This window comes from Lissotriton vulgaris, unplaced genomic scaffold, assembly GCF_964263255.1.
Source record: "Lissotriton vulgaris unplaced genomic scaffold, aLisVul1.2 SCAFFOLD_3038, whole genome shotgun sequence".
NCBI classification, from domain to species: domain Eukaryota; kingdom Metazoa; phylum Chordata; class Amphibia; order Caudata; family Salamandridae; genus Lissotriton; species Lissotriton vulgaris.
This window is the reverse complement of record NW_028245042.1, coordinates 1-281,259: the sequence shown is the minus strand read 5'-3', so window position 1 is coordinate 281,259 and position 281,259 is coordinate 1. Positions and strand designations below refer to the sequence as shown.

Genomic DNA, 281,259 nt, shown 5'->3' with positions numbered 1-281,259 from the left:
TTTTCACGTAGTGCTGTAAAGTGCAGCACACATGCAAAGTCGGGAAAGGATAGCAAAATGAATGCATTACTGCTACCTTGCGCCTAAATGAAAAGCGCGCATTTTTATCACGCTAAACAAATCTATTTTATTTAGTAAATTGGGTGTAACGTGAGAAACCTTGGGTGGTTGCCTGGGAACAACCATGCACCACCCTTGGTATGCCTCCATGGGGCAAAGTAATGCAAAGCAGCGCTATGCAGTGCTTTGCACACTTTTCCGTTATTTCTAGCATTAAATAAGTTTAATGCTGGAAATGGGGAAAAACATATTTTGCGCTGATTTGTGTCACCTTAGTGACGCCAACACGGCACAAAATATTAGTAAATCTCCTACTTAGTTGTCTTAAAATGGAAATGAGTTACCGTTAATAACGAAAATGAGGTTTTCTTTTTCCTCTGCACGAATGGGCACTGTTCCTTGTTCATAAAGGTAACAAGAAAAGGAATATGATTCAACTAGGTTAAAGGCCATATTTGTAATGTGTTGTTGCAATTTTTGAAACTGTTAATCAATAAGCATTTCTTGTCGAATACTGAGTTCATTGTAGTGAAAGTTGATGTCGTTATGCATCTCTTCAAGTGAAAACTGACTATGTCTAAGATACTGTTAATAGGATAGGCATTACAAACCAAACAAATGCACGTAAACAAATAAACTTGACAAATCCAGTAGGCTTACTTTTTTTTGTATAGTTTATGCATACAGGTGCCCGAGCTAATTTTATTTGCATACACAAATGTTTTATTAGTAATGTGCATAGCCTATGTTTAAATAGTACATATACTCAACAAGAACAAAACTTTTAGTAGTAGGCAATCATACTTAATCACAACTGCAAGTGAAGTAAAGAAGTGCTAGCTTAAGTTAGCCTAACTGTCGATGCCATTTTAACTTAAAATAATGCATAAACATTCAAAGGTCTGTTTCCATGCTGAACTGGTGTTTGAAAAGGTGTTTTTCTCTCTTTTCCATGAATGTTCCACCTTTCCAGAAGCCATCTATTAGCTAGTGAATAGTCACTTGTTTTGTGTTAGATAAATGATAAAGCAAACACAAGGAGATGATTGACGAAGCGCTGAAACTATTCAGGCACTCACCCCAGTCACAGATCTGGGTTAAATCTATCATCATTCTTTAGCTCAGTTCACCACCTCAGTTCAGACCCAGCTGTATGCAAATCAGTCTTGACCCTGTGCCTCATGGGAACAGCCCAGCCCAAACTGCCAATCCAAGTCTTCACTGAACCGGAAACAAGCATACTGGGACCGGTTTCTGGGTAACGCCCTTTATCAGCCAGGCTAACTTGAATCCAGTGTCAAAGTGAGCAAGGGACCCACGTCTGGGCATACCCTGCCAACTTAGGGCGAACAAAGCAAACACAAGGAGATGAATGACGGAGCTCTGAAACTTTGGCTTGAAGACCTGGACTGTTCCCATGAGGCACAGGTTCAAGACCGATTTGCATATAGCTGGGTCTGAACTGAGGTGGCGAAGTGAGCTAAAGAATGATGATGGATTCAACCCAGATCTCTGACTGGGGGTGAGTGTCAGATTCTCATCAGAAGGAGAGGTGGTTGGAGGCAAGATGGCATCTGTGAGCACGGACGTGTAAACTGACCGCTCACCATCTATGCTGGATTCCGCAAAGTCGGCTGAGTGGGGAAAGCAGTTTTTGAAGATAGCAATCAGCTCCCGACTGAGACCGTATGGAGGGGGAAAATACAGAGTTGGGATTAACCTGTGAGGAACGCTGCAGGATGCTGATCGGCTTACTGGCGGGCACGACGAGGTTCGGAAGGCTGCAGTGGAGCTGCTGGGTGGTCCCGCCTTATTGGTGGTTGAATGGCTGTGTCTTTCGGAGGAGGTACTCCCCTTCCCATCCATGGATTTTCACCAAACCACTTGCAAGCAAAATTAGGCATGCCCAGCAAAAACACGAACTCATGGGAACTAGGCCTACATTTTTTGTCTGGGGGCATAGCTGGGAAGGTCTAATATTGGGCGCAAGCGGTTTGGACAAAATCCATGCTGAAAAAGTTTTTCTATTTTCAGACTTTTCGCTCACTTTCGTGTTTTCGGGGGGCTGTTTGGGGGGTTCCTGGTGTTTGGGGGGGTTTGGGGGGTCTTAAAGCAATGCTGGGCATGCCTAATTTTGCTTGCAAGTGGTTTGGTGAAAATCCATGGATGGAAAGGGGAGTTAGGGCCTAGCTGCAGAGCGCGCATAGAGTGATCTGGGAACTAGGCCTACATTTTTCTAAGTGTCAGTTTTTGCATTTTTGCTTTTTGCCTGATTGGGGGTGTTCTGATTTTTTGCGGGTGGCTGCAGGGGTCTGAGGGCATAGCTGGGAAGGTCTAATATCGGAATCAAGTGGTTTGGACAAAATCCATGGTGAATTTTTTTGTTTCTCTTTTCAGACTTTACGCTCACTTTCGTGTTTTTGGGGTCTGTTTGGGGGGGTTTCTGGTGTTTGGGGAGGGGCTGGGGGGTCTTGGAGCAATGCTGGGCGTGCCTAATTTTGGTTGCAAGTGGTTTGGAGAAAATCCATGGTTGGAAAGGGGAGTTAGGGCCTAGCTGCAGAGCGCGCATGGAGTGATCTGGGAACTAGGCCTACATTTTTCTAGGTATCAGTTTTTTCATTTTTGCTTTTTGCCTGTTTGGGGGTGGTCTGCTTTTTTGCGGGTGGGTTCAGCGGTCTGGGGTCATAGCTGGGAAAGTCTAATATTGGGCGCAAGTGGTTTGGACAAAATCCATGCTGAAGAAGTTTTTCACTTTTCAGACTTTTCACTCACTTTCGTGTTTTCGGGGGGCTGTTTGGGGGGGGTTCCTGGTGTTTGGAGGGGGGTCTTGGAGGAATGCTGGGCATGCCTAATTTTGGTTGCAAGTGGTTTGAAGAAAATCCATGGTTGGAAAGGGGAGTTAGGGCCTAGCTGCAAAGCGTGCATGGAGTGATCTGGGAACTAGGCCTACATTTTTCTAAGTGTCAGTTTTTGCATTTTTGCTTTTTGCCTGTTTGGGTGTTTTCTGCTTTTTTGTGGGTGGCTGCAGGGGTCTCGGGCATAGCTGGGAAGGTCTAATATCGGCCGCAAGCGGTTTGGACAAAATCCATGCTGACAAAGTTTTTCACTTTTCAGACTTTTAGCTCACTTTCGTGTTTTCGGGGGGCTGTTTGGGGGGTTCCTGGTGTTTGGGGGGGGTTGGAGGGTCTTGGAGCAATGCTGGGCATGCCTAATTTTGGTTGCAAGTGGTTTGGAGAAAATCCATGGTTGGAAAGGGGAGTTAGGGCCTAGCTGCAGAGCGCGCATGGAGTGATCTGGGAACTAGGCCTACATTTTTCTGTGTGTCAGTTTTTGCATTTTTGCTTTTTGCCTGTTTGGGGGTGTTCTGCTTTTTTGCGGGTGGCTGCAGGGGTCTGGGGCATAGCTGGGAAGGTCTAATATTGGGCGCAAGCGGTTTGGACAAAATCCATGCTGACAAAGTTTTTCACTTTTTAGACTTTTCGCTCACTTTTGAGTTTTCGAGGGGCTGTTTGGGGGGGTTCCTGGTGTTTGGGGGGGGGGGTTGGAGGGTCTTCGAGCAATGCTGGGCATGCTTAATTTTGGTTGCACGTTGCACGAGGTTTGGAGAAAATCCATGGTTGGAAAGGGGAGTTAGGGCCTAGCTGCAGAGCGCGCATGGAGTGATCTGGGAACTAGGCCTACTTTTTTCTGTGTGTCAGTTTTTGCATTTTTCCTTTTTGCCTGTTTGGGGGTTGTTCTGCTTTTTTGCAGGTGGCTGCAGGGGTCTGGGGGCATAGCTGGGAAGGTCTAATATTGGGCGCAAGCGGTTTGGTCAAAATCCATGCTGAAAAAGTTTTTCTATTTTCAGACGTTTCGCTCACTTTCGTGTTTTCGGGGGGCTATTTGGGGGGTTCCTGGTGTTTGGGGGGGTTGGGGGGTCTTAAAGCAATGCTGGGCATGCCTAATTTTGCTTGCAAGTGGTTTTGTGAAAATCCATGGATGGAAAGGGCAGTTAGGGCCTAGCTGCAGAGCGCGCATAGAGTGATCTGGGAACTAGGCCTACATTTTTCGAAGTGTCAGTTTTTGCATTTTTGCTTTTTGCCTGATTGGGGGTGTTCTGATTTTGTGCAGGTGGCTGCAGGGGCATAGCTGGGAAGGTCTAATATCGGAATCAAGTGGTTTGGACAAAATCCATGGTGAAATGTTTTTTTCTCTTTTCAGACTTTACGCTCACTTTCGTGTTTTCGGGGGCTGTTTGGGGGGGTTCCTGGTGTTTGGGGGGGGGTTTGGGGGGTCTTGGAGCAATGCTGGGCATGCCTAATTTTGGTTGCAAGTGGTTTGGAGAAAATCCATGGTTGGAAAGGGGAGTTAGGGCCTAGCTGCAGAGCGCGCATGGAGTGATCTGGGAACTAGGTCTACATTTTTCTAAGTGTCAGTTTTTTTATTTTTGCTTTTTGCCTGTTTGGGGGTGTTCTGCTTTTTTGCGGGTGGCTGCAGGGGTCTGGGGGCATAGCTGGGAAGGTCTAATATCGGGCGCAAGCGGTTTGGACAAAATCCATGCTGAAAAAGTTTTTCACTTTTCGCCCACTTTCGTGTTTTCGGGGGGCTGTTTGGGGGGCTCCTGGTGTTTGGGGGGGTTGGAGGGTCTTGGAGCAATGCTGGGCATGCCTAATTTTGGTTGCAAGTGGTTTGGAGAAAATCCATGGTTGGTAAGGGGAGTTAGGGCCCAGCTGCAGAGCGCGCATGGAGTGATCTGGGTACTAGGCCTACATTTTTCTGTGTGTCAGTTTTTGCATTTTTGCTTTTTGCCTGTTTGGGGTTGTTGTGCTCTTTTGCAGGTGGCTGCAGGGGTCTGGGGGCACAGCTGGGAAGGTCTAATATGAAGAATCAAGTGGTTTGGACATAACCCATGGTGAATTCTTTTTTCTCTTTTCAGACTTTACGCTCACTTTCGTGTTTTCGGGGGCTGTTTGGGGGGGTTCCTGGTGTTTGGGGGGGGGGGGTTTGGGGGGTCTTGGAGCAATGCTGGGCATGCCTAATTTTGGTTGCAAGTGGTTTGGAGAAAATCCATGGTTGGAAAGGGGAGTTAGGGCCTAGCTGCAGAGCGCACATGGAGTGATCTGGGAACTAGGTCTACATTTTTCTAAGTGTCAGTTTTTTTATTTTTGCTTTTTGCCTGTTTGGGGGTGTTCTGCTTTTTTGCAGGTGGCTGCAGGGGTCTGGGGGCATAGCTGGGAAGGTCTAATATCGGGCGCAAGTGGTTTGGACAAAATCCATGTTGACAAAGTTTTTCACTTTTCAGACTTTTCGCTCACTTTCATGTTTTTGGAGGGCTGTTTGGAGGGGTTCCTGGTGTTTGGGGGGGGGGGGGTTGGGGGGTCTTGAGGCATTGCTGGGCATGCCTAATTTTGGTTGCAAGTGGTTTGAAGAAAATCCATGGTTGGAAAGGGGAGTTAGGGCCTAGCTGCAGAGCGCGCATGGAGTGATCTGGGAACTAGGCCTACATTTTTCTAAGTGTCAGTTTTTGCATTTTTTGCCTGTTTGGGGGTGTTCTGCTTTTTTGCCGGTGGCTGCAGGGGTCTGGGGGTATAGCTGGGAAGGTCTAATATCGGAATCAAGTGGTTTGGACAAAATCCATGGTGAAAAAGTTTTTCAGTTTTTGCTCACTTGCCTGTTTTTGGGGGGTTGTTTGGGGGGCTTCTAGGTTATTGGGGGTGGGTTTTGGGGTCTGTGAGCACTGCTGGCACAGTCTAATTTTGATTGCATTTGTTTTTCAGAAAATCCATGGTGGGAAAGGGGAGTTAGGGCCTAGCAGCAGAGCGCATTTGGACTGAATTGAAGGTAGGCCCATTTTTGCTTTTTGCCTGTTTGGGGGTGTTCTGCTTTTTTCGGGTGGGTTCAGGGGTCTGGGGGCAATGCGGGGAAGGTCTAATATTGTAATCAAGCAGTTTGGTGACTCTGTGCATTTGTTTGTTCTCTGCTTCAATTCATCCCTCCAGCCATTGTATACTTTTTTCTTTGCTATTTTTTAAACTAATTTAATGTACTAAGTGGTTCTTCTCTCTGAGGGCAGATAGGCAAGTGAAATTGCATAATTACTGCAGCCCTGTACTGTCTGTCACATTGTTTCTTCATAGTTAGTACATTGTAGAAAGTACTACTTACTTTACAGTAACCTATCCATTTAGCAAACCACTTCATGCATGCAGTAGTGCATGCACTTCCTTTATGTCCCTTAAAAGATTTATGTTTATCTTCATTTGTTGTTTGTCCATGCTGTGTTTTTTTCCCCTCTCTCCACAAAACTTTCCCCACAAACCCCATTCCCATCCAAGTTTCAAACCCTAACCCTCTTCCCCCGGGCTGTGTGGTATTCATTGAGGTGTGAGTAAATCACAACAATAATTCCACACACTTGCTGGGGAGGATAAGGTCAAAGCAACAGAAAACATCCTCCTCCTACACGTGGCAAATGATTACGCTGCTGTACCCTTCACCTTCAGTACTATTTCTTGTAGTAGCCAAAGCCAAACTCCACGCAACTAGTATACTTTGGAAACTTTCGCATTTGTTAGGCTAAATTATGGCACTGTTCTTGTGTACTATGCTATCTATAGTACTGTTGTAATGATCCGCTCAGGCCACTCAAGGTTTCATTTTCTTTTTTTTCATATGCTGCTACTGCCACTGCGTACCACCACTACCACCACAACGATACCATTTCATCTGCCAAGGATTGCCAACCTTCATCGCCAGTTGCCATGCAGCCAGCCCTGTGCCTAGCCCTAAGCCTATTCTCAAACACGAATCACAGGTAAGATAAGCGTTTGGGGGGGAGGAAGAATAATGGAGTAGGAGGAGAGAGGAGAGACTGACGGTAGTACTACTAAAGTGGTAGGACAATTGAATTCACTAACTGTGAGTGGCACTTACTTTTGTAAACATTTGGGCGATTACTTAGACAATTTGAATCAAGCAGCCAGTTAAGTTTCAAGAAAACAAACGAACAGTTAACGCCCCCCGCAAAACAGTAAAAACGCGTATGCAATGTTTAAGTTGAAAGTAAATAATTATTTAAATCCATAACAAAAATAAACTATCCCGCAAGACTCGACCCACCCCGCTCCCTAACCCCAAAGAATGTCCGTGAAAAAGTCCCCAAAGTCCAAGAAAAAACCAAACTCCCAATTCCCACCCCCCCAAAAGTCTTTAAAAAGGGGCAAGGGACAGTCTCTCCTCCTCTACTGGCGCCGGCGGTGTCCTCTGGCCAGGTGGGCCCGTTGCTCCCCGCGGAGGTTCTTCTTGAGCAGGCTCTTCATTCTCTTCATCTCCTGCTCAAGGTTGGACACCCTGAGGGTTAGGTGGTGGATGCGGGCCTTGCACCAGCTGTGGGGGGCAGTTGATTTTTTGGCTGCTTGGCAGTGGCGGGTGGCTGCGGTACCACGGCTCCTACCGCTGAAGGCTTGCGCTGACTGGCTGACCCAGGGAGCGCGGAGGAGGATGCAACTGTCGCGGTGGATGTTGTGGTGGACTGCGTGTTGTCCTCCCCTTGGGCCACCAGCCACCGATATTCTGCGACAATCGCCTCCAGCTTCCTTTGCCATGCCCGTCTAGCCAGCTCCTTCTGTGTCAGTTTGGAAGGAGCATCTATATGAAGAAAGAAAGACATACTGTACCCAATGCTCTTTAAGATTAACACAAAATAATTCAGCAGAAAGTTGTGTCACAGTAGAACTAACAACTTGCAAGCACAGTACATAACATTTGTGGCCTGTATCTATCTAACCTCCCACTTCGTCAGCCTCTGCTCTAACATTTAGTGGGAGTTTCAGGAATCAATTCTAAGAGCACTATACAGACTCACTACATTAGAGTCGACTATGACAGTACACCAGTCTTATTCTTCTTCTTCTCTCTTGTTTAGCGAAATTTGTACGTAAACTTCTGGAAGCCGGCATAATGTCAGTGCAGTCAACTTGCACCCGAGAAAAACAGACGCAAGCCATGATGACACAGACTTGTGTTACTGTACCAGTCCAGTACATGCAGGTGGTGAAGCTCTTACTTTTCTATTACGGGTGGCACTGAGAATACTCTGTTACAAGAGCTACTGCTTAATTAATTTAACTTTCACCCTACAGTGCCAATGACTACTAGAAAAGGAAAATGAAGAAGATAAATAAAATGATTATCTATCTCTTCACAGGATATTTGCTTACATATGGGATGACTTTGGGTGCTTTGTTTTTAATTGAGTGAACACTGACAGGCCACACATGAATGACAGAGTTGTACTAAAATTATTAACAGAGGTATTGAGTAGCCCCCGTAAACGCCGGATATATGCTGTGCTTGCAATACAAACTACTGCTACTATTCATGGTAGTATTCTGAAAAATTACAACTTCTTTTCCTTGCCTTTGCTACACTGGAACGGACGTGTGGGTGCAGTGTTACATGCTCTTCAAAGTAACACTTACTTCATCCAGTGACCGTCTACTCGGTCTACATACACATATGCTATCTATGAGTCAGATAGTACCATGATCCTGGCATCCATCCATTCAAAGTAAATGTCAATCCTTCTTCTTAATGTCTCAACTGGACAGACCTTAGTTTTTCTCACGGAAAAACAACATTTTCATTTTATTTTGGAAACCGCAAGCCAGGCATCCGTGCTTTACTTGCATTTAAATTTGAACCAAAGGATTTATTGCGCACACATACAGTTTCTGTTTCACCCACCCAGGCAGTCCTCTTCCCTTTCTCCTTCCACCCATCCTAGCTTCATCCTTCAACCGGCCATGCATCATATTCCCAGTCACCTCAGGCAGCATTCAAAAACACGTATCATTATTTGCAAGTCATCATTACTTTTTAACTCGCTCGTCATTCCACACTTACTTACACCCTTCTTTCCCTTTTCGTTCATCCCATCCATCAAGTTCATCTCTGATCTGACTTGGCTTCTTGATAAAACTTTCACAGCTGAGTTGAAGTCAATTTAGAGGAGGCTACTACCTTGTTGATAAAAACTTAGTTCTAAATGTGTAAGTCTCCTTAACAGTAAAGTATACTTGTACTGTACAACATATACACCCGTGCAGAGAGCCCACTTTGGAGTCTCCAATCTCAATAAGTAAGGAATATAATAGCTTACCGCTGCCCGCCACTCCCGTGGCATCCCCCACAGCAGTTCCTGCTTGCTGTTGCACCGCCTCCGCCCCAGGAGTGCCCACCTCCGTGCTGGCCCCGGCACCTGTGGATGGCTGTGCCGATGTTCCCCCGAGAAAATACATTTCAAATTCTTAGATGCCATATACACCACTCCCTAGTATTTTGTCTAGGAATGAAAAAATGTTACTACGACTACACAAACAACTTTAATAATTTGTGACTCTCTAGTCTAAACTACTAATTGCCCTTTTTTCAGGGAAGGGCGTTTTTTAGTTATGCTTAGCCGTAACATGTCTTGCTACACTTTTTGGCACAACTGATGAATGCTTGCTTTTTAACACGCACCATTTTTCTCATAACAGACAGAAGCTTCCCTGCTAAGAACAAGAGCAAGATCAGATCATCATCACTTGGACTGAGTCAGCAACGATTCAGCATCACAAGGAAGACTTGAAGTTCCAACCTGGTGAGGGCTCGCCCACAATTAATGTGTGAAATCACTAAGCACTTTTCAATTTTCAATCCACCGTTTATGTTGTATTCTGAACTTGATTTTAATACATGTTTTTACTTTTAATAAAGCTTTAAAACTTACATAGACTCTGTGGTTTTTGGTCATGAGTGAGTGAGCGAAAGGGTTTGCAATTTGCAAGCATGAGTCCGTGGCACTGAGAGGTCGGGACTCTGACTCCGTAGTCTTATGTCCTGGGTTGTATAATCATTGGGGATCAATCATCGATGAATTCAGGAGCTAAATGACTCTGACACACTATCTAGTCAGTAAGGAGATTGGGGGTTTAAATTCTGTTATGACGGAGGTATGTGGAAAGTCTAACTGCGCCTATTATAATTGATAAACAATGCACTATTTTGTGTCCATAGTTCTGTTTGTGCAGAATAGTCCCTGCAACAGTAGTAGTATGGATTTTCCTCCTATCCAACCAAAAAGTAAACTAGTATCTTATTCTTTCTTGGTGGCCATTGATATTTTATTGTTGGGAATTGTCAAAGGATAAACATTTAGAAGACTTCCAAAGACATTATGGACAACCCAGAGGACTGCACTCAGTGCATAGAGCTATTGCTGAATAGAATGGGAGTTTTGTTTAACACCTTTTGCCAATGGATGTATGTCGTTACAACGCATACTTTTACAACGCATACCTTTACAACGCATTTTTTACACCGCAACATCCATTACAACGCATTCCATTACAATGCATGCCATTACAACGAATTCTTTTAAACTACCTTTACAACGCATTCCACTACAACGCATACTACATTTACAACGCATACCATTACAACGCATACCATTACATTGCATGTATGGTAAGTGTTGGATAGTGTAGGGGTAAAAACTTACTATTCTAACTCCAGGGGGTGCAACAGTAGGGTAAGTATTGGATAGTGTAGGGGTAAAAATTAATATTCTAACTCCAGGGGGTGCAACAGTAGGGTAAGTGTTGGGTAGTGGAGGTATGCGTTGTAATGGTATGCGTTGTAATGACTGCGTTGTAATGACATGCGTTGTAGTGGTATGCGTTGTAGTGACATGCGTTGTAATGGTTGCGTTGTAATGGTATGCGTTGTAATGGATGTTGCATTGTAAAAGTTTCGTTGTAAAGGTAGTGCGTTGTAAAAGTTGCGTTGTAAGTGTTGTTTCCCTTTGCCAACTGTGCAAGCTTAGTTAGCTACACAGACAGACTAATAATAATCTAGTAGTACCACAGGGAGTCATAGTAGAGGCAGGATAAGAATTTAAAAACAGTCTACAAGAAGATTCAAGACGATTTAGAAAAAATCGAATGAGGAACGTTAGGAAAAAATAGGTGCTGTAAAAGATAGGGAAGTATAATTATTAATATTAACAGGAAAACTTAATGGGGCCAGCAGAGGAGCCCTCGCCGAACCGATCCTGGCCTTCCTGATCTTGTCCCTGCTCCGCCGGCGCCGCTACCTCCTCCTGTGTCCCCTTGCCCCTGGGGGGTGCTGATGTACAACATGAAAGAAAGACACAAACATGGATGATTGTTGTCAACCAAATCAAACATTTCAAAAAAACAATAACAAATTATTTCGGGGAAGTAGACAACAATTGCACTAATTTCATTGACCTATCTGATGTGGTCCACTAGGATATTAGTATTGCTGATTCGCGGACCGTCTACTTGGAAAGTTATGTAACTCACTAAACAAACTACAAAAAGGTTCGACTAGGACTGGCAGGCAGCACTCCGCAGCACGCGAAGTGACAGACATAGTCCATCGTGATTGCAAACCAGTGAGAAGTTGAACACTAAAAAGTTTCCTACTAAATAACCAGTCGTAATACACTCAAACTATCAATCCACCACCACTATCTCTTCTTAGTGGCAGGAGTGCAAAGGAAGGACTGGACTTGAGTCTTTAGAGCAGATTTACAAGCCCCTTGCAGCTCTTTTGCTCCGTCGTTGCGTGACTTTTGTGACGCAGAGGCAGCGCAAAAGAGGCGCCATTGTGCAGGGTATATTAACAACGTGACGCATCTGGGAGATGCATCACGTTGTAAAGCCCTGCGCCATCAGAGGGCGTTCTGGCGCAAAGGAGGGCGTTCCTGTGCAGGAACGCCTCCTAAATGTGGCTGAGTGAAATCTACAAGATTTCACTCAGTCACTTTTAGGCCAATGCTGCGTCAAAACCCTGAGCCTGCTTGAAGCAGACGTACGGCTTGACGCAGCATTGGGGAGATAGGGCACCCCAGAGCATTGCTGGAGCTGCGTCGTGCTTGCGACGCAACTCCAGCAAGGCGCCACCTTTACAGCACAGATGCGTGACGCATCTGTGTCGTTTTTGCCCCATGGTGCGCTGCATTGTAAATGCAAAAAACACAGTTGATGGACAGAATGTAGAACAATGTCATACATTCACACCAGTACAAGGATCTGGGCCTAAATCCATCGTTTTTTTGCACTCCACACCACCCTGGGTTAGACACTGGCTATATGCAAATCCGCTCTGACCCTGCGCCTCATTGGAACAGTCCAGTCCGGACTACAAAGCCATGTCTTTCCCAGACCGGAATCAAGTATCCAAGGACCGGTTTCTGGCTATCAGCCTTCATCAGCCTGGATAGCTTGACTCCAGTGGTGTGGAGAGCCTGGGACTCACGTCTGAGTATACCCAGCACACTCGGGGTGACGAAATGCAAAACAACAGTTGATGGACAGAATGCTGAACAATGTCATACATTCACCCCAGAGATCTGGACCTAAATCCATCGTTTTTTTGCACTCCACACCACCCCAATTCAGACATGGCCATATGCAAATCAGCCTTGACCCTGTGCCTCATGGGAACAGTCCAGCCCGAACTGCCAAGCCATGTCTTTCCTGGACCGGAATCAAGCATCCTAGGACCGGTTTCTGGCTATCAGCCGTCTTCAGCCAGGATAGCTTGACTCCAGTGGTGTGGAGAGCATGGGACTCACCTCTGAGCATACCCATCCCACTTGGGGTGAGTCCCATGCACTCCACACCACTGGATTCAAGCAAGTCGGGCTGAAGACGGCTGGAATGCCACAAACCGGTCCTCGGAAGCTTGTTTCCGGTCCAGGGAAGACATGGCTTGGCAGTTCGGGCTGGTCTGTTCCCATGAGGCACAGGGACAGACTGATTTGCATATAGCCATGTCTGAACTGGGGTGGCAGAGTGGGCTAAAGAACGGTGATGGATTAAACCCAGATCTTTTGACTGGGTGTGAGTGTTTGATTGATTCAGATGCTCCGTCCATCACCACCCCCTTTTGTACCGCTTTTGGCCGCCATAAGTGTGGCAGGGTATGCTCAGACATGAGTCCCTTGCTCACTTTGCCACTGGATTCAAGCAAGCCGGGATGAAGACGGCTGGAATGCCAGAAACCGGTCCTCGGAAGCTTGTTTCCGGTCCAGGGAAGCATGGCTTGGAAGTTCGGGCTGGACTGTTCCCATGAGGCACAGGGACAGACTGATTTGCATATAGCCATGTCTGAACTGGGGTGGCAGAGTGGGCTAAAGAACGGTGATGGATTAAACCCAGTTCTTTTGACTGGGTGTGAGTGTTTGATTGATTCAGATGCTCCATCCATCACCACCCCCTTTTGTACTGCCTTGATAGTAAGGCTTGCACTCTGCATAGCATCAGGGACCTTACCAAGATGGATCAGGTGATCCTGCTAAGTAGAACTAAAGACAGCAATATCATCAAGATATGCTGCACTAAATAATTCTGACCTAGCAAATACTTTTCTCACCAACCTTTGGAAGGTGGCAGGGGCATTCTTTAGTCTAAAGGGCATACAAGTGTGGCAGGGTATGCTCAGACGTGAGTCCCTTGCTCACTTTGCCACTGGATTCAAGCAGGCTGGGCTGAGGACGGCTGGAGTGCCAGAGGCCGGTCCTCGGAAGCTTGTTTCAGGTCCAGGGAAGACATGGCTTGGCAGTTCGGGCTGGACTGTTCCCATGAGGCACAGGGTCAGACTGATTTGCATATGGCCATGTCTGAGCTGGGGTGGCAGAGTGGGCTAAAGAACGGTGATGGATTAAACCCAGATCTTTTGACTGGGTGTGAGTGTTTGATTGATTCAGATGCTCCGTCCATCACCACCCCCTTTTGTACCGCTTTTGGCCACCACAAGTGTGGCAGGGTATGCTCAGACGTGAGTCCCTTGCTCACTTTGCCACTGGATTCAAGCAGGCCGGGCTGAGGACGGCTGGAGTGCCAGAGGCCGATCCTCGGAAGCTTGTTTCCGGTCCAGGGAAGACATGGCTTGGCAGTTCGGGCTGGACTGTTCCCATGAGGCACAGGGTCAGACTGATTTGCATATGGCCATGTCTGAGCTGGGGTGGCAGAGTGGGCTAAAGAACGGTGATGGATTAAACCCAGATCTTTTGACTGGGTGTGAGTGTTTGATTGATTCAGATGCTCCGTCCATCACCACCCCCTACTGTACCGCATTGTAAATGCGGCGCACCATGGGTGGTGGAGGCGTGGCACACAATTACTGGCGCATCCCTGCTACTTTGCAGGGATGCGCCAGTAATTTTAAATCTGCCCCTTAGTGTCTAGCATTACGCAGTTCTGTAAAGTACACTCATATATATTCACTCAGGCCAATGAAATGAGCACAAAGTCGAAAACAAGTAAGCATAGTAGCACTGCCACTGAGCAGGCGAGCAGGGCACCTGCAATGCAATCACAGAAGATATTGAAACATAATTTACCTACAATGTAATCGGCAGCATTATTGCTCTTCAGAAAAAACAAACATTTGCTATATGATAACATAGAGCAGGAGAAAACAGAGTAGTGATTAAATAGCTACTACTACTCACCAACCCCAGGGATCTCGGCGCCTAGCAGGTCGAGCAGGTCATGTTCACAGTCCAGGATATTGGACCACCGGTGCGTTGCCTGGCTGTAGGTGCGCCGGACCCGAGACTGCTGATACATGGCCCGGCACACCTTCCCCCACAGCTGCCGACGCTCCCGGAGCCCATACCCGCCAGCGATCCTGCCGCCTGCTGCGATGGTCTTGGGGAGGCGGCGCTGGACATAAAAAAATCAATGCAGCCACCTCTTCCGAGCTAAAGATCTCCCGGGCTATGACTTTTCCCCCCCTCAATCGCCCGCATGGGAGCCGGGTACGGGGTGCAGGACCCTTCCCCTTCTCCTTCCCGGCTCCCTTTTCCATGGTCCTGGACAGGAATGGAATAATAAATAGGAAAAAGAATTGATCGAAATAAAGAGGGAAAAAGTAAATAAAAGAAGAGGTAAAAAAAAAAGTAGTTTTAAAGTAACCAAAAGTAGAAGAAAACACAAAATATAGATCTAGAAATATAGAGGGATAGATAATAAGTAAAAAAGATCAGAAACAACTTCAAACAAACAAAGGATGGCAAAGATTGAAGCTGGATAGAAAAAGCATGCTCAGAACCATAGCAATGAATGAAAAACAAGATGGCCGTGCCCATTGAGGACCGCGTGGGTAAGTTTGCGCGATATTTCCCCCGCGAGTACGCAAAAACACACGCGAACTCGTAATAGCACACAGCACACAAGGCGAGATTGCCAATAGCGCCCGGAAACGGAAATAAGCAACGCGCACAAGATGGCCGCGCCCATGTACGACCGCATGGGTAACTTCGCCGTCGGTGTGCTTAAAGCGGCCCGCGAATACGCCAAAAAACCAGCGAACACGCAAAAAGAAAATCCGTGAATTTGCGATCGAAATTTCGCCCATACTTACTTTTATTGTGTCACTTTTTTTTATGTAATGTTGGCGAAAGTAATGTAAATTGCATATGTATTTGCAAAATGAGTCAGGGTTGTTTACTGAAGTGTAGTAATTCTATACATGGAATGTGTATAGTAAGTTAAACGTTTTTCAGTAGTAAATAGTAAAAAGCATGGTCTGATATTTTTTTGTCTAGTTTCACACTGTGCATCTGTATACATTACGGAATTATATTCGCCTCTTTTTATAAGTTTTACAGTAGTAAATGTGTTGTGGTATAATGCATGGTGTTATTTTTTTTGTTTAATATCACACTGTGCGTCTGTGTACATTAAGGAATTATATTTGACCCTTTTTACATATTTTCTACCCTCTCTCCTCTTAGTTCTTCCTCTCCTGTAGTACCCTCTTTTTCTTATATTCTCCCCTGTCCTCATATTGCCCTTGTTTGTGTTTATATTTCCCTGTCTCTGCTCATATTCCTTCTGTCTCCTCAATTTCTTCCCTCTCTCTTCATTTTTCATTTTTCTGTTGATACTCCCTGTTCTGTCCTTGTTTTCCTTTCTCTCCCTCTGTATACACTCTGGGTAGATTTACAAGCCCCTTGTGCATCTTTGTTGTTTTATTGTGTCAGTTTTTTTGATGAAATGTTGGTAGAAATAATGTAGTAAATTGCATATGTATTTGCAAAATGAGTCAGGGTTGTTCACTGAAATGTAGTAATTATATATTAAATGTGTATAGTCACTTAAACATTTTTCAGTAGTAAATAGTAATATGCATGGGCTCATTTTTTTGTCTAATATCACACTGTGCATCTGTCTACATTAAGGAATTATATTCGCCCATTTTTCCATATTTTCTACCCTCTCTTGTCATACTCCCTCCTCTCTCCTCTTACTGCTTCCTCTCTCATACTACTTCCTTTTTCTTATATTATCCTCTCTTCTTATACTTTTCTCTTCATACGTGCTCCTCTTTTTGCATACTTCCTCTACTCTTTATATTCTTTCTTGTCTTTTATTCACCCTGTTAGAACCGGCTGTCTCTAGTTGGCAGAGGTATACACTTCTGACAAATAGGGACACACCTTTTCTAGTCAGGGCAAGGGGATCACACCCTTCGATAACCCCTGCTCACCTCCTTGGTAGCTTGGCAGAGCAGACAGGCTTATCTCAGAGGCTGTGTGTTAAGCAATTATGACCACATACAGTAGTAAAGTGAATACACTACAAATGGACACGACACAGTAGTATTATAAAAATAAGTATTTTTATATAAGGCTTAGCACAAGACCAAATAACGACAAAAATGTACACAATCGTAATAAATACTCGGGGAAGGGAAAAAGGATAATTCAAAGGTAGGTTCTTCTTTAGCACCAAAAGTCTTTAGTATCAAAGCAAATCTTCTTCTTGGCAATACAGTTCTTAGCAACAGGGTAACCCACACGGGGGCTACACGACGTCGAGGCAAAGTTAATCCAAAGGTTCGGCGTCGACCGCAAGGAGCGCTACGTCGAGCCCGGAGTCACACGGACCCCCAACAACACAGTACCTTTAGGAAAATGAAGCACACGATTATCAGCGGCGTCGAGCAATCCGGCGTCGCGTCTTCGGTGTCGATCAGGCCTCAGCAGGCGTCGTCGTCGATGATGCGGTTGCACAGAGTGAGCAGCGCTCACGGCGTCGAAAGGGCACACAGTTGATGCGATCAGCAGCGGTGCAGACACGAGGTCCTCTGGAGCTAGAGCCGTACTCCCACTCACTGGCGTTGCTGCTGGCGTCGGTCGGGCCCGGCGGCCGGTCGTCGAGGAAGCGGGACACTGGGGCCGTTACCCACTGCGTCGAGCTGGATTCGGCGACGTCCGTCGGCGTCGAGATTGCTGGTTCTTTCAGAGGTGCTGGACTCACGGTTCCAGCTAATAGCACTTTAGCAGATGAAGTCCTTTAGCCCTGTGACTTCAGCAGGAGACTGGCACTCTTCCAGTCCTTGGAGATTTTCTTAGCAAGCGTGAGAGTACACACACAGTTCCTCTCTCCTGGTTCCTTGGCAAAAATAAAGAAGCACTGCAGGATTCCCCCCAGCAAACAGCACACTGGCAGAAGGGGTAGGCAAGTCCTCAGATCAGCAGGCCTCTTGTCCTTGGTTACAGGGTTCCTTGTCAGAAGTGATCTGATTTCTTGGTTCAGGGGTCCTTCTCTTATACCCCTTTTCGGCTTTGATCCCTTTGTCCATGCCGGGGGATTTCCCAACATCCTGGGTCTGTTGTGGGTGGAGCCAGGCAGAAGCACCTGGCCTATTCACTGAGCAGGGCTGGGTCCTCAGACGCCCAGCAGGAGGTGGAGCCAGCATTGACACTGGCAGGAGCAGAGCTATCGGCCTCCTGGCAGGAGGTGGGGCTAGGATCGTCCCTGGCAGGCACAGAGCCATCAGCCGCTTGGCAGGAGGTGGAGCCAGCATTGTATCAGGCAGGGCAGGCTATCAACAACTACTCTCCCCCTACTCTCAACGCAAATGTCCCACTCATCCCACACTGACTCATCCAGACCTGTGGAGCCACCCAGCTCCTGTCACACACACGCAAGACCAGCAGAAACCAAAAAATGGTTAGACAAGAAAATAGACACTTTCTAAAAGTGCTATTTTCGAACCCAGAGTCCAAAAACCATCCACACCAACGGATGCGTAATTAAACCCCGAGCTCAGGGATACCAAACTCGACATTGCACCATGCTCCCCGAGCCATCTAGGATCATAGCATTAATAATCCCGGCGGCCCATTCTAACTAATGGAGAGCAGGCTACCTCGCAATAGTGAAGAACGGAGATGGCGGTAATTCACTATAAGACATGCCAACTTGGTCAGGCGTGTCCTACCTTATACTTACAATGCACCCTGCCCGTGGGCCTACCATAGGGGTGACTAACATGAAGTCAAGGGAAGGTTTGAGGGGCTGGCAAGTAGGTATACTTGCGCAGCCTGCGTGAAGGCTTGCGCTGACTGGCTGACCCAGGGAGCGCGGAGGAGGATGCAACTGTCGCGGTGGATGTTGTGGTGGACTGCGTGTTGTCCTCCTCCTGGGCCACCAGCCACCGATATTCTGCGACAATCGCCTCCAGCTTCCTTTGCCATGCCCGTCTAGCCAGCTCCTTCTGTGTCAGTTTGGAAGGAGCATCTATATGAAGAAAGACATACTGTACCCAATGCTCTTTAAGATTAACACAAAATAATTCAGCAGAAAGTTGTGTCACAGTAGAACTAACAACTTGCAAGCACAGTACATAACATTTGTGGCCTGTATCTATCTAACCTCCCACTTCGTCAGCCTCTGCTCTAACATTTAGTGGGAGTTTCAGGAATCAATTCTAAGAGCACTATACAGACTCACTACATTAGAGTCGACTATGACAGTACACCAGTCTTATTCTTCTTCTTCTCTCTTGTTTAGCGAAATTTGTACGTAAACTTCTGGAAGCCGGCATAATGTCAGTGCAGTCAACTTGCACCCGAGAAAAACAGACGCAAGCCATGATGACACAGACTTGTGTTACTGTACCAGTCCAGTACATGCAGGTGGTGAAGCTCTTACTTTTCTATTACGGGTGGCACTGAGAATACTCTGTTACAAGAGCTACTGCTTAATTAATTTAACTTTCACCCTACAGTGCCAATGACTACTAGAAAAGGAAAATGAAGAAGATAAATAAAATGATTATCTATCTCTTCACAGGATATTTGCTTACATATGGGATGACTTTGGGTGCTTTGTTTTTAATTGAGTGAACACTGACAGGCCACACATGAATGACAGAGTTGTACTAAAATTATTAACAGAGGTATTGAGTAGCCCCCGTAAACGCCGGATATATGCTGTGCTTGCAATACAAACTACTGCTACTATTCATGGTAGTATTCTGAAAAATTACAACTTCTTTTCCTTGCCTTTGCTACACTGGAACGGACGTGTGGGTGCAGTGTTACATGCTGTTCAAAGTAACACTTACTTCATCCAGTGACCGTCTACTCGGTCTACATACACATATGCTATCTATGAGTCAGATAGTACCATGATCCTGGCATCCATCCATTCAAAGTAAATGTCAATCCTTCTTCTTAATGTCTCAACTGGACAAACCTTAGTTTTTCTCACGGAAAAACAACATTTTCATTTTATTTTGGAAACCGCAAGCCAGGCATCCGTGCTTTACTTGCATTTAAATTTGAACCAAAGGATTTATTGCGCACACATACAGTTTCTGTTTCACCCACCCAGGCAGTCCTCTTCCTTTTCTCCTTTCACCCATCCTAGCTTCATCCTTCAACCGGCCATGCATCATATTCCCAGTCACCTCAGGCAGCATTCAAAAACACGTATCATTATTTGCAAGTCATCATTACTTTTTAACTCGCTCGTCATTCCACACTTACTTACACCCTTCTTTCCCTTTTCGTTCATCCCATCCATCAAGTTCATCTCTGATCTGACTTGGCTTCTTGATAAAACTTTCACAGCTGAGTTGAAGTCAATTTAGAGGAGGCTACTACCTTGTTGATAAAAACTTAGTTCTAAATGTGTAAGTCTCCTTAACAGTAAAGTATACTTGTACTGTACAACATATACACCCGTGCAGAGAGCCCACTTTGGAGTCTCCAATCTCAATAAGTAAGGAATATAATAGCTTACCGCTGCCCGCCACTCCCGTGGCATCCCCCACAGCAGTTCCTGCTGGCTGTTGCACCGCCTCCGCCCCAGGAGTGCCCACCTCCGTGCTGGCCCCGGCACCTGTGGATGGCTGTGCCGATGTTCCCCCGAGAAAATACATTTCAAATTCTTAGATGCCATATACACCACTCCCTAGTATTTTGTCTAGGAATGAAAAAATTTTACTACGACTACACAAACAACTTTAATAATTTGTGACTCTCTAGTCTAAACTACTAATTGCCCTTTTTTCAGGGAAGGGCGTTTTTTAGTTATGCTTAGCCGTAACATGTCTTGCTACACTTTTTGGCACAACTGATGAATGCTTGCTTTTTAACACGCACCATTTTTCTCATAACAGACAGAAGCTTCCCTTCTAAGAACAAGAGCAAGATCAGATCATCATCACTTGGACGGAGTCAGCAACGATTCAGCATCACAAGGAAGACTTCAAGTTCCAACCTGGTGAGGGCTCGCCCACAATTAATGTGTGAAATCACTAAGCACTTTTCAATTTTCAATCCACCGTTTATGTTGTATTCTGAACTTGATTTTAATACATGTATTTACTTTTAATAAAGCTTTAAAACTTACATAGACTCTGTGGTTTTTGGTCATGAGTGAGTGAGCGAAAGGGTTTGCAATTTGCAAGCATGAGTCCGTGGCATTGAGAGGTCGGGACTCTGACTCCGTAGTCTTATGTCCTGGGTTGTATAATCATTGGGGATCAATCATCGATGAATTCAGGAGCTAAATGACTCAGACACACTATCTAGTCAGTAAGGAGATTGGGGGTTTAAATTCTGTTATGACGGAGGTATGTGGAAAGTCTAACTGCGCCTATTATAATTGATAAACAATGCACTATTTTGTGTCCATAGTTCTGTTTGTGCAGAATAGTCCCTGCAACAGTAGTAGTATGGATTGTCCTCCTATCCAACCAAAAAGTAAACTAGTATCTTATTCTTTCTTGGTGGCCATTGATATTTTATTTTTGGGAATTGTCAAAGGATAAACATTTAGAAGACTCCCAAAGACGTTATGGACCATCCAGAGGACTGCACTCAGTGCATAGAGCTATTGCTGAATAGAATGGGAGTTTTGTTTAACACCTTTTGCCAATGGATGTATGTCGTTACAACGCATACTTTTACAACGCATTTTTTACACCGCAACATCCATTACAACGCATTCCATTACAATGCATGCCATTACAACAAATTCTTTTAAACTACCTTTACAACGCATTCCACTACAACGCATACTACATTTACAACGCATACCATTACAACGCATACCATTACATTGCATGGATAGTGTAGGGGTAAAAATTACTATTCTAACTCCAGGGGGTGCAACAGTAGGGTAAGTATTGGATAGTGTAGGGGTAAAAACTTAATATTCTAACTCCAGGGGGTGCAACAGTAGGGTAAGTGTTGGGTAGTGGAGGTATGCGTTGTATGGGTATGCGTTGTAATGACATGCGTTGTAGTGGTATGCGTTGTAGTGACATGCGTTGTAATGGTTGCGTTGTAATGGTATGCGTTGTAATGGATGTTGCATTGTAAAAGTTTCGTTGTAAAGGTAGTGCGTTGTAAAAGTTGCGTTGTAAGTGTTGTTTCCCTTTGCCAACTGTGCAAGCTTAGTTAGCTACACAGACAGACTAATAATAATCTAGTAGTACCACCGGGAGTCATAGTAGAGGCAGGATAAGAATTTAAAAACAGTCTACAAGAAGATTCAAGACGATTTAGAAAAAATCGAATGAGGAACGTTAGGAAAAAATAGGTGCTGTAAAAGATAGGGAAGTATAATTATTAATATTAACAGGAAAACTTAATGGGGCCAGCAGAGGAGCCCTCGCCGAACCGATCCTGGCCTTCCTGATCTTGTCCCTTCTCCGCCGGCGCCGCTACCTCCTCCTGTGTCCCCTTGCCCCTGGGGGGTGCTGATGTACAACATGAAAGAAAGACACAAACATGGATGATTGATGTCAACCAAATCAAACATTTCAAAAAAACAATAACAAATTATTTTGGGGAAGTAGACAACAATTGCACTAATTTCATTGACCTATCTGATGTGGTGCACTAGGATATTAGTATTGCTGATTCGCGGACCGTCTACTTGGAAAGTTATGTAACTCACTAAACAAACTACAAAAAGGTTCGACTAGGACTGGCAGGCAGCACTCCGCAGCACGCGAAGTGACAGACACAGTCCATCGTGATTGCAAACCAGTGAGAAGTTGAACACTAAAAAGTTTCCTACTAAATAACCAGTCGTAATACACTCAAACTATCAATCCACCACCACTATCTCTTCTTAGTGGCAGGAGTACAAAGGAAGGACTGGACTTGAGTCTTTAGAGCAGATTTACAAGCCCCTTGCAGCTCTTTTGCTCCGTCGTTGCGTGACTTTTGTGACGCAGAGGCAGCGCAAAAGAGGCGCCATTGTGCAGGGTATATTAACAACGTGACGCATCTGGGAGATGCATCACGTTGTAAAGCCCTGCGCCATCAGAGGGCGTTCTGGCGCAAAGGAGGGCGTTCCTGTGCAGGAACGCCTCCTAAATGTGGCTGAGTGAAATCTACAAGATTTCACTCAGTCACTTTTAGGCCAATGCTGCGTCAAAACCCTGAGCCTGCTTGAAGCAGACGTACGGCTTGACGCAGCATTGGGGAGATAGGGCACCCCAGAGCATTGCTGGAGCTGCGTCGTGCTTGCGAGGCAACTCCAGCAAGGCGCCACCTTTACAGCACAGATGCGTGACGCATCTGTGTCGTTTTTGCCCCATGGTGCGCTGCATTGTAAATGCAAAAAACACAGTTGATGGACAGAATGTAGAACAATGTCATACATTCACACCAGTACAAGGATCTGGGCCTAAATCCATCGTTTTTTTGCACTCCACACCACCCTGGGTTAGACACTGGCTATATGCAAATCCGCTCTGACCCTGCGCCTCATTGGAACAGTCCAGTCCGGACTACAAAGCCATGTCTTTCCCAGACCGGAATCAAGCATCCAAGGACCGGTTTCTGGCTATCAGCCTTCATCAGCCTGGATAGCTTGACTCCAGTGGTGTGGAGAGCCTGGGACTCACGTCTGAGAATACCCAGCACACTCGGGGTGACGAAATGCAAAACAACAGTTGATGGACAGAATGCTGAACAATGTCATACATTCACCCCAGAGATCTGGACCTAAATCCATCGTTTTTTTGCACTCCACACCACCCCAATTCAGACATGGCCATATGCAAATCAGCCTTGACCCTGTGCCTCATGGGAACAGTCCAGCCCGAACTGCCAAGCCATGTCTTTCCTGGACCGGAATCAAGCATCCTAGGACCGGTTTCTGGCTATCAGCCGTCTTCAGCCAGGATAGCTTGACTCCAGTGGTGTGGAGAGCATGGGACTCACGTCTGAGCATACCCATCCCACTTGGGGTGAGTCCCATGCACTCCACACCACTGGATTCAAGCAAGCCGGGCTGAAGACGGCTGGAATGCCAGAAACCGGTCCTCGGAAGCTTGTTTCCGGTCCAGGGAAGACATGGCTTGGCAGTTCGGGCTGGTCTGTTCCCATGAGGCACAGGGACAGACTGATTTGCATATAGCCATGTCTGAACTGGGGTGGCAGAGTGGGCTAAAGAACGGTGATGGATTAAACCCAGATCTTTTGACTGGGTGTGAGTGTTTGATTGATTCAGATGCTCCGTCCATCACCACCCCCTTTTGTACCGCTTTTGGCCGCCATAAGTGTGGCAGGGTATGCTCAGACATGAGTCCCTTGCTCACTTTGCCACTGGATTCAAGCAAGCCGGGATGAAGACGGCTGGAATGCCAGAAACCGGTCCTCGGAAGCTTGTTTCCGGTCCAGGGAAGACATGGCTTGGCAGTTCGGGCTGGACTGTTCCCATGAGGCACAGGGACAGACTGATTTGCATATAGCCATGTCTGAACTGGGGTGGCAGAGTGGGCTAAAGAACGGTGATGGATTAAACCCAGTTCTTTTGACTGGGTGTGAGTGTTTGATTGATTCAGATGCTCCATCCATCACCACCCCCTTTTGTACCGCTTTTGGCCACCACAAGTGTGGCAGGGTATGCTCAGACGTAATGTAAATGCGGCGCACCATCGGTGGTGGAGGCGTGGCACACAATTACTGGCGCATCCCTGCTACTTTGCAGGGATGCGCCAGTAATTTTAAATCTGCCCCTTAGTGTCTAGCATTACGCAGTTCTGTAAAGTACACTCATATATATTCACTCAGGCCAATGAAATGAGCACAAAGTCGAAAACAAGTAAGCATAGTAGCACTGCCACTGAGCAGGCGAGCAGGGCACCTGCAATGCAATCACAGAAGATATTAAAACATAATTTACCTACAATGTAATCGGCAGCATTATTGCTCTTCAGAAAAAACAAACATTTGCTATATGATAACATAGAGCAGGAGAAAACAGAGTAGTGATTAAATAGCTACTACTACTCACCAACCCAAGGGATCTCGGCGCCTAGCAGGTCGAGCAGGTCATGTTCACAGTCCAGGATATTGGACCACCGGTGCGTTGCCTGGCTGTAGGTGCGCCGGACCCGAGACTGCTGATACATGGCCCGGCACACCTTCCCCCACAGCTGCCGACGCTCCCGGAGCCCATACCCGCCAGCGATCCTGCCGCCTGCTGCGATGGTCTTGGGGAGGCGGCGCTGGACATAAAAAAATCAATGCAGCCACCTCTTCTGAGCTAAAGATCTCCCGGGCTATGACTTTTTCCCCCCTCAATCGCCCGCATGGGAGCCGGGTACGGGGTGCAGGACCCTTCCCCTTCTCCTTCCCGGCTCCCTTTGCCATGGTCCTGGACAGGAATGGAATAATAAATAGGAAAAAGAATTGATCGAAATAAAGAGGGAAAAAGTAAATAAAAGAAGAGGTAAAAAAAAAGTAGTTTTAAAGTAACCAAAAGTAGAAGAAAACACAAAATATAGATCTAGAAATATAGAGGGATAGATAATAAGTAAAAAAGATCAAAAACAACTTCAAACAAACAAAGGATGGCAAAGATTGAAGCTGGATAGAAAAAGCATGCTCAGAACCATAGCAATGAATGAAAAACAAGATGGCCGCGCCCATTGAGGACCGCGTCGGTAAGTTTGCGCGATATTTCCCCCGCGAGTACGCAAAAACACACGCGAACTCGTAATAGCACACAGCACACAAGGCGAGATTGCCAATAGCGCCCGGAAACGGAAATAAGCAACGCGCACAAGATGGCCGCGCCCATGTACGACCGCATGGGTAACTTCGCCGTCGGTGTGCTTAAAGCGGCCCGCGAATACGCCAAAAAACCAGCGAACACGCAAAAAGAAAATCCGTGAATTTGCGATCGAAATTTCGCCCATACTTACTTTTATTGTGTCACTTTTTTTTATGTAATGTTGGCGAAAGTAATGTAAATTGCATATGTATTTGCAAAATGAGTCAGGGTTGTTTACTGAAGTGTAGTAATTCTATACATGGAATGTGTATAGTAAGTTAAACGTTTTTCAGTAGTAAATAGTAAAAAGCATGGTCTGATATTTTTTTGTCTAGTTTCACACTGTGCATCTGTATACATTACGGAATTATATTCGCCTCTTTTTATAAGTTTTACAGTAGTAAATGTGTTGTGGTATAATGCATGGTGTTATTTTTTTTGTTTAATATCACACTGTGCGTCTGTGTACATTAAGGAATTATATTTGACCCTTTTTACATATTTTCTACCCTCTCTCCTGTAGTACCCTCTTTTTCTTATATTCTCCCCTGTCCTCATATTGCCCTTGTTTGTGTTTATATTTCCCTGTCTCTGCTCATATTCCTTCTGTCTCCTCAATTTCTTCCCTCTCTCTTCATTTTTCATTTTTCTGTTGATACTCCCTGTTCTGTCCTTGTTTTCCTTTCTCTCCCTCTGTATACACTCTGGGTAGATTTACAAGCCCCTTGTGCATCTTTGTTGTTTTATTGTGTCAGTTTTTTTGATGAAATGTTGGTAGAAATAATGTAGTAAATTGCATATGTATTTGCAAAATGAGTCAGGGTTGTTCACTGAAATGTAGTAATTATATATTAAATGTGTATAGTCACTTAAACATTTTTCAGTAGTAAATAGTAATATGCATAGTCTCATTTTTTTTGTCTAATATCACACTGTGCATCTGTCTACATTAAGGAATTATATTCGCCCATTTTTCCATATTTTCTACCCTCTCTTGTCATACTCCCTCCTCTCTCCTCTTACTGCTTCCTCTCTCATACTACTTCCTTTTTCTTATATTATCCTCTCTTCTTATACTTTTCTCTTCATACGTGCTCCTCTTTTTGCATACTTCCTCTACTCTTTATATTCTTTCTTGTCTTTTATTCACCCTGTTAGAACCGGCTGTCTCTAGTTGGCAGAGGTATACACTTCTGACAAATAGGGACACACCTTTTCTAGTCAGGGCAAGGGGATCACACCCTTCGATAACCCCTGATCACCCCCTTGGTAGCTTGGCAGAGCAGACAGGCTTATCTCAGAGGCTGTGTGTTAAGCAATTATGACCACATACAGTAGTAAAGTGAATATACTACAAATGGACACGACACAGTAGTATTATAAAAATAAGTATTTTTATATAAGGCTTAGCACAAGACCAAATAACGACAAAAATGTACACAATCGTAATAAATACTCGGGGAAAGGAAAAAGGATAATTCAAAGGTAGGTTCTTCTTTAGCACCAAAAGTCTTTAGTATCAAAGCAAATCTTTTTCTTGGCAATACAGTTCTTAGCAACAGGGTAACCCACACGGGGGCTACACGACGTCGAGGCAAAGTTAATCCAAAGGTTCGGCGTCGACCGCAAGGAGCGCTACGTCGAGCCCGGAGTCACACGGACCCCCAACAACACAGTACCTTTAGGAAAATGAAGCACACGATTATCAGCGGCGTCAAGCAATCCGGCGTCGCGTCTTCGGTGTCGATCAGGCCTCAGCAGGCGTCGTCGTCGATGATGCGGTTGCACAGAGTGAGCAGCGCTCACGGCGTCGAAAGGGCACACAGTTGATGCGATCAGCAGCGGTGCAGACATGAGGTCATCTGGAGCTAGAGCCGTACTCCCACTCACTGGCGTTGCTGCTGGCGTCGGTCGGGCCCGGCGGCCGGTCGTCGAGGAAGCGGGACACTGGGGCCGTTATCCACTGCGTCGAGCTGGATTCGGCGACGTCCGTCGGCGTCGAGATTGCTGGTTCTTTCAGAGGTGCTGGACTCACGGTTCCAGCTAATAGCACTTTAGCAGATGAAGTCCTTTAGCCCTGTGACTTCAGCAGGAGACTGGCACTCTTCCAGTCCTTGGAGATTTTCTTAGCAAGCGTGAGAGTACACACACAGTTCCTCTCTCCTGGTTCCTTGGCAAAAATAAAGAAGCACTGCAGGATTCTCCCCAGCAAACAGCACACTGGCAGAAGGGGTAGGCAAGTCCTCAGATCAGCAGGCCTCTTGTCCTTGGTTACAGGGTTCCTTGTCAGAAGTGATCTGATTTCTTGGTTCAGAGGTCCTTCTCTTATACCCCTTTTCGGCTTTGATCCCTTTGTCCATGCCGGGGGATTTCCCAACATCCTGGGTCTGTTGTGGGTGGAGCCAGGCAGAAGCACCTGGCCTATTCACTGAGCAGGGCTGGGTCCTCAGACGCCCAGCAGGAGGTGGAGCCAGCATTGACACTGGCAGGAGCAGAGCTATCGGCCTCCTGGCAGGAGGTGGGGCTAGGATCGTCCCTGGCAGGCACAGAGCCATCAGCCGCTTGGCAGGAGGTGGAGCCAGCATTGTATCAGGCAGGGCAGGCTATCAACAACTACTCTCCCCCTACTCTCAACGCAAATGTCCCACTCATCCCACACTGACTTATCCAGACCTGTGGAGCCACCCAGCTCCTGTCACACACACGCAAGACCAGCAGAAACCAGAAATGGTTAGACAAGAAAATAGACACTTTCTAAAAGTGCTATTTTCGAACCCAGAGTCCAAAAACCATCCACACCAACGGATGCGTAATTAAACCCCGAGCTCAGGGATACCAAACTCGACATTGCACCATGCTCCCCGAGCCATCGAGGATCATACCATTAATAATCCCGGCGGCCCATTCTAACTAATGGAGAGCAGGCTACCTCGCAATAGTGAAGAACGGAGATGGCGGTAATTCACTATTAGGACATGCCAACTTGGTCAGGCGTGTCCTACCTTATACTTACAATGCACCCTGCCCGTGGGCCTACCATAGGGGTGACTAACATGAAGTCAAGGGAAGGTTTGAGGGGCTGGCAAGTAGGTATACTTGCGCAGCCTGAGTGACAGCACTAGGCTGCACGTGGATCTCGCAATGACCGACCCGTAGACATTCTTTTACGAGGCCGCTCCTGTGGGTGGCACAACACGTGCTGCAAGCCCACGAGCGGCATTTGTATTTACAAGCCCCGGCACTCCTGGTGCACTAGACTAGAGACTGACAGTAAACCAAATAGGCCAAACATGGATACAATAGATACATCAATTTAACATAGGGAGCACTTGCGCTGTGGCACTGATCAGCAGTGGCACGGCGCCCAAAGCATATACCAGCAAAACATCGTAAAACAGTGGAGGCAAAACAGAAAAAATGGAGGAGAGACTCAAGCCAATGATGTCAGGTCTAACACGTGTCCCATCCAGCTGAAATGTGGGGAGAACTACCCTTGACCTAGGGAGTCCTCATCACTAAGGCGGAAAAATCTGGACAGACCATCAGCATTGGCGTGATCTGTACCAGGGCGATGTTCCACCGTAAAGTCCATCCCCTGTAGGGAAATGGACCACCTCAACAGTTTCGGATTCTCACCCCTCATCTGCATCAACCATCTGAGGGGCCTGTGGTCTGTCTGAACCCGGAAGTGAGTCCCAAACAGGTAGGGTCTTAGCTTCTTCAGCGCCCAGACCACAGCAAATGCTTCTCTCTCTATCGCACTCCACCTCGTTTCCCTGGGAAGTAACCTCCGACTGATGAAGGCTACAGGCAAGTCTCGGCCCTCTTCATTTACCTGAGCTAGAACAGCCCCCACGCCATGCTCTGAAGCGTCCGTCTGGACAATAAATTCTTTTGAAAAGTCGGGTGCCTGGAGTATAGGTGCTGTGCACATTGCAGTTTTCAGGGTGTCGAAGGCCGTTTGACAGGCATCAGTCCAGATCACGTTTCGTGGCTGCTTCCTGGAAGTCAGCGAAGTCAAGGGGTGCACAATGTTACCGTAATCCTTGACAAACCTCCTGTAATAACCCGTGAGTCCTAAGAAGGCTCTCACCAGAGTTTGGGTTTTGGGCGGCGCCCAAGCCAGGATGGTATCAATCTTGGGTTGCAGGGGGGCAACCTTGCCGCTCCCTACTTGGTGCCCCAAGTACACCACAGAACCCTGCCCAATCTGGCACTTACTGGCTTTGATTGTGAGGCCTGCTCCGCGCAGGGCCAACAACACTTCCTGGAGGTGGTGCAAGTGTTCCTCCCAGCTGGCGCTGAACACTGCGATGTCGTCCAGGTAGGCGGCACTGAAATCCTCCAGTCCAGCCAAGACCTGGTTGACCAACCTCTGGAAGGTGGCAGGGGCATTCTTCATCCCAAAGGGCATCACCCGGAACTGGTATAGCCCATCTGGTGTGGAGAATGCGGACCTCTCCTTTGCCCCATCAGTCAAGGCGATCTGCCAGTACCCAGACGTTAGATCAAACGTACTCAGGTACCGGGCAGCCCCCAACCGATCGATGAGCTCATCAGCTCTGGGGATGGGGTGCGCGTCAGTCTTCGTGACCGAATTGAGTCCTCGGTAATCCACGCAGAACCGGAGTTCTGGTGAAGCACCAGGCGCTGCAGCCTTCGGGACCAAGACCACTGGGCTGGCCCAAGGACTGCTAGAGGACTCAATCACCCCGAACGCAAACATTTTGGAGACCTCCTCCTTAATGTATGCTCTGACCTTGTCAGTCACCCTGTAAGCCTTGTGCTTCACAGGAGGGCTGTCTCCGGTGTCAACGTCATGGACACACCAATGAGTGACACCCGGAGCCAAGGAAAACAGATCCGGGAATTGTCCCAACAGGTGGCGACAATCCTGTTTCTGCTCAAGGGTCAGTGTGTCAGAGAGGACCACACCATCCACTGACCCGTCTTGCTCTTTAGCACACAGGAGGTCAGGAAGAGGCTCACTCTCCTCCTCCATTCCAGCATCTGTAGCTAGGAGCATGCCCACTTCGGACCTTTCTAAGTGGGGCTTCAAACGGTTGACATGCAGGACCCGCAAGGCGTTCCCGGTAGATTTGAAGTCCACCAAGTAGGTGACATCGCTCTTCTTCTCCACAACCTTAAACGGTCCAGTCCACCTGTCCTTGAGCGCACAAGGTTCCACAGGGGACATGACCCACACTTCCTGACCAGGCTGAAGCTCTACCAGAGTGGCATTCCGGTCGTACCAACGCTTCATCTCCTCCTGGCTGGCCTCCAGATTTGCCTGAGCAAGTTCTCTGAAGCGTCGAGTCTGGTTCCGAAAGGCCAGCATGTAACTGTATACATCCTGGGGAGGTTTCCTGGGAGATTGCTCCCAGCCTTCCTTGACCAGGCTCAAAGGCCCTCTTACCGGGTGACCGTATAAGAGCTCAAAGGGGCTGAACCCTAGAGACTTCTGCGGCACCTCTCGGTAAGCAAACAACAGGCATGGCAAGAGGACGCCCCATTTCCGCCTCATTGGTTCTTCGAGACCCATGATCATGCCTTTCAGGGTCCGGTTGAATCTCTCAACCAGCCCATTTCCTTGAGGGTGGTAAGGAGTGGTGAACTTGTAGGTTACCCCACACTCCTTCCACAGAGACTTCGTATAGTTCGAAATGAAGTTGGTGCCTCGGTCTGACACCACCTCTCTGGGGAACCCCATCCGGGAGAAAACACCCATCAGTGCCCGTCCCACCACGGGGGCCGTCACTGTTCGGAGAGGGATGGCTTCCGGGTACCGTGTGGCATGGTCCACCTAGACCAGGATGAACCTGTTGCCCAGGGCTGTCTTGGGGTCCAGGGGCCCAACAATGTCAATACCCACCCGGTCAAAGGGGGTACTGACCACTGGAAAAGGTTGGAGGGGAGCCTTCTGCTTCCTTCCGCTTTTCCCACTTGCCTGGCAAGTGTGACAAGTCTTGCAATGGATGTCTACATCCCTTCGCATCTGAGGCCAATAAAAATGGGTGACAAGCCTGTCATAGGTCTTGTCTTGCCCCAGATGTCCAGCTAAAGGAACGTCATGAGCCAAACCCAGTAGGAAGGCTCTGAAGCACTGGGGTACCACCAGCACACGGGCTGACCCTGGCTCAGCAGCCTTAGGCTCGCTATACAGTACACAAAATGTGACCCTGACTGATCACCTGAGGATTGGGCTGAGGCCTGCTGCCTCATGCCCACAAGAGAAGGGCACACTTCCTGTTCCGCACAGAATTCCTCCCTGGAGGGACCACCATCCTGCTGCCAATGGGTCAGCTCGGGCAGGTCTCCCAGTTCGGCAATTTGTTCCCCTGTGGGCTCCAGGGCATCCCCCTCAGGGTCTACCTCCTCCTGGACCACAGGAACTACGGGGGCCGGTTTCCCGCGCCTCCTGCCTCTTCTCTTCACAGCTGGGTCCTGGGCCGTACTTTCAGGCTCCGGGACCCCATCAACACCCTTACTCGCTGTCATCGATCGAGTGGTTGCACACACCCACTCTGGCACGCCCAACATTTTCAAGTGCGCCTCTCTCTCCACCTTAGCCCAAGGGGAGTCTTCTAAATCATTGCCCAGGAGACAATCGACAGGCATGGCGGGCCTCACAGCAACCTGAAGAGTACCTGAAACTCCCCCCCCATTCAAAGGAAACCTGAGCTACTTCACACTCTTTCTGGGAGTTGTCAGCAGCTATCACAGGGTAGAATGCGTGGGGAACCACCTGCTCTCTGGACACCAAGTGACACTTGACAGCTGTCACACTCGCTCTGGTGTCTCTGAGAGCTTCCACTCTATGGCCATTAATGGTCGCCCACTGCCTATATTTACTAGTGTTACTAGGCAGAGGGGGGGAGGGACCATTTGCATGTCTCCTAGCGAGACCAGGGACATTTCTGCGGGACCCCTCCCACCAGGGACAACCATCTCCTCCCCTCCCAAGGCTACACTCGCCAACTGACGGGGGGGGTGCACGCGGCGGTGCATTCGAATCTTTTTTGGGACACTGGGGGTCATAAAACCGGTGTCCCACCTGCCCACAACCGTAGCAGGTTAGGGGGCCCCTATGAACAGGTTTACCCGTCGGGGCCCCTGGCTTCTTCTCAGGGGGAGGCTGGGAACCTTTCCCTTGGTTCCCTTGGGGATTACTTTGGGGCCCTTTCTGAGACTCCTTCTGTTTACCCTTGTCCCCCCCACTCTTCTGCTGGGGACCCTGCCCACCTTTGGCTGAGTCTCCCACTGGACCCTTGTGGACCCTGGTACTGACCCAGCGGTCCGCCTCCTCAGCAAGTTTTCTAGGGTTAGATATCTTGCTATCAATCAGGTGCTGGCGCAGCTCTGGAAAACAGTTATTAGACAAATGCTCCCAAGCAAACAAATCATAAAGAGCTTCATAACTTTCCACTTTGCTGCCCTTTACCCAACCATCCATGGCTCTGCAAAAATAAGACACATATTCAACCCACGTCGTACCAGGCAACTTCTTACATTCTCTAAAAGCTTGTCTGTACTTCTCGGGGGTTAGGCCATACCGCAACATTAAAGCATCCTTCATATGAGCATACGACATCCTATCCGCAACAGGCAGGTCTAACAGGGTATCTCTCCCCTCATTCACAAAGCGACCCCACAACCCCGCTCCCCAATTCTTCTCAGGGACCTGATGGGCCAACAATGCTAACTCATACGCTTTAAACCACTGACCAATATCTTCGTTTCTATGATAATCCTTTATCACATCTTTGGGAAAGTAAAACTTACTTCCTGCAGGCTCGGATGGGTTGCTGCCACCAGAGGGATTCAATTCTAACTTCTTAGCTTGGATGTCCAACTCCCTCAACTTGGTTTCACGCTCCAAAGCTAACTTCTCTCTTTCAAACTCTAACTTTTTGATCTCTAAATCAGCTTCTCTTCTACCTCTTGCATTTTCTAACTCCAACTGCCCATTTATCTTTAGCCTTGCCATTTCCATGTTGTAAGCTCGCTCTTTCGCCCTTTCTTCTCTTTCTTCAGGGGAAAGACCTTTGGAGGAAACACTGCTTCCGGGAGAGGACTCAGGCCCATTCGCTGGTGCCTCCTCATCCCCTTCCACTGGCGGTACCACCACCGGATCAGTGGGATCTCTGGCTTCCAACCAGGCCTGCAATGCTTTGAGATAGGTTTCCTTAGCCTTGAGACCTTTGGTAGGAACTTTAAACTTCTTGCAAAAGGATTTCAACTCCTCCAATCTGTAGTCGTTTAACTTCGCTCTGTCGAATTCCTCCTCAACAACAACAACAGGGGTAGTGACTCCGGTGTCACTCATGGTCAAAACTGGCAGTGTTCAAAAAATCAAGTTTCAGAAAAGCGGAGAACCAAAAATAGGATCCTTCCCAATTAGATTGTGACTGCGTTATGGTCTGCTTTCACTATGTAGCGTACACTAATCACTGTACATGGGTCATAAATGCAAGGTCCAAATCCTCACCGCTGCATCCAATGTTAGAACCGGCTGTCTCTAGTTTGCAGAGGTATACACTTCTGACAAATAGGGACACACCTTTTCTAGTCAGGGCAAGGGGATCACACCCTTCGATAACCCCTGCTCACCCCCTTGGTAGCTTGGCAGAGCAGACAGGCTTATCTCAGAGGCTGTGTGTTAAGCAATTATGACCACATACAGTAGTAAAGTGAATACACTACAAATGGACACGACACAGTAGTATTATAAAAATAAGTATTTTTATATAAGGCTTAGCACAAGACCAAATAACGACAAAAATGTACACAATCGTAATAAATACTCGGGGAAGGGAAAAAGGATAATTCAAAGGTAGGTTCTTCTTTAGCACCAAAAGTCTTTAGTATCAAAGCAAATCTTCTTCTTGGCAATACAGTTCTTAGCAACAGGGTAACCCACACGGGGGCTACACGACGTCGAGACAAAGTTAATCCAAAGGTTCGGCGTCGACCACAAGGAGCGCTACGTCGAGCCCGGAGTCACACGGACCCCCAACAACACAGTACCTTTAGGAAAATGAAGCACACGATGATCAGAGGCGTCGAGCAATCCGGCGTCGCGTCTTCGGTGTCGATCAGGCCTCAGCAGGCGTTGTCGACGATGATGCGGTTGCACAGAGTGAGCAGCGCTCACGGCGTCGAAAGGGCACACAGTTGATGCGATCAGCAGCGGTGCAGACACGAGGTCCTCTGGAGCTAGAGCCGTACTCCCACTCACTGGCGTTGCTGCTGGCGTCGGTCGGGCCCGGCGGCCGGTCGTCGAGGAAGTGGGACACTGGGGCCGTTACCCACTGCGTCGAGCTGGATTCGGCGACGTCCGTCGGCGTCGAGATTGCTGGTTCTTTCAGAGGTGCTGGACTCATGGTTCCAGCTAATAGCACTTTAGCAGATGAAGTCCTTTAGCCCTGTGACTTCAGCAGGAGACTGGCACTCTTCCAGTCCTTGGAGATTTTCTTAGCAAGCGTGAGAGTACACACACAGTTCCTCTCTCCTGGTTCCTTGGCAAAAATAAAGAAGCACTGCAGGATTCCCCCCAGCAAACAGCACACTGGCAGAAGGGGTAGGCAAGTCCTCAGATCAGCAGGCCTCTTGTCCTTGGTTACAGGGTTCCTTGTCAGAAGTGATCTGATTTCTTGGTTCAGGGGTCCTTCTCTTATACCCCTTTTCGGCTTTGATCCCTTTGTCCATGCCGGGGGATTTCCCAACATCCTGGGTCTGTTGTGGGTGGAGCCAGGCAGAAGCACCTGGCCTATTCACTGAGCAGGGCTGGGTCCTCAGACGCCCAGCAGGAGGTGGAGCCAGCATTGACACTGGCAGGAGCAGAGCTATCGGCCTCCTGGCAGGAGGTGGGGCTAGGATCGTCCCTGGCAGGCACAGAGCCATCAGCCGCTTGGCAGGAGGTGGAGCCAGCATTGTATCAGGCAGGGCAGGCTATCAACAACTACTCTCCCCCTACTCTCAACGCAAATGTCCCACTCATCCCACACTGACTTATCCAGACCTGTGGAGCCACCCAGCTCCTGTCACACACACGCAAGACCAGCAGAAACCAGAAATGGTTAGACAAGAAAATAGACACTTTCTAAAAGTGCTATTTTCGAACCCAGAGTCCAAAAACCATCCACACCAACGGATGCGTAATTAAACCCCGAGCTCAGGGATACCAAACTCGACATTGCACCATGCTCCCCGAGACATCTAGGATCATAGCATTAATAATCCCGGCGGCCCATTCTAACTAATGGAGAGCAGGCTACCTCGCAATAGTGAAGAACGGAGATGGCGGTAATTCACTATTAGGACATGCCAACTTGGTCAGGCGTGTCCTACCTTATACTTACAATGCACCCTGCCCGTGGGCCTACCATAGGGGTGACTAACATGAAGTCAAGGGAAGGTTTGAGGGGCTGGCAAGTAGGTATACTTGCGCAGCCTGCGTGACAGCACTAGGCTGCACGTGGGTCTCGCAATGACCGACCCGTAGACATTCTTTTACGAGGCCGCTCCTGTGGGTGGCACAACACGTGCTGCAAGCCCACGAGCGGCATTTGTATTTACAAGCCCCGGCACTCCTGGTGCACTAGACTAGGGACTGACAGTAAACCAAATAGGCCAAACATGGATACAATAGATACATCAATTTAACATAGGGAGCACTTGCGCTGTGGCACTGATCAGCAGTGGCACGGCGCCCAAAGCATATACCAGCAAAACATCGTAAAACAGTGGAGGCAAAACAGAAAAAATGGAGGAGAGACTCAAGCCAATGATGTCAGGTCTAACACACCCCTTTTCTCATAGTTCTTACTATCTCCTCATAGTACTCCCTCTCCTTATACACTAAGTCTTCTCTTATATTTGTCTTTTCTCCACATTTTTGTGTCTCTCTCTTTATATTCTTTCCTCTTTCTTCATATATACACTTCTCTTCTTATATTCTTTTCCCTTTTATTCTCGCTCTTCTTTGCACATACTCCCTATTTTTTTGTCATACTTTTCTTTTTCTTCTCATACTCCCCTCTCTCTGCTCACACTTTTTCTCTCTTTTCTTATACTTCCCACTCTCTACTGATATTGCCCTCTTTTCTTATTGTTACATTCCTCTCTTCATTGTCCCCTCTGTCCTTATACTCCATCCTGTTTTCATATTCTCTTCTCTCTTCTCTTACTTCTCCATGTCTCCTCATACTACTGCCTTTTTGTTTCATTCCCTTTTGTCCTATACTTCTTCTCTCTGTGTTCATATTTAAATATAAATGGTTCCTGAATGGACAGGGCCTGTAGCTCGCTAACTCTCCTGGCAGATGTTAAAGCGAGTAAGAGCGCCGTTTTCCATGAGATGTACTTGATGGATGCTCGATGAATGGGCTCAAAAGGATGCCTCATGAGTTGGTTGAGGACTAGATTGAGCTGCCATGTAGGAGGGACCTTCCGAGGCCTTGGGAAGGATCTATAAAGTCCCTTTAGGAACTGTTTTACCAGTCTACTGGACCACAGAGAAGGCCCTGTGAAAGTTCTGGTGAACCGTGAGATAGCCGCCAGGTGAACTTTTATGGATGCATGCGCCAGACCTGACTGTGCCAGATGTAGGAGATATGGCAGTACCTGCTCCGGTGTGACGTGCAGCGGTCGCAGGCCTTGCTCTGAACACCAAATGCAGAATCTTTTCCATTTGAGAGAGTAGGTTTTGTTGGTACTGTCTGCTCTCGCTTTTGCCAACACCTCTCTGCATTCCTGCGGAATATTCAGGCTACAGAACTCTCTGTGCTCAGGAGCCAGGCCGATAACTTGAGCGATTGCAGGTTCGGGTGTTGTACCTGCCCGTTGGACATCGTTAGGAGGTTTGGGTGCTGCCGCAGACAAATCGGTGTCCTGATGGAGAGTCGAAGCAGATCCGAGAACCAGTGTTGTCTCGGCCAGAACGGGGCAATCAGGATCAGGGTACAGGGCTCCGCCTTCATCTTCCTGAGGAGTCTTGGGATCATCAGAAACGGAGGAAAAGCGTACGCAAACACGCTGAACCAACCGATGGAAAAAGCATTTCCCAGTGACCCTCGTTGGGGATGCCAGCTTGCGTAGTTTGGGCATTTGGCGTTCCCCTTGGTGGCAAACAGGTCGATTCTTGGGACTCCCCATTGAGAGAATATGTAAGTCAGTGCGCTGTCGCTTAGTTCCCACTCGTGGGAGAGGGATCTTTGCCTGCTCAGGGCGTCCGCGATGGTATTGTCCTTGCCTGGTACATAGTCCGCTCTGAGCGTGATTCCATGTAGTACCAGCCAGTTCCAGATCTTCTGCGATTCGCGTGATAGAGTGAGCGAACGCGTTCCTCCCTGTTTGTTGAGATAGTGCATCGTCGTGGTGTTGTCCGTTTTGACGAGCACCTGGGAGTTCTGGACGCGTGGTAGAAAGGCCTGCAGTGCCAGATACACAGCTCTCAGCTCCAAAAGGTTTATATGGAGCTGTTTTTCCTAAGTGTCCCACTTGCCGCTGATCTGAAGGTCCTGGAGGACAGCGCCCCATCCTTCCAGGGAGGCGTCCGTGGTGATCTCCAGAGGTGTCGCCGGAAGGAGAAATGGCAGCCCTACGGTCAGATTTTTGCGGCGCCTCCACCAGTCCAGACTCTTGGATATTTTCGGCGTTATCCGTACAATGTCCTCGAAAGAACCAGTACTCTGAGTCCATTGGCTCATGAGAGCCTCCTGCAATGGGCGCATCCTGAGTCTGCAGTGAGGGATGAGGAGTATACAGGAAGACATCATGCCCAGGAGAGACTTGTAGGTCCGGACTTTTAGGTTCGCCTTTGACGCCACAGCTGTGGCCAGAGATAATAGTTTGTCTGTCCTTTCCTTCGAGGGGAAGGCTTTCGCGCACTCCGTGTCCAAGGTCGCCCCGAGGAAGGTAATTTTTGTCGTAGGGATAATGCAGGATTTCTTGAGATTGAGAGTTAATCCTAGCCTCTGAAACAGATTGGTGCAGGCGTTGGAGGATTCGGTTGAGTCTATTGCTGAGGGTGCCTTCACCAGCCAGTCGTCTAGGTAGGGGAAGACCTGGTGGCCCATTTGACGCAGGAAAGCTGCCACCAGTGCAAGGCACTTTGTGAAAATCCGCGGCGCGGACTTGAGGCCGAACGGCAGGACTTTGAATTGATAATGTTGTCCTGCAACTTCGAACCTCAGGAATTTGCTGTCACACTTGAGTATGGGGATGTGGTAGTAGGCATCTTGGAGATCCAAAGATGTCATGAAGTCTCCTTTTTCCAGAATGCCTAGTATTTCTTGAATCGTCACCATCCTGAACGATTGGCTACGTAGGAAAGCGTTGAGCGTTCGGAGGTCCAGAATGGGCCTCCATTTTTTCTCTTTTTGGCGTACAAGAAAGAAGTGAGAATAGAAGCCTTTTCCTTTCTGAGGTGTTGGAACTCGCTCGATTGCTCCCTTCTTCAGCATCACAGAAATTTCTTGGAGAAGCAGGCGTAGGTGTTTGTGTGTCCGTCTGCGGGGAGGTGTGGTAGGAGGGATGGAGGTGAATTCCAGGGAATGGCCAAATCTTATAATTTGGAGAACCCACCGGTCCGTGGTGATGCGTTGCCAATTGGTGAGAAAATGGGTCAACTTTCCTCCAATTTGTAATGAGGGATAGGGTGGCTGGACTGGCTGGAGTAATAGGTCACTGGCGGCCGCCAGTGCCCCTCTTCTGATTTTTGCTCCTGTAGTTTGATCTTCCGTAAGAAGACTGACGATTTTGTTGTTGTTTGTGTTGGTATTGATTTTTGGTATTGTAGGAATACGAGGACCTATTCTGATAGGAACCTCGATAAGAGGATTGACCTCTGGATCTGTTGCCTCGAAAGGACTGGTTCCGCGTCTGCAAGGTACCCAGTGCTCTGGCAGTATCGGTGTCCTTCTTTATGGTTTGTAGTGCCTCATCGATCTTGTCCCCAAAAAGGTGCTGGCCGTCAAAGGGCATGTCTAGCACTTTTGATTGTACTTCCTGTCGGAACGAAGTCGCTTTAAGCAAGTTGCCGAAAGCCGGTCATGGCTGCATCAATAGCACAGTCAATTATTTCCGCTGCTGAGGTTTGACCCTCCGTAAGCAGTGCCTTGACTTCACCTTGGACTGTGTCAGGCAGTTCCGCCAAATAGGGGGCTATGTCCTCCCAGAGTTGGCGATTGTAACGCCCCAACAGAGCTATGGAGTTGGCCACCTTGATGGTCATGGTCGAAGTTATTGTGAATCGTTTTCCGATCGTGTCCAACTTCCTGCCTTCTTTGTCCGGAGGAGCTGATAGAGGGGAGGAAGGGTTGCGGGAGTTCTTCTGGGCCGCCTGTGTAACCACCGAATCTGGTTTCGGGTGTCCATTGAGGCAAGCTGCCGCTGTAAGTGGGGCCTTATATTTTTTGTCCAGGCGTGGAACAACCGCAGGTACAAAAGCGGGTGTCAGCATTAGTTTCTTGCCTTGCTCCCACAGGAATTCTATTATCGGAATAGATTTCGTTGACTTCTGCGTCTGCTCCTTAAAATCGTGCAAGAAGCATTCAGTTTCCGTAGATTCCATAACCATATGGAAGCGTTTTGCTGCCCTTTCCACAATTTTATGAAAGCCGCCAATGTCCACAGGTGGCGAATCTGCTTGGCGTGGTTGGGGTGAAGCTGGGGAAGATGCCACATACTCATCCTCCCCATCATGGGCAGAGTGTATTTCCTGTACCTCTCCTTCTTCCAATTCATCATCGTCATCATCTTCGTCTGATGATACTACCACCTGAGGTTGGATTCTCTCACGGTGGGTTTGAGGGAGAGGTTGAGACTGTTTTGGGAGTGACGCTGACGCCGGGTTATTTACTGCAGGCGTCTGATTCCCACTTTCCGTTGATGGCGTTTCCGGGAAGCGTTGCTTGTAATCTTGTATAAGGTATCTCAGGTCATTGACAATAGAGACCGGCAGGCATACCATTGGGGTGACGTCTGTGCGAACACTAGTGTGGACGGAGTGTTCTTGGTAAGTGAACTCTTCCTGTTCCTCGTCCGTGCTCTGGCATTTGAGATGAAGGTCCGAAATGGAAGTAGCAGGTTCCAGGGGGTCCTCCTCCTCAGATTCTTCACTATGGAAGATTTCTGAAGGTAGCTGTGTTTGCACTTTGCTCGGAGACGTGGTTTCCGGCGTAATATGCTGTTTGTTAATCTTGCCAGACGCAGAACTTGATGTGGAAGTTGCTGTCGTTGTTGCTGGTGTCGTCGACGGCGGCAGCGTGAGAGACAACACTTCTACGACCTTGGATTTCTTCCATGGCTCAGAAAGGGCCATTGTCGACGACGAGTCATCCGTCGACGGTGTCTTCGTCGACGGTAAGGTCTTCGTCGACGGTATCTCCGTAGACGGCATTTTGGTCGTCGACGATGATTTCGACGTCGATGTTGTCGTCGTCGGTGCACTCGTCGACGGCGAGCCCGTCATCGACGTCTTCGTCGTCGACGTCTTCGTAGTCGACGTCTTTGCCGTCGTTGCCTTCGTCGTCGGGATCGTCGACGGTGGGCTCATCCTCGACGTCGTCGTCGATAGTGGGCTTTTCAACGACGTCGTCGTCGTCGTCGACGGTGTAATCTTCGTCGTCGACAAGGTTTTCAACGTCTACGACGATTTCAGCAGTATGTCACTGAGGTAGTCCTCTGGGTATGTCTGCTAGATGATTGAGCAGGCTTCTTAAAGGTCTGGGAATCTTTGGCAGACACTGAAGATGTCGTAGATCTTGCCTCTGAAGACTTCTTATGTGCCTTCCAAGGAGGAGTGTCTGAGGGGCCAGGGGAAGCTACCCTTGGCCGCTTCTGAGAGACTTCTGAGGTCTTAGAAACACTACCCTCCGAAGATTCCAGGTTGTCTCTGTCTTTAAGTCTGTCAAGCCAGATGAGAAGGCGACCTTCCCTGTCCCTTACGGTCTTTTTAGGGAAAGACCTACATATTCTGCAGTCTGCAGGGACGTGGTCTGGATAAAGGCAATATAAGCACAAGGCATGCTTATCTTCCACATGGAGCCTTTTCTTCCCACATGAAGAGCAGGCCCTGAAAATGGCTTTCTTCTGTGATTCAGACATTGTAGAAAGCAGTGGAAAGAAAACACTTACTGCAGGAAAAAGTGGACAGAAGTAATCCCTGACGAGAAGTAGAGTGAAGAAGTCACTTCCAAAAGTTAAGTAGATGGTTTTGAAGGAATCCTGAGGAGAGCTCAGGCTGGAGACTCCCTAGCACAACGTGCGGTAGAAAATCTGAGGGACTGAGGCTCCTCCCAGGAAGGTTCTAGAGGGAGGTCATAGCTGATTGGCTGACTCTAAGAGTTTGGTCCTTTTTACATAAGGACAAGGAAAGGCTACTAAGGTGAGGCCCTTAGGCATATTTTCTCTATGTATGTCTATAGGACATTACTTTTTTATGTACCGGAGGCTCCCGTCTCGACGACGGGGAATGATTCGGGCATGTGAATCTATGAAAGACACCCCTAATACTGGATAATGGGAAGGGTCTTTCAAAAGTTGAAATAGGAAGTATTAAGAACCAATCAAAACTTTCCTTTTATGGTCACATGGCTTTGCGTACGCTTACGGTGCATTTACGGTGCGTTTTTGGTGAGAGTACGTATGACGTACCATTGCGATTTTCGTAATTGCTTTCAAAAGTAAAATACGCTTATTTAAAGTAAAAAAAAGTATTTTCATGATTATCCCAGATAATGTCTTCACTTAGTATGTACATTAAATACATAAAAATATGTTTTTAACAATTAGAAACTTTCACAGCATAGGCGCAAGGGGCGCCGTACATGACATCACACGGAAGCGTAGATGCGACGCGCAACATCAAAGCGTATTCGTAACGTATGCACGGGGACGCGCAGAGTACAATTTGCTGTACAAAGTAAGGTGTGATCACAGTACGCGTACCGTACGATTACAAAAAAAACAATAAAAAAGGAATTATATAGAATTTTAAACTACTATTTAAAAATGGAATCAATAAAAAAAATGTATTTCGTTTTGCCATTATTTTACATTAAGAATGTGAAATATAATTATAAAAATAAAATAAATATAAATATTTATAATAAAAATTTAAGAAATTAGTATAAAAAGAAAGACATATAATAATTAATACATTTAATAATTATCATTTACAAAACCTTTGAAATTCACAAAAAAACCATAGGTTTCTTACATGTTATAGTTAGGAATTAGCATTTAAAAAACCTTGCAAATTCACTGAAAAAACCATAGGTTTCACACACGTTATAGTTAGGAATTAGCATTTAAAAAACCTTGCAAATTCACTGAAAAAAACCATAGGTTTCACACATGTTATAGTTCGCTGGACATTTTACTCATACAAAACCTTTGAAATTCCCCCGTTATAGTTAGTTCAGCTAACTATAACTCGTGCGCCCACAATGCACTGCTGATGACGTCATATATTACATCACTCATGACATGGTCAGTGACATCACTCATAACATCTCAAATGACATCACTCATGACATCATCCTTGTGAAAGAGTGGCAGACCTCCTCTCACCCTAATATAACCTTTGATACACACATTCAAAAATAGAAACTAAAATGTTCAAAAAAATGGAGATACCAATACCAGTTACAACAACGTATTCAGTAATTCCAACACCTACATACACATACACTCATTCACCAACAGTTCCCTCATCATATGTACTCATACACCTATACATCCTGTTACACACCAATACTCATCCATAGAGTTACTCACACACATACTCACACATGCAAATCAAACATCCATTTACTCTCATATACAGCTATACACACACACCACTACACTTACTTCTGCAGAAACATACACATACTTACTCTCTTAAGGAATCACTTCTAGAAACTCATACTTATTTATACAGGAACTCTTCCAATCTCTCACTCTCACATATACTCACTTATATACATCAATACTCACATATACTAGTTTAAAAACATATGTACTTACTCATAAAGACACTATTGAGACAGTCATTCACTCACTAACACACCCATACACACACTCTTCCACCCATACAGTCCTGCACACATGCTGTCTTCAAAAAACATACAGTGAGTCACTCATTCATGCATCTATACGCTAAGTAATATCCCCCACCGGACCATACAGACACTCATACTGATACTCAAAAAACAAACTAATAACCATATACACACTCATGTAGCTACCCACCAACCCATGCAGCCACTTATACACAAAGTGAGACACTGATACACAGATTTAAATATTTAAACATTACTCGCTAATACATGTATTCACTAAGATACAATTAATAAGTCAGTTATGCAATCATTTTTACAAAAAAAACATTGATTTAGACACTTATTTTCCCATTTATTCTTCCATCGATCTTTAGATATATATACATACATATATATACATATATATATATATATATATATATATATATATATATATATCTATATATATATATATATATATATATATATATATCCAAGCTACGAACATCCAAGGATCCTTAATCCATAAAGAAAGTAGCACACACAGGGGGTAGTTCCGCAGAAGATTTATTACGGGAACTAACAGCAACGACGCGTTTCGCCTAAGGGCTTTGTCAAATTGTGCAGAGAGCCGAGGCGCCCGTCTGCTTTAAAAGACGTCATTCAGTGTCATCAAGTGCAAGGAAGGACTATAGTCCATGTATCGCAAATGGCCGCCATCTTTCACCTTTGGGAATGTCTTTGAATTCTTATTTAAGAGACACAAAGCATTTTTTGAACTGCATTGATGAAGTCATCTGGAAAAATACATACTGTATGATGGTGCTTGACATCACCAGTCTGTACACGTGTATAGCACATGGTGATGGTTTGAAAGCCATGGCCAGTTTTTTGGAAAAACGTCCAGTACGATTCTATGAACACAACAAAATGTTACTAGAATTTATGATGTTTACCCTGAACAATAACATATTTCTATTCGGCAAACAGCTGTATAAGCAGATGTCCGGAGTTGCGATGGAAGCCTGCTCCGCCCCCAGCTTAGCGAACCTTTTCGTAGGTTGGTGGGAGGAGCAGGTGGCCTGGAGGAGTACTAATCAGCAGTGGGACAACCGGATCATAGGGTGGCATCGTTACATTGACGATCTTTTCATTATTCTAGAAAGCCCTACGGTACATTGATGATGTTTTTTTGTTATGGGAAGGTTCAACTGATACTCTTACCAACTTTTTGGAATCATGGAACAGAGTCAATGAACGTATCCAATTCACTTGGGAATACAGTGATAACTGCATCCATTATTTGGATGTTGAAATACACAGACAACCCAATGAGTGGTTCACTACTATCTACCGGAAACCCACTGATAGGAATTCTACGCTACACTACAAGAGTTTTCACCGACCCAACCTGAAGAACAATTTACCTTATGCCCAGTTACTAAGAGTGAAGCGAATCGTATCCAGTGAATCAGAATGCAAGAAAGAACTCAGAATCACTTTGGAAAGACTCCGAGCACGTGGGTATCCCACACCCGTTCTGGATCTAGCTATGGAGAGGACAAATAAATATGTGAGGTCTGAACTACTCAAACCCAAACTCAAAGAACCTTCAGACCGCATGGTTGTGGTTTCCAAATTCTCCAAGATGTCCAAACAGTTCCAATACATCATCCGAAAACATTGGCCCATATTAACTACGGAACCTGACTTTCACAGTCTATTCAGCCAACCCCCTATGTTTGCTTTCACCAGAGGTCGCAATGTGAAAGAAATTCTGACTCAAACCTCTTCTACCGCCATTCCTATTGTTTACACGGGCCTGAAACCTTGTTACAACTGCAGCAATTGCAGTAACTGTATCCCTGGGAACAAAACCACCCACCCCATGAAAGGACATGTCATAAAACTCAGAGTGAATGCTACATGTAACAGTAGTAACGTCATCTACATGTTGAAATGCCCTTGTGGCAAATACTACATTGGACACACCGAGAGAAAAATCCGTGTGCGTATCCTTGAGCACAAAAGTAACATTCGCACACAAAACTTGAAATCCAGTGTGGCCGCTCATTTTCTAGAAAACAGACACAGTGTGGCTCAATTGAAATTTCAAATACTTGAACAAGTCAAAGTCCCTGGGAACAATAAGAATACCCTTCTCAAAAGAGAGAACTTTTGGATCCGCCTTATGTCCACCATGGTACCCCATTGACTTAACGATTGCATGGAATTTCTATGCTACCTGTAATGTATTGTCATGCTTTATTGATTTTGTTCTGACTCATTTTTTTGCATCACTTTCTTCAGCTATGTTTTCCATAACGATGTGTCTTTCTTTGAATGATTCCCTCCTTTCCAATGTGGCCACTACCTTTCACCTTCTTTGTAAACGGTTTCTTTGCTTTCTATGTTCGACTCTCAGTCCTCTTTTCATGTCTTTGCTCCCACACGCTTTACTTCAGTCCGGCCCTTCGGCTCCGCTGACTGATCACTAACTCCGCGAAGTTTTTCCAACTTCGTCCTGATGTAAGTACCCAACTTGGGACTACTCCTGATCCCGTTTATATTTCTCCACGTGGGTTCCGTTGGTTTTGCCCTTATCAGTTATACTACTAGCTATTATTAACTCTTTTCTACTACTTTTACCTTGCTCTCTTATACGAGTGCTCACACATGTTAGATTTTTCCCTACACGGTGTGAAATCTTTCCAGCCTCTTTCTACGTTTAACACCTATCGTTTTTCTAAATTTCTGTATACACCCTTGGACAGGCGTCTATCTTTCTCCTGCACTCTTCTTTTCAATCACACTGTTTATTTGAATGCACTTTGCTTTTTATTGACACACTGATACATTACTGAATTGTGCTTTTTGGATTGTTTTTGTAGAGTAATCTCCTGAAAAAGGGCGTGGCCCGAAATGCATCGGGATTTGTGATAATCTGCTTTGAAAAAACTGATCTTATGATGGAAATTTACTTTTGGATATCTTACGTTGATTGAATCATGAAACAGTAATTTCAACAACTGTTGAATAAACAGTGAATACCGAATGAACAATTTGTCATTTAATCATCATTACCCTCTTATGTTTTGAATGAACTAGACCCACGGGTCCTTCTTGTTGTGCACAGAGGTGCTCTCTCTCAACAGAGTGAGCTTTGTATGAGTTCCTTGGATTTCACACTGCTTGGCCAGACAGTGTTTCCTCTTGTAGCACACTACACATGTGCAAAACGCATCACCTTGAAAAACCTAAGCTGTGCGAGCTCCTCCTTCTCTTGAGTTCTCTTGTCTTGATTGCCAGTCCTAGCTAGATCTAATCTGGAGACATTAAGGACCGAGGAGTACCAGTCATTCCGAGAAGGTGATATAGAGTTTTTCCATTTTTTACAGATCTCCCTTCTCACCAACAAGATGGAGTAAAACAGCAAACTTCTTGCTGGGCTCTGTACCCAGTCTAATATACCGAAGATCACAAGAGGGAGATCTAGCACTAATTGAAAGCCCAGAGATGCAGAGAGTGTACTACCTATAGCATCCCAGAATGGAGCCAAGCAGGGGCATTCAAAGAACATATGAGCGTCTGAGGCAGCAACCAGACCACATTTGGCACAAGCAACTGAATTCCCCTGAGAGAATTTTGAGAGTCTAAGAGAGGAATAGTATGCTCTGTGGATTGTAAAGAGATGGTTCCTACGTAACCATGCAGGCTTAACGATGTCCCATAAAACCTTACACGATGTAATCCACATATACACATTGGGGCCGGGAAAGAGGGAGCCCCACAGCAAGTCCGGTAGCCGAAAATCACCGTCCACTTCTTCCAGGATCAAATTGTACCATAGGGAGATCTCCTTCTTAATGTAAATGTAAATGTATTTATATAGCGCAAATCACCGACCCGGTATCTAAGCCCTTGCTTAGGGAAGCCGTCCTGGTATTCCCCTGTGAGATAGCCCCAGCAGGGTATCCACAAGGTGAAAGCCAGGCATCCCACCGCGAGGGGCCGTTGTGGAGATTAAGCAAGCTATTGCCCAGAGTCGCAGAGTGTGAACCCGTGAATCGAGTAGGCACCGGAGCGAGAATTGTCGAGTCCGTGGACATTTTTTAGGACTCAAGACCCGCCGAGCCGGGAATTGAACCCTGGTCCCGGGCTGACCTCTGCTTCCAGGTCTGCCTCCTCTAACCAGTGAGCCACACAGTTAGCAGGGGTCTTGTCTACTAGTAGGGATACCAACTGGCTATAACCGCCAAGAGGGAACCTATTCCCACGGGGAGGCAAGGAAACATAAGAGTGGGTCCAGCTGGCAATTTGCATATATTTAAACCTTGCAAAGTTTGGGCCGATCTTATTCCTTAAACTCTCCCAAGGGAGCAAACCCCCTTCCACAAAAAGATCTCCCCAAACCTCCAGCCCTGCTTCTCTTAATGGAACAGCTAAACTGTCTCCCAACCACCCCGGGCTCTCAGGAAGACCCCATAGAGGTGTCCTACTGCAGAAGTACCCCAACTTTATAGACATCGTTAGTTTAGCCCAAGTTTCTGCCAACCCCTGCAGGACCTTCAAATTGATCTTCTTAAAGTACTTGGGGTCACCAAATGTAAACAGAAAACCTGATTGACTAACTCCTTCCCCTTTAAGCAAAGCTGAGAACAAGGTCCCAAGGCCTAGATCTGTAGGCATCTTTAAGAGCATTCGGGCATGAGGAAGCTGGAATGCCCATGCGTATATCTGCAGATCCGGAGCTGCCAACCCGCCCTTCTCCCTGCGCCTCCTAAGTTTCTTCCAAGCAATCCTTGGAAGGTGCTTATCCCAGATAAAGGAAGTAATTTCCGCCTGTAATTTTACTAGTAATGATGAATCAAAGAAGAGCGGGATAGTATTAAATAAAAAGGAAACTTTAGGTAAAATAGACCTTTTAATCAAATTAACTCTCCCTAATAAAGAAAGAGGAAGTTGTGCCCATGATCGCATGAGTTACGACACGCTTTTGCGACAGCTGTAAAATTGATTAGAGCAATTTGATTGATGTCTTTCACTATATTGAGACAGAGGTAATGCATATTAGACCCAGGCTGTATGCTAGTATCAACCTCCTCGTCATTCCAGACAAGCATCCCAGTTTTTGAGGCATTGACCTCATACCCAGAGACTTCCCCGAATTCTAATGCGGCCTTAAGTACTGCAGGAAGAGCAGTATGTGCTTCGGATGAAAAAATGAGGACATCGTCCGCGTACAGGGCCACCTTCCTCTACCATCCCCTATACATAAACGGTTTAATGTTAACATCCTCCCTCAAATATTGAGCGAAGGGTTTAATGTATAAATAGAACAGGAGAGGGGAGAGCGGGCAGCCCTGCTACGTCCCCCTTGTGATATTGAAGGGGTCCGATAGATCTCCATTAACCAGCACACGAGCCGAAGGGCTCTGATAAAGAAGATGGACAGCACGACAAAAGCCTCCCCCCACGCCGAACTTGGCCAAGGCCCTCGACAGGTACAACCAGTTTACCCTGTCGAAGGCCTTGGTTGCATCCGTGAGGGTGGCCAAAGGGAGGGCGTCGGCCAATGCCATATCGATAGCCCCCACCAGGTCATATGTCAGCTCGTATAACTGCCGCCCCTTAACGAACCCCTTCTGGTCGTGATGTAGAATCTCGGGGGCCACCAAAGCCAGCCTCTTAGCAAGAACTGTAGCAAAGATTTTATAATCTACATTGAGAATTTAAATTGGTCTATAAAACCCACAGCAAGAGGCTGGCTTCCCAGGTTTCAAGATCAGGGTAATTGATGCACTGTCCCAGGATACAGGTGAGGAAACAGAAATTTTTAGGTAGTTAGTGTGTCCCCCCCTCGCACCCTATCCATGTACCTATGCCCCATGTATGTCCCTGTTATCATGTAATTCCCTTCCCGTTGTGTCATAGTAATGCCCCTATATTTCCGTCCAATGTTAGCATGTCAGCTATTAGGCCTTCCATGTATGTAATGTTAATTCCGCACTCAGGCCTACGTTTCCAATGCACCTACATGGTGCACTTTTAAATATCGCGAAGCACACGTTTTTGTGGCTCAGCCGAGCCAGGCCCTGAATTCAGGCTCCGAGCCTTTTCTGTCTCTGAAAGCTGCAGTTTAGGTATGCATCCCTGACCTCTACCTTACTTCCTGCCCAGCCGAGCGGTGCCCGGCCTGGCCTGGCTTGCCTGCCAAGACGGTATTTTGCCTACAGTTATCTGCTCAGCCTCCGCAAAAACACATTCCAGTCTAGTGAAATAGGTAAACATATTTCCGCCTGCAGAGCATAGGGCCCAGCCTTCCTGTCTCCTTGCAAGTAATTTACTGGACCCGTTGCCATAGTGGGCTTATGGCCCCGCGCCTTTCACGAAGAAACATATGCACCCACTAGCATTCAGTGATGAACGGCCCCTGCCCGAGAGACCTTTTACTTCAGACAACACATCCTCCAAACACAAGATATCAGATATGCCAAAGGTGCAGGTCGTTCTGACATCCCAGATTCCAGGCTCCTCTACTAGTGCTAAAGTCAAGTCCCCCAGCTCTCCCCAGCTACACGTCAATCTCACGTCATGTTCAGTTGCGCGCACATGTAGGGTGAAGGTTTCTGCTGACCCTGCAGACTTTCTCTATGCATCCACCCACCTATGACACCTCTGTGACTCATTTGGTACACACCTCCGTGTACGCCTCCTTACACACCTTCTTTTACGCCCATGTGTTCTTATCTCTCTGTGCACTTGTTACGCCTACTGTATTCATTGCAATTGCACGATTTTACTATATATAATGTGTGATGTTAATAAAACGTTAGATATCCCTTCCTGAACCTTAGGGGTGATGGAACCCGATTCTCGTTGACTCGAGTCATCTTAATTAAAGCCCGTATGACTCAGATACCACGGACTCTGCCTCTTATTTCTATGAGCTATTCTTGTTGTTATTAATGTATAGAAAAATAGTCCCGGTAAGACATCATCAAAGAAGATGAGGAACAACCTACAACCTGTGTCACCACTTACAACACTGCCTCCAATGAGGTGGCGAAGATTATCAAGAAGCACTGGAAAATCATTAACTCTGGACAGAGAAACTGGGAGTTACCAAGGTTCGCCTACAAGAGGTGCCATAACCTGCGAGACCAACTAGTCAACACCCGCCCAAAACCACCCCCAAAACCGGCGGAGAACACCATACTCAATGCCTGGGGTATGCCCAGAGTCACAGAACATTACCCCTGCAATGACTGCAGTGTATGCCATCTCACATCCCACACTAAAACTTTAGACCTGGAACCTAACAAAATCTGGACCCAAAGGAGCCACACTAACTGTAATTCCCGTAATGTGATTTACTTAATCACATGTACTTGTGGCCTCAGATATGTGGGCATGACCACACGTAAAGTTAGAACCAGGATCACCGAGCATCGCAGTACGATGCGATGTAAAAAGAATATCAGTAAACTGACAAACCATTTCATCACCCAATGCCAAACACCCAATGACTTCTCCTGGACAGTCATTGAGCAAATCCCCGAAAGCCCCACCGATAATGACAAAAAACTGCTCAATAAAGAACAAAGATGGATATACCGCCTTTCTACATCCACTAATGGCCTGAACGATGCCATTCCCTGGAACTCTCTGTCTACCACGTAATACCCACCCACTTAGCTACCCCCAGAACCCCTCAGCACCTCTGGGTAGCATTTTCCCCTGAATAATGGGTCTTGTTTGCTTGTCACCACTTTGACCACCAGCTTCCGTGACTAGCAATTCATTTATTGTGTGCTTAACTTGCACATTTCTGTAACTCTCTGTAAATCCTTAATTATTGGCACCCCTTATATTTCACAATGAATAACCACCCATTGCGATAATCTCCCATAGCACCGGCAACACTCGGGCGCCCAGAACAGCACAGACGCATGCGCGGCAACACTGCTCCACCGCGCATGCGCCCTCTCTGATTCCCGTTTCGTGCATGCGCGAAGACAAGCCACTGACTCGCGCGCATGCGCAAACGAGCCACAACGACGCGCTACAGCGCTAAGCAACCGGCACACCTGCAGCGCGTTTATGACTCGATACCCGAGTCTTTCCCCCTCCAGGTGGCCTCATTCAGCCTATCAGCGCCCAGGCAACGCGACCATGACTCGAAAACTCGAGTCTTTCTACCATTACCTCCACCTCCAGGTGCCCTCACTTAACCTACCAGCACCAGTATATAAACCAGCAGATCAAGCCATCATTTACCGGTTCTGCGAAGGAGGCACAACAGGTCCCACGCCGGCTCTGACCAGAAATCCTGTGAGTATGCTGATCTACCACCTCTACACTGGGTAAGCGCTATCTTTCTCCCTACAGGTTTCCTAACCCCAGTGGTCCCAACTTTGTCTCCTATATAGGGTCAACCCCATGCCACTTCAATAACCTTGAAGTCAGACCTACCTAAAACTAGCGTAAGCCATAGCCCTTACGCCTAATTTTTTCACTGTTTTCACCAATGTTTTACATTTCCGTTGTTTTAATCACTTCACCACCGAAGTTCTAGTGCGATCTATCACCATAATGGCACCACCAGTACCATTACACTTGAGCCGTGAATAGCCTGCACCCCATCGCTATTTAGCCGGCTGTCAGCACCTATGACAAATTTCTCCTAGTGACTCTTTTTCTCCCATGTATGTTTTGTCTATGTCCCTTTATGTTATTTGTACAGGTGATCTTGAGAAGGGAATCCCCCCTCTCACAGTTCGATACACTTTAGGGCGTGTAGACACATAGCCTTCACTACACAATCCCTATTTTAACCACACACATTTTTATCAGTCCTGAAGAAAGCCAGATTACAGATAAGGCACTGGCTGAAACATGTTGACACATTAAAGGACGTAGGAGGTCGTAACCCGCCTCCAACGTCCCGCTGCCTTATTTTTTACCGCTGGCGGAGGCCCATTTAATAAAGTATTCTTACCCTTTGGGTATTGGGACCCCCGCCAAGCCGTTTTAAACTCACTTACTTAACACCCTTCACCGCACACACAGTGACATACCTGCTCCGCTGTAGTCAGGCGTCGTAGCACACCCGGGACACGCTAGGTGTCACTGGGTGGGCCCGATGATGAAGCATGCCACCAACTAGGTTGGTGGGTGAGGGCTTTCTAAAGACACCCAACAGGTGCCATCTCCCCCTGACAAAACAATACTGAGTCACCAGTATGATTACAATATAATATCATACCAACCCCATCCCAGTTAGTCCTTTTTTGATTAACTATACATATAAACCGGGGATCTGGACTAGCTATCTGGTCCTCTCTCTCCCTCTTGATACACGCAATTTTATTTACCACACAGGGAGACACACGCCATCCTGTAGGATTTGATTAAATAAAATGGTAAGAGGAGTTACTATCTCTTGTTCCAAGGCTCTATAAGTTTCCACAGGTAGCCCATCGGGTCCTGACGCCTTTCCTTTCTTACTACTCTGGATGGCAATCCTGACCTCTTCCTCCGAGATACTACTATCAAGGAAGGTTTGCTGCTCTACAGAGAGCGACGGTAGAGAAATTCCACTTAACCAAGCCTCGATAGCCTCTGGATCGATCTTGTTATACTCATGATAGATTGATTGAAAGAACTTTCTGAAGGCTCATCTAATATCTTCATCTGAGGTAAATATAGTATTACTCACAGTGATAGACTGAACATTATTGCGGACCTGATCTGTTTTGGCCTTCCAGGCCAATAGCTTCCCTGCACCCTCACCATACTGGAAATGAGCCAACTTGCTGGCCTCCCATTTTTGCTGAATTCTATGGTTTAAGACCGAGCCCAGTTGACCCTTTAGAGACAGAAGTATATTATGCAGCAGCTTTAAAATGAAGTCAGGGGAAACAGCATTAACATCTATGTCAAGTTGTGTTTTAACTATATCTGCTTCAATGGAAAGAACTTCCTCCTTATACTGTTTTCTACGATAAGTCACCTTAGAGGTGATGAGGCCCCTCAAAAAAGACTTGAAGGAGTCCCAAACGACTCCAAGTGTCGCTGATCCGATATTAATGCTCATAAAGTTTTGGGCTTCGGTCTTAAGAAACACAGTATCATCTGGATGTGAAAGTAACGAGCGGTCAAATGACCATCTATTAAGAGAAGGCTTAGGGAACCCCACAAGATCCATAGATACTGCTGAATGATCAGATAGGTGTATAGTAAGGTAGCTGATACTCTTAACGGAATCCACCATTCTCTGGCTGATTAATACGAAGTCTTTTCTAGACTGCTGATGATATTTATAATTCCAGAAAGAGATGCCCTGTTGCTGTCCTGACCTAAGTCTCCAAATATCTACATAACCGTATTGTTTAATGGAATTCAGCAAAAAGGTCCTAGTTTTGGAATGGACTAAGGGCCGACTATTAGGAGTTTTTATCTAAGACCGCATCCAATACTACATTAAAGTCCCCTGCCAGGATAATTGGTTCAGGGAAGGACAGTAGATGAGAAAAGATAGCTTCTAAGGTTGAGGGGTCATCTTGGTTAGGCCCGTAATAACCCAAAATTCTATATTGAACCCCAGCAATGATAACCGTGGTAATGACCCACCTGCCACCTGGGTCAACCAACTGGGATATTAGCCTTGTCTTTAGTTGTTTCTTAAAGATAGACACCCGTATGTTATTCATAGTTTGAGATGACAATACCGCAAAGTCAATCCACCTATTTTTCTTGACTAGCGCAAGCATTTCGGTCTGGATCAAATGGGTCTCCTGGAGTATAATGACCTGCGCATCCGAGTTACGCAAGTACTGCATTATTTTGCCTGCTTTTGGTTTGGTGCGGAGGCCATTAACATTCCAGGAGATACATTTTAAGCTACCCATAAGAGTTACCCCAGAATACTCCTAACCACCCATGTAACAGATAACTACCAATATCCTGCCCTAACTGAAGAGAGACTTCATTAAACGTTACCTGCTTAATACCATACCCATCAAAACTCAATTTGGAAATGAGGACATTTTTAGATTTTTCCCTCAACCCATGGCCCCCCGCCACCCCACCCACCCCTTGGAAAACCCTTACTCTATCTAACCGGCACAGGTCCAGTAGATAGCACCCCAGACCAAGCTCCCGTTAGGCCACCCAGGCACAAACTCAAGTTCCTACAGAGTATAAGATATACACTAAGGCGAGGCCGGGATCCCCCCTCATCAATTGGAAAAAAAAAAATTATCTTTTTTTTCTTCTCTTTCCTTCCACTTTCTTTTCCTTTCTCCTCTTTTTTTTCTCATTTTTTCCCTTTTCCTTTTTCCCTCTTGTTTCTTTTTTTTTCTTTCCCTGCTCTTAACTTATATATTTCATTAGTGAAAAAAGAATTCTCTTTAACAAAACCCACCTGAGAGAAAGAAAAAAAAAATGTTTCCCCAGGGAAATGATAGTCTTGGAAGGCCTATTCAGAAGAGCCCTTATTACCCTTATTACCTAGATCCAGCAATAACTCATCTGCTGCTTGCACTGCTCTGATGTTAAACATCTTGTTATTGTGCATTACTTTTAAAGTGGCTGGAAAGGCGAGTTGTGCGCTCACGCCTAACTTCCTAAATGCGTCTAACCGCCTGCCAAGCTCCCACTGTTTCTCTAACGTGACCCTGGAGAGGTCAGACCGTATTTGAAAGGTAAATCCTTTCCCAGCCAAGGACTTCTGTTTTAGGGCCAGATTAAGGATTTGTTCCTTGATTGAATAATTGTGGAAATTTACAAGGATCTTGCGAGGTTTGGACCTTTGAGGGTTCTGTCTGAAAGGGTCCCTATCAACCCGCTGTATGTCAGTGGCCAGATCTTCGGGCAATAGGTCTAAGCACAGTGATTCCTCAAGAGGAGGACAGTGAACTGTTTGATATCCGACCCCTCAGACCCTTCAGGAACATTAAGGATATGGATGTTACTCAGTCTGGCGTTATTTTCCAAAGTTTCCATCCTATCAGACAAAGCCAGGTCCTCCCTTCTAAGCTTGACAATATCTTCTTTAGCCTGATCCAGGTGAATTGACAATACAGCTACAGTCTCTTCCAGTTTCCCTGTTCTTGAAGAAAGACCGTCGATCTTATTGTCCAAGGAATCACACAGGTTCCTAATCTCAATATGGTTTGCCGAAGACTCATCCAAACCCTTCTTTATGTCAAAAGACAAAGAGGAGAACATAGCTTGTAGGGAGGCGGTAGTAGTGCCTAAATCAGGAGCCCCTGAATCGGAGCTGTGAAGAATAATAGGACCGCCTTGGTGATGCCCCTCCTGATCGTTCCGTTCCTCTTCACCTGCGACTGCATGTACACCTAAGCCATCTATTGGCCCCTCATTAGAGATAAGAGATCCCACAACTGCCCTACTTTGGGCGTCGCAATCCCCCGAAAGATGCCCCAAGGGTGGCAACCTGTCAAACAATGACTGAGCCAGCTCCAAGGTCGGCCCCGCAGATACTTCAGATACTGCAGCCAAATCAGGGGAGACCTTTCCATCAAGACCGGGCAATTCTAACACATTGCACCGCGCTGGGCTAGATGGTAACAACCATGACGATACAGGATCAACGTCTGTAGAAGGACAGTTTGGCTTAGGAGGAGGGGGAACAGGAGCGACAATGGTAGTGGTAGTGGTAGTAATCAATGGACCAGACATATCCCGATCCTCAGTGAGATCTAAAACCTGCGGGACTGCTTTAAAATAGGAGCGAGTAATTTTAGTTCCCAAACTAAGCATTGCCTTAATGTTTTTTGTGGCTTTAGAAGTCCTGGTCTGTTTTGTCTTTACCTCAGTGCATAGATACGAAGAAAGCTTCTTCTTTACTGGGGACTCCACAGGGCTAGTAGCGGACCCCAGACCCGAGGGATCAGGCTTTCCAAATGTCTCTTTCTTTTTCCGCCCACGCTTACTTCTATTTTTTTGATTAGATAAGGGAGGCGACACAAGTAGTGCAGAGGGATGAACAGAGGTACCAGTACCAGTCTTACCGCTTTCTCCTATATACACTGCCTCTGATCCCTCCATCGCCACGGCGGGGACCAGCAGAGCCTCTTCCAACACCGCCTTGCACCGCTGAGACACAAAGGAGCTGCTGCAGGTAGCACGCACGAGACTTCGTGCCTTCCTACCCCTTCTGAGCTCCAGCGCGGCTGAAGACCAAAGCCGCAAGCCCAGCAGGGTTGTTTCTAGCGCAGAAAACGCCAAAACTGCAACCGGAGGACAAAGCAGTGCGGGAGCCCCGACGTGTGTAAAACAATGAACACACGGCATGAAGAAGGAAGACAGACTCCTATCAGGACGAAGGTGACAGCGCGATGCCGAATTCCCCCACAAACCAGCTTCAAAACAGAGTATGCCTACCGGGGGATCGGCTCGCTCATCCTCGGAAGATCAAAAACTCACACCTCATTAAGAAATCTTGTCAGGGTGGCTTCTGGTCGGAATTTTGGTTCTTGAAGTCCACTCTTTAAATAAAACCATGAATGGGCGCCGTCATTCCCCAAAATGTTAATCTTACCCAAGTGGGTATGTGCACTGAGCCCGGCTTGCACACAATGTCACCCTCCTTGAAATGGAGACGCTGTCCCTCACATGCTACTTGGTATCCTGCACGGAGGTCCTGCATGTTTGCGCAGTGGGGCTTCATCACAGCTGGGTTAACAGCTATACATCAAACCAACAAGTTGCCTCCAAAGATAAAGCCACTCCCAGCAGTAAAGTTTGTTTTATTTCAAGGATTGCACAAGCCAGGCAAATTAACACAAATGTCAGCTAAATGTGTTTCACTGGCCAGGAAACAACAGCAGAGCAGTCCTGTAGGCACAATTTAATATCCTGCCCGTGTGGGCGTGTGCCCAAGGGAAATGTTGTTCTTGAAGTCCGCTCTTTAAATAAAACCATGAATGGGCGCCGTCATTCCCCAAAATGTTAATCTTACCCAAGTGGGTATGTGCACTGCAGCCCGGCTTGCACACATTGTCACCCTCCTTGAAATGGACACGCTGTCCCTCACGTGCTTCTTGGTATCCTGCACGAAGGTCCTGCATGTTTGCGCAGTGGAGCTTCATCGCGGCTGGGCTAGCCGCTATACACCAAACCAACGAGTTGCCTCCAAAGATAAAGCAACTCCCAGCGTGTAAATTCCGCTTTATTTCAAGGATTGCACAAGCCAGGCAAATGCACACAAATGTCAGCCAAACTAACCTGGCTTGTGCAATCCTTGAAATAAAATGGACTTTACATGCTGGGAGTGGCTGCATCTTTGGAGGCAACTCGTTGGTTTGATATATACATGAACAAGATCTCAGTGGGAGATCGAAACGCGTTGGTGTTTGTAGCGTTTGGGAGCTTAATCTGGAATAAACGTTAATATTGCAACACAAGAAGGTTTTGTTGTGCGATCCAATTCCTTTCCAAGTGAGAAGAGTTTGACATATATATATATATATATACACACACATACGTGCATATTTATAAATGTATATGCATATATATAGATACATGTATAAATATATATATATGTATGTATATATTACCTATTGGCTGTTGCCAGTAGGTAGTTTTAGTTTGGACCAAGTTGCAATAAGAAAAGCGTTTTTTGACTTGCCTATAACCTTGACCCTAATTGACGAATCTTCATGCAATTTCCCCCCAAAAAGTACGCCAGCGATTCTTGTTGTACCTAGAAAGTTTTGGGGCTATCCATCAAGCAAGGGCTGAGAAAAATAGTGGGGGTGGATTAAAAAAAGTGTTTTGCCCATGTTAATTTTCACAGCGATTTTAGACATGACTACAGCTGAAGCTCTGGATGGAATTACACCAAAATTGGCTGAACGGTTGGTCTTGGTCGAGAAATAAGCCTTTTTGTAATTGGGTATATATCCATTCTGTAGTTGTTAAGAAGTTAAAGGAAATCGAATTTGTATGTTTAGGAACGCAGTTGCCTTGCTGAAATTTGATTGTCTGTCAACACTTCAACCAGGTAGTGTTGGTAGCCATTATGAGACTCATCTTCAGCCGGGTCCCACAAAATTGACCTAAATTGGGAGCATAACCTCTTCTTAACCTATTATACTCTTTTACACAGCTTGCATCTGCAGTAATCTTTGTCTCATCAAAATCAATCAAAAACAAACCAGATAAAGTTCTGACTCAGGACAAAGCAACATATGCCATACCCTCTTTATACACGGTACTTCCAATGTTCACCAAAGCACTGTCTACACTTAAACCTTGAGATTTATGAATAGTCACTGCATATGCCAGAAAAAGTGGAAACTGTTTTCTACGGACATATTCATCTTTAACAAGCAAAAAACGAACTGAACAACAATCAATTTCTTTCACTTCGTCAATCGGGTCATATTTAATTTTCAAAAATGTCATTCCATCTCTATTTTGATAATTAACAAAATCCACAACTTTACCCATTGCTCCATTAACTAAACCTTTTTCTACATCCAAATTATGCCTTAAAATTACCCGACAGTTTATACATGCATATAGATTCTTTTCTAAACCAGCAGTTTTAGATATCGATTTTTCTAAAGAATCCAATTTTGTTTTCAATTGTCAAAATAATAGTGATTCCTTCAAGCTCTATTTTATCAATGGCTTCCATTTTTATTTCCTAATTTTCTAGCTTCAAAAGTTGTTTATTGAATATAGAACTCTCGCGCAGTGTTGGCATTAAGCAGATTATAGATTTATTTTCTGCAATTTTCATATATATTTTCTCAGGAACTATATTTTTGTTTGGAAACAAATTGGAAAGTAATCGACTTTGCAAAGCTCGTATGCCATGTTCTGTCAGTACTCCAATTCTTATATCTTGAAGAATAGTTCCATAATCAACATCATTTGCCTGTCGCATATTTGTAATGAGTTCTTTGTATTCAAAATATGACCAAATATTAACGTTTCCAACACTACCCAAAGACTTTCTGGTGTCTTCATGCACAAGTGTTTTAAATACTGGTTATCCTTTTACGGGAGTAAGTTGCAGTAGATCTCCCAAAACTATGACATGTTTTCCTCCAAACAATAAATCATACTCTGATTTAAGAATTTGCTGCATTCTTAAATGCACAAAAGCAAGCATTAAGTTTGAGACCATGCTTACCTCATAAATAATCAGAAGTTTCATTTTCTTTAGCACTCTTGAAACTTCATAACAAGCTTCTCCAGATAGCTTGTGATATTCTAATTTGTTTTCATGCTCCATAGGTAGCATAAGTAAACAATGCAATGTAGTTCCTTTAATGTTGTGTGCTGCCAACCCAGTTGGAGCAGTTACAACACAAGACAAATGTGAGTCAGTTGTTTTCTGTAGATAACTGGTCATTACTTTAATTAAGAAACTTTTTCCTGTTCCAGCTTGACCACTAACATACATTCGGATAGGTTGAAATGATGTGCATGTGCATTCTTTCTTTTCATGAAGAATTCCATGGTCTATCTGTTGTCTCACTTGCTGATATATTTCTTTCTGTTCAACATTTAGTTGTTCTTCCAAATTTCCTAAGTCCATAATATCTTCTTGAGCTTGATGCATTGCTGTTTCCACTTCATGCATGGCGATTGCCACTTCATTTTCAAGAATTGGTTCTCCTAGTGGATCTTGACTCAGTGGAGCAGAACTTTGACTGTCTTGAGAACTGTCTCTAGAAATCTCAGCTGCAATAGTAGCTTCTTGATCAACTTCATATTTCAAAATTTTCACATAATTTGCAAAAACAGTGCATCTCTCTTGTAACTCTACAAGCATTGAAGGAATCTTCATAGCTCTGAAAATCTCCAAGTAATTCCAATTCTGAACGGTGCGGTTTGAACAGTTGCAAAAGTGCTAAATAGTAAAATTCCCTTTTATCAGGAGTGTCACAACTCAGTTTTCTGTGATTATTCAAATGTCCTTTCTTTTGTTTCACCAAACTTCCTTCGGAACAAATCACTGCATATTTTCCATCATTGATGTTTTCTGTAGTATTCCGTTTAAAAAAGTGTAGTTTTGCAGCACTTCATAGAGACATATGTTCTCAAGATGATGACTTCTATTTGGATAATATGTGTCCAACATGTTTGTTTTCACAATATCTGAACTTTCCGTTGATGTTTTCTGTAGTATTCAGTTTACAAAAGTGTAGTTTTGCAGCACTTCATAGAGACATATGTTCTCAAGATGATGACTTCTATATGGATAATATGTGTCCAACATGTTCGTTTTCACAATATCTGTACTTTCCGGATTTTTTTCTGCTAAATATTCGATTTCTTGAACAGATTTAAGTACTCGATTTCGCGTTGCATCAAGTCCTAGACTCACCCAAATAATTCTTCTAGATTTTGATTATAAACTTACAGATGATAACCAATCTGAGCATTCATATGCTATAATTTCTCGATGGGATAACATCTTCAAACTGAAACTGTATAATTTCTTACTAAGACTCTTCTCGTGAGAAATGTCTTCCCACATTTCTTTCAATTCCGTCTTTTCTGATTTTGTATTGTAGGATGTTACATACCGAGCGACAGCAATGGAATTATCAGCTACGTACTGAATATCCATGTTAGCATTCTACATTGAGAGAATAACCGGATTATAATCATTTACGTATTTTGATTCTTCACTTCTTCTCAAATTGTACGTATTTTTTGGAGACTTTCTAGTGATGGTATGTCTCATAGCTGACATAAAACTGTTAACTCTTCCTTTGGATATTACAGGATGTGGAAATCCAAAACGACATTTGGTATAAAACTTTTCCTTAGACTTGTACTTTTGTCAACAGTATTTTCCACATCGATGACTTTGGAATCGTATGACTTGTTGTCTTAAGTTGTTTTCTTCTGTTCTTTTTGGTATAGCACATGTGGCATATTCTTCAATAAGAGACAAAACAGTATAATCAGAATCAGTTCTGAATTTGAGGGCATCCTTGGTCCATATCAGCAAATGTATATGAGGAGCACCTTGTGCTCGATACTCCTTTCTCCAAAAGAAATCCACAACTTCTCCAAGAGGAGGATTCTTTTTATTGCAGATAAAAGACATCATAGCTTCAAATCTATGATTGAAATATCTGTATACATTAACAGGATCCAAAGAGCACAATACTCCAGGTGTCTTGATTTCAACATTTTTTGTATTCAAATTTGCCTCTCGAAGAAATTCAAGTAAATCATCCCAAGCGTATTTAGCACAGCTTTGGGTAAGGTACCAGGTAGGAGCTCCTAAGTTCCTTAGCATACATTTAAGTTCTCCATGACGACGGTACCAATACTCATTATTACCACGCTGGCATGCCATCAAATTAATCAGCTGAGATTCTAAATGATCATCTCTCTGATGTACTTTATCCTTAAAATCCTTTGCTGAAGCATTTTGAAGATCTACTCCTGTTTTCAATATGTGGTTGACTGCATGTGAAAATCCAGACACGTCACTCTCAAACAAAAGATGAAATACATATGGGATACATTGTCGAAATCTTGGATCTTCTGGATACAATCTTGTTGTCCGATATTCTGATGGAGGAATCTGCATTGATCATCCACCTTTTCCTGTTGAGAACAACTGCGGAAAACAACGAGCTTCCAAACTTTTTTCCCATATACTCATGGGACTTACCTTCGCTTTTTTCATTTGAAATAATTCAATAGTATTCCCCATCACTTCTTTCGAATGAAGTGGATGTACACTGTAATGTTCATACATTTCTTCACTTCTGGACATGTCCACTTTTTCAATTTGACCAGTTGATGTTTCAGTATCATCTCCTAAAAGTATTTCTTCTTTTCCCACATACACATTTTTATAATACTCATTGTTCCTTATCAGATACAATGTTGCCTTTTGCACTTTCCTAACATCCACTAATTCTTGCCAGAATTTCTTACTCTTAGTAGGAACATCATTAACTAGAATAACTAATGGTTCACTTTCTACATTCTCTACACCAATAGTTTCAATATTTTTCTTTAAATCTAGAGGTAAATATATAACTCTTCCTTTTAATCCCCTCTTTAAATCTGTAGGAGGCAATTTACTTGTTTTAGGCTCCATACAAACAATAGCCTGAAATGGGTGCACACATTGAATCAGAATAGACTCATACAAATTTAAATCTATCAGTTCTGGAAGAATAGTTACCAACTCTAGATTATTATGGACAGCTCTAGCGGGCATTTTATTTTAGTCTAATTTGTTATAACAATATTTACGAACACAATGATCAGAACCCAAATCAAAACATTTCTCTACCAACAAATACGTTGCAAATTCCTTCCACTTCCATTATTTTCTCTTTTACTTTTTAAATATAGATCAACATTCCTAGTCTGATTTTTATAGTAAGTTCGCCGACAATACAAGAATAATTTGGCCTTTCACCTGAAATAAATGTAAATGTGGGTGTACTTGTAAAGCGCACTGCGACTCCATGGAGTATCCTGGCGCTGAAGACCACTGGGGAACCCGTCCTGGTTTTCCCTGTGAGATGGTCCCTTTCTGGGTATCTCCAAGGTGAAACCAGGCATCCCCAGCGTCTGTGGGGGGCCGTTGTAGAGATGAGGCAAGCTTAATGCCCAGAGTTGCCGAGTGTGTTCCCTGGTTAGAGTAGGCACCAAGGCGAGAATTATCGAGTCCGTTTTGACCCTGGTCCACGACCCTGCCGCGTCGGGAATTGAACCCTGGTCCTGGGCCATTCTCTGCTTACGGGTATGCCGCCTCTAACCAGTGAGCCACACCACTCCACTAAATCACCTGAAATCACCTTAAACTTTGCCATTTGTTTTTTAAAGATCCTTGTAGTAGTATGTTGCACATTCTCTTCAACGTTTTCTTCTATTAATGTGTCAATTTCTGCACTCTCTTGTTCGGGACAAAAGTAACAAAACTCAATTTCATCACAAACCTTCTTCACATCTGATACTGACCCATTTGAGAATGATGTATTGCTAACATCCTGAAATTATGAAAAACACTTTGACTTACTTTTCTACAAAGACAAGCCAGAGAATGACCTTGCAAACCAGTATTTGTCTCACTTCTCAAGGGTCTAGTGCTTGCAACATTTATAAGTGGTTGAGTGTTGGCACATTGAATGGATTAGTACATGGCGCTGAATGGGTCACTAGAGGAATGCAAAGGGAGTAGCAGGGTGTTTGCAGGAGTGTATGGATACTGACTGGGTAATTGAAGGTGTGAAAGACAAGTGTGTAGGTGTTTAGAGGACTGCATGCATAATGGATAGGCGTTAGAAGCAGTCCATGTTGTAAGGCATGAGTCTCTCACAATGGTTGCCTCAATGCAGATAGACTCACAGTGTGATTCTAGACAACCAACACTATTGCTTGGACTTTACCAAAACACATTCACTAGTCTGGAAAGGGTGAGGTGACTGCACACATTCTACATATTTCAGAACTACACTCTAGTGTGAAAGCCTGACTCATTCTGCGAATGCATATGCAATGCATGGCTTCTAATACTACTAAAACCTGACAACATGACAGGTTTTAAAGCAGTTATCTGTCTGCAAAGACATGAAGTACCCAAATGCTTCTCTCACAATGGTTGCCCAAATACACACAGACTCGCAGTGTGATTCTAGACAAGCAACGCTGTTCCTTAGACTTTACCAAAACACATTCACTAGTCTGGAAGGGGGAAGGTGACAGCACACATTCTACATATTTCAGTATTGCACTCTAGTGTGAATGCCTGACTCATTATGCAAATTTATAAGCAATGACTGGCTTCTAATACTACTAAAACTTGACAACATGACAGGTTTTAAAGCAGTTATCTGTCTGCAAAGACATGAAGTACCCACATTCTTCTCTCACAATGGTTGCCCAAATACCCACAGTGTGATTCTAGACAAGCAACACTGTTCCCTGGACTTTTCCAAAACATATTCACTAGTCTAGAAGGAGTAAGGTGACTGCGCACATTTTACATAATTCACTACTGCAGTCTAGTGTGAATGCCCGTCTCATTCTGCGAATGCATAAGCAATGACTGCCTACTAATACTACTAAAACTTGACAACATGACAGGTTTTAAAGCAGTTATCTGTCTGCAAAGACATGAATAAACCAAATGCTTCTCTCACAATGGTTGCCCGGATACACAGACTCACAGTGTGATTGTAGACAAGCAACACTATTCATTGGACTTTACCAAAACACATTCACTAGTCTGGAAGGGGTAAGGTGACTGAACACATTTTACATAATTCACTACTGCAGTTTAGTGCAAATTCCTGTATCATTCTGCGAATGCATAAGCAATAACTGGCTTCTAATACTACTAAAACTTGACAACATGACATGTTTTAAAGCAGGTATCTGTCTGCAAAGACATGAAGAAACCAAATGCTTCTCTCACAATTGTTGCCCAAATGCACACAGACTCACAGTGTGATTCTAGACAAGCAACACTATTCCTTGGTCTTTACCAAAACACATTCATCGGTCTGGAAGGGGTAAGGTGACTGCACACATTCTACACATTTCAGTACTGCACTCTAGTGTGAATGCCTGACTCATTTTGCGAATGCATAAGCAATGACTGGCTTCTAATACTACTAAAACTTGACAACATGACAGGTTTTAAAGCAGTTATCTGTCTGCAAAGACATGAAGTACCCACATTCTTCTCTCACAATGGTTGCCCAAATACCCACAGTGTGATTCTAGACAAGCAGCACTGTTCCCTGGACTTTTCCAAAACATATTCACTAGTCTAGAAGGAGTAAGGTGACTGCTCACATTTTACATAATTCACTACTGCAGTCTAGTGTGAATGCCTGTCTCATTCTGCGAATGCATAAGCAATGACTGCCTACTGATACTACTAAAACTTGGCAACAAGACAGGTTTTAAAGCAGTTATCTATCTGCAAAGACATGAGGTAACCAAATGCTTCTCTCACAATGGTTGCCCAAATGCACACAGACTCACAGTGTGTTTCTAGACAAGCAACACTGTTCCTTGGACTTTACCAATACACATTCACTAGTCTGGTAGGGGTAAGGTGACTGCACACATTTTACATAATTCACTACTGCAGTCTAGTGTGAATGCCTGTCTCATTCTGCGAATGCATAAGCAATGCCTGGCTTCTCATACTACTAAAACTTGACAATATGACAGGATTTAAAGCAGTTATCTGTCTGCAAAGACATGAAGTAACCAAATGCTTCTCTCACAATGGGTGCCCAAATACACAGACTCACAGTGTGGATCTAGACAAGCAACACTATTTCTTGGACTTTGCCAAAACACATTCACTAGTCTGGAAGGGGTAAGGTGACTGCACAGATTTTATATAATTCACTACTGCAGTCTAGTGTGAATGCCAGTCTCATTCTGCGAATGCCCAAATGCAGACAGACTCAAAATGTAATTCTGGACAAGCAAGACTACTCCCTGGACTTTAGCAGGAGAAACACATTAGTCTTATTAAAAACAAAGGCACCACATACAACCCCTCACAAATTAATAACTCACCTTTCAAATTGATTTGTAGATTAAGAAGAAAACAAGTTACTTACCTGTAACTTTGGTTCCCAAGTATTGGTAACTTTCATAGATTCCCATGCTTTTGTATCATTCCCCGTCGTCGGAATGGGAGTCTCGGTAATAAAAAATACCATAGTAGTAGGTACAAAAGAGAAAGGAAAGGCCTAGGCCTCATTCCCTTTTTTAGCATATCAGCCTCTTTTTGTAAAAGAGACCAAATTTTAGGCATCAGCCAATCAGAAGAGCCTCACCCCTGGAACCTTCCTGAAGGAACCTCAGAGCCTCAGATTTTCGTAGCCGTTGTGTGCTAGACACCATACTTGCTGAAGGCTGAGCTTTCCCCGGGGAGGTGGGTGGGCGCATGGGAATCTATGAAAGTTACCAATACTGGGGAACCAAAGTTACAGGTAAGTAACTTGTTTTCTTGCCCCTGTAGTGGAACTTTCATAGATTCCCATGCTTTTGTATCAGAATAGCAAGCAGTAAACCATCATAAACACATTTTGTAAATAAGTACCTTATAACATGAAAAATGAAATCACAAAATGTGTTACCAATGGAAGGTGGGATAGAAAGGAAAGCTCACCAATCACTTGAAGAGGTTCCTCAAGACAGCCTGGCCCACCGCCGCCTCATCCTGCTGCAATGACTCTAAGCAGTAATGCTTAGTGAAAGTGTGCACGCTGCTCCAGGTAGCAGCCCTGCAAATGTCCTTTATATGTACCCCCGCAAAGAGGGCTGTTGAGGATGCCACTGATCTCGTTGAGTGAGCACGGATCCTGCCCACCAGAGGTTTTCCTGCTAAGTTGTGGCAATGCAGAAAAGCACTCGAAATCCATCTTGAGATCCCCTGTTTGGACAGATGGAGACCTTTGCTTGGACCACCAAAGGCAATGAACAATTGCGAAGTCTTTCTAAATTCCTTGGTACGGTCTAAGTAGAATTTTAGACATTGTTGTAAATCCAGAGTGTGCAATGTCTTCTCCGCTGGAGTGACTGGGTTTGGAGAAAAAGGCTTTAGAATTACTGGTTCATTTAAGTGAAAATCTGTAGGAACTTTAGGAATGAATCTTGGGTTCGTCCGCAAGATGACCGTGTTCCTTTTGAACTGTAAAAACGGCTCTTGGATAGTAAGGGCCTGCAACTCCCCCATTCGCCTAGCCGAGGTCAGGGCTAAGAGTAGAGCCAATTTCCATGACCAGTATTTCAAGTCTGAGCGGTGAATCGGCTCAAATGGTTCCTTCATCAGTTGAGCCAGGACCAAGTTTAAATGCCAAGTTGGAGGAGGAGGTCTCACTGGTGGATAGACCCTGAACAAGCCTTTGAGGAATTGCTTGACAATTCTTGAAGACCATAATGAAGGACCAGAGTCAGATCTCCTGAATCTTGAAATTGCCGCCAAATGGACCTTGATCGTAGAATGGGTCAGATTAGACTTTGCTAGCGAGAGTAGATAAGGCAGGAGTTGATGAGGTTTCGAAGTAAAAGGATCAACCTTTTCCTTTTTACACCAAATACAAAACCTTTTCCATTTTAATCTGTATGTCTTGTTTGTTGAAGGTGCTCTTGCCTGGGAAAGGATGTCCTTGATCTCCTTGGAAAGAGGGACATTCATGAATTCTCGCTGGTCAGGAGCCATGCAGCCAGGTGTAATGATTTTGGGTCTGGATGCCAAACCTGTCCTCCGGACATTGTCAGAAGATCCGGAACCTCCTCCAGCAGCAATGGAGGAACTAGCGACAGCAGATGTAGTTCTGTGTACCAAAATTGTCTCGGCCATGCTGGGGCTATTAGGATTATTTTGCATAGTTCCGTCTTCATCTTCCTGATGAGGTGTGGAATCAGGGGAATTGGTGGAAACGCATAAAGAAATCTCCCCGTCCAGGCTATCGACAGGGCATTGCCCAATGAGCCTTGATGGTGGAACCTGCTGGCGTATGACCGGCATTTCTTGTTGTTTGGCGTTGCAAATAGGTCCACCTCCGGTGTGCCCCATGTCTGAAATAGTAGATCCAGAACCTGCTGTTTTAGTTCCCACTCGTGACTGACTGAGGATAACCTGCTCAGTCTGTCGGCGCCTTCGTTCAGCACTCCTGGTAAGTGCTCCGCCTTTAGGGAAATTCTCTGAAGAATTGACCATTCCCATATCTGTTGAGCTTCTCGCGACAAGAGGAGTGATCTCGTTCCTCCTTCTTTGTTCACATAATGCATAGCTGTGGTGTTGTCCGTCCTGATGAGCACTTGTGAACCCTGGAGTCGCGGAAGAAAGGCTTGAAGAGCTAGCCTGATCGCTCTCAGCTCCAACAGATTGATATGCAGTTTTTTTCTCGCGAGGAGACCAATGACCGCTGACCTGCAGATCCTGCATCACTGCTCCCCATAACTCCAATGACGCATCCGTCGTTAGTATTTGAGGCGATGATACGCTTGCGACGGATAGACCTTGGCACAAATTGTCTTGATGTGACCACCAAATCACTGCCTCTTTCATCTCCAGAGTGACAACCACCTTGTCCTCGAACGATCCGTGCACTTATTTCCATTGGAGGTCCAGTTGTTCCTGAAGGGGACGCATCCGCAGTCTGCAGTGTGGAATTAAGGGAATACATGATGACATCACCCCTAGCAGCGACTTGTAGCTGCGTACAGAAAGACACCTTTTCCCCCGAAGGTTTAGTGCCAACCGTTGTAGTTTCTCTATCCTCTCTTGAGTAGGAAATGCCCTCAAGAGCCTTGAATCTAACACTGCTCCTAGGAACCGTGCTCTTCTTGAGGGCATCAGCGTGGATTTTTCTCTGTTCAAAGTGAGCCCCAGATTCTGGAACAGATTGGTGCAAGCCTGCACAGCGTCCTGCGCTAACCTTCTGGACGGGGCCTTCAGTAACCAATCGTCCAGATAAGGGAAGACCTGGAAGTGGTTCTTTTGCAGAAATGCTGCCACCGGTGCCAGCACCTTCGTGAAAATCCTTGGGGCAGAGCGAAGACCGAACGGCAGAACTCTGAACTGAAAATGGCTCTTACCTACTGTGAAGTGTAGGAACCTGCTGTGTGCTAGATGAATCGGGACATGGAAGTACGCGTCCTCCAGATCGAGCGTGGCCATGAAATCCCCCGGGCTGATCATCTTCAATATGTCCTGTAGGCATACCATCCGGAAGGATAGGGAGACGAGATAGGTATTTAGCTACCTGAGGTCCAAGATGGGGCGCCATTTTTCCAGCGTCTTTCTCACCAGGAAGAACCTGGAATAGAAACCTTGGCCCTGTTGTTTGGAGGGGACCGGCTCTATCGCCCCTTTGCGGAGCATTTGTTGTACCTCGAGCCTTAGGAGACGCAGATGTTTCGATGGAATGGCTGCCGGGGGCCTGGGTGGAGGGACTTTCATAAATTCCAAAGTATGTCCTCGCTTTATGATGTTGATCACCCAACGGTCCGATGTTATTTTGGACCAATTTTGAAGGAATTTTGACACCCTGCCTCCAACTGATGATTTCTTGGAGGAGGGAACAGTAGGCAGAGCCAGGAGGCCGCTATTGGCGCTTGGACGTGTCCCGTCCACGGGCAGCCTGCTTGCCCTTGTTGTAAGGCCTCGAGTAACCCGAAGATTGGCCCTGTCTTTGCTGGTATGACTGGCGGTTTTGCTGGTATCCTGAGCCGTTTGAAGAATAGCGTTGCTGCTGTTGTTGGTACAAACCTCTATAACCACCTCCTCTGCCTCTCGAACCTCTGAAGGGAGATTTGCGATACTGGAGGGTACCTAGCGACCTGGCTGTTTCTGTGTCCTTTTTGATCTCTTGAAGAGTATCATCTATTAATTTCCCGAATAGGGCCTCGCCATCGAAGGGCAGATCAAGGACCTTGTTCTGAATTTCCGGTCTAAACCAAGTCGCCTTCAGCCACCCTTGGCGTCTTAACACTGCCGCTCCTGCCAACGCCCGAAAGGACGTCATGGCAATGTCCATGGCACAGTCTATAATTTCCATAGAGACCGCCTCACCCTCTTGTAAAGTCTTCTTTGCTTCCGCCACTGACTCCGGTGGAAGCTGTTCCAGATATGGAGCTATATCACACCATAATTGGCGATCATATCGTCCTAATATCGCCAAAGCATTGGCGGCACGTATTAGCAGGCTAGCCATCGATGAAAACCGCTTGCCCGTGTTATCAAGTCGTCGTCCATCCTTGTCAGGAGGGTCCGTTAAGGGAGCAGAGGGGTTCCGCGACTTCCTCTGTGCTGCCTGTGAGATGACAGAGTCAGGTTTTGGATGGCCCGTTAGCGCTGCAGGTCCATCATCTGGTGCTTTATACTTTTTATCCAGACGCGGTAGCACAGGGGCCACCGTCGCTGGGTTTTTCATAGCTTTCAAACCTTCCTCCCACAAATGATCCACAATTGGAATCAACCTTGTTGTCTTGCGGTGTGTTTCTTTGAAATCATATAAGAAACAGTCCGTGGTTTGAGCGGGCATTACCAGTTTAAATCTCCCAGCTGCACGTTCCATCAGCTGGTGAAAACTGCCGATGTTAGCAGGAGGTGAACCTACCAAGTCTTGATGAGGCGAAGCTTGGTCTGGGATGATGTAGTCATCATATTCATCCCCATCATGATCCGACTCTTGGTTACCATTGGGTGATTCATCATCATCATCCCCATCCGGGTCATCGGCTGGCTCTGACGGAGCCTGAGGTACCGGCCGCTGAGGTTGAGGTGGCGTCTGTATCGGAAGTACCGGAGGGACTACAGATGAGGGGTTCCTCATTGGTGTCGAAGGAGCAGACCTACGTGGTGTTGGTCTTTCTGCTTTTGACTTATAGTCCTGCAGCATCTTGTGGAGGTCATGCAGGAATGTTGTAGGAACCAAAATCATGTCTTGTGGTTCATAGCCCTTGGAGTGGGCCATTTGATGATATTCTCCTTCCCCTTGGTCATATGCCCCTTCTGAATCTGTCTCCTGACTCTTGATTAGTAGCTGAGACGGGCTATTGGCATAGTCATAAGCATCCTGTCCGTCTTCCTCAGATTCTCCCTGGTCCAACAACAAAGTTGGCGGTAAAGGGGTCACCCTTCTCGGGGATGACATCTCAGGAGTGATTCTCGTTAAAGAAACCGTCACTCGTCTCTCCGTAGCCACTATCGTCGATGGTTCCGTCGACGCCGGAGATATCCTCGTCCACGATATTGGAATTACAGATGTCGTCGTTGACACCACCGTCGACGAGCCCGCCGACGTTGTAGATATTGTCGTCGTCGATGCACTCGTCGCCAACACCACCGTCGTCGATACCGTCGTCGACACTGCCGCCGACGATGATGGTTTCCTCGTCGACGATGTTATTGAAGCCGTCTACGACGTCTTCGTCGACGATGTCGTCGGCACACCCCCCGTCGACACTGCCGTCGACGATACCTTCTTCGACGACGACGACGAAGCTTTCGTCGACGATTCTCCCGCCGACGAGCCCGTTGACGGGACCAATTGGATTTTGGGCTTCATTTTCTTCGTCGACGGACCCACCGTCGACGATGTCTTCGTCGTAGAGGACTTAGAACTCATCTCTGAAGAATGTGAGTAGGGTTTTTTGAAGGCTGGGTCTGTCTTCTCACCCTTAGGAAGCGAAACCTGTTCTGCCTTATCCTTCCCACTGCGGTGGGGGGGACTTCCTGAACCCCGGCTAGCAGACTCTCTGGGGGTCTTTTTAGAAGCCTTTGAAGGGAGCCCAACAGAGGAAGATGGGGAACCTCTACCCCTTTTCACTGACATTTTTGAGGAAGCAAATGAAGACGATTCCTCCTCATCACTGGAAACTCCATGTTTCCTCTCCTTCTGCCTCTGTAGCCATGTAAGCAGTCTTCCAGCGCGATCTCTCAAAGTCTTGGTGGAGAGAGTGCGGCAAATTTTACAGTCCTCTGCCTTGTGATCCGGATAAAGGCAGTAAATGCAATCTTTGTGTTTGTCCTCCACAAACAGCCTTTTCTTTCCACAGGTGGAACAGGGCTTGAAAAGGGCTTTCTTTTTCTCAACTTCAGACATCCTGATGAAAAGGAGAGATTTCTGAAGTAAACTGAAGAAATCCTGAAGAAAAAACTGTAGAAATCTACTTGAAAGAGTTGAAAATAGAGCAGAGCTCAATGGAGACTCCCTAGCACAACGTACGGTAGAAAATCTGAGGCTCTGAGGTTCCTTCAGGAAGGTTCCAGGGGTGAGGCTCTTCTGATTGGCTGATGCCTAAAATGTGGTCTCTTTTACAAAAAGAGGCTGATATGCTACAAAAGGGAATGAGGCCTAGGCCTTTCCTTTCTCTTTTGTACCTACTACTATGGTATTTTGTATTACCGAGACTCCATTCCGACGACGGGGAATGATACAAAAGCATGGGAATCTATGAAAGTTCCAATACTGGGGCAAGTATGTCAGTCACACACCAGATTTTCTTATACAGAATGTCTGTAATGCACTCCTCTTAGCAAAACCAAAAAATTGCAAATTTTCCCTCTCAATCGGCACACATATACATGTAAAAATCAAATCACATTGCTTCCCACATTAATTCAAAAGCTAACACACATTTCTATTGGTTACACATTTCAACCCTTTGCAATTGACATAACTTTGAACCCTACCCCCAATCTGCTTACTGCCTATTACGATAGTAACAGTTCATGGAACACTCAACTGAACACACAGGTCACAAGTTCAGCACACAATGTTGCTAATCCAAACAGCAAGTGTGCTTGACTTTTCAAAATATCAGCTTAACCTATGTAACGTTCCTTTCAAACAGTCTTTGTTAACCAATAAGAAACATGCACCTTACTTTTCAATGTTCTCAAACAGCCAATCATTTCCTTTCTTTTTTTCAAAACTGCATATTATCCACCATTTTAGAAAAATCTTAGTTGTCAAACTGCCATTTCACATACATACACCTTCTGAGTGCATCCAGACCTCCCTTCAAGATTCTTAGAGTGTGGATTGTGGGACACATCTATATTTTCTGGAGCCAAAGGTATGCAGAAAACATACATAGGTATTGACAAAGACCTAGCTTTTCCAAATACAGACATTAAATGGATTGGACAGAGAGGATTAAAGTGGCACCAATTGATGCCATTGGTTAAATCCTTTTTGCATCTCCAACACCCTGACTTCATAATTGTGCATTGTGGTGGCAATGACCTAGGCCCTTTGACTGCCGTAGGTCTGGAAATGCTTATGAAGGACACCTTTGGAGATGTGATGTCACTTTTCTCCCATACTGCCTTTGTCTATTCTAACATATGCCAAAGACAGAAATGGAACTGGTCCAATCAATTTTGTCCACAGATTGAGAACGCTAGGAAACATGTCAATAGAGCTGTTTCTGCTTAACTCAAAGATTATAGAATGGGGTCCATTTACAACAACAATCTGCATTTTTTTTAATATGAACGGCATCTATAGGAGAAATGGTGTACATTTTACAGATGAGGGTAACAGAGTCTTCCTCAACAACTTTAGACTCTGCATCAGTACTTACTTGTAGGTACCAAAATCTCACAATAAACACAACGGCTCTTTTTAGAGCCACCCAATATCTAAACACATAAGCTTGATATATATCTGAAAAATATTACTTTTTTTTTGCTTGGAGTCGTGCACCCAACGCGTTAGGAGATGTGCACCCAACGCGTTAGGAATCGTGCACCCAACGCGTTAGGAGTCGCGCACCCAGCACGTACAGACCAGGGGGCTACACTGAGCACCGTGCTGGGTGCGTGACTCCTAATTTTACTGTAAAAAAAATTGCAGCTATCACTAATTTCTATTCTCCCCGGGGACCCTATCCCCCAGGGCCAATATACAACGTTGTTGACCGTGGGGGAAGCCCCAATGCCCCCACAGACCCAGCCGGCTCCCCATGTCCTTCGGGAGCCGGCATTGCTTTTCCACATGGGGAGCTGCTAACATGCAACTCCCTGTGTGGAACAGCAATCTGGTTTGCATTTTGGAAGAGAGAGCAGGTTTCCCTGCTCTCTCTTTCAAAATCCAAACCAAGTTTGCTATGGCAGGGCGGGAGCACCCTGCAACTATTAATGCCTTGTCCCGGGGGTGGCGGTCCCCGGGGCAGTGTGGGGGCCTGTGAACAAGAGCATTGTAGTGCTCGAAACGCGTTTGGCTTGAAATTGATGCAAAGGAGCAGATGGTCTGATTCTCCTGTATTCCACAAATAAAGGACCTTACTTACCGTAGTGTGGCTGCATCTTGGAGGCAACTTTCTTTTCTTCGTGTTATGCGGCGTGCCCCGCCGCGATGTAGCCCCACTGCTAATTAGGCGGGCCTGCAGCAACAATGATCAAAGACGCTGTGGGGACGGCGAGTCAGTTTTGTGGATGTGGTATGGACAGCGGGACAGCCCGGAGAGCTTCAGCGCAGCCCACTTGGGTAATTACTTTGAACATTTCAGGGCGAGGCACGTAACCCACTGGGGGTAACATTCTTCATGCACCACAACTACCAGCATTCCTTGTGCAGACGATTGCAGAGGCGGGACATTTAAATTTGCGCAGGTGGTGCGTGTTATGCCTTTCCCTTGAGCCAGTGAACAAGAGCGTTGTATCGCTCGAAACGCGTTTGGCTTGAAATTGATGCAAAGGAGCAGATGGTCTGATTCTCCTGTTTTCCACAAATAAAGGACCTTACTCACCGTAGTGTGGCTGCATCTTGGAGGCAACTTCCTTTTCTTTGTGTTATGCAGCGTGCCCCGCCCCTATGTAGCCCCACTGCTAACTAGGTGGGTCTGCAGCGACAATGATCAAAGACGCTGTGGGGACGGCGAGTCCGCTTTGTGGATGTGGTATGGACACTTTCTCTCTCTCTCTCTCTCTCTTCAGGCAATCTCCTGTGTTCTACTCCAAACCCCTTGCCCATGTCTCCCCCATCTTAAAAAATAAAAACAGCTGCTGCAGCCATTTTCTCTAGCTATCGCCCGATCTCGCTGTTTCCGTTCCCCATTAAAATGGTCAGTAAGCAGTTTTACCAGCAACTAGAGTCCAATCACATATAGGATCCATCTCAGTCTGGGTTCAGGGCAGTCTACAGCACTGCAACTACTCTTTTGGCAGTCACTGATACTATCAGGTTTATCCTGTACGAAGAAAACTCTGCCGCACTTATATTGCTTGACCTTTCTGCAGTTTTCAATACAGTTTCCCATGTTGTGCTGAACAACAGTCTGTATGGCATGTGGGGGCAGGTACAGGCTCTGGCCTATCGGAGGGAATTTTTAGAAGGCAGATCCCAAGTAATTTCTATTCCCTCGTTTAAAAACAGGGTTGTTATTTTCACCTATGAGGTATCTCAGGGATCTTCTTTGAGTCACACACTCTTCAATATCTATGTGGTCCCTTTGGCAAAGGTTGTCAGGTCCTTTGGTCTAGAGATTTTGTCATGTCATATGGCAGTGACACCCAATTGGTGATATTGAGGGGACAAAACCTGGATACAACAAAAGTCAGGTTCGGTGACTGCATATGTGCTGTGCATCTTGGATGGAGCAGAATTGTCTTGACCTGGGGGGATGGGGCACGGAGATCCTATTATTTGGAAAAGGCAATCTGACTTGGTCTGATGCCCCCTGAAATTGACCGATTCCCTTTGCCCAAAAAAAAGGGGTAAAGAATATTGCCATTTTAGTGGACGACTAGCTTACTAGTCAAGTCACTGCAATTTATGGCACCTGTTTTGGTACATTTTGCCTGCTCAGAAAGTTTCTTCTGGCTTCATCTGAACTGCAGAATGTCCATTACAAAGGCTCATACAACTAGTTGCTTTGACAATGTAAATGCTCTCTGGGTTGCTGCAAATGAGTCTCTTATTGCAGCACCAAAACCAGGTGGTTCAGAACATGGCTGCCTGATTAATTTGTCTTCTCCCATCTGGCTCCCTGTCAGGTCCAGTTTTTGAATTTTTACACTGGGTGCCACTCAGGCAATGCTGCATTTTCAAACAACTTTGCCGTGCCATAGATGCCTGTAGAGGGAAGGTCAGCCTACCTCCATGCCAGAATTAGGCTGTGCTACCCTGCTAGGAGTCTTAGATCCTCTCCCACTGCACTTGCTACTCCACCTCATATAAGGACAATGCAAATTGAAGGTTGCTCCTTTTCTTACCTCTCACTCCAACATTGGAATAAGCTGCCTTATCAAATTTGCTCTTCATATAGTTTCACTATTTTCATAACGTTTTTAAACCTTTGTTATTTAAGGTATTACCTCTTGTAGGTATGCTTGCTATACATTTTCTGGGCAATAGGCTCTAGCGCTGGGATGCTCCTGTTGGAGCGATCTGTTCATGTTTTATCAAATGCCAATAACATTGGTGGGAGAGAATTTTAATGCTGTCATGAATATGGCTCTCGATATAGACACCACAGTCCCACACTCAGAGTGCCAGCCCCTCTTTATATCTTAAGTCTTGGAGTTAGGTGTTGCATTTAAGTTGCACCATGGGGAGAAACAATACACACACTGCTCAGCCCCCATTAATGGTTCTCCCAACTGGATTACATATTTGCACTGACTTCTAACCTTAGTGCCACTGTGGGCACCCACATATTGCCTAGAGAGATGTCTGATCATGACTTAGTGGAGGTACTGTCCTCTGCCTGCAGCTTGGCCCCAGGGGCACTTGGCATCTTAATGCATAGTGGCTAAAGGGTGAGGTATTTACCAACTTTCTGTGCAACATCACTGCTGACTATTTTCAGCTAAATGCATACTCAGTGTCATCCTTTTACCATGTGGGAGGCATATACAGTAATGATTAGGGGAAGGGCATTCTCATACATATTGGAAAAAGAGACAGGGGGATATTGCAGAACTCCAAGAATAAATCTTGACGATCAAACAACATAGATCAAGGAAACCCACGGGTAGCTTGAGCAGATCCACCTGGTGCTAAAGCACAAACTAAAGAACAAAGACAGGATGGCAATGACAATGTCCCAGTACTAATTTTATGAGCTAGACATTAAAATTTGTAAAATGATCACGCTTCCATTTCCTGAATGTGTTACATCTTATTCTCACTTGCAAAAAAACAGAAATGATGAACAGAATGCTGAACAATGTCAAACATTCTCCCCAGTACAGAGATCTAGGCCTAAATCCATCATTTTGTTTGCTCCCCATGTCATTCCATTTTAAACCTAGCCATATGCAATTCAGTCTTGACCCTGCTCCCCATGGAAACTGCCCAGCACTAAGTTCCAGACCAGATCCTTCCTGAACTGGAAACCAGCATTCTGGGACAGGTTTTGGGGTATCACTCTTCATCAGCCAGACTAGCTTGACTGCAGTGGCATGGAGAGCACGGGATCCACGCCTGCCTTAAGAGTTCTACAAAGTTCCCAACCGTTTCTACAGTACCGCCTTTAAAATAAAATAATAAAGCCTCTAATATTGATCTCATCTCCTCTGTTTTAAACATTGGCTTTATGTATTTTTTCTACATGTCTCGTAGGGCTGAACATAGGCACATTATGTGTTCAACAGACTCTACGGCTGACTTACACATCCTACGTGACTTGTCAATAAAGCCCCTTAGTTTCCATGCGCCTTAAAAATCTTAAAAAGAGGGGGGGGGAACCTGAATGGCATAGACACGATCTTCTTTTGAGTCCGCAGATCAAAATAAGGTTGCCTTAAGCTAAATAAGGTTTCTATTGTGAACCTATTTTGCTTCTAACTGGAGGCTGAATCAATGTCCCTACTCATGGTGAAGGCTTTCACTCTCTTTTTAGTTCTCGGCTAGCGTAGGCTGCGCACATGCGCAAGTCTCGCTGGCGAGATTTAATGTCTGTTAGTATCGAGGTTAACCCCGCCCCTCTTCTCCATTAGCTGGCCTCCTAAACGCTGGCCAGCCATTGGAGAAGAGGTCCCAGTGACGATCTAAGCCCCGTCTTTTTCGGATTGGGGGGTGGTTTTTCTTCGTTTCTTTCTCTCAGTAACGTCCTCAGTGAAAAACATGCCCCCCAGTCTGAAAAGGACGGGGCTTACAGAGTCTACTGCCACCGCATCGCACCACGCGTATATCCGCAGCTGCTGCCACCATTTTCCATGTTCTAATAAGACCTCAAGATCGCTGTCCAGCTCCGGCACAAAATCCTCCCGGGGCCTTCTCAGCTCCTTTTTCGCGTGACCCAGTGACCTCATTATTCCCAGGTGTCTCCTTAAAGCGCGCCGGCAATCTTCTTTTCCTATGTCTCCCTGCAATAGCTCGGATGCCTGTTTTGCCTTTCCTCTAGTGGGTGGGGCCTCTGCTCGGCGTTGTGCTCTGGCTCCGCTTCATGGCTTCCTCTCGCTGTGCTGTGTGACTTGCTCTGCTAGACAAAAAAATCTCCTGAAGCTCCTCTGCCACATGGTACAGCTGCTTAGATGGACTCTCTTGTATCTTCCAGCCTGAATCCTGTTCAGTAGTCGGGGATCACAACTCCCCACTTTAGCTGGATCCTGCCGGTAACGCCCTGTTGCTCGCCTTTGTCGAGCGGCCGAGCCGGATCACATCCTTTAGAAGTAACCGATGCGGTAAGCCTGGCCACGCTTGTCCTGGGTTCGTGCAAGCCACAACGGGGTCTGGTGCACACTGTCCCCAATCACAGTTTACCGACGACGATACATGAACCTGCGCCCCCAGTTCAAAGGCGGAAGATCTTGCAGGATCTCCACGTCCTCAAGCAGGCTACTCCGCACTGGTTGCCTGGTTGCCACAGGAAAACTAGTCACAGCATTGCAGGTGAACAACCTTTACAACGAAACTTTTACAACGCACTACCATTACAACGCGACCATTACAACGCAAACCATTACAACGCATTGCGCTGGGGGGCGCTCTAGGATAGGGAATAAGTTTAATTTACTATCCAACACCTTCCCTAGTGTCCACGGGGACTGGAGTTGGAATAGTAAATTAAACTTTTCACTATCCAGCGCCCCAAAGCGATATGCGTTGTAAAGGTTTGCGATGTAAAAACCGCGTTGTAAAGGCATGCGTGGTAAAAGTATGCATTGTAACGTCATACATCCAGCGTTGCACGATGTCCAGTCTGTCGGTGACCGCCACTGGCTTCCTCAAGGTCGAGGACAGGTTCCTGCGAGTTCAGAGCTATTTCCTTCACCGTCCACCACTGTGCTGCCTGGGCTGGTTCGCATCCTCACCGCCCAGGAGTCCTGCTGTTCGCTTGGCGCCGTACTTTCTCCTTCTCGATGCTCCTTCTGGGTTCTCTACGAGCAGGGTGCAGCGACTCCAATGCGATTCTGGCAGCAACGAGGTGATTCCAATAAGATGGAGGTTTCTATGTCCTAACAGAAACCTAACGTTCCTTTTTTGAACCCCCTGCCACTTGCCTCTCTGCTCCGATTGGGCGGCTAGCTGCTTGTTTGGGGCACCCAATCCGGAGCACCCCCATCCACTTTTTGCGGGCTTGTGGGGTTCCCCCCGCTTGGGAGGCGTTTGACACAGGACCCTATTGGGTCCGGCTTCACCTCCCTGGCCAGTGTTTCCATGATGCACTTCCAATATGGTGTCCAAAATTAACATGTAAAAAGTATGAACGAGTCAGCAGACACTGCTGATTTCTATTTAACCCCTCGCACGCTGGTGACGGAACCGCTCCGTCACGCCCCACGGGTGGGCTGTGCTGGTGACGGAACGGTTCTGTCACGGCCCGCTCGCCGCGCCTGCGTGGCGCTGATTTCGCGCCTGCGCGGCTCGTTCTATTGAGCGGGCAGGGCCATGACGGAACCATTCCGTCACAAGCACAGCTCACCAAGGGGCGTGACGGAGCGGTTCCATCACCAGCGTCGGAGCGCCGCACGCCCCCCCCCCCGCCCCCCGCCCCTTAGCACTGCGGCGGAATAGCCACCGCAGCAAAAGGGTTAAAGCAGTGCCGGACTACAAAAGACGTTTTCTAGGGGTTCTGAGGCAGTCATCGGTTACCTTGAGTGCAGTAACTTCTGTCCGTGGTACGGTCTCTCAATGGAGTCCCACAGTACTGGCGCTATCAGGTGCGGAGCTGAGTGACTCACCTTTAGCATTTCATTTACTCATGCGTTCAGAGCAGTAGTAAGAGTGTCATTTATTATTACCATTAGGCTGGCTCTGTGTGTCTGTGTGTCTGTGTGTGGCTCTGTGTGTGTGGCTCTGTGTGTGTGTGTGGCTCTGTGTGTGGGGGGCTCTCTGTGTGTGGGTGGCTGTGTGTGTGTGTCTCTGTGTGTGCGTGTGGGGGGGTCTGTGTGTGTGTGTGTGGGGATCTATGTGTGTGGGGGGCTCTGGGTGTGTGTGGGGGGCTCTGTGTGTGGGGGGCTCTGTGTGTGTGGGGTTTGGGCTCTGTGTGTGTGGAGGGCTCTGTGTGTGTGTTTGGGGGGGCTCTGTGTGTGGGGGGGCTGTGTGTGTGTGGTAGGGGCTTGGTGTGTGTGGGGGGGCTCTGTGTGTGTGTGTGTGTGTGTGTGTGTGTGGCTCTGTGTGTGTGTGTGGCTCTGTGTGTATGGCTCTGTGTGCGTGGCTGTGTGTGTGTGTGTGTGTGTGTGTGTGTGTGTGTGGCTCTGTGTGTGTGTGTGGGTGCAAATGCAATAGGTTTCGCATTTGCGAGAGATTAAGCTATTGGCATTGTAGATGACAATGCCATTTATTTTTTTCTATTCTGTTTTCTCCCTTGCCACTCTTCCTTGGCCCTCTCTTTTATTTTCGTCTCCACATTACTTCACTCTCTTTCTTTCTCTGGCGCACACACTGTTTTTATCTTCCCTTCTACCTGAAGCAAAGACAAAACAATTGCTCAGTTTCACAACCATTTGCAATGAGATAGGTCTTGCATTTAGGCATGTTTAGGCTATTGATTGGCATTTTAAATGACAATGCCTTTTATTTATCTGTTTTCAAAAACAACATATAAATAAAAATGTTGTCATTTACAATGCCAATAACTCTAACTTTTGCAAAGGCGAGACCGTTGCATTGTACTCTACTACTCAGTTTATAATACCCTACTCACACTATACTAATAACTATATCTACAATATACTACTCACTCGCCACACCTCAAATACTCTATACTACTCACTCATATACTCTATAATACCCTAATCCTAATACTCTCTACTACTCTACTCACTAATAATAATTCTCTACTACACACTCTCTACTACTCAAAATAATTATACTACTAACTTTCTACATTAATACCTATTACTCTATAGTACTCACTACTACTCTACTACACACTATATAAAACTATCTACTACTCACTACTACTCACTCTACAACTCGCTCTCTACTACTAACTCTGTAATACTCAGTTTATAATACACTACTCAAACTATTCTAAAAACTATATCTACAAAATACTACTCACTCATTACTACTCACTATAATACTCTGTACTATAACTATCTAATACTCTACTACACTTTACTAACTACTCACTCTACTACTACTGTAAGCTACTCACACTTTACTTAATCTCTACTACTCTCTAATACTCTCAATTCACACTCTACTACTGACAACTAATCACACTCTAATACACCCTCTAACTACTCTCTACTACATACAAGTCACACTCCTCACAACTCACTAAATTACACTATCCACAATTTTATACTCACTCTCTACTACACTCTAATACTAAAAAGTACTAACTACTACTCTCTAATATATACTCTATTTTAAAATTCATTTGCTACTCACTCTACTAAATAGATATACTACTCCATATACTATCTATAACTCACTACACTACATCTATTTCTATCCAGTACTTTTCATTACTCACTACTACTCTGTCTCTACTACTTGCTAACTCCTACACGCTCTCTACACACTATCTACTACTCACTCTATACTACTCCACTAATCTACACTACTCATTAACTACTATTGCCTACAACTCACTCCTACTCTACTCTATACAAGTATACTCTCTATTAATCAACTAGTCACTCTCTACTAACTATTAATCACTGCTAATACTCTCTACTACTCTCTAATGCTTACCTATTGCCATTGTAAATGACAATACCATATATTTATCGTTTTAAAAAAAAACAATAAATGAAACAAATGACATTTGCAATGCCAATAGCTCTAACTTTAACAAAGACGAGACCATTGCATTGTAAATGCTTGTTTAACACTAGTTTGCACGCTGCTCTACAAACAGATGCCAGTGTCGCCATAGAGGGGACTTGTTTGCAGAACCTGTATATACCACATTACCTTTGCATTATCTTTCATGTGTAGACTTGAGCAGTGCACAGACAAAAATAGCCCACCGTAACTTTCTCCAACACTCCCAAACTTCTACTGCAGCACCTCAGCTGTGATCCCCCTTAGGGGTGGATACACCCGCTCATGATTCACTATCCCCCCAAATACTGTAAATAGGTAAAACCATAGTAAGATGTTTTCCTGCCCCACCACCCAACTCCCTTTAGCACAAAAGCACACAGACATTAAGCTTGTTCCTTTAATGCTCAACACCATTCCCTATGACTTAACAGATTAGCAACCAACACCTCCAAATCAAACAAATAATATTAATATCCCATAAGGAACACATGCACTCCATCTGAGCAATATAACATCTTCTGCTTTCATATTCCCATGTGAGAAAACTTGTATCCCCATGTTTGCACAAAAAAAGCTTTCATTGCTCTGCTCACTTAGCATCTTGCTTTGTCCATGGCGCTGTGTGTGCAGCCCCAAAGCTCTTCAGCCTAACCAAGTCCTCTTTTATGTTCTTCAGCAAAGAGAGGCTCAATAGCTGCACAGATCGTTTTCTCCCAGATTTATTATTAGTACATCAGGATATTGTCTGCCCATAAATAGTTCAGCCAATAACAGCAACAGGTGCCCCAAGCTCATCCCACTCTTATGCCACAAATATAACCCATGTCTAATTCTTGCGTGCTAAATGAGCGGCCATATGGATGGAAATCAGTGAACTTTGCAACCCACTGCACCAAGGAATGCCCTACGTTACGATTCATGCCCATGTGTCTTCTATACAACCTAGACAAACCAAAAATAACAAAAACCCACCATGCCTTAAAAATCAGATCGCCCTCCTTCCTCGTACGTATCGCTCACACCTCATCTTTGAATCAACTTTATCTCCTCAGTCTGTAGTCCTAACGGTGCTGCCACAGTTGCAGCATCAGACTGAAAACAACACATGTGAAAGCCCTTCGCATTCAATCCCAAGTAAAACAATGTTTTTCTCAATATTCCAAAAAGAGTGGCCACAGTCAACCTCAGTAGGGTAAACAACCTCATTTTCCAAACACATCTGGAAATTGTGCAAATTGTCAAAAGTCGACCTGCCTCTGTCACAATTCCAGTCTGCAACACACACCATCTCCTTAGCCCGCTCTGATCTGTTTTGAAACACATAAGCTGTTCCTTGAGCCCAACAATTAAGACACCATAAAACGATCCATAACAGGTAAAGACTAAAAGATTTCAACTTCAAAACCGTCATAACAGTAAAACTCCAACACCCAGAGTAGCCTAGTCAACAAGTGAAATTAAATTAGTTCCAATAGCTTAGATTAACTTCCACTCACTTCGGAGCAACCTGCTAGTACTCATCTCACCAGTTCCCCAGTAGATGGGTCATATTCCTACAATGGACCTTCGACTTATTGAACTGGAATCCCTTTTTAGATCCAAATTGAAAACATACCTGTTCTCCTGCTACTAGTCGCCTTGATCACTACAGCTGCTGTCCACAGCGCCGGGACACCCCCGGCGGGGGTAGCCGTGCGCTTAATCAAGTTCCAAAAATAAAATAAATAAATAATAATAACTTTGCATAGAATGATAAACCTCCCTGGTTCCCAGCTGATAAGTCACTGTCATTCAAAAAATAACGAAAATGCATAAATTCCTCATTACTCAGTTCCAAACCATCTTTTTCATCCCCTTTCTTCCTACCCTGCCCATTGTTAAACTCCCACCAATTTCGTCAGTAGGATCATCTAAGAAGTTACTGATACAGGTTGTTAAACAAGTTCCAGCATCCTCATTGCCCCAGTGAGCAAATGTCATGTGGCAACTTGGTCTTCATGTCTTCCATTTCTAGGGCCAAACTTCGAAACCTTTTTTCAGACAGAAACTGAATGGAGCCTGTTCCATTAGTAGGGAATTCTCCAAAGAACGTTAGAAGTGGAGAAATATAGGCCATGCCGGGAGCGGCCCGTGGGCCGAGGAAGCGAGGCAAAGACCCGCTACGCAGAGGGTTATCGCTCAAATGCAATGAAAATACGCGATTGAGACAATAACATTGAGTGGATTTACTAGAGAACCAAAGGGAGCCCGAAAGAGCCTCGAAGCGTAGCACTGGAGATTAAATCCGCACCTGCCGGTGGAAAAAAATGATCAGAAGATGGCATTAATGATCATGCGCAATATTACTAAGAGGAGGAGTCACACAGCCTCATGCCACATAGAAAACGTCTTGGAACAAAAACAACTAGTAATCATCCAACACTAGATGACGGACTTATGTAAAGCATGTGTATCTACAGCACCCATGCTTGAACTCACATTTTTTTTTTATTCTGCAGAGACTTTACCATACCTTACATGATGTTTGGTGTACGATTCGGATGACAAATAATTTCTGGGCTGGTTTAACAATTGTAAAGGGAAAGAGATATGTAGTTGTCAGTTTCACGTGAGACTTCTGCTTGTTATGGTGACACGTTGGAGGGTCACTGTGAAAAAGATTCTTTGGGATGTTGGTGTTGACTCTTGGGATTGACAGGTGAGGGGTGGGCTCAGCATATCGGGGCTGGCTGACATCTATACCTTAATAAATCTACACAAAGGAAATCTTTTCCAGTCACTGGAATTGTTTCAACATCCCAAGAGTCTTCTCTTCAAAGGGAGAGTTTTATTATTTAAAACAGTCTCTGCTTGTGCTCTTTGCCACATTGTTACCACTGGAGAGGTGGGTGGAGGGAGGGGCTGAAGCTCTGCAGCTCTCACACCAGCCTCAGCACGGCTCCTTTATAAAGAGAGAAGTACGGGAAGAGCCTCTCTGTAAAGCGGGCCTGCGGGTAAGTGTAGAGATGCTCAATGGAGTCAACACTGTACAGGGACAGTCGCCCCCCCTCATAGTCTAGATACACCCCCAGCTTCAGGGGCTTCTCAAGAGGGGACAGTGGAGTCTGAGGGGAGGTGAGAGCCATGTACTGACCATTCCTCCCCTCCACAGCCCAGACTTTCTGCTCATGGTAATATGTGTAATATCTGTAGACTGGCTTCCTGTTCACAGACTCTGCTGCCACCCCCACAGCCCACTGCTCCCCCTCCTGCAACAGCTGCACCTCCCAGTAATGTCTGCCAGAGGTGAACCCCTCGCTCCCCAGCACACAGTAGTTGTAGTTAGTGAATCTCTTGGGGGTGTCCTGCAGGTGCTGTGCTGAATCCATCCGTGTCACACATCTTAGCCCCTCAGACAGCCGGAGCTGCGGATTAGCTGTGTCAGGATCCAGAGTCACCAGAACTGCAGAGTAGAAATTAATAATTAGAGATTTAATGACACAAATAAAGACTGTAATGCCTGCTTTCTGTTTACATATGATTCATTTAAACTACACCTGAAAGCTCACTACACTAAAGCGTGCATTCATCTAGAGCAACTACTACCCCAAACAGCACACTGCACTACACAGGCACTACACTGCATCATACAGAAAACTACGCACACACACTGTGCACACTGCACAACACCGCACACTGCCGAAGATACGAACGACACTGTGCTACATAGACAGCACATTCTACTACACACTGCAGCATATTACACTACACCACACTACCACACATTAAGCATACTACAATACACCCCACTCTCACACATGAAGCATGCTACACAACACTAACAAACAAGGCATACTACACAACACCACACAGTGCTAGACCGCGCACTGTACTACACCGAACACTGCAGCAGATAGGGCACTGTACTACATTCTACTACACACTACACTGCACCACACAGAATACTACACTGCATAGGATGGTACAGAGTAAGATTGTTACTAGAAGGTATACTGTACTACTCAACACACTGCATTAGATAGTACACAGTGACAGGGGTACTAGATGAAATATTGTACTAGTCAGTATGCTGTATTAGATGGTACAGAGTAACAGAGCTACTCCAAGGTATATTGTACTAGTCATTACACTGTATTAGATGATACAGTGTAACAGAGCTACTAGAAGGTATACTGTACTAGTCAGTACACTGTATTAGATGGTACAGAGTAACAACGCTACTAGAAGGTATACATCAGAAGTCAGGACAATGCATTAGATGGTACAGAACGACAGGGCTACTAGAAGGTATACAGTTCTAGTCAGTAAACTGCATTAGATGTCAAAGAGGGGCAGAGGTACTAGAAGTGAACTGTAATAGTCAGTACACTCCATGAGATGGTACGCAGTTACATAGCTACTCCAAGGTATACTGTACACTGCTTTGGATGATACCGGGTAACAAAGCTATTTCAAGGTATTCTGTACTAGTCAGCACACTGTATTAGATAGTAAAGAGGTGCAGGGCTGCTCTCCTCATCTTTCTGGCGTTTTGCCGTGGTTGGCATTGCTCCCTCCAGCTGGGGTGGGACTTGGTTCCCCAGCATCCTACTGGGTTGTAGGTGTAGCCAGGAGCTGTTTTGCTGTGTGAGGGTGTTTTGTCCCATTCTACCAAGCGGAAAGAAAGGCAGGAGAACCCTATTTAACCAGAGACAAATGCCAAGAAACCCCGAAGCCAGCAAAGAAAAACTCTGAGGTTCCCTCTAGCTCTAACACTAAAAAGGCTGGCAGACATTAACTCATTAATTGAAGAGGTGGAGTCCCTCGTTAACCCTAGTTCCATAAAAGGGAAGGGTAATTCATCCAGGGTTACGGATATGTTTAAAAAAAAAACAATCACCTGCCTCGGTCACGGATGTGGGCGTCAATACCCCCGCCACATATCTTTCTGCATCAGATTGTTATCATCATGAGATCATAGAGTCCATAGAGCATGCTTTATCTAAATCGATGAGAGCAGTATCCAATGAGCCACTTACTCAAGTTACATGTCCGCTATTTCCTGAAATCAACATTGTTCCTAATGTTCCCAGCCATAACCGATTTGCTCCTTTACCAACCATCGACGATATAAGCGGTAACAAAATAGACTAAACACTGGTTTCTGCTACAAACTTATGTCCTGTTCGATCGGCTAAACTAGAGGTGGCAAGCGGACTATCCAAAGGGTCTCTTGTCTAATTTCCCCTACAAGACCCGCTAGGCCCCTTACACAACATACATTCAACAGCAACACCACTATATGCTGAGCACAATACAGGCTTAAGGGACCATGTCAATAGAAGAACTCACTTCACACCAGCTACCCCTATTGAACTTATTCCCCATTCTTCCCCGTTATATCTCTCGGAAGATCCACCCCCTCATGCACAAGGGAGACTACAACGTAACTCTGGCAACAAGATCTATATGACATTGGTGCCCAAACTAAAGCCTGGAGTTTTTGAGGAGACTGACGGTTTAATCAATAAAGTAATTTACTGGCTTAGGGTTAAGCAGAATTGTCCATCTGTGATCAGATCTGACATTTTGTATGCTAGACTATGTTCACTTGATATATCACCCTATGATTACATTCAGGTCACATTGTGTGCTAATCAGTTGGTTAAGAATCTTATACATTTTGAACTTTATACCTGCCATCTTTTGGGGGGTAAATCACAGGGAATTAGATATAAAGCATGTCCCCCTCTGTTGGAATTCTCGAAGGCTTTATTGCGCATCCTCCTATTTTAACTTAGCAGGGTAATGCCACGTCACTGCTTACCGATGTGTCAAATCTGAATGCAAATGATTGACTGAGTACTCAGGCCACACTGCTTCCTTGCTTACACCCAAGAATGTAGTACTCAAGAGTGTATTACTTGATCAAACTGGTGCTACTGCCAACTCTCTCAGTAATGGCAATAGAATACCTATATTGTTTTGTGAATTATAGAAAAAGGAGCACCTGATAAGTCAACTAGTATCAAAGCACGAAAATATAACTAACATTAAATAACCAGAGCTTCAAACAATTAGCAATAGAGAAACATCCCAGAAATGTGCATCCAATTATAAAATAAAGTTCTTTGTATTCTTTCTTTTATTGCTTCTTCTAATCTTTTCAAAACATCAAGACACAGCCTGCGCGTTTCATCCCAATCACAGGGACTTCTTCAGGGCTAGTAAAAGATATATAAAACACAAACTTACAAGACAAATAAATAGTATAAATATGTCTATATTCATGTGTGACTTTAAGATGACAGAACATTATATATGTATACTGTTTGTCTTGTAGATATATGTATACTGTTTATTTGTCCTGTAAGTAATAAATGTATACTGTTTATTTGTCTTGCAAGTTATATATGTATACTGTTATTTGTCTTGTAAGTTATGTATGTATACTGTTGATTTGTTGTAATTTATATATGTATACTGTTTATTTGTCTTGCAAGTTGGTGTTTTATATGTCTTTTACCGGCCCTAAAGAAGTCCCTATGATTGAGATGAAACGCGTTGGCTGTGTCTTGATGTTTTTAAAAGATAAAAAGAAGCAAAAAAAGAGAATACAAAGAAATGTATATGATCATTGGATGCTCATTTCTGGGATGTTTCTCTATTGCTAAAATATTTGAAGCTCTGGTTATTTAATGTTAGTTATATTTTCGTGATTAGATACTAGTTGACTTATCTGGTGCTCCTTCTCCTATAATTCACAAATCAGATGCTTGTGGGGTATTTTAAATGGTTAACCATTGAGGTGAGCACAGTACAACAGGAAGTACACAGAGTGCGGCGATAGGTTACCATAACCGTTTTTTGTCCTAATTAGAAGTCCTATATTGGATGCCCCTGATTGCATTGAGATCTTGGAGGGAAGTGAGGCTAAGAGCTGGGTTAAAGGAATTATAGCCACCCGGCGATGTATGAGTAGGCTTGATAAAACCTCTGCTAGAGCCTGACATAAATTTCAAGGGGTGGATGGCATATCTACCATGCACCCAGAGGAAACCTTATGTCGACTTAGCAATGCAGACTCTGAGGTAGCTGGGGTCAACCACTCACAATCGCGCATTAGCCTACTATCTTGGAATTTGGCTGGAATCTCATCAAAATTGATTGAGCCTGACTGGTTGTTGTATATTGGAGAACATGATGTCTGCATGTTCCAAGAGATATGGGCTATTGAAAATCTGTATGTAGATGGGTTTATCACGTTTAGTGTGGGAGCAATACCCCACGAGCACTAAGGGAGGGCAACTGGGGGGTCTTTTGATTTTAATCAAAATAATCTATTTAGTTCAGGCACCTTATTGCAGCCAAAATGTCCAGACTTGGTGGAGATTAGTGTTACTCTCCCCACAGGGCTAGGCCTGGTATTCATAAACATTTATGTAAGAACGCCTTCGGCTAGTAATGAATCAACCACCTTATTCTTTTTGGAAGAATTTTTAGATTCTTTACATACAAACACGAAAATAATACTGACTGGTGATTTTATTACATCTTATGAACCTTCCACAAATATTAATGAGATCATAGAAGAGAAAGATTAAATGTAGGGCATTCCGCCACTAACAGGGGCACCCGGGGCTACCTTTAAGGCCACTGAACTCAAACTAGCCTCTTTAACGGTTGGCAGAGGGCTGTGTGTATGCAAAGGACACACTATTTCTAATCCAGGGTGAGACCCTACTTTCAGGAGAGGTTCCCATAAAAGTGATATTGATTTTGCTGCCTAAAATGTGAGATTGTGCCACTTGTGGTCAATATGAAAGTGGATCAGCGATCAAATAGTGACCATGTCTCGCTGATTCCAACACTAACTGGGGCATCTCTGGAAATGAAATCAAATATATGTTATACAACAGTATCGGAACCCATATTAGCTAGTAGTCGGTGCTAAGTTTCATGGCCTAGTGGTATGTCTAATCAAAAACTGTTGACCCAGATATACGGGTCGTTTGTTACGTTCTTGCCAAACTATGTAGGCATTAACTGAAGGAGAAATTCCTATTATTAACATACATAGCTTATTATTTAAAAAGCTACAAAAAATATTCTATAAAGATGTGGTTCTCAAGAAACCAGCCTTGGGCAAAGAAGTAAAATGGTATGATCCCACCTTTAGACAGGCTAAGTGCTTCTTGAGATCAGCTGTTTTAGGTGGTGACAGGTCTGTAATAGCTGAAGCTTGATGTACCTATAAAGCTTATTTAAGCTCTGCAAAAAAGAATTGGGATGATAATATCTGGAACGATATGTTGTCTGCTGTCAAAACAAATGACAATCACTCCTTTTGGCGCACAGTGGCCCAATCTAGAACAGAAAAGGTGAAAAGCTACCATTATCATATTTCAATTCTCTGATATTTATGAGGTAAAAGTTTGCAACAACACATGGCCGTGTAGCAATCAGGCAACTATCCTAGACACATTTTTTGCTGAAGCCACAGAAGCAGCTGATCCAGTTGTTGTTTTTAGCTTAGATGACACAGTTGGAGCCATTGCATCGCTAAAATCTGCCAAGGCGCCCAGCCCGGATAAAATCCCTGGTGATTTATATAAATCAGAGCCCTAGATCTGGGCAGTCTATCTAAACTCTCAAATGCCGTAGAAAAAGGGGGCGACATACCAGACTCTTGGAGAGGAGCTGGGATTATCACAATATACAAAAAATTTGATGCATGTGCCCCCTCACATTATAGACCAATTAGTCTAAATAATAATGCACAAATGATCTCTGCTAAACAAGTTCTAGAGAGACTGTTAAACTTGGTGGATTCCAATAATATCTTGTCCGCCCTTCAAGCTGGGTTTCGATCAAAGACTAGCACCCCTGATCATATTTTTAGATTCGCCACATTATATTAGAAATAAGTTTTACTATGTCATCATAAGCTTTACATGATGTTCATAGTTCTGAGAGCTGTTTTTGATCATATTCCATGTGCCAATCTGTGGCATGTTTTATCAACCATGGGGGTCCATGGGAATCGGATTCATCTCTTGTCTCAACTCCACAATAACAACTTTACCCAGGTTCGCTACGAGCATTTCAGAGAATTAACGAAACTCATTCCTATCCAGCGTGGTGGGCGCCACCCACGCTTTTTACCCATTATATGAATGACGTAGTAGACACCTTGATGAACTGCAGAAATTATTCTCCTGCCCAGAACAACTAAAGGGTACCTATTCTTTTCTTCGCAGATGACTCCCTCCTTATTTCTAAGACACCCATGGTCACTTCAGGTCCTGGTTGATACATTTCCAGCCTTTTGTATGTCCAGGCGTCTGGAGCTCAATGTTAAGACCAAATATATGGTGCTTGGGAAGGGAGTGGCCAAAAAGTTGAATATTCGAGTAGGTGACGAAGCCTTAGAGAGAGTGCAGAGCTACGATTACCGGGGGGTAAAAGTAATGTAGAATTTCAAGTGGATGGGACAACTTAGTAAAAGCTCACTATTAATCGAGCACAGATCAAATGCCATTATCATATTGCATAGGCAAACCAGCTCGGTCTCACTGGCCCTTGAAGTATATCGTGCTAAGGCCCAGGGAACTGCTCTTTAAGGGGCTGAGACCTGGGTTTGCACTGATGTTTCTTTACTATCTATTTGCGGAAAACACATTTGTGAGACAGTTGGTCGCTGTCCCAACCAGTTAATCATTAACTCCCTTATATGTTGACCTAGGACTAAAACGAATTGCACATCTGGCTACACTCAGACCCCTTGTTTATTGGGTATGTTTATTGGCTACACCTGATTTAAGTGAGTTTAGAGACTCTCTTGTAGATCTATTCAATGTAGAAGGCGCCAAGTCAGTACCTTGGGTCAAATTTGTTTCCGACTGGTTGAGTAGGTTGGGATTAAGGGCTAATCCTATAAATATTCGCAAAGTTGATCTTAATGTCTTGAAATCTTGCTATTGGTCACACATTCAGGAGGGTTTTGTTAACAAGTCAAATGGCTCACTGACAAATACATTTTTAGATATTAAGGGCCAGAAGTAGGAACCCTAATTCCGGTCGGTAACGGCCGAAATTACCGAATTTCGGCCGTTACCGACCGGAAAAAATTTAATTGGTAATCCATTTTAATTAATTTATTAATTGATAATTAAGTTAATTATATTAATTTATTTTCTGTAGCGGGTTGTGGGTTTATAGGGGAATAAGGTGGGAAGTAATTTAATTATAATTAATTAAATATGTTATTTTATTGTCGGTGACCAAATTGTAGGATTCAGTAATTTACCGAATCGGTAACTTAAGGAATCAGTAAATTACCGAATTCTTAACATACCGATTCGGTAAATTACTGAATCCTTAATGTAGAGAGCACTCAAGCTCACCTCTTGTTTGCCTCTTGTCAAGGTCGGAGACTGCGAGCACCTTCATTGCTCTTCTCTTTGCTTCTACTCCTCGCGGAACCCGATACGCGGGTCCCGCTTCGTCAGCAGAATTTCTGGACTGTGCTGCTTGTTCATTTTGGGACACTGAGACTCTGTGAGGCATACTACTGTACAGGCAGAATTTCACTTTTGGGGCGGTGGTAGCTGCAGGGCTGCGAGCGAGGGCAGGCGCAGGACTCCAAGTCCCAGGAGCGCCTGACTCTCTGCATTTCCATCAGCTGCGACGCTCTCCCAGCTGGCTCCTCCCCCGCCTCAGCGCTGCTAAAACCTTCTGCGCCTGTGAACCTGGTCGGATTGCTCACCTCTTGTTTGCCTCTTGTCAAGGTCGGAGACTGCGAGCACCTTCATTGCTCTTCTCTTTGCTTCTACTCCTCGCGGAACCCGCTACGCGGGTCCCGCTTCGTCAGCAGAATTTCTGGACTGTGCTGCTTGTTCATTTTGGGACACTGAGACTCTGTGGGGCATACTATTGTACAGGCAGAATTTCACTTTTGGGGCGGTGGTAGCTGCAGGGCTGCGAGCGAGGGCAGGCGCAGGACTCCAAGTCCCAGGAGCGCCTGACCCTCTGCATTTCCATCAGCTGCGATGCTCTCCCTGCTGGCTCCTCCCCTTTTTCTCCTACTATAAACCATCACCAAGGTCCCGCAGCGCGGGAGCGCGCGGGAGTGCGCCGGGAGAAGCCCGGGACAAGGGCGGGACCGTCTGAGGCCGTCAGAGGCCGAAGTAGGCTACGCTGGGCCCCGTCCCTTTAGTTTTCCCTGTAATTAATAGTGTTGATTCTGTCAATCTTCCTTTATACAGTGTTTTATTTCTGTTTGGGTTGTACTGTGTCTTTTTGCTTTATAAATCCTATAGTATAGTATCTTCCCTACTCTACACATGACGGCAAAAAAACTTCGTTCTGGTCGCGTCTTAGTGGGGAGATCTGGTTCCAAAACGAAATCGAACCCTTTACGTAATAAAATTACGTCTGCAATGCAACTGAAAGGCCAATGTCAGCTTTTTAATCTATGGGATAAAGGGAAGGACAAGTCTGTTGAGATCCACCTTCCCAGTGAAGCTTTAGAGAATAATATTCCTGAACCAGCTAACATTGTTAATAAGGATATCTCTAGTTTGGCCTTGGTTCCTGTCCAGTCTCAGTTTGCACCTTTGAGTCCTGATACAGTGCGGGATTTAGCTTTGGTATTCACTGATTCTCAACGGAAATTGAAGCCTCCTCACAAGTCCTCGGGATGTAATGTTCAGAAATCTGACATTACTATCCCTCCTCAAGCTTCTCTTATGGTAGCTTCTAAATCCATAGAGAATATTAGTATTTCTTCAGTTTTGCCAACTATTTCTGTCATTCCAGAGGGAGGGTGATTTTACACTACCAGATATTGATTTAATGGCTCATAAAGATTTGTTGAGACCTTCTCAGGACAATCCCAAGGCTAATCCCAACACTAATGAAGTTATAACAATTTCGAGTTCTTGTCCTCTTAATAGTACCCCCTCAAACAAATTAGATTTTTCCCTAGCTCAATTAAATTTTACTTCTTGTTCTGGCCCCAATTTGAACATTTTACCTGAGAGTCCTTTAAGTAGTAACGGGAAGCTAATCTCCAACTCATTATCTTCGTTAGAATCTCTAATATCTTCTATATTAAGTTTACTTGAAAAATTTGTTGGAGGTTCGGAGTGTATCTTTGATACTGTAACTCAAATCCTAAGAGTACTTTTGCAGAATAAGAGCGGATCAGCTTTTGAATGTTCTTCAATGCCCGCTACTCCCTTGGAGATCCCTAATAAGAGATCCCCGAGTGGACAAGTTATATTAGACCCAGTTGAAACGCTACCTAAGCCTGAAGGTCAGAAAATTAATAATCCAGTAGCTATATCTGCTGACCCTAAGGTTTTCAAGGCGGCTTCGGCCGGAGCTAATTGCATAGTTACTCTCAATGACGAGATAGACGTGGTATCCACCTCCCCTGTCATTCAAAATTTGGAAACTCCCTCTCTTTTTCCTATATTCTCATTACCGACAAAAAAAGAGGATGAGGCCATTACAGCTTCTCCAGGAAATGTTGAAAAATGGTTCCCCCAAAACAAAAAAAGAATAGAATAAAAAAGAGAAAAACCATTCGAAGATTTTCTAAAAAAAGACAGAGGAAAGTCCTATTTGAAAAAAGTCTGGAACCAATACTAGAAAATTCCTCCCAGACTGAGCAGTCCTTTGCTACTCAGGAAGATATGATTGTTTCTCCTAAGGTAGTTTCAACATCTATAGGGTCGGGTCCTATAAGCTCTACTAACCCTTTTGTTCCTAATGTTTTATTACCCTCTGTTAACCCTCTCCCTTCCTCTCTTAATCCTTCAGCTAGACCTTTTCAAGATTCGTCCATAAGTGCAGTTATTCCCCTGGTGCCGTCTAGGGAAAAAATAAATGTAGATACTTTTTTTCTTGATTTTTCGCCTCTATTTGATTTTGATTTAATTTTAAACAGATCTGCCTTACTTATTTGTTTTCAAGAGATTGAAGGCTTAAAATTATTTCAAACATCTGACCTGGATGTGGTCTTTCTTCTTAACACTTCAGTAGGGAGAACAACAAGGGTGAAATTTCAATCTAAAGTGGTGCTAAATCATATTTTACAGTGGGCTGAGGATCTTCAAATCAGAGGGATAGATGTTACTCCATACTTTGGGGAAAAACGAAGTCAAAGTGCTCTCTCCAATTTGTCATCTGCCTCTAATATTAATTTGATGCCTGCAGATTGGTCCTCTGTTAGATCTGAGGACTTAAAAATATGTGTGTCTAGAAATGAAAGGCAAGTCCTGTATAAAACCCCCCCTCCTCTTAAACAAACTTTGAAGGACGATCATTCTAAATGGAGTTGGTTACCAGGAGTTCTGTCCAGTAAGTCTTCTTCCTGTCCTAAACCGCCCTCAAATTTTTAACAGAGACTTGAAGTTCATTTCTTGGAATACTGCTGGTTTTAAAGATCATAAGGAAAAATTATGTCTCTTACGTTCCCTGGAGGCAGATATAATTTGTCTACAGGAAACGTGGGTGGAAGGTAGATTAATACTAGAAAAAGAGTATTTTGTCCTAGAAGATAGTGCAATCCCTTCTAGGAGAGGTCATGCGAAGGGTGGAATAGCATGCCTGTTATCAAATAGAATTAATTGGGACTATTCTCACTATCTTGATCCGGGGAAATTGTTCCAGGCAATAACTTTTAAAAATGTATTCATGGATTGTCCCAATAGGTCACTAGTATTGATAAATTCTTATATTCCCCCAAACTGCTGCTTCAATGATGGTTTAAAAACACTTTTCTCTTTTTTAACTAAAATTATGGACACTACCCCCTCCCCTTATATATTAGTAGTCGGGGACCTAAATTGTAACATATCTAATTGTGGGCTTGACTTGTTTAGAAACAAACTTCGGGAAGAGTCTCTGAGTATACCTCAGGCCCAGTTCCCGCCTAAAGTCAAATCTAATAAAAGAGGTAAACTAGTTCTGGAAGGTCTATATAATGTGGATTGTATAATAGTAAATGGGAGACTTCCCTCTGATGCTCCGGCAGCTTTTACGCATAATTCAAATAAGGGAAATTCTATTATTGATTATGTGATTGCAGATTGTGCTTTCTTTCCCTTGTTAAAAGACCTTTTGGTTATTGATACTAAGCTCAGTGACCATAATGTGTTGATGCTCACAGCTTCCCTTAGTCCACCAATGGCAGATTCTTGGAGCATCGATACGGATATGGTGAATTTTGACTCCAACTCGGGGAAATGTTTTTGGAACTTCCGTTCTTTTGAGAGCTTGTTGACACTCTTGATTTCTACTGTGGAGAATTTATCCCTTTGGGAGGGGAGAGAACTGATAGGATTTGCTGATTTTTTAGAATTAGTTACTTCAATAGCAAAAAAGAACTCCATCGTCAAAAAACCTTCAGCAGCCCCGCCATCACTTCGGGCATTAAACATAGAAATAAATAAAGTAATACGGGGGCAATATTTATTATTTAGTGAGGAAGCAAACCAGAAGTTAGCACTTTTAAAAAGAAGGAGATCCAGGCTTAAGGCTAGTTTAAAACGAGATAAGGAGGATTCAGTATGGATTCAACTTAGGGAAGCTTCATATAACGGCCAAGCCAAGACATTCTGGTCAGTAATTGGCAAAGGCTGTGGTACTAGAGTCAATCCTACGCCTATTACCATTGATGAACAGATCTGGGTTCAATATATTGAGAATTTGTACAGCAATAATAATTTACAATTAAACAATGTTGAAACTTACGCTGACTCACGTGTATACGATTCCCCATCTGAAAAGGAAATTGAATTTGCTATTAAGAACATGCGCTCCTCTGGTGCGATGGGACCAGATGAAGTCCCCATCTCTGTATTAAAACAACAGAGTGCGCTTTGGAGCAAAATTCTTTTTCCTCTGTTTAAATCTTGTTTTTCAAGCGGAATAGTCCCTCCTTCCTGGAAAGGGAGTATCCTTGTTCCTTTATATAAAAAAGGGGCAAGAGACCTTCCTCAAAATTATCGCCAAATTGCTTTACTTGATGCCATCGGTAAGGTTTTCGCAAAATGTATTCTCACTTTAATTAATGAATGGGTAACTGAGTTCAAAATTCTGCCTTTGGAACAAACTGGCTTCAGGCAAAACCACGGAACGTTAGACAATTTGACTGCACTTCAGGTTATTTCCGAAAAATATGTGAAAGTACGTGGTGGGCATGTATATGGTGCATTTATTGACTTCTCCACGGCATTTGATAAAGTGGACAGAACATTGCTGTGGAGAAAGCTATTTGATCTAGGGATGCCACCTTTTCTTATTAAATTAATCCGTGCCCTTTATTCAGACACCTGGTGCAGGGTGCTGCTGGGTGGTGAAAGAGGCTTATCTAAAATAATACCCACATCCAACGGGTTAAAGCAGGGTTGCCTTTTGGCTCCCCTGCTTTTTTCACTTTACACAGTGGATTTACCTCTAGCGCTCTCTGCATGCTCTGGTATTGCCCCGACGTTGGGGGGCGTTCCGATTGTATGCCTCATGTATGCAGATGATATTTTGATCCTCGATCTTACTCCAAAGGGCCTAAATAATCGCTTGCAAGCTCTTCATGAATACGCTGGAAAACATTATCTGTTGATAAACATTGCAAAAAGTAAAGTGATGTGCATGGCGGGAAGGAAGAAACCTAAATTTCCTAACTTTCCATGGGTAGTAGGGGGTCAAAAATTGGAAACCGTGAGTTCTTATACCTTCCTGGGTAAAATTATCATGAGTAATTTAAGCGAGAAAGCTCATATGGCCAATAACTCCCGGAAGGCTATCTCGCAGGGAAAGAGTTTGGTATCCTTGTATAAAGCCACAGGTAGAAGGCATTTTTCTATTTTACTGGATGTATTCAGAGCAAAAGTACCTGTCTCCCTTTTATACGGAATAGAGTTAATTGACCAAAAAAATTGGAGCTTCTTAAATTCCTCGGAAGGAAAGATTTTACGTAGTTTATTAACCGTTAGTACAGCAAATTCTACTGCTACTCTAAGACAGGAACTCGGCTTACGCAGTAGCTGGGTCCAAGGTTTGGCTGGTATCATACGCTGGGTTGTAAGCCTTGCAAAGAGTGAGCCTAACACCTTACGACATCTCATAAAAAATTAATTGCTGGGAAACTTTAATAACTACTCTTCGATTGTAAAAAACTTCAGATATGCTGTGGATCAATTGCAATTAGATAAAGATGCTTTATTTTCTTTATCCTCTTATCAGTTAAAAACCCTTTTGAAGTCCTCCACGTGGGAACTTGGGTTTAGACTGGATAGAGATTTCCGGTTGTTGAAAAAAGGTTGTACCCCTGCTATTGAGTCCTGTCTATTGAGGAAAGCTCAACCGTACACTCAATGGAACATTCCTCACGGCGTTAGACGCCTAGTGTTTTTAGTAAGACAGGATCTGCTTCCGTTGAAATCTCTTTATTCCAGATGGTATGGCCACTCAGCGGTCAGTGATTTTTGTCAGTTGTATGACCAAGATTTGGTTCATGTTATTTTCGTTTGTCCAGCCCTGATGTCCTTTAGGCGAAGATGGTTAAGACCAATTTGCCTACAACTCAACATTCTGTCAGCCTCTGCTTTTCGGGCAGCCATGATTAACCCGCCAAATGAAATGTTCTGTTTTAAACTGTACAAATTCTTCAAATGTTTTTTGGACCTATATTAAGATGGTAATTTTTAAAACTGTTGCGTATTTGATACTATTGCAAGTTCGACATTTTATGTTTAATGCTTTTTTTGGTATGCATATTTTATGTCTTTTATGTGGACCTCGTAAAGAGTTCCGTTATCATAATAAACTTGAACTTGAACTTGAACATTGAAGGATTCGTTATTTACCACCAACTATTAGTTGGTGGTAAATTCCGAATACCTTTCAAAAAGCAATTTTTAGCTTTTTATTCAGTGCCATGTGGCTGACATACATACCCTTAGGGCATGTATGTCTGCCACATGTGCACCCATGCACTATACAGGGGTGCAACAGGGTGTCAATATGACACCCTGCCACCCTTGTAGATCTACCCCCTATTACTGATTCGGTATTTACCGAATCAGTAATTCTCATTCATTCCTATAGGCCTCCATAGGAATGAATATAGGGGAATAAGGTGGGAAGTAATTTAATTATAATTAATTAAATATGTTATTTTATTGTCGGTGACCAAATTGTAGGATTCAGTAATTTACCGAATCGGTAACTTAAGGAATCGGTAAATTACCGAATTCTTAACATGCCGATTCGGTAAATTACTGAATCCTTAATGTAGAGAGCACTCAAGTGAGTGCTTTTTACATTGAAGGATTCGTTATTTACCACCAACTATTAGTTGGTGGTAAATTCCGAACACCTTTCAAAAAGCAATTTTGAGCTTTTTATTTGTGGAGAAGAGTGGCTCACTGGTTAGAGCAGGCAGACCCTGAAGCAGAGGTCAGACCCGGGACCAGGGTTCAATTCCCGACGCGGCAGGGTCTTGAGCTCAAATGTCCACGGACTCGATAATTCTCGCTCCGGTGCCTGACCTAATCATGGGTTCACACTCTGCAACTCTGGGCATTAAGCTTGCTTAATCTCCACAACGGCCCCCCGCGGCGGGATGCCTGGCTTTCACCTTGAGGATGCCCGTTAGGGGCTATCGCACAGGGAAAAGCCAGGACGGGTTCCCAAGGCAAGCGCCGAGATGCCTCCGGGTAGTCGAGCGCTATATAAGAACATACAAAAAAAAAAAAAAAAATTTCAGTGCCATGTGGCTGACATACATACCCTTAGGGCATGTATGTCTGCCACATGTGCACCCATGCACTATACAGGGGTGCAACAGGGTGTCAATGTGACACCCTGCCACCCTTGTAGATCTACCCCCTATTACTGATTCAGTATTTACCGAATCAGTAATTCTCATTCATTTCTATGGCCTCCAGGCCCATAGGAATGAATGGGTAAATACCGAATCGGTATTTACCGAATTTTACAGATTCGGTAAAATTTACTTGAATCATTATCTATATGTCATTTACCGATTCTAAAATACCAAATCAGTACAATTCAGTATTTTAGAATCGGTAAATGATATTTTCCTACATCTGGCCCCTAAGCCTCTCCTTGTTTTGAGGAATTTTTAGATTCTGTTTGTTCACCCTTAGTGAAACGTTTGTATATCCGTTTTCGTTTTGGTATTCTGCCCCCAAGATCCCTTACTACTAAATGGAACAGGGACTTACTCTCCAACATGTGCCCAGCTTGTGGCATGGAAAGCGAAGAAAAGATACATATATTGCTTTGCTGCCCTGGGTATTCCAGGCCAGCCGGAAATGGATCGGCCCAATATGTTGTGACTTGGGTGCGGCTAGATGTGTGGCCTACAGAATTTTAAAGAGTGATACCACCCCTGTCATTGTTTTTGCCATCAGTAAACTCATAAAAGCGGTTTGGTTCAAGCGTGACAAATTGCAGTCAGGGAAATCTAGTGAATAAGAGGTACTTATACTTTCGACTTTTGAATCTTTATGTACAAACATTTGGGGTCTTCTGATTACCTGTTTGCTTTGCATTATTTACACTTAGAAATGAATTTCGAAGTAGAGCTGATTTTATTGTATGATTGAGTCATTAGTAGTTTTAAACTGCATTTTTAATGTTGTATATTGTTATTACGTTGTGTATGTATACTTTGATGGTGCATGGTTACCGAATACATTTACTACTACTACTACGACTACAGAGTAACAGAGTTACTCCAAGGCACCCTGTACTGGTCAGTACTATGTATAAGATGGTACAGAGCAAGAGAGCTACTAGAAGGTAAACTGTATTAGTCAGCACACAGTGTATTAGATGGCACAGACTAACAGAATCACTCCAAGGCATACTGTACAGGTCAGTACTATATATAAGATGGTACAAAACAAGTGAGCTACTAGAAGGTATACAGTATGGTTGTATGATTTAACAACTACCTCTGGAATCACGAGTGCCTAAACCACGAAGGCTAAACCACGACCAAATCCCACCCACTATATTTTGAACCACGACTCACTGAACAACGAAATAAATTCTATTTACATATAAAACTGAATCTACTACTATGTCTCTCCAGTTCGCTCGGTGCTTTGGGTCTGAGTAGGGCTACATAAACACTCTAAAAACAATTTAAGGAGTAACACTATTGAAAGGTGCTGGTTCAGCTGCGAGAGTGTTTTTTTGTGCCACACTCAACATTAGCTGTTAGTGGTACTATAAAAAAAGAAACCGCAATAAATAAGCGCAGTTTGAGGCAAAACTATACATGGTCTAATAAATAAATCACATTTCCATATCTCTTATATTACACTTGCAACCTAACTAGAATTTTCAAGAGCAGCATAAGTTGATGGGCGGATGGCACCATGGTCCCAACGGTTGACTTCACGCCACAATCTCTGTACAGCAGGGGGTGCACCAGGACCTCCCTCTGGGCCCCCACTACATCCAGCAGGGTTGGCTGCACCACACTGCCCCTCTGCAGTCCTTGTCTTTTCAACAGGGTGTACTCCGTCACACCCTCTCAAGGGGTGCCGTTCCACGCTGCGCCACAGCCTCCATGCCCGCAACCTAAGTGCACAAGTCAAAGTGTCCCAGTGTGGAGTGGGCACCGAGAAACAGATGAGCCTTCACCCTCCCCTCTCCATCTTCCTCCCTCCTAAATTAGCCTAAGCGGGAGGGGCTGTCAGGGTTGCGCAGTCTGCACTTCAATGGAACGGGCTGAGCATTAAATGTGCCAGCTCTTGTGTACATTGCACCAATCATTTCGTTCCTGAAATAGACAGTAAAATCCCTGTGTCCATTGTCCGTGCCCAGGGTCCACCCGTCTGAAAACAATCCTACAGTGCCATCTACTGGCAAATTAAAAGCAGGTAAAAAATTAAAACCAGGTAAATTAAAACTATCATTAGATGTTTATTAAAAATAGTATACATTTGAAGTGTACTTTAAATACATTTTTTTTTTAATTGTGTTTAAAGGTTGGAGTTGTTGTTAAGGCCACTCGTTCTTTAATGAAGTAGTTGTTAAGGAGGTCGTGGTTCAGTGCAAGGTCGTTGTATATGAGTCGTTGTTAAGGTTACTCGTTGTTTAGAAATCGTTGTTCAGGCCGTTTCCCATACAGTACTAGACATGATACTGCATTAGATGGCACAGAGTGACAGAGCTACTCAAAAGTATACTGTTCTAGTCAGTACACTGCATTATATGGTACAGAGTAAGAGAGCTACTAGAAGGTATACAGTACTAGTCAGTACACTGCATTAGATGGTAAAAACTAATAGAGCTAATCCAATGTAAACTGTAGTAGTCAGTACTCTATATTACAGAGTTAGAGCTGCTAGAAGGTATAAAGCACTAGTCTGTACGGTGTACAGTCAAAATATCGAGTTTTTTATATCAAATTACAGTAATATTGATTCAAAAATATAGAATGGACACAATATCGAATTGACAGAATATAGACTACAAAAATATCGACTAGAACAGCATTAATATCGATTCCATGTGCGTGGACCCCGGCAATCAAAAATAATCTCTTAAGTTGTCAAAATAATGCAGAAACTGCAAAGACACTTAAGAGAGAATTTAAAGACAAATAATGCAGCCTATATCCACAGGCTACACTGTCCAGTACTTCAACTAGAAATTCCACCAAAAAACACTACACATAATACAGCCTGCCAGGTTCTACCATAGAGAAACTTGCCTCCCCCAGTCAAAGACTCTGGAATGATAGGGGACCCTCTTGGAAGTGCGTGGAACTAACCTCTGCCCTATAGAGGACTGTGGATTGCTGTGTCCTGCTCGTCGTCAAGTAGCCGCCTAGCGCCTCGCCGGACCCGCTTCGCGGGTCCCGCAGCGCTTGAAGAAACTCTCCTGGTCTGCTGCCGAGTGGTTGGAACTTTGTTGGAACTTTGCTGAGGGAAGTGCGGGGCAGGCAAGTGTGTCGGCGGGGCAGCGAGCTTGCTGGCAGGGACTCCAGTGTCCAGGAGTCCCTGCGCGCCCAACTCGTAACACCTGGGCTGCTCTCCCCGCTGGCCACGCCCCCCGCCAACGGAGTAAAAGCGGACTCGTCCTGCTGCTTACTGGGACCCTCTTGGAAGTGCGTGGAACTAACCTCTGCCCTATAGAGGACTGTGGATTGCTGTGTCCTTCTCGTCGTCAAGGAGCCGCCTAGCGCCTCGCCGGACCCGCTTCGCGGGTCCCGCAGCGCTTGAAGAAACTCTCCTGGTCTGCTGCCGAGTGGTTGGAACTTTGTTGGAACTTTGCTGAGGGAAGTGCGGGGCAGGCAAGTGTGTCGGCGGGGCTGCGAGCTTGCTGGCAGGGACTCCAGTGTCCAGGAGTCCCTGCGCGCCCAACTCGTAACACCTGGGCTGCTCTCCCCGCTGGCCACGCCCCCCGCCAACGGAGTAAAAGCGGACTCGTCCTGCTGCTTACTGGGACCCTCTTGGAAGTGCGTGGAACTAACCTCTGCCCTATAGAGGACAGTGGATTGCTGTGTCCTGCTCGTCGTCAAGGAGCCGCCTAGCCGGACCCGCTTCGCGGGTCCCGCAGCGCTTGAAGAAACTCTCCTGGTCTGCTGCCGAGTGGTTGGAACATTGTTGGAACTTTGCTGAGGGAAGTGCGGGGCAGGCAAGTGTGTCGGCAGGGCTGCGAGCTTGCTGGCAGGGACTCCAGTGTCCAGGAGTCCCTGCGCGCCCAACTCGTAACACCTGGGCTGCTCTCCCCGCTGGCCATGCCCCCCGCCAACGGAGTAAAAGCGGACTCGTCCTGCTGCTTACTGGGACCCTCTTGGAAGTGCGTGGAACTAACCTCTGCCCTATAGAGGACTGTGGATTGCTGTGTCCTGCTCGTCGTCAAGGAGCCGCCTAGCGCCTCGCGGACCCGCTCCGTGGGTCCCGCAGCGCTTGAAGAAACTCTCCTGGTCTGCTGCCGAGTGGTTGGAACTTTGTTGGAACTTTGCTGAGGGAAGTGCGGGGCAGGCAAGTGTGTCGGCGGGGCTGCGAGCTTGCTGGCAGGGACTCCAGTGTCCAGGAGTCCCTGCGCGCCCAACTCGTAACACCTGGGCTGCTCTCCCCGCTGGCCACGCCCCCGCCTATCAGCCTATCACAGAGTTGCATAGCGCATAACAGGCCTTAGGGTTACCGCTTCGCGGGAGCGTGCCGGGACAAGCCCGGGACAAGGGCGGGACCGTCTAAGGCCGTCATAGGCCGGAGTAGGCTGGGCTGGGCCTACTCTCTTGCGTTGGTTATTTGAACCCTGGCCCTATCAACCGCTATAGCCCCCGCCGTATACATCCCACCATTAATTGTTATGCCGTCCCCGGCAAGGGAGAGCACCCCATTGAGGCAGGGAGGCGTTAAAAACAGGACCTTAGAGAACTATTTCTCCCGGGCGGTGGGGGAGGGGGACAAGGAGAACAACTTATCCCGGCTAAGGGCAGAACGGAGACGCTCAATAGATAACCTGAAAAATACTCCCCTTGGAGATTACTCCACCATGCCCAGGGAGGAGTTGACCCCAATAGATGATGTCCCACTCCTGCTGAGGGAGTGTACGAACGCCTCACCAGTTGTAGCCATGAGTATAGCCCCAGCTATCAGCCCAAGTCCTACTAGGGTGACCATTGATCTAGTCTCCCAACCCCATCCAGCCCCCAAGGCCAGGAAAGCCAAACCTAAGCCAGCCACTATGCAAGGCGTACTTGGGCCCCCTCCTAATAAACGTAGGAGGAAATCGAAGGGAGCCCAGGGGAAGAGCAAACCCAAAATCTCTCACTCAGATTTTGGGAAGCCTTCAAAAATCCCCCGATTAGCAGCGAAATTAACGGCTGAATCACATCCCAAACCTACAGCCCAGGAGGCCCTAGCTCCCGCCCCGACAAAAGATACAGGAATTAACATTGCTAATGTTCCCCTCTCTGTTGTCCCACTGGGAAACCTGGAATTCCTGCTAAGGTCACTGTTACTACCGATTAGCGAGAGCATAAAAAAGATTGAGATCAGACTAACCATTCTGGAGGCCACACTAAGTAGTTTGAAAATTCCGGCTGGTCACCAGGGAAGGCATCTAGATCCCACTCCCGTTACATTAGCCCCCATCAGCCTGTAAACAGTGTAGCAAATCCAGCCCCTCCACAAGCCGCGAACGCGGCGGTCTCGCAACAACCCTTGAGGACCAAGCCCGCACCAACCAAATCCCTTAACTCTAACATGCCCATTCCTCCTCCTGCAGGCCCTGTTCTTCCGGCACAGCCGGTAGATAGTACCACATTAACTCCTCTAATGAAGCTTCCCCCGAGACCACGTAGGCCTAACCTACCCCCAGAGACTAATGATTTCACTGTAGTCATGGCGGGTGTTCCCCCACTCGAAGTAGGTGAAACTGAGGACTTTTGTTCTCTGAAAAGTAGGGTAATTAAGTGGTTAAACATAAATAGACCCCTCCCGATACACCTAAACAATGAAATCATAATGGTAAGAAGGGTGCCATGGGTGGGGAGAACACATAAATCCATAATAGGGGACTGCATATTAGTGAGCTTTAGGGACACAGGAACGGTGTCCTATATATGCAAAGGGAAGAATAGATCTAGGGAATCCACTATCCAAACCCTTCGTGTGTCTTTCTTTTTTCCCATCATTCCAGTCCCATTGCAGCTGCCCCAAATTCATGATAACTGGGAGAGGCAACTAGGAGGGGGAGACACCGGGACTTTAACCCTAGGCCATTATTTGGCCGACCAGAACCACCCTTCCACACCTACAACCGGTTTAACTGTCTGAATGGCCTAGAGGGGGTAGATTGACAAACGGATAATGCCCCCCAGGGTTACATGGAAAAGGGCGCTTTGGCAAAGGTGTTGGAGGACCAAAGGTCTCAGGCTCAGCAAACTCTACCGAGTGGTGTTGGGAAATCCGTGTATGCTGAACCGAAGGCCACAGACATAGAATGTATAGGAGGGGGACATGAGCTGGACACGCAAGGATCAATGCAGGAGATACCAGTAAGGACCCAGGGGGGTTCAGAACGGAGGGGGGAGGGAGTGAGATTGATCTCCTGGAATGTAGCAGGCCTGGCAGGCAAATTTAATAAGGAATGGGTTGACTTTATTAGAAAATTTCATGTTATATGTCTGCAGGAGACATGGGCCCCGGTGAATAATTATCACTTACAGGGGTACAAGTGCTTTTTTGTTCCCGCTCGAAAAACCAGATCAGGGAGAGCAATGGGCGCTTTGTCCATTTACGTAGGTTTAGACCTCCCAGGCACCTGGTCTGCCCCAGACTGATACTCACATGGGATTCAGGCAGTTCGGTTCCTCGGGAAGGGGTTAAGATTTTCTGTTTTTAACATTTATAACACCGAGATAGCGGACAATCATATTCCGCTACTAGCTGAACTGGACCATAGATTGGGACAAGAAACTACATTCCAAAATAAAGGGCAGTCTCATGGGCTGCTTTTAATGGGAGACTTTAACTGCCATCTCTGTCCGGCACTGGTCAAGGTAAATACAGACTGGTCACAATGCCCTATGGAGAAGGGGCCGCATTTTTCTCATATGCCTACTGGGTCTGCTCTCAGTTTGCTTCGGCTTAAGTACGACCTAGAGCAAACTATTAATATGATAGACCCACAGACGGATGGCACACTTCCACCAAACTTCAAGGGCAGGGGTTGCTCATCTATTATAGATTTTATTTTGGCTTCAAGATCCCTGATAAATAAAATAATCAGTGCAGGGATAGAATGGAGCTGTTTCAGCGACCACAACCCTCTTGTTTTGGAGCTCACGTATAGGGTGGGCGCTGGAACCAGAGTCCATCGCACAGTCGAGGAGAGGGTCACAGACCAAGGCAGGAGACTAAAATGGTCCAAAATAGATGGGGTAAAGTTTTATAAAACCTTGGGTGACAAGGGTAAATCGGCCATTAACGACTGTCTAGACCTAGAAGTCCAGGGTTCAAGGTTATTGGAAGCATTTGACCAGATTGCTAACCTGATCGACGGCCTTCTTAAGACCAGTGCGCCCACACGTAACCAGGCTAATCCCCGGTGGTTTGATAAAGATTGTTCCAAAGCACTGAGGGAGTTGAAATGCTGCCTTAAACTAAGACCAAGGGACCCTCAAAAAATTAAGGTGTGCAGAGGAAAATATAAAAAAGAGACCAAAAGGAGGAAACTTGCCCTGCAGGCAGAAGCGTGGGCAGATTTAAGAGAGGCTGGGGAAAGAAAGGATTTAGTGGGCTTTTGGAGAATCATTAATAAACCAACCTTTCAAGAAAATGATTCCCCGGAGATAGGGGCTAACATCCTCCCGGAGCAGTGGGTCACCCACTTTAGGGGTCTATATAACCATGAGCCCGGTACCCCCGTAGAGTCACTGGTTACCCCAAGTCAGGTTCCCCCGGTAGTATTTACCCTCAAGGAGATTACTGCAGGGATGGAGGGTCTGACTAAAAACAAAGCCCCGGGCCCGGATGGAATTCCCCCTGACCTGTTTCTAAGCAACATAGAACTATGGGCCCCTCTGATGACCAGGTTCATAAATACTGCTATCACATGTGGCCTGCCACCATCCTGGTCTAAAGCAATTATTGTGCCAATTTTCAAAAAGGGCAATAGGGACGACCCCAAGTGCTATCAGCCTATTTCCGTGATTGACGTATCGGCCAAACTTTTGGGTAGGGCAATCCTTAACAGACTGTCCGAGTGGACCGAAGAGAACAACACCTTCTCGGTCACTCAATACGGGTTTAGGACAGGGAGGTCCACTAGTGACCAATGCCTGAACCTTTATATGCTGACTGCCAAATATACTTTGGCAAGTGACAAACCAATTTACATGGGGTTCATGGATTTGGCAGCAGCATTTGACCACGTCAATAGAGGAAAACTGTGGGACATGATGTCAAGTATGGGGATTGAGAGTGGTCTAATTACCATATTAATGGAATTGCACAACGATTCCACGGCCAAGGTTCGATTTAATAGGGAGGGAGGATTGTCTGACTCTTTTCCCTGTAAGAGCGGAGTCAGACAAGGTTGCATTCTTGCCCCTTTTTTGTTTTCCCTTTATATTAACAACTTGGAGCAGTTTCTGTTGGGTTTAAAGGCAGACTCCCCAAGGGTCGGGCCGCGTCATATCCCCGTTCTGCTTTATGCAGATGACGCGGTCTTGCTTGCACGTACACCCCGAAGCTTACAAATACTGATAGACGGGTTTGTTAAGTTCATGGGTACCCTGGATCTTTCTGTCAACCTGGGGAAATCGTACGTGCTCCTGGCTGGCAAAAAACCTTCCTCTAAATTTACTTATACAATAGGCACCCATATTTTAGAGGAGGTTAAAACGTTCTCTTATCTTGGAGTAACCTTCGACGGCGCTCTGCTGTTTAACTCCCTGGTGGCGGAACGTTGTAGCAAAATGATTGCCTCCAATGGGGCAATAGCTGGATATGGCAGGAGGCTAGGTAGATGGAGCCCGGAACAGGTGATGAACTTGTACAGCTCCGTCTCATGCTCCAAAGTAATCTATGGGGCAGAAGTATGGGGCTTTGTGAACACCACTAGAATCCAGCAGGAAGAAAACAAATATCTGAAATCTATCCTGAGGGCACCACCCAGTACAGCTGGATTTATAGCTCATAGGGAGCTAGGGAGGCCATACTTGGATGACCTGATAAAACTTAGGCCAATTGTGGCCTGGTTAAAAATATGGGCTAATCCAGATGCGCATCTCAGCAGAGAAATCTTACTGGACTGCTTGAATAGGGCCAATTGTATGCGCATCCCCTGGCTTAAATACGTAAAAAACACCCTTGAAGAATTAGGTTCTGGAAACCTCTTCACGAACCCTACAACAATTTCAGCCCAGCACAAGAAACAAGTAGGGGAAATTTTCCTAGAGCGGAAAACCCAATGCAGAGCTGAGGCTGAAGGAACTAAAAAGACTGTGAAGGCTTATAATCTGGTGAAGAGTGTGGAGGGTATGGAGCCTTATCTGTACCTTGTGCATAATGCACAGGACAGATTTCTAATGTGTCGTTTCAGATTGAATTTACTTCCTTTTATGTTGGCTTCACCAGCAGGTTTCACCACATCAATTGAGCAGAAGGGACCCTGCGGCTGCGACAACAGGTCTCCGCAGGATTCCCTTCACTTTGTTTTGCTTTGTCCCTATTTTTCTATGCCCAGGCGCAGATTTCTTGTAAATATTTTTAAAAAATCCCAACAGGAACATGCCAGGGATGCATTAGTCTTTTTGCAAAAAGCCTCTGACCCCCTAACCTTGTGTTGTATTATGAATTTTATTAAGGTTGCGGTCCGACTGAGGCTGACTAGGGGAGAGGAATGAAATGTCTTGGATTTTCTATTTTTAAATTGTGGACCTGTATGTCGGTATTTCTATTTGTATTAACTTTGTGTATAAGGATCTTGATTAATGTTTAATGACTTTTTATCTATGTATATATATGTGTGCTTTTATGGTGTTTTTTAATCACCTAATAAAGATTCTTGAATTGAAAAATTGAATTGATAGAGAGGAAGGTAGGGACAGACAAGCCCCATAGGCTGCCATTATGTGCTTAAATAGGATACTGTGCCTTTAGGAGAACTTTCCAGAACTTCTCCCAGTATCCCAGAATGCATAGCCGGTCCCTCTACTTTCAGTTCTTTTTGAAGGCGAACCACGCCAGACCTGTCGCATTCCATACATGATCAAATATCTCCACCGGGGAGGAGGGCGGGCGCTTATGACTATAACAGAGATACCCCTACTACAGAACTGGAGTTACAGGACAGAAACTACTCCTTCTGTAGTAGGGGATCTCTGTGTATAGTCATAATCTAGTGAATAGAATGGCAAGCCCATCCCCACACCAAAGCGGCAGTGGAGAATAGATACATAACGCCACTACTGTGCGAACAAATTCCGCAGTGAAGCCTGCCCAACCTGAGCGTCTGCCCTGGCGTCAGTGTCCAGGCAGTAATGCTTAGCAAAGGTATGAACCGACTTCCAAGTGGCTGCCTTGCAGATTTCAGCAATCGGCACGTTACGGAGCAGAGCCGTCGTGGCAGCTTTGCCCCTGGTGGAATGAGCCTTAGGCTTACCTCCTAAGGTCTTATTAGCCTTTTGGTAACATAATTGTATGCAGGACACAATCCACCTAGAGATGGACTGCTTAGAGGTCGCAAGACCCGTCCTGACCGATCCATAATTGATGAACAACTGGTCAGACCTACGAATATCTTTGGTTTTATCCAGATAAAATTTCAATACCCTCCTAACATCCAGGGAATGGAGAGACCTCTCCGCTGGGGATGAAGGGTTCTGAAAAAACGTAGGCAAAGTTATGGTCTGGTTGACATGAAAATCAGAAATAACCTTGGGAAGAAATTTAGGGTGAGTACGCATAACAACCGTAGCAGCATGAAACACAGTATAAGGTTCAGTACAACACAACGCCTGAATTTCACTCACCCTGCGGGCCGATGTAATGGCCACGAGGAACGCCGCCTTCCAGGACAGGTGCTGCAACGAAGCCTTATGAATAGGTTCAAAAGGCTCCTTCATCAATCTGGACAGCACCACATTCAATTCCCATGAAGGCGAAGGAAGCCTGACAGGAGGGAATACTTTCTTCAATCCTTCCAGAAAATCTTTGATCACAGGGATCTGGAAAAAGGAAGTCTGTGAAGGGCATTTCCTGTAGGCAGTCAATGCAGCAAGATGAACCTTAATGGAATGAACATTAAGGCCAGACTGCGCCAAATGTAAAAGGTAAGGAAGGATGACATCTTCCTTACAGGTCGTAGGGTCATGGTTCTGAGACTGGCACCAGATACAAAACCTCTTCCACTTGTAAGCATATGAAGTCCGAGTGGAAGGTCTCTTAGACTCCTTCAGTATGTCCATGCAATCATCGGGCAGATTCAGATGGCCATATTGCACTATCTCAGGAGCCATGCCGCCAAACTCAAAGACGAGAGGTTGGGGTGTAACATCCGTCCCCCGAACTTCGTGAGAAGGTCCGGCCTGCACGGCAACCGAATGTGAGGAAGGAGAGACCGATGAAGTAGGTCCGTGAACCACCACTGCCTGAGCCACTCTGGGGCAATGAGTATCATCCGAGCCCTGGACCGGGCCAGCTTGATGAGCACTGCCGGAATCAGGGGAATGGGAGGAAAGGCGTACAGAAAGCCGTTCGTCCAGTTGATCCATAACGCATTCCCCAGCGTCCCTTGCTGGAAGTACCTGGAGGCGAAGTTTCTGCACTTGCTGTTTTCGGCGGTGGCGAACAAATCTATGTCTGGAGTTCCCCACCTTGCGAAGACTTCTCCTAGTACTTTGTCGTTTATGACCCATTCGTGGTTTTCCTGAACCAGTCTGCTCAGCGCGTCTGCCTGAACATTCTGCACACCTGGTAGATGGGTGGCCGTTATCGTCAGTCCTCTGGCTAGGAGCCAGTGCCAGATCGCCTGCGCCTCCTGTGACAGAGTGCGTGATCTTGAGCCCCCCTGCTTGTTGAGGTAATACATCGTGGTGGTATTGTCCGTCTGTACAAGCAGAGAGTTGGTCTGGAAGGACGGAAGAAAGGCCTTCAGTGCCAAGTGAACAGCCCTGAGTTCCAGGAAATTGATGTGATACGAGGCCTCCATCGGCGACCACGTTCCTTGAATTTGTAGAGTCCCGGAATGCGCTCCCCATCCCAGGAGAGAAGCATCCGTCACGACAGTCTGCGTGGGAATGTCCTTGTGAAAGGGAACCCCTCTGAGGAGATTCTCCGCCGAATACCACCACTTCAGAGACTGAAGAGCATGCAGCGACAGTCGAATCTTGTCGTCCCAAGATCCTTTCCTCTGATCCCACTGGTCCTCCAAGCACTCCTGCAGCAGTCTCATGTGCAGCCGTGCATGTGGTGTCAGGAAGATACAAGAGGCCATCGATCCCAGTAGAGAAGACACCGTCCTCACTGTTGTAGATGGAGTTGTCATAAGAGCCTGAGCCTTCCGAAGGAGTGATAATCGTTGCTCTTCCGAAGGAGACACGCTTGCTGACAGCGTATTGATGGAGGCTCCCAAGTACTGTATGCATTGGACCGGAGTCGGGACAGACTTGGCCATGTTGATGTGCAGCCCCAGCTTGTTCAAGAGAACGCACGTCTTCTGGAAGTGTGCTCGCGCTTCCGAGAAGGAGGATGCCTTGATCAACCAATCGTCCAGGTACGGGTAGACGAACACCTTGTTCTTCCTCAGGTGTGCTGCTACCACCGCCATGCACTTTGAGAATGTTCTCGGCGCAGACTTCAGTCCGAATGGGAGTACTGTGTATTGATAGTGATTGGTGCCGACTTTGAACCGCAGGAACTTCCTGTGTTTGTGTGCAATGGGCACATGGAAGTAAGCATCCTGCAGGTCTATAGCGCATAGCCAGTCTCCCTGTTGCAACTGAGGGTAAATCTGATGCAACGACAGCATGCGAAACTTTTCCCTGCGAATCCATTTGTTTGCCTGCCGCAAGTCCAGAATGGGCCTGAACTCGTTCTTGTCCTTCTTGCGAACCAGAAATAACCTGGAGTACAGACCTCTTCCTCTCTGAGACAGAGGTACGTCTTCTATCGCCCTTTTCCTCAACAGGATATCCGCTTCCGCCTGAAGCTTGCGCAGCTGAAACTGCGAGCTGACCGGGGGAATTGCTGGAGGAGGGCTGGTGAACCGAAGAATGTATCCATTGCAAACAATATTCAGCACCCACTTGTCCTGAGTAATTTTTCTCCACTCTGCCAGAAAAAATTGAATGCTTCCCCCTACCGGAGTGGGTAACAGATCTGGGGGAAGTAGGTTCCTAGGGCCTAGACCCAGCCTGGCCCTTGGGCGCCGGGCCGACTGCTGGCCTCCTCTGCCCTTCTGGCGCTTCTGGAACGGCTTACGGAACTGGTGTTGCTGTTGCGATTGTCCCGAAGCCTGGCCTCGTCCTCGGCCTTGCCCGCCGAACCGCCGTTGGAAAGGGCGGTACGTCTTCTTGGTCTCTTTAGGCTTCTCCAGGCCCACAGCCGTCAGCGTCTCGGCCTCCGCCTTCATGCGGGCCATCTCATCGTCCGCATGCTTCCCGAAGAGGGTCTCACCGGAGAATGGTAGGTTGGCCACCCTCTGCTGTGCGTCCGGTTTCAGGGACGTAAGCCAGAGCCATGCGTGGCGTCGTTGGTTGACTCCGTGGCAAAATCCGTGAGCAGCCAACAGGGAAGAGTCCGCCGCTGCGCTGATAATCTGGTTCGCCACCAGCATCCCCTCATTCAGAACTTCCATGAAGTCCTCACGCTTCTCCCGAGGTAAATGCTCAGCAAACCGCTCGAGGGAGTCCCAGAGGGCGCGGTCGTATCGGCCCAACAGCGCCGTGGCACTCGCAGCTTTCATGGAGGTAGCGGAAGTTCCACAGACTTTCCTCCCTGCCGAATCCATCCACCTGGACTCCTTATCCGGGGGAACCGTGGAGGACGGAGTGGTGGCATGTTGCTTGCGGGCCGCCGTCACAATGACAGAGTCAGGAGGGGGTTCCGTTCTCAGAAAGGCCGGGTCCGAATCGGAAGCCCGGTACTTCTTCAGCAACCTCGATGGAGCCGCCCTCGTCACCGCAGGGGTGAGAAACAGGGCCATAGCCGGTTCCTCCAGGCCCGGCACCAGAGGTAGGAGAGGACGAGACAGGTGTTTTTGATGCAATGTCTCAAAAATGACCGAAGTCTTCGGAGTAGGCACCGTCAGGGATATGCCCAACTTCGCTGCGCCCCTTAAAAGGACGTCGTGGAACGCCACCAGGTCATCAATCGGGGACACCCTCGTGTCCGGTGACTCCGACAGGGTAGGAGAATAGTCCCGGGTCCCAGAGGACCTCGTGTGTGAGCGAGATTCGCGCCCCCTATGGCGGCGTCTCGACCTCGTGGATGATCTGCGTTGCGATCTCTCCCTTCTCCCAGAGCGAGAGCGAGACCTGCTAGCCCGTGGCCGCCCCGTCGGGTCTTTCTTGGCTCCTCACGGGGTTTCGGTTTTGGAGTCCCCTTAGGAGGAACAGGCAACGACGGCAGGGAAGTGGACCTCAGAGGAGAAACCTTCTGCTGCGGGGTGGGCCCATGCGGAGGGACAGGAGGTGGTGGTGGGTCGCCTGAAGGAAGCGGAGGTTTGGGTGGAGGATCCTCCTTAGGAACAGGAGGAGGAGTCGGAGTCCGAGGCCGAGATGGCGTGTACACCTCTGAGTACACCGAGCCCGGTGACCCCTTAGGCGAAGGGGGCGGAGAGCCAGCCCCATCAGCAGGTGATCGCTTCCTCTTGCGTCCTCCACTAGAAGCAGCGTGACTTCTGGGACTAGAATCCCTCTTGCGCCGTTTTGGAGAGGCTGAACGACTCCTAGACGCCGACCGCTTTCTGCTGGACGCAGAGCGTCGCTTTTCTGGCGTTGAACGACGCTTCCGTGACTCCGGCGTCGATCGCCGCCTCCGCGACGTTGACCCTCTTTTCCTCGACGTCGAACGCCGATCCCTCGACGTCGACCTCTTCCTCCGTGACGTCGTATGCCGCCTCCGCGACATCGAGCGTTCCGTCTTAGACGACGAGCGTCGCCGTCTTCTTGATGCTCTCGACGTCGAGGAGCCCCTCGACGTCGACCGGTGCTTCGACGGCGATCGACGGTGTCGCCTCGACGGCGATCGACGGTGTCGCCTCGACGGCGAGCGTCGATGCTTGTCACTTCGCCTTCGGCGTCGATAGGAAGACCTTGACGCCGACAAAGACGATGACGTCGACGGTGGCTTCGACGGCGACTTCTCCATGATCTTCGACGTCGAGCCGTCACGCCGTCTCGACCCGGAGCCCCGGGAAGAAGGGGAGCACACCGCCGTCATCCCTCTCGACGTCGTCGTCGATGCAATCGACGTCGACGGAGACCGGGACCGCCTGCTGGACTTCCTGCCCCTGGGGAGCCCCCCAGAGGCCTCAGCAGAGGGAACCTTTCCAGCCTGCCCAGACCCACCTGCAGCCTGCAGACGCCTCTCCTCAAGGCCAGAAAGCCTGATCTTCAGTCTGTCCCTCAGAGTCCGAGCAGTAAACTGCTGGCAGATGACACAATCCTCAGGGACATGATCTTCAGGGAGGCAGACGATGCAGACATCATGGGGATCGCTCTTGGCCTTCTTCCTCCCACATGCTGGGCACTTATCAAAAAGGCCAGGCATTTTAGAGCCCTAAAACGCCTGAAACAGCACAAAAAAGAGAAAGAGAACACCAAGAAAGCAAACTGAAACACTTTTAGAACACAAAAGTGCCAAAATATCCAATAAACCCTTGGAACAAGGGAGAGCTCAATGCCAGGGTCCTGTAAGCAGGAGCCGGAAAAAAGAACTGAAACTAGAGGGACCTGCTATGCATTCTGGGATACTGGGAGAGGTTCTGGAAAGTTCTCTTAAAGGCACAGTATCCTATTTAAGCCACATAATGGCAGCCTATGGGGCTTGTCTGTCCCTACCTTCCTCTCTATCATTCCAGAGTCTTTGACTGGGGGAGGCAAGTTTCTCTATGGTAGAAACTGGCAGGCTGTATTTTGTGTAGTGTTTTTTGGTGGAATTTCTAGTTGAAGTACTGGACAGTGTAGCCTGTGGATATAGGCTGCATTATTTGTCTTTAAATTCTCTCTTAAGTGTCTTTGCAGTTTCTGCATTATTTTGACAACATAAGAGATTATTTTTGATTGCCGGGGTCCACGCACATGGGCGGGACTATTCACTAGATTATGACTATACACAGAGATCCCCTACTACAGAAACACAGTATTCCGACAGACGCGTGAGATGTTTTTCAATGTTTTTCTCTTTGTCTTCTACCGGATAGTATACTTTTTTAACATTTGTGCTATACTTGCAGGCTTTGCACTTCATACTAGTATAAAAGCCCTGAATTTTGTAGGAGGTAGATTTGGTCATGCTCACCTCATTTTGGCTTACCTTGCTTCTGAGTGTATCAGCTCTGCGATAGGTGGCACACGGCCTCTCCTTAAGGATGTCATTAAGAGTTGGTTCTGTCCTAAGGACTTTCCAATGTTTGTACAGGCTTTTTTGGACTTTCCATGATTTGGAGTGAAACGTGGAAATGAATCTAATCATTTCATTTTCATCGCTTCCACTTTTCTGTTCTGAGGTCAGTAGGGACAGGTGACTAATCTTGCTTGCTTTGTCGAATGCACAATCTATGACATTTTGTTTATAGCCTCTCTCCCTGAAACGTTCTTTCATACATTCCCATTCCTTGGCAAAATCTGAGTCCCTGCTACAATTCCTCCGAGCCCGGAGGAATTCACCAAACGGAATACTCTCAATCAGAGCTCTGGGATGACTGCTTTCCGCATGGAGTAGAGTGTTCCCTGCGGTTTTCTTGCGAAACAATTTCATCGCAAGTTTGCCTGCAGAGACCTCCACAGATAGATCTAGGAAGACTGCCTTGGATTCACTGATCTTGCCTTCTAGGGTTAGGTTGAGCTCATTTCTGTTGAGTTCTTTGATAAATAGTTCTGCAATGTTGTTTGGACCCTCCCAGATGATAAATAGGTCGTCTATGTATCGCAGCCATACTCTCAAATGGCTGCGATACAGAGTGTTGGTCCTTGCTACTTGCTGCTCCCAGCTCGCCATGAATAAATTAGCGAAACTGGGAGCAAAGCAAGTTCCCATTGCTGTCCCTTGACATTGGCGGTAGTACGTGTCATTAAACACAAAATAGTTTTGTTCGAGACAGAACTGCATCATTTTGATGATCATTTCCGTATGCTCCAGATAAGAGATAGACCTTCTCTTTAGGAACATGCGGCATGCCTCAACACCATTGCTATGTCTTATGGACGTGTACAAACTGCACACGTCTAGTGTGATAAACAGGTAATTGTCATTCCAAACAAAGTTCTTAAGTTTGTTAATAAAGTCCCTACTGTCTTTAAGATAAGATGGAGTTTCTTCTACAAAAGGGCGCAGGAAGTAGTCGATATATCGATTTGTAGAGCGCATAGCTACCCTTGGGCATCCCAGCGCTGAGAGGACCTAGTTTTTTCCATGGGGAAGGTCAGTAACCAGGGAGTTTAGGGGAAGAGCCAAGTTTTTAATTGTTTTCGGAAGGAGAGGAGGTTATGGTCTCTCCTCATGGCTACTGGGAGGGTGTTCCAGAGCTTTGGCGCGTTGTAGGCGAACAAACGGCCGCCGGATCTTGCCTTTTTTATTCTTGGGATGTAAGCCAGGGCAAGTGCATCAGATCTTAGATTTTTGGTAGACTGATGTGGTTTCATCAGGGATCTGAGGATTGGGGGGCCCTTGTCGTGCATGATTTTGTGCGAGATGCAGAGCGTCTTGAAGGTGATGCGCTCTTTCACTGGGAGCCAGTGCAGGCTTTTGAGGGCTGGCTTCGCCGAGCTTCTTGCTTTGGTTCCTGTGAGGACTCTAGCTGCCGCGTTCTGAGCCACCTGAAGTTTCTGAATGACTGATGCAGGGGCTCCCAGGTACAGGACGTTACCATAGTCTAACCTGGAGTTAACCAGTCCCTGCATCAGTAGCTTCCTGGACTGGAAGGGGATCAGGTGGAGGATCTTTCGGGCCATGCGAATAAGGCCGAAGCAGGTCCCTGAGGTTTTTCTGGCCTGGGTTTTAAAATTAAGGTCCTGGTCGAGCCAGATGCCTAGGCTTTTGACCTCGGTTTTTGGGGTCGGGTAGGTGCCCATGCAGGGTGGCCAGGAGAGAATTGTGGGTAGTTTGTTCGGGTTGCCAAGGAAAAGGATCTCCGATTTGTCACCGTTAAGCTTAAGTCGTGAGTCACACATCCATTGTGAGATACCTTCGAGACATCTGGCGAGGTTTTCTAGGCTAGTGTTAGATTGATTGATGGACACCACCAGCTGAGTGTCATCAGCGTACATCACTGTCTTGACGCCAAAAGGAGTGATAACGTCTTCAAGGGGGGACATATAAACGTTAAAAAGTGTGGGGCTCAGGGAGGAGCCCTGGGGGACCCCACACTGCATGGACAAGGCTTTAGACGCGGAGAAGCCATCTGACACCTGAAAGGATCTTCCCTCAAGGAAGGACTTAATCCAGGCAAGGGCAGAGTCGGTGATTCCCACTCGTCTTAGCCGGTGGACCAAGATGGCGTGGTCCACCGTGTCGAAGGCGGCGCTTAGATCGAGGAGGATCACTGCCACTGATCCTCCTGCGTCAATGATGCCTCTCGCCTCTTCGACAACTGCTAGTAGGGCGGTGTCGGTGCCTACTTGATGTGTTCTCCAGCAAAGAACCGATCGAAGAAACGATCGGTCTCCCTGGAGGATTTTATGAGTTCTTGTGCAGTTTTGGTAAAAGATATAGAACTGCTATCTTAGGATTGCGATTGAGAAGGAATGAGTATTCATTCCACTCAATCAACCCTTGATCTTTCCAACATTTTAACATTTCAAAATATGTATTGTTCATTTTCTCAATGTTTTCCAATGAAGACACTTCATAGCAGTCTGCACAGTTCAATTGTCACATACCTTCAGCAACATAGTCTTTTACATCCATAATAACCACATTGCCCCCCTTATCAGATTGTCTTATAACAATAGAGGAATCATCTCGTAATGATTTTATGGCAAGCCGTTCACATTTAGTCAGATTGTCTCCTGACCAATGTTTCTGTTTTGCCAAAATTTTGAAATCAGCAATCATAAGGGATTCAAAAGTGTCAATGCTACAAGTCGGTAAAGAGGGGTTAAATGTAGACTTAGGCTTAAAGGAATTGGGACAGTTTAAGTTAGTGGTAAAGCCTAAAGTTTTGGCATTAATCGATTCATTTGCAGGGGTCCCCAATTCTAGGCATTTCAGCGTAATCAAGGATTCCACTTCAATAATGCTTTCACTGGCTGGCTTGGTGCTAGACGGAGTGGAGGTGGTGTTTTTTACCTTAAGTTTGTTCCATTTGTGTAACCTCAACTTTCTTGTAAATTTAAAAAGGTCTATGCGCTCCTGTGAATAGCAAAAGTTAGTGGTAGGGCAAAAGGAAAGACCAAATTGAAGTACCTCATGCTCACTTTTGGATAGAGAGCGGTATGACAGGTTAATCACATTTTGTTTATTCATTTTCCTCTTCTTTTTTGGCCCCGTGTTTCCACTCCCATAGGGGTTATATTTCCTCTTGCAGCTTCCGCCCCGTCTGTCTTGTGACTGGACTTGGTAGCGTCTTCTCCTTGATTTCCTCTGCCTTTGCCTTTTCCTCTGAATCCTCGGCCCCTTCCTCGGCCTCGGTCTATTTGCCAATTCTGCTGTTGTTGCGTTTGGTTCATGCGTTTGAATTCCTCCCAAAAATTTGTCGATTTAGTTGGGTTCTTTGTTGCATTTTCTGTGGTTCCTGGTGTCTGTTCCTCCACAGAAACATCACTCTCTACCACTTCATCCCCAGATTCAGCTTCCATCTGGGTTTTATCGATGTTGGCTTGTACTCCTTTACGTGTCACATAATCATATTTTTTGCTGAATGTGAACACTCTGCCAGAGCTGTAATCAATTTGATCCCTTAAGAATTTGCGTTCCTTTTTAGCAACTATTTCATCTTTGTGTTTGCTAATTCTTTTGTTGATTTCCTCCATCTTTTTAGAGAAGGCCTCTGTTGTTTCCTCTTTGCAGATTTCTTCCTTGAGTTCTGCTATTGTCTTGAGTAGTATAAGTCTGTCCTTCCACGCGTGTTTTATTAGGATAGATAACATCCTATTAGAACAGTCCATCAGGTTCTCTGCCCACTCCTCTGCAAGTTCCATATCCGGTTCCTCATACGAGGGTGCTATCAAGATTCTTAATCCTCTGGGGATTCTTTTTTCTTCTTGATATTTTTCCAACGTTATGGCTTCCCACCATTTTGAAACTTCTTTACGGATAAGTTTTTCTAGTTTGTTATATTTGTTCTGTAAATTCATAGTTGCAGATTGTGGTTCTTTATTGGGCTGGCCTGTGGTTGTTTGTACAAACATTGTCTGTGCCCTAAGCCTCCTGCGAGACTCCGTATCCTCATCCATGTTTCCGTGTTGTAGTGGGTTAAATGCCTCTACATATGCTGGTAATCTGGATATCTTTTCATTACGCACACGCACTATATTGTGTGAGAAAATCGTTTATGACTAGACGCCCGTGTCGCCTACCAGCAGACTTATTTTACGCTGCCGGTTAAACACAGAACAGTAACGCTGCAGAAATTTCAACACAAGCGGACGATTTCTTGGGGAGTTATAAATATGGCTTTCATGAACACAGTCCAGAATTTCACATAACGGCCAAGTCCAACAAAGAAGAAGGTCTTTCTTATATGAGGACCGTGTGATTATATATGTGTTACCAGAAAAGATAATATAAACTGACTCACCCTGGGAGAGCGCCAACGGGTCCACAGAATCCTCTGTATCCCGAACAAAGCGTTCCCTTCCGAACGGTCCAAAATGCAATCCGGTAATTTTCCCGAAGAGTTCGTCTTTCGTAGTTTATTTTCCAGCGCGGTCAACCGGTGTCTGTTTCAATAAACAAGTCCACTTCCTCCGTTTCACCGGGACCTATGACTGCGGTGCAAACCAGGGGCAGAGGTCGCCCTGTAAACAATGTCTTCCACCAAGCACAGCAGCCGCTGTGCGAATGCACTTCCAATCCAGTCTTTCACAAAGTTTTCAACGAGATAGCGCGTGTGCTCAAATTAAATTTATTTCCTCATTTCGGTTCCAGCATGTAATTACACGGAAAACATGGAACAAAAACCCAACGCGTTTCGGCGATTTGACTCTCGCCTTGCTCACGGGTAACTTGTGTAACGAAAATGAAGCTTTTAAATAAAGTTGTTACGTAATTTATAGTAACTGTGATAAATATTCATGGTCATATTCATATCACCCTATAATGCGTAGTTAGTAGGTTGGTCCAAATAGACTAAATAATAATAAAACAATAATAAAACAATAATTTTCACTTGGCATTGAATCAAGTTACGTTTTATTATTGTTTTATTATTATTTAGTCTGTTTGGACCAACTTACTAACTAGGCATTATAGGGTGATATGAATATGACCATGAATATTTATCCCAACACAGTTACTATAAATTACGAAAACAGATGATAAATCCACTGGGAATGTATTATTTTGAATTGACCAGCCTGTTAACATTACTGTGACAAGATGGCCACCAAAGTTACATGGTCCACGTCCTTTGTCTATGTTTACAATTTTTTCACTGATCACATGTGCACCTTTGTAACAACTTTATTTAAAAGCTTCATTTTCGTTACACGAGTTACCCGTGAGCAAGGCGAGAGTCAAATCGCCGAAACGCGTTGGGTTTTTGTTCCATGTTTTCCGTGTAATTACATGCTGGAACCGAAATGAGGAAATAAATTTAATTTGAGCACACGCGCTATCTCGTTGAAAACTTTGTGAAAGACTGGATTGGAAGTGCATTCGCACAGCGGCTGCTGTGCTTGGTGGAAGACATTGTTTACAGGGCGACCTCTGCCCCTGGTTTGCACCACAGTCATAGGTCCCAGTGAAACGGAGGAAGTGGACTTGTGTATATATATATATATATACACATTTTTTTTAAGTTACATTAATTATTTATTAATTTTAAAGTTAAGTATTTAAAGTATGTTTTAGTTTATTATATTTATTATTACATTAATTTTAAATTACTTTTAAGACATTTAAAAAAAATCGATATTTTGACTATCTATATTTTTAACAACGATATTTTTGATTCAATATTTTTGTACTTACCTGTTTGGAGATAGGGATTCGATATTTTTGTATTCTATATTTTTTCGTCGATATTTTTGTAGGTCTATATTTTAGACATCGATATTATGTCAGTGATCCAGTCCGTACACTGCAGTAGATCACACATAGTGACATGGCTGCTCTAAGGTATACAGTACTACTCAGCACACTGCATTAAATGGTACCGAGTAACAGAGCTACTCTAAGGTATACAGCACTAGTCAATTCACTGCATTGTATGGCACACAGTAAGAGAGCTACTAGAAGGTATACTATACTAGTTAGTACCCTGCATTAGATGGTACAGAGTGACAGAGCTACTTGAAGGTATACAGCACTAGTCAATTCACTGCATTGTATGGCACACAGTAAGAGAGCTACTAGAAGGTATACTATACTAGTTAGTACCCTGCATTAGATGGTACAGAGTGACAGAGCTACTTGAAGGTATACAGTACTAGTCAGTACACTGCATTAGATGGCACACAGTGGCAGAGCTACTCCAACGTATACTGTACTAGTCAGTACTCTATATTAGATGGTACAGAGTAAAAGGGCTACTAGAAGTGATATAGGGATATAGTACTAGTCAGTATTTCCCTCATTAGATGGCAAAGAGTGACCTATCCACTTAAAGGCATATAGTACTAGTCAGTGATCCAGCGGTAATTTCACAGTAATTTCTCAATGCAAAACCTCATCTACCTCTATTTTACCACTGAAAAGGTGTTTGGGCCTTTGACACCATGTATTACCTTCAGGAGACCTTACATAAACATGAACAGTCAAAAATGCAAGTATTACATAAGCCAATAAAGAGAGTTGTTGAGTATTTAAAGGTTTTATTTTCTCAGTTAAAATTAAGGTTCTCGGACTCTTTTTTCATTAGTCAAATCAATCAGGTTACAGATTCTAAAATTAGGAAAAATAGCATTAATACAGAACATATTACAGTCTGCATATAAAAGCATCACATGTAGAAAAGAAAATGTGGTGCAAATGTCAGTCAAAACTCTTAAAGAGTTTCTAAATAAAGAGTGAGTCTTGCAAGGCTAATCAATAATTAATAGTTGGCAAAAAATCTCCCATACAGAGAAATAAATGCATAAGACAAATACATCTTTCCAAAACTAATTAATTAGTCAAAGCATAAACTTAAAGTTTTAGCATTCTAAATCTATCTTCTGACGTGGTGTATTCATCTCTGTCACTCTGAGCTACACAAAGAGTGAGACAACCCGCCTTTCACAGACCACAGAGGAATGTGATCTGTTGTGCCAAAAATATGATGTGTAAAGACTCTCTAAAAAAATATGAGAAAGAAACCCCCCACCTCTCCTAGGACGCAATCTCCTCCCAGGCTGCACCAATCTCCTCACGCGACGTTTCTCATACCCAACCCATATGATGTCTGGTCTAATCTGCTCCCTCTCAAGAGCTCACACGCCCCCCTAAAGCCTAAGAGCCTAAAGCCAACACGCCTCCAAAGAGGTCATTATTTATACTCTAATTCTTGGCAGAATACACAAATAATGTTTCAAATCCCAGCAAAGCCTGCACTGTGACTGGTCAGCATAGATGACCACAGGGTCTCACCATCCTGTTCTCATTGGAAATTCCAAACCATACCGGTTTTAACAAAAGAAGCGTTAATGATTAATAGAATTATATGTTTTAGCAACATTTACTAGGAAAAATGTTTCAGTCTATTTCCTCCTTCCTGTCACATCGCATGGACGGGCACATTCCACAAACACTGATACATTTGCAGTATACCAAGAATGTACAGTTCACAGTGGCCTTGAGTCCTTCTGTACTTGAGGCAAGCTGGTATAATCTGCACATGCTCTCTTCTTTCAATACAATTCACAGCTTTGCTGGATTCACAGGAAGCCATTTTAACTTAGCCCCAAAAACAAAACAAACACAAAAATAGTATCCATATACTAAATAAATCCCATTATGTTTATTTCCCTCATACTAATAACCTGTATAAATGATTACCTGGCAAAGCTATTAGTTTAAAGCAGTGCAGTGGCAATATAGCATAAAACATGCACTAGTGTAAATTTTCAAAGCGCTCTCAGTTAATAAATACGCATAGCAACATGCTTTAATGTTTTGGATAGCTTTTCATGCAAAAAGTGTTTGCCCCGAGTGTAGTGTTTGGTACACGGTTAATTAATAAACATTATAAGATGTGTTATGAACTGAACATGTTTTTCTAAATATGCAACAAACCTAAGTCTTTTAAGACAGGAACAGGGGTGTAGATTACAAGAAAAAGAGCTGGGAAGAGAGAACTCATTCTATGGTTATCCTCAAAGCTAAAAAAGGTCACTGAAATTACAAGTTTTCTCTACATTGCAAAAACACATGTTAATTCAGCACAAGCATTTCAGACTGGCTAGGCCTCATTTCATGTCTTATGTGCCATGTGTTTTCTCTTGCACCAAAATGTGTGTGTCAATTTAAATGCAGTCTGTCTGAAGCACAATAAATAAAGCAATGGTTAATCTTGATGAAATCTAGCTCTATCATCAGTACACTGCATTGGAAAGCAAAGAGTGATAGATCTACTCCGAGGTATACAGTACTGCTCAGCAGACTGCATTAGATGGTAAAGAGTGACAGAGTTACTCCAAGGTATACAGTGGGTCTGACCTGAGGTGGCAAAGTGAGCTAAAGAATGATGATGGACTCAACCAAGATATGTGACTGGGGGTGAGTTTCTGAAAAGTTTCAGTGCTCCGTTCATTATCTCCTTGTGTTTGCTTTGTTTGCCCTAAGTTGGCAGGGTATGCCCAGACGTGGGCCCCTTGCTCCCTTTGCCACTGGATTCAAGCTAGCTTCTGGTTCAGGGAAGACCTGGCTAATCAGTTAAGGCTAGACTGTTCCTATGACTGCAAAAACCACAGGTGATGGACAGAATGCAGAACAATGTCATACATTCACCCCAGTACAGAGATCTGGGCCTAAATCCATTGTTTTTTCGCACTCCACACCACCCCAGTTCAGACATGGCCATATGCAAATCAGTCTGACCCTGTGCCTCATGGGAACAGTCCAGCCCGAACTGCCAAGCCATGCCTTCCCTGGACCGGAAACAAGCTTCCGAGGACCGGTTTCTGGCATTCCAGCCGTCTTCAGCCCGGCTTGCTTGAATCCAGTGGTGTGGAGTACATGGGACTCACGTCTGAGCATACCCATCCCACTCGGGGTGACAAATGCAAAAACCACAGGTGATGGACAGAATGCAGAACAATGTCATACATTCACCCCAGTACAGAGATCTGAGCCTAAATCCATCGTTTTTTTGCACTCCACACCACCCCAGTTCAGACATGGCCATATGCAAATCAGTCTGACCCTGTGCCTCATGGGATCAGTCCAGCCCGAACTGCCACGCCATGCCTTCCCTGGACCGGAAACAAGCTTCCGAGGACCGGTTTCTGGTATTCCAGCCGTCTTCAGCCCGGCTTGCTTGAATCCAGTGGTGTGGAGTGCATGGGACTCACGTCTGAGCATACCCATCCCACTCGGGGTGACAAATGCAAAAACCACAGGTGATGGACAGAATGCAGAACAATGTCATACATTCACCCCAGTACAGAGATCTGGGCCTAAATCCATCGTTTTTTTTGCACTCCACACCACCCCAGTTCAGACATGGCCATATGCAAATCAGTCTGACCCTGTGCCTCATGGGAACAGTCCAGCCCGAACTGCAAAGCCATGCCTTCCCTGGACCGGAAACAAGCTTCCGAGGACCGGTTTCTGGCATTCCAGCCGTCTTCAGCCCGGCTTGCTTGAATCCAGTGGTGTGGAGTGCATGGGACTCACGTCTGAGCATCCCCATCCCACTCGGGGTGACAAATGCAAAAACAACAGGTGATGGACAGAATGTAGAACAATGTCATACATTCACCCCAGTACAGAGATCTGGGCCTAAATCCATCGTTTTTTTGCACTCCACACCACCCCAGTTCAGACATGGCCATATGCAAATCAGTCTGACCCTGTGCCTCATGGGAACAGTCCAGCCCGAACTGCCAAGCCATGCCTTCCCTGGACCGGAAACAAGCTTCCGAGGACCGGTTTCTGGCATTCCAGCCGTCTTCAGCCCGGCTTGCTTGAATCCAGTGGTGTGGAGTGCATGGGACTCACGCCTGAGCATACCCATCCCACTCGGGGTGACAAATGCAAAACCACAGGTGATGGACAGAATGCAGAACAATGTCATTTATTCACTCCAGTACAGAGATCTGGGCCTAAATCCATTGTTTTTTGCACTCCACACCACCCCAGTTCAGACATGGCCATATGCAAATCAGTCTGACCCTGTGCCTCATGGGAACAGTCCAGCCCGAACTGCCAAGCCATGCCTTCCCTGGACCGGAAACAAGCTTCCGAGGACCGGTTTCTGGCATTCCAGCTGTCTTCAGCCCGGCTTGCTTGAATAAAGTGGTGTGGAGTGCATGGGACTCACGTCTGAGTGCACTCCACACCAAAAAAAACGATGGATTTAGGCCCAGATCTCTGTACTGGGGTGAATGTATGACATTGTTCTGCATTCTGTTCATCACCTGTGGTTTTTGCATTTGTCACCCCGAGTGGGATGGGTATGCTCAGACGTCAGTCTCATGCTCTCCACACCACTAGAGTCAAGCTATCCTGGCTGAAGACGGCTGATAGCCAGAAACCGGTCCTAGGATGCTCGATTCCGGTCCAGGAAAGGCATGGCTTAGCAGTTCGGGCTGGACTGTTCCCATGAGGCACAGGGTCATGGCTGATTTGCATATGGCCATGTCTGAACTGGGATGGTGTGGAGTGCAAAAAAACGATGGATTTAGGCCCAGACCTCTGTACTGGGGTGAATGTATGACATTGTTCTGCATTCTGTCCATCAACTGTTGTTTTGCATTTTGTCACCCCGAGTGGGATGGGTATGCTCAGACCTGAGTCCCATGCTCTCCACACCACTGGAGTCAAGCTATCCTGGCTGAAGACGGCTGATAGCCAGAAACCGGTCCTAGGATGCTTGATTCCGGTCCAGGAAAGACATGGCTTGGCAGTTCGGACTGGACTGTTCCCATGAGGCACAGGGTCAAGGCTGATTTGCATATGGCCATGTCTGAATTGGGGTGGTGTGGAGTGCAAAAAAACGATGGATTTAGGCCCAGATCTCTGTACTGGGGTGAATGTATGACATTGTTCTGCATTCTGTCCATCAACTGTTGTTTTGCATTTTGTCACACCGAGTGGGATGGGTATGCTCAGACGTGAGTCCCATGCTCTCCACACCACTGGAGTCAAGCTATCCTGGCTGAAGACGGCTGATAGCCAGAAACAGGTCCTAGGATGCTTGATTCCGGTCCAGGAAAGACATGGCTTGGCAGTTTGGGCTGGACTGTTCCCATGAGGCACAGGGTCAAGGCAGATTTGCATATGGCCATGCCTGAACTGGGGTGGTGTGGAGTGCAAAAAAACGATGGATTTAGGCCCAGATCTCTGTACTGGGGTGAATGTATGACATTGTTCTGCATTCTGTCCATCAACTGTTGTTTTGCATTTTGTCACCCCGAGTGGGATGGGTATGCTCAGACATGAATCCCATGCTCTCCACACCACTGGAGTCAAGCTATCCTGGCTGAAGACGGCTGATAGCCAGAAACCGGTCCTAGGATGCTTGATTCCGGTCCAGGAAAGACATGGCTTGGCAGTTCGGGCTGGACTGTTCCCATGAGGCACAGGGTCAAGGCTGATTTGCATATGGCCATGTCTGAACTGGGGTGGTGTGGAGTACAAAATAACGATGGATTTAGGCCCAGATCTCTGTACCGGGGTGAATGTATGACATTGTTCTGCATTCTGTCCATCAACTGTTGTTTTGCATTTTGTCACCCCGAGTGGGATGGATATGCTCAGACGTGAGTCCCATGCGCTCCACACCACTGGAGTCAAGCTATCCTGGCTGAAGACGGCTGATAGCCAGAAACCAGTCCTAGGATCCTTCATTCCGGTCCAGGAAAGACATGGCTTGGCAGTTCGGGCTGGACTGTTCCCATGAGGCACAGGGTCAAGGCTGATTTGCATATGGCCATGTCTGAACTGGGGTGGTGTGGAGTGCAAAAAAAACGATGGATTTAGGCCCAGATCTCTGTACTGGGGTGAATGTATGACATTGTTCTGCATTCTGTCCATCAACTGTTGTTTTGCATTTTGTCACCCCGAGTGGGATGGGTATGCTCAGACGTGAGTCCCATGCTCTCCACACCACTGGAGTCAAGCTATCCTGGCTGAAGACGGCTGATAGCCAGAAACCAGTCCTAGGATCCTTGATTCCGGTACAGGAAAGACATGGCTTGGCAGTTCGGGCTGGACTGTTCCCATGAGGCACAGGGTCAAGGCTGATTTGCATATGGCCATGTCTGAACTGGGGTGGTGTGGAGTGCAAAAAAACGATGGATTTAGGCCCAGATCTCTGTACTGGGGTGAATGTATGACATTGTTCTGCATTCTGTCCATCAACTGTTGTTTTGCATTTTGTCACCCTGAGTGGGATGGGCATGCTCAGACCTGAGTCCCATGCTCTCCACACCACTGGAGTCAAGCTATCCTGGCTGAAGACGGCTGATAGCCAGAAACCGGTGCTAGGATGCTTGATTCCGGTCCAGGAAAGACATGGCTTGGCAGTTCGGGCTGGACTGTTCCCAGGAGGCACAGGGTCAAGGCTGATTTGCATATGGCCATGTCTGAACTGGGGTGGTGTGGAGTGCAAAAAAACGATGGATTTAGGCCCAGATCTCTGGACTGGGGTGAATGTATGACATTGTTCTGCATTCTGTCCATCAACTGTTGTTTTGCATTTTGTCACATCGAGTGGGATGGGTATGCTCAGACGTGAGTCCCATGCTCTCCACACCACTGGAGTCAAGCTATCCTGGCTGAAGACGGCTGATAGCCAGAAACCGGTCCTAGGATGCTTGATTCCGGTCCAGGAAAGACATGGCTTGGCAGTTTGGGCTGGACTGTTCCCATGAGGCACAGGGTCAAGGCTGATTTGCATATGGCCATGTCTGAACTGGGGTGGTGTGGAGTGCAAAAAAACGATGGATTTAGGCCCAGATCTCTGTACTGGAGTGAATGTATGACATTGTTCTGCATTCTGTCCATCAACTGTTGTTTTGCATTGTGTCACCCCGAGTGGGATGGGTATGCTCAGACGTGAGTCCCATGCTCTCCAAGCCACTGGAGTCAAGCTATCCTAACTGAAGACGGATGATAGCCAGAAACCGGTCCTAGGATGCTTGATTCCGGTCCAGGAAAGACATGGCTTGGCAGTTCGGGCTGGACTGTTCCCATGAGGCACAAGGTCAAGGATGATTTGCATATGGCCATGTCTGAACTGGGGTGCTGTGGAGTGCAAAAAAAACGATGGATTTAGGCCCAGATCTCTGTACTGGGGTGAATGTATGACATTGTTCTGCATTCTGTCCATCAACTGTTGTTTTGCATTTTGTCACCCCGAGTGGGATGGGTATGCTCAGACATGAGTCCCATGCTCTCCACACCACTGGAGTCAAGCTATCCTGGCTGAAGATGGCTGATAGCCAGAAACCAGTCCTAGGATCCTTGATTCCGGTCCAGGAAAGACATGGCTTGGCAGTTCGGGCTGGACTGTTCCCATGAGGCACAGGGTCAAGGCTGATTTGCATATGGCCATGTCTGAACTGGGGTGGTGTGGAGTGCAAAACAAAACGATGGATTTAGGCCCAGATCTCTGTACTGGGGTGAATGTATGACATTGTTCTGCATTCTGTCCATCAACTGTTGTTTTGCATTTTGTCACCCCGAGTGGGATGGATATGCTCAGAGGTGAGTCCCATGCTCTCCACGCCACTGGAGTCAAGCTATCCTGGCTGAAGACGGCTGATAGCCAGAAACCGGTCCTAGGATGCTTGATTCCGGTCCAGGAAAGACATGGCTTGGCAGTTCGGGCTGGACTGTTCCCATGAGGCACAGGGTCAAGGCTGATTTGCATATGGCCATGTCTGAACTGGGGTGGTGTGGAGTGCAAAAAAACGATGGATTTAGGCCCAGATCTCTGTACTGGGGTGAATGTATGACATTGGTCTGCATTCTGTCCATTAACTGTTGTTTTGCGGACTGTTCCTATGAGGCACAGGATCAAGACTGATTTGCATATAGCTGGTCTGAACTGAGGTGGTGAAGTGAGCTAAAGAATGATGATGGATTCAACCCAGATTTGTGACTGGGGGTGAGTGTCTGAAAAGTTTCAACACGCCGTCCATCATCTCCTTGTGTTTGCTCTGCATTATATGGCACAGAGTGAACGTGCTATTCAAACGTGTACTGTACTAGTCTGCACACTGCATTAAATGGTACAGGGTAACAGAGCTACTAGAAGGTATACTACAGTGGTCCGTACACTGGATTTGATTGTACAGAGTTACTGGAAGATACACTGTACTAGCCAGTACACTGCATCAGACTAACATAAAGTGACAGAACTACTCCAAGGTATACAGTACTGCTTAGTATACTGCATTAGATAGTGCAGATTGACAGATCTACTAGAAGGTATACTGAACAAGTCAGTACACTGCATTAGATGATACAGAGTGAAAAAACTACTAGAAGGTGTACTATACTAGTCAGTACACTGAATTAGATGGTACAGAGTTGTTCAAAGATATACTGTACTAATATGTACACTGCTTTAGATGACTGAAAGTGACAGAGCTTCTCCAAGGTACACAGTATTAGTCAGTACACTGCATAAGACCGCATAGAGTAACATGGCTATTAGAAGGTATACTGTACTAGTCGGTACACTGAATTAGATGGTGCAGAGTAAGAGAGCTACTGGAAGGTATACAGGACTAGTCAGTACAGTGAATTAGAAGACACAGAGTAACAGAGCTACTCCAAAGTATACAGTACTAGTTAGTACACTGCATTAGATGGTGAAGAGCAACACAGCTACTAAAGGGTATACTGTACTATTCAGTAGACCACATTAGATGGTACACAGCTACTCCAATGTATACTGTAGTAGTCAGTACTCTATATTAGATGGTACAGTGTAAGAGCGCTACTAGAAGGTATACAGTAGTATTCAGTACACTGCATTAGATTCTACAGAGTGACAGAGCTAGTAGAAGGTATATTGTACTAGTCATTACACTGCAGTAGATGGCATAGAGTAACACAGCCACCCCAAGTTATACTGTGCTAGTCAGTACTCTGGGTTAGATGGCACAGAGTAGCAGAGCTACTAGAACATATACAGTACTAGTCAGTACACATTGCATTAGATGGCCCAGAGTGACAGAGCTATTCCACAGTATATTGTACTAGTCCGTACACTGTATTTGATGGCAGACAGTAACAGACCTACTTCAAAATGTAGATGGTACAGAGTGTCAGAGCTACTAGAAGGTGTACTGTACTAGTCAGTACACTGCATTAGTTAGTATACAGTAACAGAGCCACTTTAAGGCTTATTGCACTAGTCAGTACACTGCATTAGATAGTACAGAGTAACGGAGCTCTGAGAAGTGTACTGTACAGCCAGTACACTGCATTATGTTGCACAGACTGACCGAACTATTAGTATGTATACTGTATTAGTCAGTACACAGCATTAGATGGTAGAGAGTGACAGAGCTACCAGAAGGTACACTGTACTAGTCAGTACACTGCATTAGATGGTACAGAGTAAAAGAGCTACTCCAAGGTATACTGTACTACTCGGTACACTGCATTAGATAGTACAGAGTAACAAAGTTACTTCAAGGCATAATATACTAGTCAGTGCTCTATATTAGATGGTGCAGAGTAATAGAGCTACTACAAGGTAAACTGTACTAGTCCGTACACTGCATTAGATGGCTCAGAGTGACATAGCTACTCAAAGGTATACAGAACTACTCAGTACACTGCATTAGATGGTACAGTAACTACAAGGTAAGCAGTACTAGTTAGTACACTGTATTTAATGGTACAGAGTAAGAGAGCTATTAGAAGGTATACTGTACTAGTAGTACTCTTTGTTAGATTGTACAAAGTAACAGAGCTACTCCAATGCACTCTTTACTAGTCAGTACACTGCATTAGATGGTACAGTCTAACAGAGCTCAAATATGAATTCACCTTAAATAAATGAAAATACATGAGACGTTTAGCAAAACAACAACAAGTTGGTTTAATTAAACGCATCGGCTGGGAGAGAATCTACAGAGGCGCGCCTGAAGAGAGCCTCGGAGTACAGAGGTTTTGGCCGTACATACATATATTTTGACGGTACAACAAAGCACTTCAACATTGCAATAAAAGCTTCACAGTCATAAACAACATGCACAACTATCTGATAAGGGGGGGCACAGATGGCTTTCGACATTGGGGAAAGCTAGTGTGGGCCAGAGTGTGTGTGTCCAGATGTCCGGTATGGTGATCGCGTGATCACCCGGTGCGGTGTACATGTTGTGTCCTGATTTGTTCCAAACGACATGCCGCATCTAACTTTGTGGTATTTTGGGAACGAGCGCCTTTGGCAAAACGTGTTTTATTGGGGCGAATCTCCTCGGTCCCGTTTGTGGTGTGACTACCTATCTGTGGGATCGATCAAGGTTTTCTCTTGGTGCGCTTTTGTCTTTGGGCTAAGTGTAACGCACCTGTGACCTGGCAATCGGTAGGCTTGGGTCAAAGGGCCTGTCTAATAATGTATCTCTGACTTGGAGTTGATGGAGAGGTCATCTTGGATAAATCTGACATCAATGATATGGGTTCATGAGTGTGTGCATGTGTAACATGGTGGTCATTGATATATATTTACTGTTATTCTCATTATTGTACTACAGTTGGTACATCGTGCATCAACATCACAATCACTGAGATTGATGTAATTATTTGTGCATAGGTTATGGTGTAAATCGACATTGGATTTACTGGCATTGACATCACTGCGAGTGCATAGGTTACAGCGTACATCGATATGCATTTATTGGTAATGCCACTGCAATGCGTGCATATATCAGGGTGTGCATTGCTATCATATTTATTGATCTCTACAAGAGCTACTTCAATGTACACTGCATTAGATGGTGATGAGTGGCACAGCTACAATAAGGCATTCTGCACTAGCCAGTACACTGTATTAGATGGTACAGAGTGACAAAGATAGCAGAAGGTACACAGTACTACTCAGTACACTGCATTAGATGATATAGAGCAACCGAAATACTCCAATGTATACTGTACTAGTCAGTGCACTCGATTAGGCGGTACTGAGTGACAGAGCTACTAAACGTTATACTGTAGTATTCAGTAGACTACATTGAATTGTACAGAGTGACAGAGCTACTCCAAGATATGCTGTACTAGTCGGTTCACTGCATTAGATGGAACAGAGAGACAGAGCTACTGTAAGGCATACTGTAGTAGTCAGTAGAATGAACAAGATGGTACAGAATTAGAGCGTTACTAGAAGGTATACTGAACTTGTTGGTACACTGTATTTGATGGCACAGAGTAACAGAGCTACTAGAAGGTATACAGTACTAGTCAGTACACGGCATTAGATAGTACAGAGTAAGTAGAAGGTATACAGTATTAGTCAGTACACTGTATTAGATGACAGAGAGTAACAGAGATACTCGAAGGGTTACTATACAAGTCAGTAAATTGTACTAGATGGTACAGCATGGCAAAGCTAGTCTAAGGTATACTGTGCAAGACAGTATACTGCATTAAATGGTACTGAGTGACAGACCTACCAGGAGGTAAACTGTACTAGTCAGTAAACACACTGCATTAGATGGTACAGAGTGACAGAGCATTTAGCAGGTTTACTGTACTAGTCAGTACATTGCATTTGATGACAAAAAGTAAGAAAGCTACTAGAAGGTATACAGTAATAGTCAGTACACTGCATTAGATGGCACAGAGTGTCAGAGCTACTCCAAGGTATACTCTGATAGTCAGTACACTGTATTAGAATGGACAGAGTAAGTAATCTACTTCCATGTGTACTGTACTAGTCAGCTCACTGTATTAGATAGTACAGAATGACAGAGCTACTAGAGGTATTATGTTGTAGTGAGGGCAGGGCCTTGTGTGGGCACATTGCTATGTTAGCATAACCTTATTAGAAGTTTAGACACCATTTTATCCTTTTTCTGCTTTTGCACACAACACTGCATATAACTTGTAAGTTAGGCTACATGAATGTCTTCACATGAGAATGGCTTGTTTTTAACAATCCCTAGACTTACATTGTGACCCTGGTCTGCACAGTGAGTACTAAAGCCTCCAAGTTTATCATAACAATGTAGCTGTTGTTCGGGCTGATCGGCTCACGGTTTAGACATAACATGCAGACAGCTGCATCTAATGAAGATTCTGGCGTCTTTAATATTGCACTGTAGGCATGATTTCAGTCACTTGGAAGAAATCTGTTTCCCAGAGAGAAAGAGCTTTTGCAGATCCTGATGTAAATCATTTCTGCTGATCTTTGAGGTATGGGGTCCCCTATTCAAGCCTAAGAGACCTTCTATATTTTATAAAACAAAGTTCCTAGCTAGGGAGGGTGTTATACTAGGCGCTATAGGAACTGTTTTCACCATCATTGTAATATGATTTCTCCTTTTGTGTTTTATGGAATTGTAACAAGGCTGATCATATTATTTCTAATCATATGTCTGCTTGTGTTAGCAGAAATACTGCATCTTGGAGCACGTCGTTAAAATAAACATTTTATCCTTTCCTGTGTCTCTTTTTACTCCTGTTGTGGACTGGTATGAGAAAACAAACGAAAGAGTGTTCTTGATTCCCACCGTTCCTGAGTCGCATGTTTTGGGTTATCTAATCATTGGTTCCTTTGCTATAGGACGAAGAGCTAATGTGACACTGATGCTAGTCGGTTAGGGGCTCTAGGTACTGACGTGAGTTTTTTGGTCCACCACAATGCACTGAGGTCCTCGGTCTCTGTGCACAGTTCAGTTCATCATCATTCCCTTTGGTATTGCTTTGTTCGCCCTAAATTGGCAGGGTGGGGGGCGTGGCTAGCTGCCTAAGATGGCGGTCGTAACTTAGTAGCGCTCCGGACCCTTGGGGGGGATTGACTCCTCCTATACCGTCACCCCCGGCCGCTACCCGACCGGGGACTTCGGAATCGAGGCGACGGAGTCCCTAGCATTGAGGAGTGCCGCTGATGTTCCTTGGGACCGCGAGACGCTGGAGTTCTGGTCCTGGGCCTGATTGCCGCTGAGCTCGGGCGGAGGCCGGGACCTGGCGCGAGGTGCGGGCTCGCGCACAGCACGGACAGCCCCGCGTGCCGTAGTACGAGGCCCAATTTAAACCCGGCGACATCGGGATTCCCCTGCCCCTCCATAGTAACACCCTACCGGATCTACACACAACGTCGAGAGGCAGGCACACCGCAAGGTGACCCCCGCATGGTAGCTGCGGGCAGCCACACGGACTGGCGGCGGTGCTGCCCTGGGGGCACCAGACGAGTAGGGGACGGCGGTGAACTCTGGAGGCCCATCGAAGGGCGGCGCAGTGAGTGATAATTCAGCATTCTCCCGCACTGGCCCACACGCCTTGCCCCTGAGTCTGGCAGTCAGCCGGAGCACGCAGCTGGGTGTGTCCTTTGAGGCTAGAGGGTCAGCTGAGCTGGGACACTATAGACACATGCGGAGGGCCCCGGGGGCGTGACAACGGAACCCTGTGAATTCTGTCAGGTGAATGCAGAGGGCCTCTACCCTACAGTAGGGAGAGCCGTCGCACGAGACACCCAGTACTTTACAGTGCTGACCTTCACGGAACTGTGGCAATGAGGTGAGTGTCTCCCCCAGTATAGGACCTACGCTACTAACACTCAGACATTGTGCTGACCGGTGAGAAGAGAGTAAGGTCCTGCTACGCTATGCAGCCCGGTACATGTGCAGGAAAGGAAGCGCCGGCTGGAATTGACCTTTAACCTTTAATGAGCCACTAGCCACTACTACCGGGCCCTCAGACCGGCATTGGCATACTCAACGCGGCAATCTACAACCCAACCCAGCGAGCAGCTACCTGGTTGGATACTGGGTGGGAAGGGTTATCCTCCTGATTGTACCTAGAGGGGTATAAAAATTTCTGCCCCCCCAGTTACTGGATCTCCCATTCGGACCGCAGGGTTTCAACAACAACACATATCCAATGTCTACTGAGGGTAAGAAGGGACTCACTTCTACCATTGTCCAGAACATTGCCGACACCCCTCTTGATCATCCACTGGGACGAGCTTACACTGCGCTTAACTGAGATCCCGCATCATGGGTAGAGTTCGGGTGAAGACGCTGGAGGGCCAACGAGGAACTGGCCCCCCCTCCACCATGACGGAACACCCTAGCCGGCCCGCCTCGCCTGGGGCAACGTCTAATGAGCCTACTGATGAACCACCCGATAAACTAGACCTCATTCTTAAGGAGATCCGAGATGCTAGAGCGGCGCTCAAGTTGCAGATGGGTACACTCACCACAGGATTGACGCTACTCAGAGCAGACCATGGTAAGCTGGCCGACCCGGTCAAAGACCACAGATAATCCATCATGGACCTGAACCTCAGAGTGGCAGAGAACTCGTCCACCTTACAACAGCTCCAACAGCAGATAACAACCCTCTTAGATCGGGTGTAAGATGCGGAGGGCAGGAACAGGTGTAATAATGTACGCGTTATTGGCCTACCGGAACACAGCGAAGGGGTTAAGGCGGCAGAATTTATGGAAGCATGGTTCAGAGACCATGTGGCGCCTGGAGGACTTTCTCCATACTTTTGTGTCAAACAGGCTAACAGAATTCCGACCGGACCACCCAGACCTGGTGCGCTGCCCCGCCCTCTGATAGTAAAAATCCTAAATTATAGGGACTGTGACGTCCTGCTACAGAAAGCGAGAGTAAAAAGGCTAATCCAATTCGAAAACCACCATATATCGTTGTACCCAGACTATACCATCTTGGTGCAGAGGCAGAGATCGTCCTATCAAGCCGTAAAGAAAAAACTCCAGAAAGCACAACTCAAATACGCACTTCTGTATCCTGCCCGGCTGAAAGTTATTCACGACAAAAAAACTCACTTTTTCGAAAACCCAGCAGATGTTGAGGAATGGATGGAAGTTAGGTGCATTGGCTCTAGCCAGATAAGACACTCGGACTTCTCTTCGCAGGACTCAGGCAAATTCCCTAAACGGGGTTCCCATCGATCCCAGAACTCCCACTGGAGTAAAGGCGGCGCCGGTCCATTGCGCGAACAACAACATCGTGACCAGGAGGGGGCCCTTGCGGTTGCAGGTGCATTCCGTGAAGATTCAAACAAAATCCCCACGAACTTAGAGGACAGTACTCTACATTCAGATTCCGAACACAGTATAACTCTCTTCCCCACGATGACACCCCGGGCACCGGATGACTTAATTGATAACTGAACACAGACGACGAGTCTACAATGCCTCAAGAAATGCTCTGTGGTATTTGCTTCTACAGATAGCATGGACTCCACACCTCAGAGACTGTCATATCCTTTTTTCGGAATGGTCCTTTTGAGCATCATCACTTTGCTATAATCTGTTTATTAATATAGAGGGCTCGAATTGTTTGGTACAACAAGGTAGATTGAACACCTCTGTAAATGAGCATTGTGCTATGTTTTTGTGGGGGCTCTGGAATTCTCTTGCAAATGATTGCTTAAGACGGGAATACTGTCCCTGACAAACCTAATTATAACACCCTGCCAGGGCAGCGTTCCGTAGAGCCGCCGGGTTGCAAACCTTCCTATGACCATGACCATGACTGGGGGCGGCTGCCCCCCTACTAGCGTATGAACCATTATCTGGTATGTAATGCTTGTGCACAGTTGTTGGGCCCAACATAGTTCAGACGCTACGCCAAGTTTTGTTAATGTTTTGGGGAAAGGGGACTCCTGGTCGGGTTTGGTCAATAGGTTCCACGTGCCTTGGAGCTCCACATTACACACAGGGACATGCCCAGGACTGTTACCACGCTAGGGTCTTGCAACCTAATCACATGAACGTACGTGGGTTGGGGGCGATTCAGAAATGGCACCGTATACATGCACATCTCCTCAAGCGCAAGACACATGTAGCGTTCCTCCAAGAATCCCACTTAACTGAGTCTGAAATACATAAAACTTGCAAAACAGATCTACTCTACTAATTATTTAGTCAGAGGTGCGACCATTGGATACACCACAGGGTCTTTACGCCACATAGGTTAGACAGGGGTGAGTTGCACTCATTACTACTGCCCAGAGCCTAGATTCCTGCAAATAGCCCTCCCCTATTGAAGACTGTCTTACAATGCTGGAGGAAGGCATTATCATACACCTCCCCAGTGACCCCTTACGCCATGAACATCCCCTTGGGTATTCCCACACCACAAGGCAGACTCATGAAGGCCAGGATACGGGACTGGGCAGACGCAGGAGTAGAGAACATCGGCGCATTCTTCAGGGATGGTACTATACTCGATCATGACCCTTTTCTACAGGCTACGGGCGCATCACCATGCTTATACTTACTACACGCTACAGTGTCATACTATATTAGGAACGCCTGGGCCTCACAGCGGAGTGAACCCCCACAATATAACCTGGTTCATCTCTTATACTACATGGGAACTTGGGGGCACTTGGTCCGTTGGCTATACACAGGTATCCGGACACATGCAGCAATCACACTCATGTCCCTTTGAGCACACTGGTCCGAGGACTCTAGTATTGAAATCACTGACATGGTCTGGAAATGTATGCTTGAACACCCCAAAAAAGTTTATCCAGACGATGGTCCTTCATACATCATACCTTTCCCCTAGGAGGATTCATTGCATGTTCCCAGACTCCTCCCATTGATGCCCCCGCTGTAAGGGAGATGAGCGGACTTCCTTCATATGCTATGGTCCTGTCCCTGCCTTCGGGACTACTGGGTGGGAGTCCGCCACTCTCTGAACGAAGTCACACAACTCCGGGTTCCGGACGATGCTTTGAATTGCCTCATAGGCCTCCGCAGATGCTCAGGGGTGCAGAAAGTGTGGTTAAAGTTTTTAGACTTGGCCCTCATTTTAGCAGTAAGAGCCCTCACAATGAGGTGGAAGTTCCCCAGATGTCCCGCGGTATCCACTTGGCAGGCTGACATGCTTCGGTGGGGGAGAGCAGAGGGTGTAGCTCTCCGTAGAGAGGAAGAGAGGGGGCTAAGAAAGCAACCCATCTCGATGGAATGGGTGGCTATGCTGATTGAACTTGAATTGATTGACTAATTTCCCCCACAGGATACCCCAACCACATAGCACATAATGTTGCTCTGCAACTTCTCATTTGTATTTTTATTTTAAAAAGTTTTATATAGTGCGAACCAGATCCCAGGGGATATCAGGGCGCTTTACAAAATGATGAAGGTAGAGTATTGCTCCAGTATCGATAACAAAAGAATAACAAACAGTTGTAGGTCCCGAGACCCAAACCCACGCACTACAACCCAAGGACACTACAGTCCCTCGAGTGTTACGCCTATGGTGACCTACCCTGATTATCATGCAAGCTGGAGTAAGATCGACCAGAATTTGGGGTTGGGCGGGCTAGGGAGGGAGGGGGACACGATTGAACAGGTTCTTCTTGTTAATTGGAAATTTGAAGGCTTTATATTGTCAAATTCTATATTGGGACTCCGACGTTTTAGTACTGACGATATCATTGGAGATCTTTGTCCTTGGTCTTGAGATGTATATATATATATATATATATATATATATTTTTTTTTTAATTTTATATAGCGCGAACCAGATCTCGAAGGATATCAGAGCGCTTTACATGAGGATCAAATGAGTCAACAAATTACAACCGTTACCAGAGCATAGTAAAACACAGGAAAGAAACACTGTTACGGGAATTCGTCAGGAATAGCAAAAGTAACAGTGATCATGGAGACACGAAACGGGGAGACGAGGAAAAAAATGTCAGACGTCCAGCTGGGTAGATGACAGCCAGGGGCCAGACTCCTCTATAGCTGCATGGAACAGTTCCACTAGACATCGGCCATGGTTGCTCGGGCTCCGCAGTTGGTGAAAACAGTTTTGGTATCAGTGAAGAAAATGTGGTCAAATCGGTTTTCTAGTAATTCCACCATATCAGCATGCTCACAACAAATCACATGGTAACATTCATTATCCAAGTATTTAGGCAGCAAGGTGTTCATCAGCTCGGCAGCATTTGAAGGCTTCAGTATGACACAATTACCTGCTGCAATATCACCAATCAACGGTACAAGGCTCTGCTGAATAGGGAAAGCCCAGCTACTAATAATAAGTACATCGCCAACTGGTTCAGACTGCACAAAACAAGTATCCAGAAGAGAGGTCATGCTTTTCTCCATGTATTCAGGTTGCATCCATTTCTCCAGGTTGTTTATTGCGTAGCGGGCTTCATTCTTCACGGTGGTGATCTCTGACAGAAGGGTTTCAAACCTAGGCCGACGGAAATCCTTCTGCAATGCTTCTACAAACGGATTTTCATTGTTTTCAAGCATCTGAAAAATAGCTTCTAATTGAGCAATTGGAAACTCCAAAGTCCTGGTTTTCCCAGATGCGAGCGCACCCCAGGACTTTCGAAGGGCTTCTTCACAAATCAAAGAGGTGGAGGGTTTCCGAGGCTCAACCACTGTCCTTCGCAGAGCTCTGAACCAACGAGAGGGAGAGGGGGACAGAGGATCCATGGCGGACCCGGGCACCTCCAAGAACGGCGTCTGCAAGGAGCCTCGGCCTCTTGACACCCGGCGGAAGTTATGGTGGACAGACAAGTCAAGAGATAAAATGAAGACAAGGCGTGAGACTGCAAAGGGCGGAGGTGGGAGAGGGGCTGCCGGCGTTTGCGGTTTTAATTTAAAAAAAATAACGTTGTCCATGAAGTGGCTGGTTTTGTCTTGCTGCGGGAGCTGCTGACCTCTCACTGACTCATTGGTTCAAAATCACAACAGTTCAGTAGTGAACGCCAGCTGGCTGCGGAGACATAGTTAAAGGTCCCAAAATGCATATGCATGACCAGGACGAAAGAGAAACAAAAGAAGCTTTCCCTTGGCAGAGAGGCCCTTCCCATAGAGTGAAATACGCAGAATCTGTATGTTGTAACTACTGCAAATACAAAAGACCACCTCTGTAGAATACTCATTGCATTGTATAAAGTGGCAAAGTCATCAATAAAGTCTGTTAAAAAAAGAGAAGTTGGCAGGGTATGCTCAGACGTGGGTCCCTTGCTCACTTTGCCACTGGATTCAATCTAGCCTGGCTGATGATGGCTGATTGGCCAGAAACCGGTCCCAGGATGCTTGTTACAGGTCTAGGGAAGACATGGCTTGGCAGTTCGGGCTGGTCTGTTCCCATGAGGCACAGGATCAGACTGATTTGCATATGTCCATGTCTGAACTGGGGTGGTGGAGTGAGCTAAAGAATGATGATGGATTAAATCCAGATCAGTTGACTGAGGGTGAGTGTTTGATTTGCTCAAACGCTCTGTCCATCATCCCCTTTGGTATCGATTTGTTCACCCTAAGTTGGCAGGGTATGCCCAGACGTGGGTCCCTTGCTCACTTTGCCACTGGATTCAAGCTAGCCTGGCTGATGATGGCTGTTTGGCCAGAAACCGGTCCAAGGATGCTTGTTTCCGGTCCAGGGAAGACATGGCTTGGCAGTTCAGGCTAGTCTGTTCCCATGAGGCACAAGGCCAGACTGATTAGCATTTGGCCATGTCTGAACTGGGGTGGTGGAGTGAGCTAAAAAATGATGATAGATTAAACCCAGATCAGTTGACTGGTGGTGAGTGTTTCATTTGGTCAAACGCTCCGTCCATCATCCCCTTTGGTATCGCTCAGTTCTGTGGCTGAGCAGAATCCCTGCAACATGGCGCACCTACCGTAGTGGTCTTATTTTGAGACTCTTGAGTAGTGCTTATATCAGTCCAGGACCCCCTCACTATTGTTTCCGGTTGACAGTGGTGACGGATGAAACTACGTATGGTTAAATAGGTCATTCAAGCTTGATAATTTAAAACCGTTTTTCAGTGAATTACTACCCAGTTGTGCTACATTACATTTGCATTGTTCTTTGTTCTTTTCCGTGTCCTTATGGCTGACGTTGACATCCCACAGCATAGTAGGGTGGCCGTCTGCAATCATTTGCAGACGTATGGCGTCACAGTGGATGGCTTAGAGGTTGTTTTTGTGGTGAGTACTGAGGCAGCATACCTATTTGAGCTCTTCTACTCATGGGTTACCTTTCCTGCGGTTGATGCAAGATCCGGTTTGTTTCACATTTACACTCCCACAGCAATGCCGATACACTACGCCCCATACAGGACTCTGGAAAGCTCTATTAATGCTTGGCAGCATCGCGTTTAGTTTGATGGCGCCCTTCTCCAAACCTGAACGTCGGTTCGGTTGGGCCCTTTGTCTATTGCAGGGTCCACGTGGCCGGTTTTGGCCGGCTACACACCGCATACGCGTTATAACACTGTCACTGTTGAGGAGTTGAGTGCGCTCTATACCTCATTGGTTAGAGTGTACCGAACTCTGGTACAATATGTGACCCGCAACGTCCAGGTGGGGGCACCTGGTGCTTTGTCGAGTCCATTTGGACCAGCCGGGATCAAAATTAATCCCGTCATGGTGAATTCGGTTATGGGCATGTGCCCCCAAGATAAGAATGATATGCCTTTTTGGCTTGCTGAAAAATTTGACTAACTGGAAGCGGTATTTCCTAACACAACTCCTGTTGAAAAACACAGGATTCTCACTATTAGTTTGCAGAAAGACTTAATACCGGAGGTTCCAGATTGTGAAACTTGGGGCAAGATTTTTGTGACAGTCTATGCTAAGTGCTTCGGCACTCTGTCCAGGGCTGTCTTACCCTCCGTCATTAAGCGTGTACAAGATGAACACAGAGTGGAGGCGGCTGTTGAATTGGGGATGAGACTCGTGGGAGTGTTTGACGTAGTTTCCGATCTCATCCTTGCTAATGTCAAGGGAGTTGCGGTCAGCTTTCAGGTGTTGAATGCTTTGTACGATGTCCCCAAGGCCGATAAACCCTGTCAGTTACCGAAAATTATTACGGCGGCCGTAATAGTTTGGGTATTAAGCCTTTTGCCAAAGCAGCGTAGAAGCAAACACAGGCGGCGAAATCTGACAAGGATGAACGCCCCAATTTTCCAAAGCAGATTTGGAATAAGAATAAGAAACAGGGGAAACAGCAACAGAAACTGGTCCTGCCCCACTAATACCGGCGTCTACTAAGCGCACGTCTGATTTGCACAACCGCGCTACTATTAGGTCACCTGATTGTTTTCAGGTTCCTGATCAACGTTCTCCTCGCTCTTTGCAGGATACATCGGTCTCACCCACTGGTGGAGAAGATGGCAGTAGAGGTCGGGGTGCACAACAAAGTCGTGAACAGCCCCGCAAGACAGACGGTAAAGGCAAGCAGGACGACTCTCAACATCAAAGACCCCAGTTTCAGAAAAAGAAAGTTGCAGTTACAGCAAGATATGCAAAACAAAGGACCTCTGTAATTTAATCCAGGGGTCCCGGGGGATTGGAGAGGGTATATGGAGTACGTCCTCCCAGTGAATACTCTGCAACAAAAAATACTCCAAAAGCACCCTACTGAAGAACTAGAAAGTTCAATGTAGGTTGCGCTCATAGGAAGAGAAGTTCAATGTAGGTTGCGCTCATAGGAAGAGAAGGGGACCTATGTGTAAGGAGGGATTAAACACTATTCAACTAGGGATGTGTTTGATATGCTAACCATATCTATATGTATGGAGGGGGGGCAACGCTAGTTGTTTTTAGTTACCCTCACACACCCTAGTGGTGTCATGCTTCATCATTGGGTCACCCCGACTCCTACAGGTCGGGTGGGCTCAACCACAGTGTTGGGAAGCTTTTATGATAATGAAGGAAAAAGGGGTATATATAAAATACCTCAATCAGATCCCCGGTATCCCTTTATTCATGGGTCTGGTTGGGTTGTTAAAAATAGAATAAAAGTAGGGTTTGTTAGGATTTTTATGGTCCTATGACCCTAGTGAAGTGCTGACATGTTTCAGTCCTTATGAGGCCATAAAGGTCCCGTACTTTCTTCAGGGCAAGATTCAGAGACCCCCTTATGTGTGGGGATGCTAAAGAGGGGGAATTCCCTACTCTATTGGCATGGCGAGGGAAGAGTAGCTTCTCCTCGTGTTCGTATAGTTCTGTTACTAAGAAATGCCAGGCTCCATCTGTAGAGAAATATAGCATATAAAATCTTTATCAGAAACAGACATTATCTGTATACTAGTATAAAATCCCTGTGCATGGCATGGCATGCTGAGTGAACATGCTCAATTGGTGGAGAGCACGAATGGTCTCATTCTATGTCACTTCTATGTAGTATATAGTGGCATTCTCATTATGTGACACCCAACAGTTAGTGTCAAAACATCACACTCCATTAAACTCCAACGGTGTGGCACATGTGTGGCTTGTGAATTCACTGAACACACCACACATCTAGATCTTGGCCTAAATACACCTTGGGAACAAAGATGCCACACAAATTGCAACTCTGAGGCAGTAATTTACTTGATCAAGTGCCCGTGTCAATTGTCCTATGTGGGTATGACTTCACGCAAGATAAAGATACGTATCAGCGAGCATCGCAGTACAATAAGAAGAGCAGTTACTGCTACCAGACTCACAGCACATTTTATAGAAAATAACCACAAAGATACTGATATTAAATGGACAGTGATTGAAAAAGTTAGGCCTGGCAACAACCTACAAAAGGTATTATTAGAGAAAGAGCAGAGATGGGTCTACCGTCTCAGGACTCACATATCGGGCCTCAATGACTCTATACCATGGGCTCAATTGAGAAAATGACATTATAAGATGATGAATCAAACAACAATATTATAACATTTTGAATCACCCATACATATCAGGAATGATGGATACTTGTATAACCTATGCTGTGAACATAAAAAACTGATCATGATCAGAGCTGAGTGATCATCTACATCCAGTTGGTATTAATGGGTTCTCCCCTATATGTACAATTGAAGATCTGACAATTCCTGGTTATGATTGAACTCAATAGTTATCATACATAGCATTCTGAAATAATGCAGGAATCTAGATACTGTGACCGTACCAAGCTCAAATTGGCCAGAAGACAACACACTAGTCGCCTGCCACTGCTAGTTCAAATGGGCATACCTATGAGTCTACCAGTGTGTTAAGAATATATATTTACACGTTGCCTGACAGTTCACAATGTGTTTGTTTGACTTTAGTTAGTGCATCTTGGTATATTAAAAGTCGAGGTGTTCAGCAACTAACACCTTATTTTTAATAACATTTCAAAATAAAGTTAATATCACTTCATTCACCAAAAGCAAAACTGTGAGAGGAAGACAGAATTAAAATATGTATAAGTGGTGGAACTGTACAGAGGAGCCTGTACTAATCAGCTTTGGGCAACAACTTTTTAATCCCCTTCTTTCGCGGTACTTCCGGTACGATAATCTGGGGGAAAAACTACATTTCCCATGACCCTTCGAGAATGGGGACGCGCTCACTTCCGGTTATGGCGTCACAGGCATGACGCCGAACGCGGAAATAAACACAACTTTCACCCGCATCGGCTCGAACAGCAGCCACAAGCCGGCGAGCGGGTCCGTTTATTTTGGGTAGGGTGCGTCCTCTAAACAAGTAAGTGGAGACTCTCCTTTTGATTGCTGCGGGCTCCTATGAGCTAAACATAGTCCCGCTGGAGCCTTTTTCTAACGCTAGACCCACTCATATTTAAAGACAATACCTAACTCTCTACTACACTTTAACTAGGAGAGTATGCCCTAATGTCCCGCCCACTGAGGTGCCTGCGCCCAACATAATTTGGGTAAGTGGACAAACGAATTACCAACTGGTGCATGAAGTATGTGAATATATGTCCTCAGAGTGTGATATATGAATGTAGAATATATATGTTTGTTTGTCTTGTGTGATTCTTTTACTGCAATTGAGACTTCGACCACTTGTTTTATACTTCACTTCACAGTCTCACACCGTTGGAGTTTAATGGAGTGTGATGTTTTGACACTAACTGTTGGGTGTCACATAATGAGAATGCCACTATATACTACATAGAAGTGACATAGAATGAGACCATTCATGCTCTCCACCAATTGAGCATGTTCACTCAGCATGCCATGCACAGGGATTTTATACTAGTATACAGATGTCTGTTTCTGATAAAGATTTTATATGCTATATTTCTCTACAGATGGAGCCTGGCATTTCTTAGTAACAGAACTATACGAACACGAGGAGAAGCTACTCTTCCCTCGCCACGCCAATAGAGTAGGGAATTCCCCCTCTTTAGCATCCCCACACATAAGGGGGTCTCTGAATCTTGCCCTGAAGAAAGTCCGGGACCTTTATGGCCTCATAAGGACTGAAACATGTCGGCACTTCACTAGGGTCATAGGACCATAAAAATCCTAACGAACCCTACTTTTATTCTATTTTTAACAACCCAACCAGACCCATGAATAAAGGGATACCGGGGGTCTGATTGAGGTATTTTATATATCCCCTTTTTCCTTCATTATCATAAGAGCTTCCCAACACTGTGGTTGAGCCCACCCCGGCCTGTAGGAGTCGGGGTGACCCAATGATGAAGCATGACACCACTAGGGTGTGTGAGGGTAACTAAAAACAACTAGTGTTGCCCCCCCTCCATACATATAGATGTGGTTAGCATATCAAACACATCCCTAGTTGAATAGTGTTTAATCCCTCCTTACACATAGGTCCCCTTCTCTTCCTATGAGCGCAACCTACATTGAACTTTCTAGTTCTTCAGTAGGGTGCTTTTGGAGTATTTTTTGTTACAGCAAGATATGCCACGGATAGTGAGAACACAGCTTCGGAACATGACGTGGGCGCTGACGCTGTTAGACAGCACAGCGGAAATTACCATAGTGCGGGAAGCGTTGCGTCCGCTTCTGAAGGTGACAGCAATGGACACGTTCTTTGCTGTTGAGATGGCTGACACTAGAGTGGCTCCCCCTGAAAGACTTTATGAAATAGTCCTTTTAATTGAAGGTGACATACAACGCACTATAAAAGGGGTATTTTGGGAGAATCTAACGACTACCTATGACATTTTGTTGGCAGAGGCCGCCTGGCCTCCACCTTTTGTTTTAGCTGCTCCGCAAGGGGAGGAGGTGATCCTCCCTAGTTTCGCACACACTGTGCCGAAGGAGCAGGCTCTGCATGTTGCAGGAGTGGGCGAAGGTGCTTGCACCGGCTTTGCACCGTACTCATTGTGGTTGGGACAAATTTTCTCCCCAACATGAGATACCATTGAGGTCTATGCCACAGCCCCAACCCCAATATCCCATGCGGCATGAAGGAAAAGCTCCAGTGGCAGAAATCCTTGAACAATTGGAATATCAGGGTGTGATTGAAACATGTGTGTCACCGATGAATAACCCTCTTTTTACTGTGACTAAGCCTGATGGCTCGTACCGTTTGGTGTTGGATTACCAGCACTTAAACTCCCATTGTCAGACCTGCGCGGTACAGAATACTCACAGTTCTGCCCCTGTGGGATAGTCCTGTGCTTAAAAGGTTTAAGACCACACTTGACATATCCAATGGCTTTTTCAGCCATTACCTGTCCTCAATTAGTAGTCAATGGACAGCTTTTACCTATGGTGGCAAACAAAGACAGTTCCAAAGATTAGCTATGGGCTACAAGAACAGTCTCGGCGTATTTGCCACCCGCATAGTCTCTGTTTTGGAGGGACTCGACCCAGATGCATGTTCGTATGTGGATGGCATTTATGTCACAGACGACAAATTATTGCTGCACCAGAGTCTCGTTCACTGCATAATTTGTATGTTTGCGGACTTTGGTTACAAAACTTCGCAAAATCACACATTGCAGAGTACACAGTGTTGTTCTTGGGCTATGAGCTCAACAATGAAGGTCGAGGTTTAGTACCTCACTTCCTGGAGAAATGCGCACAGCTGCGCGCTCCGACAACTCTGAAAAAACTACAATCTTTGCTGGGTTTCTTGAAGTTTGGGCGTACTTACATTCCCGAAAATGCCCAGAGTATCAAGCCTCTTTACGCTTTGGTACAAACTACTTTCAACAAATCCTGATGGCTGCCTACACATTCAGCCATCTTGCAATCTTTGCAGGCTGATCTTCTAGAATCTAAATTCTTACTGACTCGTGATAACCACACCAACCTAGTGATAAGAATCGTACCTGGGGCGGTGGTTTTCACGTACCTGACTTTTAATGAGGGGGACACAGTCCCTATCGCTTACAAGTCACAACTGTACACTTCGGCTGACATTTGTTTTTCCACTGTGGAAAAAGTTTTGAGAACAGTGCAGATGGCGATTCTGAAGGAACGAGCACTGTCGCAGGGGAAACGCTTGTTGGTTGTTACACCGTATCCTGCCTTGGAGGTAGTGACGAAAGCCAGTGTACCGAATTCGAAAGCTTTGCACCCTCGGTGTATACAATGGGCCACATCTTTGAGGTCTCCGGATGTCACTTTCATTTTTGATCCCTCCTTGCAATCTCAGGAGTGCTTGCAGTATGAATTTGTTAATCCGGCTCCTCTGACCATGCGCCCGCTGGAAGATTTCCAATGTATCATTTATACTGACGGTTCGGCACAACCGGCAACGAGTTCAAAGCATGCGTATTCTTCGGCCTGCGCAATCGTGGTGGATACCATGGTGAATGGAGAGTTCAAGTCCGATGTCGTGCATACACAGGCGTTAGGGGACTGTACCACCCAATTGGCAGAGCTACGTACTCTGGTGCTTGCACTGGAGTACGCTGACCCTTGTGTGACTACTCTGATTGTAAGTGACTCTTACTACTGTGTTCAGTCTTACAATGACAATTTATTCTTTTGGGCTCAAAATGAATATTGTGATTCCAAAGGTAACACAATAAAACACAAAATGCTCTGGGTTCGAGTGGCTGAGCTTAAAGAACGGCTGCCTCTCGTGTTTGTAATTCATACTCTTGGCCGCAAAGGAGTGCTGATTCTTGAACTGTTGTAAGGGATTTGCGTCTTTGTGGGAATTTTTGCATGTGGTACCTTTCACTCGGACCAGGATCTAGCGTTCGCCTCTAAGGGGGTACAAGGATGCCATGGGGGTCCAAGTCACATTTTCATCTCCATACAGGTCTGAGGGCAATAGTGTTGTGGAGCAGATGAACTGTGACTTAAAACTCTAGCTGTCAAGGATTGCTTTAGGTACAGGCCGGACCTGGCTAGCCTATCCTAATAGAATGCAATGTGCACTTAATAATCTCCCTAGAAAGTCTCTGGGTGGTCGGAGCCCATATGAAATGCTCTTTGGCATCAAAATGTTTGTTACGGACCTTGTGGGTCTAGACCTGGCGGCGTCTGCCGCTCCCTTTGACGTAGATGAACATTGTTCTGTTTTCCAGAATCTACAAAAGACACGTTACAGTCTTGGAAAAGAACATTTGCCCTCCACAACTGATGCTGCGTTGAAGATTCCGGTAGTTGCCTGGCTACCCCGAGTTGGTGAATTGGTCCGAGAGAAGGTCGAGAACAGGAAAGAGTTTGGCCCCTCATCATGCTCCAGTTCCTGTGCTTGGCGTGCAGGGTACAAGAACAGTCATTTTACCTCCACTTCCTGGCCGCAAGGAGAACAGGTACTTCTCCATTGACAATGTCAAACTACACAGATTGGCCGATTCTTCTTAGTATGACACCTGCGGTCACTTGTCCAGCAATGCTGAGAAACTCTGTTTTGGCTCCGGCAACTACCACCCGGCCTGACGTTGCCATCGAGATGACTACAGTTACAAATCCTTTATTGAATCCACCGGCTGGTGATTCCCTTGATGATACTGAGTATACTTACCGCACAGATATGTCCATGCCCGATTTGCAGACATGTGTGGCTAATCAGTCACGCTTTTCATTTGACACTGACTCTGTCTCATCAAAGTCCCCATCAAAAGTCTAAATTTTTGCTGTTTGGTTTAAAAAACATATTTGATACCCCCTTGGACTTACATTTGGCTGGTGCTATTTTCTATTTTTTCTTCATGTCAATTGGATTTGTGGTATATTTTTTTCCGTCTTGTTAATGGACATTATGTGAAAGAAAGATCTACAATTAGATTTATTGATGGAACTTTGGCACCCTACTCCTCATCACACATCATGAAGAGGGACCAGACTTTTGTGAATATCACTGCTTGGCCTGTCTTAGATGAACTTGCGTGGGACCCCTTAAAATTTCGAATCCACGGACCCACAGAGGTCATTAATGTCCCTAATGCACTTCGTGTTTCAATGGGGGGTGTGGTGAAAGAAAACATTCGCTCTGAAGATTGGGATGTACAAGCCGTAGAGGCTCTATTTCCTGATTTGAAATATTATGCTGCCTTTGATGCTGAAGATTTGTACTTAGATTTCACAAATTATGCTGACTTATTTTGCTACCAACACTATGGCAATCATTTTCTGCACAAAGCAAACACATTTAGAAATATGGTTAATTATACACAATGGGAACATTGTCCCACCCCTGTTGAAGGCAGCTCCAGAAATCTTTTGAAAAAGTTTACTTATTTTACTGACTTTAATCAGTCCAATCCTGATGCATTTTATTTCAAGATGACTGCTATGTCCTCTTCCAAAATTAGACTCACCCACACAAAATTATTGTATTCAAAGTCCTTTATGGACCGATTGGCAATAGGGGGCTAAGAGCTGTGGAAAGATGCTATTGATCTTAAATCTGTTTGGGGTTCTAAAAGTTGGCAAGTTCAAGGCACTGAGGCTTTGCTTCGTGTATGTCTCATCCCGAGCCATATGTTGTTTTCGAACTCGACTATTTCACAAACCACCTGCTTTGGACTGGCTACGTGTAAAAAATTGAATGCTCCTTCTCTACCTGATTTGGGAGAATACCTCACCTGGTACATCACACCAGTAAGTCCCTTAGTGATTTAAAGTCTCTGTTATCAAATTCGTCCTTTAATATTCCCAGTTTGGATCCCCAAGGTTGGTTATTATGGCAAAAAAGTTCAGATTCATGCCAACATCGTTTTCTGGGTCTGGCCCCAGGTTACACACAGGTTAGGGTGGATCCCCGTTTTCAAAGTGGCCATTCAGTCACTACCTATTCAGTAGGCAAGCTATGTCAGAACTGGCTTCAACATTCCACTTTAGCGTCGGTTAAGCTTCATTTATCTAAATTGACGGACGATGTTGATTTGAATGACTTTGTGAAAGGTCCTGCCACGGGCAGATCCAAAAGATGGATTTTCGCTATTTACACGAGGTTTGGAAACTGTCCCAAGTTGAAGCTGCTTCTAGGTTAAGGGCTACTGATCAAGCTAATTTAGAAAATGTGTTTGCAGTTGTAGATAATAGCATTAACACACTTTCTTCCCGAATTTACACCTTAGACAATATTGCTTCTTCTGTCGTAGATATTGTGCAAGATGATGTCTCTGTTTTGTACCATGGTCAAAATCAATTACGTTCTATTATGCAGTCAGTGTAGGTGCATGTGCTGGATCAGTGTAGGTGCATGCGCTGGATCAGTGTAGGTGCATGCGCTGGGTCAGTGAAGAAGCATGTGCTGGGTCAGTGTAGATGCATGTGCTGGTTCCGTGTAGATGCATGGGCTAGGTCATTGTAGGTGCATGTGCTAGGCCACTGAGGTTCTAGCAGTATTATTAAATTGAGGTGTGAAAATACCACATCTGAATTTCTGATAAACTTAGCATGAATGTCCAAGGGAGAAGAATTATTTAAACAAAGGAAATGCAGCAGCATATATACATAATGGAGAGAAGTGAGAATCTAGAAAAATCCGAAAAAGACACAAATCAAGTAACTGTACCCTGACTTGAGTGTACCTTACCATAATAAACCATACTATACCATACCACCTGATCCCGTCCCAGATGATACCATCCAATCTCCTACCAAAATACCATATTATACCATATCATATCGCCATTCCATTCCCACAATACCAAACCATCCCATACCACCATAACATATTATACCATGATCCCAACCCATAGCACACCACATCATCCAATCTGATCCTATCATAATGTTCTGCCCCAAACCATACCATATCACATCTTCACATTCCTTCCTATCAGATACCATACCACCAAATTATTCCATATCATACTATACATACCATACCATTCCACAGCATACCACAACATCCCATACCGTATCATACCACACCATACCATGCCAGGCCATACCACACCATTTTTAAACAGTCACATACAAAGATAATCATAACAATAGTATTTACCTCTATAACTCTTCACCGCCTCTAGGCTCTGAATCTTCAAATTATTACATCTGTAATAACAGACAGATTATCTTTGTATTAAAGAGCGATGACAGCTACAGGAACAAAGGATGAACATTACATAAGATCTGTATTTGAAATAAAATTCAATATTAAGAGCAGCATCTGCGGTCGAGTGCTCAGTGTGAGTTACTGTTCATACACAACAGTCAAAGCTCTAACAATATCCAAATGTACCTTTAATATCTTATGACAGGATGTGGGTGTTCTAAGGCAGATAGCACAGTGACACCACCATGCTTCATGTGATGCCATGGAGTGCCACAATGTAGGTCTTCTAGGAGCGGCGGGTAGGTCAGTGAGAGCAGGGCTGACTAACAGATTACATGTGCTCCTGGTGGAGTCTCGAGTATATACTTGATAAATACTTTCTTAACTGAAGTCCACGTGTATTCCTGCCAGCACCCACAACACAACACTGACACACCCAACCCCTGCCGGTGTAAACCTTGTCACCATTCCTCTACAACCAAGATGTTGGGTAGCTTTAGTGGGATACCTAAGAAGGTTTGAACCCAGACCCCTTAGCAATGAAAGATTGGTTGCAAGACAAATATGTCCCATGTCTTACGGAACAGCAGATTTTAGGCTTTAGGGGAGGATCACAGAGGGAGAGATAAGGGAACAGGTTTGGAGGCTCAGTAATGGGAAAGCATCAGGCCAGACTGGATCCCATCTGAATACTATAAAAAATGTTAAACACCTTGGTCCCTCTCTGGGTATCTTATTTTAATGAGATCTATTTGGAGGGCTGTTAAATTCCACCTTCCTGGTATGAGGCAGCTGTGGTTATGATCCTTAAGCCTGGTAAGCATACTAGGTTAGCGGATTCCTATAGACCTATATTGTGTTTTTCCTATGAAGCCCTCTGTCATTTTCCTTATGTAAGCACTTTGTAGGCCGCTTGCTATTTTGCACACGTTACAAAATCTTGCACTTTTTTGTGCTCCTTTTATTTTAGAAATAGACACTACATGCTTTTTGTTTTGCTGCGAAACTAGCACACAAGGACCGAAAAACATTGTTCTTTGTTATTATCTGTGGTCGGTCACTAACACCTAGACATAACACAAACATTTAGCTGTTGTTTCTGCATGTACCTTCGTTATCATAGAACCCCGGTCCTGGCATTTCAACAACACTGACTCATCCACTCTTGCTCTGAAACACTAGCAGCAGAGGTTCTGAAAGGAGAGCTCAATCAGCCACAATGTAAAACAAGCAGTCTACTAAGCTAAAGGTATGGGGTCCGCTACAACAAAAACCCAGAGATCTATTTTATAATAATAATATCCCCACAAGCTAGGGTAGGTTTAGATAGAACTGTCAGCAATAATGACAAGGCTTTATATTGTATATGTTTTAACAATCATGTTTCTTGCATTTTTAATCTGCATGTGTTTGGTGATTGCAGCACACAGATTTAACAGCAAAGCATGGTTCTTTTAATAAATATCGTAAGCTTTATTTGTGACTCTTTTTTGTGGATTCGTGTGAGAATGAAAGTTGTTGATCTGATACCACAACCCTTGAGTGGGTCTAGAGCAGAGGTCCTCAAACCTTTTGATGCCGAGATCCCCTGTCAAAATATTTTAGGCATAAGGACCCCCCTCCTGAAAAAATTCTGGAACCTGGTACTCCTCCTCCTCAACAACCATAAACGCCCCCAGATCCCATGCCAAATCATTTTTATGGTGGGTAAATAATATTAAAAAGTGTTTAGGAAACCAAAAGTTTGTGGGTGACTGTGGTTCGGTGTCAGAGGCTTATTACACAGTTCAAACAAAAAGTTTCCAAAAAGAATTTCCCCAAAATTCACAATGGTACTTTATTTTTCACAAATAAAACATAATTTGGCAAAACTTATTTGGATGATAACACCTTTCTGAACTAATGTGATGGCTGTGACTGTTTTTCTGCCGAGAGATCGTCAATGTGTTATTACACCTCATTAGTACATGTTTAACACCCAAATATAGCAATGAGCAACAAAACGGTGACCAGGCTAGGTTTGCAAAGGACCCTTTACTGTGCAACAACAGGTGTCACTGCTTTTTAGTAACTAGTGAACCGGCTGAGCTATAAATAAAAAATTTTTTTTTAAATCAGCAGCTTATGTGGTAGATGATTGACTATGTGGCAAATCTATAACTATGCAAAACATCGCCACTGCTGCAGACTGGCATAATCCCAGTGTCCCTAGGTATGAGGGCTGTAATGCATGGGTTGCAACTTGAGTGCTCGGCATCCGAGCAGAACCATACTGAATTTCATGGGATTCTGATGGCTTGGCTTTTACAGCTGCATTGAACTGGAGGTTGCTGAACATCATTCACCATAATTAAAACATACCATTTACACTAATTAATGATTAACTGTAAGGTCTAAGTAGGATGTTTTCTTTAAATACAGGGGAGAAAGTAGTCCATTTATCTTCTTTCACCCTGTCTAAAAAGGTTTTATTTGTAACACTAGCTTACCCGTTGCGCGTTGCTGCGATCTCAGAAGAAAGGACATTTAAGGAAACTTGTTATGATAACATTCAATTTACATTGTGGTATTTTTATTGAAACGTATTCATTTTAATATGGAAAACATTTTAAAGTGTTGTTTTAATTCTGTTTATTTATTCGAGTGCTTGTAAATCAGAAGGTTTTCCAACGCGTGAGCTGGACACTTACAGTTGTCCATGTGAGAAGCATGGATTCTCCAAATCTAGTCCACACACTTGTAGCGATTGTCCTTGTGCTTTGTTGATGGTCATTGCAAAAGCGAGTCGCACCAGAAACTGTAAACGTTGCGTACATGAATAAATCAGAAGGTTTTCCGACGCGTGAGCGGGCCACATACAGTTGTCCAGGTGAGAAGCACGGATTCTCCAAATCTAGTCCACACACTTGCAGCGATTGTCCTTGTGCTTTGTTGATGGTCATTGCAAAAGCGAGTCGCACCGTAAACTGTAAACGTTCAGTATTGGAAAGATTATGAGGACCCTGGGTGGCCGGGGGGTTCGATATTTAACACATTTTTCTTTTTTTTTTTTTTTTTTTGCCAGAAACCTTCGCGGGAGTGTACTCAGCAACTTTTAAGACATTTTTTTTATTTTTATTTCTTTATTTATTTTTTTTTAGCCAGAAACCTTCGCGGGAGTGTCCTCAACAACTTTCCAAAGTTTCATGCCGATCGGATGAACAGTGTAGTAATGCATAAAGGAAAAAACGGACATACTTTGGTTTTTATAAATATAGATTATGAAAACAGATGCTTCTATTTTAGCAAAAACGGACTCCTGTTAGTATTAGTTTGCTGCTGTTAACTTCAGTCATGTTTGGGGAGGATCGAGGGCCTTGAGAGTCTGCGAATGGGGGCTGGGTCAAAGGTGCGGCAAAAAAACTAAATATTCTTTATGTTTTTAAGGTCTTTCACCGTCAAGAAGCTTTATATAAAATAAGGAGCAGCTTAAATTAAAAATACATTTAAAAAATAACTTGCTACAAAGTGGGAAATGCACTGTAGTACATTATTGAAACTAGTACTTAATTCACCTCAAACTAGAGAGGCAAAGAATTAAATCATGGTTTGAGCAGTGGAGAATATAGGCCCGTAGATACTGAGATATTAAGGTAACTCCGTTCCCACCTGCTGACTTTCTATGGTCCCAAGCATAGTTCTGTTCCTGAGCAGAGTCCCTGCAACAGTTGTTGAACTGGGATTACAAAATCTTCACAGGAATCTTAGATTAGAGATTGTCAGATGTCCTTCAAACATTAATCCATTTCGATCAAAAGGGGTTTGTGCCTGGCAGACAGCTGTATGAATCAACCCATCGGTTTATGGGTGCAAATAATATGGCCAAAGCCTCTAATCTCCTGTTGACAATCGCAAGAATTGATGCTTCTAAAACATTTGATAGTGTTAATTGGGTCTATCTTTGGTAGGTATTGTGGTATTATGGTTTCAGTAGCAATGTTACTGGATCTGTACAAATGTTATGTAAGGTGCCGGCAGCCAAGATTTGGTTAATGGCAAGCTTTGTTTCAGATATCCAAGGGAAATAGGCAGGGGTGTCCTTTGTCGCCAGTTGTGTTTTTTCTATATATTGAGCCCTTTTCTCAGATGATTTGGCAGGATAAGACTATTCTTCCCTTTGAGGCTGCAGTGTTACCAACCAAAATAGCACTGTATTCTGATGACATAGTTCTGTAGACATCGAACCCAGAGCAGTCTGTTTCTAAACTTGAGATGCATGCCAGAGATTTTGGGAGTCTATCAGGGCATCTAATCTATAAGGGGAAGACAGAAATTATGACTTGGGCTAAAGAGATGGTAGGGCTTCAAACTAGAAACCAAAGTAGGTATCTAGGGATCATTGTAATTCAGAGTATGGAGGAAAAACCGGCTGTAAACCTAACTATGATACATTCATTTATGTGAACAAAATTGTGTCTTTATCAATGAATTCACCGGTTGTGAACTCCACATAAACCCCATCTTGCTAACAATGTAGTCGGGCAAGCACTGAGACCTAGGCCTTAGTTATTGATTGACAGGTCACAGGTGGGGTAGCACGTATCCGGCAGACAAATGAAAGGATAGAAAACCATAGATCAGTCCCATAGGTAGGCGAAGCAACACTACAAGGGTCAAGGGAGATTGGCCCCAATAAAGCATGCATGGCAGAAGGGGGTACACACACTCCTAAAACACCATAACGTCAGATGGCGCATGAGTAAGGAACATAGAGCCAATCAGAACAGAGAACATGCAGTGTTCGCACTTCTCATGCCAGACATTTGGACACGTTACACTGGCCGCAGTTTGTCTATGCAAGGGCGAGGCCCACCTGGATTATCCATTAAAATTAATTTATGACTCTAAAAGCAGCAATGTACATTCCTCACCATACAAGGATTGCCGGAAACATGTTATTGCCTATAATGAACTGCATAAAAGAATGCTACAGATCAATTAAAAATTGAGATATTCCTCAGACCCTGTGCCTGTTACTGTTCTCTCGGCCGCTATGTTTAATTAAACAAACTGTTCCTGTTTTTTTAAACCCCTCTTGATTCTTGTTTTTCAAAGGTATTTCATGCGCAAGCAACACCATGATTTAGATGCTCTCCTGACAAGATGGTGGGAGAATCCGCCCCTCAGTATCCAGGGGAGGGTGAACATCATTAAGATGGTTGTTCTTCCTAAGGTGATCTTGTTTAACGCTATACCACTTCCCTTCTTCAAAAAGCTTTTGCAGAAATTGCAAGGGAGGGTCAGCACCTTTATATGGGCATCCAGGGGAGGCAGGATCTCAGGAAAAAAACTCTGGAGGAGATTGAAGCCAGGGGGCCCGGCTCTAATGAATATGTTTTTGTTTTAGTTTGGGGACCCAAAGCTTTTCAACAAGGTAGGTTGAAGGTACTCCTATATACCCTCACTACAGAGGCAGACAGGCACACAACCCTTGCCACTGTAATCACAGTCATGACTGCTCTAGAACCTTGGAGGGATTAACACACAATCCCTGCCACAGTAATCATCATCATCACTGCTCTAGAACCTTGGTGGAATTAGCGCACAACCACTAACACCGTACTCCCCATCACTGCTTTAGAACCTTGAAGGGATGAGCACACAATCGCTAACACTGTAATCATAACTGCGCTAGAACCTTGGTGGGATTTAGACTGAGCCGCTCACACTATAATCACCATCATCAATGTTCTAGAACCTTGGTGGGATTAGCACACAATACCTACAACTTTAAACCCCTTCATAGTTGCTCTAGAACCTTGGATCAAGAAACACATAATCCCTGCCACTTTAAACACTGTATTCCCTGTTCTAGAACTTTTAATAGGATTAGCGCACCATACTACTTCTGCAGAGAGAAGTCGTGTCCCTATACACTGTAACCCTGAGGCACTGTTACTTCTTAGGATTCTTTGTTTCATCTTTGGCTAAACTTGTCTGTGGCATCCATAGGATCCATCTGTCCTTTTTTCCCTATAGGGAATCCATAGGATCAGCATGGGCATTCATTTTTATTAATGATAGATAAGATTGCTGTCTGGACTCCTCTTTGTGTTTATAGTTGTGGAGAACGAGTTGTGTTAAATAAGGTCCCAACTGTGCACTGGAAGTCCCCACGTCCACGAGGATATGCATCCAAAACCATTTACTCAATCCCATGCTGGGGTTACAATAAAACTAAAATGCATCAATCGGATTAACTTTACTGGGTAAAGATGGGATGCCATCCATTTGGCTTTTATCTTCATGGATTATGCAGTCAGAGCTTCCCAGCTCCCACTGATTCTCACTTGAAAATATGGTAACATTGATCTACACCAGATTGATACATTTAATTTACTTGTTAAGTCTTAGTATAAGGTACTACCTCCAGCCAGGGCCAGTAAATTAAATGCTACTAGTGGCCAGCAGCATCCGTTACACCACTTACTAAAGTAGCTATTTCAAACATGCTCGAGGCCTGCCACTGTGTTTTAAACTGACATTTTGACCTGGAAAAATAAACCTTGCGCCAGGCCTAAAACTTCCTGTTTAATACTTACAAGGGTAGGGTGCATGGTATTTAAAAAGTTGGACATGTATTTAAACACAATTATCAGCATAATGATGTACAATATATGCAAAAATGTACTTCTGGTGCTGCTCAATCAGTAATATAGGAAGTGTGTGTTTACGCTCTACATGTCCTAGCAGTCATTTTTAGGTCGAGCCTTAACAGCGTTTGAGCTGTAGGCGATCTTTTGTATCTACTTTGTGGAGTCTGACTCCTCCTTTGATTAGGATTGGCTTATCTGTATGTTATTTAAAAATTGGAGCATAGGGGGGCGTGGACAAGATGGCAGCCGAGTAGGACACATTTACTTGCCGCTCCGTCCTGCCATCTGGGCCCGGCTTGCATAACTTTGACCAGAGGGACCCAGTTTGCATCTATGGAACTCCCCAGGGTCCAGACATTGCTCTGGCATAGTTGAACGCTGCCAGAGGCAGCAGAGACCCGAGACGGCAGACCTAGCAGCCTGATGACGACGCCGTGATCGAGGCAGTGGACCATGCAGTGAGGCATGGCGGGTGGGGCTCACCTTCGTAGTGCCTGCGACGTCAGAGGCACAGCGCCGCCGGGCTGTGGAGCAGGCGGCACCACATACAGCGGAGCGGCCTACCTGACTGAGCGAGGTGACACAGGCTCCAGCAGATCCGAGGACGCAATAGCGGTGCCGGCCCTTGACGTCGCGATCTGGCGGTGAGTGGAGGGTCCAGATCTACATCTATCATTGCGGTTGCTGCAGCTGCCGGAGCCCTCTTAGGCCCTGGCCTCTCCACTGGGGTTCGGTTGAGCTTTGCGCAGTCACGGCTGAAGGCGATAGGGGCCGGAGCCGGATCCCGCGTGAAATGCGACATAGCTGATTAAGCAGATCTTGACTCAGCAGTGTGTGTGGCCCAACTGATTACGAGGGAGCAGGTGGGGGAGTGACATAGAGGTACAGTGCCCTGGGAGCACGGATCGGGAAGCCCTGCAACGGCAATCAGCAAGTGGTGAGTGTGGGCCTAGTGGATCCAGTGACGTGTGGCCCAGGCCCCCTACCCCCCTGGATCCTGAGGCCCCACACCGACACTGGCCCAGGAGAGGGCCGATCACCGGTGGGCGCACTTGGGGCTTAGTGACCACAACCTTGACACTCTCTCATCACCCCTGGGATATCATTGCAGAAATGGGCCTACTCCACCCTCCGGGCATTAGCTGTAAGCGCTGAGCAAGGGGAGCATCAGCCGCGAGACACGCCACGCGTGACGTTATACCTAGGGAGTACAGTCCGCAGCCCGCATGCCTCGCAACTTGGCTCTGGCACGGGTGGGGACTCTCTTGCGGGCTGAGCCTTGAGACCTATTGCACTGAACTGATTGCCGCGCACTGTCCCTGCGCGCAACCTCTTAACTGCAGGCCGGGTGAGGAGGTGCTCACAAATGACCGCTGCCAGAGCACGCAAGGATAGATCTGTTAAAGACTTGTTGCTTAAGGCAGGGGCTTGTGGACCAGAGATGATGCCGCGTACCGGAGGGGCCGCCGAGCGAAGGGGATCGGAAAAACACAACGGGCCAGTCACCCATAGCATCTTGGAAGCGCTCTTCGCAGACCTCACCAGAGAGTTCCACACTATGAAGAAAGATCTTACTGCTGAAATCCGCGAGATGCGCAAAGACATTGACTCAGTGGAGGAGCGAGTGGACGATCTCGAGAACCAGACAGCGATCAGAGATGAAGAGCTGTCCCATCTCCAACAGGAGGTGCTCAGGCTGCAGGATCAACAGCTGGACCTCCAATCTCATGCGGAGGATCTGGAGAACCGCTCTTGTCGCAATAACATACAGATTCAGGCGGTACATCAGGGGGCAGAGGAGCAGGACATTGAGGCCTTTGTTGTAGATTTGTTTTGCCACATCCTGGGAGATCTCCCAGACCAGGAGATCCGGCTTGACAGGACACATTGGGTGGACCTCAAACAATCACCAATGGCCCCTCCTCCTGATATCTTGAATTGTGTCCATAATTTCAAGCTCAAGGAGCGTATACTACACAAAGCATGGTCCAACCACCCCATCGAGTTTCTCTCCTGTAGGCCTCTCCCTTTCCAAGACTTGGCGGCTTCCACCTTGCAGAAACGACGCGTCTTTTGCCCCATTACCACATTTCTTCGCTCCAAGACATCGCTTACTCCTGGGTGCATCCATTTCTTCTCATCCAATTAGATGTAATCCAACTTTCACCTACAATGGTAGACAACTTTTTGTCTACAGACATAGAAGATTTCATGTTTTCTCCCAGCCCTAACACTGACTTTTGATTTTGGCACACAGTGTTCTGAGAGACTTTGAATTTGACCTTCATTTTTCAAAAACAAGGAACTAACTTTGGAACTTTTTCCTATGATAATTTTTTTTCTCCAAATTTGTATTTTTCATTTTTGGCACAAGTAATCTGCTTATAGTAGAACAATTCATAGAGAACAAGAATTCTTTGAATACTTCCAGAGACAATATATGACCTTGTCCACAAACAAACAGTTTCATGTAATCTGACATGAAATGGTTTCGGCCCATTTTTCTTCTGTATTTACGAGCCATTTCATAAATGTATATTTTTATGATTTTTCATGTTGCATTTCCAAATGTCGAAAATATGCTATGACTCTGGGAACAGCTCCAACACCGACCGACCACGCACGCAACCTAGGGGTCATCCTCGACCCCACCATCTCCATGGCCAAACAGGTCAACGTCGTCTCCTCTTCCTGTTTCAACACCATCCGAATGCTCCACAGGATCTTCAAGTAGATCCCCACCGAAGCGAGAAAAACAGTCACCCAGGCCCTCGTCACTAGCAGGCTGGACTACGGAAATGCCCTCTACGCAGGAAAGTTGGCCAAGCACCTGAGACGGCTGCAACACAGCCAGAACGCCTCTGCACGCCTGATCCTCGACATCCCCCGCCGTAGCCACATCACACCCCACCTGAGAGACCTGCACTGGCTCCCCGTCAACAAGAGGGTAACCTTCAAGCTCCTCCACCACACACACAAAGCTCTGCATAGCACTGGCCCAGCATACCTCAAGAGACGACTCGGATTCTACACCCCCACCCGCCAGCTCAGCTCCGCCGGCCTCGCCCTCGCCACAGTCCCTCGCATCCGAAGAACAACTGCCGGTGGCAGATCCTTCTTCCACCTCGCCGCCAAGACCTGGAACACCCTCCGTACCAACCTACGGCAGACCCAAGACCTACTGGCCTTCAGAAGACTCCTCAAGACCTGGCTCTTTGATCAGTAGAAGCACCCCCCTCCCCCCAGCGCCTTGAGACCCTCACGAGTATGTTGTGCGCTATATAAGTGACCTGATTGATTGATGAATGAATATCTTGCTTTATTGTGTACAGCACCAATGCAATTTTATGCTTACAACTAGTTTGGATACATTATTTACAATGTGTTTGAAACATGCTTTTAGCACTTCGTGTGTAGATACTTTTTAGATATGTTATCATGTTGAGAATTTAGTAACGTCGTACATACGAAAGTGGAGTGGGTGCTGTGTGTCGATTTAGATTTCGTATGAATTTCCCAATTCATGCCCTTACATAGGCATAGAAATTCAGTCCTTATTTAGGCATAGTCCATGCTACCCAAATATAGGCATGGCTACTCACATCCGTTCATCTACGTCACCACGAGTTCTTGGAAAACCAGACTCTTAGGCTTTAGGGACTTCCCCTTGCCTGGATATTGATTTCTCCAAGAACTCATTTATTATGCATGAACATCTATTCTTTAGGGGTTCATTCATGACGTTCATATGCCCAACTTCTAAGTCAATACTGGCATTCGTAAACACCTTCAAGGTATAAATATACCATCACTTGCAGGCAAGGCTCGGTGCGGTTCGGCTACCTACTTTCACGACGCGGCTCACCACAGCAAGTCCCGAAGGAAGTCATCCCCCCAACTGACGCACTGACCAGACGCTGTAATACTCCTCTCCCAGAATCAAGCTAATGTGTTTCTAACTCCCCTTGCGGGGTGTTAGAGAATCGAGTCCTGGGAAAGAGATACCAACCTCTCTCATTCGAAGGTATGGAGCTGATTAGAACCTAGAGAAACCTTTGGCAATTTTTGGCAAAACAGAACTAAACTATGGCTAAAACAGCACCTACTTCTTCCCTCGAACTAGACTTAGGTTAGGTACACTAGGGTAGGATTATTTTAGAAGCACCAGTTGAGTATTTTAGCCCATGATATTTATGTATGTATTTTTATATATGCCATAGCAACAGACCATGATATTACAGTATTATTTTATATCACTGTTTACGCTGAACGCATTATACTTCGCTTTCTGTCTTACGATTGTACCAGTTAATATCTCTTGCATGAGAAAGAAGACTGTTCAATAACCCCTTTTTATTGAAACGCCTGTCTCAACTTCTGTGCAACTCTGAAGAAACAAAGCATGCACGATTGACTGAGTAAAATAGTTATCTATTGTTTCCACGACTCTGAAGATATTGTTCCGACTCTAAGGGAAACAAAGTTGTCATGTTTATGCGGTTGTCAGAGATTAATCCCTTCTTGTTCATTCAAGAAAGTTTCTAGTCACCCGTGAGTTAGCTGGCACACACAATTAAGTTTAATGTACTCGATAGAGACATACTGACCTTTGTCCTATGTCAAAACTATAGTTCAGTTTAGTTCAGGCAAACTTTATTTCGGCCACCATGACCTAAACAGTACAGAATGTATAGCATTCATATATGAAAAATACATCAGAAGATTTTTTCAATAAAACCTTATACTATTTACAAAGCATAAAAAAGTTCTAAAAAAGGGAAGCATAATATAAATGACCTAAAAAGTACAGTATTTATAGCATTCATATATGAAAAATACATCAGAAGATTTTTTCAATAAAACCTTATACTATTTACAAAGCATAAAAAAGTTCTAAAAAAGGGAAGCATAATATAAATATCTAAAAAAAAATTCAAAAAATATTAGGATTTTACAGGGGTGCAATACTATTCAATAGAGACACGTCAAAAGACCACAAAAGGAAATTCATATATAAGAGACATCTCAGGAATACCAGACCCCAACGATTGGCTGATACATTGCATAATGTGTGAAGATATTATACAATATGAAAAAAAATGCGCCTGTCAAATATTAACTCTGATTTAGAGGGTCATTAGCTGTTTTGAGGAAAACCCTTCTTGCACACCACATGGAAAACAAAAACTCGGCAACAGAAAAAACAACTGGGATACTGAGGTCATATTTCAATATCCTAAACGTTTCAACACGACGCCTACTGCCCAGGTTTCTGCAAATCTGTGCCAGCCATCTCTTTCTCGCTTTAGTATATCCCGGGCATACAAAGAAAACATGCAACTCAGATTCATCGGGGTTTTTACAAGCAGGGCATTTGCCATTGTTTTGTGTTTTCCACTTTGAGGTAAAACAGTGCAGAGGCAACACACCAAATCTAAATTGCAAATAACGTTTTCTAGCGGTCACGGGTTTGATGAGATCAAGAACCTTTTCAAAGGAGGAAGTATCCTTAATTTCCAAAAAGGTAGCGGTTAGACTGCCTATATTGGGATTGGACTGTACTAGGGCCATTTTGTAGGTCTCATATTTGGTCTTCAGATGTTTCTTAGAAATTTGGGGGCACGCTACCTCTGGGTTAGACCAGCATTCTCCCAGACCCATGTCAATCAACATGTGTTTAACATGGGAAAACCAGGGTAGTCTGGCCGCTCCCCAAATTTCTAAGACCTCGGCCAATACCTCTCTATATGTAAAAAGTTTGGGTGTTGACCACAGACGGCGCCAGTAAAGGAGAGGTCTGAGGCACAGTACTTCCTCCAATTTCATCACGCCCAAATCTAAGCGAAGAGGGACTAGAGGAGTGCTGCGGGGCAATCTAAATATATTCCTAACAAATTGGTTCTCGACCTTCTGGATTGAGTTAGACTTGCAGTGGCCCCATAATTCAGCACCATACAATGCGCCCCACACGCCTGAACCTTGTAAATTTCCAGGGCCGGGCTAATGGAGCTCACATTAGATTTATTGAAGACCTTCATAATTCCCCCTGTTGACTGTGATAATTTTAGGGCGGACTTCACTATATGTTCCCCCCAGTCCATGGTCTCAGTTAATGTAATACCAAGGTACGTAAAAGATGTTACTCTTTCCAGATGACCACCATTAAGTAAGGGGTTTGTGTGAGTACTCTTTGGTTTGTTGAAAACCCTGAATTTAGTTTTCTGGAGGTTAATTTCTAGCCCTCTCTCTTCACAGGACAGCTGAAACCTGTCTAGAACCCTCTGGATCCCCATGGGAGATTTAGACACCAAGAGCGTGTCGTCTGCGAACATCATGGCCGAAATCCTACGGGAGGCCAATTTGGGGGCGTCAAGGTCTTTTTCTAATGCCAATGCATCAATTAAACCATTGATATAAAGGCTGAACAGTGTTGGGGCGAGTACACAACCCTGTCTTACCCCACGTTTGATTGGTATGGGTGCTGTCAATTTGCCATCCCTTCCTGTTCTTATTTGTGCATAGTTGTTCTCATGCAAGCATATGAAAAGCTTAATTGGGTACACTGGGGCCCCCATTTCGAATAAGACAGACCATAATTTTTCCCTAGGCACCAAGTCGAATGCTGACCTCAGATCAACAAAGACTAGGTACAAACTGCCTCCCTCCAGAATAACCGACTTCCAATGGAGTAGATGTGATCTCAGTACTTGATCTAGGGTTGACAGTTTATCCCTAAACCCCGCCTGGAGTGGGGAGAGGACACTTGCTTCTACCATCCAGGATTGAAGTCTGAGGAGCAAGACTCAGGCAATTTTTTCTTGAGGGATATCAATAAGACTATTTGGTCTGTAATTACTTGGTAATAAGGGGGAACCCTTTTTTGAAGAGTGGGATGATTTCAGCACCTGCCCAACTTGCAGGGACCTTCAACCCCATCATGATGGCGTTGAAAAGGACCACAAAATAGGGAGCCCAAATAGATGGCTCGCTCTTAAAAAGATCCCCAGGAATCTTGTCGAGACCTGGGGCTCTGCCTGGAGCTATTTTGACTATTGCAGCTTTTACTTCCTGAAGGGTTATGCTCGACCCTGTAGTGTCAACCTGGTCATGGTCAATTGAGAGCACCTCTAAGTGCTCCTCTTCCTTATATGGGGCTTCAAAATGTTCTCGCCAAACCTCTTCTCCTAGATTGGGTTCTAGAGCTTTTCTGGGAACTGTCGAACCAGTATTGACAGTTCCCCAGAAAGTTCTCATGTCTCTTTCTCCAAGAGCTATTTTTAGTAGGTCCCAGTTTTACCTTTCCCACCTATGTTTGGCTCCCTGAACAACTACTTTATAAGCCCTTCTCAAAGTTTTAATTTGGGGGCAGTCCTTAATTGTAATTGAAGCCACCAGTGCACTTTTTGCCCTGCGGCAGGAGGAGTCATACCAAGGGTGGGGCTCAGGCCTACTTGAATTATTTTTTTTCTTACTTGAGAAAAAGAAATCCTTTAGAATGTCTTTTAGTTTTTCGAGATTCAGTCCAATCGCCTCTAAATTCATAGAGTCCCAATTGGAGTCATATAGGGTGGAAGCTTCTAACAGCACTGGTACCAGAGCTTCATATAGTAAGCTCATGTTTTCCTGTGATTGAGTGAAGTTGGTCCATCGCACACGCCTTCTACAATTTGAGACAGTTAACCCGTGGTCATCAGGGGAATCTGCAGATTGCGGTGCCTTAGGGGTAATAGTGCAAAGTTCAACAATCAACGCATCGTGATCACTGTCAATGCAGGGAAAAATTCTAAAATCAGATAACCTGTCCCAAAAATTTGTATTTAACATAATGTAATCTAATAAAAAACAACAAAATGTCCCAGGGTTCTACGTATAATTATTTAAGCACAGTTTAGCAAAAAACAAATACATAAACACAAGCATTCTATATCATCAAGAAAACCTAAAACTTTGTTGTGTCAGCCAACACTTGAATAATACACGTAAATCCAGAAATTTTATATATCAAAAATACATTTATGTTGTTTATTTATACAGACAATTTAAAAACAAGTTGTCATTAAAAACATAAAAATTATAAGCAATTAATACACATTTCATTACAGAAAACAGAAGTCGACGCAGCGTTTCGGTGATATTCGATGTTTCACCTTCTTCAGGACAGTTTTCTCACTGTGTTCATGGGGATTCTACAGTGTTTTCCGTGGAGTACTCCTTTGTAATGGCGGAATCACTCACAGTGAATATCAATTATAATGTTTTCAATTTCTGAGGACTTTGGATGTAGCCACCGTGTGTTTGTCTTTAAAAATGCACTAGGCATATGCTAAAAAGCGCTACTATTCAAGGAGCCTGATGGGGTCTGCTTGTCAGTCGCGGCACATATATCGCCAATCCTCGGGGCGCCTCAAGGATTTTTAAATCTCAGCTGGGTTATCTGGTCGTTTTGTTTAGCCAGCCACAATGTACAGGTATATATTTCGTCTTCTTTGTCCCTTTTTGTTTCTTTTCTTGAATAGGCCTTTAAAAGAGTTTTACGGCCTCCCAGCATCTATCCAAAGTCCTGTAACTTAGTCCCGCCATTACAAAGGAGTACTCCACGGAAACACTGTAGAATCCCCATGAACACAGTGAGAAAACTGTCCTGAAGAAGGTGAAAAATCGAATATCACCGAAATGCCGCGCCGACTTCTGTTTTCTGTAATGAAATGTGTATTAATTGCTTATAATTTTTATGTTTTTAATGACAACTTGTTTTTAAATTGTCTGTATAAATAAACAACATAAATGTATTTTTGATATATCAAATTTCTGGATTTACGTGTATTATTCTAGTCTTGGCTAACACAACGAAATTTTAGGTTTTCTTGATGATATAGAATGCTTGTGTATATGTATGTTTTTTGCTAAACTGTGCTTACATAATTATACGTAGAACCCTGGGACATTTTGTTGTTTCTTTGGATCTTACCCAGTCCCTATTGTATTTAGTAGGGTACCTCCCTTCCTTTGTAATCCATCTAATAAAAAAACCCTGTCCTTGCTATGAAACGTGTATGCGCATGATGTTTCAGAGGACGACCTGCCATTGCACGCTCTGAGGGAGTGTTTTATAGTGAGAGCATTCAGCTGTATTGCCAGGGGTGTCCATTTAGTCACGGGTGGGCAATTAGAGTCTGGAATACCAAAGAGGAAATCCTTCTCAGGAATATTATCACAGTGTAGACCCTCAAGGGGCTCAAACTGGCAGTTTAAATTGCCTCCTAGGATAACCATGTGTTTTTTCTGGGTATGTTAGATAAAACTATGTCAAGGTCATCCAGTGTAGTGGCTTCCTTCCCTCTTGGTGTGGGTCTTGAATATACATTAATTAATATAATTGGACTGTGGAGGGGAAACTACAATTTTACACATAGTATATCACCGGAGGCTGTGTCTAATTGAACAGTCGTACAGCCTAAATGAGCACCTACCCATATAATTAAACCTCTGAGGGTCTTCCTACGCCTACTGATATTGCCGGGATGTAAAAAGAGGCAAATCCTTGCATGACAACTTCTCCTCTTGCCCATGTTTCCTGTAACATACATATCTCATGTCCCTCGATAAATGATCTCCACTCAGGGTCGTCAATTTTACTATTGATTCCTGCCACATTCCAGGATAACACTTTTGTAGTGACTTGTTTGGTTTTATTCCTATTACCAGTTTTTATAGATATCGCGTTGCAGTTCTCAGCACCTGAGTGCAGTTCTAAATGAAAAACTAGCTTATCGGAACTTTCAGCGGCTGTGTGACATATAGGGCCTGATACCTGTAATGGCCCGACCCCTTTTGTAGGGCTGGTTCGGGAACCGCTCAAGTACTCTCCGACCAGACCTTCCTGTTTAGGGGTATAGGGCTCTAAAGAGGGAGCCTCTTCGTCAGGTTTGGCTGAATTATCCTGACTAACTACCTGCGTTGCACTGGTGCTACCATCAGTCAGTCTACCCCTTCAAGTGGACTAAATCTATTATTAATCGGGATATTAAAACATGGTTGATTGCTCCAATTAAAACCTCTATTTAGGACGGGGTAGTTGTTTTTTAGGGAGCTCCACCTCATCTGATTGCAGTAGTCTTACCTCTGCGCTACTCTGGGGGGGGTAAAGGAACCCTAAATGAAGCAGGAAAATATTACCAGTGTCCATACCAGACACTGATGCTAAAATTCTTTCTACAATTACGGGATTTCTAAAATTGATAACTACACAGTTTCCTTGAATGTTTTTAGGTCATGCACCTATCCAACCCACCCTTCTAGTGAATAAAATCTCTTCTAAATTATCGTATCTGAAATTACAATGGTTGGTTAACCAATGAACCCTTTTATTTTTCAACTCCTGATAATTTTCTGTCTGACCCTTCCTTAGCTCAGAAATCCCGGCCAAGATTAACACATAAGGAGTTGAAGCCGGGGGTAAATTTATATTTGGTGGTTTAAAAACTTTATCATTTTGTTCAGGGGAAGGGCGTATTGCTGTTTGTCCCAACTATCAGGAGCCTAAGGGGGATAGGAAGCAGGCCGCTCCCCACTCAAAGTACAGTCAACAATGATGGCCTGTCCCTTATGCGCTCTATGGCTAAAAGAAGTTTATAGTTTATATTTTAGTATAATCAGACAGAGAGTGTACATACATCTTCTATCTGTGTGAATTGCACTTTTGTTACACCCTAGAGTGGTGCTGTTCACCTATGTATGTGTGTATGCGAGGTCCACCGCCTATACCCCTGTTCCCTCTCTCATACAACTGTGAAAAAAGGGTGGGGGGAAAGGTTGACAGTGTCTCACGGAAGCAACACCAAGGGGAGGATTCTGACAGACTGGTACTCGCCCGATTTCTCACTTCTCATCATTAGCTACTGTCAACCCGAAAATAAAATGGGAGAAAAAGATTGTGCAATCAAACCAAACAACCATAGTGTGTTACACGTGTTATATAACCCAATGTGATGTTCCCATATCCCTACCAGAATGGAATACAGATAAATCACCCTTTAAAAAGAGCAAAGCTAACTGGCAGCTATATCTTTATTCTGTGCTGTTGGCTCACTCTATTAAAAGTCAACCGACATGTTTCATCACTGTTTACTACTTTACCAGTGATTTCTTCAGGGTTTCGGGTCAGCATGTGATTTGCACGTTTTAAATTCTTCCCTTATTGTACCAGGTGGCCTCCACTGACGTGCCTACCCGGCCCCCGTGGAAGAATATATCGCTTTTCGGAGCCCCTATCTCTGTAGTGGGTCCCGTTGACCGCCCATAGGCCAGTATCGTTAGCGTGCACTGGTGAGACACTAGGGGTGAGCAGAGACCACAGAGATCATTGTTGACCGTATTGCTGTATGGCCTGGACCAATAGTCTTTTCTTTTTCCGCTGAGCTTTCAATTGCTGGTTGTTGGGTCGTTTTTTCTTTTGCCTGATTAAAATTAGGTTTTGAAAGTCCTGATTGCGCAGTAGGCTCTGCCAATTTTTTGGGACCTGGGATTATAGTTATTGTTGGAGATAACACTCTCCTGCTTACAGGAGCGCCGAGTTTGTCTCTTGTGGGAGTATTGGTAGTATTTCTACTTATGCTTGTCCCCTGGCTAGTCTTGCTCTTGGATGCTGCTCCTCCATCCATTGCTATTCTTAGACCCTCCAACCTTTCTGGTAGAGGCCTTAGTTCCTCCTTGATAATAGCTCTCATCTGACTTTGTAGGTTAGTTACCAATGATGTCACCCACCTCTGCTGTTCATCAATATGCACAGTACGGTCTTCCTCTACATTCAACATAGGAGGTTTTTCCGTATCTACCGTGCTATCGTGAGTTTTTTTCCTTTTAGCTGCCGGTTTAGAATTTGGTCTAGACTTACTTTGGTATTTCTATCTAGTCTTGGGCGGGTGGGGAGGGTCAGAGACTCCCTATTATTAGTATCTATGTTTACAGGAGGATCACTAGGCAGTTCGAGTAAGGACTGTTCGATTCCGTCAAGTGAGTTGGAGGTCTGTAGGATGATATCTAAGTTAGGTGTAATCGATAGTCGTCTTTCCGTTCTTTCAATTTCAGATGCTACTGCCCCTATAGCCTTCGCTAACATCCTATCGATTGAAGTTGGTTTTGAGCCAGGAGTATGCTGGGGCGAGGGCAATTTCTTAGCTAAACAACCCTTTTTTCCAGGTGAGACAAAGAATAAAACAAATAAGAATACTGCTATGAACAATAAAATGCAATCTTAGGCGATACGGTAAGAATAAGATTAAAAATAGAAAGTCAAATATATTTGCGTACCCCTGCAATAATACTAGGGGAAAACGTGTCAATCTTGTGTAGTCTTAATTTGTCACAATACCTTTATGTCCATTTTTTTCTGATCGCTGACTCAAGGGGGATAGCCCAGCCCGGCCCGGCCTCCTCTGGCCCCGGACGGCCACAGATGGCCCGTCCTGTGCCCGGGCTTAGCCCGGCGACGCCTCGCGCGGGACAAGAGGCGTTCCGATGTTTAGTAGCGCCTCCGGGCGCAGCCAGTGACGTCCCAGGTGCGCCGCTCGACCCTGGGGCACCTGAGAAATGCAGTCCCTCACTGCGAGGGGGAGAGCTGTGCTGCAGTTCCAGCCGTTGCACTCGCGGCGCTCTGGTGGCAGGTAGGTGGATTGGTCTGCCAATATGCACTGCCGTTGCCCTCACGGCGTGTGTGTCACCAAAGGATGTAGCCCCCCACTGAGCGCTCGGCGCTCCGATGTTTAGTAGTGCCTCCGGGCGCAGCCAGTGACGTCCCAGGTGCGCCGCTCGACCCTGGGGCACCTGGGAAATGCAGTCCCTCACTGCGAGGGGGAGAGCTGTGCTGCAGTTCCGGCCGTTGCCCTCACGGCGCTCTGGTGGCAGGTAGGTGGATTGGTTTGCCGATATGCACTGCCGTTGCCCTCACGGCGTGTGTGTGTGTGTCACCAAAGGATGTAGCCCCATACTGATCGCTCGGCGCTGCGATGTTTAGTAGTGCCTCCGGGCGCAGCCAGTGACGTAACAATGCGCCGCTCAACCCTGGGGCACCTGGGAAATGCAGTCCCTCACTGAGAGGGGGAGAGCTGTGCTGCAGTTCCGGCCGTTGCCCTCACGGCTCTCTGGTGGCAGGTAGGTGGATAGGTCTGCCGATATGCACTGCCGTTGCCCTCACGGCGTGTGTGTCATCAAAGGATGTAGCCCCCCACTGAGCGCTCAGCGCTCCGATGTTTAGTAGCGCCTCCGGGCGCAGCCAGTGACGTCCCAGCTGCGCCGCTCGACCCTGGGGCACCTGGGAAATGCAGTCCCTCACTGCGAGGGGGAGAGCTGTGCTGCAGTTCCGGCCGTTGCCCTCACGGCGCTCTGGGGGCAGGTAGGTGGATTGGTCTGCCGATATGCACTGCCGTTGCCCTCACGGCGTGTGTGTCGCCAAAGGATGTAGCCCCCCACTGAGCGCTCAGCGCTCCGATGTTTAGTAGAGCCTCCGGGCGCAGCCAGTGACGTCCCAGGTGCGCTGCTCGACCCTGGGCACCTGGGAAATGCAGTCCCTCACTGCAAGGGGGAGAGCTGTGCTGCAGTTCCGGCCGTTGCCCTCACAGTGCTCTGGTGGCAGGTAGGTGGATTGGTCTGCCAATATGCACTGCCGTTGTCCTCACGGCGTGTGTGTCACCAAAGGATGTGGATAACTATAGTGTATATTATTCATATGCACAGAGCCTATTAGGGATATAGGAATTACACTACACCCAAGTACAGAGATCTGGGCCTAAATCCATCAATTTTAGGCTCACCACGCCACTGTAGTTTGAACACAGCCATATGCAAATGAGTCTTGATCCTGAGCCCAATGGGAACAGTCCAGTCCGAAATATCAGGCCAGGTCCTCCCTGGACTGGTACCAAGCATCCTAGGATCGGTTTCAGGCTTTCAGACCTCATCCGCCAGGATAGCTTGACTCCAGTGGAATGGAGAGCACGGGACCCACGTCTGGGCATACCCGTCCCACTCGGGGTGACAAATGCAAAAAGAACTATTGATGGACAGAATGCAGAACAATGTCATACATTCACCCCAGTTCAGAGATCTGGGCCTAAATCCATCGTTTTTTTGCTCACCATGCCATTCCAGTTTGGACTAAGCCATATGCAAATCAGTCTTGATACTGCGCCCAATGGGAACAATCGAGCCCGAACTCCCAGGCCAGGCTCTCCCTACAATGCAACCAAGCATCCTAGGACCGGTTTCGGGCGTTCAGCCCTCATCAGCCAGGATAGGTTGACTCCAGTGGCATGGAGAGCATGGTACCCACGTCTGGGCATACCCGTCCAACGCAGGGTGACAAATGCAAAAAATACAATTGATGGACAGAATGCAGAACAATGTCATACATTCACCCCAGTAGAGAGATCTGGGCCTAAATCCAATGTTTTTTTGCTCACCATGCCATTCCAGTTTGGACCCAGCCGTATGAAAATCAGTCTTGATCCTAAGCCCAAAGGGAACAGTCCAGCCCGACCGCCAGGCCAGGTTCTCCCTGGGTTGTAACTAAGCATCCTAGGACCGGTTTAGGGCTTTCAGCCCTCATCAGCCAGGATAGCTTGACTACAGTGGCATGGAGAGCACGGGACCCACGTCTGGGCATACCCGTACCGCTCGGGGTGACAAATGCAAAAAATACAATTGATGGACAGAATGCAGAACAATGTCATACATTCACCCCAGTACAGAGATCTGGGCCTAAATCCATCGTTTTTTTGCTCACCATGCCATTCCAGTTTGGACCCAGCCATATGCAAATCAGTCTTGATCCTGCGCCAAATGGGAACAGTCCAGCCTGAACTGCCAGGCTAGGTCCTCCCTGGACTGGAACCAAGCATCCTTGGACCGGTTTCAGGCTTTCAGCTCTCATCAGGCAGGATAGCTTAACTCCAGTGGCATGGAGAGTACGGGACCCACGTCTGGGAATACCCGTCCCACTCGGGGTGATAAATGCAAAAAATACAATTTATGGACAGAATGCTGAACAATGTCTTTCATTCACCCCAGTACAGAGATCTGGGCCTAAACCCATCGTTTTTTTTGCTCAACATGCCATTCGAGTTTGGACCCAGCCATATGCAAATTAGTCTTGATCCTGCGTGCAATGGGACAGTCCAGCCCGAACTGCCAGGATAGGTCCTCCCTGGACTGTAACCAAGCATCCTAGGACCGGTTCTGGGCTTTTGGCCCTCATCAGCCAGGATAGCTTGACTCCAATGGCATGGAGAGCAAGGGACCCACGTCTGGGCACACCGATCCCACTCGGGGTGACAAATGCAAAACATACAATTGATGGACAGAATGCAGAACAATGTCATACATTCAAACCAGTACAGAGATCTGGGCCTAAATCCATCATTTCTTTGCTCACCATGCCATTCCAGTTTGAACCCAGCCATTTGCAAATCAGTCTTGATCCTGCGCCCAATGGGAACAGTCCAGCCCGAACTGCCAGGCGAGGTCCTTCCTGGACTGCAACCAAGCATCCTAGGACCGGTTTTGGGCATTCAGCCCTCATCAGCCAGGATAGGTTGACTCCAGTGGCATGGAGAGCACGGTACCCACGTCTGAGCATACCCATCCAACGCGGGGTGACAAATGCAAGAAATACAATTGATGGACAGAATGCAGAACAATGTCATATATTCACCCCAATACAGAGATCTGGGCCTAAATCCATCGTTTTTTTTGCTCACTGTGCCATTCCAGTTTGGACCCAGCTGTATGAAAATCAGTCTTGATCCTGTGCCAAATGGGAACAGTCCGGCCTGAACTGCCAGGCTAGGTCCTCCCTGGACTGGAACCAAGCATCCTTGGACCGGTTTCAGGCTTTCAGCTCTCATCAGACAGGATAGCTTAACTCCAGTGGCATGGAGAGAACGGGACCCACGTCTGGGCATACCCTTCCTACTCGGGGTGACAAATACAAAAAATACAATTGATGGACAGAATGCAGAACAATGTCATTCATTCACCCCAGTACAGAGATCTGGGCCTAAATCCATTGTTTTTTTTGCTCACCATGCCATTCGAGTTTGGACCCAGCCATATGCAAATCAGTCTTGATCCTGCACGCAATGGGACAGTCCAGCCCGAACTGCCAGGCCATGTCCTTCCTTGACTGTAACCAAGCATCCTAGGACCGGTTTGGGGCTTTCAGCCCTCATCAGCCAGGATAGCTTGACTCCAGTGGAATGGAGAGCACGGGACCCACGTCTGGGCATACCCGTCCCACTCGGGGAGACAAATGCAAAAAATACAATTGATGGACAGAATACAGAACAATGTCATACATTCAACCCAGTACAGAGATCTGGGCCTAAATCCATCGTTTTTCTGCTCACCATGCCATTCCAGTTTGGACCCAGCCATATGCAAATCAGGCTTGATTCTGCGCCTAACAGCAACAGTCCAGCCAGAACTGCCAGGCCAGGTCCTTCTTAGACTAGAACCAAGCATCCTAGGACCGGTTTCAGAATTTCATCCCTCATCAGCCAGGATAGCTTGACTCCAGTGGCATGGAGAGCACGGGACCCACGTCTGGGCATACCCGTCCCACTCGTTTGACAAATGAAAAAACTACAATTGATGGACAGAATGCAGAACAATGTCATACATTCACCCAGTACAGAGATCTGGGCCTAAATCCATCGTTTTTCTGCTCACCGTGCCATTCCAGTTTGGACCCAGCCATATGCAAATCAGTCTTGATCCTGCGCCAAATGGGAACAGTCCAGCCTGAAGTGCCAGGCTAGGTCCTCCCTGGACTGGAAACAAGCATCCTAGGATCGGTTTCGGGCTATCAGCCCTCATCAGGCAGAAGAGCTTGATTCCAGTTGTCAGGTTCTGAGACCCGGTAAATGCGCCTGCCAAATATTGGAACTACATGTCCCAGAAGTCCTCGCGGCATGAAGGCGGGAACTATATAGTTTCATTGAACCCGGAGGTCGGGTTGTATTGGATTAGTGTTAGTCCCAGACTCGTTAGCGGTGCGGCTGCCCGTTGGTTTGGGGGACCCATGGTGCTTCGCAGTGCTCTTCGCAAAGACACGGTCTACTGTAGCTGTGACCCTTGTCGGGGTCGGATTTTGATTCTGCTGCTTTGAGAAGGGCGTCGGCTGATGCGCTCGGGAGATGCCGTGGTGCTTCGCTGTGGTAGCAAGACGCGAAGACACAGCCCCCATCGGAAACACTTGGATATCGGAGTAGCGTGTCAGCTGATGCGCTGGGGGAAACGCTGTGGTGCTTCGCTGGGTTGTGATACGCGAAGACACAGCTACCGTTGGAACCGCTGTACATGGAAGAAGCGTGTCGGCTGAAGCGCTTAGGAAACGCTGTGGTGCTTCGCTGATTCATACGCGAAGACACAGACGCTGGCGGTTTCCTATACTCAGAGAGGATTCTCTTGTGGGGGAGTGCTTCAAAGACAAGGAGGAGACTGCTCACTTCTTACTGAGGAGCCCAGTTTACGTTGACTCCAGGTGTGGTTGCGGTAAGGCGAGCAGGCTCGCTTCTCAGAGGAGCCTCCTCGTTTTCTTTACCATTTACGTATTTCATTCCCGGGCCCTGGTGCATTACCTTCAGATACTTGTTTTAACTTCTGTGACGTTAACAGAAGAGGGGGTGTTATATCGTTTGATTGCTATAGAGGACTTATTGCAGCGCTACCTGACGAATTCCATAGAGTCTTTTATCAAGTGTGGCTTTAACAAACCGCGAAGAATGCGCTCCTTTTAATTGAAACTACTAGGTTTCTCCTCAAGTTCATGTGTATCTATCATCGATGTTTATACCAATCCTTTAAATAACCAAATTACGACTGTTATTTCAATTCCATCGTAGTATTTAATTATTCATTTTTGAAATTTTTCAATTCGTGAAGAAAAATTCATTGTATTCATTAATATTCAAATTTTTGCAGTTTTATATTACGCCCAATGCATTTCGGGTTGGAAAATAACCCTTCGTCAGGGGCCTTTTAAAGAAAATGATAAGAAGACATTCAGGACCTTAACATTCAGTCATAACGTAAAAATACTCAAATTTAACAAATGAATTCAATAAGCGACTGTCGTTCGTAAATTACAATTTAAACTTCCGTGTTCTGAAGGAACCAAACACGTACTGATTCGTTCGTATCATCAGCAAGGGTTCTAACATATCACGACATTCTACTCAATGGTACCATGATAGAACAATGTAAACCTAATAATAGACCATTTTAACAAACAGAAGTTATAATAATAATAATGAAGTTCTGATTGAAGACGCGAAGGTGCAACTTACGTTAGTTTTCTATCTCAATGTTCACATCCGTGTTCCGGGTCACGTAAGTTTAGTGTGAGCCAGTAATGAGAGTTTTAATTGAATAGTGTGAGCCACGTGTTAAGTGTGTCACGTGGTATCTGTAGCGGATGAATCGACCAAATTCTAACCTGCCGAAAACTATTTATATTGTGAATCTAAACGATGCAAGTGGAAAGCGGAAAATATAAATGTAAAAATCAATCGAAAAATTATGTGATGTAACGAACGGCAGAGGCCTAAATTTGTTTGTTCCGTATTATGATTGGACAGGAGTCCGATCACGTGATGGTAATGTCTCAATGACTTGTATTATGATTGGATAAAATTCTATCGTGTCAGTTAAAAGTGAAAGGAAACTATTGACAATAATGTGTTAAAAATGATGAACAAAAGAATGTGTGTGAATTCAGATATATGTGCATAAATCGAACATATCTTTAGAAATCATCATCAAATCTAATAAACATGGAAATTTATCGAATACCAATGGTCTTAAATCAAAATCAATGATTCATGGATTACATTGGTATCATTCGCGAGTTCGATTAAGGGATAAGTAGCATTTCCATTTTGTTTGCTACAGGGGGAGAAAAGGATTCCCAGTCACTATGCTATGTCTAGAAAGTCTGTTTTATAGAAAGCATGTCATTTCTGTCCTGTCATTCATTCCTATTGGCTGCATTGACTGAAGTTTTTTAATCCAAAAGAATTCGGCCTGTAGACGTTGTTTAACAGGGTCCATATCACAGCGTTGTGGGAGTATCTCTAGTATCGTAAATCTTAATTGAGAGATTTGATGATGTGCTTCTAGCCAATGTGTGGCTATGGTAGATTTACTGTTCTTGTTACGTATATTGCTCTTGTGTTCTGTCATTATTATTTTAACTTTCCTTTCAGTTTGGCCTACATATGTTTTTCCACATGGGCATTTGATTGCGTTTATTAAATTTTTTGAATCGCATGTCCGTGTGTATTTTAGATTGATCTTATAGCCTTTAGTTTGATGAAGAAAAATATTGCCTGTTATCACGTTATTGCAGTGTATGCAATTAAAGCATTTCGCCATGCCTTTATATTCAAGTTCTGTGGTGTTTCTAACAGTAAGAATTTCTTTCATGTTTTTTGATCTTCTGAAGGCAAAGGTTACATGTTCACTGTATAGATCTTGTAAATCAGGTTCAGTCTTAATCAGGGACCAATGTCGGTTGATTATCTTTTTGATCTTTTGTGCTTCTGTCGAGAATTTTAATACACACACTGTTTTTTGCTCTATTTCTGGTTGGGCTGGTTTCAATAAAGTTTCTCTTGATAACTTGGTAACTTTTTCAGAGATTCATCAAGGATTTCTTGAGGATATCCTCTGGCTAGATATTGTACCTTTTGTTCAGGGAGAGATGTTTCCAAAATGTTTTCGTTAGATGTGATTCTTTTCAAACGGATAAATTGTGAGGTAGGTAAATGTTTTTTAAGGGTTTCTGGATGGAAGCTTTGAAACAGTAAACTGGAGTTACGATCCGTTTTTTTCTTGTAAACTCTTGTTTCTATTGATTGATTTGTCATCGTTATGTGTACATCCAAAAATGAGATAGTTTCCTCGTGAATTCTGTGGGTGAATTGGATTCGAGGATTGACTTGATTCAACATCACTAAATTACTGATGAGTTGTTCTCTTTTACCTCTCCAAATTAGAAATATGTTATCTATAAATCTTTTGAAGACTACAAGATTTGAGGTCCAGTTTGTGTTGTTGAGGTGTCTTTGAAAAAATATTTGAGTTTGATAACTCGAAAAAATTTGAACTCACACTATTCAATTAAAACTCTCATTACTGGCTCACACTAAACTTACGTGACCCGGAACACGGATGTGAACATTGAGATAGAAAACTAACGTAAGTAGCACCTTCGTGTCTTCAATCAGAACTTCATTATTATTATTTTAACTTCTGTTCGTTAAAATGGTCTATTATTAGGTTAACATTGTTCTATCATGGTACCATTGAGTAGAATGTCGCGATATGTTAGAACCCTTGCTGATGATACGAACGAATCAGTACGAGTTTGGTTCCTTCAGAACACAGAAGTTTAAATTGTAATTTACGAACGACAGTCGCTTATTGAATTCATTTGTTAAACTTGAGTATTTTTACGTTATGACTGAATGTTAAGGTCCTGAATGTCTTCTTATCATTTTCTTTAATAGGCCCCTGACGAAGGGTTATTTTCCAACCCGAAATGCATTGGGCGTAATATAAAACTGCAAAAATTTGAATATTCATGAATACAATGAATTTTTCTTCACGAATTGAAAAATGTCAAAAATGAATAATTAAATACTACGATGGAATTGAAATAACAGTCGTAATTTGGTTATTTAAAGGATTGGTATAAACATCGATGATAGATACACATGAACTTGAGGAGAAACCTAGTAGTTTCAATTAAAAGGAGCGCATTCTTCGAGGTTTGTTAAAGCCACACTTGATAAAAGTAATTTTAAGGCACTGCAGACTCAGTGCGACAAGGATAGCGCCAAAACGAACATTGTAGAAACGGTCACCGTTAATAAAAGGAGTGCACGAAGATAACATTGTTTGAATTCCATAGAGTCCTCATGGAATGAGTCACTGGTAGGTACATAGAAGAAGGGGTTATGGATTAGAGGCTCCTTATTGGAGAGAAAGGGGATTAACGTTGTGCTTATGTCTCATAGGAAACATCCGGGGGCGGTACGCAGGAGGAGAGCGTCAGGCGGCAATGAGGTTCTTCCCGCGAGTACTCTTAGCAAGGTAGGGGTACGAAAGTAACAGTTTATAAATTTAGAAAGGCGCCCAAGAGTGTTTATAACGGGCTCTTCCTTTGTTTTCCAGATTGGTAACCCCCAGGCCGCACCATCGCGGCTGTTTACATTTTCCCTCGCCTGACCACCTCTAAGCTTAGAGTGTCTAAGAGAACCAAGCTTGGGGAGGTCTGGAGGTGGACCCTTTGTGCATCGCCCGGATCCCGAAGAGCGTGGTGGATCCTGACACCAGTGGCATGCAAAGCACGGGATCCAAGTCTGGGCATACCCGTCCCACTCAGGGTGACAAATGTAAAAAACCTACGATTAATGGACAGAGTGCAGAACAATGTCATACATTCACCCCAGTACAGAGATCTGAGCCTAAATCCATCGTTTTTTTGCTCACCATGCCATTCCAGTTTGGAGCCAGCCATATGCAAATCAGTCTTGATCCTGTGCCCAATGGGAACAGTCCAGCCCGAACTGCCATGCTAGGTCCTCCCTGGACTGGAACCAAGCATCATAGGACCGGTTTCGGGCTTTCAGCCCTCATCAGTAAGGATAACTTGACTCAAGTGGCGTGGAGAGCACGGGACCCACGTCTGGGCATACCCGTCCCACTCGGGGAGACAAATGCAAAAAATACAATTGATGGACAGAATACAGAACAATGTCATACATTCAACCCAGTACAGAGATCTGGGCCTAAATCCATCGTTTTTCTGCTCACCATGCCATTCCAGTTTGGACCCAGCCATATGCAAATGAGGCTTGATCCTGAGCCCAATGGGAACAGTCCAGTCCGAAATATCAGGCCAGGTCCTCCCTGGACTGGTACCAAGCATCCTAGGATCGGTTTCAGGCTTTCAGACCTCATCCGCCAGGATAGCTTGACTCCAGTGGAATGGAGAGCACGGGACCCACGTCTGGGCATACCCGTCCCACTCGGGGAGACAAATGCAAAAAATACAATTGATGGACAGAATACAGAACAATGTCATACATTCAACCCAGTACAGAGATCTGGGCCTAAATCCATCGTTTTTCTGCTCACCATGCCATTCCAGTTTGGACCCAGCCATATGCAAATCAGGCTTGATTCTGCGCCTAACAGCAACAGTCCAGCCAGAACTGCCAGGCCAGGTCCTTCTTAGACTGGAACCAAGCATCCTAGGACCGGTTTCGGAATTTCATCCCTCATCAGCCAGGATAGCTTGACTCCAGTGGCATGGAGAGCACGGGACCCACGTCTGGGCATACCCGTCCCACTCAGGGTGACAAATGTAAAAAACTACACTTGATGGACAAAGTGCAGAACAATGTCATACATTTACCCCTGTACAGAGATCTGGCTCTTAATCCATCGTTTTTTTGCTCACCATGCCATTCCAATTTGGAGCCAGCCATATGCAAATCAGTCTTGATCCTGCGCCCAATGGTAAACTGCCATGCTAGGTCCTCCCTGGACTGGAACCAAGCATCCTAGGACCGGTTTTGGGCTTTCAGCCCTCATCAGGCAGGATAGCTTGACTTCCGTGGCATGGAAAGCAAGGGACCCACGTCTGGGCATACCCGTCCCACTCAGGGTGACAAATGTAAAAAACTACACTTGATGGACAAAGTGCAGAACAATGTCATACATTTACCCCTGTACAGAGATCTGGCTCTTAATCCATCGTTTTTTTGCTCACCATGCCATTCCAATTTGGAGCCAGCCATATGCAAATCAGTCTTGATCCTGCGCCCAATGGTAAACTGCCATGCTAGGTCCTCCCTGGACTGGAACCAAGCATCATAGGACCGGTTTCGGGCTTTCAGCCATCACCAGTAAGGATAACTTGACTCAAGTGGCGTGGAGAGCACGAAACCCACGTCTGGGCATACCCCTCCTACTCGGGTGACAAATGCAAAAAATACAATTGATGGACAGAATGCAGAACATGTCATATATTCACCACAGAACAGAGATCTGGGCCTAAATCCATTGTTTTTTTGCTCACCATGCCATTACAGTTCGGACCCAGCCATATGCAATTCAGTCTTGCTCCTGCGCCCCTATGGGAACAGACCAACCCAAAATGCCATGCCATGTCCTCCCTGGGCTGGAAACAAGCATCCTAGGACCGGTTTTGGGCTTTCAGCCCTCATCAGGCAGGATAGCTTGACTTCCGTGGCATGGAAAGCAAGGGACCCACGTCTGGGCATACCCGTCCCACTCAGGGTGACAAATGTAAAAAACTACACTTGATGGACAAAGTGCAGAACAATGTCATACATTTACCCCTGTACAGAGATCTGGCCCTTAATCCATCGTTTTTTTGCTCACCATGCCATTCCAGTTTGGAGCCAGCCATATGCAAATCAGTCTTGATCCTGCACCCAATGGGAAACTGCCATGCTAGGTCCTCCCTGGACTGGAACCAAGCATCATAGGACCGGTTTCGGGCTTTCGGCCATTATCAGTAAGGATAACTTGACTCAAGTGGCGTGGAAAGAACGAAACCCATGTCTGGGCATACCCCTCCTACTCGGGGTGACATATGCAAAAAATACAATTGATGGACAGAATGCAGAACAATGTCATATATTCACCCCAGAACAGAGATCTGGGCCTAAATCCATTGTTTTTTTGCTCACCATGCCATTCCAGTTCGGACCCAGCCATATGCAATTCAGTCTTGCTCCTGCGCCCCTATGGGAACAGACTAACCCAAACTGCCATGCCATTTCCTCCCTGGACTGGAAACAAGCATCCTAGGACCGGTTTTGGGCTTTCAGCCCTCATCAGGCAGGATAGCTTGACTTCAGTGGCATGGAAAGCAAGGGACCTACGTCTGGGCATACCCGTCCCACTCAGGGTGACAAATGTAAACAAGCATTTGCAATGCAATAGGTCTCGCATTAGGAAAGTATGAGCTATTGGTATTGTAACTGACAAATTTTTTATTTATGTGTTGATTTTGAAAATAGCGAAATTAATAGCTTTGTCATTTACAATGTCAATAGTTATACCTTTCACAAATGTGACACCTATAGCATTTGTAATGCAATATGTGTTTTATTTACGTGAGTTAGATGTATTAATATTACAAATAACAATGTTTTTTATTTCTTTTAAATAATTAATACTTATTTTAAAGTATTGTAATTTATAATGGCAATAGCTTAAACTTTTGTAAATAACTTTTGTGAAGATTATGTTCAGTGTATTTTATTGTGACGAAAATCCAAGAACAGAAGTGAAATATTAACTTTTTTTGTGACATTTGTGATAAAGCTTGAAACATTGAGAGAACATATTTGAACCAGTTGTTGTTGAATGGTTGCACAGATTGATGCTGTGGTGGCGCTGAGTGATGTTGTTGTGGTGACGAGTGGGGGCTAATGTGTGAGGGGGCAGTGTGTGAGGGTGAGTGTGTGAGGGTGCAGTGTGTGAGGGTGCGGGTGTGATTGTGCTGTGTGCCCTAAAGTAGTGTGAGTGAGCAATGTGTGAGGGGGCAGAGCGTGAGTGGGCAGAGCGTGAGTGGGCAGAGTGTGAGTGGGCAGAGTGTGAATGGGCAGAGTGTGAGTGGGAAGAGTGTGAGGGGGCAGTTTGGAGTGGGCAGTGTGTAAGGGGGCAGCCCTATAATACTGAGGTCTAAAGTAACTATTGTTTAGATGTACTACAGTTTATTTATAGTAGTAATTATTAGTTATTTATATTATCAAATACTTAACATTAAGTTGGGACTGTCCAAAAGAATATTTCAGCCCAATACTTTTCTATAGCGAGTTTTATTGGAGCCTCTTTACAACGTTGGCACGTTTAGCTATCAACAGTGCCCGACCCCTTCTCTTGTGCAGTGATCTCACCAGCATGCCAATTATTGAAAAGGAAGCCTCGTCACCACTGCAAACATCCGACAATTTCTATGCCAACTACCATCCAAGAGACATGTGACGCATCACAGACTTGCAGTACAGGCTAGCATTCAGCTACTCCAGAAGAGGGAACCCCTGTATCTGATTAACATGACAGCAGGACCTCGGGACACTTAATGACAGCTGTGGAATCTTACATCCGAATTCAAAAGAGGAAGTAGTTGTGGTGCTTTAGACACACTTCAGTTACATTTTTTCTTATTAAGGACCCAATGCATGTGTAACATCGTAAGCTAGGTCTGCCATGCATTGCATTTTGAGTCGTTTAAAACTATCCCACATTTTACAATAGACGTACAAATACTTTATATAATGTGCATTGGTCGTCCATTAAAAAAGCCAGAACTGCCACTGAAGATATTGGGTAGAAAGAGGTCGTTCTCGCCCATTCAGCGCCTTACCCGCCTGGGACACTTCTCTAGCAAACACGCAAGTCTGTTATGGAACGACTGGGTCAGAGGCACATGCGGATTCCACAACCAATCAGCACGTGGACATTTTGTGCAGCGTACTACGATTGGCTAACATGCTGCATTCCACGTTACCTTATACGTCAGACTTTATCGCCCGTTCACGGACGTCTCGGAGAATATGATGAGCGGTGTGGAAACTTTGAAACCCCTAACCTTAACAAGTGCAACTGCAAAACATAGTGTTCGACCATGTAAAATGATTCAAGACACTTTGCATCCTCCACAGTAAGCCTGAAAGGTACACTATTCTTTACAATTATTTGTTTTCACATTTACATAGCGTGAAAAGGCCCGAAGGCATCATCACAGCCCTTAACAAGAGAAGCAGGATACACGGGTCAAAGCGAGTTCCAGAAATTAAACTGGGGCTTATACATCGGTAGATGCGTGTAGTACGATATACCACATGAGACAATTGCAGTTAAAGCATCATATGGAACCCCTGACTCCAGGTCGGATTGGGTCAGCACCAAATAGCAATTTTCCAGGGTCTTTTTTTTTTTTCTTTTTTTTTTTCTTTTTTTTTTATGGGGAAGCACGGGGACATACAGTAAGTGTATAGTTGAGGGAAGAAGATGAAAAAAAAGAGTAGAGGCCAGGTAATATACACAAGAGAACTAGTGTACCGCATATACCCTCTTAAAATGATTTAGATAAGGGGCTTGAGGTATATAGGTTGACTTTTTCTTTTTTTTCCCTTTTTTTTATGTCCACTAGAGTTTAAGAAGTTTGCCTTTTTCTCTCCTTATCTTTTCTTTCTTCTCTTTATGTCCATGTCTTCCGGCCATAAATGTGCAAGAAGGGAGTTCACAACAGAGTGCAATCATCTGGTTTTCCAGATAGATAAAACAAGGGTTTTCCAGGGGGGGAGGAGGGTTAGACAGGGGCACCGGGGGGGGGGGGGAGGGGGGGGGGGTCACAGGGGGAAAAGCTAAAAAAGAGTCCTCTCTTTCAAGTTAGGTTGGTTTTTTGTGTGATGGGGTTAAAATATGTCTCAGTTAAAATCTATCTTTACATGGGTAAATTGAAAACAGTATTCCTATGAGTAAAATCTCTATCCTCTCCTGGAATATTAATGGTCTGCGAACAAGTCCTAGGAAAAATACTATTATGCAATATCTTTGAGACTCTAGCGTGCAGATCATGGTACTCCAGGAGACACATTTGACCGAGCCAGAGATGCAAATATTGGTTAAGAGGAATAGATGGATCGATGCCTGTATAATGACGTCACAAAGAACACATATTAGAGGTGTGGCAATCCTATTCCGAAAATCTATCAAAGCGAGACTAGTTTCTAAATTAGTAGACCCAGGAGGGTGATGGGCAATAGTGTCAGCCATAATATATGGGGCCCCGATAACCATAGTAGGTTTCTATGGTCCTAATCAGGACGATCCCTCTGCATTGAAGGCCCTGTTCTCACATCTATATTCATTTCCTGACCCAGTCATCTTGGCGGGTGACTTTAATATAGTCCTAGATCCCTTAGTGGATAAATCACCATCTAATAGAGCTAAAGTTTTGTCGAAAACTAGGGCATACCTGCAGGATAACATGAAGCAGCTTGGATATAACGACATCTGGAGAACAATGCACGGTCTACAAAGAGGAATTACATTTCGAAACTATAGATTCCATCATCAGTCTCGAATTGATTTTATCCTGATTAGCCAATCCTTAGTCCATCTGGTTAAATCAGTATCCCATTTACCATTTCATCTTTCGGATCATACTGCAATTTTATTAGACCTGGATGGGTTTCCAAAAACTCGATCTAGTAATTGATCATTCGATCGATCACTATTTTCATCTATTAACATCATGGATGCCCTTAAGGTAGAGACCCAGTTTTTCCTGGATGAAAATATAGGATCCGCCTCTTTAGGTGTTATATGGGATACACTTAAGGCATTTTTAAGGGGTCAGGTTAATAATAAGGCCGCATACAAGAACAGAATTTACAGGGAAACAGTGACCTCCTTAGAATCAGAACTGGCTAATCTACAAATAGAAATTGCCAGTCATCCTGATCCTGGTGCATCTATAGTCCATGAGAAGCAGAACAAGGTGACTATCTTGAAAGGAGAGTTAAGCTCGGTATTAAATGCCAGGGTTCAAGAGAGATGGGAGGCCAGTAGACTGGCACATTTTGAATATGGCGAAGGAGCAGGTAAACTGCTGGCTTGGAAAACAAAGACTGAGTTAGTGCGTAATAATATCAACTCAATTACGACGGGAGGAAATACACTATCATCTGACGTCGAAATTAGGAGAACGCTCCGGGACTTCTTTAGTGAAATTTACTGTGAGGACAATAACGTTGAATCAAGGCAGGTCGAAGATTGGCTTGCGGGCGTTTCTCTTCCTGCCCTGACTTTAGAACAAAGTAATAAGCTGGACGATCCGATCTCACAAGAAGAAGTCAGGGTAGCTATAGCCAGCAGCAAAAAAGGCAGGGCATCAGGCCCCGGTGGACTGCCATCTGAAATCTATACAGTTTTGATCTTAGTTATAATTCCTTTTTTGACCGAGCTGTTTAACAAGATTCTCCTGGAAGGAATGCCCCCTCCGAAATCATGGGATAATGCATCAATTACATTGACTTTAAAACCAGGGAAATCACCATCAAACTGTGGGTCTTACAGACCAATCTCCATATTAAACACAGATTACAAAATCTTCACATCTGTACTGGCAAATAGGTTGGGGGCAGTAGCGACAAACATCTTGCACACAGATCAAAAAGGGTTTGTAAGAGGGCGCCAGTTGTATGAGCTGACCTATGACCTTATAGGCGCGATCGATATGGCAACGATGGCATCACTTCCTTTAGCAGTAATGACCTTGGACGCTACCAAGGCTTTTGATAGGGTGAACTGGGTTTACCCATCGGAGGTCTTAGCGAAATTTAATCTTGGTAAAAAATTCAGACATGCAGTCAAACTCCTGTATTTGTATCCGTCACCATCCGTACTTGTCAACAGAGAACTATCAGACCCATTCAAAATCACTCGGGGTACCCGCCAAGGCTGCCCCCTTTCCCCCCTCTTATTCGATCTCTATATAGAGCCTTTTGCTCAGAAGATAAGAGATAATAATAACATTAAGTCTTTTGTCTTTGCGGGATGGGAGAGGAAGGCAGCCTTATATGCGGATGATGTTCTCATTTTCACATCAGAATTACGGTCGGCGTTTCCTGCAGTAAATATGTTGGCTAAAGAGTTTGGAGCCATATCGGGGTACGAGGTCAATGCAGCCAAGACAGACATAATGGTCTGGAACGATCCTGAGCCCGTGGCAGGGGCCCAGATGAGCTCGGTCCTCCGTTACCTGGGTCTGAATATATACAAAGACATAGATGAGATAGTTCCAGCAAATTTCTCGCTTATAGCCAAAGAATGTCGTGGACTAATGAAATCATGGTCTACACTCCCATTATCTCTGTTGGGTAGATCTAACTTAGTCAAAATGACGATCTTACCCAAGGTAATATTTTTATTTAATACTATTCCCCTTTTTTTCAATCCCATTATGATAGCTAAGCTTCAAAGCGATATTCGCTCTTTTATTTGTAACAACCGCAATCCGAGAATTGCCTGGAAGAAGATCAGGGGACGTAGAGAGAAGGGAGGTTTGGCGGCCCCTGATTTACAGCTCTATGGGTGGGCATTCCAGATGTCTCATGTTAGGATGTTGTTAAAATCTCCGACAAATATAGGTTGTGGGCATATGTTTGCTGCGTTACTTAGAGGTGAAAAAGTGGCTGATCGAGAATTTTTATTTAAGTTTGGGGACCCCAAGTTTTTTAAGAAAATAAAACTGAAGGTGCTTAGAGACGTATGTAGAACATGGGCCAAACTGAGGGGCACCATTAGAATAGACTACTACTCAGGTAAGGCTCCATTATGGAACTCTCCTGGCTCCCCGACCTGGCTGCTAGATAGTCTCGCTGCACCGTTGCGCGAGTCAGGTTTGGTAGTTTGGGGAGACATTTTTTTGGAGGGATCACTACTGCCATGGGAGGTATTGAGTCTAAAACTGGGGTCTCGGCTCTCTAGGTTTAAATACCTTCAAATGCAAAGTTGGGCACATTCTCATTCACAGACTTCAGGCAGATTCCAGCTGGGAGGGGATAGTACATTGGTGTCTCTCCTAACAGATAAGCCTTCATTTAACAAAGAGGTCTCCTTCAGGTATAATCTTATACTAGATGAGGTAGAGGGCGAGTTCCAGCTACCAAAGCAGTTGTGGTCTACACATATGACAGATATTAGTGTGGAAAATATGTGGTATGATTCTTTCAAGATCATGTGGAGTATTGTAAAACCATCTTGGTTACGTCGTAACCACTTGTTTACATTACACAGGGCCTACTACTCGCCCCAACGTTTATCGAAGTTCTCGGATAGTCCGCCAGTTTCATGTCCAAAATGTGGACTGGTAGAGGCTTCGGACTTGCACATGTTTTTTGATTGCCCACTCCTATCACCGTTTTGGACCTCAGTTACTACTTTAACCCCTTCCATGCTCATGACAAGGGCAGCTCGTCATGCAGTACACTGGAGCTGTGCTTATGACGAGTTGACCTTGTCATGAATAATGGGGAATCTCAATCCTCAGCACAGGAGGGGAAAACACTCTAGCAGCCAAGGTGTTAATATCTACTTCTTTGGGATCCCGATTAACTTTATGTTCTGCCTTGGTTATCTTTGGTATTTCTCCAGAGTTTCATGGTCCCGCAAAAGATCAAATTTTGTTTTGTATGTTGTTGGCAAGGAGAGAAATATGTAAGAGATGGAAGGACCCCGTATCTCCTACCTTGCTGGACTGGCAAACATCAGTGCTACAAGTATCAAAGATGGACCTTTTAAGATCAGGAAATAAAAATAAGAGAAACTTCTGGAGGCTACTAAATTGGTAATACACTCTGGTTTGATCTTGGGGTTTTTGTTTTTTTCCCCCAAGGTCCAATGATTACGCTGCTTGGTATCTTATCCTCTATTTGACTATACCCTACAAAGTTGGAACGGGAGCAGGATCGGGTATATGAACGCAGCTTATGTCCCACACGGTTGTTCTAAAGGGGCTTAAGTAGATTATGACACAGCTTACTGTGGGGCAATTAGGGTGATCTCTCTAGTGCTCCTTCCAGATTATCTGAGACAGTAAGGTTATTTTCCACACGCTACTAGTTGATCACCAAGGCCGAAAGATGAGGACACAAAAAAAAAAAAAAACAATTTTCCAGGGTCTTGCTTGGGTTCTCAGGATTGCGTCACCGAAGACTTTTTAAAGCTAGACCGCACAGATCAGTTATAGGCGGCCATATTGGGTGTAGGTCTCGGCGGGCTATTTGTAAATTAACGTTGTTTGGGGCCCCTGGTTGCTCAGTCTCTCTTGCTACTTGGAATACTCAGGTTGCTTTCTCACTGGTCAACCGGGCCCAGAGGCCCTCACCAAGGAATCTACCAATGCCGCTTGATGGCTACAACTCCCAGCAGGGCAACAGGACTGAGCCGGAAGTACAACTGCAAACCCGATGGGAATGGCGCGCAACACTAAAATGCATGTGCATGTTCACAGGTAGTAGGAGGCGAAGTAGGCGTGGCTGCCACGCCCCCCGGCCGAGGCTGAGCTCTGCCGCCAGAGCTGCTGGCGCCGCGTCCCTGGGCTCCCGCACCCCGGTGCCCCCTCCGCTGCTCCCTGGCCCCAGCATGGTCATGGCCGAGCCCCCGGGGCACCCCCAGCGCGGCCCAGTGCGGGTGGCCTTCTACGACATCGAGAGCACGCTGGGGAAGGGCAACTTTGCCGTTGTGAAGCTAGCGAGACACCGCATCACCAAGAGCGAGGTGAGTGCCTGTGAGGACCTAGAGAGGGATTCCTATGCAAGCGGGCCCCTGGATCACCGAGAGGGAGGGGAGTACACATGGGGAGCGAAACAAACAAAAACAAAAGCGGACACTTTGGGGGAAATTAATAAACATGTGTGAAAGTTGCGGGAGGTGTGGGTGTCTGAGTGTCTGGGTGCATGCACGCGCGATAGGCTGACTTGCTGGGAATGTGGACGGCACCGACGTGCGCGTCCACAGACCAAAATCGCCACGCGTGCCCCGGTCTGTCTCCCTTGAGAGACATCTTAGCAACAATAGGTCTCGAGAGCGAGACCTAAAAAAAGAGTCCCCTCTGTCAGCAATAAAAGGATACAACTCGACCAATCAGAAAAGCAGCAATGTCTAAGAGGTGAGACAAACACTTCGATAGGGAGGAAGGACATTGAATAGGATCAGAGAACTGGGAGCGACAGGACAAGCGTACAATCATGACCAAAGGACTGGGCCAAGGCCGCCTCTATGAGATTGAAGAGTAAAGAATAGATAATGGACAACAAACAGCTAAAGCTATCTGTAGGAGACATAAAAATGAAAACGTGTTATGGCAAAAAAATCCCAATGATCCAATGTGTTCTTTGCTGGGCAGATTATCATAAAAATGTATATTGTTTAGTAGATGTCAAACAAAGGCAAGTAAAAAAAGAGAAATTACTTTTCTCTCTAGTATTTCCTCTTACTTTAAGTAAACTGTATGTACAGTGAAGAACTACAATTTGTGATTTTTATGTATCTTTCAATCTACATACACTCAATGCTGAGAAACCGATGCCATGAAAGCTAAACAGTGCATACAGGTTCATATTCGATTCTACCAATTTAGACAAATAAAAAAAAAAAATCTTGATATTGAATAAAGGACGTGGTTCAACCTTTGAAGGAAAATTAGGCGTTTCGCTCGCATGATATATGGACAGCGCGTATTTCGATCACTACAACAAAGACAGCCCGCGCCATTCCACTGCCACTAAACATGCCAGGACAATGAAACATTATTTCTCTGGATTAGTGTAATGAGGTGTCAGCCAATGAGAGTGACAAGCAATCTATGAAATCACATAAAAAACGAATTGCATTTTTAGACCAAAGACAGTTCCAACATGTCAAAACGTAACATCCAGTAAAGTAGTGTAAAGCAATATAACGCAATTAAAGCCAGCATCACGCAGCAGCATAAAACAGCCTCTCATAATAGAACACGTAGTATACCATGTCGCGTTTACGTCGGATTAACGATAGGCGCCAATGTGGTGTTGGGATTCGGTTCCTGGTATCTTCTGGACAGCTCTGCCGCGCCCTTCTATGGCCCCCAATGAATCCTTCTGAAACAATAAGTGTGCTAAACTGCTCATAAAGGGCCATCCAGTGTAGAGAAAGCGCAGTTCTCTTTGCCAGATCCTGCATCTCTAAACAATCATCCACAATAGACGTTCCAGATTGCTGCTTCTTTTCAGGCTGCCAGCTGAGGGTGTGAGGTGTAGTGTGCCAGCATGAGTCTTGTCTATGTTCTAAAGGGACCATCCAGTGAAGAGGAAGCACAGTTCTCATTGTACAGTTATGCATCTATTACAGTCCCCCACAATAGACGTTCTAGAATGCAGCTTCTTTTGATGATGTCAGCTGAGAGTTTGAGGTGTAGTGTGACATCATGAGTCTTGCCTATGTCTCTTAAAGGGCCCATCCAGTGTAGGGCGGTCGATTTACACACCGAGTAATACTCATGCCGCATATTCTCAGCACCAGTGGCAGTGTGTGCAGTGGGGGTGGCTCTTGTTGAAGACTGCATTCTTGTGTGCCCTGAAATCATCACCTTATTGGTAAAAAACTGAGTCGCCATGGATTGCACGCAGCACACACACACACACACACCATACAAAGTGCAGGATGTTGAGCCATCAGTATTCTAATAACGGAGCCTCTCCTTGTTTCTGTGACCACAGATCTCACCTCCTTAATAAGCGCGAGCCGGCAGACCGGGGCTCACGCCCCCCACTTGCAGTCTTCGTCCGGCCAGTACTTTGCAGCGCTAGAGCCCTGTCCCGAGGCCTCCTCCGCCCTTGGGCCCCTACACTCACATCCACGGAGCACAGCGCAGCAGCAGTTTCAGGACACGTTTCCAGGTACATTCCTGCCTCTTCCTCGATCAGTCACCCCCGCCCCAGACCGGGAGACCAGCCTATGTTCCCTCTTTTGTGTTGTTCAAGACAGTATAGATTAGAAGGGAAATTTCTTTTTTTGTAGTAAAAAATACATATACCCTACGTCTGCGACAGAATAACAACTTTTAATAACAGATGTAAGGATGTAAAGTAAACATACGTGTTTAATTTACGGATATTTACTCTGGAACAAATGTGCCTGGGGGCATAACCCAATAGTTCTAGCGCCTCATGCGACACGGTCACACACTGGCACTGGAGCACGTCTAAAGATGTCTGCAGCAGTTTCATGATGCTCAGGTAAAACCAAAATTATTCACAAGCCTTTGCACAAGAGCAACTTGAAATGAAGAAGGCCTCTGCAGATGTGAGTCAGTGCAAATCTTTGTGAACATGGAACAAAACGGTGACCGAGTCTCTCCCTGGTGGCAGTTCCAGTGGACCGCTCTCAGAGTGTAATGGGCCCATGTTTTGCGTTTCCTCGGGTCCAATGGTGTCTATTGGGGTCAGCTGGTATTGTATAATTTCTACTCAGTAGCGTTCTTGTTGCATTATGATGGTATGGTAATATAGTTCAATGTCCAAAAAACGCACGTGTCACACCTGTGAAATTGGTCAGTTGTAATTTCCAGCTGAGTCTTCAGCAAATTACGAGCGGTACAAATCGCAGATTATCGTGTACCCCGAGCATCTGCGATTTGTACCATAATAAAACATATTTTACTCTATTAAATCTGCTGGGCTGTATAATTACATATCAAACGAACCCTAATGAAAAATATAGCACGAGAAACGAAAATTAAAACGATTAAATGAAAAGACGATGACATAAGTTGTCACTTACGAGCACTGGGGTTAGCGAGGAAAGGGGCATAGCAGGAACATTACCTACCAGTGCTGACATCAGCTGATTCGTGCATCAGGTGCCGGTACTGGCATCTCCCTTCCCAATGCACGGGAATTCCTGTTTTTGCTTCCGGGAGAGGGCATAGAAGGGGCAATTGGAGTGCGCGGTCTGGCATAGAAAAGAAAAACCCTGCTCCGACAGCTGTCTTATAAACCAATCTGCACTGGCACGGGGGGGGGGAGAGATGGGAGGTGGTTGCAGGAAGTTAGAGGTAGTAGGGTGGGCAGTGATAAAAAAGGCTGCCTCATTAAAAACACACACAAAACTCAAGGCACTTGTCTTTATGTTCAAACGGCTTGGAGTGTTTGTCATCACCGATTAGTTGTATATGACTTCGTCTTAAACACATTCTTTTGTGGAGAAAGCTGGGACGACTGTACTATGCTCACGTTCAACCGTGTTTCACAAGAATTTGCTCAAATGCGTTCTAAACGTGCCAAACCATGTTTAGATTTGTTCCAGTGGAAATCCTTTGGATTCTGTTATACACATTAGCGGGTGGGTAGCAATAGGGTGCTCCGGACAAGTGTTAAAGTGCTCCAGTAGAAATGTCTGCTCCCTCTGTCTTCAAATATTCGTAACCCCACACTGCATGGAAGCTCTTATTAGTTTGTCCTTTGTGGGATGGGTGCTTGAGGGTATGTGTTCTTGTGTGACGTGTGCCTGTGAGATGTGTTCTCGTGTGATGTGCGCTTGTGTGAAGTGTGTTTGTGGCATGTGTGCTCGTGTGTCCTGCTCTATGATGGCCCTCTGCAGACATGTGGTGTAACACGCGCCTCTCCCTCCTGCCGCCCCACACAAGCCCCTATGCCGTGCTCACCAAGGACACCATGCCGCAGACCTACAAGCGGAAGCGCTCCTGGTCCCGCGCCGTCTTCTCCAACCTGCAGCGGAAGGGCCTGGAGAAGCTCTTCGAGATACAGAAGTACGTCACCAAGCCGGACCGGAAGAAGCTGGCCGCTATGCTGGGGCTCACCGACGCGCAGGTGAGAGTTTCTTGCTGCGTGGGGCGACCTGCGTGCGCCACACTGGAGAGAACGAGGGCCTCGCAAAGGTGTCGCACTTTCTCTTTGGCCTTAGCACGCCACGCCCCCCGGCCGAGGCTGAGCTCTGCCGCCAGAGCCAGAGCTGCTCACGCCGCTTCCCCGGGCTCCCGCACCCCGGTGCCGCCTCCGCTACTCCCCGGCCCCAGCATGGTCATGGCCGAGCCCCCGGGGCACCCCCAGCGCAGCCCGGTGCGGGTGGCCTTCTACAACATCGAGAGCACGCTGGGGAAGGGCAACTTCACCGTTGTGAAGCTAGCGAGACACAGCATCACCAAGAGCGAGGTGAGTTCCTGTGAGGACCTAGAGAGGGATTCCTATGCAAGCCGGGCCCCTGGATCACCGAGAGGGAGGGGAGTACACGTGGGGAGCGAAACAAACAAAAACAAAAGCGGACACTTTGGGGGAAATTAATAAACATGTGTGAAAGTTGCAGGAGGTGTGTGCGCGTGTGTGTGCGTGCCTTCGGCTGGCCTGCGTAAGCACGTCCACAGACCCTGGTAGGCTCGTGCACCGCTCTGTCTCCCTTGAGAGCGAACTCAGCGACAATAGGTCTCGAGAGTGAGACCTAAAAACTACACTTGATGGACAAAGAGCAGAACAATGTCATACATTTACCCTTGTACAGAGATCTGGGCCTTAATCCATCGTTTTTCTGCTCACCATGCCATTCCAGTTTGGAGCCAGCCATATGCAAATCAGTCTTGATCCTGCGCCCAATGGTAAACTGCCATGCTAGGTCCTCCCTGGACTGGAACCAAGCATCATAGGACCGGTTTCGGGCTTTCAGCCATCACCAGTAAGGATAACTTGACTCAAGTGGCGTGGAGAGCACGAAACCCACGTCTGGGCATACCCCTCCTACTCGGGTGACAAATGCAAAAAATACAATTGATGGACAGAATGCAGAACAATGTCATATATTCACCACAGAACAGAGATCTGGGCCTAAATCCATTGTTTTTTTGCTCACCATGCCATTACAGTTCGGACCCAGCCATATGCAATTCAGTCTTGCTCCTGCGCCCCTATGGGAACAGACCAACCCAAAATGCCATGCCATGTCCTCCCTGGGCTGGAAACAAGCATCCTAGGACCGGTTTTGGGCTTTCAGCCCTCATCAGGCAGGATAGCTTGACTTCCGTGGCATGGAAAGCAAGGGACCCACGTCTGGGCATACCCGTCCCACTCAGGGTGACAAATGTAAAAAACTACACTTGATGGACAAAGTGCAGAACAATGTCATACATTTACCCCTGTACAGAGATCTGGCCCTTAATCCATCGTTTTTTTGCTCACCATGCCATTCCAGTTTGGAGCCAGCCATATGCAAATCAGTCTTGATCCTGCACCCAATGGGAAACTGCCATGCTAGGTCCTCCCTGGACTGGAACCAAGCATCATAGGACCGGTTTCGGGCTTTCGGCCATTATCAGTAAGGATAACTTGACTCAAGTGGCGTGGAAAGCACGAAACCCATGTCTGGGCATACCCCTCCTACTCGGGGTGACATATGCAAAAAATACAATTGATGGACAGAATGCAGAACAATGTCATATATTCACGACAGAACAGAGATCTGGGCCTAAATCCATTGTTTTTTTGCTCACCATGCCATTCCAGTTCGGACCCAGCCATATGCAATTCAGTCTTGCTCCTGCGCCCCTATGGGAACAGACTAACCCAAACTGCCATGCCATTTCCTCCCTGGACTGGAAACAAGCATCCTAGGACCGGTTTTGGGCTTTCAGCCCTCATCAGGCAGGATAGCTTGACTTCAGTGGCATGGAAAGCAAGGGACCTACGTCTGGGCATACCCGTCCCACTCAGGGTGACAAATGTAAACAAGCATTTGCAATGCAATAGGTCTCGCATTAGGAAAGTATGAGCTATTGGTATTGTAACTGACAAATTTTTTATTTATGTGTTGATTTTGAAAATAGCGAAATTAATAGCTTTGTCATTTACAATGTCAATAGTTATACCTTTCACAAATGTGACACCTATAGCATTTGTAATGCAATATGTGTTTTATTTACGTGAGTTAGATGTATTAATATTACAAATAACAATGTTTTTTATTTCTTTTAAATAATTAATACTTATTTTAAAGTATTGTAATTTATAATGGCAATAGCTTAAACTTTTGTAAATAACTTTTGTGAAGATTATGTTCAGTGTATTTTATTGTGACGAAAATCCAAGAACAGAAGTGAAATATTAACTTTTTTTGTGACATTTGTGATAAAGCTTGAAACATTGAGAGAACATATTTGAACCAGTTGTTGTTGAATGGTTGCACAGATTGATGCTGTGGTGGCGCTGAGTGATGTTGTTGTGGTGACGAGTGGGGGCTAATGTGTGAGGGGGCAGTGTGTGAGGGTGAGTGTGTGAGGGTGCAGTGTGTGAGGGTGCGGGTGTGATTGTGCTGTGTGCCCTAAAGTAGTGTGAGTGAGCAATGTGTGAGGGGGCAGAGCGTGAGTGGGCAGAGCGTGAGTGGGCAGAGTGTGAGTGGGCAGAGTGTGAATGGGCAGAGTGTGAGTGGGCAGTGTGTAAGGGGGCAGCCCTATAATACTGAGGTCTAAAGTAACTATTGTTTAGATGTACTACAGTTTATTTATAGTAGTAATTATTAGTTATTTATATTATCAAATACTTAACATTAAGTTGGGACTGTCCAAAAGAATATTTCAGCCCAATACTTTTCTATAGCGAGTTTTATTGGAGCCTCTTTACAACGTTGACACGTTTAGCTATCAACAGTGCCCGACCCCTTCTCTTGTGCAGTGATCTCACCAGCATGCCAATTATTGAAAAGGAAGCCTCGTCACCACTGCAAACATCCGACAATTTCTATGCCAACTACCATCCAAGAGACATGTGACGCATCACAGACTTGCAGTACAGGCTAGCATTCAGCTACTCCAGAAGAGGGAACCCCTGTATCTGATTAACATGACAGCAGGACCTCGGGACACTTAATGACAGCTGTGGAATCTTACATCCGAATTCAAAAGAGGAAGTAGTTGTGGTGCTTTAGACACACTTCAGTTACATTTTTTCTTATTAAGGACCCAATGCATGTGTAACATCGTAAGTTAGGTCTGCCATGCATTGCATTTTGAGTCGTTTAAAACCATCCCACATTTTACAATAGACGTACAAATACTTTATATAATGTGCATTGGTCGTCCATTAAAAAAGCCAGAACTGCCACTGAAGATATTGGGTAGAAAGAGGTCGTTCTCGCCCATTCAGCGCCTTACCCGCCTGGGACACTTCTCTAGCAAACACGCAAGTCTGTTATGGAACGACTGGGTCAGAGGCACATGCGGATTCCACAACCAATCAGCACGTGGACATTTTGTGCAGCGTACTACGATTGGCTAACATGCTGCATTCCACGTTACCTTATACGTCAGACTTTATCGCCCGTTCACGGACGTCTCGGAGAATATGATGAGCGGTGTGGAAACTTTGAAACCCCTAACCTTAACAAGTGAAACTGCAAAACATAGTGTTCGACCATGTAAAATGATTCAAGACACTTTGCATCCTCCACAGTAAGCCTGAAAGGTACACTATTCTTTACAATTATTTGTTTTCACATTTACATAGCGTGAAAAGGCCCGAAGGCATCATCACAGCCCTTAACAAGAGAAGCAGGATACACAGGTCAAAGCGAGTTCCAGAAATTAAACTGGGGCTTATACATCGGTAGATGCGTGTAGTACGATATACCACATGAGACAATTGCAGTTAAAGCATCATATGGAACCCCTGACTCCAGGTCGGATTGGGTCAGCACCAAATAGCAATTTTCCAGGGTCTTTTTTTTTTTTTCTTTTTTTTTTATGGGGAAGCACGGGGACATACAGTAAGTGTATAGTTGAGGGAAGAAGATGAAAAAAAAGAGTAGAGGCCAGGTAATATACACAAGAGAACTAGTGTACCGCATATACCCTCTTAAAATGATTTAGATAAGGGGCTTGAGGTATATAGGTTGACTTTTTCTTTTTTTTCCCTTTTTTTTATGTCCACTAGAGTTTAAGAAGTTTGCCTTTTTCTCTCCTTATCTTTTCTTTCTTCTCTTTATGTCCATGTCTTCCGGCCATAAATGTGCAAGAAGGGAGTTCACAACAGAGTGCAATCATCTGGTTTTCCAGATAGATAAAACAAGGGTTTTCCAGGGGGGAGGAGGGTTAGACAGGGGCACCGGGGGGGGGGGGGTCACAGGGGGAAAAGCTAAAAAAGAGTCCTCTCTTTCAAGTTAGGTTGGTTTTTTGTGTGATGGGGTTAAAATATGTCTCAGTTAAAATCTATCTTTACATGGGTAAATTGAAAACAGTATTCCTATGAGTAAAATCTCTATCCTCTCCTGGAATATTAATGGTCTGCGAACAAGTCCTAGGAAAAATACTATTATGCAATATCTTTGAGACTCTAGCGCGCAGATCATGGTACTCCAGGAGACACATTTGACCGAGCCAGAGATGCAAATATTGGTTAAGAGGAATAGATGGATCGATGCCTGTATAATGACGTCACAAAGAACACATATTAGAGGTGTGGCAATCCTATTCCGAAAATCTATCAAAGCGAGACTAGTTTCTAAATTAGTAGACCCAGGAGGGTGATGGGCAATAGTGTCAGCCATAATATATGGGGCCCCGATAACCATAGTAGGTTTCTATGGTCCTAATCAGGACGATCCCTCTGCATTGAAGGCCCTGTTCTCACATCTATATTCATTTCCTGACCCAGTCATCTTGGCGGGTGACTTTAATATAGTCCTAGATCCCTTAGTGGATAAATCACCATCTAATAGAGCTAAAGTTTTGTCGAAAACTAGGGCATACCTGCAGGATAACATGAAGCAACTTGGATATAACGACATCTGGAGAACAATGCACGGTCTACAAAGAGGAATTACATTTCGAAACTATAGATTCCATCATCAGTCTCGAATTGATTTTATCCTGATTAGCCAATCCTTAGTCCATCTGGTTAAATCAGTATCCCATTTACCATTTCATCTTTCGGATCATACTGCAATTTTATTAGACCTGGATGGGTTTCCAAAAACTCGATCTAGTAATTGGTCATTCGATCGATCACTATTTTCATCTATTAACATCATGGATGCCCTTAAGGTAGAGACCCAGTTTTTCCTGGATGAAAATATAGGATCCGCCTCTTTAGGTGTTATATGGGATACACTTAAGGCATTTTTAAGGGGTCAGGTTAATAATAAGGCCGCATATAAGAACAGAATTTACAGGGAAACAGTGACCTCCTTAGAATCAGAACTGGCTAATCTACAAATAGAAATTGCCAGTCATCCTGATCCTGGTGCATCTATAGTCCATGAGAAGCAGAACAAGGTGACTATCTTGAAAGGAGAGTTAAGCTCGGTATTAAATGCCAGGGTTCAAGAGAGATGGGAGGCCAGTAGACTGGCACATTTTGAATATGGCGAAGGAGCAGGTAAACTGCTGGCTTGGAAAACAAAGACTGAGTTAGTGCGTAATAATATCAACTCAATTACGACGGGAGGAAATACACTATCATCTGACGTCGAAATTAGGAGAACGCTCCGGGACTTCTTTAGTGAAATTTACTGTGAGGACAATAACGTTGAATCAAGGCAGGTCGAAGATTGGCTTGCGGGCGTTTCTCTTCCTGCCCTGACTTTAGAACAAAGTAATAAGCTGGACGATCCGATCTCACAAGAAGAAGTCAGGGTAGCTATAGCCAGCAGCAAAAAAGGCAGGGCATCAGGCCCCGGTGGACTGCCATCTGAAATCTATACAGTTTTGATCTTAGCTATAATTCCTTTTTTGACCGAGCTGTTTAACAAGATTCTCCTGGAAGGAATGCCCCCTCCGAAATCATGGGATAATGCATCAATTACATTGACTTTAAAACCAGGGAAATCACCATCAAACTGTGGGTCTTACAGACCAATCTCCATATTAAACACAGATTACAAAATCTTCACATCTGTACTGGCAAATAGGTTGGGGGCAGTAGCGACAAACATCTTGCACACAGATCAAAAAGGGTTTGTAAGAGGGCGCCAGTTGTATGAGCTGACCTATGACCTTATAGGCGCGATCGATATGGCAACGATGGCATCACTTCCTTTAGCAGTAATGACCTTGGACGCTACCAAGGCTTTTGATAGGGTGAACTGGGTTTACCCATCGGAGGTCTTAGCGAAATTTAATCTTGGTAAAAAATTCAGACATGCAGTCAAACTCCTGTATTTGTATCCGTCAGCATCCGTACTTGTCAACAGAGAACTATCAGACCCATTCAAAATCACTCGGGGTACCCGCCAAGGCTGCCCCCTTTCCCCCCTCTTATTCGATCTCTATATAGAGCCTTTTGCTCAGAAGATAAGAGATAATAATAACATTAAGTCTTTTGTCTTTGCGGGATGGGAGAGGAAGGCAGCCTTATATGCGGATGATGTTCTCATTTTCACATCAGAATTACGGTCGGCGTTTCCGGCAGTAAATATGTTGGCTAAAGAGTTTGGAGCCATATCGGGGTACGAGGTCAATGCAGCCAAGACAGACATAATGGTCTGGAACGATCCTGAGCCCGTGGCAGGGGCCCAGATGAGCTCGGTCCTCCGTTACCTGGGTCTGAATATATACAAAGACATAGATGAGATAGTTCCAGCAAATTTCTCGCTTATAGCCAAAGAATGTCGTGGACTAATGAAATCATGGTCTACACTCCCATTATCTCTGTTGGGTAGATCTAACTTAGTCAAAATGACGATCTTACCCAAGGTAATATTTTTATTTAATACTATTCCCCTTTTTTTCAATCCCATTATGATAGCTAAGCTTCAAAGCGATATTCGCTCTTTTATTTGTAACAACCGCAATCCGAGAATTGCCTGGAAGAAGATCAGGGGACGTAGAGAGAAGGGAGGTTTGGCGGCCCCTGATTTACAGCTCTATGGGTGGGCATTCCAGATGTCTCATGTTAGGATGTTGTTAAAATCTCCGACAAATATAGGTTGTGGGCATATGTTTGCTGCGTTACTTAGAGGTGAAAAAGTGGCTGATCGAGAATTTTTATTTAAGTTTGGGGACCCCAAGTTTTTTAAGAAAATAAAACTGAAGGTGCTTAGAGACGTATGTAGAACATGGGCCAAACTGAGGGGCACCATTAGAATAGACTACTACTCAGGTAAGGCTCCATTATGGAACTCTCCTGGCTCCCCGACCTGGCTGCTAGATAGTCTCGCTGCACCGTTGCGCGAGTCAGGTTTGGTAGTTTGGGGAGACATTTTTTTGGAGGGATCACTACTGCCATGGGAGGTATTGAGTCTAAAACTGGGGTCTCGGCTCTCTAGGTTTAAATACCTTCAAATGCAAAGTTGGGCACATTCTCATTCACAGACTTCAGGCAGATTCCAGCTGGGAGGGGATAGTACATTGGTGTCTCTCCTAACAGATAAGCCTTCATTTAACAAAGAGGTCTCCTTCTGGTATAATCTTATACTAGATGAGGTAGAGGGCGAGTTCCAGCTACCAAAGCAGTTGTGGTCTACACATATGACAGATATTAGTGTGGAAAATATGTGGTATGATTCTTTCAAGATCATGTGGAGTATTGTAAAACCATCTTGGTTACGTCGTAACCACTTGTTTACATTACACAGGGCCTACTACTCGCCCCAACGTTTATCGAAGTTCTCGGATAGTCCGCCAGTTTCATGTCCAAAATGTGGACTGGTAGAGGCTTCGGACTTGCACATGTTTTTTGATTGCCCACTCCTATCACCGTTTTGGACCTCAGTTACTACTTTAACCCCTTCCATGCTCATGACAAGGGCAGCTCGTCATGCAGTACACTGGAGCTGTGCTTATGACGAGTTGACCTTGTCATGAATAATGGGGAATCTCAATCCTCAGCACAGGAGGGGAAAACACTCTAGCAGCCAAGGTGTTAATATCTACTTCTTTGGGATCCCGATTAACTTTATGTTCTGCCTTGGTTATCTTTGGTATTTCTCCAGAGTTTCATGGTCCCGCAAAAGATCAAATTTTGTTTTGTATGTTGTTGGCAAGGAGAGAAATATGTAAGAGATGGAAGGACCCCGTATCTCCTACCTTGCTGGACTGGCAAACATCAGTGCTACAAGTATCAAAGATGGACCTTTTAAGATCAGGAAATAAAAATAAGAGAAACTTCTGGAGGCTACTAAATTGGTAATACACTCTGGTTTGATCTTGGGGTTTTTGTTTTTTTCCCCCAAGGTCCAATGATTACGCTGCTTGGTATCTTATCCTCTATTTGACTATACCCTACAAAGTTGGAACGGGAGCAGGATCGGGTATATGAACGCAGCTTATGTCCCACACGGTTGTTCTAAAGGGGCTTAAGTAGATTATGACACAGCTTACTGTGGGGCAATTAGGGTGATCTCTCTAGTGCTCCTTCCAGATTATCTGAGACAGTAAGGTTATTTTCCACACGCTACTAGTTGATCACCAAGGCCGAAAGATGAGGACACAAAAAAAAAAAAAACAATTTTCCAGGGTCTTGCTTGGGTTCTCAGGATTGCGTCACCGAAGACTTTTTAAAGCTAGACCGCACAGATCAGTTATAGGCGGCCATATTGGGTGTAGGTCTCGGCGGGCTATTTGTAAATTAACGTTGTTTGGGGCCCCTGGTTGCTCAGTCTCTCTTGCTACTTGGAATACTCAGGTTGCTTTCTCACTGGTCAACCGGGCCCAGAGGCCCTCACCAAGGAATCTACCAATGCCGCTTGATGGCTACAACTCCCAGCAGGGCAACAGGACTGAGCCGGAAGTACAACTGCAAACCCGATGGGAATGGCGCGCAACACTAAAATGCATGTGCATGTTCACAGGTAGTAGGAGGCAAGGTAGGCGTGGCTGCCACGCCCCCCGGCCGAGGCTGAGCTCTGCCGCCAGAGCTGCTGGCGCCGCGTCCCTGGGCTCCCGCACCCCGGTGCCCCCTCCGCTGCTCCCTGGCCCCAGCATGGTCATGGCCGAGCCCCTGGGGCACCCCCAGCGCGGCCCAGTGCGGGTGGCCTTCTACGACATCGAGAGCACGCTGGGGAAGGGCAACTTTGCCGTTGTGAAGCTAGCGAGACACCGCATCACCAAGAGCGAGGTGAGTGCCTGTGAGGACCTAGAGAGGGATTCCTATGCAAGCGGGGCCCCTGGATCACCGAGAGGGAGGGGAGTACACATGGGGAGCGAAACAAACAAAAACAAAAGCGGACACTTTGGGGGAAATTAATAAATATGTGTGAAAGTTGCGGGAGGTGTGGGTGTCTGAGTGTCTGGGTGCATGCACGCGCGATAGGCTGACTTGCTGGGAATGTGGACGGCACCGACGTGCGCGTCCACAGACCAGAATCGCCACGCGTGCCCCGGTCTGTCTCCCTTGAGAGACATCTTAGCAACAATAGGTCTCGAGAGCGAGACCTAAAAAAAGAGTCCCCTCTGTCAGCAATAAAAGGATACAACTCGACCAATCAGAAAAGCAGCAATGTTCCAGAGGTGAGACAAACACTTCGATAGGGAGGAAGGACATTGAATAGGATCAGAGAACTGGGAGCGACAGGACAAGCGTACAATCATGACCAAAGGACTGGGCCAAGGCCGCCTCTATGAGATTGAAGAGTAAAGAATAGATAATGGACAACAAACAGCTAAAGCTATCTGTAGGAGACATAAAAATGAAAACGTGTTATGGCAAAAAAATCCCAATGATCCAATGTGTTCTTTGCTGGGCAGATTATCATAAAAATGTATATTGTTTAGTAGATGTCAAACAAAGGCAAGTAAAAAAAGAGAAATTACTTTTCTCTCTAGTATTTCCTCTTACTTTAAGTAAACTGTATGTACAGTGAAGAACTACAATTTGTGATTTTTATGTATCTTTCAATCTACATACACTCAATGCTGAGAAACCGATGCCATGAAAGCTAAACAGTGCATACAGGTTCATATTCGATTCTACCAATTTAGACAAATAAAAAAAAAAAATCTTGATATTGAATAAAGGACGTGGTTCAACCTTTGAAGGAAAATTAGGCGTTTCGCTCGCATGATATATGGACAGCGCGTATTTCGATCACTACAACAAAGACAGCCCGCGCCATTCCACTGCCACTAAACATGCCAGGACAATGAAACATTATTTCTCTGGATTAGTGTAATGAGGTGTCAGCCAATGAGAGTGACAAGCAATCTATGAAATCACATAAAAAACGAATTGCATTTTTAGACCAAAGACAGTTCCAACATGTCAAAACGTAACATCCAGTAAAGTAGTGTAAAGCAATATAACGCAATTAAAGCCAGCATCACGCAGCAGCATAAAACAGCCTCTCATAATAGAACACGTAGTATACCATGTCGCGTTTACGTCGGATTAACGATAGGCGCCAATGTGGTGTTGGGATTCGGTTCCTGGTATCTTCTGGACAGCTCTGCCGCGCCCTTCTATGGCCCCCAATGAATCCTTCTGAAACAATAAGTGTGCTAAACTGCTCATAAAGGGCCATCCAGTGTAGAGAAAGCGCAGTCTCTTTGCCAGATCCTGCATCTCTAAACAATCATCCACAATAGACGTTCCAGATTGCTGCTTCTTTTCAGGCTGCCAGCTGAGGGTGTGAGGTGTAGTGTGCCAGCATGAGTCTTGTCTATGTTCTAAAGGGACCATCCAGTGAAGAGGAAGCACAGTTCTCATTGTACAGTTATGCATCTATTACAGTCCCCCACAATAGACGTTCTAGAATGCAGCTTCTTTTGATGATGTCAGCTGAGAGTTTGAGGTGTAGTGTGACATCATGAGTCTTGCCTATGTCTCTTAAAGGGCCCATCCAGTGTAGGGCGGTCGATTTACACACCGAGTAATACTCATGCCGCATATTCTCAGCACCAGTGGCAGTGTGTGCAGTGGGGGTGGCTCTTGTTGAAGACTGCATTCTTGTGTGCCCTGAAATCATCACCTTATTGGTAAAAAACTGAGTCGCCATGGATTGCACGCAGCACACACACACACACACACCATACAAAGTGCAGGATGTTGAGCCATCAGTATTCTAATAACGGAGCCTCTCCTTGTTTCTGTGACCACAGATCTCACCTCCTTAATAAGCGCGAGCCGGCAGACCGGGGCTCACGCCCCCCACTTGCAGTCTTCGTCCGGCCAGTACTTTGCAGCGCTAGAGCCCTGTCCCGAGGCCTCCTCCGCCCTTGGGCCCCTACACTCACATCCACGGAGCACAGCGCAGCAGCAGTTTCAGGACACGTTTCCAGGTACATTCCTGCCTCTTCCTCGATCAGTCACCCCCGCCCCAGACCGGGAGACCAGCCTATGTTCCCTCTTTTGTGTTGTTCAAGACAGTATAGATTAGAAGGGAAATTTCTTTTTTTGTAGTAAAAAATACATATACCCTACGTCTGCGACAGAATAACAACTTTTAATAACAGATGTAAGGATGTAAAGTAAACATACGTGTTTAATTTACGGATATTTACTCTGGAACAAATGTGCCTGGGGGCATAACCCAATAGTTCTAGCGCCTCATGCGACACGGTCACACACTGGCAATGGAGCACGTCTAAAGATGTCTGCAGCAGTTTCATGATGCTCAGGTAAAACCAAAATTATTCACAAGCCTTTGCACAAGAGCAACTTGAAATGAAGAAGGCCTCTGCAGATGTGAGTCAGTGCAAATCTTTGTGAACATGGAACAAAACGGTGACCGAGTCTCTCCCTGGTGGCAGTTCCAGTGGACCGCTCTCAGAGTGTAATGGGCCCATGTTTTGCGTTTCCTCGGGTCCAATGGTGTCTATTGGGGTCAGCTGGTATTGTATAATTTCTACTCAGTAGCGTTCTTGTTGCATTATGATGGTATGGTAATATAGTTCAATGTCCAAAAAACGCACGTGTCACACCTGTGAAATTGGTCAGTTGTAATTTCCAGCGGAGTCTTCAGCAAATTACGAGCGGTACAAATCGCAGATTATCGTGTACCCCGAGCATCTGCGATTTGTACCATAATAAAACATATTTTACTCTATTAAATCTGCTGGGCTGTATAATTACATATCAAACGAACCCTAATGAAAAATATAGCACGAGAAACGAAAATTAAAACGATTAAATGAAAAGACGATGACATAAGTTGTCACTTACGAGCACTGGGGTTAGCGAGGAAAGGGGCATAGCAGGAACATTACCTACCAGTGCTGACATCAGCTGATTCGTGCATCAGGTGCCGGTACTGGCATCTCCCTTCCCAATGCACGGGAATTCCTGTTTTTGCTTCCGGGAGAGGGCATAGAAGGGGCAACTGGAGTGCGCGGTCTGGCATAGAAAAGAAAAACCCTGCTCCGACAGCTGTCTTATAAACCAATCTGCACTGGCACGGGGGGGGGAGAGATGGGAGGTGGTTGCAGGAAGTTAGAGGTAGTAGGGTGGGCAGTGATAAAAAAGGCTGCCGCATTAAAAACACACACAAAACTCAAGGCACTTGTCTTTATGTTCAAACGGCTTGGAGTGTTTGTCATCACCGATTAGTTGTATATGACTTCGTCTTAAACACATTCTTTTGTGGAGAAAGCTGGGACGACTGTACTATGCTCACGTTCAACCGTGTTTCACAAGAATTTGCTCAAATGCGTTCTAAACGTGCCAAACCATGTTTAGATTTGTTCCAGTGGAAATCCTTTGGATTCTGTTATACACATTAGCGGGTGGGTAGCAATAGGGTGCTCCGGACAAGTGTTAAAGTGCTCCAGTAGAAATGTCTGCTCCCTCTGTCTTCAAATATTCGTAACCCCACACTGCATGGAAGCTCTTATTAGTTTGTCCTTTGTGGGATGGGTGCTTGAGGGTATGTGTTCTTGTGTGACGTGTGCCTGTGAGATGTGTTCTCGTGTGATGTGCGCTTGTGTGAAGTGTGTTTGTGGCATGTGTGCTCGTGTGTCCTGCTCTATGATGGCCCTCTGCAGACATGTGGTGTAACACGCGCCTCTCCCTCCTGCCGCCCCACACAAGCCCCTATGCCATGCTCACCAAGGACACCATGCCGCAGACCTACAAGCGGAAGCGCTCCTGGTCCCGCGCCGTCTTCTCCAACCTGCAGCGGAAGGGCCTGGAGAAGCTCTTTGAGATACAGAAGTACGTCACCAAGCCGGACCGGAAGAAGCTGGCCGCTATGCTGGGGCTCACCGACGCGCAGGTGAGAGTTTCTTGCTGCGTGGGGCGACCTGCGTGCGCCACACTGGAGAGAATGAGGGCCTCGCAAAGGTGTCGCACTTTCTCTTTGGCCTTAGCACGCCACGCCCCCCGGCCGAGGCTGAGCTCTGCCGCCAGAGCCAGAGCTGCTCACGCCGCTTCCCCGGGCTCCCGCACCCCGGTGCCGCCTCCGCTACTCCCCGGCCCCAGCATGGTCATGGCCGAGCCCCCGGGGCACCCCCAGCGCGGCCCGGTGTGGGTGGCCTTCTACAACATCGAGAGCACGCTGGGGAAGGGCAACTTCACCGTTGTGAAGCTAGCGAGACACCGCATCACCAAGAGCGAGGTGAGTTCCTGTGAGGACCTAGAGAGGGATTCCTATGCAAGCCGGGCCCCTGGATCACCGAGAGGGAGGGGAGTACACGTGGGGAGCGAAACAAACAAAAACAAAAGCGGACACTTTGGGGGAAATTAATAAACATGTGTGAAAGTTGCAGGAGGTGTGTGTGCGTGCGTGTGTGTGCGCGTGTGCGTGTCTGTGTCTGCGCGTGTGTGTGCGTGCCTTCGGCTGGCCTGCGTAAGCACGTCCACAGACCCTGGTAGGCTCGTGCACCGCTCTGTCTCCCTTGAGAGCGAACTCAGCGACAATAGGTCTCGAGAGCGAGACCTAAAAACTACACTTGATGGACAAAGAGCAGAACAATGTCATACATTTACCCCTGTACAGAGATCTGGGCCTTAATCCATCGTTTTTCTGCTCACCATGCCATTCCAGTTTGGAGCCAGCCATATGCAAATCAGTCTTGATCCTGCGCCCAATGTGAACAGTCCAGCCCGAACTGCCATGCTAGGTCCTCCCTGGACTGGAACCAAGCATCATAGGACCGGTTTTGGGCTTTCAGCCCTCATCAGTAAGGATAACTTGACTCAAGTGGCGTGGAGAGCACGAAACCCACGTCTGGGCATACCCCTCCTACTCGGGGTGACAAATGCAGAACAATGTCATATATTCACCCCAGAACAGTAATCTGGGCCTAAATCCATTGTTTTTTTACTCACCATGCCATTCCAGTTCGGACCCAGCCATATGCAATTCAGTCTTGCTCCTGCGCCCCTATGGGAACAAACCAACCCAAACTGCCATGCCATGTCCTCGCTGGACTGGAAACAAGCATCCTAGGACCGGTTTTGGGCTTTCAGCCCTCATCAGGCAGGATAGCTTGACTTCAGTGGCATGGAAAGCAAGGGACCCACGTCTGGGCATACCCGTCCCACTCAGGGTGACAAATGTAAAAAACTACACTTGATGGACAAAGTGCAGAACAATGTCATACATTTACCCCTGTACAGAGATCTGGCTCTTAATCCATCGTTTTTTTGCTCACCATGCCATTCCAGTTTGGAGTCAGCGTATGCAAATCAGTCTTGATCCTGCGCCCAATGGGAACAGTCCCGCATCATCTTAGGACAGGTTCCTGGGCTTTCATCACTCATCAGCCAGGATAGCTTGACTACAGTGTCATGGAGAGCACGGGACCCACATCTGGGCTTACCCGTCCCACTCAGGGTGATAAATGTAAAAAACTACGATCGATGGACAGAATAAAGAATAATGTAATACATTCACCCCAGTACAGAGATCTGGGCCTAAATCCATCATTTCTTTTGCTCACCATGCCATTCCAGTTTCGACCCAGCCCTATGCAAATCACTCTTGATACTGCGCTCAATGGAAACAATCCAGCCCGCACTGCAAGGCCAGGTCCTCCCTGGACTGGAAACAAGCATCCTAGGATCGGTTTCGGGCTATCAGCCCGCATCAGGCAGAAGAGCTTGACTCCAGTGGCATGGAAAGCCCGGGATCCAAGTCTGGGCATACCCGTCCCACTCAGGGTGACAAATGTAAAAAACTACGATTGATGGACAGAGTGCAGAACATTGGCCTACATTCACCCCAGTACAGAGATCTGGGCCTAAATCCATCGTTTTTTTGCTCACCATGCCATTCCAGTTTGGGCCCAGCCATATGCAAATCAGTCTTGATCCTGCGCCCAATGGGAACAGTCCAGCCCAAACTGCCAGGCCAGGTCCTCCCTGGACTGTAACCAAGCATCCCAGAACCGGTTTCGGGCTTTCAGCCCTCATCAGCCAAGATAGCTTGACTCCAGTGGCATGGAGAGCACAGGAACCACGTCTGGGCATACCTGTCCCACTCGGGGTGACAAATGCAAAAAATACAATTGATGGACAGAATGTAACACAATGGCATCAGCCCAGTACAGAGATCTGGGCCTAAATCTATCGTTTTTTTGCTCACCATGCCATTCCAGTTTGGACCCAGCCATATGCAAATCAGTCTTGATCTTGCACCCAATGGGAACAGTCCAGCCAAACTGCCAGGCCTGGTCCTCCCTGGACTGGAAACAAACATCCTAGGACCGGTTTCGGGCTTTCAGCCAGGTTAGGTTGACTCCAGTGGCATGGAGAGCACGGGACCCACGCCTGGGCATTCCAGTCCCACTCGGGGTGACAAATGCAAAAAATTCAATTGATGGACAGAATGCAGAACAATGTCATACATTCACCCCAGTACAGAGATCGGGGCCTAAATCCATCATTTTTTTTGCTCACCATGCCATTCTAGTTTGTACCCAGCAATATGCAAATCAGCCTTGATCCTGCACCCAAAGGGAACAGTCCAGCCCGAACTGCCAGGCCAGGTCCTCCCTGGACTAGAACTAAGTATCCAAAACCGGTTTCGGGCTTTCAGCCCTCATCAGCCAGGATAGCTTGACTCCAGTGGCATGAAGACCACGGGACCCACGTCTGGGCATGCACAAACCACTTGGGGTGACTAATGCAAAAAACATTTGATTGTCAGAATGCAGAACAATGTCATATATTCACCCCGGTACAGAGACCTGGGCCTAAATCCATCGTTTTTTTGCTCACTGTGGCATTCCAGTTTGGACCCAGCCATATGCAAATCAATCTTGATCCTGCGCCCAATGGGAACAATCCAGCCCGAACTTCCAGGCACGTGCTCCCTGGACTGGAACGAAGCATCCTAGGACCGGTTTCGGATGACTCCAGTGGCATGGAAAGCTCGGGACCCACGTCTGGGCACACTCGTCCCACTCGGGGTGACAAATGGGAAAAAATACAATTAATGGACAGAATGCAGAACAATGACATGCATTCACCCCAGTACAGAGATCTGGGCGTAAATCCATCGTTTTTTTGTTCACCATGCCATTCCAGTTTGGACCCAGCCATATGCAAAATAGGCTTGATCCTGCGACCAATGGCAACAGTCCAGCCTGAACTGCCAGGTCAGGTCCTCCCTAAACTGTAACCAAGCATCCTAGGACTGGTTTCGGGCTTTTAGCCCTCATCAGCCAGGATAGCTTGACTCCAGTGGCATGGAGAGCAGAGGACCCATGTCTGGGCATACCCGTCCCACTCGGTGTGAAAAATGCAAAAAATACAATTAATGGACAGAATACAGAACAATGACATGCATTCACCCCAGTACAGAGATCTGGGCCTAAATTCATAGTTTTTTTGCTCACCATGCCATTCCAGTTTGGAGTCAGCCATATTCAAATCAGTCTTGATCCTGCGCCCAATGGGAACAGACCAGCCCAAACTACCATGCCAGGTCCTCCCTGGACTGGAAACAAGCATCCTAGGACCGGTTTTGGGCTTTCAGCCCTCATCAGGCAGGATAGCTTGACTCCAGTGGCATGGAAAGCACGGGACCCACGTCTGGGCATACCCGTCCCACTCAGGGTGATAAATGTAAAAAAGTACGATTGATGGACAGAATGCAGAATAATGTAATCCATTCACCCCAGTACAGAGCCATGCCATTCCAGTTTCGACCCAGCCCTATGCAAATCAGTCTTGATACTGCGCTCAATGGAAACAATCCAGCCCGCACTGCAAGGCCAGGTCCTCCCTGGACTGGAAACAAGCATCCTAGGATCGGTTTCGGGCTATCAGCCCTCGTTAGGCAGAAGAGCTTGACTCCAGTGGCATGGAGAGCTTGACTCCTGTGGCATGGAGAGCACGGGACCCACGTCTGGGCATACCGGTCCCACTCGGGGTGACAAATGCAAAAAATACAATTGATGGACAGAATGTAGAACAATGTTTGATTTGATTGATTGATTGGATTTGATTTGTGAATGTAAGCGCACAATTGCCCATGGGCGTCTTGGCGCTGAGTAGATGTAAAGAAGGATTCTACCGAGAATGATGTTCTAGCAGGAGGTGAACAGCCAGGTTTTTACCTGAATGCAAGCAGGGATGGGCTACGTATGATCGAAAAAGGGAGACGATTCCAGGCCTTGGCTGCCTGTAGCAGGAAACTCCCTCCCCCACCACCTGACTAGCTTGAATTTCAGAACCTGAATCCGTTTTTCTTGGCTAGATCTCAGGCTTCTGGATGGCTCGTACTGTTTCAAATGTGTTTTTAAAAACTGGGGTCCCATCCCATGGAGGGCTGTATAGGCCAAACAGGCGGACTTAATGTTATCCTTTTTTCCATGGGTAGCCAATGGAGGGTTCCCGATCTGTGTGCAACTGGCTCAAATCTAGGGATGTCCAGCACCAGCCTAGCTGCAGCGTTTTCTTAGGCGCTGCAGTTTTGCTAGATGCTGGGTCTGTATCCCAGCATATAAGGCATTCCCGTAATCTAGCCTAGATAAGGCCAATGCTGTTACTACCGTTTTGCAAGAATCATGGGGAATAAATGCAGTAGTTTCCTTATCATTTTGAGAATATACCATATTGTGGAAGCCAATTTGTTTGTCTGAGCATCAAACGAGAGTATGTTATCCAGTATCACTCTGAGATTTCTCACTTTGTTCACTGGAGATGGACATTCGCGTAAGCTGTCTGGCCACCACTCTGGGGACCAGATTTTTATGTCTGTCCCAAGCAGCATGATTTCGGTTTTATCACCATTTAGTTTTAAGCAGTTGCACTGCATCCAGTGATTAATCTGCCTCATGCAATTATTAAATCTGTCTGTTGTCTCTTCTACGTTGGTTGAGACTGCTACCACTATTTGGGTATTGTCTGCATAATATACAGGTAGGAAACCACAATTACTCATTATTGCCACTAAAGGTGCTACATAGATATTGAAAAGAGCGGGGCTTAAAGAGGACCCCTGGGGTACACGACATGGCGAGTTAAAAGGTTTGGATTTAGTCTCCCAAGCTCCACTGTGAAAGTTCTATCTGACAGATATGAGGCTAACAACTCGAGTGCTGTCGCGTGAACTCAGACTTCGACTAGTCGCGTCAGGAGTGTATCATGGTTTACCGTGTCGAAGGCCGCCGAGAGGTCTAATAGGAGCAAGGCGGCCTTCCCTCCTGGGTCCATTACACTCCTGAGTTCCTCTACCGCCATGAGCAGAGCTGTTTCCGTTCCGTGTCCCTCTCGGAATCCATATTGTGAGTGATCCAAGGCATTCACAAGAGAGAAATTGTGACAGTTCTTGTTCATTAGTTTTTCCAGTACTTTTGCTGCAAAAGGGATTCTCGCAATAGGTCTGTAATTCCTGGGATCCTGCGGATCCAGATTTGGCTTCATCATTAACAGCAATAATTGAGGTTGTTTTCCAGGCATCTGGGAAGCAGACGGATTTTATTATCTGTGTAAAAACCAGTGCTAATTGATCACTCAGTATATCAGGAAACAGGTGCATCACCTTTAGTGGGCATAGGTCCGTTAGACCCCCCCGACTTAGTTGTCATTATCACCTGTGTAATCTGTTCCACAGATGGTGGCAGAAAGTGGAATGAAGAGTTAGAGATTCGAGGGGACGGTTCCTGTTTATGTTCTGAGCATGACTGTGGAGTACTTGTTGGTCATCTTAAAAGACTCATAAACTGAAGTGACTTTATCTACAAAGAATTGACCTAAACTATTGCATAGTTCAGTGCTACTGACTATCTGTTTATTAGTATTGATTTGTGTTCATTTTTTTTACCGTGGTAAAAAGTTCCTTGCTAGAATTCTTGGCCTCATTTATTTTCCGTATAAAATAAATACTTTTTTCTTCTAGAATTCATCATCCTCACCATCACAAGCTTTATTTCGACACAAGAGTCATAAAAGCAACATGAAACAAAGATAACACAGCCATAAAACTACATAAAGATTAAAAAAGAAAGAAAAATTACAGTGACATAAATACAATTAGTCTTCATAAAATCGAGTTAAAACTAGAAAATAATTCATAGTTTTAAAATGAATTTAGAAAACTGGATTGCCAATATTTAAAAAGATATAAAATAAAGTGCTTGTGCGTGATAGTATTTTCAGCAGTAAATGTTGATAGTTTATAAAGTTGGCTGCTGGCTGAACAGATAAAACTACTACATCTTCTTTACAAGTGCTTTTCTTCGTATCAGCCACACTTGGCCCAGATACTTTGCCATACAACAAGATATAAGAGGTCTGGTGTCAGTTTTAAGAAAGCGAAGTGCAACATGGTGATCCCGTGTTCCAAACTGCCTGCAAAGCAGGCCCAACCATTTTTCCCACTGTAGTTTGTACGCTGGACAGGCAAACAGGATGTGTGCAATGCTTTCCACAGGGGCCTGACAACTATGGCTATCTTTACCATTATTGGTGGACCATTTTGCTGTCACTTCCCCTACTGGGAGAGAGCCGTACCTTCTAGAATTCGTTTTTTTAAGTTGCCAGGGAAGTTTTGTATTCATCGTTGAAGTGTTGTTCATAGTTAGTCCTCCATTTCCTTTCCGCCCTTCTACAATTTTGTTATTGCTCCTTCAGTCTGTCCGTGAACCATGGTTGGGAAGGGATTTTCCTCCTAGAAGTAATTTTCTTCAGCTGGACTACTAGTATGATGGCTGAATTTACTCAACTGAAAATTTGGTTGGCGGCTATGTTGCTGTCTGACTCTAGCTCAGGAGTAGTCAAAGAAAACTACCCCTTCAATTTGGTGGCGTCTATCTTAGACCAGTCCTGGTAGGTGGCGCACCTAGGCTGTGGAGCAGCGGTAGCTGTGCCCTTTTTTACCTTTATGGTGAATTTTACTACCTTATGGTCAGACCAGGGAACCTGCAGTATTTCTAACATCTAGTTGTTTTATTGGAGGTGAAATTCCTGTCGAAAGTGTGCCCCGCCACGTGGGTATTATGCTTAACAATCTGCTCCATAGATAAATTAGACATTGCATTGGTCAGTATTGTTGTGCTTATGTCTAAGCTTTTCTCTAGGTGCACATTGAAGTCGCCCAGGATGGTGAAATCTGAGCCATTTACACTAGATTACAGCAGTGTTTTAGCCCTTGGAGGTCTGTAAATCAAAAGACCTCTGAACGTGTAGTTGTTTGTGATGTTGATCTGAAAGAATAAGGTCTCGCAGTCTGGGCTGCTGCACTGGTCCGAGCCTTTGGCCCTCAACTCTTCTCTAAAGATGATAGCCAGCCCCCCCCCCCCCTCGTTTCCCTTTCCTGTTGGCCCTAATGATTGAATACCCTTCTAGAATGGCTAATGCTAAATCTAAATCCGATGCATCATCAGCCCATGCTTCTGTGATAAAAACAAGGTCGAAATTTTGAGTTTCAATGTCATTCATTCACCCCAGTACAGAGATCTGGGCCTAAAGAAACAATGCCCTTCCTGGGAGGAGGAGTCACACAGCTCCCCCCAGGGTGGGCCAGTGCTTGAAGGAGAATCTACAAAGGTCTGCTGCCTTTGTAATGTGACCCCCAGTCTCAGCTGCTAGCAGCAGATGGCAGGCCCCGGTTTACACACCTACTTTGGGTGGGAAAACCGGCGGTAAAACTTAGAGCGAATAGGAGGTGTGCCCACCTCTGCTAATTGCACCCCTAGGGTGGGGAGGCAAGGTTCAGCACATCTTTCAGTGTCTGCCATCTTGAAAATGGGGAACCTTCCAATCAGGGCTAGAACTATGCCCCCCTCCCACAGGAATGTGGCATAATAGAGTGTGTAATTACCTCAGGTAAGGAGCCCATTGGCCCTACCTGCTACCCTCCTAAAACACCCCCTAAAAGTAGTATCTAAAATGCTCCCTCAGACCCTGAAGCTGGATCTGCAACAAATTAGAAGAAAGAATACCCTGCAGTAGAAGCCTGAAGACGACGACTGCCTTGGACCCAGCCCTCCGGCCTGTCTCCAGCTGCGACGAGTCTGCGAATTGTCTTGCAGCCAACGACCTCTGAAATGTCTGGGAGGACTGCTGCCTTCAAAAAAGACTCCAGTCTCCTGTGGACAGTGGACCTGTTCAGAGAAATCAAAGACCAAAGCCTCCGGATCCAGGCGAATACAGGATTCGCGCCCACTCTGCACCCGAGGCACACAGCCCGAGTCCGAGTGGCCCAACTCTCCAATGAAGTCTCCCCAGCGACCAGGAGTCCGAATCAAGCATTAACCGACCTCTCCTGACCCCCACAACGGTGCCTGCAGTGTGATTCTGAAGGGTCCCCACACCAGGACTGGCCTGGTAAGAAGATTTATGACGTCTAAATGCACCCCTGCACCCGCAGTCCTCGGGCATTGGTGAGCTTGACCAGTGGTGACCCTGTGACTCACAACACCTCAACTTACCTGTGCTGTTGCTGGTTTTCTGCCTGGACCACCTAGTTCAGTGCCTGCAGCCCGCTTCCCAAAAGAAGAAACTCAATTGGATTACATTGGGTGCCCGCACTCTTTGCACCATGTACCCGGCTGCCCCTGTGCTGCTGGTGGTGTATGTCTGGTGCTGCTTTGTGTCTACCCCTGTGCTAGTCCCTGCACCTGTTTCACTTACCTGGGAGCAATGTGGCTTTAAGCACCCCCGAACGCCATTGAAACGCATTGGGCCGCACACCAAATTTGACCCAGGCACCTGCCCGCCGCTGGTGGAGCAGCTTTGGTACCTACCTGAACCTTGCTACTTGCTGACTTTTGGTCCTGAAAACCAAAACTGAAAGTCTGGTACTTACCCGTTTAACTACAATACTGTTTTCCCGTAGGAAAACATTCAACTGTGCTGAGAAGTTCAAAGTATAACTTTTTGAAGTAAAAAGAACTTTTAATTAAAAATGTATGTAGCTTATTGTGAAGATCATGGCCTTCTTCTTGAGTTGTGTGTCTATTACTGATCACTGTGCAATACATTTCTTACACTCCTCTGTGTAAGGCCTAAGGCTGCTGGCCCATGCTACCACTATTAAAGCACTTTGGGTTTTACATTGAGCCCTGTACTCTTTTTGGGAACCCCTGGACTCTGAACACAGTATAACCACCTAGTGGCATACCATATACAGAGCTAGCTTCCTACACTCACCTAGTCTCAATCATTCTCTCTAATTTCTACTCAGTCCCATTCATTCAGACTAACTCTGACAAAACAAGTCTCACTAATTTTCACTCTGTTTCACTCATTCTGACTCCCCCAGATTGTGGCCCACTAAGTCTTACACTCAGTAACATTCACTGTCATTCTCCCTCACAGTAACACTTGCAGTTATTCTCCTTCATTGTTACACTGAATGTCATTCTTCCTCACTCACTTTCATTCATTCACTCTTACTCAGTCTTCTATCACGTATTGTCACTCACTGAGTACCTCCACTAATTCTCTCACTTACACACACACACACACATATATATAAGTGGTGTCTCTCACAGATACAAGATGACCCATAAACACACTCTCTTACCCATATGCACAGTACACAACACTTAAAGGGGCATATTATCAAGACCCATTTCACGGCGTTATCGGCACTTTTCCGCCGATAACGCAGCGATATTTGCATCGCCCTTTTGTCAAGACCGCATTAAGGCAATGCGTGGCTTAAAGCCACGTTAATTGGCTTAACACTGCCTTGATAATAGGGTCCCTTTCACAATAAACTTATCGTGAAAGGGGGCGTGCAGTGGGTGTTGTGGTGGGCATTCCACCGCAACACCCATTCACTTCGACGCTACCACCTATTATCAAGCTTGGCAATAATAGGTGGCAGCGCCAAACTTAAGACCAGAAAATTCCTGGTCTTAAGGTGGCGAAACGAGGAGAAATGCTTCATTTCTCCTCGTTTTTGCTTTTTAAAGGTAGTCAGGAAATTTCAAGAACTGCCAAGAACCTTTCCTGAAATTCTCACACCTAGGAGAAGGGCACTAGGAAATAAAAATACGACCATCAGATCCACTCTTCAGTTCACTGCTGAACCTGTTGAAGGATGCTCAGAGGACTATGTGTATGTCACCTCATGGTAAAGATTTGGAAACTTAGTTACAGGTCTAAGGAATGAAATGAGGGCTGTGGAAGGATCCCTCGGGGATGGAGACACTCCACAGGAAGTCGAGATGTGTGGAAGTTTCTGCAGGTGAGGGAAGGTAGGTTGAGAGGGCTAAAGTCAGTCCCTCCCCCAATGGCTCACAGGAACAGAGCTGTGTGGGGAGAGTCATCCTGGCCAATGGTCTGACCATGATGCAATAGTTGTAAAGAAATGTCTCTTTATCATATTTCAGAATTGAAAAATGACAATGAACTGGTGCCCCCGAATCATACCCCATGTTTTAAATGATATATAACGGATGTTGATGAGCCATTGTTGTTTATTGTTTGAATCTACCATTACCCACGAAATTGAGACTCATAGAGCACACGCCGTAACCAAGGAGCATAGATCTCCCCCTCACGGACTCACAAGTCTGTTCGCTCCTGTTTTCAGTTTACCACTGAAACACCGGGGAAGGACGACCTTCACCCTTCCCGCCTGTCCGCTCAATCGATTAACCCGTACTTACCGGGTCGGAATTATCACTGGTACTGCGACTTTCGCGCTACATCTTTTCTATATCACAGCCCGGAAGAGTCACAATTGTACCACGTTGTGACGAAACACGTGTCGGCTGTTTTTTTCTTTCTGGATTGATATAAAAATACCTTCATAGAGATACTCCTGATGTCGACCTTCATAATTTCTGCAAGAAAAGTTCTTTAAATAGTGGTTTTTACACTAACACCATCAACCTTAAACGTGTGCACAGGACTTGTTCTATATTGTTTGAATCTGAGTTGTTACCAAAAAATGATAAATGTCTTGAAAACATTGATTTAAATTAGGCTTTGGAAGACAGACAAGCAAGTCTCAGAGGACCTGAATAAGGATTTGGTGCCTGGAATGAGTGGTCAGGGACCTGGGCAGAGGTTTGAGAATTGAAATGAGGCTTCTAAGGAGTCAAGAGGATGCCGCGGACTGGAGGGAAGTCACTACATACTGGAGAGAGATTTCTTAGGACTAGAAGCAGATCTGATAAGTACAATGAGGTTTATGAAAACTGGACAAGACCTTTTCTTATTGGAGGAAATTTACTAAAGAATGAGGTATCCCAGTTAGCAAATTTTGAATCAGCTTTTTGCACAGCTCCGAAATGAGGAAAACCTGAGGTGACTTTTCCAGACTGTGCTTTGGCTTTCTGTGTGTTCAGGGTACTTTTCTGAGGACTTCGGGTAGATTTTATAGAGACAAATATGTTTTGAGAGGACAGCAGCTATTCTGTAGCAGTTATTTCAGGATTTAAATAGGTTTTCTGATGACTTGCAGGATTTATGAAAATTTGAGAGAGTTACCTGATGACACAAGGGAGTTTTCCGAGGACTTACGTTTTCAGACGAATCAAGGGTATTTTCTGAGGGCATAAGGGTTTTTTTGAGGATGCAAAGTGATTTTATGAGGATCTGAAAGTTTCCCAGTAGTTTGTGTGACCTTAGTAGTAGCATTTACACACTGCAGTAGTGAGACCTGCTTCTTACACACTGAGAGGAGGATAAGAAACTATCCTTACCTGATTAGGGTGCTTCTGACATCCTGCAAAACAGAAAAACAAACACAGTGAAATTAGTTTCCACAGCGATGTTGAAGTTATGGCAATATTTTTAGGAGTGAAACACTTCTAACTATCTATGGTCAGAAAACAGTTATGTGGGATTGCATGACGTAGCAGAAGAATGTGATATTCTGAATGGGTATATGTATCGATTGATAATCGACCACTAGGGAAATTCAAACTTTCCGGAAGGGGCACAGCAGGTTATATTTAGATCAGTTTGTTCCTGATTCAGCTTGTGTGGAAATCTTAAACAGCCACATTGCTGGTCGCAGCACCAAATACTAGAGATTTCAATTGGATATGAAATGAATGGTGAGCTGAATGTGATCGGTTGAATGAGAAGACACACATTTAGTTTCGGGATATATCTGAATATGGGACACATCGTTCACAATGAGCAAACACATAACAATCACATTTGTTGTTAATAGGGAAGGTAAATGGAATGGTTTTTGTAAAAGAGTGCATTTATTTATGGGGAAGTCAAAGGTTATGTTTTCGGCATAAGAACGAGTTTAGAACACAGAGCACACTGCATGGAGGGATAGAAGGGTATGGTAAGTCAAACAAATGGTGTATTTAAGTGTATTTACGTTGTTTTACACACTTTTGATGAATCTTGTTAACTGATGGGCATTGTTTACATTTCAGACCCCTGACGAATGGCTTCCCAAACCCGAAACGCATTGGGTATATATATATGCACAGTTTCCGAAGATGGCATGTGAATTTTGACGTGCTAGAGAATAGTCTGCATTGGCATTTCTAAAGCATCAAAAGCGTTGAATCATACTGTCTCTTCAAAAACTCGAAGTATTTTTCTGAATAAACAATGATTACACTGGATGAACACGGTCAAACGTGGATTAATGTTGGATTTTTCAAATTGAAAGTTCGCATTGAGGTAGCAGCTTGAGTCTGGGAGGTAGCTACCCACCAGGTTGTATCGTTAATATACTGAATGAGGTCACATGACATAGCAGAAAAGTATATTCTGAATGGTAATGACATAGAGTAGTGCCATTCTGAATGGAGTTACAAAACCAGCATGTTCTGATATTCTGAATGGGGTTACTTGACACATTGTATGATGTTATTAACAGGGTCAGATGCATGAACATCATAAGGGTTGCAGCTGTGACCTCTGACTTACCCCTTGGGACCCCTGGCACTACTTGTGCGACCCTCGGCTTCAGAGGTAGCAAAATGAGTGCCAAGAAGAAAGAGACTGCTCATCCTTATGGGAGTCGTGCTCCACCTTTATTTTCTGCCATTTTTTTATTACACTAATAGTGCATTATTATTCACTATTAGTCTAATAAAAAAATGGGGCAACAGGATCTAGAACAAAAACTACAGTGGCAGATGTTCCAAGTAAAAAAGGGTTTTACCTGTATGTGGTGTGCATGCTTCTGGCTGAGAGTGTGTTTGTGTGAAAGAGAACATGTGTCTCTAGGTGTGAACATGAATGTGTGTGAGTAAAAATGAGTGTTAGAATTGGGGGTCTCTGGTTGGCACAGGTAGGTACTTGTGACAAGCAGGGACCCTCTACTCTAGTCGGGGTAAGGGAATTACTCTCCCAAAATAACCCCTACTCACCCTCTAGGCGGCGTGGCGCGAGCAGTCAAGGCTTATTTCAGAGGCGATGTAAGTTAAGCAGTTGTGACCACATACAGTAACCCAGTGACAACACCACAAATGGACATCACACAGGTTTTATATAAAAATAAGTATACTTTATATAGAGTTATCACAAGACCAATAAACGACAAAAAGAATCCACAGTACTATTAAGTTTCAAGAGTTCAGCTTAAAAAGGCTTAATTCAAGGTTCTGTGCGAGTCGGTAGCCTTGTCCAGCTACAGCGTTGTTAAAAAGAACAGAGTCTAGCAAATCCAGCGGACGCGGCGGTCCGGGCCCACTCAAATGTCGACAGACTCAAACACAGTACCTTTTCCTTGAGGCGGCCGGCACGGATGTGCGAGCCGGTTCCGGTGTTCGTCGCGGTGTAGAAAAAGAAAGCGTTGCAGGTCACGTTGTCCCTTCCATCGCGGTGCAGGCTACGGCTCATTGACGGCGTTGGTGAGCTCAGAGCTTGCGTTGTTTGGGGCAGACGTTGCTCGTTGCGGTGCTTCCAGCTTTACGGTGCGGCGTTCGAGCCGGAGTTCGGGAGCTGGCGTCGGTCAGTCCGGACAGCGGTGCGAGTCGGGCGGTGCGTTGCGAAGTGTGCGAGGCAGTGCCCAACTCCTGTGCGGTCACAGGACTCGAAGTCAGCAGCAGTGACTGTGGCGGTCAGACCAGTTCGATTAGGTGTAGCGAGGCGTTGCACCTTGCAGTGTCCTTCCAGTCGCGGTGCAGGCTACGGCTCGTTGACGGCGTTGAGACGGAGTTGGTGAGCGCAGAGCTTGCGTTGGTCGAGGCGGACGTTGCTCAGTGCGGTGCCAACAGGACACCGGGCAGGTCATGAGAGTCGGTCACTGCTCCCTGCCTCTGTAGCCACTGGAACAGTAGCAATTCATAAAGGCTGGTGAAGTCCACTAGTCCTGGGACTTCGGTCAGGGGGCAAGCTCTCTTCCAAGCACTTGGAGATCTTTTTAGCACAAGTTGAAAAGCAAAGGTAAAATCCACAAAGTCCTTTCTCTTCTCTAGGCAGCCAGGCAACCACTGCAGGCCAATCCCCCAAGCAGCACTTCAGCTTGGGAATAGTCTCTCCTCAGTTTCTTCAGGTTCCTTCTCCTCAGCAGAGGTTTCTTCTAGTCAGTTCCAGGAGTGATCTAATTTCATGGTATCAGGATCCCAATACTTATACACCAAAATCCTTTGTTCTCTGAGGGGAGAGGGGCCTGTGCCCAGTTCAAGCCAGTTTTGAAGCACTCTGTTCACCAGACTTCTCCTTTCCTTACACAGCACGGGGCAGGCACATCAGACACCCCACAGGAGGTGGAGCCAGCATTGTGGAAGGCAAGTAAAGGCCAGGAACACTTTGTTGACAGTCTTACTTCTCTTCTTTCAGTGCGAAGGGCAGAGACATCAGACACACCACAGGGGGTGGAGCCAGCATTGTAGAGAGAAGGCCCAGCCCTATTCAGGTCCCAGGTGCAACTCCTCCCTCCCATCTTGGATGCAGATCTCCCTATTCACCACCGGGCAGCCCCAGCCTGTCTCCTGGAATTCCCCAGTCCTGTCACACACAAACCCAGACAAGGAATACGCAACCTAATACCTACTTTCTAAAAGTGGTATTTACAAACACAGAATATTAAAATAAACTTTACTAAAAGATGTATTTTATTATTCTGAGTCCAGGCATAATAAACTCGAATTTCTACCATGTTTTCTGAGCCTGTTAGGATTATAAAGTGTAACAATTCTAACAGCTCATTCTGGCCTATGGAGAACAGGTAGCCTTGCAATAGTTAAAAACGAAAATGGCTGTAATTCACTATTAGGACATGCCACACACATCAGGGCTTGTCCTACCTTATACTTAATGCACCCTGCCCTTGGGCATACCATAGGGGTGACTAATATGAAGTCAAGGGAAGGTTTACGGACTGGCAAGGAGGTGCACTTGCCCAGTCAGCATGACAGTACCAGACTACATGCAGGCTCTGCAATGGGAGACCTTAGACACATTTTACAAGGTCGCTTTTGTGGGTGGCACAACCAGTGCTGCAAGCCCACTAGCAGCATTTGGATTTACATGCCCTGGGCACACTCAGTGCACTGTACTAGGGTCTGACAAGTAAACCAAATATCCAATCATGAAACCACTAATCAATATATACAGTAATTTACAGTAGGGAGAGCATATGCACTTTAGCACTGATCAGCAGTGGTAAAGTGCCCAGAGTCATAAAATAGCCAACAACAGGTCAGAAAAAATATAGGAGGAAGGCAAAAAGTTCAGGGATGACCCTCCAAAAAGGGCCAAGTCCAACAGTCAGAGACAGCTAATGACTGAGAGCCACCAAAAGGCAGTAGGTGAACATAACTGATATTGAGTCTCAGTGAGTATGAGTGAGTCAGAATGAGTGCCAAGAAGGTGAGTGCACATGAGTGAGAAAGCAGGAGCTGGTAAGAATTAGAGTGAATGTGATTGTGAGTGAGCGTGAATGTAGTAGAGAGAATGAGTAAGTGAGTGTATGAGAATGACGGAGTTAGTACAAATGAGTATCAGTAAGTATGTTTTCGTCAGTGTAAGAATGAGTGAGACTGAGTGAGAATAAATGAGTGCAATTGAGAATGAATGATGGAGTGTGAGTGATAATGAGTGTGATTGAGTTGAGGAAATATAAATTTTATGGTCAAGAAATGTTCCCTAACGTGTACCCCACCGTCTCCATGTACGAGCTTAAAGTGCATGTAACTTCCCTCCTGTGTCAGCTATGAAGACGCAAATACATTTGCGTTCAACGTTAACATGTCCTCTTTCAGATCCACCCTGAATGGGTCGGATATTCCGTTCCTAAGTATGCCTTGCCACCGTCTTTGTATGGTGCACTTTCACGTATTTCTGGCTCTGTGCGAGCTAGGCCCTGTTTTCTGTCATCGAGCCTCTTTTCAAAGTCATTTCTGCCTCCTGTAACTGCAACGTGGGATGCCCCCCCGTGAACTCTGTCCTACTCCCTGCGAGGCGAGCGGAGCCTGGCTCGGCCTGCTTGCCTGCCAAAGACAGTATTTTACCTTCACGCTATCAGCATAGCCAAGCTCAGCCTCCCGAAAACACATTCCAGTCCAGCAGAATAGATAAACAACCTCTTAGCTGCAGAGTAAAGGGCCCGGCCTTTCTGTCTCCATGCAAGTAATTCATAGCTCCCGTTACCATGGTAGGCCCATGGCCCCCTCGCTTTACACTCAGACACGTAGGCACAAATGCACGCCTTCACAGTCAGTATAGGATAGCCTCTGCCCAAGAGACCTTTCCTTCTAGATAAAATGGTTCCCAAACATCAGATATCAGATATGATATAGGAACGAGTTGATCTGACATGCCAGACTTCTGTCTCTTTCCTCTAGTGTAAATGTCAAGTCCCCTGCACCCTCCAGCTTCACGTCAGTCACACGTCATGCAGCTGCGCGGGCATCCAGACCTCAGATTCCCGCTGACATTGCAAGATTCTGCTATGTGCCCACCCACTTGTGACACCTTTTTGTGACGTTTCTAGCACACACCTCTGTGCACGCCCTAGTTCACGCCTTCTGATTACGTATTGCTAACACGTGTGTGCCCTTATCTTGTTTCTCTCAGCTGTTACGCCTTCTGCATTGGTTTTCATTATGTGCATTAAGTATAAAAGTTATGTATTGTCAATAAAGTAGGCTCTATCCCTTCCTGAACCCCAGTGGTGTCAGGAATCCGATATCCGGTTCTAGAACCATTCCTTTTTAAGGAATAAAACCCCTAAGAACTCTAACACCACGGACTCTGCGTCTTTCTTTCCGATTGAGTTATTTTATAAGTACTTACCTGCATAGAAATTAGGACGGTAATTAAATATTTACCACATTAATTTGGCGCCCGAATAGGGACCGCTCCCCCACCCCACGCGCCGGTTGGTGCGTTGCAACCTTTGCCCCCTGCCATAGTCAAGACGGACAACTACGCGTACCCGCAGGATTTCCTGTATCTCCCTCAGGCCTACGGAGGTGACGGAGACTGCGATCAGCACCCAGACGAGGCGGTGAGGAGTGCGGAGGATCCCGACCAGAGCCTAGCCGAAAGAAGCAAGGTCCGAGGTGTCAAGAGGCCCACCAGTTCCGAAGTATCCACGTATCGAGTCGAGTCGAGTCCAGTCCGGTCCGGTCCAGTCCAGTCCCGTGCTTCCCGGTGAGTACCGTTGCTGGGGACGCATCTAGACGGGTGCATTATTATGTATCCGGTAAAGACGGGTTTGGGTACACAAACACGGTCTGCGCTGTTTTAGACAGTGTATCTGTGCTGTTTAGCAGTACATCAGGCATTCAAGTTCTTGCACTGTTCTTGGCAGTGTATCTGTACTGTTTAGCAGTATATAAAGTATTCAAGGTTTCGTTTTTTGTTCTCGTTTTCTGGAGTTCAAGGGTAGTCCATATGTGTTCAAAATGTCTCATGTGATTAATGTCGTGGTATGAGTGACTGTTTGATGTACATTACTGTGTTTTTGTATAACTAGCTGTGTTCAGAGTAAGTAACAAGTATCGAGTGTCCAGTACCAAGTAACAAGATGCCGTTTTTCAATAAATTAAGACAGATAGGAACTAGGAAAGGGATACTAGAGGAAGAAATTCCTGTCCCCCCTAGGGACACTCCTGGAAATTTTATGTACCATAAGCATGGCTTAGATGCCATACTGTATCTAGATTTATGGGCTGATTATACCAAGCACCTAGAAGAGAGACACAGGTGGCCTGCTACAGGAACATGGGATGCCGAGTGCATCATGAGAGTAGAGGAAGCGCTATGGAAAAAGAAAGCCAGACAATCCCAGAAAGATGCCATAGAATTGTGGCGTAAAGAATCGCATAAACGTACAGAAAAAGCACTCCGAAAAGCAGAAAACCATAGAGAAGAGTCAGATGAGGTCCGAGAAAACGAATTAGTTATTGAAGGTATCCGAGTAAAAGCGGAACAAGTAGACCGCATGCGAAACACTCTTGCAAATGGCATGTATTTAGTGGCCGAGGGTTTGCCTAAGGCCACTCCAGAAATACCGAAGGACCTGCCGCCACCATTGGTTCCAACTAAAGTAAGTCACAGGACCACCAAAGACATATTCCTTACTTCCTATCTAGACGATGTAGCTCCCGCTTACACCAATTCACGTACCAACGTACCGCCTACTGACGGTGACGGTGGTGGCAACCCACTCCCAGACAATGCCCAGCCCGTACCGCAACAAAGTTCACCCGTCCGACAATCTGTACCACCTGTTCCTCCACCACTTCCTACACCTAAGATTAATACACTGAATCCGTTCGGGCCTGATCCTGGTAAAAGACAAGTTCAGTTACACACACAGACTCCACAGACAAGTCATGCTCAAGCCTCCGCCTCAGGAGGTGCGACAGGAGGTCACCAGACCCCGCCACCAACACACAGATTAAACCTTAGGGACATATTAAAACAACATACACCCCGAACACCAAGTTACGACATGCTTAAAGAACCCCTTCCAATTTGCAGATACGATCCAGTACCCGGTAAAGACGATAGAATGTTGTTAGCATCTCTACGCTTACGAAAAGTTACAGATTACTTAGTGTTATTCCCAGGAATGACTGAACACCTAGATAGAATATATCATTTTATCCAGACTGGGGAAGATCCTGAAAGTATTAAAGAGGCCCTGGCTCACCAGAAAGCTGACACTCAAGGTTGTATATTACGCTTCTTCATAAATTGTTTAATAAGAGAACGAGACAGGCCTGGAGTAGACAAGGACGAGATGGACGCACTAAACAAGTGGGGTCAGAATATAGCCGATGGAAAACATGATAAACAAAGTTGTATAGCAAGTATGTACAAAAGAATCAGAAAAGCAGTAATAGAAATACACGAAAAGGAACAAGAAAAGGAAAGAGATAGCGACAGGAATAACTCCTCCGAGGAGGACGAACCAGAGGAACAAGACGCGGCTAAAGAAATGATAGCGTATGTAGGTAAGGGAAATTACCTAAAGAAAGGCATTCGTCCAGAAAGCAAGAGAGTTTTTCTCTCTGGCATCTTAAAAAGGAGTTCTCCTGAATATCTGTTTCAAGTTACCGATAAAATTCTTCAAGAACGAATGGGGTACCATGTACTCAATTCTATGGATGAACAAGAACTAGCCCGGTCAGCAGTACTATGGGCTGACAATTCTAGCACATATAATGATGATACAGTAGCACAGACATTTTTTAACCTTTCCCCAGACGAGCAGAAATTAGCTGGTATGTACATGATTCAGCATCTCATCACGTTATACAGACATCAACATTCTGATCCAGGTCCTTTACCTGATACATTAGAAGCACTACTTATGAATAGATGGAGAGGCCTAAGTACCAGGTTAATTCAAATAATTCTAGAACAACGGCACAGATATAACGCTTTCTTAGGCCCACAATATGTTCCAGCTCCGCCCCCAGAAAGAAAAATGTTTCATTTTGACAGGCAGAATCCTTTACGGGAAGTACACCCAGTTATGAATAATGATAATACCCTACGACGTGTATTTGTGTACACACCTTTAACAAAGCTGGAATTGTTAGAAATGAAGAAACTAGTACCCTGTCACGATAAAGATCCTGCAGGTTTTCACCGAGAACTTAAGGACATGTTACTCATGGGAGATTACACGTATACGGATATTATGAAACTGTTAAAAGTACTGTTGCCCACGGGCATTTACGAGAAACTCAAGGAAAAGGAATGGGAGGTGGGAGATAAAAAGATTATTTGGACTGAAATAGAAGACGAGGAAAAAGGTCGTACTCCAGGGCTAGGCCTTGGGGACAAAGCTAAAGCATTACCAGGTTTAATAGTACAGGTTTTGCCAAGATTACTGACAACCAAAAAGGAAGACTGGGACGCGATCTCAGCCTGTAAACAGAAACACGATGAAGATACTAGTGACTTCTATTCAAGATTCGAGAAATGTTTCATTATAAATAGCGGCCTGAAACCAGGTAGCGAGTCATACCCGCACCTTTTTGTAACGAAACTAGTCGAGAATTCCCTGACACAAGTTAAGAACCGTGTATATAAAGTCGAAAGTACATGGCAAGCCAATACGCCATCCCAGATGTTACAAATGTTACAATACCACCAGAACAGAATTAGAGAAGAACAAGATCACGAACAGAGACGTATGAAAGACACGAAAATGAAAATGTTGGTGGCCCAGTCTGTTTCAGCCGACGGTCAGAAAAAGGGTGTGACCCAGACAAGTAATTCAGCAGCTCCTGTTAAAGGGACATGCAACTATTGCAAACAACCAGGTCACTACGTAAACGAATGTCCAGTCCTGAAACACAATATATCGACAGGTAAAACTAAAGAAAGACCACGTCAGCCTAGACAAGACCAGGTCCAGCCACAGACTTCACAGAATATACAGCCTATGCATGCTCCACCACATACAGTACAGACCGTAGCGGTATCACAGCCACAGCCCATTGCCGCGACGCAGCAAGTTTCACAACAGATGTACCAGTATGCCCAATCTGATTATCCCGATTATCAGCGATACACATGAAACAGCCTAGAGAGGGAGGTTGGCTTGCCTCTTATTGAGATTCCTGTAGATCAAGAGGGTCCTTATGTACATAGTCAAGTATTGGGAAAAGACAGAAAGTTTTTAATTGACACAGGGGCAAGCCGCACAACGATCAGTCATGATGAGGTTCCAGGGGCACCCCTCTCAGGCTCACAGAATGTTTCCCTTGGTTTTTCAGGACAACCTATTGTAAATGAAGTATCGCAACCTGTCCCCCTAGCAGTAGGTCCATTATCACGTGTTACAGATCTGTTACTCACGAAGTCATGTCCAGAAAACTTGCTAGGTATCAAGACACTGAAGGCTCTAGGAGCAGTGATATGTTGTTCTCCGGAAGGAGTTAGACTTTTCCTACGTGACTTTAAGGGTCACTATGTATTACGAGAGTTTGATGTCAGATTGAAAAATGTACCGAAACACCTGTGGGCACAAGGCCCAACCGATGTAGGTTGTATGCACATTACACCATACCGTGTTACACTCAAGCCAGGAGTTGTTTTACCCCGAATCAGACAATACAAGTTACCGCCCGATGCTGTAGTGGCTTTACTGGAAATCATTGAAGAGCTCATTGCCCAAGGAGTGGTCGTTGAAACCGACTCCAATATCTGTAATTCCCCTATCATTCCGATTCTTAAACGTACTGATCCCAATGCACCGCCAGTATATCGGCTGGTGATTGATTTGCGAGAACTGAATAAATGCATTGTACCACAGTATCCTGTGGTTCCCGACATCTCATCGTTATTGATTGATATTGATTCAGAAGCGACGTTCTTTACTGTAATTGACCTCAAGAACGCCTTCTTCAGTGTACCCATTGATCCAGAGAGCCAATATCTCTTCGGATTCCGTTTAAATGGCCGAAGCTTCAAATTTTCACGCGCACCTCAAGGATTCACAGAAAGCCCCAGCATCTATAGCCAAGCACTGAAAAGACAACTTGACTGTATCCAAATGCCAGTTAACACTGCCTTACTCCAGTACGTCGATGATCTGCTGATCACCGCACGAAGTGAACCTGAATGTGAACAAGCATCACTGACAGTTTTACATTTTCTGTCCGACAAGGGACACAAGGTGTCTCCTTCGAAGCTGCAATTCTGTGTTCAGCAAGTGGTGTACCTTGGGCACTTGCTGTCCAAGTGGGGAAGACAGCTCACACCTGATCGAGTTCAGTTAATTGCACAGTTACCACAACCCAAGACACAAAAGGAAGTGCGGGCTTTTATAGGCCTCACCTCGTACTGCAGACAATGGATTCCTCAGTATGCATTTCTAGCTAAACCACTGATACAGTTGACAACACAGGAGGCAGCGACTTCGACTGTCCTCCCTTGGACTCAGGAACATACACAGGCTTTTGAAGAATTAAAGAAAGCTTTATGCCAAGCACCAGTTCTAGCGACACCATGTTACAGCAAACCTTTTACACTTTTTGTTACAGAACGTGATGGTACAGCGTTGTCTGTCCTCACACAAGATCAAGCAGGTTCACATAAGCCTTGCGCTTATTTTTCAAGTACATTAGATCCAGTGGCCCAGGCTCTGCCTGCGTGCTTAAAATCAGTTGCAGCAACAGCCCTAGCAATCAGACAAAGCGACTCAATAGTATTAGGACATCCACTGACAGTACAAGTTCCACATTCTGTAGAAGTCCTTCTAAACCGAACACAGACTCAACACCTGACTATAGCACGACTGACAGGTTATGAACTGACACTATTCCAGCCACACATAGAAATCAGACGCTGTAACATTCTAAATCCTGCAACATTGTTACCCTCGATTATGACAGATTCAGCCCCGCATGATTGTATAGAGATCATTAATGCAGTAACAAAGCCCAGACGAGACTTAACAGATGTTGCACTGACCAATCCAGACCTGACACTTTACGTGGACGGTTCATGTATGAGAACAAGCACAGGAGAATTAGTGGCCGCATATGCAGTGACCACTGAAACTGAAGTCAAAGAAACACACCGTATTGATACACTGTCCGCTCAAGCAGCAGAGCTTATCGCTCTGACCCGAGCCTGTATACTAGCCAAGAACAGAAATGTTAACATATACACAGATTCACGTTATGCTTTCGGAGTCGTACACGACTTCGGAGTGTTATGGCAAGAAAGAGGTTTCTTGACCTCTCACGGTGCCAAGATTCAACACGGTCCCCTCATTCAAGCACTGTTAGAAGCAATACATCTGCCTTCAGGCATATCCATCATGAAGTGTAAAGCACATACTAAAGTTACAGACTCTATCTCCCAGGGTAACGACCTGGCAGACCAAACAGCAAAACATACCGCATTGACTCACACCCAGACAACTGATGTGACAAAGACAATAGTACCGACACATTGTATGACAGTTAGGGATCCCACACTAGATGTAATCGATATTCAGACACATGCTACTCCAGACGAAATCAAGAAATGGACTGAACTAGGAGGGATCCAGACAGATCAGGGATGGGTGACAAAGGGGAAAGCCACATGGTTCCTCCCCGACTCTATGGTTCAAGTCATAATAAATACAGCACATAGTCCAGCCCACCTGGGAGAAAAAGCTATGTTAGACAGTTTACAGAATCTCTGGTTCAACAAACATTTACGAGCAGCAGCAAAACAGAAAGTGCATACTTGCATGATCTGTTGTCAGTTCAATCCAGGTAAAAGCGTCCCTGTAGAGCAAGGTGGATTTCATCCTCCCGATCACCCTCTTGAAGTCCTCCAGATGGATTATATCCAGATGGAACGTTGTCGAGGATTCAAGTACGTCCTCGTAGTTGTTTGTGCACTTTCCCGTTGGACCGAAGCATATCCAGTCTCAGATTACACTGCCCCGACCACTGCCAAGCAGCTGGTTCGAGATTTCTTCCCACGGTACGGCTTGCCTCGTATCGTGTACTCAGATAACGGACAGCCATTCTCATCCGAGCTCATGAAGCAGGTTTCACTCCTGCTAGGATATCAGTGGAAATTCCATTGTGTCCGACATCCCGAGGCAGCTGGCCTTGTAGAGAGGCACAATCAGACACTGAAAACCCGTCTTGCAAAAACATGTAAAGAGAAAGGGGTCGACTGGATAGTCGCCCTGCCAGTTGCACTATTCTATATGAGAATGGTCCCACATTCGAGATCAGGACTGTCCCCGTATGAGGTGGTCTTTGGCCAGCCACCAAATATGTGGGGGACGCCCATGCCTAAGAAAATAACAGATGTTGACTGCAATATGCTGACAGATTACCTTGCCTCCTTGATGTCTGCACTCCAATCATGTCGTTCACAGGTTTCCGCAGCTTTTCCCGACAACACTGATGTGAAGCCACACGATGTCCGTCCTGGAGACATTGTCCTGATACGCAATTTCGACAGGAGGAGTCCGCTGGAGCCCCGTTGGCAGGAGCCGAAGCTCGTCCTTCTGACCACGAGGACTGCAATCAAGGTCGAGGGCCGCAAGGGGTGGATCCATACGAGTCATATTAAAAAATGTAATGAACTATTGCCAGAGACTGACTCTTCCACCCCCTCAAAGGACTGCCCAGATTCTAGTGACTCTAAACTACCCATGGTAGAGAAAACTCTGCAAGAAGAGTATAAATTAAAATTGCGGTCTAGCAAGTCAGACAGTTTAATTGTTTAAGTCCTCCCCTAGGTGAATCGGTTAAATAGTTTCTGACATGTATCCCCTAGACCCCAATAGAGAGAGAGATAGAGAGAAACAGATCAAGAAGCAACGATATTGCAAATCTCTCAAAAGTTACTGTATTGTTACCTTATGGATTATGTTTTCTTTAAGTCTTACGATTATTGTCACAAGTATAATTTTGCATATCTATTTTCCTATTGCTACACGTGCACATTCTTCTTCTAATAACACTGCCGAGCATTCTTTCAGCGAGTTACCCCCTCACGAGTTGTCTTACCGACTTGCGCTGCGCAACAATACATTCATTAGTATGTTACATCACTCTCATCAGACCAGCAATGCTACAAATTGTTGGATATGTGGCCGACTCCCTCCCTACCAGAAATACAGGGGAGTTCTGCCCCTCTTCCCGTACCCGTTCACACACAATGGTTCATGTGGCGCCTGGTTTAGTTTGATTAATTCCTTAGATTCAAATTCTGTAGTTTATCAGGGTAACTGGGTATGGGGAAACCTGAATACAGTTTTGCATAGAATATGTTATCCTGACAAAGAGGGACTTCCCAAAAGGACAGGGACTGATCTAGAAAATGAAGTATATGGACTAGGAAAGTTTACACTTAATCTCATGATTCTGAATGTTGAATCCGAAACCGAGCCAGACTTGCCCACTATGTCAGTACTACCAGTCAAAGGTGAATTATGTGTCAGAAAGAATGGTTCCGTACACCTGGGTCATAGTAAATGTACTACTGTGGTCGAATTCAGTGATAAGGGCAAGTCCACATTCAAAGCTACATGTCATTCCTATTTCATTTGTGGTCAGACAGCATATATACGTTTGCCTCTAGATTGGGATGGGACCTGTTACATTGGATTCTTACTGCCACCTGTTTTCCTAGCTCCAGCTGATTATCATAGAAATTCCCGTCTAGTTCACAGACCAAAAAGAGATCTCCCGATTGTCGACTATACTGAGACAGCATGGGAACAGTACACAGATTTCAATAAAGGTTTCTTTCCCTACTTAGGAGCTATCTTTAATAGTAAGTCTATCCGTCACTTGACCAGAACTCTTGAAGCAGTAGTAAAAGAGACTACTTCCGCCCTAGGTAACTTGACTGAGGAACAGTCTGCTATGAGACTTGTCGTTCTTCAAAATCGTCTTGTTATTGACGTCATACTAGCCGATCGAGGAGGAGCCTGTAAGGTCCTCGGTCAGCTTGCTGTGTTTTCATTCCAGATAATGCTCCGTCTGTATATAAGGCTATTACCCGTCTCCATAAGATAGCTAGTCAGATACATCAGAATCCAGGCACTTGGACTTGGTCCGGTTGGCTCTGGACTACTATTTCAGCTTGGGGATGGAAAATACTGTCACTCCTTGGAACAATACTACTTATAGTATTCAGTTGCTGTCTATGTTTACAATGTGGGCCAGCGATTTGCGGCTTGTGCGCCACATCCTGCACTCCCCATTCAAGTCAACGTTCTAAATCCCATATGAAAAAGGATGAGCAGATGATGCTAACTACACAAATAAATGGATTAATGAAGATTGATATATCATGAAGGGTCCGTAGGGAACAAGGAGGGAATGAGGAAATATAAATTTTATGGTCAAGAAATGTTCCCTAACGTGTACCCCACCGTCTCCATGTACGAGCTTAAAGTGCATGTAACTTCCCTCCTGTGTCAGCTATGAAGACGCAAATACATTTGCGTTCAACGTTAACATGTCCTCTTTCAGATCCACCCTGAATGGGTCGGATATTCCGTTCCTAAGTATGCCTTGCCACCGTCTTTGTATGGTGCACTTTCACGTATTTCTGGCTCTGTGCGAGCTAGGCCCTGTTTTCTGTCATCGAGCCTCTTTTCAAAGTCATTTCTGCCTCCTGTAACTGCAACGTGGGATGCCCCCCCGTGAACTCTGTCCTACTCCCTGCGAGGCGAGCGGAGCCTGGCTCGGCCTGCTTGCCTGCCAAAGACAGTATTTTACCTTCACGCTATCAGCATAGCCAAGCTCAGCCTCCCGAAAACACATTCCAGTCCAGCAGAATAGATAAACAACCTCTTAGCTGCAGAGTAAAGGGCCCGGCCTTTCTGTCTCCATGCAAGTAATTCATAGCTCCCGTTACCATGGTAGGCCCATGGCCCCCTCGCTTTACACTCAGACACGTAGGCACAAATGCACGCCTTCACAGTCAGTATAGGATAGCCTCTGCCCAAGAGACCTTTCCTTCTAGATAAAATGGTTCCCAAACATCAGATATCAGATATGATATAGGAACGAGTTGATCTGACATGCCAGACTTCTGTCTCTTTCCTCTAGTGTAAATGTCAAGTCCCCTGCACCCTCCAGCTTCACGTCAGTCACACGTCATGCAGCTGCGCGCGCATCCAGACCTCAGATTCCCGCTGACATTGCAAGATTCTGCTATGTGCCCACCCACTTGTGACACCTTTTTGTGACGTTTCTAGTACACACCTCTGTGCACGCCCTAGTTCACGCCTTCTGATTACGTATTGCTAACACGTGTGTGCCCTTATCTTGTTTCTCTCAGCTGTTACGCCTTCTGCATTGGTTTTCATTATGTGCATTAAGTATAAAAGTTATGTATTGTCAATAAAGTAGGCTCTATCCCTTCCTGAACCCCAGTGGTATCAGGAATCCGATATCCGGTTCTAGAACCATTCCTTTTTAAGGAATAAAACCCCTAAGAACTCTAACACCACGGACTCTGCGTCTTTCTTTCCGATTGAGTTATTTTATAAGTACTTACCTGCATAGAAATTAGGACGGTAATTAAATATTTACCACAGAGTGAATGGACATAAATGATAGTGAGAATGTGATGTTATGCCTCCTGGTCTGCCATTGGCCCTTACATACTGAAAGCAATTTGTGGCTAATAGAGGGACCCATGGAAAAATTCTACCAGTGGCATACTGGAACCAATTGTTAGCATGAGAGGCACCTGTGAAAAATACTGGGACCAGCACACTGGAGGAAATTCTTGGCATAGGGTGCACTCATGGCAATATGCTGGCATTAGCTCATTGAAGATACTTATTAGCTTAAGGGAGGAAAGCCATGGCATATGGGGGAGGGGGGGGGGGGGGGGGTTGACAAAATTCTAGTCCTGATACACGAGTTGTAATTTGACATATGGGTAACCTAAGGTATGTGATGGCATTAATTGCAAAATTCTGACACTGGGATACTGTAGGTAATATGTAGCATAAAGGAGCACACATTGTATATGAGGGGCATTAAGGTCAAATAGTGTGTGATGTGACTTCAGCGGCCCCTGCTATTTTGGTGAATCAGCATCCTTGGTAACATGACTCAGCAATGAGTGAGTTCACATGACACAGTCTAATAGTATGAAAAAAGTCCCATGACACAATTTGTGGTATTCTGAATGGGATCACATGAACCACTGCAGTCTACAACTTTCTGAATGAGGCCACATGACACAGTCTGTGATATATTGAATGGAGCCACATGAGACCGCATTGTCTGTTATTTTCTAATCTTTGTCATATGACTCAGCACATGGTGAATTTCACATATTGCAAATCATGAATGATTTCCATGTGTAGAGGAGGCATTTTACCAGACCTATAGGTGATATCATACACATTGAAAGCATAAGTTAGAGTGGCAAATGGAAACTTGTTTCTACCCATGAAAACTCTGTATTTCATATTTTGAATACAGGTATTTGGACCTCTGCAGTGATGTGAGCCTTCCTAATGGAGTGTCATCCACTGTAATCTTTGTTACAATTTAGCTATTAGCTGTAATCTATAGCGCCTAGACACCTTCTGAGAGTGCATGTTATGTGCATGCTGCAAGTGGGGGTTAGGGTGAGCATGGAATGTGTCTTTTGTGATTTAATGTAGGGGGACAGGACTCCACTTTGGATCCTCTATGTGTAAATAGTACATATGATGGAGGATGGAGGGAGCCTACCAGATAGTGAGGTAGATTGGGGAACCTTCTTGAGGTCTTTGAAGTGGACCAGACATCTGTGAAAGGAAAGGAATGACGGAGACAAATGATGCTTTGAAAGGACATTCGCTGCTCACTTCCTGCATTCTTTACCCCAGAAGAGTTAATGCAGTTCTGTGTAGCAGCTGAGTGGCAAGGCCTCTCTTTTGAGCCTTTGTCTAAGATCCCTCGGTCAAGGCACACCCAGCTCCACTCTCTCTTCCTGCCAAGACTGAGTGACAAAGACTTAAACCTGACCAGCTTGTGGTAATAAATAAAATTTCAGAAGTGCCTGGGACCAGTTCCAGAGATGGAGCTCTCAAATTTTCCTCCACATCTAAAAAAAAACTAGGACAAATATTAGTGAGAACCCCAGGTTGCTTTGCAGGATTCTCTCTGACCAGTGTGTAGATCCACAAAGCACTGATGGATGGCAGAGTGAATGGATCAATGGGTGGCAGACTGGATGGTTGTTGTTTAGACTGTATGGATGGGCAGATGGATGGCATAATAGATGGATGGCAAATTGGATGGATGGATGGATGGATGGATGGATGGATGGATGGATGGATGGATGGATGGATGGAAAGAATGGGGAAATAATGAATGATGGAGGAAAGTATGAATGGATGACAGAATCTAAAGGTGAAATAGTGGATGACAGTATAGGGATGGAAGGGTGAAAGAATGAATAGATAGATGCATGGATGGAAGAGACAAGAAAGCTGTTCTATTGCGGGTTCAGCTCACTTGCTTTGTTTGCTTGGAGGCATCAGCACTTTAATTCAAAGTAGAGGCTACTTTAATTTTCTGCAGAAGCAATTGTTAGGACCAATTAATGTCAATCCCTGCCACCTATAAGTCGGCACATATTGTCCCTGGCCACTGCTCATATTTTCTCTATATTTTCATTATCAGTGTTGGTGGTACTATGATTTTTTAAAGAAACACAGGAGTGTGCATGTCAGGCCACCAGTGTCTGCTTTAGATCACCAGCTTCCCCTGAAGCTGACAGGAGGGTGACTGAGTGGGCTGAGGCAGACCCTGAAAGTACTGGAATATTTCATCATCGCCCCTATTGAACCTATGGTTTTTTTGTTGCTTTAAATGCACTATTTAAACCTCTTTTTAAAACCATTTTGAGGGTGAAAAACCCTAGCAGACATAATTGGTCTGTTGCATACCTGACTAAAATGGTGATGCTGTCAATATCACTGTACTGTTTCTCAAACTTACCAATTCCCAGATCCAAGAGCCTCTTCCACATGCTGGATGCCATGCTAGGGGATCTAATTTGAAATAATGAATGGCGCAGAGTAGCACTTTCCTTTCCAAATTGAAACTACCCACGGATCAGGGAGGCCTGGGAGCCCTGCACTTCAAGCACTGCTATCTAGGGGTGCAACTTCAGCGACCTTCTCATGAGCACTATCTCGCAGTGCAACTTCAGTGGCCTTCTCGAGAATAAATGTGTATAGTGTGGCCTATGTGACATTGGTTTCATGCATAAGGACCTGAGGGGTGTTTCTTAAATGACATGCATGGAGTGGAGCAAAAAGGAGATAGCTGTAGCTTTGCTTATGTTTCTAAATAGGTTTGCTGTTTGTTAGAGTGTGGGTGTAGAGTGTGATCTATGTGGGAGTTGTTTTGGTGTTGTGCTTGATGTCTAGCGGGTGGTTTTACAGCTGTGGTCTTGTAGTAGCAGTTAAGTATGGAGTGGTATAAAGAGGAGGAAGGGATACATTTACTTATGGGTTTAGCTACCATTTTAGTGCTGGTGGGCCTTCATCAACTGAGACTTGACCTTCGAGGTTTGCTCTATGCTTACGCCGCAGTTTCACGCCCTATCTTATGCAGTGGAGTAGAGAGTGGCGCTGTACCTTAAACCCTGCCAATCCACCCCTGCTGCTCGCCGTAATTTTTCCCCAGATCCTCCCCTTCCCGCCGCTACCTGCCATGGTCGGCAATCTGGGAGATAGCCCCGGGCGCCAGAAGCTCTAGCTACGCCACTGAGGTAGCTCCTCATTCCAGCTCGCTAGGGCTTTTGGATGCATGATCGGGGCATCACTTTGCATTGTGTTATATAAACGTGTTATCAGTCTATGCTGGGAAGTGTTATTCAGCAATTACTCTAGGGCTGTAAGTGTTGGCGGGGGGATGGGAAAAACCCGTTCACCTGGTGGCTGGCAGCTCTGATGCGGTAATATAACAACAAATCCGAAAAGTGGGACCCAGACTCCGCATTTGACACTGGCTGGAATATGAAGGTATCATTTGGATATAAATCTGCGAACGTGTTCATGCCTAGTCTCCCAGCCCTCCTCACTTCACCTTGGTCTGCCAGTACTGGCCTCAAGGGGTTATATAGCTAGTATAGCCGAAGGGGCATATAACTGTTCCATACCTGCTCTTGCACGTAGCCTGTCCCAAGCCCAACGCAGAGTTTCTGAAGTGTCTATTTAGTTTTTAGGTCTTTTGAACTTCATGAACACTGCCACATTCAATGGTGTAGGAGCAACCCTATCCAGCTCAATCGTCACATGTGGCTGAAATGGGGTGGGGTGTAATGGAGAAAGTGGGCCTGAGCAAAGTAGGTATATAAGGGAATATCCGGCGCACCAAAGCCACCCTGCCTTAGTGGCAGCGTGAGCAGCTCCCATGAAATTCTCGCCTGATACCCGGTCCAAATTAATCTGATCATCAAAGTTCTCATCGCGTTGAGGGTAGGGGAATCAAGAGATTGACAACACTATCATCTTCGCTATTGCTATTTTACCCACTAATGACAATGGGAGGTGGTCCTGATTTTAAATTTCTCCCCAAGACAGGTGACTGTGCGACCATAGTTCATTTCCCAGAGCTCCTGCACATCTCGGTTAAGCCTAATCCCCAGATATTTTCCTGGGCCTTCTGCCCATTTCAACGGGTATTCAAGGGTGAACAGAGCTGTACAGTCCGTCAATGAAAACAATGTCGACTTAGACCAATTGATTTGGATTCCGGAGAGGCCTCCAAACCTTGTAAGCTCACATAAGATAGGCAATGTATTTACTGTCGGGTCCCTGATATAGAGTGTCACATCGTCTGCATAAAGCGAGATTGTAAGGCCCCTCCCCCCTCTGTTCGCGTGATGTTGTCGAATCCTAGCGGCACAAGGCTCCATTGCTATAGTAAACAGGAGAGGGGACAGCGGGCATCCCTGCCATGTACCTCGCGTAATAGAAAAGCTCTCCGGCAGAAGCCCATTTACATGCAGTCTAGCAGTGGGCTCAGGATATAGAAGCTTAATTTGGTCAAGAAAGCCAGGGATAATGCTTATTCTGGCTAGTGCAGCAAACATGTATCCCCATTCGACAGAATCAAACGCTTTGGTTGCGTCTAGCAGCGCTGCCGTCGCGGGCAACTGGGGGTCAAGCTAATGTACCAGGGCGAAGAAGTTCCTCAGGTTGTGTGATGTGGACCTGCCTGGAATTAACCCAGATTGGTCTGGATGGGCAACAAGGGGAAGAAGGGGCTGCAGTAATTGCGCTATAAGTTTGGCGTAGATCTTATTATCAATGTTGATGAGTGATAGCGGGGGTAGGAATCACAGCTTGTTAGTTCTTTGCCTGGTTTCAATAATGTAAGAATCATAGCATCATGCATAGAAGGTGGGAAGCGCCCGGATTCAATCGATTCTTGATAGACATCTAACACATGTGGGGCTAGTATATTAGCAAATCTATATATACATCTACATGAGACCTCTTGCAGCCATCGCACGCCAACACAACCTCAACATCAATCTCCTACGCCGACGACACCCAGCTGATCCTCTCCCTCGCCAGAGGCCCCGACACTGCCAGAACCAGCCTCCACGAAGGGATGAAAGACGTCGCCGAGTGGATGAAGGACAGCCGCCTGAAACTGAACTCAGACAAGACGGAAGTCCTCATCCTTGGGCCATCACCCACAGCCTGGGACGACTCCTGGTGGCCCCCAGCCCTGGGCACCGCCCCCAAGCCGACAGACCACGCACGCAACCTGGGCTTTATCCTGAACTCCTCCCTCTCGATGACCAGACAAGTCAACGCCGTCTCCTCTTCATGCTTTCACACCCTCCGCATGCTCCGCAACATTTTCCGATGGATCCCGATCGAAACCAGGAAGACAGTCACCCAGGCCCTCGTCACCAGCCGGCTGGACTACGGAAACACCCTCTACGCCGGAACCACAGCCAAGCTGCAGAAAAGACTACATCGCATCCAGAACGCCTCCGCCCGTCTCATCCTAGACATCCCTCGACGCAGCCACATCTCCGGCCACCTAAGGAACCTGCACTGGCTCCCCGTCAACAAGAGGATCACGTTCAGGCTCCTCACCCACGCACACAAGTCCATCCACAACCTGGACCCCAAGTACCTCAACGACCGCCTGACCTTCCACACGCCCACCCGCCAGCTACGTTCCGCTAGCCTCGCCCTCGCCGCCGTACCACGAATCCGAAGAGCCACCGCCGGTGGCAGATCCTTCTCCTACCTGGCGGCCAAGACATAGAACTCCCTCCCCATCCACCTTCGGCTGACCCAGGACCACCACGCCTTCAGGAACTCAAGACCTGGCTGCTCGAGCAGTAGCGGCCCCCCCTCCCCCAATCGCCTTGAGAACCTTCCGGGTGAGTAGCGCGCTATACAAGTGCTATGATTGATTGATTAATTGATATATATATAAAAACGAAAGTATGTCTGTTTGTCCTTCATGCATTATGCATTACTACACCATTCATCCGATTGGCATGAAACTTCGGGAAATTGTTGAGTACACTCCCGCGAAGGTTTCTGGCAAAAAAAAAGAGAAAAAGAAAAAAAAATTAAATATCGGCTCCCCGGCCCCCCAGGGCCCTCATAATCTTTCCAATACTGAACGTTTACAGTTTCCGGTGCGACTCGCTTTTGCAATGACCATCAACAAAGCACAAGGACAATCGCTGCAAGTGTGTGGACTAGATTTGGAGAATCCGTGCTTCTCACATGGACAACTGTATGTGGCCAGCTCACGCATAGGAAAACCTTCTGATTTATTCGTGTACGTACCAGACAGAAAAAAAAAAAATACTGTGTATCGACAAGCACTCGAATAAATAAACAGAATAAAAACAACACTTTAAAATGTTTTCCATATTAAAATGAAAAAGTTTCAATAAAATGACACAATGTAAATTAAATGTTATCATAACAAGTTTCCTTAAATTTCCTTTCTTCTGAGATCGCAGCAACGCGCGACGGGTAAGATAGTGTTTTATAAAAGTATGTAGCCAGTCCATCCAGTCCAGGTGCTTTGTCATTAGGGAGGCTATTTATGACCTGTAAAATGTCATCTAGAGTGTAAGGTTCATTGAGGTAGTCCCTATGAGCCTTGACGAGCCATAGTACTTCTAGTCAGTCGAAATATGTCTGCAGATCTGCATCTATGTCTGGGAACTTAGAAGTGTACAATGTTTTGTAGAAGCAAGCTAAGTGTTCAAGCGTCTTCTGAGACCCTCTTATTGGTACGTTATTGTCATGCAGCAGTTCTGTAATATATACCGACTTATGAGGAGGGTGAAGTGTGTTAGCTAGTGTTTCCCCAGGGGGATCCCTTTCCCCGTACCGGCAAACAGTATGGTATTTCGCCAGAAACTTCACTTCCCGGTGGGCTTCCTCTGCGAACTCTGTCAATGTTGACCTAAGTGTTGCCTAGTGTGTACTGTCCCAGTTTTGTAATATTCAGCTTCCCCCTCTTTCATCTGCTGCTCTGGGGTCTGTAATCTCGGCCTGATTGATTTTAGCACGCCGGAATGTTTAGCAATGCAGTGTTCCCTGACAACAACCTTGAAGGCCTCCCAGAGCGTACAAGCCAAAGACACGACCCCTCATTTTTGGCAAAGTAGTTAGTGATATCGTTCCCTATTTCTTCCCGAAAGGCCTGGTCCAATAAGACATGTAAATGCCTGCCTATAGGACGTCAGTATGCTGATTTGTAATAAGCAAGGGGTATGATCAGAGAGAGTTTTGGGCAGCAGACGAACGCCTGTCGTCCAAGCCGCTGTAGCTTGGGAGACCAACCAGTAGTCCAGCCTGTACCACGCATTGAGTTGAGACGTGATGAAAGATCCTCTGGCTAGGTCAGGATTCCATAATCTCTAGACGTCCACCAGCCTCCTTTCCCGCATAAGTGTGTTGAGAGCTTCACTGGCTCTGGGGTGTGGTCTGCTTAACGACCCCCATCTGTCCAGCACATCATTAAAATCACCCCCCAGATTATAGTGTTACATCCCATACTTTCGATTTTTGCCCACACATTGTAGAAAAAGTCTGGTTCGTCAGTGTTGGGCCCATAATTGGCCATTGTAATTTCCGATCCACCCAGGAAGCCGGTGAGATGTACAAATCTACCCTTTGGGTCTAAGTGGGATTGTACTTAATTCTATTCCAGCCGATGCCGTATAAGTATAGTCACCCCCCTAGCACAGTTGGAGTACACCGCTGAATATATGTCCCCCCAAGTGTCTATGCTGTAGCCTGATTCCAGATGTGTTGGTCAGGTGGGTTTCCTGCAGAAAGCAGCAGCCTATCTTATGCCTTGTCAAGTAGGCCTAGACCAGCCGGGCTTCACGGTTGTCATTCAGACCCCTGATGTTCCAAGTTAAGTTCCTAGTTAAAAGAGGGTGAAGTGCATTACCTGAACCCCGCTTGGCCACCGACCTATCATAGGTGTTCTGGTGCCCAATTGAATCTCTAGACCAGTGAGTCCAATTCATTCAACCATATTCCTGTCTGCTCCGTTATTTTAAGGCCTGGTGCAGTTTTATGTATTACCTCAAGGCTGAAATTGATACTAAACCTGTGTTGCACTGTAACACAAAACATCGCCCCCCCCCACCCACACCAACCCCCAAATTAGGTTGGGTTTACATTTTCCACCCTCCCTCAAAAGACCCATAACACCCCAACAACATAGTGAAATAACCAATGGTGGGAGCTCTCCCTAGGGGCAGGGTATTTCCGGAATACGTCCGAACCAAAGGTCAGGCTGCTGAGAATTATCTAGTGGACCATCTGTTACCTTAACAAGGGTACAATGGTATACAAAGCCAGATGACATAATACATCACCGACTGCCTCCTCCACATGATCACGGTACTGCTGCATGCCCAAGTTCAATCATTGATCACTTAGTCTTGCCTCTACTCGCCCCAAGGCAGGCAGCGATCACCTACTGCCAACTACATGTTTGGCAAATTTTAAGGCAGACTTTGCATCAGAAAAATTGTGTTGATTGCTGTCTTGAGTGACTTTTAACTTGGCTGAGTATAGTAGTGCGTATGGGATCCCAGCTTGGCCAAGGATGCATTTAGCTGGCAAAGACTCGTGTCTAGCTGCTTGAACAGCAGGTGTGAAATCTGGAAATATGGAGATTTGATTGCCTTGATGAGTAGTTTGTCCCATCTCCCTGGCAGCACGGAGTATTCCATTTCGATCGCAGTAATTGAGTAGTTTCAGAGGATGTGCCTAGGCGTGCCACCCACTGGAGGGCAAATACCCAAAGTTCTGTGTGCTCACTCTACTATGAACATTGTAGAGAGTGTAGACCCAAATAGGTCCCGCAGCAGTGTTTTCACAAATTCTACCACCTTGCCCATCGCAGTAGTCTCCGGTATTCCCGTGATGCAAATATTATTCCGGCGGGACCGGGCTTCCAAGTCTTCATGTTTAGCTTTTATAACGTCTAGTACCTTTTCCATATTTAGTAGCTGTTCCTTGGTCTCAGACTGGAATTCATGTGCGTCTGTGGCACAGTTTTCCAATGTGTCCGGTAGGATCTCATGAGCATTAACCTGTTGCTTTACCTGATCCAGGCGGTCTGTAAGCTTGTCGATTTTGTTGTCTGTTGTTTTTAGACTTGATTTTACTTCCAGGAGAAAGGATCACAAATGTTCGCCATTCTCCGCCATACAGTCTCTGTTGTCAACTTCAGGGTCCTGTTCCGATTCTGTGTGCCTCGTAAGTCTCTTATTTTCAAATGGGAGTTTAGATTGTTTAGTGTCCGTTTTCCCCATAGTTAGTGAGGGGTGTAGATTTGTGTTCAAAAGACCCAGACATCTTAGCGCTGTGACTGGGCTTCACTACAGCCACAGGCGGCACCAGCACTAGAGTGGAGTGTCAAGCACTTCTCTCTGGCAAGCCAGGCACATGTTGGTAATCCAAAATAGTCCCTGGAGGTTGGGTCTAGTTCTGAGCCAGCATCCACAGTGGCCAAATGGTGCTTTCAAGGGTCTTTGACATGTACCACTTCACCTTCGGATGGTGACAGTGGTATTTACTGATCAGGTCCATGGAGCCCGCACCTATCGAGGGGGCATAGCCAGGGCAGACTAAAGATATGAGAGCCTCGCCACAGTACCCGATGTCGCACCAATATGACTTAGGCAGTGTTACAACCACGCACGCTGATGTATGCTGGCAGAGAAGCACATCGAGCTCTGACCTGGCACGCTATGGCCCCCAGCCACATAATCACCAGCTCCACTCCAGGTCGGGTAGCTACATCCTGACCGGATTCATCCAGTGCTGTGTCCCCACCACATACGGCCGGCTCAGGTTACAGCCGGCAACACAGGCAGCCAATCGCACAGTCTCACTCACCGCCTGCCTTCTTGGTTCTCGGCCGACAGTGCGGTAGCGATCAGCAGCTCCACCAATCTCGATAGCTAGGACAGGCTCGCAGTTGTAGTTCTTAGTCACTCCCGCCTGGACAGCTCGAGAGTTAGCAGCTCCCAGCCGGCAGTCTGTGGTCGCGGCCCAGCAGCACAGACCTCCGCTATACTCCGGATTATGATCCGCTACGTAGTTTGCCACAGCACGACCCACAGCACATCCGATCTGGCCAGTGGAGACATACCATGATCTATGGACTAAAAGGGTTCAAGGTCCCAGATCTGCAACTCCCTGTCAAAGGGGGCCCGCCGTAATACCTTTTCACCACCAGCTTCCATACCCGAGCATCCCCAGGTAGGGGATTGGGTCACCAGTGCTGTCACCTCTCAACAGCAGGCGCTGCAAGGTGTCCTCGTCAATCAAACCCTGCAACAGCCATTACTCCCAACTATTTGTGCCTGTTAGCCATCGGGCCGAATGCTGAAGGTGTGCTGCGAAATAGTAGAGCTGCATATCTGGTAGTGCTAGCACCCCCTTCTCCATGTCCCTCTTGAGTACCAACAGGGTGACTGGACTACGCTTCCCGGACCACACCAGAGAAATTAACAGGCTATCGAGACAACGAGTTCTGAATAAGGTATAGGCAATGAGGAAAAAAGACCATCTTGGCAATGGCTGCCTGTCCGATCCCTGACAAGGGCAGCGGCTTCCAAAAGTCTATCGATCGAGTCAGGCCTCTCAACGCCATGTCCATAATATGGCGCCTGTACGTGTCCTCTGGATGTGCAACCATCAGCCCAAGTAGCTAAAACTCGCCCCCTCCCAGCTAATCCAAGCTCGAGCAAATGCTCAGGCGGTATCGTGATCAACCTCCCCAATGTTTGTACCAACATTGATAGGTCATGGTCATTATAAGCAACTTCAACTTAGACTGTTTCAGACCTGGCTGGGGAGCCAGCGAGGGATGCTCCTTGTCACCCTCAGAGAGGTACCCTTTGTCTTCCTCGAAGGGATGCTCTTGAGCAACCATGAAGGAATGTTCTGGATGTTCTCCGTCACCATCATCTAGTGCCCTTTACATGAAAATATTCCTCAGGAAGCTTCTTGGCTGTAAACTAAAAAACTTATTGAGCAGAGCATCATTGTTAAAGTGACAGCATATGACCATGATAGGGAAGGTTATACCTCTAATCCCACCCTAAGCCAAATTGGTGAGGAATTTCGTTGCCATTCAGGGTGTCAAGATAATCCAATCATAAATCAAATTTCTTTTGTAGCCGGGAAGCAATTTGGGGGCATTCAATTTGATCAATCTGTAATATAATCAAAGGGTTACCTGTAATATAAAATGGTCTCAACAATTCTTTAAACTATAGAGTTTTCTGTGGCAATCTCTATCTTTATCTGGGGCGACAAAAAACCCAGTGAGCTTGCCATTTCCTATTCCAAATGCTTAAATGTATAGCTATTTATTCTAACAAGAGATTGGGTAGGAAGCTTACTATTTATGTAGTAGTGCCAATGTAAGGGCTCACCATGCAAAACAAAGACAACTCTTATTGGTTTACAGGGCTTACTTTAATAATTCCAAGTGCTCTATTTGTGGTAGTGTGGTCGAGCAGTTTAGACTTATCATAGAGGGGTGTTAAGCATTTATTATACACACAGTCAGTAAATGGTACACACACTCAAGAAGAAATCCAAGACCAATTTAGAAAAATAAAGTTGATTTGTATATAATTTTGGACGCCAAGAGCTCTAGAATAACTTTCGTAATTTCGGAAATATTAATTTAACAAAGAAATTGCAAAATACTCTAATAATGGTTTTTGAGGTATGAGCTTCGAACGCTACAATGTAAACTCATGGGAGGAAAACACATATAGCAGGACAGTATTTGCAGTTGAAGTTTAGAGGTGCCCTTTTGGACATGAGGTGCTAGGGGGCCAGGCTCCAAAGAACCACCAGCAGTTTGGGTTTAACTGCCCTGGGGTGTCCAAGTGCAGAGGTGCTGGCCGGGATGGGAGCTTTGAGTGCTACACCGGTAAAGTGAATGGTACCTGAAACAAAGAGGCTGCAATCAGAGACTTGGGGACAAGTCCGGAGGACCCCTAGGCCAAGGGGACGCAGTCAGGTGTCATAGCCTTGGGCTGTGGAACTCGGATGCAGAGGGTCTTTGAGGCTATTCATTGATTTTTGAGGTTCTCAGGGTTGTTGGTCGGTTCTGCAGAAGGATGGAAAATTAGACAGCAGGCCCACTCTGGTCCTGAATCTCATCAGTCCCGTAGTCCCTCAATGTACAGGAAGGCTTCCAAGGTGGCTGTGTCTGGACTGGATGAAGTACAAGCCTTGGCTGTGCAAGTGCCCCGGTACTCAGGGTACTGGTGCAGGGGAGCTCCTGGAAGGTCTAGAGTCTCAAAACCCAGAGGAGAGACAGGGCTGGCCTTCTAGAGTCATGAAGACCTCCTCCTGGCATGCTGATCCCTCGGTAAAATCGATTGCCAGCAGCACAGTGTACCAGACAAGTATGGTCTGTGCCTGCGGATACACAGGGATGTTTCCGCCACCTCAAAGGAGATGCTAAATGGTTGGCAAAGTGCTCGACAGTCCTCCAAGTGTTAGGTAAGATGCACAGCTCTAGGATAAGTCGGGTCTTTGCAATTATCGAGGTACCAGCAGCAAGACAGGGTTTGGTGCTAAGTTTGGTGCAGGTCCTCAGTTCTTATAGTGTTGGCTCTTCTTTGTCCGTCTTCTGTTCTGCAGTAGTTGAATCTGTCTCTCTTGTGTCAGGGGACCCCAAATACTCAATTTAGGGGTGTTTAGGAGAGTACATGGTAGTAGCAAATTGGCTACCTACCACTAGGGTGACTCCACCCACTATATGATCACTTCATGTGGGAAGTGGGCATAACCCTGACCCAGAAGTCCCTATTTTCACCAAAAACAAGATGGTGAAACCCTTCTCTGGCTGTCCACTGAATGTTGCCCCCCTTAGGGGTGTGACTAGCCTGTGGGTAATACACTCCTCCTGAATATCTGATTTCTCACCTGCTCTGGTGCCAAATGGGCCTCAGGGCAGAGGTGGCATTCTCCAGGCCTGGGGGGGAAGCTCGGGTTGTATTCCAAAGGCAATGAGATGCTAATTTGCTAGCCATTCTCCTGGAGGAGGTGGGAACACCTTCTGATGAGCGGATTTCTGACCTCTGAGAGCGTGAGCTCTCCCTTTCAGGGAGTCTGAAACTTGTCTGTGTGGCAGGCTGGAAGGTACCAGTCAGCCAACACACTAAGGGGCATATTCTCAAGAACAAGTGATAACCATCGCAAGAGTAACTTAACGCAACCACCAATATCGCAGTCTATCTCAGGAAATTTACGCCATGTTAACCAAGTATTCACAACATGGCGGTACCATGCGATAGTCTCCAGATAACGCGGCAACTGACCGCGTTAAAATCAACGACACGCCACAAAAATACAAAACACTAACGCAAAAAAAGCTGCGATGAGGCCAATCGCAATATAAAAAGCAGCGAAAACCAGAGGCAGGCCTGCAAATCCCACTCGTCTGGTGGGAAAATGCACCATAAAAGCAACAAAATAACACACCAGAAAGAATACAAAGTGCGTAGCAACATGGATGCACCCTGACGGAGCGCAGAAGCCGACACGACCCCACAAGCCCCACAGACCCCTAGCAAGGAACAACGGGGTTGGGGAAGGCCAAGGAGAAGAGGGAGAGGAAGACAGGGTGCAGTTCGCAGTAAAACAAGACCAGCGTCACAGAGGTGACAGAACACTACCAGCAACTGAACCACAATCAGACTACCTTGAAAGCAGCCAGAGTGTCGAGGAGGCCAATGGAGGAGGCCAAGAGGCGCTGGCATGACGTGAAAACCTAAACCAGGCCCATAGCTGCTGCCAACAGGAAGGCAGCAAAGGCGACAGGAGGTGGGAGTCCTGCGCAACAGGAGGAGCTGGAGGAAATGGAGGCCAGTCATCAGCGTGAAGACGGTGCAAATATGTGGTAGTATGGACACAGCCCGAGAGGACCTGACACAACAACAACAGGGTGAGTAACGAACAGGGACTGGAGGTATGGGGGGAGAAGGGGACAATGGCACACATGCACGACGATGTGTAACACACTGCACACCCCCAATGACACTGGGTTATGTCCCCCTTCCCCGTGGCACACTGCAGCACACACACACATAGCAATCACAGCACCTCCCATGACAATGTGGCACAAAGTGCAACATTGACACTGCAGAACAGGGGACACAACTAGGTACGCCCATGTGCAGAAACAGGCCAATCACATTGGACAGAGCAGGGAACTGTGAGATGCATATGTACGGCTACAACCTCACATCAGTCATGTAGTCCAAATGTCCACTGTCCCCCCTCAAATTGTCAGCACCACCCAAGCAGTCACAATGTACATTGTCACACAGTCTGCATGTCTACAAGAACTATGCGCCAACATTAATCTCAACACAATGTCAACATGCATCTCCCCTTCACATTGCAGAGGAACAAACAACACCTTCAGCATGGCAGACCAGACAACCCATTAGTGAAGCCGGAGAAGACCACCACACCTTCCACACCGACACCCTACAACAGCCCATAGACATCCCACGCAACCCACCACCAGGACCAGGGCAGACAAGCTACTTAGAGGAGAACACAGCCCCTGCAACAGACCTCACAGCATGAAGAACACGCAAACACGGCTGGCTCACAACACTTCACCGACCCACACATGGCACCCCAATGCCAGGTGCCAGAATGCCAAAAAGAGGTGGCCGAACAGGTGCGGTGTGGTCCGAACCCATTGAAGGCGAACTAGATCACATATGTGGGTGTTTATTACCCTTCAGGGACTACCCACACCCCACAAAGGAGACCCACACTGCCAAAGAGACACACACAGATGCACATTCCCAGTCCAAGACCAGGCCCAGGGGCACGCACATATCAGTCACACACCCACATTGGCTCTGCGTACGATGGCCCAGTCCACTCCCCTTACGAATTGTGTGGATGACGACAAAGCTACATGTACAAGCTCTAACCCACTGCCTGCGGTGACATGTCTGCAACCGCTGCACACAGCACAATGTAATGTCGTAGGGCCAAAGGTCCTCATGCACACAAGACACAAGACCACAGGGACACATGCAGATATTATGTTGAACTGGATACGGGCACTTGCGCCTTGCCCCTTTATTGGCGGGACCACATGTACAGTGACGCCTGTGCTGGATGTGTGTGAGGTGAGTGCAAGCCAGCCCTCATGGAGTTGTTGGTGCTGGCAACAAATATAAAAGTGAACACTATGAATACGGAAGCAGACAACACCAGCATTACAGGGACAACTGCGGAGCATCATGGAGGTAGCTGGAACAAGTCCAGAGGTCACACAATGAGCAAACAGAAGTGTCTGTGAGTTGCAGTGTGCTGAGTTTGGGGCACTAGAGCTGAGCGCGCTCATGTGAAAAAAATGTCTAGAATTGTGTCCCTTTGGGACATTCCTGATGCAGCTGCTGGAGGGGTGGGGGGCACACCTGCATCATCGTCCTCATCATCGTCCCAGGTCTCCCACACTGCCTGAGGTGATGTCACTGCGAGAACTCTCCATAGCACATACCAAAAACAGTAATGGACGATAATTCATAGTGCACTGAGCTAGTGGCACCTGGAGTGCTGGGCAGGGGACCAGGCAGAAGATAGCATGCACAACAGGTGTGTGCTCTACTCCGTCAGTCTGCCAGTATGACCGTCTCAAAACTGGCAGTTGGTGGTTGGAGTTGGTCCTGGCGGTGGTGCCGTGTGCCTCCTGCGGTGATGTGACATCCGGGCCGGTCAAGACTCGAATTAATGTGTGAGCCCTGACGGGCCACAGTTGAGGAAGGAAGCAGTGGACAGCGCAGGGCCACAGACACATGGCATTGATGACCACAAAGCCATTGCCTCAGAGGCCATCCAATATCTCAGAAGAAGGGGTCCCTGACCTGACAAGCACAGAGTTAGTGGCCCAGGATGCATAGCGGCCGGCACAGACACCCTGCCACGGGACAGTGACTTGAGATCCACTGAGGTAGGGTCAAGCAGACTGAGCGGGTCCTCGTTGATTTCGAAGGTGAATTTGGCGGAGGGTTGCGGGGGACTGTGGAAAGTGTCCTCCAGGGCATGATGCAGAGGGCAGAAGCTATCCGGAAGCAGCAAATGGAGGAGTGGAAAGCGACTGCCTCATTGCCACCACCAATTCGGTATCAGCTGCAAGAGGATGGAAACTACCCCCTAGTCCATGGACTCAGATGCCACCAATGTACGACCAGAGGGTGTCCATGGTAGTCGGGAAACAGACTTAGTGGCACCGGGGCTGAGTGGGGATGCAGTCTGTGATGATGAAGGTACACTGATATGAACTCCGGCATTGCCAAATCAAGACTCTGTGACCTACTGGACCGCAGTGTAGGCTGGAGGCAGCGGTCAAGAGTGGGCCATAGCAAAGTGTCGTAGGCTTGCGCTGCACAGAGTTAATGACATCAGGGCAGTTGTTGGTAGTGTTCGATCACCTCCGTAATGATGAACGTTTTTTCCTCCCAAATGCAACGCGTCATCCTCTTACAGCTCTCCTTGTGTGCAATTATTTGTACTCTGCCTTTGAATAATCGATGTTCAGTTCCAATTCTGTGGCCTACTCGCGCGCAGCAAAAACCAGACCTTCGCTGTGGGGGGGCACAGGGGATTTCCAGGGTCGTGTGAGCAGACGTCTGGCCACAATGAGCCCCAGATCTATGTAACGGGACGTTACTTTGTATTTACTAGACCTCAGGTACAATCCCAATATGCACATCTCCCATGACCAAGTTAGCATGCGCTATGTGTATTGTGCTAGGTTTTTAGTAACCACTTCCCAGTATGATTGTATAGCTGTGCAGGACCATTGCATAAGAAGTAAGTCCACCCCTTATTTCACCACATCTTGGGCATCTGGTGTCGGTGCGACCAAAGTATTTATTTATTTTGGCTGGTGTCAGGTAAGCCCTGTGTGCTATATAGTACTGGATGAGCCGGACCTGACATTATGGGGGATGTGAGTAGGGCCCCTGAGGATGGCTTCCGACTCACGCTCAGTGTGGGACGCTGCAGATCTGCATCCCAGCGACCATGGAGGGAACGCAGCTGCGGCGCCGTGTGCGCCCTCAGTGATTCCGCAAACCATTTGACGAGGTGGCGTCCTGTCCCTAGTTCATGCAAATATTGTACAGTCAGATGTGTGTCCGGCTCCTGCGCTGTGTTACCCCATGCCATCTGTAATGTGTGGGGTATCCCCGCATGCAATAAAAACTGGCCTGAGGTAGGCCAGAGTCTTCAGCAAGCATATCAAACCGAAAGAGCTGCCCGTCGCTGTACAGATTCAGAAAAGGAGGTGGTGATGGACAGAGTATCTGAATTAGGCAGAACACTCCTACCCAGTCCAAAGATCAGGGCTTGATCCATCACCGTTTTTTAGCTCACTGCACCATCCCAGCTCAGAACCTGGCTACCTGCAAATTAGTCTGTGCCTGGCCCAGTGCATCATGGGAACAGGGCAGACCAAACTACCAAGCCAATTCTTATACTGGGAAGGAAACAAGCTTCCGGGGACCGGTTTCTGGCATTTCAGCCGTCTTCGGCCCGGCTTGCTTGAATCCTGATGGTGCAGTGAGCAAGGGACTCACATCTGAGTATACCCTTCCACGCTTATGGTGGACAAAACGATTCAGAAAAGGAGGTGGTGATGGACAGAGCATCTGAATTAAGCAAAACACTCCTACCCAGTCCAAAGATCAGGGCTTGATCCATCACCGTTTTTTAGCTCACTGCACCATCCCAGCTCAGAACCTGGCTACATGCAAATTAGTCTGTCCCTGGCCCAGTGCATCATGGGAACAGGGCAGACCAAACTACCAAGCCAATTCTTATACTGGGAAGGAAACAAGCTTCCGGGGACCGGTTTCTGGCATTTCAGCCGTCTTCGGCCCGGCTTGCTTGAATCCTGATGGTGCAGTGAGCAAGGGACTCACATCTGAGTATACCCTTCCACCCTTATGGTGGACAAAACGATTCAGAAAAGGAGGTGGTGATGGACAGAGTATCTGAATTAAGCAGAACACTCCTACCCAGTCCAAAGATCAGGGCTTGATCCCTCACCGTTTTTTAGCTCACTGCACCATCCCAGCTCAGAACCTGGCTACATGCAAATTAGTCTGTCCCTGGCCCAGTGCATCATGGGAACAGGGCAGACCAAACTACCAAGCCAATTCTTATACTGGGAAGGAAACAAGCTTCCGGGGACAGGTTTCTGGCATTTCAGCCGTCTTCGGCCCGGCTTGCTTGAATCCTGATGGTGCAGTGAGCAAGGGACTCACATCTGAGTATACCCTTCCACGCTTATGGTGGACAAAACGATTCAGAAAAGGAGGTGGTGATGGACAGAGTATCTGAATTAAGCAGAACACTCCTACCCAGTCCAAAGATCAGGGCTTGATCCATCACCGTTTTGTAGCTCACTGCACCATCCCAGCTCAGAACCTGGCTACATGCAAATTAGTCTGTCCCTGGCCCAGTGCATCATGGGAACAGGGCAGACCAAACTACCAAGCCACTTCTTATACTGGGAAGGAAACAAGCTTCCGGGGACCGGTTTCTGGCATTTCAGCCGTCTTCGGCCCGGCTTGTTTGAATCCTGATGGTGCAGTGAGCAAGGGACTCACATCTGAGTATACCCTTCCACGCTTATGGTGGACAAAACGATTCAGAAAAGGAGGTGGTGATGGACAGAGTATCTGAATTAAGCAGAACACTCCTACCCAGTCCAAAGATCAGGGCTTGATCCATCACCGTTTTTTAGCTCACTGCACCATCCCAGCTCAGAACCTGGCTACATGCAAATTAGTCTGTCCCTGGCCCAGTGCATCATGGGAACAGGGCAGACCAAACTACCAAGCCAATTCTTATACTGGGAAGGAAACAAGCTTCCGGGGACCGGTTTCTGGCATTTCAGCCGTCTTCGGCCCGGCTTGCTTGAATCCTGATGGTGCAGTGAGCAAGGGACTCACATCTGAGTATACCCTTCCACGCTTATGGTGGACAAAACGATTCAGAAAAGGAGGTGGTGATGGACAGAGTATCTGAATTAAGCAGAACACTCCTACCCAGTCCAAAGATCAGGGCTTGATCCATCACCGTTTTGTAGCTCACTGCACCATCCCAGCTCAGAACCTGGCTACATGCAAATTAGTCTGTCCCTGGCCCAGTGCATCATGGGAACAGGGCAGACCAAACTACCAAGCCACTTCTTATACTGGGAAGGAAACAAGCTTCCGGGGACCGGTTTCTGGCATTTCAGCCGTCTTCGGCCCGGCTTGTTTGAATCCTGATGGTGCAGTGAGCAAGGGACTCACATCTGAGTATACCCTTCCACGCTTATGGTGGACAAAACGATACAGAAAAGGAGGTGGTGATGGACAGAGTATCTGAATTAAGCAGAACACTCCTACCCAGTCCAAAGATCAGGGCTTGATCCATCACCGTTTTTTAGCTCACTGCACCATCCCAGCTCAGAACCTGGCTACATGCAAATTAGTCTGTCCCTGGCCCAGTGCATCATGGGAACAGGGCAGACCAAACTACCAAGCCAATTCTTATACTGGGAAGGAAACAAGCTTCCGGGGACCGGTTTCTGGCATTTCAGCCGTCTTCGGCCCGGCTTGCTTGAATCCTGATGGTGCATTGAGCAAGGGACTCACATCTGAGTATACCCTTCCACGCTTATGGTGGACAAAACGATTCAGAAAAGGAGGTGGTGATGGACAGAGTATCTGAATTAAGCAGAACACTCCTACCCAGTCCAAAGATCAGGGCTTGATCCATCACCATTTTGTAGCTCACTGCACCATCCCAACTCAGAACCTGGCTACATGCAAATTAGTCTGTCCCTGGCCCAGTGCATCATGGGAACAGGGCAGACCAAACTACCAAGCCAATTCTTATACTGGGAAGGAAACAAGCTTCCGGGGACCGGTTTCTGGCATTTCAGCCGTTTTCGGCCCGGCTTGCTTGAATCCTGATGGTGCAGTGAGCAAGGGACTCACATCTGAGTATACCCTTCCACGCTTTCGGTGGACAAAACGATTCAGAAAAGGAGGTGGTGATGGACAGAGTATCTGAATTAAGCAGAACACTCCTACCCAGTCCAAAGATCAGGGCTTGATCCATCACCGTTTTTTAGCTCACTGCACCATCCCAGCTCAGAACCTGGCTACATGCAAATTAGTCTGTCCCTGGCCCGTGCATCATGGGAACAGGGCAGACCAAACTACCAAGCCAATTCTTATACTGGGAAGGAAACAAGCTTCCGGGGACCGGTTTCTGGCATTTCAGCCGTCTTCGGCCCGGCTTGCTTGAATCCTGATGGTGCAGTGAGCAAGGGACTCACATCTGAGTATACCCTTCCACGCTTATGGTGGACAAAACGATTCAGAAAAGGAGGTGGTGATGGACAGAGTATCTGAATTAAGCAGAACACTCCTACCCAGTCCAAAGATCAGGGCTTGATCCATCACCATTTTGTAGCTCACTGCACCATCCCAACTCAGAACCTGGCTACATGCAAATTAGTCTGTCCCTGGCCCAGTGCATCATGGGAACAGGGCAGACCAAACTACCAAGCCAATTCTTATACTGGGAAGGAAACAAGCTTCCGGGGACCGGTTTCTGGCATTTCAGCCATCTTCGGCCCGGCTTGCTTGAATCCTGATGGTGCAGTGAGCAAGGGACTCACATCTGAGTATACCCTTCCACGCTTATGGTGGACAAAACGATTCAGAAAAGGAGGTGGTGATGGACAGAGTATCTGAATTAAGCAGAACACTCCTACCCAGTCCAAAGATCAGGGCTTGATCCATCACCGTTTTTTAGCTCACTGCACCATCCCAGCTCAGAACCTGGCTATATGCAAATCAGTCTGTCCCTGGACCAGTGCATCATGGGAACAGGGCAGACCAAACTACCAAGCCAATTCTTATACTGGGAAGGAAACAAGCTTCCGGGGACCGGTTTCTGGCATTTCAGCCGTCTTTGGCCCGGCTTGCTTGAATCCTGATGGTGCAGTGAGCAAGGGACTCACATCTGGGTATACCCTTCCACACTTATGGTGGACAAAACGATTCAGAAAAGGAGGTGGTAATGGACAGAGTATCTGAATTAAGCAGAACACTCCTACCCAGTCCAAAGATCAGGGCTTGATCCATCACCGTTTTTTAGCTCACTGCACCATCCCAGCTCAGAACCTGGCTCGTTGCAAATTAGTCTGTCCCTGGCCAAGTGCATCATGGGAACAGGGCAGACCAAACTACCAAGCCAATTCTTATACTGGGAAGGAAACAAGCTTCCGGGGACCGGTTTCTGGCATTTCAGCCGTCTTTGGCCCGGCTTGCTTGAATCCTGATGATGCAGTGAGCAAGGGACTAACATCTGAGTATACCCTTCCACGCTAATGGGGAAATGCCAGAAACCGGTCCCCGGTAGCTTGTCTCCTTTCTGGTGAAGAATTGGCTTGGTAGTTTAGTCTGCGATGTTCCCATGATGCACTGGGCCAGGGACAGACTGATTTGCATATAGCCAGGTTCTGAGCTGGGATGGTGCAGTGATATAAATAACGGTGATGGATCAAGCCCTGATCTTTGGACTGGGTAAGAGTGGTCTGCTTAATTCAGACACTCCGTTCATCACCACCCCCTTTTCTGAATCATTTTTGGCCACTATAGGTGTGGCAGGGTATACTCAGACATGAGTCCCTTTCTCACTGCACCATCAGGATTCAAGCAAGCCGGGCCGAAGACGGCTGAAATGCCAGAGACCGGTCCCCGGTAGCTTGTCTCCTTTCTGGTGAAGAATTGGCTTGGTAGTTTAGTCTGCCCTGTTCCCATGATGCACTGGGCCAGGGACAGACTGATTTGCATATAGCCAGGTTCTGAGCTGGGATGGTGCAGTGAGATAAATAACGGTGATGGATCAAGCCATGATCTTTGGACTGGGTAAGAGTGGTCTGCTTAATTCAGACACTCTGTTCATCACCACCCCCTTTTCTGAATCGTTTTTGGCCACTATAGGTGTGGCAGGGTATACTCAGACATAAGTCCCTTTCTCACTGCACCATCAGGATTCAAGCAAGCCCGGCCGAAGACGGCTGAAATGCCAGAAACCGGTCCCCGGTAGCTTGTCTCCTTTCTGGTGAAGAATTGGCTTGGTAGTTTAGTCTGCCCTGTTCCCATGATGCACTGGGTCAGGGACAGACTGATTTGCATATAGTCAGGTTCTGAGCTGGGATGGTGCAGTGAGATAAATAACGGTGATGGATCAAGCCCTGATCTTTGGACTGGGTAAGAGTGGTCTGCTTAATTCAGACACTCTGTTCATCACCACCCCTTTTCTGAATCGTTTTTGGCCACTATAGGTGTGGCAGGGTATACTCAGACATGAGTCCCTTTCTCACTGCACCATCAGGATTCAAGCAAGCCGGGCCGAAGACGGCTGAAATGCCAGAAACCGGTCCCCGGTAGCTTGTCTCCTTTCTGGTGAAGAATTGGCTTGGTAGTTTAGTCTGCCCTGTTCCCGTGATGCACTGGGCCAGGGACAGACTGATTTGCATATAGCCAGGTTCTGAGCTGGGATGGTGCAGTGATATAAATAACGGTGATGGATCCAGCCCTGATCTTTGGACTGGGTAAGAGTGGTCTGCTTAATTCAGACACTCTGTTCATCACCACCCCCTTTTCTGAATCGTTTTTGGCCACTATAGGTGTGGCAGGGTATACTCAGACATGAGTCCCTTTCTCACTGCACCATCAGGATTCAAGCAATCCGGGCCGAAGACGGCTGAAATGCCAGAAACCGGTCCTCGGTAGCTTGTCTCCTTTCTGGTGAAGAATTGGCTTGGTAGTTTAGTCTGCCCTGTTCCCATGATGCACTGGGCCAGGGACAGACTGATTTGCATATAGCCAGGTTCTGAGCTGGGATGGTGCAGTGAGATAAATAACGGTGATGGATCAAGCCCTGATCTTTGGACTGGGTAAGAGTGGTCTGCTTAATTCAGACACTCTGTTCATCACCACCCCCTTTTCTGAATCGTTTTTGGCCACTATAGGTGTGGCAGGGTATACTCAGACATGAGTCCCTTTCTCACTGCACCATCTGGATTCAAGCAAGCTGGGCCGAAGACGGCTGAAATGCCAGAAACCGGTCCCCGGTAGCTTGTCTCCTTTCTGGTGAAGAATCGGCTTGGTAGTTTAGTCTGCCCTGTTCCCATGATGCACTGGGCCAGGGACAGACTGATTTGCATATAGCCAGGTTCTGAGCTGGGATGGTGCAGTGAGATAAATAACGGTGATGGATCAAGCCCTGATCTTTGGACTGGGTAAGAGTGGTCTGCTTAATTCAGACACTCTGTTCATCACCACCCCCTTTTCTGAATCGTTTTTGGCCACTATAGAGGTGGCAGGGTATACTCAGACATGAGTCCCTTTCTCACTGCACCATCAGGATTCAAGCAAGCCGGGCCGAAGACGGCTGAAATGCCAGAAACCGGTCCCCAGTAGCTTGTCTCCTTTGTGGTGAAGAATTGGCTTGGTAGTTTAGTCTGCCCTGTTCCCATGATGCACTGGGCCAGGGACAGACTGATTTGCATATAGCCAGGTTCTGAGCTGGGATGGTGCAGTGAGATAAATAACGGTGATGGATCAAGCCCTGATCTTTGGACTGGGTAAGAGTGGTCTGCTTAATTCAGACACTCTGTTCATCACCACCCCCTTTTCTGAATCGTCGCTGTACAGGTCACCTAGTGTCTGGATGCCTATTACTTCCCACTGAGATAGCTCCGCGCTAGTGATAGCTCGGTGCCTTCTGGGTGTGCACATAATCGGGAGGGACAGCACATATGGGGTCACTCGGCGAGTGATTTGAAGGCTGTGTCAGAAGAAGTAGTGGTCTACCTCTATCAACAGCTGGGTGGGTGGCCTGCCCTTTCTGTTGGGATGAAATAACTCCACTACCTGGGAGTGTGTGAGTCCCAGAACCTGAGTCGCCAAGTCTTCCAGATGATGCGCGCTCAGCCATCTCGCCACCCACTGAAGCTGAACTGCAAGGTAGTATTGCTGCACATTTGGTAGAGAGAGGCCTCTATTGATCGTCCAGTGGTACATCTTGGACAAGGCCAGTCTGCTGCGTGACCCGTTCCAAATGAATTTCCGGGTGTCTAGTTCCAGGCTTTTAAACAGTGCCGGCTTACGACACAATGTAAATTCATGAAATGGTATAAGAGGCGCGGGAGACCACCATCTTCAGTAGTGCAATCTGACCCATGACCATTAGAGGCAGTGTGCCCCACAAGGACTTCTGTGCCTGCACCGCAGTGATGGCCTGCTCTAGGTTACCCTCAAGCAGGTCCGCTGGGTCTCTGTATATAAGTATCCTGAGGTACCAGAACGTTGACATCTACCAGTGCACTATTTTGCCATTAATAGACAGGTGCAGGTCTAGCGTGGACTCTGAGAAGGGGTATAGGCATGACTTATACCAGTTCATGCGGAGCCCTGAAACGGTAGCAAACTCAAGTAGTATTCTTTCCATTGTCACACAGGGTGACCTAACATCTTTGAGATATATAAGCAGGTCATCTGCATATAATAAGACTGTGTTTTACACAATGACTCGGCCAATGGCTCGATAGCTAGCGCAAACAGGAGCGTGGAGAGCGGGAGGCCTGTAGCGTGCATCGGTCGATTGGGATCTGGTCTGATATTTACAGGCCAGTTATGACCCTGGCCACTGGAGCTGGACAAGAGCCAAAAACTAATCTCCCAGATCATATTTACGCAGTGTGGCAAATAAGAAACTTCACTCCAGGGTGTCAAACGCTTTTTCTAAGTGTAATACTAGACACCCCAAATGCTCCCAGACACCTGCGGAATAGTGTGCCATCCTCAAGAAGCGGGGCAGATTTAAAGACAGACTGCGAGCAGGTACAAATCCATTTTGGTCTGTGTGGATTCGCTTCGGAACCAATGGGGCCAGCCTGCATACTAGTATTTTCGCAGGCACTTTATAATCTGTATTTAGGAGTGCCAGTGGTCGGGTGACGCAAGCAGTTCCGCATTTCTGTTTGGTTTCAGCAGTAACACCAGTAAAGACTCCTACTGTGTGTCTAGCAGTATCCCTGCCTCCTGCGCGCTTCGGTACATAGAAAGGATCTGCCGTACAAAGATCTGTTGGTAGGCTTTGTAGTATTCAGTTGGGAACCCATCGGGTCCCAGTGCTTTGCCTGTGGCCAGTGATCATATTGCTTTGTGTATCTCCGACAATGTGATTGGTTCGTTCAGCTCGTCTCAATGCTCTCCAGTGATTTGTTATGTTATGTTAATCGTATTTCTAAAGCGCATCGGTTACTGGTGGGTGTCCTGGCGCTAATGGTAGGGTTAGTGGGAAGAGAAAGGAATCCGGCTCCATTGTTTACTCGCAATGTGTGGACCTGTACACTTTGGTGTAATGTGTTGTGTGTTCATTATGTATATCATGCTGTCTAGTGAGCATTTGCCCAGTGGCAGTTTTTAGTCGCAATATGGGTGACTGCGCGTGCTCTTGCATAATCATTCGCACAAGTAATCTGCCAGCCCTGTACGCTGGGTATGGGTGCGCGCTGTGTGTGATGTGTAATTTAAGCGGCGTAGCCTATCCAGCACCTCTAGTCAGGGGGTTCTCAATGTGTCTTACTTTGTTGTCAAGTTGCCTTCAAACACACCAGCTCCAGCCTAGACATTGACCCCGGACTACTGCCTTGCCTGCGTCCCATAACATTCCTGCATCAGACACAGAGCCAGCGTTTTCTTCAAAGAACGTGTTGATCGCCACATCCACTGCCTTTCTAAATGGGGGATCTTCTAGAGCCAGGGGCTGTAGCCTTCAGAGGTGTGTGGTAGGTCCCTCATCGTCTCCTTGCAACTGCAATACATGGGGGTTATGGTATGAGTGTGTTTTACCAAGGAAATCCATGTTGGCATGCTACATTAACACCGGTTGGTTCGCAACAAAGCGGTCAATGCGAACATGCAGGCCATGCAGGTGGGAGTAATGAGAGGACAAGCATGTCTGCCGGTTAAGGGCCCTCCACATGTCCGATAGACCCCAGCGGTGCATCCACTCACTCAGCCCACTTGCATTAGATGCTCAGCCGCCTGCGACAGCAGAGGGAAGGACCTATCTTAGGCAGTGTTGAGAACTGAATTGAAGTCCCCTTCCAACAGCCAGGGAATGTCACACCAGCGCAAGAGTAGGTCTGACAGCACGTGCCAGAACCTGTTTTGATTCATATTTGGGGCATATATAGAGCCCAATACCATGAGCTTCCAGTAAGTTGCCCCTTTGATAGGACATATCTTCCAGCGTCCAGCAATGGTTGGACCGATGGCACCCTGTGTGCCCGTTCTACTGTGAAATAGAAGAGAGAGAATCTGCTGGCAACAAGGAGTTCATCCAGGCCTCTGTGTATGCAGGCGTGTCCTTGCCCTCCACGCCTTCCGGTAGTCCTACTATGCGGACGTTGTTCCTGCGGGAAAGGCCCTCAGCATCATCCTCTCTGAGTTCCAGCGAGCGTAGACACACAGTGAGCTCACCAACTTCAGCGATCAGTGTCTTAGTGACCGGAGCAACCTCAGCAGCTTCCGCCCTCAGCTCATCGACCCTCCCAGCCAGCTTCTTATGATCAGCAGGGACAAGCGTAAAGTTGGATGTGACTTTATCTATGCATCTTTCTAGAGATGCTCTGTTCTGTGTCAGCATTTCACCAATATTGACTTGAGCAAAGAATATCTGAAGGTCCCCGATTCTGCAGTTGGTTGGACTGGCTGTGCCGGGTTTGGCACCGACTGCGTATGTGTGGCGCCTGCTCCTGTCCGGTGTCTACCCATCACACTTTATTGACTGCGTGTTTTTGCTAGATGGGTGGGTATTTTGCAATACCTTTTTGTCTTCGCTGGGGCCTGGGGGATCTCTCCACGCATGCCACACCAATCGAGTGCGTATAGTGTTGTGCGTTACTGTTCGGGCCAGTAGGGTCCAGCAGGAGTCTGTCACTCAGGACCGGGATGCCTAGCTGTTGTGTTGCTACTCAATAATGGCCTCCCGTGTTGCACTCATGCCTCACCTTTTTAGACTTGTGAGCCTGTTCCCAGTGCAGTGCGTTGGTATCAGTCGCATCCTGTAAACGGCTGGGCCAGCCCAGGTTGCTGTCTGTTTTATCCTGGCAGCAAGTGATTAGCGTGTCACGATGTCACCACCAGCCCCGTCAGGTAGAGCCTGCCGTGATCTGCAGATACCAGGCTGCAGTTGATTTGCAGCCGCGCTCCAGCACAGGCCTCGCGCCTCACCGCATTCCCACCAGCTCTCACTCCAGCACTGGCGACAACAGCGGCCTCTCAAATATGTATGATCGGTCCCTCACTACACCTCCATGCAGGCCAGACGCAGCAGCCGTCTCAGTCGCAGTTAGCCGATAGACCCGAGCCGACATGCCTCAGAGAGCACGTGTGTGAGCTCCGTCTTGATGCAGCGTGCCGGCCAGGTTCCAACTTCACAGCTCAGCTAACAGCCAGCATTAGTCGGGGCAGCGCCACAGTTTTCCGGCCTGCATCAGAGTCTGTAGGCGGTAGCCACTCACCCTCAGTCGTCGCTGCTTCTGACTGCTCACAGGTCTCGGGCGCCTCTCCAGATTGCTACATGCAGTTTTGTGTGGTCGGGGCAGACCTGGACCACGGCCCAGCTTTGTTTCGTCTCTCACTTTCGGTTCGCTCCTCAATTCGCCTGGGTCGGCGATGCTACACGGCCTCAGTAACGCCGCACCTCTGCCATGATCAAGGGAGCGCGTTCTCAACCGCTTTGGTCACCGCTCTGGAGCTGCAGTTCAGCCCTGGCCTCCTTTCGCTCCGTCACAGCAATGTGGGCAGCTGCCTTCCAGCTGATCGACCATCTCATGCCTCCAAACTCACCTCGCTTGCCCCCACCATCACCTGATGTCCAGTAGGCTGGTCGAGGTGGTCCGATGACACCAGCTAATGCAGGATAATTGAAGGATTATCAGGTCGGAGGACAGAGCCTCGTAGAGTGAGTCTGCCATCTTGGCTGGTTGGCCACACCCCCTCCCCAAATACCTGATTGGTAGGCTGCAGATGCTCCAGAATGCAGCAGCACACACTATCTTCGGGCTCCCCTGCAACTCCCATGCCATTTGCCTTCTTCAGAGTCTTCATTGGCTGGCTCCCAGTTGGGAAGAGGATTATTTTTAAGACATTGCTTGTACCCAGAAAGTCCTCCATGGAACAAGCCCCGGCAAGCTACAAGATAGAATTAAGTTCTATACCCCCCAGAGAAATCTCCTTTCTGAAAATCTCTGTCTAGCCAAAGTTCTGCGGATTAGAAAGACAAGGCTAGGGAAGTAGATCTCTCTCCTTCCTGGGCGCCTCTGTCTGGAACAAACTTCCACCGACTCAGGTGTATCAAGGGGACACCGGCGTTTTGGAAAAAACGTAAGTCCTGTTATTTTTCCTGCTCCTAGGCTTGTCCTTCCTTCTTTCCTACTGATAGTCCTTCTGCAGTAGCGCCAGGACACTCCTTGGAGTAACAGTCGCGCTTTACAAATCTCATGCATAGACATATATCACTTTAATTACCAGTCAAATTTCATGAAATAACTTAGCCAAATTTTTAAAAAACAAAGTTGAAGCAGTATATAGTGACTTTAACCCTAGTTGGACCACTAATCTCTCCACTTTAGGGAATGTTTCTTTAGAAACTAATCACCTGGATTTCCACAACTTCCCCCCCCTTTCCAGAGAGGGAGTGTTAGAATTAAAAGGATTAACTAAGTCGGGAGCCCCATTTGACCTATGCCACCTAACGTTCTTCAGGAGTTAGCAGGCACAGTAGCTATGTTTGGTTAATTTAATTTATAATGCGCATGAATCATCCCGAAAGCGGTATCTTAGTGCGATGTTGCACCCTAGGCAAGCAGCAATTAGTATCTGAAAAGCTCAGTTTTGAGAAGACTTTCCCCCGATCGTGTTTTTCTAATGCGCGGCATAGTGAGGAGAGATTTGCCCCTGGACCACAGAGGTCAGCTAGGCTGGTACAGAATAAGTTTCTCTGTCAGATATCTGGGTCCTCTGCAGTTCAGCGATTTATGCACTATGCAGCAGATCGTTAATCTAATTCTTTTGTGTATGGGAATCCAGTGGAGTGTGCGTAAGAGGGGGAAATCGGCTATTCTGGCCGATATATTCGGAATGAGGTGGGCTGCTGTCTTTTTGACAACTTGAGTTTGTTGAGTAGAGACTCACTAGTGGCTGCTAAAAGAACATTACAGTACTCCAGGTGGCTGATCACCAGAGCCTGTACTAGGGTTGCCTGCACAGAAAGTGTAAGTAGAGGAAAGATTCAACACAATAGACTCATCATATGAAAGCAGGTGCCAGTGGTAGCGACTACATGATCTTGCATTGTGAGAGTCTGTCCAGGCGAACGCCAACATTTTTAACTGACGACTTGGGGGTAGGTGCTATTCCCTAGTCAGAAGGCCACCAAACCAGGGGACCAGAGCAATTGGGCTTTACCAAAGAGCATAATCTCAGCCATGCTCGCATTTAGCTGTAGAAGTTCTCAGTCATTCAAGCCGAAATACCTTTCATAACCTCAGAGAAGCTGCTTTGGTAGTGTGTAGGTCGTTATTAAAGGAGATAAGAAGTTGGGTGTCGGTTTCATATGAAAGAGGGGTAAATCCATAAGCTATGATGGTTTTGGCAAGGGCCAAATAGATGTTGAACAATGTAGGGCTTAAACCAACTAAGTCGGCCTTTGTTAAATGGCTATCTGTCACAGTGATATCTGGCACCTCAACGGTTTGTTAGGAAAACCCTCACACGCCAACCTGGTTGGTGTCATGCTTCATCATCGGGTCCCAGCTGAGTAGCCGAATGCTACTCAGCTGTGCTGCGACACCTGATTACAGTGGAGCGGGTTTGAGGTGTCAGTGTGTGATGAAGTGAGTGTTAATTAAAAATACCTGATTAATTATTTCAATTTCAATTTCAATTTGTAATCTTTATTCGGTTCTTAAAAAGACACCATAAAAGCACAAATACAAAGTACACACAAAATGTTTAAAAAACATCAACGAATTTCCATAAAAAGGTATAAATGTTAAAATTTATCTGACACCCTAAAAAGACAGGGAGATCATACATTTAAATGTTCAAAGGGACGAGCGATATTAGGGGCCAGTTTCTCTAGTGTTCCTCAGTCTTATTGCTATTCGAATAAAGTTTATGGTGCAAAAAAGGGTGTAAGCATCCTCCGCTTCCTGTAAGAACCTCAAGGCCAATCTTGCGTGTTTAAACTTTAGGTCTTTCAAGATCCCCACCAGGAACTTGCGTCTTGGCATAGTGTACAATGGGCACAGTAAGACAAAGGAAGGGTATCCTGCGGAGACCTGTGGTCGCAGCCGCAGGTACCCTTCTCCTCCACAGTGTGAGTGAACCCAGCCGGGACCGCGAGTATGTGATGGAGCATGTTAAGTCTGAAGCGGGTCATGACGAAGCGATCCTGGGCGTTAAACATGACCCTTAAATAAGGTTCCATGCCATGCTTCACTGTGAGTTCATTATAAAAAAGGTTAGTGGGTTTATGGTTTTCGTTTTCGGCCCTTAACAACTTAAACTGTGCGGAGAAGAGTTTTTTCACCAGGGTCTTGCTCTCGGGTGTGATGGAGTCTGGGGATGTAAAGAAGTTAGAGCAATCAATTTCTACTAGAGATTTCTTGACGTATTTCAGCCAGGGGATGGTTTGCCCTTTATCTCTTTTGAGGCAGTCCCCTATGATTTGTCTTGTTAGGGCCGCCTCTGGGTTGGTCCATACTTTGACCCATGCCAGGAGAGGTTTGATTTTAATCTTGTCTTCTATGAAGGTTTCTCCTACTTCTTCATGGATGATGTGGGCCGATACGCTCTGCGGGACTTTCAGAATTCTCCTCAAGAATTTATTTTCTTCAATCTGGATCTGCTGTACTTTATTATCCAAGAAGCCCCACACTTCTGCGCCATAGGATACTTTCGCACAGCAGATTGACCTATATAGGTTCAGTATTTGTTCCGGGGACCATTTTCCTAGTCTTTGCCCGTACCCCATGATGGCTCCTACTGAGGCTGCCAGTTTCATAGAATGCTTTTCTACCAGGGGTTTAAAAGTGAGGTGATGGTCAAATAATACCCCCAGGTATGAAAAGGTCTTGACCTGGTCAATTTTATGTAGCCCGATGTAATAGGAAAAGGACCCTTTTGTTGGTTGCCCTGATGACATGATGTAGGATTTTTCCAGGTTGGTGGCCAGGTCTAGTTTGTCCATGAACATGACGAACCCATCAATCAGTTTTTGCAGTCCTAGGGGGGTTCTGGCAAGCAAAACCGCGCCATCGGCGTAGAGTAGTACAGGTACCGCACGATGACCGATTTGAGGTGAGTCCACCTTGAGTTTAAGGAGATCCTTTTCCAGCGAGTTGATATAAATGGAAAAAAGGAAGGGCGCGAGGATACATCCCTGCCTTACTCCACTCGAGCAAGTGAAGGGGTCGGTCTTATTACCCTCTTGGTTGTACCTCACACTTGCAGTGGTGTTCCGGTGGAGATTTTGCAGGGTGTCTACTAGTGGTTGGTCCACCCCCAATTCTAATAACATGGCCCAAAGCTTGCTCCTGTTTACACGGTCGAAAGCCGCTGAAAGGTCCATGAACCCCATATGAATGGACCCCTTCCCAGCGATGGTATATTTGGCTATCAGGAGGTATAAGTTTAAACATTGATCGGTGGTAGATCTACCTTTCCTGAAGCCGTATTGCGTTTCCGAGAGGACTTGGCGCTCCTCGGCCCAGTCTTGCAGTCGCTGTAGGATGACTCGCCCTAGTACCTTTGCTGTCACATCTATGAGCGAGATGGGTCGATAGCATTGGGGGTCATCGCGGTTCCCTTTCTTGTAGATTGGAACTATGGTCGCCGTTGACCAGGACTGAGGCAGTCCTGCCACCACTGCCTCGTTTAGTACCCTGGTAAGCAACGGTGCCCACAGATCGGGTCTACTTAGGTATAGGTCTGGTGGAATACCGTCCGGACCCGGGGCTTTGTTTTTGCTGAGCCCAGTTATTCCCATTTCAACTTCTTTCAGGGAGAAGTCCAACTTGGCCGGCTGATGATCCCTAGGTGCATCCTCCCGGGTTAAATGACTTGAGTGGTTATATAGTCCCTGAAAGTGGGTCTGCCATTGTTCCGGCAAGATGATGTTCATAATTTTTGGTGCCCCTTGGTCCTGGAAACATGGGGAATTAATCACTTTCCAGAAGCTTGCAGAGTCTTTCCTTTCGGCTGCATCCCTTAAATCTTCCCAGGCTTGATTTTGTAGACTTTGCTTACGTTTCTTCAGAGCTTTTTTATATTCAGCTCTGTTCTGTGCCACCATGATCTTGTCCCTTGGTTTGGAGTGGAGGCTATCCTTCAATTTTTTGAGCGCCCTGGTGCAGTTTGAATCAAACCAGCGGGGGTTTGAATACGTTTTGTTAGACCCAGTGGACTTTAAAGAGTTATTTACGTGGTGCGCGATTTCTTCAAATGCCCTGACCACCCGAGCACCACACACGCTTGGGTCCAGACAGTTATCTATTGCAGCTGAGGCCTCTGTTAGTAATTTTTTGTAAAATCTATCCCCATCGATTTTGGCCCATTTGATTCTTCTTCCCTGGTCCACTGCTTTTTCCATGATGTCAGATCTCTTTGGGCACGAGTTAAAATCAAAACCTTCAATTGTGATGATGACCGGGTTATGATCACTAAAGCTGCTGGCCTCGACTGTAGTGTTACTAATATTTCTTTTTAGAATGGGGGAGACTAGAATAAAGTCAATATAGGAGTGGCAACCTCTTCCTTTGTATGTTGGGGTCAGTTCTCCTTTTTCTCCCAGTGCCACAAGGTCTAAGGTTTGGGTTAAGTTATGCCTTTTCGTTAGTCTCTCTAAGTCCCATCCCTCTTTTGAATGTACAAAATGTGGGCCTTTCATTAAGGTGCATCTTGACCAGTCTTTGTTGAAGGGTTTTAATCTATCACATAAATGGCAGTTAAAATCTCCCATTAATATTAAACTTGGGAGGTTTGGTGTCTTATTAAAAAGGTTCAAATTTCTTAGACATTCATTCAGTTCCTTTACAGCTATTCCCTTCTCCGTTGTTGCAGAAGCATTATACCAATTAACTAGGAAAAAGGTTAGTCTTGGTGAGGTGAACCTTAATGCTTGAAGATTATGTGAGGCCCATTTGATGTCGGACCAGGTACCCGTAATGTCTAAGTTGACGTATATGACGAGTCACCCACTGGCTCTCCCGGAGGTTACTTTTTTAGCTGGAACGAAGAAACTTTTATAACCTTCCAAGCTGTAATCGTTTAGGTCGGTAGCCCAGGTTTCTTAAAGGCATATGATATGGAATTTATTTATGTAGCTAAGCCATTCCTGCGATTCAAATTTGGCCGCTAGTCCTGCGATATTCCAAGATGCAACTAGTAATTTTACTTGGGTCATTTCCTTTGGGGTTCCTTTCATGTCTCCTGATGGGAGCATTGAGTGTTTTCCCGCTTCCGTTAAGGTGACAAGGACGGGATGTATACTACTGGGAGCAGCTAATCTGCTGTGGGCAACTGGTCTACTCTGTTTATTGGTTGTCCTATGTTTTGGGGGATTTGTCCACTCTCCTTTTCCCTGACTTGTGTTTGGTGGTTTGATACTGCCCCCATTGCCGGGCACAAGTTCTGGTCCGTTGCCTACCCCCTTTCTCCTTCCTTTTGATAGTGGGCTTGCCTCTTTCCTCCTTGCGATCTTAGGGGATTAATTATTTATTTCTGGCAACCTAGGGTATGTTAAAATCAAGAGAGTGGATAATGCGTTAAGGCTACTGTTTGTATCTTAATATTATCCTTTGATGGTTGACATGTTTCAGCCCTTGTGAAAATATTTGGGCTTTCTTCAGGACCTCTCAAAAATCAGGATCCTGAGGACACCGAACTAGGTTACTTAGCGGAAGAGACCTTTAAATCAATATGTGACTTTTAAGGCTTGCCCCTCCCGGGACCAGATGTGTGAGCCAGTCAAAAAATTATGTACTAGCCCCTTTTTCGAGGACCCATAATACGGGCAGTCCTCCTAGCATAAGCAGCACTCCTTAGCGTGAGTCTAAAAATAATTTAACGTGGTTTCTTTTTACCACTCACTTTTTCACAACACTCACTTAACACTTTTTTTTTTTTAGAGTTCCTGAAGAAAGCCCAAATATTTTCATAAGGGCTAAAACATGTCGACCATCAAAGGATATTATTAAGAAACAAACAGTAAGCTTAACGCATTATCCACTCTCTTGAATTGAACATACCCCGGGTTGCCTGAAATAAATAATTAAACAGGTAGAAACTCAGAGGTATTTTTAATTAACACTCACTTCATCACACACTGACACCTCAAACTCGCTCCACTGTAATCAGGTGTCGCAGCACAGCTGAGTAGCATTCGGCTGCTCAGCTGGGACCCGATGATGAAGCATGACACCAACCAGGTTGGTGTGTGAGGGTTTTCTTAACAAACCGTTGAGGTGCCAGACATCACTGTGACAGATAGCCATTTAACAAAGTCTGTCTTGGTTAAAAACATAGCTCAGGGACAGAGACGGTCATTTACAAGTCCTAGCTTTCCCTTCTTGTTTATTTGATCAATGTAGGGCTTAGACAAGAGCCCTGAGTCACCTTTTTGATGAGCTCTATCGTACAGGATCTAAAAGGGTCTAGATTGATCGTCTGGGTTCGATGAGTTAAAAAATGAACAAACCATTGAAATGCTATGCCCCCAATACCTATCTCTTCATATCTCTGTAGCAGTCTACAATAGGACACTGTGATGAAGGCTGCAGACAAATTAGGCAGCACTAGTAGAACAGGCAGATTTACATCCTTCTAATATAATCTGTTACCGTTAGGGGAGTAGTTATTGTGCTATGCCTGGGTCAATTCCTCTTACCACCCTATTGAATGGCATCATTAATGTGGGTATTTTCCTGAATGACTTGAAAAAGGCTTCTATCCTCCCTTTGCTTATAAAATAAATGCTTAACCCAAAAGAAGATAATAACTATTGTCCTATTTTGCGCCTTCCCATGACAGCAAAACGTACACCATTCCCTCCTTTACTGACCAGACTAATAAGCTCATCTCTTCTTGTTTTTTTCCTTGGTTCTGTCGAGTTTAGACTACTGTAATGTCACAATCGCTCTGCCGGAGGGCCGTCGTCGCAAGGGGCGGAGCTGACCAGGAGTTAAAACCCTGCTTCCGGACAGGAGGAGTGCTCCGCGTTCTAGCTGTTCTCGCTTTCCCATTCCCGCCCAAAGCATTTCCAGGCTGTTCCCCGAGTGCTTTGTGGGGAAATCTTTGCACAACCGACAAGTGAGCGAGAGGAACGATTCAAGGTTGCGCCAGCACTGCTGTGGGGCTTACTCACCAGCCGCCACCACCAGGAGTCAACGGGGACCACCATCAGCGTAGCCGCCGCCCCGGGACTACATCTCCCGGCAGCCTTAGCAGCGGCGCGCATCATCGACGCGGCTAAAGCGCCAGGAGGCGTATTTAGCTGACGCTGCCCTCGGTGGAGTGGGAAATCTTTGCACATCCCACAAGTGAGCGAGAGGAACGATTCAAGGTTGCGCCAGCACTGCTGTGGGGCTTACTCACCAGCCGCCACCGCCAGGAGTCAACGGGGACCACCATCAGCGTAGCCGCCGCCCCGGGACTACATCTCCCGGCAGCCATAGCGGCGGTGCGCATCATCGACGCGGCTAAAGCGCCAGGAGGCGTATTTAGCTGACGATGCCCTCCGCGTCGCGGGACGCCGGGCGAAGCCCGGGCAAAGGGCGGGCCCATTTAAGCCAGTTCAAGGCCGAGCAAGGAAGGGACGGACCACCCCTCTAACACCTGCCACTCTACAAACAAGGTTAGTGCCATATTGAGACTCGCTAAACTTTGTATTGAGCAACACCAAAGGATGTCTACCCTACAAGATGGCGAACCTAGCTGTAGGAAATCTACTGGTGGTACACTATTAGGGACTCTTGACAACTTTCTTATAAGGGTATCAACTGCACTTGCCAAGGACATAGAACTCACGGAAAAAAGATTATCCTTGGATACATCCTTTGATAAAAAGGTCCTCTCTGGGCCCTCTGGCACATGCTAGATCACCTACTATTCCAGATTCCAACTTGCAGTGTTCACTTCCTCCGTCAGGGGTGGTAACTTCTTCCCCATCCCAATCAGCGATTATGGTTATAAGCGATAACTCTCCAAAAGAAGGAGGGCCGAGCAGCGACTTAGTCAGAGAATCCTCTCCTAAAATTAAGACCCGATCCGCTGGCTAAGTGAAAGCTATCATGGTCCAACTAAAGGGGAGGGAGCAAACAAAAAGGAAACGCCCGGGTCCTCAAACCAACGCCGGTGGGAAAAAAGCTAGTAAAAGTAATGTCCCACCCAATGATCCACCCGATGACCCAATTGTGATGTCACAAATCAGCCCCGTATTATTGGATGGGGTAGACAGAAGTGGGCAGGGAACCCATTTGGACAATAGGGATGAGGATCCACGTGTGGAGCTGGGTCCTTCTTTCTGGAAAAGACTGGAGGCCACCTTCAAGAAAATGTGTCACCCTTTGCATAATCGGCTGGACTCCATCGAAAACAGACTGGTGGGCATCAGCTCAGAAACAGGCAGGCCCAAGCCGTAGTACACACACTCCTAGACCAAAATCGAATGTAGCCAACGACCCTTCTATCTCTATTAGTGCAACCGGATCAGGTCAGACTGTAAGGCCTGTTCAGGCTGTTGAAAAGGGGTCAATTGCTAATCCACAATCAGCTCCTCAAAAAAGAGTGGGAAACACACACCAAACTAGTACGATAACACAAGCTACCCTGTCAGGAGTAGTCCCTTCCCCGGTATCTAATCCCGCAGGGGCGGGTGCAAAGTCATCGAATAGAGAGAGAACTGTGGGTGATGGAGCCAAGTTGCAGGGCAAACAGCCAAGTTTACCTACTTCAAGTAGAGCGCATAGTGAGCCTCCCCTTCCTTATATTAACCTCCCTCCTCAAGCAGCCCCGTTCGTGGTAGTTCTGGTAGGGGTCCCCCCACTAGCACATGGAAAACGTGAATCTTACCAAGACCTAAAGCACAAATCTATTTTCTGGCTAAATAAAAAACCGCCCATTGCCAGTGAACATGCATGCTGAAATCATGGGGGTTAGGAGAGTTAATTGGATAGGCAGGGGATGTAAGAATGTGGCAGGAGATTGTATCGTTATTAACTTTAGAGACCAGTCATGTGTCAACTTCATCTCTTACTGGTCACATAACAATATGACTACTGGGATACAAGCTCTACCCCTAGCCTATTTCTATGGCCCCCCTACCCCAGTTTCCTTTGAGAGGGATATGTTCTCTCAGAACTCTATACCTAATGTTTGCCCCTTAGGGAACATTAGGTTGTTCAACAGATTCCAGACCCTGTCGGGGCTAGGGGACTATGATTGACAGTATGAACAAGAAAATCCCATATTGGTTAGTAGGGGAGGGGATGGTAGAGAAGGGTTTGAGACTGATAAAGAGATTGTGCAGGTACTGTGTAGTAATGGAGAAGGGCTGGCTGAGTCTGGGCAAGGTACCACATGCGACATCACCCTAAAAGCGCTAGAGGTAGACCAGTCCACAAATAGACACCTTAATATACATCTTGATCTTGAGGGACAACCTGTTTGGGGTGAACTGACCACTCTATCTGATGGCCCACCAAGTGGGACATCGTTGGTTTCCTGGAATGTGGCAGGGCTGGGGTCAAAACTTAACTCGGAGGTTTGGGCAGACTTCATTGATCATTTTGATATCTGCCTATTTCAAGAAGTCTGGGCAGTTGAACCAATGTTCAGAGTTGGCTATCTGAACTTTTATGTCCCGGCTGTAAAAAAAATCAAAAGGGCGACCAATTGGAGGGCTGGTTATATGGGTCAAGTAGTCCCTAAAATGTAAAACTCAGTTGCTCCCAATTGAATCTGATGACATTTTTGGTGTTAGATTTAGCTTCCACGCAAATGTAGAAATTGACATCTTTAATGTTTACGCCAGGGGGCTCCAAGGTGGTAAGAAATCGGAAGTTGTAGCCAAACTAGATATATTACTACAGGCTTCCCCTAATAACACAGACACTGATTGCTGGGGACTTTAACACCACTTTTGAACCCCTTGGTTTAGATGATATCCATTTGATAGAAGAGGAGGATGCTAGGTGGGGAGTTCCCCAACTTAGCACTAAACCTATAAAAAAGTGGACCGAGGCTGCTATCCAGCTAACGGGTTTCTGTTTGGAGAACGAGCTGAGGGCCGCCAATGGGCGTAGACTTTCTGATAAAATGGGGAAGGAAACTTTTGACAATGGTGCTAGGGCAAGCAACATTGACTATTTATTAGTCTCTCTCAACATGTGGTCAATTCTCCTTGATATGGAGGTTGTGGCACGTATTGAAAGCGACCATAACCCCCTGTGCGCAAAGTTAAAACTGGGCATTCATACTGGGGATGACGCTCATCAAGGGCATTCCCACCCGGACCTTGTTTTGGCAAATGATGAACGACACCTTAAATGGTGCCAAGTGCTGGGCATCAGGAAATAATTAGTTTTATTGATGTAGACCTGGAAGGGGCCTTAGAGGCGATGGAGGACGTTATACGGAAAGGTTCTCCCCCCTACCTTTTGTTAGAGGCTCATAACAGGCTCTTTACTAAACTGAAATCATATTTCTGTAAACCCAGTTTAGGGAAAAAAAAGAGCTATAATTAAAAAACCAGAGAGCTGGTATAATAGCTCTTGTCGCCAAGCTAGGAGGGATCTGGGTAAAGCCCTAAAGTTTAAAGATATGGGAACGGTACGACTGGCTAGGGCGAACTACAGGCGCAAGCAAAATGCTGCTAAAAAGGAATGGGAAGAGGGGCTGTGGCAGGATTTGAAAGTGGCATGCTCTGCAAAGAATTCCAAACTCTTTTGGGAAATCTTTAAGTGGGACAGGGGAGGTTATGGAGAGAGCCCCCACAATAATGTTGACCGTAACTCCTGGGTCGACTATGTTAAGCCCCAATATGCTGCCCGTGCCAATGGTAAAAGCATAGGTGACCACCCCTATATTGTGTACAAGGATCCTCCCTTTTCTTTGAATGAGGTAGACAGGGCGTTGGACCTAGTCACTGAGGGGCGTGCTACCGGCATGGATTGTGTCCCGGCAGATTTATTTCGGAACAATAGAAAGCGTTGGCGACTCTATATTTCTTATGTGGCAAACGCCATAGCTCAAGGGATGGAAGTGCCCATCTCATGGAAAGGGGCAGAAATCGTGCCGGTGTACAAAAAGGGGGACAAGTCACTTGCAGCCAATTATAGACCAATAAGTCTAATTGACTGCTTACAAAAAATCATGGGTCGGTTGGTTTTGGGCAGAATTCAGTCCTGGATGGATAATGACAATATTTTAAGTCACCTCCAGGCTGGGTTCCGCCCAAAAACAAGTACCATTGACCAGGTCTTTCGGTTCATCATGTTATATTGGCGCACCGTGGTCTTGGAAAAGGGCACTTTGTATGCCGTTTTTGTCGATCTAAAAGCGGCTTTTGACCTGGTCCTTCGTAATATACTATGGAAAGTTCTAGCAGACTTGGGGATGGCACCTGAATTGTTGATCCGCCTGCATGAGGATACCTTCGCGCGGGTATGGTGGGGATCCCAGGGGGAGGTCACCGAGCCCTTTCCGGTGGAGCGTGGAGTAAGGCAGGGTTGTGTCATGGCGCCCACCTTGTTCTCGCTCTTCGTGAACGGGGTTGCGGGTTTCCTCTCCCTGGGGCCGACCGATGCCCCTGTGATGTCTGGTGAGCGGGTCCTGATCCTCATGTTCGCGGACGACACTCTCATAATTTCAAAGACTCCGAGTGGACTCCAGCGAGCACTGAAACGGTTTGAAGATTTCTGTTTGGACATGGGACTAGAAATAAATACTACAAAAACCAAGTATATGGTTTTGACTGGTCGTAAAACGTGCGAGACAAATAGACCTTTTAGAGGGCAGATTAACATGAATGGTTCTCCGTTGGAGCGAGTAGACGCTTTCACCTATCTGGGGGTCACCCTTCAGAAAGACTTGGGGTGGTCCAGCCAGCTAGATATCGCGGTTCTAAAACTCCGCCAGCAGGCAGGCATCCTTCTAAAAAAAAAATTCTCCTCAACAACTAAGCCCATCAGTCCCTTACTGGAATTTTATGGGATGAAGGTCCTAGGTTCGGCCCTATATGGAGCCGAACTATGGGGTTTTGAAGATCTTAGGAAATAACGCTAGCTGAAAATGAATTTCTGCGAAAAGCTACTAGCGTCCCCATAAGTACCCCCTTAGTGCCGCTAATGTGGGACCTTGGAAAAAAGGCGGTCCAGGACTTAGCCTTTTTGCGTCCAGTCCTTTACTGGCGCCGGCTTTGGACGACAGAAGAACTACAGCATTATGCTCAAGCTCTGAAGGAGGTAATGGCTAAGGACACGTCCCAAAGAATTCATTGGCTTAAGAACATCAAGTCGATAATCTCCAGGTTAGGGATGACTGATTTATGGGAGGACCCGGAAAATGCTCATTTTCCCTCCCAAAAAATATTAAAAGAAAAATACTGGGAGATGGTGACCTCTGAAGCAAGGTTAGAGGGTCTTTCCACGCACTTAACTAGTCGCTTCAGGGACATTAAAGCCCTACCGAAGCTAGAACAATACTGGGACTTTATTGCTAAACAACAGGATCGTAAGCTCTATTTCCAGCTCAGAGTAGGATCACTCCCAGTAAGATCTTTTACGGTTAAATGGGCAGATAAAAGTGGAATCGATAGATGCCCCAATTGTGAAGAGGAACAAGAGACAATTAGCCATTTTTTATTCTTTTGTCCCCTGTATAAAGCCCCCAGATCATTGTGGATCAAACTTCTATGTAAACTATTAGGACTTCAAAGTCACGCTGAGGCTTTGAGAATTTTAACTACAGACCTGATGCCTACAATTGCTGTTGCCATGGATAAATTTTTGAAATGGGCCTGGGTAATCCGCACAAAATACATAGCGGTAAAAATGTGAAGACCAAATTGTATCTGTCCTTGCACTTACGGGCCACCACTTGTGAACTTTGCACAATATTCCCCTGTACTAATGTATGTCTATGAAATAGTTTTTATATCTCTTTTTAACTGTGATTCGACATAGTCTACTCTAGTTTAATACTTTTTAAAAAAAATTATTTATTGTATGGATTTTAATGTCTTTTTTTTCTTTATTGGTGTAATATATGTATGTATACTTTTATGACTTAATTGTCGAATAAAGTTTGTGAATGAATGCTTTGTGGTGTTCCCTTATCTAGTGATCCCATGCTACAGTCCCTGGTTTCTCCGTCTCCGGTTTGGCACCATTGGGAGCACCAGGCACAATGCAGTAATGCGCTTAGTGCTGGAGTGTATGGCTGACACCTGAGTGAGTGTGTTTTTCCCACAAATCGTTCTCCCTCGTCAGGGAGAGCTATACTTGAGCAGCGTGGCGTAACAAAACATGAGGGGGCCGTCCTGCAAACTACATGGAGGGGGCCCCCCTCCCATCCTTCGTGCCAGTCTAGAGCTCTCAGGCCAGCGACCCGCCATACTGCAGGGGATGCGGGGCGATTGTTACGCCACTGTCACCAATACAGCTGTTATAAGTAACACTGGATGGTGGAGTTAAAGGTTGGGCTTAGTCTGCCAGCAGGCTATCATAGGTGGTGGTCCATTCATTACAGGGTCCCTGCCATCAGTATGCCAGGGAAGTTCGCCCAATTTTAGGTGGGTTTCCTGATGCAGACTCCTGTCATGATATACAACATCGGGCCCACTCATCGTTCAGTTTTGACAAAAGTGCATCCACTGCTCCTTCTAGTTTCCCTTTTAAAACATTAGACAAAGCGACAATGCAGTATTTCAAAAGAAGATGTAACTACAAAGAGCCCATTTTGATAATACATTTTTATTAGTAGACAATAGCAACCTTAAGAGGCATTGCATAGCTTCATACACACTGTGAACCCAATTCCATCACAATCTCTCTCTCTCTCTCTCTCTCTCTCTCTCTCTCTCTCTCAATGAGTCAGTCTCTCTCTCTCAGTCAGTCAGTCTCTCTCTCTTTGTCATTCAGTCTCTCTCAGTCAGTCTGTCAGTCAGTCAGTCAGTCTGTCAGTCTCTATCTCTCTCTCTCTCTCTCTCTCTCAGTCTCTCTATCTCTCAGTTAGTCTCTCTATCTCTCAGTCAGTCAGTCAGTCTCTCTCAGTCAGTCAGTCTTTCTCTCTCTGTCAGTTTCTCAGCCAGTCAGTCTCTCCGTCAGTCAGTATTCAGACTCTGCGTCAGTCAGTCTCTACTCTCTCTCCACTCTATCTCTCTCTCTTCATTCTCTCTCTCAACTCTGTCCACTCTATTTCCACTGTCTCTCTCTCCACTGTCTCCCCCTCCACCGTCTCTCCCCCTCCACCGTCTCTCCCCTTCCACTGACTCTCCCTCCACTGTCTCTCTCTCCACTCTCTCTACTCCACTCTCTCTACTCCACTCTCTCTACTCCACTCTCTCTACTCCACTCTCTCTACTCCACTCTCTCTACTCCACTCTCTCTACTCCACTCTCTCTACTCCACTCTCTCTACTCCACTCTCTCTACTCCACTCTCTTCCCACTGTCTCTCTCCACTGCCTCTCACTCACTCCCTTCTCTCTCTCTACTCTCTCTCCAATCTCTCTACTCTCTCTCCACTCTCTCTACTCTCTCTATCCACTCTCTCTCTCTCTCTCCACTAGCTCTCTCTCCACTGTCTCTCACTCTCTCTACTCTCTCCACCCTCTCTCTCCTCTCTCTCTCCTCTCCCTTTTCTCTCTCTACTCTCTCTCTCCACTCTATCTCTTTCTCTTCTCTCTCTCCACTCTATCTCTTTCTCCACTCTCTCTCCATTCTCTCTCTCTCTCCACTCTCTCTCCACTCTCTCTACTCTTTCTCTCTCCACCCTTTCTATCTCCACCCTCTCCACTCTCTCTATTTCCACTCTCTCTACTCTCTCTCTCCACTCTCTCTCTCCACATTCTCTCTCTCTCTCCACTCTCTCTCTCCTCTCTCTCTCTCTCCACTCTTTCTCTCTCTCTTCGCTGTCTCTCTCTACTCTCTCTCTCTCTCCACTCTCTCTCCACTCTCTCTACTCTCTCTCTACTCTCTCTCTACTCTCTCTCTACTCTCTCTCTACTCTCTACCCACTCTCTCTCCACTGTCTCTCTCCACTCTCTACTCTCTCCACTGTCTCTCTCCACTCTCTACTCTCTCTACTCTCTCTACTCTCTCTACTCTCTCTACTCTCTCTACTCTCTCTACTCTCTCTACTCTCTCTACTCTCTCTACTCTCTCTACTCTCTCTTCACTGTCTTCACTCTCCCTCCACTCTCTCTCCACTCTCTCCACTGTCTCTCTCTACTCTCTCCACTCTCTCTCCACTCTCTCTCTATCCACTGTCTCTCTATCCACTGTCTCTCTATCCACTCTCTCTCTTGCTCCACTCTCTCTCTTGCTCCACTCTCTCTCACGCTCCACTCTCTCTCACGCTCCACTCTCTCTCACGCTCCACTCTCTCTCTCGCTCCACTCTCTCTCTCGCTCCACTCTCTCTCTCACTCCACTCTCTCTCTCTCACTCCACTCTCTCTCTCTCACTCCTCTCTCTCTCTCTCACTCCACTCTCTCTCTCACTCCACTCTCTCTCTCTCTCTCACTCCACTCTCTCTCTCACTCCACTCTCTCTCTCTCACTCCACTCTCTCTCTCTCACTCCACTCTCTCTCTCTCACTCCACTCTCTCTCTCTCACTCCACTCCACTCTCTCTCTCTCACTCCACTCCACTCTCTCTCTCTCACTCCACTCTCTCTCTCTTTCTCTCACTCCACTCTCTCTCTCTCTCTCACTCCACTCTCTCTCTCTCACTCCACTCTCTCTCTCTCTCACTCCACTCTCTCTCTCTCTCACTCCACTCTCTCTCTCTCTCACTCCACTCTCTCTCTCTCTCTACTCTCTCACTCTCACTCTCCACTCTCCACTCTCTCTCTCCATTCTATCTCTTTCTCTTCTCTCTCTCTCTCTCACTCCACTCTCTCTCTCACTCCACTCTCTCACTTACTCCACTCTCTCTCTCACTCCACTCTCTCTCTCACTCCACTCTCTCTCTCACTCCACTCTCTCTCTCACTCCACTCACTTTCTCACTCCACTCACTCTCTCACTCCACTCACTCTCTCACTCCACTCACTCTCTCACTCCACTCTCTCTCACAAAGTAGAGTGCATTGCCAAGGGCGTCCGCAGAAATGTTTACGGGGGGGGGGCACATTTTTTTACCTCATCACCATCCCCTTGCACTCTTCTACCCTCTGCCTTGCACCCTTCTCGCCCTCTCCCTTGCACCCTTCTCCCCCTCCGCCTTGCACCCTTTTCTACCTTACACCATTCTCCCCTCTGCCTTGCACCCTTCTCCCCCTCTGCCTTCACCCTTCTCCCCTCTGCCTTGCACCCTTCTCGTCCTCTCCCTTGCACCCTTCTCCCCCTCCGCCTTGCACCCTTTTCTACCGTACACCATTCTCCCCTCTGCCTTGCACCCTTCTCTCTCTCTCTCTCCACTGGCTCTCTCCCCACTGTCTCCCTCTCCACTGTCTCTCACTCTCTCTACTCTCTCTCCACTCTCTCTCTCTCCCTTCTCTCTCTCTACTCTCCCTTCTCTCTCTACACTCTCTCTACTCTCTCTCTACTCTCTCACTCTCCACTCTCTCTCTCCATTCTATCCCTTTCTCTTCTCTCTCTCCACTCTATCTCTTTCTCTATCTCTCTCTCCACTCTATCTCTTTCTCTATCTCTCTCTCTACTCTCTCTCCACTCTCTCTCTCTCCCTTCTCGCTCTCTACTCTCCCTTCTCTCTCTACACTCTCTCTACTCTCTCTCTACTCTCTCACTCTCCACTCTCCACTCTCTCTCTCCATTCTATCTCTTTCTCTTCTCTCTCTCTCTCTCACTCCACTCTCTCTCTCACTCCACTCTCTCACTTACTCCACTCTCTCTCTCACTCCACTCTCTCTCTCACTCCACTCTCTCTCTCTCTCACTCCACTCTCTCTCTCACTCCACTCTCTCTCTCACTCCACTCACTTTCTCACTCCACTCACTCTCTCACTCCACTCACTCTCTCACTCCACTCACTCCACTCACTCTCTCACTCCACTCTCTCTCACAAAGTAGAGTGCATTGCCATGGGCGTCCGCAGAAATGTTTACGGGGGGGGGGGCCACATTTTTTTTACTTCATCACCATCCCCCTTGCACTCTTCTACCCTCTGCCTTGCACCCTTCTCGCCCTCTCCCTTGCACCCTTCTCCCCCTCCGCCTTGCACCCTTTTCTACCTTACACCATTCTCCCCTCTGCCTTGCACCCTTCTCCCCTCTGCCTTCACCCTTCTCCCCTCTGCCTTGCACCCTTCTCGTCCTCTCCCTTGCACCCTTCTCCCCCTCCGCCTTGCACCCTTTTCTACCGTACACCATT

At 46.0% G+C, this 281,259-nt stretch overlaps 1 protein-coding gene across 1 annotated transcript; it reads right to left on the bottom strand.

Moving 5' to 3' along the window:
* Positions 1-82,855: 82,855 nt before the first annotated feature.
* On the bottom strand, positions 82,856-219,816 carry LOC147666655 (E3 ubiquitin-protein ligase TRIM39-like; the record flags this gene model as incomplete). Its single annotated transcript, XM_086948990.1, has 3 exons — positions 82,856-85,594; positions 152,477-152,526; positions 219,794-219,816. Coding segments are annotated over 3 exons (597 nt in total), but the record flags the coding sequence as incomplete, so codon positions are not given.
* Between the last annotated feature and the right edge of the window lie 61,443 nt (positions 219,817-281,259).